The sequence below is a fragment of the Carcharhinus amblyrhynchos genome, chromosome 4, assembly GCF_965287045.1.
Source record: "Carcharhinus amblyrhynchos chromosome 4, sCarAmb.v2.hapA, whole genome shotgun sequence".
In the NCBI taxonomy this organism is placed as follows: domain Eukaryota; kingdom Metazoa; phylum Chordata; class Chondrichthyes; order Carcharhiniformes; family Carcharhinidae; genus Carcharhinus; species Carcharhinus amblyrhynchos.
Window position 1 is genome coordinate 126,843,532 of NC_137327.1, and position 288,358 is coordinate 127,131,889.

At 44.1% G+C, this 288,358-nt stretch overlaps 2 protein-coding genes across 2 annotated transcripts; both read right to left on the reverse strand.

The window, feature by feature from the left end:
* Positions 1 to 8,378: 8,378 nt before the first annotated feature.
* On the reverse strand, positions 8,379 to 222,922 carry LOC145342700 (neuronal PAS domain-containing protein 2-like). The gene is made up of 21 exons (XM_080188262.1): positions 222,305 to 222,922; positions 90,044 to 90,100; positions 87,501 to 87,649; positions 85,176 to 85,267; positions 82,036 to 82,125; positions 65,745 to 65,865; positions 59,294 to 59,407; positions 57,898 to 58,016; positions 56,366 to 56,448; positions 45,556 to 45,662; positions 42,352 to 42,499; positions 33,886 to 33,970; positions 31,861 to 31,990; positions 27,413 to 27,519; positions 25,728 to 25,811; positions 23,682 to 23,840; positions 21,824 to 22,048; positions 19,088 to 19,287; positions 14,068 to 14,160; positions 11,339 to 11,528; positions 8,379 to 8,941 (listed from the first exon to the last, which is right to left on the reverse strand). The coding sequence occupies exons 1-21, from the start codon at positions 222,379 to 222,381 to the stop codon at positions 8,777 to 8,779; spliced, it is 2,595 nt and encodes an 864-aa protein (XP_080044388.1). The 5' UTR covers positions 222,382 to 222,922; the 3' UTR covers positions 8,379 to 8,776.
* Positions 222,923 to 257,222: 34,300 nt separating this feature from the next.
* vma21 (vacuolar ATPase assembly factor VMA21) lies at positions 257,223 to 276,707 on the reverse strand. Its single transcript, XM_080187830.1, has 3 exons — positions 276,555 to 276,707; positions 263,474 to 263,583; positions 257,223 to 259,125 (listed from the first exon to the last, which is right to left on the reverse strand). Exons 1-3 carry the CDS (start codon positions 276,680 to 276,682, stop codon positions 258,983 to 258,985), a joined length of 381 nt encoding a protein of 126 aa, XP_080043956.1. The 5' UTR covers positions 276,683 to 276,707; the 3' UTR covers positions 257,223 to 258,982.
* Positions 276,708 to 288,358: the final 11,651 nt, after the last annotated feature.

The window sequence follows — 288,358 nt, forward strand, 5'->3', positions numbered from 1 at the left end:
AACGGTCGACCCTATATCCTCAGACTGTGACCCCACTATCGGGACCATCCTACTTGCATCTACCCTGTCTAGTCCTGTTAGAATTTTATAGGTTTCTGAGATTCCTCTCTTCTTTCTTCTGGACTCCAGTGAATACCATCCTAACCAACTCAATCTCTCCTCATAAGTCAGCCCTGCCACCCTGAGAATCAATCTAGTAAGCTTTCTCTGCACTCCTAGAGCAGGAACATCCTTCTTCAGATCAGGAGACCAAAATTGCACACAATATTCCAGGTGTGGCCTCACCAAGACCCTGCATAATTGCAGCAAGACATCCTTGCTCTTGTACTTGAATCCTCTCACTATGAAGGCCAACATACTATTTGTGTTCTTCACTTCCTGCTGCGCCTCCATGCTTTAGTGGCTGGTGTACAAGGATACCAAGTCTCATTGCACATTCCCCTCTCCTAATTTATGGCCATTCATATGCCTTTCCATTTTTGCCATCAAAATGGATGACCTCACATTTGTCTAAATTATACTGCCTCTGCCAATCATTTGCACACACAGTTTGTCTAAATCTCATTGAAGGATCTCTGCACCCTCTTCATGGCTCACCTTCCCACCCAGCTTTGTCTCATCTAAAAATTTGGAGATAGTACATTTGGTTCCCTCATCTAAAGCATTAATATATAAATAGTGGGGTCCAGACACTGTTCCCTATGGTACCCCACTATATTCATCAATGATGAATTCATAGCTATTGATTCAATGTGATGAAGGAGGTTAAATAGCTGGAGTGAAGAAAATATAACTTTCAGTGCATCCAGTAGCAGCTAGAAGATGAATCATAGAATCTCTACAGTGCAGAAAGAGGTCACTTGGCCCATTTGAATCTGCACTGATCACAATGCCACCCATTTACACTATTAACCACCGCCCACTAAGGGACAATTTAACATAGCCAGTCAGCCTAACCTGCACATCTCTGGACTGTTTGTGGAGGGGGGGGAACCGGAGCACCCAGAGGAAATCCATGCTGACATGGAGAATGTGCAAACTCCACAGAGTCAATCACCGAAGCTGGGAATTGAACATGGGCCCCTGGTGTTGTGAGGCAGCAGTGCTCACAACTGTGTCAGAACAAAGAACAGTACAGCACAGGAAACAGGCCCTTCGGCCCTTCAAGCCCGTGCTGCGCATTGGTCCAACTAGAGCATTCGTTTGTATTCTTCCATTCCCAGGCTGCTCATGTGTCTATCCAGTAATTTGTCTTCAGGTACCAAGCTCAGTAGGTGAGTTAAATGTGTGTACTCTGTGTATATCCATCTATTGCTCAGATTAATGTGTGCATCTAGAAAAATTATAATGAAGAGAAATAAGCCTTCAGGAGCAAAAAAGTGCAACTTGAGTAAAAGAAGAAAGCGGACAGGAACGCTTGAAACAACAGGAGGATGTACTCAGCCAGAAGAAAGCTATGTTTCAGGTTTGAAAAGATGAAATCTGGAAGTAAGGCAGAAAGTGACTGCAGTTGAACAATTTCAGAAGTAAAAAGAGCAAAAGTTTCTGGCAATGGCAATGCTTGTCTCAATAACATGCTATTTGCAATGCTACTTTGGTCTTAGATTTTGTAATAGCTGGAGGATATCAAAATTGGCAATAAATCCATTGCTATGATCAACTAGTTACTTACAAAGGTCAGGCAGAATTAACTATGCGACTGTACAACACTCCTGGCTGTCAATGTGTCCTTGCACCCAATTGACTTGGCTTCCTGCCTTGACATTCCACGAGGCTTTGGCCTGATCATATGGCCTTCAGGTTTTGCCCCCTTAAAGGGGGCCATACTACCACACTCTTCCCTCACTAACTCCTGAATTCACCGAATGATTCAATAAAAAAATGAATACAGGTAGGGAAATGACAAAAACCAGGAAAACTCAAAAGTTAAGTCCGTCCAGGGCCTTCTGGACTCTGGTAGAAGGACTCAACTTTGTGCTAGGCTCTTTTGGAAGTGAACCATAGAACCCTACTGTGCAGAAAGAGGCCCATCGAGTCTACACCGAACACAATCCCACCCAGACCCTACCCCCCCATATCCCTACGTATTATACCCACAAATCCCTCTAACCTATGCATCCCTGGAGACGAAGGGGCAATTTCTTAGCATAGCCAATGAACCTAATCTGCACATCTTTGGACTGTGGGAGGAAACCCACACAGACACGGGGAAAATGTGTAAACTTCATACAGTCACCCAAGGCAGGAGTTGAACCTGGATACCTAGTGCTGTGAGGCAGCTTCAGATGTTTAGGGCTGAGGTGGGACCTTGTCCTCAGATGAGTGTGGATGTCCCATTTCTGGCCACTTGCTGCTGATCATAATATTAAGTCGTTGGAGGATAGCCAGAGAGTGGGGTCTTTTAGAATCATCGAGTCTCTACAGTGCTAAATCTGCACTGACTCTTCGACAGAGCATCTTATTCAGGCCCACCCCATCCCTGGACATTCACCCACAAATTGACCTACTGACGCACCCTGTGACACTAAGGGGCAAGTGAGTATGGCCAATGAACATAATCAGCACATCTTTGGACTGTGGGAAGAAACTGGAGCACTCAGAGGAAAACCCACACAGACACAGGGGAGAAGATGCAAGCTCCACACGACAGCACTCCAGGCCAGAATTGAACCTGGGTCCTGGCACTGGTTGGCAGCAGTGCTAACCACCAAACTGCCCACTTGCTTTATTTGGATTCAAGTTCCACAACTAATCATGGTGAGATTTGAACCTAGGTCTCTACTTGTTCAGTAACAATACCACTAGACCATCATCTCACCCACCAGACTCCCCAACCACCCCCCACCCCCCCAGCACATCTACAAATTTCAATGAGTCGGGTCCACAGCTCAACCTGTGAGGTATTGCAACTTAAGGGGTTAACTTGTCCATGCTTGGCATCCTTAAGGTGCATTCAATTTTTAGTGGGGTAATGATGCAAATGCTAACAATTTGCAGTCACACTAGCACCCACCCCCTGCGCCCCCCCCGCGAGAATATATTTCAAAACAATCCAACATTCCGTGTTACATAGTGTTTACCTGACAGACCATTGCAGCAAGAAATAGAAAATAAATATTTTCATGGCTAACTTTGGCTTCTCACAATACTATTTTATTTGTGCCACTGGTAAGAATGTCCCAAAAATGCAAAAAAAACTTTTCTTCATGTAGCTTTTACATTTCTATTTCTTGTTAACTCCATTAACATAATTCAATTAAAGTTTATTTATTAGTGTCACAAGTTGACTTACATTAACACTGCAATGAATTAACTGTGAGAATCCCTAGTTGCCATACTCCGCTGCCTGTTCGGGTACACAGAGAGTTTAGCATGGCCAATGCGCCTAACCAGTGTTTTCTTTTAGACTGTGGGAGAAAATGGAGCACCCAGAGGAAACCCATGCAAGACGCTAGGAGAATGTGCAGATTCCGCATGGACAGTTATTCAAGCCGAGAATTTAACTCAGGCCCCTGGCGCTTTGAGGCAGTAGTGTTAACCACTGTAGCACCATGCTGGCCCACTGTCTCGGACTTGCATTTATATTTGAGGTTAACTTAATTCAGTGCAGAAAATATCAAAATCCAGAGAGAAAGTTCAGTGGAGTTGTGCAAAGATCATTTATTCACGGAAAGACATAAATTGCTCACCTTTTCTCTGTAAGACACTTTTTTGTGTAACAAATTTTCATTGAATAAGAACATTCATAAATTCAAAACGACCTGTCACATCATATAAAATAAAACTAATTTGCTATTATAAGGATAATTTTGTACAGAAGTTGATATAATACAATATCTACATCGATTAGCACACCCCACTGTTTGTCCATTGTGTGACCAGACAAACACTGACTTCAAAGTGCATATTCTCATCTTCGCCTACAGGTAAACACAACATCTGATTGGCCATCACAATATCTGATCGTTCAAAGGGATACAAGCCCAAAATGCATCTCAGAAAAATAAACCAGACACAAGATCATGTAATTGCGGCAGGCAGGCTGATAATGAGATTTAAGAGAATGATTGTCAGAACATAAGGACATCCATCACATTGACCATGGCAAGTCACTTGTTCCTATCTGTGCATTTTCCACTCTTCAATTCTTTACTCTTCTCGAAGCCAAGTTTTAAAAATAAAAACCTGCTGTATCTGTTAATATCGATTTGTTCACCACTTACAAGGAATGATTGAATTGTCGATTCCTTAAAAATCTCATTTATCTGTCTTTGTTTATACAATAACACAATGTCGAACAAGTTACATGAACTAGTTTGTACTACCAAGGAAGAGGTAACAGATTGACAGGACAAGGGGATGTTTAATCGGTGCCTAATTGATAGAAAATTTGGAAAGTCCTAATCATACTTCTACAGGAGTGGAATCCTCACCTATTGGCTTGTGAACACAATCAGGGAAAAGTTCAAGATCATTGGCAGTACAACACAGGAAAGTCTGGATGCGCAAGAAAGCTATTGGAGCTGATTTTAGTGCAGTAGCAAAAGAGTTAGACAGTCTGAACTGGGCAGAAAAGAGGAATTACTCGCAGTGCGATTACTCCCCTGAAGAAAATGATCAGACAATCTTCCCCACTTGGAACATTATAAATGAAGGGAACATGACCCATACTCCAGCAACTCTAAATAATGATTTACTGGATGGATGAAGAAAATATGGAAATACATTCACATGTGCATTTGGACTCATCCTTACAGTGCAGAATCTCGTTCACAGACTTAAACTTCAATTTCCCTGTTTAGTTGTGAATTTACGAAATAAAACTTATATATAATTAGTTGCATGTTTGAAAAGCAGTAGAGGCATTTTTAGATATTTATTTGGATTTTGAATTCCTGAGAATGTATTAACTGTAGCAAGAATCAGGGAGCATTTGATTCCAGGTCAATTGTCATTAGACCTGGATTTTATACAATAATGCACTAACTAGTGTTACGGTTTACACACAGTGTACAGTACATCGGCAGAGTGTTTTAATGGCCCAGATTTTGTTGTGGCTACAATGGTGAAACTAATACTATTCACCGTCATTACGCCACCAAAACTAGCAGCAACCTTTGGAATTAAAACATAAAATGTTGGGGATACTCAGCAGGTCAAGCAGCACCCCTGCAGAGAAGCTTAGAGCAGAATTTTATAGCCCCATTGTGGTGGGGGGCAAGGCTGGAAAATGCAGCGAGCCATTGAAAACTTCATTGACGCTGTTGGGACCAAAAGATGGTGGAAGAGGCTGAAAAATTGCACCCAACACAAATTAGACTTAATGAGGCTTGGCTGAGAGTCCAGACTTCCATTACTTTGCCAAAACAGTGCACACAAGGGAAAACATTGCTCGTTTCACCACTCTCTGGTTTGATGTGTATTTACACAAGATAAAGAGCTGTCAAGTGCTTATAGTTTCTGCTATTGATACTTTCGAGGCCTTGTTGTATAGGGTTGCGTGTACAACAGTGTTTATAAAGCAGTTTGGAATTTTTAAAAAATCTTTTCCACATGTCACTGAACCGTAGAATAGTAACATTGGTTCTGACAGTAAGAAATCTGACAACACCAGGTTTAAGTTCAACCGATTTATTTGATAGTAAACTCACAAGCTTTCGGGGTTTCTCCCTTTGTCAGGGAGACCTGACAATCACCTGATGAAGGGGCAAACCCCGAAAGCGTGAGTTTACTATCAAATAGATCGGTTGGACTTAACCTGGTGTTGTCAGATCTCTTACCGTGTTTACCCCAGTCCAATGCCGGCATCTCCACATCATTGGTTCTGTACAGAGTGTATACGAAGTGAATGGGCAAGGAAGTGCTATGCGTTGGCATGAAGGGCATTAGGGGCCATTGGGGGCAAAGAATGCCATAAGTTGGCGTGGGGAATGGGTCAACAGGCTGGGATGTGGGATACAGGGCCATATATTTACCAAAACAACAGGATCAAGTTCCGAGGAACATAGGCAGGCCTTTCAACTAGCCCACCTTGGCACTTGGCAACCCCTGTGGCCACTCCTAATCTGCATCCAGGGATGGCAGGTCTGACTCGATCCCACCCAGAAATTGCACTATTTGGGGCAAGGTTCCAAGCTCGGAAACTTCACAACTCTGGCTACCTGCCTCCAAGACAAAAATCCGGCCCAAATTTTCAGGTTGACGAGGACCCTTCATTGGATATCGGGGGGGGGCGGGATTTTCCAGATACTCTCACTCCAAATCCTGAACATCCTACCTGAGGACAATAGACCTTTGAATGGTATGCCAACCCCACCCCGTCCCGCGGCAGGCAGGACAGGAAAACTCCCCCCTCCCACAACACCACCTCCCCCCGCCACCCCCCCCCACCCCCCCCCAGAGGTTTATCATCCTGAAAAACTGGGCAGGGCTTAATCCAGGTGGTCACTGTCGGAATCATAATGGCCATCCCACCAAAATCACATGGGAGGCTGTTAGTCAGTCAGTGGCAGGAAAACTTTCAGTGATTAAGTCTGAGGCAGGAGGGGGTGCCAATGCAAGCAACTCGCCTGCTCCCAGCGAGATGTTAGTTCGGCTCGTTAATCAGCCACTCAACACAAATTACCCCTGAGCCCACTACTCCTGCTTCTAGTTTCTGCGTCCTATGTTTCTACGAATTTAGAGGTTGCTCAGGGATTTAACGGGAGCTCTCACTGTGACCACCCTTCCATATCCTGGTCCATTCATCTGTGTCCAGGGATCCAGCGATGATCACAGCTGAAGTCCTTTGAGTATTACCTCTGATTGGCTGGCAGCTCTAAAGGGGCAGGACTTCTACCTCATGGGTTGTCACTCATGGGGAAAGCCCTCACACTCAGTGCCTGGTGGGTACTGCATTGTCTTTGAGGCCTCCTCCCACAGTGAGGTGTCGGCTGGTTCTCCAAACAATAAGCGAGATCCCTGTTGCTTGCCATAAAATCCCAACCATTCATTCTGTCTCCCTTCTCAGATGCTGTGTGACATGTTGAGCATTTCCAATAATTTTTTCTAAAACAGCTCAGTTTCCCGGCTTTCGCAGTATTTTGCTTTTACATAAGAACATAAGAAATAGGAGCAGGAGTAGGCCTCTAGCCCTTCAAGCCTGCCCCGCCATTCAATAAGATCATGGCTGATCTGAAGTGGATCAGTTCCACTTTCCCGCTCTCTCCCCATAACCCTTAATTCCCCTGTCTGTCAAAAACCTATCTACCCGTGACTTAAAAATATTTAGCGAGGCAGCCTCCACCACTTCAACGGGCAGAGAATTCCAGAGATTCACCACCCTTTGAGTGAAGAAGTTCCTCCTCAACTCTGATCTAAACTGCACTCCCCGCCACCCCCCCCCACCCCCCACCCCCCACCCCCCACCCCAATCTTGAGGCTGTGCCCTCTAGTTCTGCTATCCTTTCTAAGTGGGAAGAATCTCTCTACCTCTACCCTATCCATCCCCTTCATTATCTTATACGTCTCTATAAGATCTCCCCTCATCGAGTCTCAACTCCTGGAGTCTGTCCATGTGCAGAGTAATGCAGAAATCCAAAAGTTGTTTGTGATCCTACACTCCTCCCAAGCTGTACTTTTGAGGCACCCTAGGCTAAAATCAACAGAAAATCCCCTGGATAATGAGTATTTCCTCCCTTAATGCTGTTACTCTCAATGTAAAAACCCTTGCACCTTTTCAAATGTGGTGAAACTGAGTTTTAAGGGAACAGTACATTTATAATTACTGCTAAACCACTGGAAAACTGCAAAATCTGGACCATTGTGTTAAGTTTTCAGTGGGTTCCACAGTGAAGCCTTTGGTTCTGAACCAAGAGGAGATTAAAATATTCACTTAGTGGCGGTCAGATTTGAATAATTGTCTTTTATAAAATATAGAGTGAAGCTATTTTGAAAATAAATGTCCTGTTTAAGGAAAGGATATAGACAGAGTAACTTTTACAGTGTGTTTGACTCCCAACTTTAGCTACCTGTAAATGACCCAAGCACAATCTGAAACAATCTCACAGCGTCACACCTGACTTCCTGTCAGTGGCGACCATTAGCGTAGGGATGGGCAGTAAATGCCAGCCTAGCTAGCGATGCCCATGTCCCGTGAATGAATAAACAGAAAGACAAAAAGCGCAGGCTATGTAATGCAACACCTGACAGAACTGACTGCACAGTTAACACCGTTTTTAACAAGGTCACTTTGCCGTCATTTTTACCAGTAATGCCGTCTCTGTGATTGCTTTATGTTGTGACAGTTTAGTCACCATTATGCTTTCATGTGAGTTTTTTTTAAAGAAGCATCTCCCCCACCCACCACCTCCCCGTTGACTAATGAATGATACCAAATACTGCATTTATAAATTGTGACCAGCGAGGTGATTGTAACACAGAACACACTGTGTTTGCAAAACAATTACTTTGCTTGGCAAGAAGACAATTCCTCAAGAGGTCCGTCTGTCAGGAGAAAAGTTATTGTAAAACTAATCCAGTGGTACAGTTGACGCTCTGCTATCAGTGAAGGCAGAAGCTTCCTTCATGAAAGGTGTGGCCACCTCTGTCTGTCTTTGCTGGCTTCCAGCCTTTCTTCATGCCATGCGTGCTTCCACAGAAGGGGCGTAGTCCCCTACCCATCCCCTCCTGGGTATGGCTGAGCCGCCGGTCGAATGTTCGCCCTCCACCCACAAATTTACCATTCAGGTATGTCCAATTTGTGGCTGTGCGTTTCCTGCTTCTGGCAGGTCCTTGGTTACCGCGGCAGCTGAATGTTGGACAAGTCCGAGAGACCGCTGGCACCACTTTGTGTCCCACGGGATTGACGTTGAGAGAGGTACCCCATGTTAACATGTGGAGGTGATGCCAGGAACAGAGGCTGCGACTGGTCATGTTGCATCATCCCGCTTGGTGGCACTTGCTAAACAAATAGAAGCATTTTGTTACCAACTGATTCATTTCAGTTCTACACAAGAAGTGTCCATTTGTAAGAGGAATTCTTTCAGCTCACTCTCCTTTAGGGTTTCCACCTCTTTTGTTACTTCTCCCATCTTCCTCCAAGAGATCTGCAAACTGGCATCTGGATATTAGCATGTCCCACATTGGCTTGTTTCCCCTAAACCCCTTTTCCCCACCCAACTCTCCCACTCTGGCATGGTGGCACAATGGTTAGCACTGCTGCCTCAAAACACCAGGGACCCGGGTTCGATTCTGGCCTTGGGTGACTGTGTGGAGTTTGTACTTTCTCCCCCATATCTGCATGGGTTTCCTCCCACAGTCCAAAGATGTGCAAGTTAGGTGATTGGCCATGCTAAATTGCCCCTTAGTGTCCCAAGATGTGTAGGTTCGGTGGATACGTAGGGTTTCAGGGATAGGGCCTGGGTAAGATTAAAAAAAAGTGGGTCAGACAAGATAGAGAGGTGGCCAAATGGCCTCCTTCCACTCTGGAGGGATTCTATGATACTTGAGGAAAAGTTTTGTCTAAACATTTAAGGAGGAAAGCAAAGTAGAGAGGCAGAGTGGTGTGGAGAGGGAATTCAAGAGCTTGGGGCCTCACCAACTGAAAGCATGGTCACTAATAGAGGCCCAATTAAAACTGCGGATGTTCAAGGGATCAGAATTAGAAGAGTGTAGATTCCTCGCGGGGGTGTAGGGGCTGGAAGAGGTAGGGAGGGAAAAAGGGACAAGATAGTTCGGAACATTCTAATTTCTGGATGCCAATTGCAGAGCCTGTGAGCAGATCTCTTGAAGAGAGATGGGAGTAATAGCGAAAGGGGTGGAAACCCTAAAGGAGAGTGAGGTGTGGTTAGCACTGATGCCTCACAGCGCCAGGGACCCAGGTTTGATTCCCGGCTTGAGTCACTGTCTGTGCGGAGTCTGCACATTCTCCCCATGTCTGCATGGGTTTCCTCCAGGTGCTCTGGTTTCCTCCCACAGTCTGAAAGACCTGCTGGTTAGATGCATTGGCCGTGCTAAATTCTTGTTCTATGTACCCGAGCAGGTGTCGGAATATGACAATTCGGGGATTTTCACAGTAAATTAATTGCACTGTTAATCTAAGCCTACTTGTGATAATAATAAACTTCAAACTTTCAAACCAAAGCCAAGGATGAACATTTTAAAACCAAGATGTTCTTTGACTGCAGATCGGTGTGAGCTGGTGGCCACCGGGGTGACGTTGGAATGGGATTGTGTACGAACTAAGACACAAAGAGCAGTGGTTTGGATGATCTTGAGTTTACAATGTGTGAGACTAGCCAGGAGAGCAATGGAATTGTCACATCGAGAGGTAACAAAGCCACGAATGAGGGTTGAGACAATGTTACGGAGTTGGAAATAGCCTTTGTGATGGTTCCAAATGAGGTTGGAAGCTCAGCTCAGGATCAAATATGTCACAAGGGCTGTGAACAGTTTGGCTTAGTCTCAGGTTGCTGTCAGGGAGAGGGGTTGAGTTGGTAGACAGGGAACAGAGTTTGGAGGAGGGACTGAAAACAATGGCTTAGGTCTTCCCAATATCCAATTGAAGAAAGTAAATAGAAGGGGACAATGGTAGATCCATTAGAGGTAATGGCGCAAGAGTGAGGAGGACAGGGAGGGGAGGGGGAATATGATCATCACGGGTGATTCTCAGGCTGTGGCTGGAGTGACGAGAAAGGAAGCAGTTGAGTTCAGCGGCGCGATGGGGAGAGACATTGAAGCAAAATTTCACAGTCAAACATGTCACAGGCTGCAGACAGGTCAGGAAGGACAGAGAGGGACCGTTTACCTTTGTCATAGTCACATGTAGGCCGGAATTCTCTGGTCTCGCGCACCCCACTCCCGCTACCAGCGAGAACGGAGAATTTGGCGCCGGTTTGAAGGCCAAGCATTTCTCATGTAATGATACTTCTTGGGACATCGAGAACGAAAATAAATCTTCCAATGTTAATAAGATCAGAGGTTGTTGCCTGTATCTTTGAGGTACAATTTGTGATCCAGAAACTCAGGTAATATTCTGGGGGCCCGGGTTCGAATCCCGCCACAGCAGATGGTGAAATTTGAATTCAATAAAACCAAATGTGGAATTAAGAATCTTCTGATGACCATGAAACTATTGTCGATTGTCAGAAAAACCCATCTGGTTCACTAATGCCCTTTAAGGAAGAAGATTTACCTTCCTCACCTGGTCTGGCCTACATGTGACTCCAGGGCCACAACAATGTGGTTGACTCTCAACTATCCTCAGGCAACTCGGGGTGGGCAATAAATGCTGGCCCAGCCAGCGATGCCCATGTGCCACGAATGAATAGAAAAAAAGTACACTCTTGGAAGTTTGTACCTGAAGATACTGATGTTGTTGCTGGAGCTGCATGGACTGATGGGTGTGTTGTTGTTGAATCGAGGCCTGCTGGTGTGAGGAGAAACCTTGATGTTGGATGGTCACGGAACTTGGAGAAGGGACAATGACCGCACTACAGCTGATTGGTTGCATCGCTAGTGCTGTCAGCATCTGCTGATCTTGGATATATCTGAAAACACAAGACCACAAAACGCACAATATCAGATTCACTGAAAACTTTGATGCATGGGGAATTAGTGAAACACATGAGGTGATATTTACCTAACACAATCTGGCGCTTGATGGTCAGTGATAACCGGTAGCAAGCCGATGGCTCACAGACTGATGTGTTAACAACTAAAACTCTGAATGCGGTGTTGTCATAAGATTCAAGGTTGTATGATTATCTGGCCATGAAGGATAGCTAGTACACAGATTGCGCAGTAGCTGTCTATAAGCAGAGCTAACAGGGACATTTGTCTTTTCTGCAATATCTGTCACCATTCCCATGTTGGAGCTTTCTCCTTTAAGACAGGTCAGACCTTATATTTATTTTTCCTTTGTTCTTGAGCTGAGCCTCACAGGTAAGGCCCAGCATTTAGTGCCCACCCCCAATTGCTCTCGAGCAGGTAGCAGTGGTGAATAATCTTCTTTAACTGCAGCAGACTGTGCGGTGTAGGTACACTGACAGTGCCTGCAGTAGCAGCTTGATGCATCTGAGCTAACTCGGTCATTACGGGGGGTCAGCCATATTGCTGTGAATAGGCCTGATCAGATAAGGATGGCAGATTTCCTCTCCTGAAGCGCACCAGCCAGATTTCTATGCCATTTTATGATCATTGTTAATAACGATTGAATTTTATTCCTGCTTTATTAATCAAAGAACAAAAAAAATTACAGTGCAGGAACAGGGCCTTTAGCCCTCCAAGCCTGCACCGACCATGCTGCCCATCCGAACTAAAACACCCTACCCTTCCAGGGACCATATCCCTCAATCTCCATCCTATTCATGTATTTAGAACATAGAACATAGAACACTACAGCACAAACAGGCCCTTCGGCCCACAAGTTGCGCTGATCACATCTATACCTACCAAGCCATAGAACTATCTGTAACTCCCAATGCCATTAGATCCCATATACTCATCCAGAAGTCTTTTAAAAGACCCCAGCGAGTTCACCTCTACCACCACCGATGGCAGCCGATTCCACTCACTCACCACCCTCTGAGTGAAAAACTTACCCCTAACATCTCCTCTGTACTTGCTTCCCAGCACCTTAAACCTGTGTCCTCTCGTAGCGACCATTTCAGCCCTGGGAAATAGCCTCCGAGAATCCACCCTATCTATTCCTCTCAACATTTTATAAACCTCTATCAGGTCGCCTCTCAACCTTCGTCTCTCCAGAGAGAAGAGCCCTAGCTCCCTCAACCTATCTTCATAAGGCATGCCTCCCAATCCAGGCAACATCCTTGTAAATCTCCTCTGCACTCTCTCAGTAGCTTCCTCAACCTTCCTGTAGTGAGGTGACCAGAACTGCGCACAGTACTCCAAGTGGGGTCTGACAAGGGTCTTATAAAGTTGCAGCATTACCTCCCAACTCCTAAACTCAATCCCTTGATTAATGAAGGCCAGTACACCATACACGTTCTTGACCACATCCTCCATCTGCAAGGCCGATTTAAGAGTCCAGTGGACCCAGACCCCAAGATCCTTCTGCTCTTCAACACAGCTAAGAGTCCTACCCTTGATATTGTACTCCTTCATCCTGTTGGTCCTGCCAAAATGGATCACTACACATTTATCCGCATTGAAGTTCATCTGCCACTTCTCCGCCCAGTCTTGCATCCTATCTATGTCATGCTGCAACTTCTGACATCCCTCCAGACTATCCACAACACCACCAATCTTCGTATTGTCGGCGAACTTACTAACCCATCCCTCCACTTCCTCATCCAGGTCATTTATGAAAATGATAAACAGCAAGGGTCCTAGAACAGATCCCTGGGGCACTCCACTGGTGACCAACCTCCATGCAGAAAAAGACCCATCCACGACCACTCTCTGCCTTCTGCAGGCAAGCCAGTTCTGGATCCACAAGGCCAAAGCCCCTTGGATACCATGCCCTCTCACCTTCTCAAGAAGTCTTGCATGGGGGACCTTATCAAACGCCTTGCGTCCCCACCCATGGAGGAAACTCAAACAGACATGGGGAGAATGTGTAAACTCCACACAGACTGTCATCCAAATTCGGAATTGACCCCAGGTTGCTGGTGCTGTGAGGCAGCAATGCCAACAACCGTGCACTGTGCCAATGCCTTGCCAATCTCAGATTGGATCAACACCTCCTGTAAGATTTTGTTTAGGTAATCGAGTCCTGGTGACAAAAGCTTTGACAAAGGATCATTTGGACTCAAAACATCAGCTCTTTTCTCTCCTTACGGATGCTGCCAGACCTGCTGAGATTTTCCAGCATTTTCTCTTTTGGTTTCAGATTCCAGCATCCACAGTAATTTGCTTTAATCCAATGAGATTTGAATGCTGACCTCACGGTTGCAATGCCAACATTTACCGGCATATCATAAATGGGCAAATAACTGCTAAAATGCTCGAGGTGCCTGAAGCGTTTGTACAATAATATCATTCACAGTGATTTCCAGGCTACTATATCTGTTGCGTTAACAACAAACTATTGTGACAATCTATCTGGGACAAACTTGAAATTCATACTTTGCCTGTTGTCTGGTTGTGTTATTCTGGGATGGCTGCTCATCTCCACTGCTGTTTGGCAAATTGGAATGAATGGGTTGGTTCAAAAATAACCTGAAAAAGAGGCACATCAAAAATGAGGGTAAGCCTTCTCTTCCCAGTGTGTTCGAGAGATGAGTGAGGGCATCCTTTACTCAGTTCATTCATACTCATAGCTGGACATAGACCAAAAATTCATATGAGCAGTTCAGGTTAGGTTAGAAACATTGACTAGATTGTTAATGTGCATGAACAAAACTGAAATATTCAGTTACTGTCATGGTGATAGTTGATTGAGTGTATAGAACTGAACACTAGAAACTACAATAGAGTCAGTGTCATAGAGGTTTGCAGCATGGAAACAGGCCCTTCATCCCAACTTGCTCAGACTGCCCAGTTTTTTAAGCTAGTCCCAATTACCCATGTTTGGTCCATATCCCTCTATACACATCTTAATGCATATAATTGTCTAAATGCTTTTTAAAAGATAACATTGTACCCACCTCTACTACTGCCTCTGGCAGCACATTCCAGACACTCACCACCCTCTGAGTGAAAAAAATTGCCCCTCTGGACCCTTTCGTATCTCTCCCCTCTCACCTTAAACCTATGCCCTCTAGTTTTAGACTCCCCTACCTTTGGAAAAAGGTCAGTGAGGTTTACAACAGATTCACATGGATGTGAACGCATTGGGGGGTCCCTTTGGGGAGGGGTGGGGGCGTAAGGTGGCGGCGCAGGCTCGTTGGGCCGAAGGGCCTGTTTCCCGTGCTGTGTTGTTCTTTGTAAAGTCAGCGTAGCCCCCGGAGTAGAGGGACATGGCCAGACAGTGCCGTGGCCATGCCCCCTGGCATTGCGCCTTGACACTGCTCCTGGCAGTGCCAACCTGTGCCACGGAGTAGTGCCAGTGGTGGACCCTAGGGGAGCCTCACACGTGGGGACTCATTTATTTGTGGTGGTGGTGGGGGGGAACGAGGGCATGCAAGCGATGGGGGTACCGGTGGTGAAGGGGAGGAAGGGGGCCAATGCCAGGATGTTCGGGGGGGGGGAAGTGGAGGAGTTGGGGGGGATACGGCTGATGATCGGAGCGGGGAGGTGGTGGGAAGGGACCAATGCTGGGGTAATTGGTGAGGGTGGGGAATGGAGGGGGGGTGGGCATGCTGGCGATGTTTGAGGGGAAGGGAGCCAATGATCGAGGAAGGGAAAGGGGATGGAGGTGGCCACAGATATGTCTGTGGTGAGGGAGTGAGGGGAGATTTTTTTCCAGTGATTGGGGTATCCTTTTAGGAGCCATTTCCCAACTGTAAGAGGCCCCACCTCATCAGAATATCAGTGTAAACCACACCCATTCTTTTTCAGGTAAAGGGACAAGATCCAGATAGAAAACTGGCCATTGGAACTACAGAATTCCACACCAAAACTGACACTCTGCCAAATCCTTACAAAATTCCACCCTGTGTACAGTCGTAAGACCTGGACAAGGAGGGTGGGTGGTACAGTTGTACTGCTGCCTCACAGCGACAGGAGCCCAGGTTCGATTCTGGCTTTGGGTGACTGACTGTATGTTCTCCCTGTGTCTGCGTGGGTTTCATCCAGGTACTCCGGTTTTTCTCCCACAGTCCAAAGATGTGCAGGTTAGTTGGATTAGCCATGCTAAAGTGCCCCTTAGGATCCCAAGGTGTGTAGGTTAGGTGGGATTAGCCACAGTAAATATGAGGGGCTACAGAGATACGGCGAGGGAGAGAGTAAACTATTCTGTCAGAGACTTGGCGCAGACTCGATGGGTTGAATGGTCTTTTTGCACTGCAGGGATTCTATGATTTAGTCTACGACTCAAAAGACATGCCTGGGACTTATCCAGAATGGCAGATTAAATAGTGTTGTCCTTGTAGTTCCATTGAAGGTTGTTCTTTTAGCTTGAGAATGTGACATTGACAATGAGGATGAATACGGAGACATTTAAACTTGTGTCATGGCATTTTCTAGAGCTAATGGACGGGATCTCGGACGAGATCGTACAATCCTTCCTGAGGCAAACGGAGTTCTGGGTTTTGGCCATTGTGTCTGCAGTCAGGAGAATTGAACCATTTGATCTGCCGCTGATGCCAGTACAGTTGGTGTGAAGTGGGATGTGGAGCTGGACGCGGTGAAGTGTATGCTGATAGTCGGAGCCTGTTTTTTAGACAAAGCGACAATGCCTCAGAGTGCGCAGCAACAGCCTTATTACTGCTCAGCGTGGGATCTTCAGTGAGGAAGACTTTCAAACCACTGGCTCTCCCTAGAGGAAGGGTGGATTCTGACTGTGCAGTGTAAACTCTGAAGGAGCATCGTGTGGTGATGCCAAATATTCCATTCCAAAGGCATGTTTTCTGTTAAATGAGCCAGAAAGAGGAGAACCAGTTGCCCAATGCCTAACCCGTTCCAGGTAGGTGTCACACAGATATAATTACATTGTGATGGATCTGAATAAAGAGATAAGGGGTCAGGTGCTCCGACATTGCAAAGTGGATAAGTTGAGGTGTGTGCTGCTGGAAAGGGGAGGTGACTGAACCTCGGACAACACTTCGCAAATGGCAGATAGATCGGAATTGGAGGGTGGACAACTTCTCAGCATAAACCTCAATCCCACCTCTGCCACTGGCACAACAAAAACTGAGGACAACTGAGTGGCACAACAGAACCCAGGTCGGAAATGTAAACGGCGCGGATTTGAGAGAGAATATGGGATTTTCCAGCCTCGCTCACCCCAAAACCGGAAAATCCCACCCGATAGCAATGGACCTCTGCATGGTCCAACACTCCCCCTCCCCCGCTGCTCGCTGCAATTTCCATGGTGAGCGGGACAGGAAAATTTCCCCAAGTGTGTTTCAGATGTTATAATTTGGGCCACGGTGGAAAAGACACCCACTGTGTTTATTTCATCACTGGGATGTGGGCATCGCTGGCTGGGCATTTATTGCCCATCCTTATTTGTCCTTTGGCTTACTTAGACTATTTCACAGGGCATTTTAAGAGTCAGCCACTTTAAGAACGTAAGAACATAAGAAATAGGAGCAGGAGTAGGCCATCTAGCCCTTCGAGCCTGCCCCGCCATTCAATAAGATCATGGCTGATCTGTCGTGGCTCAGTTCCACTTTCCCGCCCTCTCCCCATAACCCTTAATCCCCTCGCTTATCAAAAACCCATCAACCCGCGTCTTAAAAATATTTAGCGAGGCAGCCTCCACCACCTCAATGGGCAGAGAATTCCAGAGATTCACCACCCTTTGAGTGAAGAAGTTCCTCCTCAACTCCGTTCTAAACCGCCCCCCCTTTATCTTGAGGCTGTGCCCCCTAGTCCTACTGTCCTTTCTGAGCAGGAAGAGTCTCTCCACCTCTATCCTATCCATCCCATTCATCATCTTATACGTCTCAATGAGATCTCCCCTCATTCTTCTAAACTCTAACGAGTACAAGCCTAGTTTATTCAGCCTCTCCTCATAGCTCAACCCCCTCAACTCCGGTATCAGCCTAGTAAACCTTCTCTGCACTCCCTCCAAGGCCAAAAGGCCAAAACTGTGCATCTGTGGGCCAGATCAGGTAAGACGGCAAATTTCCTTCCCAAAAGGACATTAGTGATTTTGTTTATTCATTCATGGGACACGGGCGTCGCTGGTTGGCCAGCATTTAAATGGCAATTGAGAGTCGACCACATTGCTGTGGTTCTGGAGTCATGTGTAGGCCAGACCCACGTAAAGACAACAAATTTCCTTCCTCAAAGGACATTAGTCCTCGGGTTTTTCCGACAATTGACAATGGTTTCATGGACATCAGTAGATCCTTAATTCCAATTTTTTTTTTAATGAATTCAAATTCCACCATCTGCGGGATTTGAACCCAGAACATTAGCTGAGTTTCTGGAATAACGGTCTAGCAATAACAGCACTAGACTATCCTTTCCCAACTGCATACTGCTGAGGAAGTGGCAAACAGGATGATGCCAGTTAGCAGTTGCAATTACAGATGAAAGTCTTGATTAAAGTATCCCAGTGATGAAGGCCGCATCAGAGGTGATTTATAATGGGATGCAGACCATCTGTCATTCGAGACACATTCATGGTGATATAACAACTCTCAGGTTGTGTCAGCTATTTCAAAGCGGATCTGGTTTGAGACACCAGGGCTTGTTCTTTGAAACAGTACAGAATGCCAATAAATGAATTTTAAGCACTTGAGAGGAACAAAGCCCTACCCAAAACTTTAAGGTCTTATTAACATATTGAATAGCTGAAATAACCTAAACCACCAACAGAGATAATTTCCATGTCGACAAAGAATGGGCCTCATTCTCAGCCAAGGAAAACAGGGACTTGTGAGGTGAAGCAGCCCCGCCTGATTGGCACCACATCTACAAACATCCACTCCCTCCACCACCAACACTCAGTAGCAGCCGTGTGTACTACCTACAAGATGCACTGCAGCAATTCACCAAAGATCCTTAGGCAGTACCTTCCAAACACACAGCCACTTCCATCTAGAAGGACTAAGACAGCAGATACATTGGAATACCACCACTTGCAAGTTCCCCTCAAAGCCACTCACCATCCTGACTTGGAAATACGTCACCGTTCCTTCACAGTCGCTGGTTCAAAATCCTGGAATTCCCTCCCTAACGGCATTGCTGGTCAAACCACAGCACGTGGACTGCAGCATTTCATGAAGGCAGCCCACCACCCCCTTCCCAAGGTTAAAATAGGGTTGGGCAATTAATGCTGGGCAGCCAGCGACACCATGTCCCATGAATGAATAAAAGAAGTGATCAATTTTTTATTTGCTGAAGGTGATTAGATGCCAAGTTTGTACTTCTGACAAGATTGCAGCGGCCATTCATAGTCTGAAATTGGACTATTGTTGCCCCTACCCGCCCTCCACTGATTGACTGTGCTGCATTTCATAGCGGTGCCACCTCATGTGACTTAAAATAACTGCTCCTTCCTTGGTTCTCAGAATTGCAGCAATAATTGTACCTTAACTGTCGCTCGTGGCCGTATTCTGTAGTTGAGTGGCTCCGACTGACCTCGGAGGGCAGTTGAATAGGGAAGGGCACTGTGGAAGTCTGAGAAAACATCATGGGGTTACTGAAGAGCGGGGTGACCAGGCTGTTACATGACTGGATTTGCAAGTTGGCTTGTTGCAAGTGACCTCCTTTCATGAACTGCTGCTGAACCTGCAGAAAGTGAACAATCAGTTAATTGTGACAATTTTGTGCCTTTCAGAAATATATTTGTCATGTTTTTTGGTGCAGGATCTGCTTTACCAGTCCAGTGCTGTTTTGTCTATACCCAGCAGCCCTGTACTGTTACTGCAGCAGCATAATTGCTCTCAATTGCTGGAATGTTTGTTTTAATCTGGACTATGGCTGTTCTGTTTTCTTTTAGTGATTTTCCCCAGGGATTTTGCAGAGAAGGTCTTGCTTAGGTTAATTGATTGGTAAGCTCATATGACTGAGTGGAGCTAGGCTTACACAGAGGGCGGAACTTCCCCGCCCCACCCGGCGTGGCAACCATAAGGGGTGGAACTGGATCATGGAAAGGTCCATTGACCTCGGGTAGGATTTTCCAGTCTTGGGTCGAGCGCAGCTGGAAAATCTTGCTCAGAAAATTCAAGTTTAGTTGCTGTTTGAAAACTGCAGAGGTAGCTCTTATTCAATCTGATGTCTGGAGACTGAGAGCTGCCAGAGATAAGTTTCATTCTCTAAAGTTCTACTGTTTGAGGATATATCCTTCTGTGGAAACTATTGGCTGGATCTCGTCCAGACATGTTAAAAGGCTGGAAATCTAACATCCATATTAGCATATCTACTTTTGTGCTAACTGGTTCTAAAGAAGGGATTTATGTCTATGGGGGATTCTACTAAATTGGAAGAATGGAGATAGCTAGCTATTAAGAATTATACTTTGTCATGTTTAAATATTTTAATTTTTTTTATTGGTAAAAGTTATGCTAATTCTTTTTGTTATATTCTCACTATGTTCTTAAATAATTCACCCCCGTGGGTGAATTGGGTCATAAACACCTTATGTTCAGCCCAATGCCAAAATCAAATGTCAAATTTGGGGTCTCTGCTAACTCCATAATGTTCCTTGGGGTTTTTAATCTAGTCCCTAACATAACCCTGATACAATAAGTTTCTAATTATTATGGCTGAATCTCAACAGGTTCTACAGTGCAATGTGTATGTCACGTGTGTGAAATAGGAACAAAAGGAGCCCATTAACCTCGTTTAGCCCCTCAAACCTATTCCACCATTCAATTTGATCATGGCTGATCTCTGACCTAACTTCACATATCCAAATCTCCTTGGATGACAAAAATCCTGTCAATCTCAGGTTTAAAATGAATAATTAATCCAGCTTCAATTATCTTATACAGAAAGATCCAAACTTCTACCGCCCTTTGTGTATAGAAGCTTTACTCCGAACATCTGGCACTATTTTTTAGACTATGTCATCTAGTCCCAGACTCCCAACCAACAGAAATACAAAGCTTTGACAAAGGGTCATCTGGACTCATGGGGTGGACAGGACAATGGGGTTGAGACCACAAGTCACCCACGATCGAACTGAGTGGTGGAGCAGGTTAGAAGGGCTGAATGGCAAACTTTTGCTCCTCAATCGCATGTTCCTATGTAGATAAAGCCAAGTGGTACGGTAGCACAGTGGTTAGCACTGCTGCCTCACAGCTCCAGGGACCTGAGTTCGATTCCAGCCTCAGTGACTGTCTGTGTCGAGTTTGCACATTCTCTCTGTGTCTGCTTGGGTTTCCTCCGGGTGCTCTGGTTTCCTCCCAGACTCCAAAGATGTGTGGGTTAGGTGGATTGGCCATGCTAAATTGCCCCTTAGCGTCAGGGGGATTAGCAGGATAAATAGGTGGGATTACGGGAATAGGGCCTGAGGGAATTGTGGTCAGTGCAGGCTTGATGGGCCGAATGACCTCCTTCTGCACTGTAAGGGTTCTGTGATAAATAACATTACTTTGCTTTAGTTTGTGTAGCTTCTGCTGTTCTCAAGATCTTGGAGGGCAAACTTCACAACTGGAGCGAGGTGAAGATAATTGATCTTTACTGTGTCAATCTGAATCAGACTGTGAGCTGTGACAAATGACGAACTGGCCCATCTATTTCCAATGCAGAGCTTCACTTAAATCTGTGTCAGTTAGTTTTGTTTCCAGACACAACAATAGATATGGCCCATTTCCAAACTCAAAATCCTTTCCTTCAAAGAAATAATGATAATCAAAGAAATAAGTATCATGGTCAATGAACTCGATGGGCCAAATGGCCTCCTTCTGCGTGTAGGGATCCTATAATTATCACATCTGAGCAGTCATGATCTCATTGAATGGTGGAGCAGACTTGGTGGGCTGCATGGTCTATTCTGCTCCTGTGTCTTACTGTCTTATGGTTTTACGCATTGTGGGGTTCCATAATAAACGAGGAGCCCATTATAGCAGAATGAACAAACGTGAAAAAAAAAAGCCCAATGAATTCTGCCCACAAACCCTGGACCAATTAATCCTGCCCCTCAACCTTGCTTCAGCGGAAGGCTGCATCTGGTCTTTAATCCATGTGCAAATGCGACAGGAGACCAACTCATCAATGTCCCGTTCAAATATCTATTGCTCAGAAGAATAGTCACACGCTAAGGACCCCTCAGAAGTTGCACCCAATATTCGACCATTGTAAGTTGTAGGGAAAGTGCTACCTGCATTGATTTCAAACTTGGTTCCCTGAGGAGTTGTTGAGATGAAGACAATTGTTGACCACATAGTTCAGAGCCGACAAGAGCTTGCATTCGTTTGCTGGACTGGCAGGGGTTTTGCATGATAATTCCTGGCTGCTGCTGTTGCTGCTCTTGTTGCTGTTGCTGCCCTTGATCTTGATGTTCCATTGCATTAAATCCAAGTGAACTGGGTTGTTGAAGCAACATCTATGATCACATCAACAGAACGTATTAAAATTTATCTAGCAATTTTCTCTGGAGCTCGCGGTGATTTGCACACAATGATGGCAAATTCTCACATCAAGCCAGGCTGTGAAGTTACCGAAATTGCTCTCTTCATCGCTCTGGGCAGGTCTGAATGAACTGAGGCATTTTATTCAACAGATTAATTTCTCTGTCACAACTGTGAGAATTTCCGACAAATAATTATACGCTAACACCCACAAAGTCATCTTACAGACAAGGTGTTAACCCTGGGCCTAGGGGGAATTAAGCCCAAAGAGTGTGACTCTGATTTCATGGTGTCAATGACGGCTAACCTGTGAAACCGACAGCAACTTCTGGAGGACGCACATGTGCCAAGTAATATGGAAATCCAGAGGCTGTTGTCAGTGACTCTGCTGTCTGATGAAATCCACACAATGTCAATTCTTATCATAGAATCCCTACGGTGCAGAAAGAGGCTATCCGGCCATCAAGTCTGCACCAAATACAATTCCACCCAGGCCCTATTCCTGCAACCCCTCATATTTACCCTGCTAACCCCCCTTGGATTGAACCTGGGCCCCTGGCTCTGCGAGGCAGCAGTGTGAATCACTGTGCCAGTGTGCTACCCCATTTATATTTATGTTACTAGTCTTATTATTACACCATGTTGAATGAGGTGAATTGGGTTCCTAACAATTTACTAACTTCATAATTGCTGCTAAACACTGTAACTGACCTTTGGAGGCTTGTGAAATGTAATATTTTTCCATTGTATTAAAAAAAACTTCCCCATTTGAAAATACATAATTTTTTTCATGTATTTTAATTTCTATCTTGATCCAATCATTTTATATTTTGCTATCTGAAAATTTAAATTAAAAGTGAAGGATAACTTCCTGGATTGCTCTTTTTGTTTTGAGTTCCTTACCTGAGGAAGGATGTTTTTGCTATAGATGCAGTGCAGAGAAGGTTTACCTGACTGATTCCTGGGATGGTGGGATTGAAGTACAAAAGAACAAAGAACAACACAGCACAGGAAACAGGCCCTTCGGCCCAACGAGCCCGCGCCGCCGTCCCATTGTCTCAGTGACCTATTCATGATTTTAGTCTACGCCTAATGTGCGAGGATCAGGGAGGTCCAATATAGGGACAATTTGTTACCCAATCAATGAGGAGAGTATGAGGAGAGATTGAGTTGGTTAGGATTATATAGGGCGCCAAGGTGGCACAGTGGTTAGACTACTGCCTCACAGCACCAGAGACCTGGGTTCAATTCCCGGCATTGTCTGTTTGAAGTTTGCACATTCTCCTCATGTCTGCGTGGGTTTCCTCCAGGTTCTCCTGTTTCCTCCCACTCTCCAAAAGACATGCTGGTTAGGTGCATTGTCCATGCTAAATTCTCCCTCAGTGTAGCCAAACAGGTGCTGGAGTGTGGCAACTAGGGGGTTTTCACAGTAACTTGATTGCAGTGTTAATGTAAGCCAACTTCTGGCACTAATAAATAAACATAAAACTTAACAGCCCTGAAACATTGATAGTTAGCGACCGATTGGAAGCTCCAAATAATCTCCATGGAGACAGAAGAGGGATTTGGTAAGTAAACAATCCACATGAATATCCAACAGACTCATACCTGGAGATTCGAATCATGCACAAGCTGTAACTGCTCCTTTATGTGATGGAGCTCCTCCTGTTGTGTCTTTATGTTTGCCTGTAGGATTCTTGTCCTCTCCTCCAGCTGTTCCTTGAGCTGGTGCATCACTCCCAGCTGTGCCGGGCACCGGTACATGGGCTGCAGGAGAAACACAAGCATCACCAAAACAGGCATCCAACAGAAACCATCTGTTATCAATCACAAGCCAACTAACAATCTTCCTCCCTTCCTGCCTTACTGTGCTACCTAGAGCGCTTTCCTTCAAGTACAGATTTTAGCCAAGTGATAGAACTGGCCAATAGCAACCAGTTAGACTGAGAACATGGAGAGGCAGATACAACCTATTATCAAACACTGGCAGCATCAATTGGGCAGGCTGCATAGATTAGTGCCAAGAGAGGCATTGGCTTAGTGGTATTATTAATGCAGAAACTCAGTTAATGTTCTGGGGACCCAGGTTCGAATCTGGAACTTAATGCAATTGAAAAAAAATCTGCAATTAAGAATATACGAATGACCATGAAACCATTATCGATTGTCAGAAAATAACCCATCACTAACGCCCTTGATGGTCAGGCCTACATGTGACACGATGTGGCAATGCCAGCATTGGACTGGGGTAAAAACAGTAAGAAGTCTCACAACACCAGGTTAAAGTCCAACAGGTTTATTTGGTACTAAACGCCACTAGCTTTCGGGGTTTGCCCCTTCGTTAGGTGAGTCAACCTGTTGGACTTTAACCTGGTGTTGTGAGACTTCTTAATACATGTGACACAGCAATGTGGTTGACTTTTAATTGCCCTCTGCAATGGCCTAGCAAATCACTCAGTTGCAAGGGAAATTAGGGATGGGCAATAAATGCTGGCCAGCCAACGATGCTCATGTCCCACGAATGAATTTTAAAAAATGCAAGACACTACTGATGTCGGAGATCTGAGATAGTAGTAAAAAGTGCTGGAAAAATTCAGCAAGTCCGGTCATAATGTAAGAGTCAAATTGGACCTGAGATATGGGATGAAATTTTCTGTCCCGTCAGCCATGGGAATCGTAGTGGGAGGGTAATGATTCCTGTGGCGGGTGGGACACAGGGACCATGACCGCAGGTGGGATTTTCCAGTGTTGGAGTGAACGTGGCCAGAACATCTCATCCAATAATTGTCCCTCTTTCTCTCCACAGATGCTGCCACAGACCAGCTGGGTTTCTCCAGCATTGTTTGATGGGGGCAGTAGATGCAAGGGGGCACCCACATCTGGGCCACACACATCTCCATTCCTTCACCAACACTGGTGAGGGACTCACCTGACGAAGGAGCAGCACGAGTGGCGTTTGCTACCAAATAAACCTGTTGGACTTTAACCTGGTGTTGTGAGACTTCTTACTGTGTTTACTCCAGTCCAATACCGGCATCTCCCCATCTTCACTAATTTGCATACAGCAAGCTCCCACAAACTGAAATGTGATAAATGACCAGACATCTATTTTAAGTGATGTCAATGGAGGGATAAATATTGGGCACTGAAGATAACTCCCCCTGCTCTTTGTCAAAACAGTGCTAGGGAAAGTGGATAAGGCTTTGGCTTAACAAATCTCTCACAGTGCAGCACTCCCTCTGTACTGCCCCCTAACCACCAGCCCCGACTTTGCACTCAAGTTTCTGGGGTGGGACTTGAAGCCGTGGGTTGGATTCTCCAGCCATTCACACCCTACCACTGCTGCCAGCGAGGACGGAGAATCTGGTGTGCAGCCAAATCTCCGCTCACTGCAGTGGGATTGTAGAATCCCACTGCCGGGAATGGCCAGGGAATTCCGGCCATCATCTCTGGAGTCGATCCTGCCAACTCAGAAACAGCTGGAACTAGGAATGAGAGATGGTGAGGGGCAGTGTAAGAGGCTGATGTAATACAGACAGAGTTTATTGAGTGCAGGAGTAAATCTGTTTCTTGCATTGTGAGGTTAAATCGAGTTAATAACTCAGAGATTTTGAATTGTGAATCACAGCAAATCAAAAGGCAGCCGATGAGTACCAAGGGAGCTTGTTGAGTGGAGATTGCAGCTGGAGGCACTGGCTGTTGTTCTGCATCAGAGGATGGTGGTACTGTCATTGAGACCTGTGAAAGAAAACAAGAGTCCATCAGCAAAATATACTTTTAATTAAAAATAGCCTGAATACAGAAAAGCGTTAGTTTACATGACTGTGCTTCAGTTGGTAAATGAACCATTTAATCCATTTTAATTATAGTAATTGCAAAGATTGGTGGCCACCAGTTAGGAATAATGAGTTATAATGGTTTACTTATGAGCAATAAATATCATAGAATCCCTATAGTACGGAACGAGGCCATTTGGCCCAACCCGTCTGTACTGACTCTTCAAAACAGCATCTGATCTAGGCCCTTTCTCCATAACCGCACAAATTCACCTCATTAATCCCCCTAATCTACACATCTTAAGACACTAAGGGACAATTTAGCATGGCCAATCCAGCCAACTTGAGCATCTTTGGACAGTGTGCCTTCAGGATGCTAACACTTCCAGCCCTGGGATCTACTTTGGCTGCAAATGCTCGCACTTTGTCCCGAAATCCCCCTGCCTGCTCCCCATTGGGTAATCGAGTCACATGACCATCATCCTGTACACCCCTTAAAGGGGCCAGCTACGACACTAATAAAGATGTGAAATTTACAGCACAGAAATATTTACCCAGCTTGTCTTAGCTGATGTTGCTGCTGTACACAGCAGCCTTCTCCCCCTCATCAGCATTGCTTTCTATTCCTTTCTCCATCCTGCTCTTATCGAACTTCTTCTTAACTAAATCTACGCCATTCACCTCAACTATTCCTTGTGGCAGCGAGTAACTAATCATGGAATCATAGAATCCCTACAGTGCTGAAGGAGACCATTCGGCCCATCAAGCCTGTACCGATAGCAATCCCACCTTTCTCCATAACCCTACATATTTACCCTGCTATCCCCCCTGACACTAAGGGGCAATTTTGCACAGCCAATCAACTTAACCCGCCATTCTTTGGAGTGAAAATCTTTGGGTGTGAAAATTCAGACGTATTTAGAATAATAAAATCCAGCTGTTCCAGTATTAACACCACCCTTTGGGTAAAGTTGCAACAGCTACTACGCTTCAAACACACTCCATGGGCAACAAATTACATTGGAGCGTTCTGAGGTCGTGAATGATGCTCTGTAAATCCCAACTCTCCTTTTGTTTTTGTCTTGAGTACATTTCTCTTGAACTTCCAGAGAGGAGGAAGAAATATCTTGGAGGAAGGTGCTAACAACTGGTCTGATCGGGAGTCATTTTGTTTTGTTGGTTTAAATGATCGTAACTGTCACAGCTATTCTGTTTGTTCTGCAACCTCTGCACTGTTGAGACTCAGTCAAGCTTTCAAAGAACAAATGAAGGACAAAGAAAAGATGACCCTTTGTCAAAGCTTTGCCAAAGAGTCATCTGGACTCGAAACGTCAGCACTCTTCTCTCCTCACAGATGCTGCCAGACCTGCTGAGATTTTCCAGCGTTTTCCCCTTTGGTTTCGGATTCCAGCATCCGCAGTAATTTGCTTTTGTTTCTTCGCCTTTCCCACTCTCACCTTGAACCCGTGCCCGCTTGTAATTGGCACTTCCACCCTGGGGAAAAGCCTCTGACTATCCACCCTGTCAACTCTTGCTGACCGTGGTGGAGATGCAAAAACCCACCTGAGCGTTAACTTGCTGCGGTCTCTGTATCGACTTGTCCTGCAAGCTGGTGCTCACTGATTGTCGAGAAGGAGTGCTGGCCTCTGTGTATACTTTGGATTGCGTTGCTGGAAGAATCAAGCAGTCATTGAATCAAATCAACTCTCGGGCTTAACTTAATCACTGGCATATGAAAACGAAAATTCAGGTGCAGTGAGAATAACGAATTTTATATATCACTCTTCTCAACCTCTACCTCTGCTCCCCTCAGAATAAAAATACACACAACTTCAGCAAGTGACTAACTGAACAGTTAAAAGTTAACACCTTAACATTTGCTAAACTCTAGTCAATTATGGCTTAAAAAATAGTCCATTTAGGAGCAAGGTATTTTGATGGAATTTAAACTGAGTGCACACACTCCTTGTCTCCTGGATTATATTGGAGAGGGTGGGATTTTCCAGCCATTCCCACCAGTGGCATCTTGTAGTCTCAAGGAAGGAGAACTCACCCCCACCGGCACTTAGAGGCAGGTTTTTTGGTAGCGGGATGGGGGTTTTGCTCAAAACACTGTAGGCTTCAATGGGATCGGGAGATCCCGCTGGCGTCCAAAGATAATCTGCCTCCACCACCAGAAAACAGGCAGTGGTTGGGGTGTAAACTCGCACTGAATATCTTCCATACTTACTGAAGATTGAGATAATTACAAAGCCTTACCATGGAATCACAGAATGGTTGAGTTGGATGGATTGCAGACCTGCAGCACAGTGTAACCATCGTTAGGTTTTGTTTACAGATGAAGAAACAGACAAACAGTCCAAAGATCATAGAATCCCTGCAGCGCAGAGGGAGGCCATTTGGCCCATTGAGTCTGCACCGAACCTCCAATAGAGTATCCTATCCAGGCACTATACCCGTAATGCCATGTATTTACCCACTAATCCCCTTAACCCACATATCCTGGGACACTAAGGGGCAATTTAGCATAGCCAATCCACCTAGCTGGCACAGTAAAGTGGTATGGTGACACAGAGGAGGGCGACATTTTGGCAGAGTGGTTAACACTGCCGCTTCACCTGGCCTTGGGTGACTGTCTGTATGGAGTTTGCACATTCTCCCCGTGTCTGCGTGGGTTTCCTCCAGGTGCTCCGATTTCCTCCTGCAGTCCAAAGATGTGCGGGTTAGGTTGATTGGCCATGCTAAATTGCCCCTTAGTGTCGGGAGGTGGCTAGCAGGGTAAATACGTGGGGTTACTGGGATAGGGCCTTGTTGTTGGTGCCTCCTTCTGCACTGTAGGGATTCTATGATCTTTGCACTGTGGGAGAAATCAGAGCACCTGGAGGAAACCCACCCAGGCACGGGGAGAATGTGCAAACTCCACACAGCCAAGGCCAGAATTGAACCTGGCTCTCTGGGGCCGTGAGGCAGCAATGCTAACCACTGTGCCACTCTACTGCCCTCATCGTCCATTATGACATAATTTCTTTCCAGAACAGAGTGCACAATTCTGATTACTTATTGTACATGTCTTATCATTCATTACATAATGGTGGAATCAGGGTCAGTGAATATTTTTAAGGTTGGATAAATTTTTGACGAACAGGGGAATGAAAGGCTTTTGGAGACAGGATGGATGGTGCAGTTGAGGCCACAGACAGATCAGCCTCGACCTCATTGAATGGCGGAGCAGGCTCAAGGAGCTGAATAGTAGAGCCACAGAATACTATTCTTAATTCTTAATGTTTGTCTGTTTCTTCATTAGTAACCAAAACCCAAACATGTTTACACTGTGCTGCAGGTCTCCAACACATTCCAACCCAACCATTACTACACCTATTTTGTTATAAATCCTTAATTGAACGTGCAGCAATGCATTGCGCAATGTTTTCGTTTCCCAAGGATTTGAATTCTAAAGAAAATTATTAACTGATTATTTGTTTTAGAATGGGTGGAGAACTGGCTTGGGAGGAGGAGACAGCGAGTAGTAGTGGAAGGCTCCTTTTCCAATTGGAGGCCTGTCACCAGTGGTGTGCCGCAGGGCTCGGTACTTGGACCTCTTCTATTTGTGGTATATATTAATGACTTGGAAGAGGGGGTAGGTGGTGTGATCAGCAAATTTGCTGATGACACTAAGATGGTTGGATTGGCGGGTACTGAGGAGCAGTGCCTGGCAATGCAACAGGACATAGACAGGCTGGTAGATTGGGCAGATAGATGGCAAATGGAATTTAATCCGGAGAAATGCGAGGTGATGCACTTTGGCCGGAATAATGTGGAGGGGAGTTATACGATAAAAGGTAGAACTATCCGGAGTATAGATACGCAGAGAGACCTGGGGGTGCAAGTGCACAAGTCCCTGAAGGTGTCGGTGCAGGTGCAGAATGTGATGAGGAAAGCGTATGGTATGTTAGCCTTCATAGGAAGAGGTATAGAATATAAGAGTAGGAGTCTGATGTTGCAGTTGTATAGAACGTTGGTTAGGCCTCACTTGGAGTACTGCGTCCAGTTCTGGTCGCCGTACTACCGAAAGGATGTAGAGATCCTGGAGAGAGTGCAGAGGAGATTTACCAGGATGTTGCCTGGTATGGAAGGGCTGTCTTACGAGGAAAGATTGAATGAACTTGGGCTGTTTTCCCTTGAGAGACGTCAGCTGAGGGGGGATCTAATAGAGGTTTATAAGATTATGAAGGGGATAGATAGAGTAAATGGTGGTAAGCTTTTTCCGCTATTAGAAATGGATAGAACGAGGGGTCACGGGCTTAGGGTGAGGGGGGCTAGGTATAAGACAAATGTTAGAGGGCAGTTTTTCACACAAAGGGTAGTGGGGGTGTGGAATGCACTGCCGAGTAAGGTGGTGGAAGCAGGCACGCTAGGGTTGTTTAAGAGTCACTTAGACAGCCATATGAGCGGGCTACATATAGGGGGATATAGTAGGCCTTACTTAACATTGTAGGCCTGGGAATACGTTTTGCCTCAGGGATGTTAGTCTTTGCCTGTTTAATAATGAATTTTTTTGTCTCCACAGGCATTTAAGTCCAGCAAGGGGCATGCATGCGGCAGGTTGTAGTGGGCTGCTCTTGGACGTTGCTTCGGGAGTTGCCTATTGCTTCATGTTGTTAGTGTGCTTAAACTGGACCATCTCGAGGGCAACATGACAGCTCAGAGACTATCTCTGTTGCTGTGCGGACACATGGATTTGGGCCTGTGTCTGTGGGAGTTTGCACGTTCTCCCCGTGGTTGCGTGGGTTTCCTCCGGGTGCTCCGGCTTCCTCCCACATCCCCCAAAGATGTGCTTTTAGGCTGATTGATTGGGTACTAAATTGTCCCTAAATTGGACCTCCCTGATCCTCGCACGTTAGGTGTAGACTAAAATCATGAATAGGTCACTGAGACAGGGGGACGGCGGCGCGGGCTCGTTGGGCCGAAGGGCCTGTTTCCCGTGCTGTGTTGTTCTTTGTTCTTTGTTCTTTGTTCTTAATACACCATGTGAGTATGTGAAGTCATGGGGGTGGATTTTGCCATCCCGCCTGCCACAGGAATCGTAGCGGGCGGAAGGTGGGGGAGTGGACCATACAAAGAACCTTTGACATCGGGCAGGATTTTCCGGTTTTGGGGTGAGCCAAAAAATCCCACCCGTGGTGTGTAGTGAGATAAGATAATCAGCTACGATTTACTGAATGGTGGAGCAGGATGGAAGGGCTGAATGGCCAACTCCTGCTCCTAAGAGCCATGTTCCCATAGTGAGTGCAGCATGCTTGGAAGGGACAGATGACTTTGGCCAATTGTTCCCCAAGCTCTTCACCGCTGGTGCTTTTCTCATGTCATGTCTGGAGTACACGAATTGATAGAGATTGGTTGCCATGGTTAGTCAACAATGCCATTATCATTGTTTCAGGATGGTAAAAGGTCAACTTAATGGTCCTTGAGGTTGCTTCATCTCATGATTCCTAAATATCTGAGGTGAGATTTTCCAGCCACATGCGCCCCAAGTCCAGGAAATCCCACCTGAGGTCAACAGGGCAGCACGGTGGCACAGTGATTAGCACTGCTGCCTCATTGCACCAGGGACCTTGGTTCAGTTCTGGCCTTGGGTAATTGTCTGTGTGGAGTTTGTATGTTCTCCCCATGTCTACGTGGGTCTCCTCCGATTTCCTCCCACACTCCCAAAGATGTGTCGGTGAGGTGGATTAGCCATGCTAAATTGACACTTAGGTGTCAGGAGGATTAATAGGGTAAATATGTGGAGTTATGGAAATAGTGGGATTGTAGTCGGTGCAGACTCGATGGGCCAAATGGCCTGATTCTGCACTATAGGGATTCTATGACTTTTGCATGGTCCGTGTCCCGCCTGCTACAATTCTCATGGGGGTGGTTCAGGAAAATTCCAACCCCCTTCTCTATATCGCACCCCATCTTCATATTATTATGGGAACAAAAAGCGCGAAAAGGATATAGAAGGCTCCACTTACATGGAGTGTCTGACAGTGCGGTGTGAGAGGATTTGTGTGAGCTTGGAGATGACACTGAGCATGGCCGGCTGCTGCCAAGCCTCTCGATGGTGATGTCCTGGGCACTTTCACATTGCCTGCAGTTTTGAGCCTATAACGTGGGAAGAAAAAGAACATCTAAGGAAGAAAAAGTGACAAAGTCCTCATCACAGAGAAGCTTACAACAAGATCTTGTATTTATGAAGCAAGAACAATGCAAGGTGGCTCCGAGATATAATTAGACAAAAATACAATACTCAGCCACATGAGGAAATGCTGCCGAGGCAAAGTAGCTCAAGGCTTGGTGGGTTTTAATGAGGATCTTAAGACCATAAGACATTGGAGCAGAATTAGGCCATTCGGCCCATTGAGTCTGCTCCGCCATTCAATCATGGCTGATATTTTTCTCATCCCCATTCTCCTGCCTTTTCCCCATAACCCTTGATCCCATTATTAATCAAAAATCTATCTATCTCTGTCTTAAAGACACTCAGTGACCTGGCCTCCACAATCTTTTGCAGCAAAGAATTCCACAGATTCACTCCTCTTCATCTCTGTTTTAAATGATCGCCCCTTTAGCCTGAGGTTGTGCAGGATGAAAGGGAGGCACAGAGGTACAGGGAAGGGATTCCACACTGGATGCATTGCTGAAGCCACGGCAAAGGCTTGACACGTACAAAATCGGGGCTGAAGGAACTGAGAGTCCGGAGAAGGTTACAGAGATAGGAAGAGGTAGCGCCATGAAGAGGGAACAAAACAAGAAGAACAATGAACAGTAGGGCACAGGAACAGACCCTTCGGCCCTCCAAGCCCGTGCCAATCATGATGCCTGCCTCAACTAAAACCGTTCCCACTTACGGAGTCTGTATCCTTCCATTCCCATCCTATTCATGCATTTGTTTAGATGCCCCTTAAGTGCCACTATCGTACCTGCTCCCAACACCTCCCCGGGCAGACATTCACCGCCCTCTGTGTAAAAAATTTGCTACGCGTATCAGGGTTAAACATGAAGCTCAGAAGATTGAATTAGAGGTCCTGGAGGAGATAACCTACGTCAATGTTGTCAGGAATAATAGAAATATGGAAAATAGAAGGAGGAGGAGGCCATTTGGCCCTTCGAGTCTGCTTCACTGTTCATTTGCTGCAGCAGTGCCGGGGAATCCCAGAAATTTCAGCAAGTGTCTGGCCCAGAGACAGTATCAAAAAAACCCCTACTTGTTATCAGGTAGACTCATACAAGCATACAGGGGAGGGCTGGTGATGGCCTTGTAATATTATCGCTGGATTATTAATCCTGAAACTCAGCTAATTTTCTGGAGACCCGGGTTCGAATCCCACCATAGCAGATGGTGGAATTTGAATTCAACAAAAAAAATCTGGAATTAAGAATCTACTGGGCACCATGAAACCATTGCCGATTATCGGAAAAACCCATCTGGTTCACTAATGTCCTTTAGGGAAGGAAATCCGCTGTCCTTACCTGATCTGGTCTACATGTGGTTCCACAGCCACAGCAATGTGGTTGACTCTCAACTGTCCTCTGAACAAGGGCAACTAGGGGTGGGCAATAAATGTTGGCCAACCAACGATGCCCATGTTCCATAAATGAATAAAAACAAACAACGGGAGGAGATTCTGTCTATCACTCCTGCGCCGCGTTCTGCCTCGACTGGTTTTTCCATGTTGTCTTACATTTTTACATCTTTGAAGCAAACATCCACTTACACTTTGAAAACTTTTATTGAATCTGCTTCCACAACCCACAAGCAGTGCAATACAAACCATAACAATGAAAAAAAGTCCAGCTGATTTTGTGGTGATTAGAATAAGTCTTTGTCCCCTGGTGACTGATCATTCTGCCAGTCTCCACCCACTCTATTTATTTATTTTCAACCGTGTATCTCTTTCGTTCATGTTGCCAGCTTACTATGGCGTTTAAAGAAACATGAACTTTGAGCATGAAGGTGACTTGATCAAAAAACAACAACCACACATTGTTAGCTTTACTTTCAGGGTTGCTGGAGGCAGGATTTCAGGAGAAGATTCCTCGAGGCCTTGTTCCCGTCGCCTTTCGGATCTGACTTCCACATAACTGCAAATCAGGGGAAACAAACACAAAAAAATCACGCCGTTTACTTATTTAGAAAATGCTAATTATTTGTACCATCCAGAAATTCTGAGAGGCTGTGATACCAGCAACATGACAGACATCAGCTTACCTCATAGGTCAAAACTCCACATCAAGTGAAAAGTTACAACTGCCCATGCTAATGAATAAATGTATTTAACTTTGAAGTTTGCAAAGCATCAAGAAACTGCTGTTGTCGGCAAATCAAAATAACGTGAGTCACATTTAAACTATTCAAACAGTCAGAATTATTACCCCAGGCATGAGCCTGGTATCATTCTAGGGATTATATATTATGTGCGTTGAGATATTCAACTCTTTACAATTCCATCTTATTCTTCACACACCTTTTGGCACACCACAGACTCTCATGAACGGTTTGGGATCTGATCTTGGATCTTTTCGCATGATAGATCTCATCATTTGACTTCAGACATTAAGACAAATGAAGCATTGCTGACTTCCAACTCTAAGTCATCTTGTGTCAACACCTGCTTAGTGGGCCAAAGAGCTTTTCCTGTGCTGTACTATTCTTTGATCTTTATTGGCCAACAAACAATGCAAGGTGAATCTGGAACTGTTTAATTTCTTGTCCTCTCCTTGTCTTGCTCTTCAATTTGCAAAATACAAAATTCCAAATGAAGTGACCTCAGGTAGTTTTACTATGTGAAAGGACAGATGCAAGAGTAAATAGTTTTAAAGATTGCAATGCATCCCATCCACTGGGCTGTATGTGCTGTGGCATGATGGTACATACTTTGAAGGCAGCTACTCTCAATCATTTCATATCTCGACACAATGTGGTGTATTAGTTTTGTGATTTGTAGGCAGTCTGTAATCAGCAGAGGTCGAGGTCAGACATTGTGTCACGGTCTCCTAGTATATCTGTATATTGCCTTATTTTCAAATAAAGAATCTATACTATTGTTTCACCAATCTTGTGTGTGATTGGTATGTTTATGTCAAATAAAGAAGAATGCATGTACTTGCCTGGTGTGTCTTATAAAAATCCCCACAGTGCAGAAGGAGGCCATTTGGTCCATCGACTCTGCACCCTCAACAATCCCACCCAGGCCCTATCTCTGTTATCCCCATATTTACCCTGCTAATCCCTCTGACACTAAGGGTCAATTTAGCATGTCCAATCAACCTAACTCACACACCTCTGGACTGTGGGAGGAAACTGAAGCACACGGAAGGAAACCCACACAGACACAGCGAGAACATGCAAACTCCACACAGACAGTGGCCGGAATTGAGACCTGCTGAGATTTTCCAGCATTTTCTGTTTTTGTCTACGAAGTATAATATTTGCATTAGGAATTCACTTCAATTTTGCACTTCAGAAATGCATGTTTTTGCTCACCTTATAAGTCAGCACATGGGGTTTAGCAGTCCATATAGTCAAGTAGCCAAGAAAATGCACATGAGTTTAAGACATTCCACATAGACTAAACCACGTGGGGCAAACGATGACTAGAGGTGGGTCTTCCAGCGAAAAGAATGAAGAGTGAAACTGCATTCAAGCTAAATGTTCTAACATTTGCCAATGCATCAAATAACCATGCGTCAGTGAGGGAATACAGCGTCAGCGAGAAAAGGAGCCAGCCTGATCTCGAGAAGGATGCATGGCAATGTGTCCTCAAAAATCATCAGAATGGTTACACTGTCCCCAGAAATTCAACATGCGCATATCAGTGGGCAAAAGCAAATCTGGAGCCCAACAAGAATTTCAGCACAACCTCCAGTTGGTGTAGCCACGTTATGGAACAAAAACCTCTTATGTTGCGGCAAAAGATCAAGATCGCTCGGAGATATCGAAAGACACCAGCTTTCTAATGATTCTGAAACCGAAAGCGCCAAAGTTGATCCAGGGTGAGACCCTTACAATGAAGTCAGAGCCAAAGTAGCTCAGAATGATTTCAACAAACTCTGCATCAGATACTGAAGATAGAATCTGATGTTTTTAGGATATTTTAGTTGTGGTTAAAGATATCCTGATAGAGTTTATTCATTCGTGAAATATGTCCTTCTTATGTTCTTACATCACATTGTCAATTGCCGGTGTTTTGCTTGCTTGTCACATTTCAAAATGATAACCAGTGACACAAACATCAGCAGTTCACTGACACTTGGCACACAAGTCAATTCCCATTTTTGAAAACACGTTTTGTGGTTTCAAGGATTGACCTATGCATCATAATATATGGTAAGTGGCCGCTTCTGGGAGTGCCCACCAATTAGCAGCTACACCTCCTGGTCCCCCGGGGCAGTGGGGTTTGGGGGGGGGTGGTGTGGTGTTGGTGAGGCTTTCCAGCACTGGCTTCAGTCTGTGTCCCGTGATCCCCTTATCATCAGCTAATGGGAAGGGCAGCTGAAATTTTTGTCCATTCTCACTGGCGGTTCCTTCTGGTCCTGCTGGCAGCAAACTCTTGCCTTAGATTCCCCGGCATGGAGTGGATTCAATGGGAAATCCCATCGACAGCGGCAGGACCAGAAGATCTTGCCGTCAGCCAATGGCATTATTTGTCATTTATATGAATGATTTGGATGAGAATGTAGGAGGCATGGTTAGTAAGTTAAGATAATACCAAGTAAGTAAGATAATACCAAGATTTGTGGCATAATAGACAGTGAGGAATTATTTTATAGACCTCTATAACATCGCTGCTCACCCTCCCTTGCTCCAGAGAAAAAAGTCTCAGTCTAGCCAGTCTCTCTTTACAACTCAAACCATCAAGTCCCGGTAGCATCCTAGTAAATCTTTTCTGCACTCTTTCTAGTTTTATTATATTCTTTCTATAATAGAGTGACCAGAACTGTACACAGTATTCCAGGTGTGGCCTTACCGATGTCTTGTACAACTTCAACAAGTCGTACCAACTCCTGTATTCAATGTTCTGACCAAGCATGCTGAATGCCTTCCTCACCACTTGGTGCACCTGTGACCCCACTTTCAAGAAGCTATGAACCTGTCCCCCTAGATCTCTTTCTTCTGTTATTATTTTGTAGACCTCTATAAGATTGCCCCTTTGTTCTGTCATACGAGGAGAGACTAAGTGGGTTAGGATTATATTCACTGGAGTTTAGAAGAATGAAAGGGGATCTCATAGAAGTTTATAAAATTCTAACAGGGTAAATTTAGAAGGAATGTTCCCAATGGTGGGGCTGTCCAGAACTATGGGGCCATAGTTTGAGAATAAGGAGTAAACCTTTTAGAACAGAGGTGATGAGGAATTTCTTCACCCAGAGGATGGTGAATTGTGGAATTCACAAACACAGAAAGTACTTGAGGCAAAGCGTGGTGTGATTTTGAGAAGAAATTAGATATAGTTCTTGGGGCTAAAAGGATCAAGGGAGGGCGGGGTGTGGAGATGGGATCAGGATATTGAATTTGATGATCAGCCATGATTATAATGAACGGCAGAGCAGGCTCGAAGGGCCAAGTGGCCTACTTTCCTGCTTCTATATTCTATGTTTCTATGATTGATTCTAAATTCCAGTTGGTGAGAGTGGCAGCGTGTGTGGTCTTCTTTTCTTATTCTTTTGGGCAACCTCTTTTAACTTCAGTACGTGGGAATGGACTCATTAAAAGCAAGTACCTTGAAGACATCAACTACTTGCCTATGAATGAGACTGTTGAAGGGTGTAAGAATGCAGTGAGTTAGTCTGCCATCAAGAGGGCACTATAAGCACTTTGTTTCATACACAGCTGCCTGTTTGATCTTTCCTGCTCAGAGAAAGGTTACCTGCTCTTTCTACTGTATTTCTTGTAAATGAAAAGAACAGCAGTTATTGATTCTGAATCACGGACTATTGATCTGTAATTTTATCTTGGGTCACCATTTCAGTTGGCAGTACACTGACGTTTGAGTCAAGGCACGTGGGTGCAGGTACCCCACGGTTCACCCAACCCACTCTGTGACTTGTGCTAATACCTTCTATTCAAATGCGAATGGTGCCATTTTTTCAAGGATGCATTAAACTGGCACACAAGATTAGTGTCACAAGTAGGCTTACGTTAACTCTGCAATGGAGTTGCTATGAAAATCCCCCAGTTGCCACAGTCCGGCACCCGTTCGGCTACACTGAGGGACAATTTAGAACGGCCAAACCACCTAACCAGAGCGTCTTTCGGACTGTGGGAGGAAACCGGAACACCCGGAGGAAACCCACACAGACACAGGGAAAACGTGAAAACTTCACACAGACAGTGACCCAAGCTGGGAATCAAACTCGGATCCCTGGCACTGTGAGGTTGCAGGGCTAACTACTGTGACACCGTGCTGCCCATGCCATCATGCCTACGAAGCGGTCTGCTGAGGCTAAAAGATTCTATGCCACCACTGGAAGAAAAGCATGAAATCATCTGGATCACGGCCAACATTTATACAGATGGACATACAACTAGAAGAACGAATAGGCCATTTGGCCCTGCGATCTTGCTGCACTACTCAATAAGGTAAAAAGTCTGACAACACCAGGTTTTAGTCCAACCGATTTATCCATAAATCGGTTGGACTAAAACCTGGTGTTGTCAGACTTTTTACTGTGTTTACCCCAGTCCAACGCTGGCACATCCACGTCATGACTACTCAATAAGATCAGTGCTGACCTAACTGTGGGCTCAGTATCACTTTAGTGCCTATCTCCGATGACCTTTGAATTCCTTGTTAGTCAAGAACTATCTAACTCTGCCTTGAAGATATTTAATGACCCTGCCTCCATCACTCTCTGAGAAGAGAACTCCACAGACTCACGCTCTTCAGAGAAATGTTTCTCCTCATCTCCATCTTAAAGGGGCAGCTCTTACATTTAAACTGTGTCCCCTCGTTCTTGTCTCTTCCATAAGGGGAAACATCCTATCAGAATCAATCCTGTCAAGTCCCCTCAGGATCTTACATGTTTCAATAAGATCATCTCTCATACTTCTAAACTCCAATGGGTACAGGCCCAACCTGCCCAAACTTTCCTCTTAGGGTAACCCTCTCATCCCAGGGATTGGTCCATGTGATCTTTCTCTGCTTCTAATTTATCTCTCAACCAAGTGAAGCAGTTTAATTGGTATCTGTTTGTGGGATCTTCCTGTGTGTAATCTGGCTGCCGTGGTTGCTTCTATGGCCACAGCACTTCAGTTCTAATTCGTTTGGATATAGGAATTTGCAAAGGTTTTAAGCAGTATAGGCCGATTCTCGCTGGAGTTTAAGAGATTGAAATGAGATGACAATGGGGATGTAAGTAGATGTTTTCCCTTGGTCGACATTCTAGCATGAAAGGACATAGTTTTAGGCTAAAGTGGGGAGGGGACAGATTTAAAACAGAAGTGAGAAGGAATTACTTCTCATAAATGATTGTGAATCTGTGCAATTCACTAGCCCAAAGTGCAGTGGACGCTGGAACACTAAATACATTTAAGTTTAAAGTTTATTTATTAGTATCGCAAGTAGGCTTACATTAAAGAAGTTACTGTGAAAATCCCCTAGTCGCCACACTCCGGTGCCTGCTTGGGTACAGTGAGGGAGAATTTAGCATGGCCAATGCACCTAACCAACATGTTTTTCAAACTGTGGAAGGAAACTGGAGCACCCGGAGGAAACCCACGCAGACACAGGGAGGATGTGCAAACTCCGCACGGACAATGACCCTAGCCGAGAATTGAACCCAGGTCCTTAGCACCATGAGGCAGCAGAGCTAACCCCTGTGCCACTGTGCCGCCCTATATAATCCTCAATCTCTCCTCATACTTCAATCCCGCCATCCCAGGAATCAGTCAGGCAAATCTTTGCTGAACTCCCTCCGTAGCAAGATCATCCTTCCTCAGGTAAGGAACTCACAGCAAAAAGAACAAACCGGGGAGTTAAAAATACTTATTTTATCCTTCACTTTTAATTGAAATTTTCAGATAGCAAAATAAATTGTGATTGGATCGAGGTAGCAGTTAAAATATATGAAAAAATTCAAACGGGGATGTTTTTTTTAACAACAGAAAAATGTTATATTCCACAGGCCTCCAAAGGTCAGGTGGAGTGTTTGGCAACAAATATAAGAACATAAGAACATAAGAAATAGGAGCAGGAGTAGGCCATCTAGCCCTTCGAGCCTGCCCCGCCATTCAATAAGATCATGGCTGATCTGTCGTGGCTCAGTTCCACATTCCCGCCCTCTCCCCATAACCCTTAATCCCCTCTCTTATCAAAAACCCATCAATCCGCATCTTAAAAATATTTAGCGAGGCAGCCTCCACCACTTCAACGGGCAGAGAATTCCAGAGATTCACCACCCTTTGAGTGAAGAAGTTCCTCTTCAACTCCGTTCTAAACCACCCCCCCCGCCTTTATCTTGAGGCTGTGCCCCCTAGTCCTACTGTCTTTTTTGAGCGGGAAGAGTCTCTCCACCTCTATCCTATCCATCCCATGCATCATCTTATACGTCTCAATGAGATCTCCCCTCATTCTTCTAAACTCTAACGAGTACAAGCCTAGTTTATTCAGCCTCTCCTCATAGCTCAACCCCCTCAACTCCGGTATCAGCCTAGTAAACCTCCTCTGCACTCCCTCCAAGGCCAAAATATCTTTGCGCAGGTGCGGCGCCCAGTTTGAAGTTTGTGAATCTGGATCCGTGGCACTTTGAGGCAGCAAAGAGGAGACAGACAGGATGTTAGTGAGCAGAGGGGTGAAGGATCATGGGGAATGGGCAGGAAGATGGAGATGAGGCCATGATGGGATCAACCATGATGGTTTTCAATGATGGAGCAGGCATGAGGAGCTGAATTGTCTACTCCTGCTCTTAGTTCTTATGTTTCTTATGAGACATACTGAGCTTGTGATGAGTTCTCTCAATTTACCAGCAAGTTTTTATGTGAAGACTTCACTTTGACATCAAAGCCACAACATCTTGTATTTTTATGGCATTGTCAACATCATAGAATCTCCTCAAGGCTTTCATAGTAGTTTGAAATTTGACACTGACCCACAAGGCAGATTACCTAAAACTAGGTCAAAGACAGAGGTTTTAGAGAATGTCTTAAAGGAGGAGAGGATTAAGGAGGGAATGCCAGTGTTCAGAGCTGAGACGGCTGAAAGCAAAGTGTTATGGAGACAAAAGAACCTAATTTACTGAAAAATCCCAACAGGAAACCAGTGGGTTTTAATAAATTTTACATTAACAATCAAGACCCGATCAACATAAATTAAATATGGATTCACAGGCAAATCGTGGTCAATTTAAACTATAAATTGTACATTAAATAACTGATAAAGACAAAGATAGATCACAAAGATAGATTTACTGTCCACCCACTTTATATTGTCACTAATTTCAGTCACAATGTCCTTCAAAATTTAAACAATCTCAGGTACAATTCTAGCTCCTTTTTGTCAAGGATTTAACCAACATTTTTATCCGACGGCAGCTCCCAGCCAGTTCCCATGGGAACGGCCTTCACTAAAATGGTGCACTTCTGCAGAACATCCTCAGTTTTGCCCCTGACAGTCTTCATTGTACGAATTCACCAGCGTTACCCTTTTCCAAATGCTCAGTGGTAACCCTGTGCATTGTACGGGCCAGTGCTGGTTCATTGGCTCCTTTAAGATAATTGAAGCAATGGCAGTAATCCTATTTTCCTTTTTCCAGTTCCTTCAGCCTGCCTGCACTTCACCACTGGGCCAAGCTGAGCTCTTGGCACTTTCTTCCCTCACAATTTTCATGGGAAAACAATCATTCTACAAGTGTGCAAACTGATGATTTCAAAATAACAGTGGGCGGCACGGTGGCATGGTGGTTAGCACTGCTGCCTCACAGCGCCAGGGACTTTGATTCAATTCCCGGCTTAGGTCACTGACTGTGTGAAGTTGGCATGTTCTCCCCGTGTCTGCGTGGGTTTCCTCTGGGCACTCCGGTTTCCTCCCAGTCTGAAAGACATGATGGTTAGGTGCATTGACCCGAACAGGCGCTGGAGTGTGGTAACTAGGAGAATTTCACAGCAACTTCATTGCAGCGTTAATGTAAGCCTTACGTGTGACCTAATGAATAAACTTAACAGCACGTTGATATTTTGTTAAACAAAATTCACTTCAAGATGTGGACTGTTTGACAGATTTTAAGCGCAGCTTAGACAGGGAAGCAGCTTTTGCCCACATTGCAATGTTTTGCTGAAGATAAAAAGTGTGAAATTCTGTGCAGGGAAGGTATTGCAGATTGCATATCAGCTAATTATGTCCTCAAGCATGTTTTTCTTCTTAATCTTAATCAGGGACATTGAAAAGGGGGAAAAAAGAACATATAAATAGTGTGAATTGCAGCCACAGTTTCCCTCTGCAGCATCACGAAAACCATTGCAAACTTACCTCACTACGGTGTGCGTGCAGACAATAAACTCAGGCTTAGAATTCCACTGGTGATAGGTGATGTAGTAATGAGTCTGAAGCCAAATCCATCGCTGTCCTTTGGTCAGGAAACGATAGTAACAAGATTTGCCCTTCCCAAACTGCATCACTAAACATAATGAGCAAGATTGTAAGTGGCAAACCATTATATATATATATAACTGTTAAAATACTTTAAAGTTCAGAAAACATACATTTCTTTCCATTTTGCGGACAGTGATATCCTCGTTTTAAGTTATTCCTGCTTCTATGTTTACACTGAGCAGAGTAACAGGCCATTTGGCCCAACTGGTCTCTGCTGGTGTTTACACTCCACCCAAGCCTCTTCATCTAACTCAATCCTTCTATTGTCTTCTCCCTCACATATCTATTTAGTTTCCCTGTGAATAAACCTGCTATTCATCTCAACCATTGCATGTGGTAGTGAGTTTCATATTCAAACCATTCTCTGGACCTGGACAGCTCCCCATCTGAATCCATGATAAGGGTGGCTTGGGATTTGATTGTCAGTTGATCTCCCCACCCCCCTCTCCCTTCTCTCTCTTTCTAGGGAAGGGGCGTAGCCCAGACCCAGCACTATACTTGTGAAAACATTGCAAGCCTGAGTATCCTCCTACCTGCCCATGTCATCACCTGGACATGAGCTTTCCTCTGAGACTAAGACTACCATTAAATCACATAAACCATAGAATCCCTACAGTGCAGAAGGAGGCCATTCAGCCCATCAATATTGCACCGACAACAATCCCACCCAAACCCCATCCCCATAAATCCACACATACTTACTCTGCTACTCCCTCTAACCTATGCATCCCGGGACACAAAGGGGCAATTGAGCATGGACAATGCACCTAACCCACACATCTTTGGAATGTGGGAGGAAATGTGGGGGTTGAGCTATGAGGAGAGGCTGAATAAACTAGGCTTGTACTCGTTAGAGTTTAGAAGAACGAGGGGAGATCTCATTGAGACGTATAAGATGATGAATGGGATGGATAGGATAGAGGTGGAGAGACTCTTCCGGCTCAAAAAAGACAGTAGGACTAGGGGGCACAGCCTCAAGATAAAGGGGGGGGCGGTTTAGAACGGAGTTGAGGAGGAACTTCTTCACTCAAAGGGTGGTGAATCTCTGGAATTCTCTGCCCGTTGAAGTGGTGGAGGCTGCCTCGCTAAATATTTTTAAGACGCGGGTTGATGGGTTTTTGATAAGAGAGGGGATTAAGGGTTATGGGGAGAGGGCGGGAAAGTGGAACTGAGCCACGACAGATCAGCCATGATCTTATTGAATGGCGGGGCAGGCTCGAAGGGCTAGATGGCCTACTCCTGCTCCTATTTCTTATGTAAACCGGAGCACCTGCAGGAAACCTTCGCAGACACGGGGAGAATGTGCAGACTCTGCACAGACAGTTGCCCAAGCCGGGAATCGAACCCAGATTCCTGGAGGTGTGAGGCAGCCGTACCAACCATCGTGCCACCGTGCCGCCCATAATGTGGAATTAGAGTCAATGGGTGTTTTCCCATTAGAAACCAAATTGAGAGATAGGACATTAATTTTACAAAATGCTTTGTACAATGTACGGGTGGGATAATATTTCATCAATTTGAGCTGGATTTGAAATAAAATGTTCAATATTCATGGAATGCTAAGGGCTGCAGATAAGAGCATTTCTTTGTGGTAAATCCTTCAGTGGCGCGGTAAGCTAGGAATTGTATTGTGTCTTATGTAGTTGAAAAGCATGGAGCTTCAGGAGTGTGGGAATGAGGAGTAGATGGCCGGTGACTCTCAGAAAACTAGGTGGGTCAGAGAGATGGCCTGTAAATGAGCCTACCCAACTCCCTTCCATTCATTTAGCAACTGGCTACAGACCTGCCAAAATCTCCCCTCTGAAGCTCCAATCCGTGTTCTCATTATTTAGTGTCTGTGGGGTAGATCTTGACTTATTTTGCCACAACACAAAGCAAAGACAGTATGCTGCTTCTTAAAAAAAATTCAGTGCCTTTAAATCAGGAGACATGTAAAACAAGCTGTCGACTTGTTACTTGAGTAAGTCCAGATCTATTCTGACATCTCAAAGCTTGATGTGCGGAGTTGAAGTTTGTCCAACGTTGAAGCATAAAATCCCTACAGTGGCCTTTCGGCTCATCCAGCCTGCACTGACAACAATCCAACCCAGGCCTTACCCCTGTAACTGCATGTATTTACCCTGCTAATCCCCCTGAAACTAAGGAGCAATTTAGCATGGCTAATCTACCTAATCCGTACATCTTTGTGGAGTGTGGGTGGAAACTGGAGCATCTGGAGGAAACCCACGCAGACACAGGGAGAACGTGCAAACTCCACACAGACGGTGGCCCAAGCTGGGAATCGAACCCAGATCACCCAGTACTGTGAGGCAGCAGTGCTAACCAGTCTGCCACCGTGCTGCACCAAAACCAAGCAAGTTAGAATAAGCCCTTCCCCAAACTGCTAGGCTCGTAACAATTTAAACAGGGCCATACTGGAAAGAGAAATGGAAAGTAAGCTGAGATAGAACTGAGGGGCTTGGTTTCTAAGCATGGGATTTGTATGATTTGATTTCCAACAGGACTCCTGCGAAACATCTCTTACAGAATCCAAAAGAATCAAACCATATTAAAAAAAAAGTAACATCGCCATAGTTCCAGATAGCCATAGGCTGCGATAGGTGGTGGTTTAACCTCAGCACACCTCAGGAGAGGGGCAAGGCTGAGAAGGTAGGCCTTCATGAATAACCTCAGTTGGTACAAGAAGTGAATCCGCCCTGTTGGCATGGCTAAGCAGCTGTGCAGCCAACTGAGCTAAACCAACACATACATATGAATACAATAAAATATCAACTGTATTCAAACTACATCAATACAATCACAAATTACAGCGTCATTATGACTTCCCACATCTTTCAACCCACTAATTAAACAAGTAGATAAACCAGACAGCCCAAAACATGGCTTTCAGGGAATGCTGTGCAGAGTGCAATTTGTTCATACATATTTTAGTCCCAATGTGGGGTGGGGGGGGGGTTAAATGTCAGTAGGGTTTGATTTCCCTAACCTATAATGCGTTTACCAATGCACCTATCTCATTACTGACGCTATCCCTGATCTCAGTCCCTTAGCCATCACTAGCGTATATATCCAGTCACCTACAGTGTTCATGGCATCTTGCTAGAAGTTCCAGGTCATCAACGTGGTAGTAATCGTAGCCAGATGTTCCTAGCACTTCGAATGGTAAGTAACCTATAATAGGAGGGGCCCTGATAAAGAGGAACAAGGCACATGAAGAACATTAGTTTTGGAGAGGCTGGAAACTATTGACATTCACAGTACATGGAACAAAAATAAGTAGACCAGAAATTATGATCCAGTTCATTTGGCTGATCATAAAAATAAGTACCCCCTGATTGCCTACTCATTCAAATATCTGTGCAGTTAGTTAAATATTTCCACACATCTGCCTCATCTTCCTCTCTGGTCAGTTCATTTGTTCGCTACCTGTTGGATAAAGTAATTCAGTTTAACATGCCCCTATCCTTTCCCAAACCTAACCTTCAACCATGAGCCTAGCTCTGGAACTTGCAATATATCAACAAAGCTTCAATTTAACTTTTCCCTCAGCCACCTTGAATATAGTAAGAAGTTTCACAACACCAGGTGAAAGTCTAACAGGTTTATTTGGAATCACCAGCTTTCGGAGTGCTGCTCCTTCATCAGATGAGTGCAGTGGCAGATTCACAAACATGGCATGTATAGACAGAGGTTCAATTGCGAGATAATGGTTGGAATGCGAGTCTTTACAGGTAATCAGTCGCTACAAGTGCTGGCAATACGAGTGGAGAGAGGGATAATCACAGGTTAAAGAGGTGTGAATTGTCTCAAACCAGGACAGTTAGTATGATTTTCCTATCTTGAATATAATGTTGAATTAATTATTTTTCAGCAACTCTCTTTAAATAATTAACCTGACTAAACCAAGACCATTTACAAACATTGTATATGCACTATAATAATTTTACAGAATTAACTCTGCCTCTCAACCTTGCTTCCGCCCTGCTTTGTGACTCCAGGATAATTCCTTCTCTTGGTTTACACTGGCTGACAGAGGAACATGTTTCCGCATTGATGTTCATTACAACTGCATTTCAAATGTACTTTATTGACTCAAAAACATTTTGGGATGCCTGAGGTTGTGATAGATATTGTCGAGGTGCAAATAGATCATAGAAACCCTACAGTGCAGAAGGAGGCCATCCAGCCCATACAGTCTGCACCAACAACAATCCCACCTAAGGTTCCACAACCCCACACATTTACCCCACTAATCTTTCCAACCTACACATCCTGTGAGTCTAAGGGGCAATTTAGCATGGCCAACCAACCAAAGCACATCTTTGGACTGTGGGAGAAAATTGGAGCATCCGGAGGAAACCCACGCAGAGAACATGCAAATTCCACACAGGCAGTGGCCCAAGCTGGGAATCAAACCCAGGTCCCTAGCCCTGTGAGGCAGCAGTGCTAACCACTGTGCCACCATGCTTGATTACGTCCTTACTGATCCAGTTACAGCCAGACAATCATTCACAATTCTGTCCCCCAGGGATCTATCCTTGGACTCCTCCTATTTCCCATCCACATTCTGCCCCCTCAGTGACATCATCCGAAAACATGGCATTCATTTCCACATGAACCCTTGTCTGAGTCCAGAGAAATCTCTAACAAATACCAAATTAAATACTATGACTGACTGTGCACTTTTATTGTTAAACTGAATATTATATTGAACTTTTTAAAAAATTCCCCCTGGTAATGTGTTTAGTCCAAAAACAGTTTGATGAGAAATTGTGATTTAATTCGCTGACCAAATTGTTAAAAGGAAACATTCAGCAGAAATTTGGTGGTTGTGTGAAAAGTAAAAGGTAAACACATAAGCAGAATCCAAGAGGCTCAGATATGGATGAACACAAGACAAAATAGTCACATATCAAGGACATGGGGTAGCACGGTAGCACAGTGGTTAGCACTGCTGCATCACAGCGCCAGGGACCTGGGTTCGATTCCTGGCTTGCGTCATTGTTTGTGCGAAGTCTGCACATTCTCCCCGTGTCTGCGTGGGTTTCCTTTGTGCTCTGGTTTCCTGCCATGGTCCAAAGATGTGCAGGTTAGGTTGACTGGCCATGCTAAATTGTCCCTTAGTGTCAGGGGAGTCAACAGGGTAAATACATGTGATTACAGGGATAGGATCTGGTGGGAATTGTGATCAGTGCAGCCGAATAATGATCTGGAGGTGGGGTGGGCTGTTAACGCGCAAATAAGTGCGGCGTGCAGGAATGGAACGGCCGTAATTATGGGAGATTTCAATCTGCATATTGATTGGTCGACCCATGTTGGACGCGGTGGGCTTGAGGAGTTCTTGGAATGCTGCCGGGATAATTTCCTTGAACAGTGTGTGTTGGAGCCAACGAGGGAGCGAGCTATCTTGGATCTGGTGTTATGTAATGAGGCGGGTAGAATTGGGACCTTGCGGTGAAGGATCCTCTTGGGGAGAGTGATCATTGTATGGTGGAGTTTCTGGTGCAGATGGAGGAGGAGAAAGTGGGTTCCCGGACACGCGTCCTTTGTTTGAACAGAGGGGAGTACGGTAGGATGAGAGAAGAATTGGCGAATGTTGACTGGGGGAGCGCGTTGGAAGGTAGATCTGCTGAGGAGCAGTGGAGGATCTTTAAGGAGATCTTTCTTGGTGCTCAGCAGAAATTTATTCCGATGGTTAAAAAGGACCATAGGAGGAGAGGTAATAAGCCGTGGATAACGAAGGAGGTGAAGGAAAGTGTTAAATTAAAAGCGGAGGCGTTTAGAGTAGCTAACAGTAGTGGGCGAGAAGAGGATTGGGAGAGGTTTAAATGTCAACAAGGATTGACAAAGAAGTTGATAAAGAAGGGTAGGAGAAACTATGAAGCTGGGCTAGCGCTTAATATAAAAAAGGATAGCAAGAGTTTTTATAAATATATAAAAAGGAAGAGGCTGGCTAGGGAGAACGTTGGACCCTTAGAGGATGAGAGGGGGGAATTAGTGGTAGGGGATGGGGAAATGGCTGAGGTCTTGAATAACTTTTTTGTTTTGGTCTTCACAGAGGAAGACGTGAATAATTTGCCGGGTGTTAGCGATGGAGAGGTGGTAGGACTGGAGGGTCAATGACATTATTGTTACTAGACAGGCGGTGCTTGACAGACTGGAGAGACTGATTGTTGGCAAGTCCCCAGGACCGGATGGAATGCATCCGAGGGTTCTGAAAGAAATGGCGGAGGTGATAGTGGATGCCTTGGTGGTTATTTTCCAAACGTCGCTGGATTCCGGGGAAGTGCCGGAAGATTGGAAAGTGGCTAATGTTACGCCGTTGTTTAAGAAGGGTGCCAGGCAAAAGGCAGGGAATTATAGGCCGGTTAGTTTAACGTCTGTTGTAGGTAAAATGTTAGAATCCGTCATCAAGGAGGAAATAGCGAGGCATCTTGAGGGGAATTGCTTGATAGAGCAGACGCAGCACGGTTTCGTTAAAGGGAAGTCGTGTCTGACAAATTTACTGGAGTTCTATGAGGATGTGTCTAGGGCGGTGGATAGAGGAGAGCCGGTGGATGTGGTCTTTCTGGATTTTCAGAAGGCGTTTGACAAAGTACCTCACAAGAGGTTATTGCAGAAGGTCGGGGGACATGGAGTTGGGGGTAGGGTGTTAGCGTGGATAGAGGATTGGTTGTCAAATAGGAGGCAGAGAGTGGGGGTCAACGGGTGCTATTCAGATTGGCGGATGGTGACTAGTGGAGTGCCCCAGGGGTCGGTGCTGGGGCCTCAGCTTTTTACCATTTATATAGATGATCTGGAGGAGGGAACCGAGTGTAGGGTGTCAAAATTTGCTGATGACACCAAGATTGGGGGAAAGGCAAATTGTGCGGAGGGTGTGGAGAGTCTGCAGAAGGATCTAGATAGGCTGGGCGAATGGGCCAGGAGATGGCAAATGGAATTTAATGTTGGCAAGTGTGAGGTGGTCCACTTTGGTAGGAATAATGGTAGGAAGGACTATTACTTACGTGGCGAAAAACTGCAGCAGGCGACGGTGCAGAGGGACCTCGGGGTCCTTGTGCATGAGTCGCAAAAACCCAGCTTGCAGGTGCAGCAGGTGGTCAGGAAGGCAAATGGGATGCTGGCCTTCATAGCGAGGGGGATTGAATATAAAAGTAGGGAGGTCTTGCTGCAGCTGTATAGGGCATTGGTGAGGCCGCAGCTGGAGTACTGTGTGCAGAATTGGGCGCCGCACCTGCGCAAAGATATTTTGGCCTTGGAGGGAGTGCAGAGGAGGTTTACTAGGCTGATACCGGAGTTGAGGGGGTTGAGCTATGAGGAGAGGCTGAATAAACTGGGCTTGTACTCGTTAGAGTTTAGAAGAATGAGGGGAGATCTCATTGAGACATATAAGATGATGAATGGGATGGATAGGATAGAGGTGGAGAGACTCTTCCCGCTCAAAAAAGACAGTAGGACTAGGGGGCACAGCCTCAAGATAAAGGGGGGGTGGTTTAGAACAGAGTTGAGGAGGAGCTTCTTCACTCAAAGGGTGGTGAATCTCTGGAATTCTCTGTCCGTTGAGGTGGCGGAGGCTGCCTCGCTAAATATTTTTAAGACGCGGGTTGATGGGTTTTTGGTAAGAGAGGGGATTAAGGGTTATGGGGAGAGGGCGGGAATGTGGAACTGAGACACGACAGATCAGCCATGATCTTATTGAATGGCGGGGCAGGCTCGAAGGGCTAGTTGGCCTACTCCTGCTCCTATTTCTTATGTTCTTATGTTCTTATGTTCTTAACGGGCCGAATGGCCTCCTTCTGCACTGTAGGAATTCTATGATTCTTCTTGATTTTGTCAAGCTGGTTTGGGCAGGGTACATGCTGATATGGGCCTGACAGAGGCAATCCCGGAGTTGTGAAACTCTGACCTGATTTGGACAAGTAGATAGAAACATGATAGCCAGAATTCTCCGATGCTGTCTGCTCTGCCACCACTGCCTGTGGGAATGGAGAGTTTGGCACTCAGCCAAATCTCAATTAACTGCAGTAGGATTGGAGAATTCTGATCAACAGCTTTTGCAATTGGGCTGTACAAATAACAGCAAGATAAGGATTAGGTGGGATCTGCATGGACATGGTGAGCAAGAGCTTGAATGGGTCTTGACCCAAGGGCTCTCTGGCCTAGAAACATGAGCACTATTGCCTGAGACCCTCGGGTTTGGATTGTGGGTCCAGCAGATCAATGTGATCTGTCAAACCTGTTTCACACTTCTGTGTGCTAGTTTGCTTCTCATTTTCAGCCTACATTGCTGGTTAACTGAAACATCCAACAGAGTGACAAAAGTGTAAGTCTCTCCTTGTCAGAGTTAGAGGACTGGATCAGAAGCTCCAAGGTAAATTATGAATCTGGACTGGATTCCAACAATTTACTATTTTGACATAAATGTGAGGATAGGATGTTTCACTCCAAATGCGATTCCACTGACAAACTAGGAATCTTTATTTAACAGCACAGGTTAAGTATAACAAGTGAATTAGCTTATTTTTAACAGTTGAACAACATTTAAACATGGCAAGATACAAGTCTAACCTATCATGATTAGCTCCAATCAAGCAATACTTTCCTAACAGACTTAAACCAGTCTTTAAAATTAGTTAGCTAAACACAGGCATACTTTGTTTTGACTTAGGTTAACAATCTTGGAGCTTTCAGGGGAGAGAGGGAGAGAGAGAGAGAGAGAGACTTCCTTCTTCCTACCAGCTCCAGGCAGCAACTACTCTTTATTTTAAATTGAAAATGAAACTTTTTTTTCCCTGCAAGCGTAACTTCTCCCATTAACCACATGACTCTGTCCTTGTCAATCAACCTAACCAAAACTCACATGACTCTGCATACCTAGTCTAAAAATCCCAGGAGAACATAAGTAAACAAAATTTCATTAAGGCCACAAAGTAACACATTCCTGGCTAGAAACAGTTATTATGCTGCGTTCTCAGCATTTAAGCTGCAGGCAGATAAAAAGAAAAAGAAAATGAATGAAAGAAGGAAGATGTCAACTCTTCGATTGGCAAGCTGAAGTGTCAGGATCACAGGATAGGATTGAGAGAAAACACGATGAATTCCAACACAGCCATAATTCCTGACTCTACTTCATGACCATCTCCTGCAATCTTTTCACTATTTCCGCACTATCAGACTGCTTGTCGACTGTATGAACAGAAATTTCATCCAACTAAACACTGAATTTACTAAGCCATTGGCTGGAATTTTACTGCCCCACCTGCCACGGGAATTGGAGCAGGCAAGGGGCAAACAATGGGAAGGTCCATTGGCCTAAGGCATTTTCAGGTCTTGGGATGAGTGAGGCCGTAATCCCAGTCATTGTCTTTGGCACCTGATATAAATTACAGTTCTCAAGTCAGTGACTGACTCCACTCGTCTCCCTCACAAAAGTCTGAGGGTAAACCAACTGAAATGACCATACATATATCCATCATAATAAAGGTTACTTACTTCTATCTCCTTAAAATCATCCATCTGTGTGTGTGTGTTATGTGTGTGTGTGTGTGTGTGTGTGTGTGTGTGTGTGTGTGTGTGTGTGTGTGTGTGGGTGTGTGGGTGTGCAAGATTGAGTGTGTAGGACTGAAAGAGTGAGCGTGCAGGGTGGGGCTGGGGGGGAGAATGAGAGAGCGAGAGAGACTGAGTGTGTGTGGGAGTGAGAGAGTATGTGTGTGTACACGTGTGTGACTGTCAGGGCAGATGAGAGAGGGTATGTGTGTGTGAGAGACTGTATGTGTGTGCACATGCGTGTGTGGGAGTGAGAGACTGTGTGTTTGTGTAAGAGTTTTTCCCAATCTCAGGGTGCTCACTCTCATTCTTGCACTCACACTCACACTCACAGTGGCTGAGGGAGAATGAGCGAGACCCTGAAACTGGGTGTGAGCGTGGCACACACACTCCGACCCTCTCACATTCAGGTCACTTTTATGAATGGCTTTTTAAAAGTTAGCAGTTTATTGATAATACATTGCTTTATCTTTTTTTTGCTCAGCAATTGTCTCTTTTCTTAACACTGAGAGTTATTTGGAAATTCAGTTTAACGTTGTGGCAAATGTGTCTTTCTGAAATTTCCACATCGGCCCCTTGAATGACAAAAATATGCAAATATGCTCTCAAGTGAAATGGCTGGACAGGTCTGCTCTAGACGGACTGTTCCAGTGTCCTCCCTGCCAGCCTCCTCACTGGATTCTCTATAAACCTGAGGTCATTTAAAACTCTACTGCCCATGTCCTTATGAACATCAAGGCCATTATCCCATCAACTCGATCATTTGCATTGCTTCCCAACTAAAATAATGCCTGACTGTAACATCTCACCCTTAATTTCCAGGCAGAACCCTATCACCCCACCCTCACATACACACCTTCTGCCATCTCTGTTGTCTCCTCTAACTTTACAACTATATCGGTGCACATCCAATTCAGGCATCTTGACCAGCACAATTTTAATCATTCTACCAATGGCAAACCTGTCTTCAGTTGTTGAGGTCCTACAATCTGGAATTCTACCCCCTCCTCTTTTAAACCCATGAAACCTACCTCTCACTTGCCCTAAAGGCTCAGTGTCAAATTTTGTTGGATAATGTTCTTCTAAAGTATCTTTAGTTTGTTAAAGGTGCAATATAAATGCATGTTGATGCTGTCTTTGTTGTCCAGTGATGACTTGCTACCCGTCCCCCTAGTCCTGGTGAAAGGTAATCGACCAGAAACGCTGTGTCTGTTTTCATCTCCACAGCTATTGCCCGACTTGAGAAACGTTTCCAGCAGGATAGGCCGGGAACTTCCGGGGAGCGGCAACCATCATCAGATTGCCACAGCATCCGGAAATTCTCCTGGCCTGAGGCTGCATTTTTACCGGGGTCTTCCGAACCCAGCCATCCCAGAAATAAAGGAACCGGGAGTCTGTCGGGGAAATCCAATGGATCGCAGTTTTATTAGGGAAGATAATAGGCTCTTTGGACAAGACGAGTTGCTGTACATACGATAAGTTTAAACTGACTGTCAGTGAATGGGTAGGTGAATTTTTTAAAAATTCATTTATGGGATGTGGGCATTACAGATTAGGCCAGCATTTATTGCCCACGCGTCGTTGCTCTTGAGAATGGTGAGTGAATGAATGAGATGAATTGTTAGGGGGCAGTTGGCTGAGATGGGTATGTGGGTAAGTTGGTAATAGAGTCATAGAGGTTTACAGCATGGAAACAGGCCCTTCGGCCCAACTTGTCCATGCCACCCTTTTTATTAACCACTACTGCTAGTCATCCCAGTTGCTCTCGTTTGGCCCACATCTCTCTATGCCCAGCTTTTCCATGTAACTGTCTAAAAGAGTCATAGAGTCATAGAGGTTTACAGCATGGAAACAGGCCCTTTGGCCTAACTTGTCCATGCAACCCTTTTTTTTTAAAACCCCTAAGCTAATCCCAATTGCCCACATTTGGCCCCCATCCCTCTGTTCCCATCGTACCCATGTAACTATCAAAATGCTTTTTAAAAGGCAAAATTGTACCCGCCTCTACTACTACCTCTGGCAGCTTGTTCCACACACTCACCACCCTCTGTGTGAAAAAAATGCCCCTCTGGACACTTCTGCATCTCTCCCCTCTCACCTTAAATCTATGCCCTCTAGTTTTAGACTCCCCTATCTTTGGGAAAAGATATTGACTATGTAGCTGATCTGTGCCCCTCATTATTCTATAAGCCTCTATAAACCTCATCCCTCAGCCTCCTATGCTCCACAGAAAAAAAGTCCCAGTCTATCCAGTCTCTCCTTAAAACTCAATCCATCAAGTCCCAGTAACATCCTAGTCAATCTTTTCTGCACTCTTTCTAGTTCAATAGTATCCTTTCTATAATAGGTTGACCAGAATTGCACACAGTATCCCAAGTGTGGCCTTACCAATGTCTTGTACAACTTCAAGAAGATGTTCCAACTCCTACATTCAATGTTCTGACCGATGAAACCAAGCATGCCGAATGCCTTCTTCATCACTCTGTCCACTTCTGACTCCACTTTTAAGGAGCTATGAACATGTACCCCTAGATCTCTTTGTTCTGTAACTCTCCCCAACGCCCTATCATTTACTGAGTAAGTCCTACCCTGGTTCAATCTACCAAAATGCATCACCTCGCATTTGTCTAAATTAAACTCCATCTGCCTTTTGCCAGCCCGCTGGCCCAATTGATCAAGATTCTGTTGCAATTGGAGATAACTTTCTTTACTCTCCACTATGCCACCAATCTTGGTGTCATCTGCAAACTTACTAACCATGCCTCCTACATTCTCATCCAAATCATTAACACAAACAACAAGTAACAGCGGACCCAGCACTTATCCCTGAGGCACACTGCTGGTCACAGGCCTCCAGTTTGAAAAACAACTCTCTACAACCACCCTCTGGTTTCTGTCAAGAAGCCAATTTTGTATCCATTTAGACACCACACCCTGAATCCCGTGAGATTTAACCTTATGCAACAACCTACCATGTGGTACCTCATCAAAGGCCTTGCTAAAATCCATGTAGACTACATGGACTTTAAAAGACAAAATTTTACTCGCCTGCACTACTACCTCTGGCAGCTTGTTCCAGAGGTGGGTGAGTAGGTAGCCAGGTGGGCATGTGGTTGGGTCAGGAAAGCTGGGGGTAATCTGTGGCTTGTTGGGGTGGGGGGTTTGTTTTGGATCTGTGGGGTTAAAGTGTATTTATTAGTCACAAGTAAGGCTTACATTAACACTGCAATAAAGTTACTGTGAGATTCTCCTAGTCGCCACATTCCAGCGCCTGTTTGAGTCAATGTGCCTAACCAGCATGTCTTTCAGACTGTGGGAGGAAACCTGAGCACCCAGAGGAAACCACTCAGACACGGGGAGAACGTAGAAATTTCTCATGGGCAGTGACCCAAGCCGGAAATCGAACCCGGGTCCCTGGTACTGCAAGGCAGCAGTGTTAACCACTGTGCCACTGTGCCACTCCAGGTGTATAGACTGGGGTGGTGGGAGTGGGAATAGTTAAGAGTGATAGTGTAAGCGATTGGGGAATCAGTTCCAGAGTAACCCAGGAGTTAGAGTAGGTTTTAACCTGTTGAACATTTCCTAACTGGCTATTTTGGGAAGTATATTGGAACTGTCCGAAGTCTCCGGCTCGAATTCAATGGGGGTGATTTTCAGCTCATGTTAGCCTCCATCAAGGACAGCAATGTGGGCAAAAAATACGGCGAAAATCAGGGAACGTAATTCTCACCAGCAAGATGGGGGGGGGAGTTTTCCCATCGTGCTGCCCTAATCTTTTTAGTGCAGCGGGCCGGGAGAACCACGCGTTGGCCGATTTGCAGGATTCCCGTAGGTGTTTGTGCCGTGCGTGCATCTCCCAGGCCCAGATTTCCAATGGTGTCTGCACAGCGCTGGAAATCAGCTGGGAGGCAGGGCTAGCATTTAAAGAGCATTTAAATACTATTAGCAGGCCCAGGATTGAATTCTCCAGAGGGGCAGCGCTGCAGGGGTCCCAGGCTGCCCAGTGATCAGGCTGATCAGTGATTGAGAGGCTGACAGTTCAGGGTCACTGTGCACGCATTTTGATTCCAGCATCTCTGACCCATTTATTATTTCCAAATCTCTGTTGCCCATATCTTATTCTCAAAACTCTTCTGCCCAGTTCCAACCCCAGTATTAATACTTACTGTGCAGGTTAAATGTTTAAAACAGAGAGCAATAAAAGTCTGACTATGAACAGGTTGGAAGATGCAGGTGTATTGCGATACCAAACACAACAAAGAATATTAAGTTTCCTTTAGTAAGGGAGAAGTGGGAAAGGAGGAATAATCCACAGGATACAAGCAATAAGGCTTTGCAGGATTACCTGTGATCCAGAAATAGGAATTTCCACTCTAAACTATGCCGTGATGTAAATTCTTCGTAGGATTCTTCCACATTGCACAGTTCCTGCATTAAAAACAGACAGAAGTGATCAAACTTACTGGATCATTATGATTGTGAACATTTGCCGAGAGAAAACTACAATTATCAACAACTACTCCAGTAAAGTACTAAAATCGTAGAATCTCTACAGTGTGAAGGAGGCCATTTGGCCCATCGAGTCTGCACCGAAAACAATCCCATCTACTATCCCTGTACCCCATTCCTTCACCCTACTAATCCCCTTGACTAATTTAGCATGGCCAATCAACCTAACCTGCACATCTTTGGAATGTGGGAGGAAACCAGAGCACCTGGAGGAAACCCCCGCAGACATGGGGAGAACATACAACCTCCACACTGACAGTGGCCCAAGCTGGGAATCCAACCTGGGTCTTTGGCGCTGTGAGGCAGCAATGCTAACCACTGTGCCACCCTCCAGCCTCCTAAGGCACTTCGCGAGGGTGTTATAAAAATATGACACTGTGCCATGTAAAGAGATATTGGCTGCCGGGAGGATCCTCCAGTCCCGTTGGCAGCCAAATTTTTAAACACTCTGAAAGAAAGTCCTGGAGGCGGATCCCACAACCTCATGCTGAAGGGGCAGGTTCTGAATGCATCTCTACACCCACTGCCAGCAAACCCAGCTCCTGACAGATCAAGATCACCCCCGATGTAAAAAAACAAAATAAATTAAACCCCCCTCCCCTTCCACAGATACAGGATCTCACTCCCCACCCCCTTCCTCTCCTCCTCCCAGGACATGTGGGGCAGTGCCAGGGGACACTGCCAAGGACAGCGCCAGGGTAATACCCAGGCATGACCCGCTTCCCCACAGGGGGCTGTATTTAAACTATGTGTCCTGGAGGGATTTGTTTGCTAATTCCCCGTTTGTTGGGAATGCCGGTGATGTGAATCCACGCAGCTGGCAGAGTTGTCCCTATATGGTGACGGGGGGAAGAAGGGGGGTATTCCAGTGGGGAGGCCCATTCTTAATGACTTCAGTCATGAAAATAATAAATAGTAAGATTAGAGGGATTATCGGGGGTAAATATGTGAATTTGGGGGCCTAGGTGGGATTGTTGCCAGTGCAGACTCAGTGGGCTGAATGGCCTCTTTCTGCACTGTAAGGTTTCTATGGCATTTCTATTCTAACCAACTCCTGGGTTTATAAACAGCATACATGGGGGGAACTTGTAGCACCAATAAGGAAACAAAATCCCTGGGAAAAAGCATTCCACAATAGAAAAGACATCACAATAAGACAATAAGGGTTTATAGAATTAAGTTAGCCACTCGTGTCTGCAGTTTTATTTATATTTTACATTGGAGGGTCTAAAATAACATGGCCACTTTCATTAAAGTGAAGTTAATGCAGGAGGGCAACATTAAGAAATCAGGTGTTTCTACTTTTATTCACATTTTAATCGGGGGATTTGAGGAATGTCTAAAAATGAATATGTTCATTGTATTTACCTTTAAAAACTGTGGGATGACAAGGCGGACTGTAGCCACAAGGCAGACTTGTTCCTTTGCTGTAGATCTAAGTGACCTTGAGATGGCTGATTCAAAGCCATTGCAAGAAGACATAGGCACTGGAATGACAATAATGCCTTTTCAGAACATGACAAACAGTTTCGCTTCAACTTGTAAGGCTGTCATCACGAAACATTGTGCAAGTACGATAAAATCTGAACTGATGCATCCTTCTAATAAAATGGGCTGAAATTGCCCCAGTATTATGATAGTTGGCATGGAGATAGGGAAGGGGGGGATAGCAGGGCGTCATGGAATCACTACAGTGCAGAAGGAGGCCATTCAGCCCATTGAGTCTACACTGACCACAATCCCACCCATGCCCAATTGCCGTAGCCCCTCATATTTACCCTGCTAATCCCCCAGCACTAGGGTTAATCTAGCATGGCCAATCCACCTAACCCACACATCTTTGGTCTGTGGGAGAAAACAGAGCACCCAGTGGAAATCCACACACACACGGGGAGAACACGCAGACTCCACACCTGAGACTGGAATTGAACTGGATCCCTGACGCTATGAGGCAGCAGTGCTAACCACTGTGTCACTGTATTGGGGGTGGCCCTCTCAAGCATTCCCACTGCCAGGGCCCCCTTCCAGAGGCAGGCTAGGAAGTGGGTTGGCTGCCGACATCATGGAGGATGGCGACCAACATGAATTGTTGAGGTTAGGGGCAATGCTGTGGCCTTTTCTCCATTTTGTCACCAGCAGAATGTCATCCATCTTTCCCCATGCTGTGTACAGAAGTCACCAGCTCTATGGAGGCTGGAGATCAAGGGCTATGGGAGCCCTAGGTTGCTATGAGAGGGATATGATTGTAAAAGACCACAGTCACGATCGAGAGCAAACCATTGGAATAGTTTCCCATCCACCTCATTTAACATTCCGGCCTGGAGCTCGAAGTCCATGATGGATAGCCCAGGAAGAATCCCTTCATGTTAAAGTTCCCTCAGAGTCCAGCCTCAGTCCAGACGGGGATACCAAGGTCTCAGAGCTGCCAGCCCAATGACTAGACCCTGAGAGCATTGGGAGGCTGACCACCATCCTTAACTAAATGGCCAGCTCGGAGACATCCTTTGGGAAGACTGCCCCCATAATGTGTGGCTTCAGGAGCCTCATTTTGTCCTGACACTGCAGCCCTGGAACCTGTGGCAACATTCAGCCTAATGATTTACAAAATCTGAATTGCCTGTGGCAAAAGGCATTTTATTTCAATAATTTATGGGGTTTCAGTAAAGAGCCTCAAGGGGACTGTTAAATTTGTTTTTGATCCCTTGCTGGCCTTGAAATTATTAATAAGCGGTGGGACATGTAAAAAATGGTAATTTGAACTCACCAATGTTGTGAAATCTAAAGCTTCCTAAAAACTTTACATATTCATATGTAGGCGGTTCTTTGGGATCTAGTGATCCTCTTGACAAATGACAACAAAACTCAACGTGATTTTGATCTGGAGAAAAGGAGAGGAAACGTGTGTTATTACTGAAGTGATCTTATCATCTTACTCTGGGTCATAATGACAAAGTAAAGGGTAAATCTCCCCATCTTATTTTCAATCGCTTTTTAAAGAAACTAAATCATAATGAATAATTCTAACTTTAATTCAAGGAATGGACATTTTGCCATAGATACATTCAATTCTCAGAGAGTAATGACTTAATGTCAATAACGTACTCACAGATGTAATGAAAACAGGAAATGCTGGGAAATCACAGCAGGTCTGGCAGCATCGGTGGAGAGAGAATAGAGCCAACGTTTCGAGTCTGGATGAATCTTCGTCAGAGTGAAGGGTCTGATGAAGGGCTATCCAGATTTTACCAGAAATTAGGGGGGGCGAGACTTGCAGAACGGCATTCTCTCTTGGCCTCGGACAGGATCTTACGAGCCTCGGGAGGGCGAGCCGGTAAAATTCTGCACATTGGCTCTGTTCTTTCTGTAACGAGTCTCATAACACCAGGTTAAAGTCCAACAGGTAGCACAAATTTGTGGTTTGCGATACCAAATAAACCTGTTGGATTTTAACCTGATGCTGTGAGACATCTTACTGCACTTACCCCAGTCCAACGCCGGCACCGCCACATCATCTGTTCTCTCTCCACAGATGCTGTCAGACCTGCTGAGATTTTCCAGCATTTTTTGTTTATGTTTCAGATTCCAGCATACGCATTATTTTGCTTTCATCTCAGTACAATACCTGGCCTAAACCTGCAAACACCATTTAGATCAGTAGATTAGGATTCTTCTCGACAGCACTGTAACTTGCCCCCGACTGACTTTCCACAGAATTTCTGCTTCAATGTAACTGGTTACTGTATTCATGGCAACATTCCGTGTGGTTTTAAGTTTAAGCGGGTGGAAATTTCTTTGTCTTCTGTTCCTGAGACTTCCTGAGACAAAAAAGTTTTCAGAAGGCTCATCAAGCTCATTTTTCAATGCTCTCACAAGAATGACACCTGGGCTTCAGGGATTAAGTTACAAGGAGAGATTAGACAAAATAAGCCCTTATTCTCTTGAATTCGGAAAGTTGAGGGGGGAATCTGATAGAGGTCTACACAATATTTACAGAGAAGGACAGGGTGGATAAGGATAAACTCTTTCCACGAGTTGAAGTCTCGAGCATCAGGGGCCACAATCTAAAAATTTGTGCCAAGCCATTCAGGAGAGATGTTAGAAAACACTTCTATCCGCAGAGAAGGGTGGAGGTTTGGAACTCTCTTCCTCAAACGACAGTGGATGCTGGTTCAATTGTTGGGTTGAAGTCTGAGATAGACAAATTTTTATTGAGCAGAGGTATAGAGGGATATGGGCCTAGGGCAGGTACATGGATCAACAATGATTTTACTGAATGGCAGAGCAGACTTGAGGGACTGAATGGCCTCCTACTGTTTCTATGTTCCTCTGTTCCCTTGCCTGGCATTGCAGTATGTGGTGCAGGGATAACAGCCTCAAAGTGGGGCTGGGAACCTCAATGTTCATTTCACCAGCTTGGCAACTTACAACTCACCTGAAACATTTAAATGGGATGGAAGCCTAATGTAAGAAGCTCCTTTGCCACTGTAAGGGGCAACCAAGCTTCAAAGTACTGGACCTGGTTAACTAATGCCCTTTCAGGAAGGAAGGCTGCCATGCTTACCCAGTCTGGTCTACGTGCTGGTTAGGTGCTCTAGCCATGCTAAATTCACCCTCAGTGACGGTGACAACGAGGGGATTTCCACAGTAACTTCATTGTAGTGTTAATGTAAGCCTACTTGTGACTCTACTAAATGAACTTCAAAGATTGTTGGTCACAGATAATGAGCACATAAAAGAAATGTCAATGGTTTAGCCATCTTGTGTATTGAAAAGAGGCCAGCCTTCCGAATTGAGTGCTGATCAAGATGTGTTAATTGGGGATTTGTGCAGGATGTCCTTTAATTTCTTTATCCCCAGAGTCAGGGTATTGGTAAACTTAAAGGCTATCAACCCATCTGAAGAGATGCCTGGCCTCATTCTGCTGTTTAAGAAATTTGCCACTGTAAATGTAACTGGCTGATGAGCAGGATGCTATTGATGTATTCCGTGTTCAGCTCACTGGTTTAACTGATACTATCATTACCGTGCTGGGAACATGTTAACAATCTCAGGTCTACCACAGAGGTGCAATTGGGACAAATGCTTTAAGCACCACTGATTTCTCCAATAAACCATGCATCAATTCACGTGACATTGGCGTGTTTATTCACTTGTGGAAGGAATCGATGGGGTAAAAGGGCAGACTGAACCTTACATGGCTCAACATGTGTGCCGTCTACATGGAAATACAGAGTTAAGTTTCACTGCATGCTCTTCAGGCACAGAATTAAATCATAGGTTCAATTTTCTCCACGGGAACAACTTTACTTTTGGCAGAATGTGCGTACATGCTAATGTGCATATCAAGAAATTGTAAAAGAAAGACCTTTCACGAAGTTAGGATATTCCAAAGGGGCGGTGATAACCTAGTGGTATTATCACTAGCTTTATTAATCCAGAAGCTCAGCTAATATTCTTGGGACCTGGGTTCAAATCCCACCATGGGATCTACTGGTGACCATGAAGAGTGGTTGAATAAATTAGGATTGTTTTCACTGGAATACGGAGGCTGAGGGGAGACCTGATAAAGATTGATAAAATTATGAGAGGGATAGACAGGGTGGATAGACGCTTTATACCAGGGTGAAAGTGTCAATTACAAGGGGGCAACAGGTTCTAGGTGAGAGGGGAAAAATTTAAGGGAGATGTGTGGGGGAAGTTTTTCACACAGAGTGGTGGATGCCTGAATGCACTGCCGGATGATGAGGTGGAAGCAAACACATTTGCAACATTTAAGAGGCATCTGGATGGGTACGTGGATAGGGAGGGAATAGAGGGATACGGACCCAGTAAGGGCAGGAGATTTTATTTTTAGTTAGGACATCATGATCAGAACAGGCTTGGAGGGCCGAAGGGCCTGTCCCTGTGCTGTACCTTTTCTATGTTCTTTGTTCCTTGTTTTTTGATTGTAGCTAGGAGCACAATCGTGATGCTGCTGAAATCAGAATTTCTCAATCCTTTGTGTATATAACCATGTAATTATTCTGGGTAGGTAAGTCCATAGTCCAAAAGGGACTGTGCGCATCTCTCTCCATTAGCTCACACAGCTTAAGGGGCGCCACTCTGCATCAAGAATGGGGCACAGGCCCAAGTAAACCATAGCAAGAATCACCATCATCTTCTCAAGGGCAATTGGCGATGGGCAATAAAAGAAATCACTGGCCTAGCCAAAGATGCCCATGTCCCTTGAGAAAAAGAGTTGAACCCAACTTGTTGGTGTTATTCCAAACCACACGTTAGCCATCTAGCCAGCTAGCAGTCAGTACAGACTCAGTGGACCGAATGGCCTCTTTCTGCACTGTGGGGGTTCAATTCAATGTCCTCTTTTATTCCCTCCTGTTCTCTGATAGTTAAGCGCAGTGCTGCAATCTGAAACCTTGTTGTGGTTTAATGTTAATTATCGTCTCTCATGTTTCAGCCTCTGCTTCTTGCACTTTTTCCTTATTTTCATTTGCATCTGAAACATTGGTCGTGGATCCCTGGCTGAAACTTCCAACTGTTAAATGTATGAAAATAGGCCACCAAGAGGCATGACTCATCTATCAAAACATGACCAGATTCTCACAAAACAACATGCACAAGGCACCTTGAACTTTAGTGCCTGCGCTGGCTGATTCAGGCCCTGCACAAACATTTTCAAAGAGTTTGATGCAAATAGAAGTTAGTCACAACTCTGTTTTGTTGGATAAAGAAAATGACTGCAAGCGGGAAGCTGTAATGTTGTAGATTCACTCAGTTAACGGTCGGGTGTGGGGGGAGAGTTATAGAACAAAGAGATCTAGGGTTACGGGTTCATAGCTCTTTGGAAGTGGAGTCACAGGTGGACAGGGTGGTGAAGAAGGCATTTGGCATGCTTGGTTTCTTTGATCAGAACATTGAATACAGGAGTTAGGATGTCTTGTTGAAATTGTACAAGATGGCACAGTGGTTAGCACTGCTGCCTCCCAGCTCCAGAGATCTGGGTTTGATTCCTGGCTTGGGTCACTGTCTTGTGGAGTTTGCATGTTCTCCTTGTGTCTGCGTGGGTTTCCTCCAGGTGCTCCGGTTTCCTCCCACAGTCCAAAGATATGCGGGTTAGGTGCATTGGCCATGCTAAACTGCCCCTTAGTGTCCCGGGATGCGTAGGTCGGGGGGATTAGTGGGATAAATATGTGGGGTTAGAGGGATAGGGCCTGGGTGGGATTGTTGTTGGTGCAGACTTAAAGGGCTGAATGGTCTCCTTCTGCCCTGTAGTCGTTCTATGGTTTCTATACCAGTAAGGCCACACTTGGAATGCTGTGTGCAATTCTGGTCACCCTATTATAGAAAGGATATTGTTAAACTAGAAAGAGTGCTGAAAAGATTTACCAGGATGTTACTGGGACTTGATGGATTGAGTTATAAAGTGAGGTTGGATAGGTTGAGATTTTTTTTCCCCTGGAGCAGAGGAAGCTTAGGAATGGTCTTAGAAAGATCTGTAAAATAATGAAGGGCATAGATAAGGTAGATAGTTAACACCATTTCCCAAAGGTAGGGAAATCTAAAACTCAAAGGCATAGGTTTAAGGTGAGAGGGGAGAAATACGAAAGGGTCCAGAGAGGCAATTTTTTTCACTCAGAGGGTGGTGAGTGTCTGGAACAAGCTGCCAGAGGTAGTAGCAGAGGCAGGTACAATTTTGTCTTTTAAAAAGGATTTAGACAGTTACATGAGTAAGATTGGTATAGAGGGATAGGGGCCAAACGCGAGCAACTGAGACTAACTTAATGGTAAAAACCGGGCAACATGGACAGGCGACAGGACCTGTTTTCATGCTACAAACCTCTATGACTCTATTTCATGTTCTATGTCCTGATGAGTGGAGTTTGAAGCCACAACTTCAGGGTTTAAAAGCAAGTGTGCTACACATTGAATCACTGAATCAAGGCTGGCACCCACAGCATACATCTCCTCCACAACCCAGCCAACTGGAATATTAGACAACCAGCGTCATTGCTCAGACTGACATGGGCTATCTCACCAACTTCTGACAGTTAACAGTTATCGTGTTAGATGATAGCGAGCACACACTCACTAAACCAGATGAATTGTAGCCTTAGCCTTGTAATGCAGCCGGAACTGAATCTCGAGTTACGGTGAAGAGAGCTAAAAGGACATGGCATGGTGGCATAGCGGTTGGCACAGCACCAGAGAACCGGGTTCAATTCCGGTCTTGGGTGACTGTCAGTACGGAGTTTACACGTTCTCCACTGAGAGCTCTGGTTTCCTCCCACACTCCAAAGATGCATAGGTTAGGTGGATTGGCCTTGTTAAATTGCCCCTCAGTATCCCAAGATTTCTTAGTTCATTTATCACTGTCACAAGTAGTCTTACATTAGCACTGCAATGAAGTTACTGTGAAAGTTCCCTAGTTGCCCCAGTCCAGTGCCTGTTCGGGTACACTGAGGGAGAATTTAGCATGGCCAATGATGGCCTACTCCTGCTCCTATTTCTTATGTTCTTATGTTCTTATGTTCTAACTAGCAAGCCTTTTGAACTGTGGGAGGAAACCGGATCACCAAGAGGAAACCCACGCAGACGCATAGAATCCCTACAATACGGAAGAGGCATGCCAGCCCATCAAGTCTACACCTAGATCCTACTCCTGTAACCCCGCATATTTACCCTGCTAATCGCCTCACACTAGGGTCAATTTATCATGGCCAATCAATCCAACCTGCACATATTTGGACTGTGGAAGAAACTAGAGCACTCGGAGGAAACCCACGCAGACACAGGGAGAACATGCAAACTCCACACAGACAGTGACCCAAGTGAGGAATCAAACCCGGGTCCCTCACATTGTGAAGCACCAGTGCTAACCACTATGCCATTGTGCTGTGAAGCTTCTAATCTTGTTTCCCCTGCGAAAGGGAACATTTTTACTATCCTTAGTACATTGCTTCTCAGGGCTGACAAATCTCAGTGACTTTGGTTCAGACTCAAAACAGGCTCCCAAACACTCGCACCCCAACTCTCATTCACCAAACTGGGTGGACTGTCTCATTTTCCTTCAGCCCTGAGAAACATCTTTCCAAACAACAGCTCAGGACTGGGGTGGTAATTAAAATCCACCTTCTGGCATGTTGAGAGAAACTCGCACTTAGTATTAGCAATGTAACACGTCTTTGTGACAAATCAGATGGAAGCAGGATACATACTGTTCAAATAATCACGTGCAACTGGGTCTGTCATTAGCATCTGGTTTGATAGCAGCTTGTATACTTCTGCATGTTCCTGTTCCGGGAGGAAATTCAATATATTTTGGTCCACTAGATCTGACTGATACAAAAGAAGAAGATGTTAACTTTTTAATGAAACCTGTTGTCACCTTTTCTTGTTAATGTAGCTATTTGCTTCCTTGTCCTTGTCTAACAAGACAAAAATATCACGGCATTTTCCAATCCACATAGCTGAATAAATCCCTCCGTTCTAGACAATTCCTCTTAACAGTTCAGCTGATTATGCACAAGTCATTAATTGGATCCAAAACTAGCTTGGTTGTGGGACACAGTAAGATGTCTCACAACAGGTTAAAGTCCAACAGGTTTATTTGGAATCGTGAGTTTTCAGAGCACTGCTTCTTTATCAGGTGACTCACCTGATGAAGGGGCAGTGCTCCGAAAGCTCATGATTCCAAATAAACCTGTTGGACTTTAACCTGGTGTTGTGAGACTTCATACTGTGGCCACTCCAGTCCAACGCCGGTATCTCCAGATTTTGGTTGTACAAGACAAAAGGTGGTGGCTGAAGGCTGTTTGAGTGACTGGAGGCCGGTGTCTCGTGGTATACTACAGGGATCAATGCTAGGTCCCTTATTATTCATGATATATATAAATAATATAGATGAGAATGCCGGGGGATTCTAAGTAAGTTTGTGGATGAGACGAAGATTGGTAGGGTGGTTAATAGTGAGGAAGAAGGTCTTAGGATGCACAAAGATATCGAAGGTTGGGCAGATGAGTGGCAGATGGAATTTAACCTTGAAAAGTGTGAGGTGATCCACTTTGGAAGGAATAACAAGACTAAGAGACTATTTAATGAATGACAGAACACTAAGAGCAACAGATGGATCTGGGAATGCTTGTTCATAGATCCCTGAAGTGGCAGGATGGGTTAATAAGGTAATTAAGATATAAGGGCACTTGCCTTCCTCAGTCGTGGCATAGATTGCAAGAGCAGGGAGGTTATGTTGGACTGGCCTCCTTCTGCACTGTAGGTTTCTATGATTTAGTTCGGAAGTTTACAGCCTTCTGAACTCAACATCGAGTTTAACAACTTCAGATTACGGGTGGGATTTCCTGGCCGCACTCACCCTGAAACCAGAAAATCCTGCCTGAGGTCACTGGAACTTTCTATGGTCCTCCCCTTGCCTGCTATGATTCCTGACCCCCTTTTATGCACAAAAAAAATTTTATTCTACTGCACTTCCCACCCTTTGACCCACAGGGCGATCTGTCACTCGTTCTTAGGTTTTGCTTTCACAGAACACTGACCTTTGTTCTGCTTTGTAGAAACATAGAATCTAAAAGCAGGAGGGGGCCATTTGACCCTTTGAGCTTGCTCTGCCATTCATTATAATCATGGCTGATCATCAAATTCAATATCCTGATGCCACTATTTGTACCTTCTTTGGTCTTTAAAACTTCCATTAACAGTCCCTTTGCCTTGTGCCCTAGACATCTTTGTCCAATCTCTCCTCCCACCATCTATCCCTGACCTTCTACTTTGTGCCAATTACTCTACACCCTCTTGAACATTATAAAATCCATCAACTTCTCCCCCACTAAAGCTGAGTCATATGAACTCGAAACTTTATCTCTCTTTCTCTCTCTGCAAATGGTATCACACCTATTGAGTTTTTTCAGCCTTTTCTGCTTTCATTACTAATGTCAAGATGATAGTTCCTCCCTGTGGATTCTCTCACTTGGAGAAATAGTTTCTCTGTGGTTACCCTTCGAAACCTTTAATGAATTTAAGCATTTCATTTCGATTTTCCTTCAGTCTTCTAAGGTCAAGGGAATCAATGCAAATCTTCTGAGCCTCATATCCTTAAGGTCCTCATATCATTTTGGTGAATCTATACTGCCCTCCCTCCTAGGCTGATCATCTGTCTGGAGATATAGTGTTTAACACTGATGGAGTCTGTCCAAGATTAACCCTGAGCACTGCAATGATCATAAACTGCTGGGGGTAAGGTGTTAGCGTGGATAGAGGATTGGTTGTCTAATAGGAGGCAGAGAGTTGGTATCAATGGGTGCTATTCTGATTGGCGGTTGGTGATTACTGGAGTGCGGCAGGGATCGGTGCTGGGGCCTCAGCTATTTACCATTTATATAGATGATCTGGAGGAGGGGGCTGAGTGTAGGGTGATGAAATTTGCTGATGACACGAAGATGAGTGGAAAAGCAAATTGTGCGGAGGGTGTGGAAAGTCTGCAGAGGGATCTGGATAGGCTGAGCGAGTGGGCAAGGACATGGCAGATGGAGTACAATGTTAGCAAGTGTGAGGTTATCCATTTTGGCAGGAATAATAGTAGGAGGGATTACTATTTAAAGGGCAAAAAGCTGCAGCATGCTACGGTGCAGAGGGACCTGGGGGTCCTTGTGCATGAGTCGCAAAAACCCAGTCTGCAGGTGCAGCAGGTGATCAAGAAGGCGAATGGGATGCTGGCCTTTATAGCGAAGGGGATAGAATATAAAAGCAGAGAGGTCTTGCTGCAACTGTACAGGGTACTGGTGAGGCGGCAGCTGGAGTACTGTGTACAGTTTTGGTCGCCGCACTTGCGTAAGGATATTTTGGCCTTGGAGGGAGTGCAGAGGAGGTTCACTAGGCTGATACCGGAGATGAGGGGGTTAGACTATGAAGAGAGACTAAATAGACTGGGTCTGTACTCGTTGGAGTTTAGAAGGCTGAGGGGGGATCTTATAGAGACGTATAAGATAATGAAGGGGATGGATAGGGTAGACGTAGAGAGATTCTTCCTGCTCAGAAAGGACAGCAGGACTAGAGGGCACAGCCTCAAGATAAGGGGGGGGCAGTTTAGAACAAAGTTGAGGAGGAACTTCTTCACTCAAAGGGTGGTGAATCTCTAGAATTCTCTGCCCGTTGAAGTGGTGGAGGCTACCTTGCTAAATATATTTAAGACATGGGTAGATAGGTTTTTGACAGACAAGGGAATTAAGGGTTATGGGAAAAAAGCGGGAAAGTGGAACTGAGCCACTTCAGATCAGCCATGATCTTATTGAATGGCGGGGCAGGCTCAAAGGGCTAGATGGCCTACTCCTACTCCTATTTCTTATGTAGGTGATGGTCCCATGATATTGTTGCTAGACTATTAGTTCAGAAACTCAGCTAACGTTCTAAGGACCCGGGTTCGAATCCTCCCATGGCAGATTGTGGAATTTGAATTCAATAAAGAATATCTGGAATTAAGAATCTACTGATGGCCATGGAACCATTGTCGATTGTCGGAAAACCCCATCTGGCTCACTAACATCCTTTATGGAAGGAAATCTGCCGTCCTTACCCGGTCTGGTCTACATGTGACTCCAGAACCACAGCAATGTGGTTGTCTCTCAATTGCCATCTAAATGCTGGCCAGCCAGTGGCGCCCATGTCCCAGGAATGAATAAAAACAAGATGCAGCTTGTGCACTGATCCCAATGTGGATCTGTAATGTGATGACATTTATTTCTTGAAGTCCCTGGAAATAACCTAAATTGATTTAATTGGCTTCAGTATCATGTTCCCAAATTAAATGATCATATGACTAAATTTGGAGAAACTTGAATTTTTCAAGAGGTCATTGGATGTTGTGAAGGGGAAAAGGGGTAGTATTGGTTTCTACAAAAGTTGAACTAGATGGGCTGAATAGTCTCCTTCTTCTGCACTTAATGGGGTTCTTGTGCAAACTGAGGGAGAAACTGGGTCTCTTATCATGAAGCATCAACATTTTATTGTTGTTTATTGAGTGAAAAAGGTAACATGCGTGTGACTATATATGCACACGTACAAACACACGCACATGGAGACACACGCAGACACATGACACACACGTATGTAAACACATACATGGAAACATGCAGAAAAACATACACACATGCACATAAATAGTTTAAGTTTTTTTTATTAAGTTTCGGTTTATTTAGGTTCACAGCTAGGCTTACATTAACACTGCAATGAAGTTACTGTGAAAATCCCCCAAACTGTCTTTGGTACCTGTTCTGGTACACTGAGGGAGAATTTAGTATGGCCAACACACCTAACCAACATGCCTTTTGGACTGTAGAAGGAAACTGGAGCACCCAGAGGAAACCCACGCAGACATGGGTAGAATGTGCAAACTCCACACAGACAGTGACCCAAGCCAGACATCGAACCTGGGTCCCTGGCGCTGTGAGGCAGCGGTGCTAACCACTGTGCCACCATGCCACCCAAGTAGGCACATACATGGAAATATGAAGGTACACAACACACACACACACACACACACACACACACACAGTTAGGCACACACATGGAAACATGTAGATTCACAACACATATACACAGATAGGCACACACATGGAAACATGCAGGTACACAACAAATATACACAAATAGACACACACATGGAAACATGTAGATACACAACACACACACACACACACACACACACACACACACACACACACACACACACACAGATAAGCACACAGGTGGAAACATGCAGATACACAACACACATACACAAAAAGGCACACACATACACAACACTGAATTTCTAAGACGTCATCTGCTGTCACTAGGCATAATTCCAGGCTCATACTCTGCTGCTAAAAGAGGAAAAAACTGTTCTTAAATCTAATAAACCACGAATTTGACTCATTTGCAATTTACTGTGAAAGTCTGAATAAAACTTTACTTGGCAAGATAACTGGCACCTAACGAGATGACTGAAGACACTTATTATTGCTCCCATCCCTGTTACATTGATTGGATTTTCAAAAGGAAGCAAAATCGTCACCTCCTAACACGCAGCTGGAAAACTGAAACCGCACATTACTGCATGCTGGGTCTTCAGGGAATTATTTTAGCTGATGCAAGGCCGAGCGATTATTATTATAAATGTAGGTTTAACAACCAGCAGGTTAGGACACAAGAATCGTTTCAGAGAGTTTCCTAGGCAGCAGCATCGTGTCGGAGCTTACACGATTAACATTGTCATTTTATTCCTGACTTTCCTCCTCTTCACTTTGGGCCATGTTGGTAAACGGCAATTCTACATGGCTAAGTTTAAAGGCTGAGTCCCTGGAGTATTTTACTGTGCTAAAAACTTCAGACATTGGAAAGGTCACATTTGGAGTACTGCATACTATCCTGGTCACCCAGGATGTTATTAAACAGGAAAGGGTGCAAAAACAAATGTACAAGGAAGTTACTGGGACTGCAAAGTTTGAATTATAAGGAGGAACTGGAAAGGCCAGGACTTTTCTCCCTGGAGTGTCGGAAGGTGAGGGTTGACCCGATAGAGGTTTAGAAAATAATGGGGGGCATAGATAAGTCAGACAGTTAACACCTTTTCCCAAAGATAGGGGAGTCTAAAACCAGAGGGCGTAGATTTAAGGGACCTGAGGGGCAATTTTTTCACACAGAGTATATTAAATGAGCTGCCAGAGGAGGTGGTAAGGCAGGTACATTTGCAACATTTAGAGGACATAGATGCTACGTAAGTATGCGTTGGCAGGCTATTTAAACTTAGAAACATAGAAAATAGCAGCACAAGGTGGTCTTCCGGCCCTTCGAGACTGCTCTGCTATTCAATGTGATCACGGCTTATCCTCTATCTCAACGCCACACTCTCATGCTCTCTCCATACCCCTTGATGCCTTTAGAGTCTAGAAATCTATCCATTTTCTCCTTACTTATATTCAGTAACTCGACCTCCACAGCCAAGAGAATTCCATAGCTTTACCATCCTCTAAGTGTAGAGGTTGCTCCTCATCTCACTCCTCAATTGCAAGCCCTGTATACAGTCTGTCCGACCCTGTCAGAATTTATAATTTCAAACTTGGAATTTTCACAGCCATGCTATTTGCGATTTCACGTAATATTCACTTTCAAACAGAAGGTTTACAAGATGATGAGGGGCACGAGGAAATGGATAGTCAGAAGCTTTTTCCTCGGGTGGAAGAGTCAATTACTAGGGGGCACAGGGTTAAGGTGCGAGGGGCGAGGTTTACAGGAGATGCACGAGGCAACTTTTTTTACACAGAGGGTGATGGATACTTGGAAATCACTGCTGGGGGAGGTAGTGCAAGAGATACGATAGTGACTTTTAAGGATCGTCTTGACAAATACATGAATAGAATGGGAATTTTTTTTCCAGCGATTTTGTCCCTGGAAGGGTAGGTGGTTTTAGTTCACACAGGCAGCACGTTTGGTGTAGGCTGGAGGGCCAAAGGGCCTGTTCCTGTGCTGTAATTTTCTTTGTTCTACGTGGCAAGGAGGGAGATTTTTCAGCCCACCTTCCCTCTGTTGGCTTTTTGAAGAAGCTGTCCAATTAGTCCACTCCCCCCAATCTTTCCCAAATATTTCCTTCCCAAATATAGATCCCATTCCCTTTTGAAAGTTATGATTGAATCTGCTTCCTTCAGACAGTGCATTCCAGATCATGCCAGCATTGTTTTTTCCCCTTGCTGGTTTCGAGATGTAGCGCTCCTGCCAATGCCCCATCAGTGATCAGTTAACTCAAGAACATACATAAGAACATAAGTAGGAGCAGGAGTAGGCCATCTAGCCCTTCGAGCCTGCCCCGCAATTCAGTAAGATCATGGCTGATCTGAAGTGCATCAGTTCCACTTTCCTGCTTTCTCCCCATAACCCTTAATCCCCTTGCCTACCAAAAACCTATCTACCCGTGACTGAAATATATTTAGCGAGGTAGCCTCCACCACTTCAACGGGCAGAGAATTCCAGAGATTCACCACCCTTTGAGTGAAGAAGTTCCTCCTCACTCAGATAGACAAAGTCAAAATCCAAAGGGTAGGAATCCTGCGATGAGTAGCTCACCTCCTGACCTCCCCACTCCTCCCAAAGCCTATTCACCCCACTCCAAGGCACAAGTCAGGAGTGTAGTTGAATGCTCCCTGTTTGCCTGGATGAGTGCAGCTCCAACAACACTCAAGAGACTCGACAATCAGGACAAAGCAGCCCGCCTGATTGGTGCCGTATCCACAAACATCCATTCCTTCCACCACTGACAAACAGTGGCAGCAGTGTGTAACATTTCCAAGACACACTGCAGGAACTCACCAGAGTCTCTTAGAGAGCACCTTCCAATGCCACAACCATTACCATCTAGAAGGACAAGAGAAGCAGATACATTGGGACACCACCACCTGCAAGTCCCCCTCCAAATTACTCACTACCCTGACTTACAAAGAACAAAGAACAACACAGCACGGGAAACAGGCCCTTCGGCCCAACGAGCCCACGCCGCCGTCCTACTATCTCAGTGACCTATTCATGATTTTAGTCTACGTCTAACGTGCGAGGATCAGGGAGGTCCAATTTAGGGACAATTTTAGTACCCAATCAATCAGCCTAAAAGCACATCTTTGGGGGATGTGGGAGGAAACCGGAGCACCCGGAGGAAACCCACGCAACCACGGGGAGAACGTGCAAACTCCCACAGACACAGGCCCAAATCCATGTGTCCGCACAGCAACAGAGATAGTCTCTGAGCTGTCATGTTGCCCTCGAGATGGTCCAGTTTAAGCACACTAACGACATGAAGCAATAGGCAACTCCCGAAGCAACATCCAAGAGCAGCCCACTACAACCTGCCGCCTGCATGCCCCTTGCTGGACTTAAATGCCTGTGGAGACAAAAAAATTCATTATTAAACAGGCAAAGACTAACATTCCTGAGGCAAAATGTATTCCCAAGCCTACAATGTTCAGTAAGGCCTACTATATCCCCCTATATGTAGCCCGCTCATATGGCTGTCTAAGTGACTCTTAAACAACCCTAGCGTGCCTGCTTCCACCACCTTACTCGGCAGTGCATTCCACACCCCCACTACCCTTTGCGTGAAAAACTGCCCTCTAATATTTGTCTTATACCTAGCCCCCCTCACCCTAAGCCCGTGACCCCTCGTTCTATCCATTTCTAGTAGCGGAAAAAGCTTACCACCATTTACTCTATCTATCCCCTTCATAATCTTATAAACCTCTATTAGATCCCCCCTCAGCCGACGTCTCTCAAGGGAAAACAGCCCAAGTTCATCCAATCTTTCCTCGTAAGACAGCCCTTCCATACCAGGCAACATCCTGGTAAATCTCCTCTGCACTCTCTCCAGGATCTCTACATCCTTCCGGTAGTACGGCGACCAGAACTGGACACAGTACTCCAAGTGAGGCCTAACCAACGTTCTATACAACTGCAACATCAAACTCCTACTCTTATATTCTATACCTCTTCCTATGAAGGCTAACATACCATACGCTTTCCTCATCACATTCTGCACCTGTACCGACACCTTCAGGGACTTATGCACTTGCACCCCCAGGTCTCTCTGCGTATCTATACTCCGGATAGTTCTACCTTTTATCGTATAACTCCCCTCCACATTATTCCGGCCAAAGTGCATCACCTCGCATTTCTCCGGATTAAATTCCATTTGCCATCTATCTGCCCAATCTACCAGCCTGTCTATGTCCTGTTGCATTGCCAGGCACTGCTCCTCAGTACCCGCCAATCCAACCATCTTGGTGTCATCAGCAAATTTGCTGATCACACCACCTACCCCCTCTTCCAAGTCATTAATATATACCACAAATAGAAGAGGTCCAAGTACCGAGCCCTGCGGCACACCACTGGTGACAGGCCTCCAATTGGAAAAGGAGCCTTCCACTACTACTCGCTGTCTCCTCCTCCCAAGCCAGTTCTCCACCCATCTACATACCTGGCCTTGTATCCCATGAGCCTTCACCTTTTCTATCAGCCTACCATGAGGGACCTTGTCAAACGCCTTACTGAAATCCATATAGACAACATCAACGGCTTGTCCTTCGTCAACCGTTTTTGTCACCTCTTCAAAAAATTCCACTAGATTCGTAAGGCACGACCTCCCTGTAACGAAGCCATGCTGCGTATCCCTGATCAGATTGCAGCGCTCCAGATGTTCATACATCCTATCCTTGAGGATCCTCTCCATTAGCTTGCCTATAACTGAAGTCAAGCTCACCGGCCTATAATTCCCTGGGTTATCCCGCTGACCCTTCTTAAACAACGGTACTACATTTGCAATGCGCCAATCCTCTGGGACCTCACCTGTGTCCAAAGAAGAGACAAAGATTTGCGTCAGAGGCCCAGCAATTTCATCCCTCACCTCCCTTAACAGCCTGGGATAGATGCCATCAGGCCCTGGAGATTTATCCGTCTTTATACTATCTAAGAGTCCCAACACTTCTTCCCTCGTGATGACTATATCCCTCAACGGATCCTCAAACTCCTCAAGCACAGCACCAGACATCAGGCCCCTCTCCTGCGTGAATACCGACGCAAAGTATTCATTCAGGATCTCCCCCATTCCCCCAGGCTCCAAGCATAGTTCCCCTCCTCTGTCCCTGAGAGGGCCAATCTTCCCTCTAACCATCCTTTTATTTCTAACATAGGAGTAAAATGCCTTAGGATTTTCTTTAATCCTACCCGCCAAAGCCATTTCATGGCCCCTTTTTGCCTTTCTGATGCCCCTTTTAAGTTCTCTCCTACATTCTCTGTATTCCTCTAACGCTATCTCTGTCCTCAAATGCCTAGATCTAATGTACGCCTCCCTCTTCCTCCTGACCAGGTCCTCAATATCCCTAGTTACCCACGGCTCTCTAATCCTACCCTTCCCATCCTTCCTCTTGACCGGCACGTGCCTTTCCTGCAAAGATTTTAGTTTTCCCTTGAGAGACTCCCACATACCCAGCGTCGACCTGCCATCAAGCAGCTTACCCCAGTCCGTATCTTTAAGATCCTGCCTAATCCGGTTGTATCTAGCCCTCCCCCAGTTTAACACCCTCCCCTTAGGACAGGCTTCATCTTTATCCATTAATATCTTAAACCAGACAGAGTTGTGGTCACTGTTAGCCACCTGCTCTCCTACTTCAACGTCAACCACCTGCCCAGGCTCATTCCCCAGAACCAAGTCCAGTATAGCCCCCTCCCTGGTCGGGCTATCCACATACTGCTCCAGGGATCCTTCCATTACACACTGTACAAATTCCTCCCCGTCAGCACCCTCTGATCTCGGCACCTTCCAGTCTACCCCGGGGAGATTAAAATCTCCCACTACCACCACCCTATTCTTCCTGCACTTATCTAGAATGTCCCTACTTATCCCTTCTTCCACAGCCCTCAGGCTGTTGGGCGGTCTGTAGTACACACCCAACATAGTAACATCTCCCTTCCTATTCCTCAACTCCACCCATAGCGACTCAATTCCTATATCCTCTATTCCTCCCTCCCTCTGCACTGCTATGATGCAATCCTTAACTAACAACGCCACTCCCCCACCTCTCTTGGAATATATATTATCATTCCTTCATTGTCGCTGGGTCAAACTCCTGGAACTCTCTCCCTAACAGACTGTGGGTGTAGTTACACCTCAGACAGCGTTTTAAGAAGGCAGCTCACCACCACCTTCTCAAGGGCAACTAGAGATGGGCAATAAATCCCTGTAAATGAATTGAAAAAAGGACTCAGGAGTAAGCATGAAAATTATTCAAGGTTCAATAGTCAATTCTTCACCAAGCCATGTATCAAAACATGGAGCAATGATTTCATGAAAGTTTTAATAAGCAAATGAGTTAATTGCTAAACTGACATAGTTAATGATTAATTTCTTTGATGAGGAGTGGGTTTTGTTCGTGCTTAAGAATGGAACTGAAGATTAGGAAAAAAAGAATGTAGATGATCTACTCAGATTTACGGCAGCCACTTCTGCCCTCAGAACTGAATAATGTAAACTCTCTAGACTTTACACCTGGCTACCTATGGAGATTAGAGGGAACTTTTCGGGGATCCATGATGACAGAGTTGGGCAAATCCCTTGGGAAGATACAGGCTACAAGAGGTAAATTATTTTATCCGAGCTCCACATTTCCTTATTTAAACTTAGAACAAAGAAAAGAACACAGAGCAAAGAGAAGTACATCACAGGAACAAGCCCTTTGGCCCTCCAAGCCCCTGCTGATCATGATACCCTACCTAAACAAAACCTTCTGCCCTTACTCAGTCCATATCTCTCTATTCATGTACCCATCCAGATGTCTTTTAAATATTAAAGAACAAAGGTTCTAAGTTATGAGAAATGCAGATGAATGTGGCCAAGTTTCATTGGAAATACAGTACAGAAACAGGCCAAGTGGAGCTTGGCCTAACGAGTAGATCAGCTATTTATGCTCTACAAGAGCCTCTTCCCACCTTATTTCATCTACATTCTAACTTCTTAACCTAGATGCTTCGAATTGTTTCATTTAATGAATGGAATTGAACACAGGGGAATGAACATATTGATTCCCTGGTTTTCACTATTTTTACAAACCTTTTTTTAGCTCAGTTTTGGTCAGGAGTGTGATGGAATACTCCCCCCATTTGCCTGGACAGGACAACTCCAACAACACCCAAGAAGCTTGACACCATCCAGGACAAAGAAGCCCACTTGATTGGCATCACATCTACAAACATCCATTCCTTCCACCACTGATGCTCAGTAGCAACAGTGTGTAACATCTACAAGATATACTGCAGCAATTCACCAAATTCACCAGATCCTGAGGCAGCACCTTCTAAACCCACGACCACTTCCATCTAGAAGGACAAGGGTGGTAGATACCTGGGAACACTACCAAGTGCAAGTTTCCCTCCAAGCCATTCACCGTCTTAATTTGAAATATGTCTCCGTTCCTTCACAGTCGCTGGGTCAAAATTCTGGAATTCTCTCCTTAACGGTATTGTGGGTCAACCCTCAGCATGTGGACTATGGCATTTCAAGAAGGCAGCTCACCGCCACCTTCTCAAGGGCAACTAGGAATGGATAATAAATGCTGGCCAGGCAGCGATACCCATATCCCACGAATGTATAAAAATAAATAAATGAATGTCCTGTGTTTTCAGGGCACGTTTATTTTGCTGCGAAATTTAACAATCCAAGCTTTAACAAATGCATTAAACTTTTTGGTTGTTCAGGTTATCTTTTATTGGGTTCTCTTGAGTGGACCATAGTCTGAGGAGCAGTGAATTTGACAAAGTCCACTATCTGTCTCATTATTCTTTTACTGAATTGTAAATGAATACATTTGCTGGCCAGCCTTCAGGCTCATTTCCACAGAGCAGCCTCCTTCTTCAGAGTTCATGGACTTCCACCTCATCAACCGTCACTCTGCGTTACTGATGAGCTGTGCACTTTCTGTTAATAATCTGACTGGCACCTTATGTCGGCTCTCTGTTTTCTTGAAGATAGGCTGTATGCGAGGATGCTATTTGACAAGTGGCAGGAACCCTTGGAGTCTAACTTGAGCATCTGCTCCCTATCTGGCAGTCTGCACAGTCAGGACACATGACAATGCAGAATCGCCGAGCAGACACTGATAGCCAAGTTTCCCATGCATGAGGATGGCTTCTTGGGTTCATGTCACATTACATGTAACCCCCACCATTTGGCCTGGGCTTGCAAAATCCTACCAATTGTCCTGGCTTGAGACAATTCACACCTCTTTAACCTGTGATTATCCCTCTCTCCGCTTGCACTATCTGTACCTGTAAAAACTTGATTATCTGTAAAGACTCGCATTCCAACCATTATCTTGCGATTGTGTCTGTAATGTCATGTTTGTGAACCCACCTCTCCACTCACCTGAGGAAGGAGCAGCACTCCTAAAGCTCGTTATACTAAATATATCTGTTGGGCTTTAACCTGGTGTTGTGAGACTTCTTACTGCGTGCAGTCAGTGGCTGTGATCTAAGGGCCTCTTTGACCCTAGGGCACAAACACCGTACAAGTCGCTAAATCTCGCAGGATGCCAAAAATGGGATTTGTGTCAACGAGATTTCAGAATGTGATCTTCACCGTCCCACCCGTCCCCTCCCGCTGGTCAGGTAATCAGGTTCATACCCAGGAAGGGCATGCTCCTAGCTTATAAGAATGAGGAAGGGTTGCACACACAGTTATAGCCCCCCTGCGTGGTGAGGGAGTCTTATGCCTGGACATAACCAATGGTACTCTGACAGTGCCCCTGCCAGGGGTACCACCTGGGGGCCCTCTGGGGAGCTCCACCGTTCGGTTTTACTTTATCCATGGCAGTGGGAATGCCTTTCAGTGTGTGGGGTCTCAATGTCCGTGGGGGGGAGCAAAAGTGACAGGGTGGGGAGGGTTACTGTGTCAGTGGGGGCTTTTGATGTCTGTTAGAAGAGGTTTTCCCATGCCTGTGGGGGAGGTCTTGTGTCCAGTGGGGGTGGCGAGGCAGGAGGTGTCAAAGAATCCTATCATGCAGAAGGAGGCCATTTGGCTCATCAAGCCTGCATCAACCACAATTCCACCCAGGTCCTATCCCCGTAACACCATCTATTTACCCTAGCTAGTCCCCCTGACACTAAGGGGCAATTCAGCATGGCCAATCCACCTAACCCCCACATCTCTGGACCTTTATTTAAATCAGTAATCGATGCGCTGGTCCAAATGGCTGTGTGAATCTCACTTCCTCTTTGCAGTTTCTCATGGCACTGTTCAACATGATGAGAAAAGCTGACTGTGCTGCCTGCAAGTTTCTCATGGGTTTTCTCACCTGAGCAACTGCTTTGTGTGCTTTTGGGGAGATTCCAGCCAGTGTCTGAGCTTAGTCGAGTGTGCTCATCCATGTCTTCAGCAAGAGACTGGGAAGTTTTTATCACCTATCTCCTTCCTTCCCTGCACAAGTGGAGGGCATGCCCCTGTCTACATCAATGGGATAAAGCAGAAATAGTCGAAAGCTTCAAGTTTTTAGGCGTCCAGATCAATAACAACCTGTCCCAGCACCCCCACGTTGATACAAAAGTTAAGAAAGCCCACCAATGCCTCTATTTTTTCAGAAGACTAAGGAAATTTGGTATGTCTGGTGCAACTCTCACCAACTTTTACAGATGCACCATAGAAAGCATTCTTTCTGGTTGTATCACAGCTTGGTATGGCTCCTGCTCTGCCCAAGACAACAAGGAACTACAAAAGATCATGAATGTAGCCCAGTCCATCACGCAAAGCAGCCTCCCATCCATTGACTCTGTCTACACTTCCTGCTGCCTCGGCAAAGCAACCTGCATAATTAAGGACCCTACACACTGTGGACTTTCTCTCTTCCACCTTCTTCTGCCAGGAAAAAGATACAAAATTCTGAGGACACGTACCAACCAACTCAAGAGCAGTTTCTTTCCTGCTGCTGTCAGACTTATGAATGGGCCCACCTTGCGTTAAGTTATATGTTAATATATATTAATACATGTGACAATAATAAATCAAATCAAAATCAAACTAAACCTCCACCCACATGGGATACATTAGGTGAGACCAATGTCAATTTGAACTCTTTGCTGCTACCTCATTCCCCATTGACAATTTTGATTCTCTATCTCCTTGTCCAGCCATGATCTATACAGCTGAATAATAGGCAAGCAATATTACTGACTCCCTCCTAATCGGTCAGGATTGAAGGTGCTTTAGTTAATTGGCCATTTCTCATCAATGTATAGTGAAAGGTTGTTTCATTGACATTTTTTAATTTGTTTATTCACCCCATGTGGGTGTCGCTGGCTAGGACAGCACTTGTTGCCGATCCCTAATTGCCCTTGAAGAGATTGTGATGAGCTTTCTTGAATGATTACAGTCTTGTCAGAATTTAAGAAGTTATAGAGGCTAACAGTTGAACATGAGATGAAGACAAAATAATAAACAAGTAACAAGATTAGCAGGTGTCTGGAGAAATTGAGGTTGCAAATTGTCACCTCAGAAAAAGTGTTTACCCGAGATCAGTGGAGTTATGCAAATGGTAATTTCTAAAGGCAAAGAATTTGAGACATGCAGACAGCCCAATCCACAGGGGGGAACATTAAATAAATTGAACAGTAAAACTGTTCTATAATCACTATAATCACCCTCCCTGGGGAAGAAGACTAGATTTCCATCCAACAGTCAAACAGAGTCCTGTTCCATCTGACATTTAGAGCAATGGCAGGTTGCAGATATTCTCCACTGAAAGATTCAGTCTCCTGCCTTCATGGAACCAGGAAAAGACGCTTTCCCAGATTGGGTCACCTATGTTTTATTGTGTGGTAATTATTAGCTGGATTTTACTTAGAGTTACTAAATTGAATGCTGTTTGAGAAAGGGAATGTCTCAGTGGGTTTTGAGTACATTTTGGGAATAAGCTGTAATTTGAGATCAAACGGTGTTTAGTTATTCATATACTTAAGTGTCATAGCGGAGATTAGCCTTTGTCATGTGTTTTTTCTTTTGCGTTAAGAAATACCCTTTAATAATTGTTTACACAATGACTTGGCTGGTTCCTCACTGTTCTTTTACTTTAATAAATACTCTTTCTTAATTGTTCACACAATGACTAGACTGGTTCCTCACTGGGTTGCACATTTTTCCACACATTATTCCAAACAAATATGCACCACTTAGACCCAATGTTTCAAGATACCCTTTGGGGTTTTGAGACACTCTTGCAGCTAACATCAGTAAAATTCTTAACAATTAGGTGCACCCATTGGAAAGGGTGTTCCAGGGCTGAATCCAGCAAGGGTGGAGAATAATGATATATTTCCAAGCCAGGGTGGTTTGTGGCTCGGAGGAGGAATTTGAAGCGGTTGTTTTCTGCTGCCTGTGTCATTAGAAGCCATGGGTTTGCAAGGTGCCATCGACAATAATAAATCAAGTAAAATCAAACCCAATCAAATAATGACACACCATATTAAATTAGTGATTGATAAAGTTAATGATATTCTGTGAGCAGAATTTCAGCGTTTCTTTATGGTCTTTGCTCAGGTTGGAAGTTGTTCAGTGTATCAGCAAGTGTAGAGAGATTCAAAAATACACTTTTCAAAGCTGAGAAGAATAGTGAGGGAGAAGTCAATGTAGAAATGTCTGATGGAACAATCAAGAGGCTACGGGTCAGAATTACAAAACCTGGGAGTGAATTCTTTTGCTTAGACTTTCAATCTGAGCTGTACAAAAGCTATGGGAATAATCTTTGCCTCGCCTTCCCTATTGACCTCTCCAGAATAAAACAATGTAACACCAGTTTTACAGCAGAATTCAGCAGATCAAAATCAATCTGCTTTCTCATTTCTCTCAGGCAACCCTGTAGGTTCTCACTTGTCCAAACCATGCAAAATTAGAAGTGCAGAAGGAAAAAGTACCATCAAACAATTCTGCTACACACTTACCGGTAAATGCCCAAGCAATGAAGAAACACTGTCGGAGATATAAATAATGTTTCCGTCGGCACTAAGTGCTATGAGAAACCCATCTAAAGCCTAAAAGGAAATTAAAAAAAAACACACACACATGCATCAATACTCCACTTAAACGAAATAAATATTCCTGTCTGCTTTTGAACAAGGAACCCTCAATAAGTGAAGTAACAACACTGAGCTACAAGAGACCAAAGTTTGGATGGGTGAACATTACAGCAAAGAGAAATAATTTTCTGTGCTAATGTTCTAACTTACAGTCACCAAAGTCCCAGGAAAACGTAAGCCATGGCTAGTGGTGGATTAACCTGAGAATCAGGTCGGGAAGGCGGGGCCTTCATGAATGACAAACACGGAGACTGCGTCACTCTTCAAAAATGGCAGCCCGGTCTCGGAACAGCAGGGTTGGCCATTGGTTTGCCCACTTTGCATAAATTAGCATCTATCAGGTGGGAGAATCCCAGGCAATAGATGTTGCTGTTAATGCCTGCAGGAAATTCTCCGGGTTTCCCACTGATGTGGGCACTTAGTCTCAATTCCAGAGGCAGCACTACTGCCCCACGGTGCCAGGGACCTGGGGTTGATTCCTGTCTGTGTGGAGTTTGCACATTCTCCCCATGTTTGCATGGGTTTCCTCCAGGTGCTCCACTTTCCTCCTACAGTCCAAAGATGTGTGGGGTTAGGTACAGTGGCCGTGCTAAATTGCCCCTATTGTCAGGGGGATTAGCAGGTAAATAAATGGGGTCATGAGGATATGGCCTGAGATTGTGGTGCAGACTCAATGGGCCAAATGGCCTCTTTCTGCACTGTAGGGATTCTATGGATAGTAAACTTCTGTAACCAGGACAGCAGTTCCCTTAATAGGAGAGATGATGGCCTAGTGGTATTATTGCTAGACAACTAATTCAGAAACTCAAACAATGTTCTGGGGACCTGGGTTCAAATCCTGCTATGGCAGATGGTGGAATTTGAATTCAACAAAAAAAAAATTCTGCAGTTTCAGAGTCTACGAATGACCATGAAACCATTGTCGATTGTCAGAAAAACCCATCTGGTTCACTAATGCCCTTTAGGGAAGGGAACCTGCTGTCCTGTCTGGCTTACATGTGACTCCAGAGTCACAGCAGGTTGACTCTCAACTGCCCTTGGGCAACTACGGATGGACAATAAATGCTGGCCAGCCAGCGGCACCCTTGTCCTATGAAACAAATAGTCATTTTTTTGGGAAAATTCCGCCCATGGATTCTGGAATCTGCAGTAATTTGCTTTTATCAAATTTATTAATCTAATTAAAATTGCTGAGGCGATTCTATTTATTTTGCATATGGCACTGGTGGAATTCTGGAGATAGAAAGGTATAGCAGTAATTGTCTTAGACTAATGGTTGAAAGGAAAACTATGTCATATTCCACTCAGCACTCTGAAAGCCAGTGGCTTGTGCTACCAAATAAACCTGTTGGACTTTAACCTGGTGTTGTGAGACTTCTTATTGTGTTTACCCCTGTCCAACACCGGCATCTCTACATCATATTCTACTCATTCCAGAGTCATTCCTATGTTATGCTTCCAACCTTAATTGTGTGAAGAATTTTACAACTGATATTTTATACACCCTGAACTGTTTTAGGTCAGAGCACAGGGGAAAATGTCTAACCTTCTGGCACTGATGCTCAACATTTAACAAATCTATATCTCACTGGACTGGACTGATTTCTCCATGCTTAACTTGCAGAGCCTAAGCCTGAACATGTTTCCCAACTTCAATGAGTGTGACTGCATTTAAAAAGCAATTCACTGATGGAGAGGTATTTTAGAACATGGTGAGAACACAATGTTATAAAATCTACTGAAACATTCAACAATGGGTAGGATTTTCCAGCTCTAACATTGTTGCAAGCTGGACTGGAAAATTTGACTTTGAACCTCAATGCCTCTCCAAGATTTGCCGTCCTACCCAGGCAGATGCTCACACCTGCCCATTAAGTTACAGTACAGCAGTCTGGTGGTACAGTGGGTTAGCATTACTGCATTATAATGCCAGGGACTTGGGTTCAGTTCCGACCTCGGGTCACCATCTGTTCAGTCTGCACTTTCTCCCCATGGCCTACGTGGGTTTCCTCCAAGTACTCCGGCTTCCTCCTACACCGGTTAGTTAGATTGGCCATGCTAAAATTGCCCCTTAGTGTCAGGAGGACTTTCAGGAAAAATATGCGGGGTTACAGGGAAAGGGGCTGGGTTGGATTGTTGTTGGTGCAGGGTCTTTGGGCTGAAAGGCCTCCCTTTACACAGTAGGGATTCTATGGTTCTATGAGTCAGTAACTTACTGCATAGTGATGAATGCTGTATCATCTGAGAAAACAAAGGAAGATATAATTCTTTGATGTGTACTCTCCTGCAAACAGTTTAATTTATAACAAACCATTCTCAGGATGTGTGCATAGTTGCCAAGGCTAGCCTTGATTGTTCATCCCTGTTTGCCCTTGTGATTCCTGGCCTTCTTGTTGAACCTCTGCAGTCCATGTGACGAAGGCATTCTCACACTGCTGCGGCTGACTGCTTCATTAAGGAGGATTCATTCAAGTAAGCAGGGAACCTGCTGGCGAACCATAAATTCTGCCACTTCACTCCCTGCTCTGAGACAGGCCTCAGGTTAAAGTTATGTTCCACTTGTCATCCGCATAGTGGTTACATTAGAAGACTAGTAATCCAGAGTCTCTGAGCTAATAATCCAGCAATGTGAGTTCAAGTCCCAATGCAGCAATGTTGAATTCAATTATGATCTCCGATTATAAGTTAAGGTGACCATGAGTCTACTGAATCATTGTTAAGAGCCCATCTCTTGAGGGACGACATTTGCTGCCCTTACCCAGTGGTTTGGTTACTTCTTAACTGCTCTCTGAAATAGCCTCAGGAAGGCAACTCACCACCGCCTTCTCCAGGGTAATTAAGGATGGATAATAAATGCTGATCTTGTCAGCGATGCCCACATCCTATGAATGAATAAAAAACTTTCTCGATTGGAAAGCACTGCTTTCCAATCTCCATCTCTGTAATGTATCTGACCTCTACCGTGGAAGCTGTTTTATGGTATGCACTGACAGGTTTGTACTTACCTCCAACATCAACTGTGTGAACTCTTCATTACTAAGAAAAGAAGGCTTCCAATCCTGCCTGATTTCACAAGCTTCTGTCTGCGCTGAGAGTTCTGGAAAGGAAAATACGTTTGAAATCTATTGAAGAAAACAGATCTGAGAGCTGGTTTCAATGATGATTTGTAAAGTTAATAGTATAACCAGCACAATTATAAACTAGGCTAACCCTGAGTTTACCAGCCCGCTGTGAAGGAGCCTAGTTAGAGGATCTGGCTGATAACCAATGCCACTAAATAGGATAAACTCAATGTTTAAGAATAAATCATATAGGTGGCACGGTGGTTAGCACTGCTGCCTCATGGCACCAGGGACCTGGTTTCGATTCCAGCCTTGGTTGACTTTGTGTGGAGTTTGCATGTTCTCCCCATGGGTGAGTTTCCTCTGTGTGCTCTGGTTTCTCGCACAGTCCAAAGATGTGTAGTTCAGTTGGATTTGCTGTGCTAAATTGTCCAAAGTGAAATTTGGCATGTCCGCTACAACTTTCACCCATTTTTACAGCTGCACCATAGAAAGCATCCTTTCCAGATGTATCACAGCTTGGTATGACTGTTGTCACCAAGAAATGACAAAGGGTTATGAATGTAGCCCAGTCCATCACACAAACCAACCTCCCATCCATTAATTCCGTCTACACTTCCCGCCGTCTGGGAAAAGCAGCCAACATAACCAAGGACCCCACGGAAACTGGGGTATCTCTTCCACTTTCTTCCATCGGGAAAAAGATACAAAAGTCTGAGGTCACGTACCAACCGACTCAGGAACAGCTTCTTCCCTGCTGCCACCAGACTTTTGAATGGTCCTATCATATTAAGCTGATCTTCCTCTACACCCTATCTGCAGCTGTGACACTATATTCTGCACCCTCCCCTTTCCTCCTCCCCCATGTACTCTATGAACGGTATGCTTTGTTTGTACAGCGCACAAGAAACAATACTTTTCACTGCATCCAACACACGTGACAGCAATAAATCAAACCAAATCAAAGATGTGTAGATTAGGGGATTAGTTGGGTTACGGGAATGGGCTTGGGTAAGATGCTCTGTCAGTGAGACGGTGCAGACTTGATGGGCTGAATGGCCTCCTTCTGCTCTGTAAGGATTCTATGATTCTAGGATTTGAATAATAATGAAAATAAGGAGATATGGAGAGTGGGACAGACACATGGGATAAGGAATACTACTTGTGCTGGGGATAAATATGAACACAGAAGAGTTGGGTGGAACAACCTGATTCAGAATTGCCACTGTTTTTGGTGAAAATTTACTAAATTTGAATTGGAATAGAATACAGTTCCTCGAGCTTGTTCTGCCATTCAGTGAGATCTTTTCCCTGAGCTTCTCTTTTCTCTGCCGATCAGTCTCCCAGTCAATGCCCCAAAATTCAGTCTGGGATATATTTATCAATTTGGTTTGTGGATGGCAAGATTTATTTCCTGAGTTATATGATGGAGTAAAGCAGGTGCCCTGTTGGTGCAAGACAGGGCTCAGAAGATGCTGCCAATCATGTGAAAGGGGAAAGCTTTATTGAGGTTTATTATTGCATGTGTTGAATTTATCACAATTTCAAATAACTGGTTTACAGTAAGGTGATAGAATCTTGACCCCATAAATCTAAGCTACCAAAACACCTTTTGTGTTCATGGGTCTATTGTGAAATCACTGAAGAATTCAATAAACATGGAACCAAGCAAACTCACAAAGAGTCTGCAGAGATGTCCTTGGAGTCTGGCCAGTGGCTTTAAATGGCTGAAAATCTAGTCACTAGAACCATAGAATTGATAGAGCCCCTACAGTGCAGAAGGAGGCCACTCAGCCCATCGAGCCTGCACTCACCCTCTGTAAGAGGATCCCACCCAGGCCCCTGGCATTGTGAGGCAGCAGTGCCATTCACTATTGCCGCCATGCCACTAATGTCACCAAGAATCAAGGGCTGTTTTAAGTTTTAAAATTTATTTATTGGTGTCAAAAGTAGGCTTACGTTAACACTGCAATGAAGTGACTGTGAAAATTCTCTAGCTGCCACACTCTGGCGCCTGTTCGGGTACACTGAGGGAGAATTTAGCATGGTCAATGCATCTAACCAGCACGTCTTTTGGACTGTGGGAGGAAACCAGAGCATTTGGCCCATCAAGCCATGCAGACGTGGGGGGGAAGGTGCAGATTCCACACAGACAATGGCCCAAGCCGGGAATCGAACCTGGGTTCTTGGTGCTGTGAGGCAGTGATGCCACCTTGCCACTAATGTCAAACAGGACCAAGGATGGTTTTGGCTCATCTATGTTCTCACCTTTTTGTTTTTGTAAAAAATCAATCGTCCTCTGCAGCACAGTAGACTTGTCCATCTTGTGTGTGGAGCCCTGCAGCATGGTACTAAGCTCTTTGATGAGTACATTGAACTGGTCCCTTCGCTTCTTCTCAGATTTGTTACGTGATGCCCTTCAATGAGAAGGAAATATTTCAGGCTACTAAGTTAAATGTATAAATTCCGATTCATACACAAGCAAACACGATGGGTGGAATTTTCCAGCCAATCACGCTGGTGGGATTTTCTGGTCCCGCTGCAGTGAGCGAACACTTGGCTGAGCTCCAAATTCCCCCACCCTCGCTTGCAGTGGGGCAGGAATGACTAGAAAATTCTGGCCGATATGTGCTAGATATGTGGAAAAATCACTCATTATAATGCATCAAAGTTTTGATTGAAGAAAATCTGGCAAAGAGGAAAAGGATTGCACCAAGACTGGGTATTAATAATAAAATCATGATAGAGAATGCTGGAAAATACTCAGGCAGCATAGGTGTGAGGTAGGGGTGTGAGGGGGTGAAATAGGCCAATGATCTTTCACCGATGAAGAAAGGAGACATGTAATAGGATTTGAGCTGTTAGAAGGAGGGAGAGGTCAGAAAGGCCAAAAGGCAAGGCTCCTGGTCTCCTCCCTGCACACCACCTTGCCATCACTCCTTGGAAAATAAATCCAACCCCATATGCTGCCACCTAACTTGGCCCAGTGCCCGACCCCCCCCATGAGTTTCCTCACACACCCCTGGGACTCCTCTCTTCACAACCTCCTTCTAGGTCACATGCCATACCCACACATAGAATCCCTACAATGCAGGAGGAGGCCATTTGGCCCATCAAGCCTGCACTGGCCACAATCTCACTCAGGCCCTATTGACGTAACCCCACATATTTACCCTACTAATCCCCCTGACACTAATGGGCAATTTTAGCATAGCCAATCAACCTACCCCACACATCTTTGGACTGTGGGAGGAAACTGGAGCACCTGGAAGAAACCCATGCAGACACATGACGAATGTGCAAGCTCCCCACAGACAGTGACCCAAGCTGGGAATCGAACCTGGGTCCCTGGCCCTATGAGGCAGCAGTGCTAACCACTCTGTCACCGAAATACCAGATTTCATCGACAGCAACTGCCAGGTAAGGAAGTGGAAGCAGATACGATAATGACTTTTAAGGGGCATCTTGACAAAGACATGAATAGGATGGGAATAGGGAGATATGGTCCCCAGAAGGGAAGAGTTTTAGTTCAGACAGGCAGCATAGTCGGTGCAGGCTTGGAGGGCCGAAGGGCCTGTTCCTGTGCTGTAATTTTCTTTGTTCTTATCTGATCCACCAGGTAGCTAGCTAGCATCATTCTCATTGACGTTCCTGCAACTTGCCCACAACAGCTGTGAGCGAGTGAAGATGCGCAGTGGGGTGCCTGAGCTGAAGATCCTAATTCCGTTTGAGGAGAGGGCCCTGGGGCATGCAGGGAAGGAACAAGAGGGGCCTGTGCTGACAGCAAGGTGGGCCTGACAGAGAAAAGTGAGGAACCGCTTCCCATTCATCCAGATGGCCAAGCTCAAGTTTATCTGTTTATCTCAAACTTCTCCGATCAGTTCGAAAATGCACCTGAGGCTTCTGTCAAACTAGGGATTTAAGGCCGATTGATGTAATTGGGGCTTGATTGAAATTTTGTGATGCTCGATTAGAGTGCCATTGTGGCTTGCCTGCTTGGTTTATATTGGCCAGTGGACATTCGACATACGAAGAGACCCTGAGAGGTCAAGGTTTCATCATCACTTTTCGTTGCCAATGGAGCAGGCCTCACGAGAAAGATTTCGGCCAAGTCTTTGAAATGTGGTGTAACCTCTCTGGACTGCCAGCTGTCACATCAAGCCATAATGAGACACAATCCCTACACTAAGCTGGATTTAGTTCAAGTATTGTTCCCCATTAAAACAACTGTCTCTTTGTCAAAAACAGTTTACGCCTCAGAAGCCATCAAAGCAGCATAATGGCCAGCACTGCTGTCTCACAGTACCAAGGACCCAGGCTCAATTCTAGCGTCGGGTCACTGTGTGTGTGGGGATTGCACATTCTCCTCATGTCTGCATGGGTTTCCTCTAGGTGTTCCGGTTTCCTCCCACAGTCCAAAAATGTGCAAGTTAGTTTGATTGGCCATGCTAAGTTTACCTTAGTATCAGGAGATTAACAGGGTAAATACATGGGGTTACAGGACAGGAATTGATGCAGGTTCAACGGGCTGAATGGCCTCCTTGTAGGGATACTATGAAGATCTGAATGTTTGCTGATCTGATAGATTTTTGGCACCTTGGAAATTTCTTCTCCAAAACAAAAATGAACAAACTCAGCGCAGCAAGATTGAACCTGTGACCTCATGCCTCAGTTGCACATCTCCTTTGACCCATTCAGATCACAACTTAAATACCTCAGGTGATGCTTAATGGTCTATGCCAATGCTGCAGCTTCTACAAAATTAGCCAAGTGGGCATTGGCTGGTTGAGGGACGTTCTCAAGCCTCTCACCTCTTTGCCCTGTCCTTCTCATTGTCGTCCATCAGCTCACCTCCACAGCCGTTGTCCCTGTAATATATAAACAGAGACAAAACTAAATCACAATAAAATCTGACAGACAACACTGGGCATAGCAGTGAGTGCCTAGTTGAGTTATTCATCGATCGTGACATTCATAGCATGTTGACATTCCTGGTAAAGACAGCATTATTGCCCATCCCAAATTGCCCTTTGAGGGATTTAAGAGTCAACCACATTGCTATCGACCTAGAGTCACATGTAGGCCAGACCTAATAAGGATTTTTATTCATTTGTGGGACATGGATGTTTATTGCCCATCCTCAGTTGCCCCTTGAACTGAATAGGCCATTTCAGAGGGCAGTTGAGAGTCAACCACATTGCTGTGGCTCTGGAGTCACATGTGGGCAAGACCGGGTAAGGTTGGCAGATTTCCTCCCCTCAAGGACATTACTGAACCCGATGGGTTTTTCTGACAATCACAGAATCACAGGTTCACAGAATACTACGGTGCAGAAGAGGCCCTTTGGCCCATCGAGTCTGCATGAAACGCCCTGACCTGCCCATCTAATCCCACTTGCCAGCACTTGGCCCATAGCCTTGAATGTTCTGGCATGCCAAGTACTCATCCAGGTATTTTTTAAAAGGATGTGAGGCATGCTGCCTCCATCACCCTCCCAGGCAGTGCATTCCAGACCATCACCACCCTTTGGGTAGAAAGGTTTTTCCTCAAATCTCCCCTAAACCTCCCGCCCTTCACTTTTAACTTGTGACCCCTTGTAACTGACCCTTCAACTAAGGGGAAACAGCTGTTCCCTATCCATCCTGTCCGCGCCCGTCATTATCTTGGACATCTCCATCAAGTCACCTCTCAGTAAATCAACAATGGTTTCACGGTCATCAGTAGATTCTTAATTCCAGGTACTTTTTTTTCATTGAATTCAAATTCCACCATCTGTCATGGCAGGATTTGAACCTAGGTCCCCTGAACATTAGTTGAGAATCTGGGTTAATGGTCTAGAGATAATACCACTAGCTCATTGCTTCCCCAGGATTGCACATTTCCTTCCATCAAAGGACATTAGTGAACCAGATAGATCCTATGATGAACTGTGGGTGGTATGGAGGCACAGTGGTTGGCACTGCTGCCTCACAGTTCCAGTGTCCTCCAGCCTTGAGTAACTGCCTGTGTGGAGTTTGTACATTCTCCCCATGTCTGCCTGGGTTTCCCCCGGGTGCTCCGGTTTCCTTCCACAGTCCGAAGATGTGCGGGTTAGGTAGATTGGCCATACTCACCTGCCTCTTAGTGTTGGGGGATTAGTAAGGTAAATATGTGGGGCTATGGGGATAAGACCTGGGTGGGATTGTTGTTAGTGCAGGCTCAATGGGCCAAATGGCTTCCTTTCGCACTGTGGGGATTCTTATGATAATTTTATGGTTACCGTTACTGAAACATCCTTGCATTTGTAAATTTTTCTTTAATTAATTGAACCTATTAATTGAATTTAAAACCCTTGGTGGGATTTAAAACTCAAATCTCCAGACCATTAGCCCAGGCCTCTGAGTTAGCGATCAAGTGGTGTTACCACTGCACCACGACACTTCATCAGTGATGACCTACAACAGGTATTATTTTGGTAGAGGATTTGTATTGGAACTGTCAATGAAAGGAAGAGGGATGTGGTGACCGTAAATACAGTGTTGTTAAACTGAAAAAATTACTTGCTATCGACTAACGATTGTTTATTTTTGATTAGCAATGCACCAGAAATGGAAAAAAAGAAAAATGGATGCTTGTGATGATGAAATGTTTATGAGTTTTTAACAATACACAACACACAACGGAGAAATTAATAATTATTTTGCTCATTCTTTTTAAAAATCTGTTTGTAGTATCAAAAAGCGATCAAGCAGGCTTCAGATAGATTGAAGAAGAAAGTCAAGGATGCAGAGCAAAATAGCAATCTGAATGAAATTAAGCAGAATGTATCAGGAAGAGACAGGAGAGTTTAATATTGGCAACAGGGCATTAGCAACAAGGGCTGCAGCAGGTGAAAACAGGAGACATATAAAATTAAGGGCATCGTATCTCAATGCATAAAACCTTCGTAACGGTATAGATAAATTAATGGCACAAATAGAGATGAATGTGTTTTATTTATTGCCATTATTGAGGTATAGTTGCACTTTGGCACAGTGGTTAGCACTCTGCCTCACAGTTCCAGGGACCTGGGTTTGATCCCCAGCTTGGGGTCACTGTCTGGGCAGGGTCTGCATGTTTGCCCTGTGTCTATGTGGATCTCCTCCCGCAGTCCGAAAGATGTGTGGGCTAGGTGCTAACTTCTCCTTCAGTGTACCAGAACAGCTAGTGGAGTGTGGCAACTAAGGGATTTTCACAGTAACTTCATTGCAGTGTTATATGTAAGCCTACTTGCGAAGCTAATAAATAGTGACAAAAGTTGGGAATTGAATCTTCCAGCATACTTGACTTTTAGAATCACAGAATCCCTACAATTCCGTAAAGGCCATTTGGCCCATTGAGTTTGCACCGACATCCTGACAGAATATCTTACTCAGGCCCTCTCCCCCACCTTATCCCCATATCTGCACATATTTACCACATTAATCCCCCTCACCAATACATCTTGGGACAATAAGGAGCAATTTAGCATTGCCAATCCACCTAACCTTCACATCAGGCTGGTTGGTGTCCGCTATAAATAAATTACCATCCATCGTGTGGGAGTGTCTGCATGTTAACTCTGTGTCTGTGTGGATTTCCTCCCACAGTCCGAAAGATCTGCAGGTTAGGTGCATTGGCCATACTAACTTCTCCCTCAGTATACCAGCACAGTTGGTGGAGTGTGGCAACTAAGGGATTTTCACAGTAACTTCATTGCAGTAGGCACTGCTAATGCTAACGGGAAAGGCATGGAAAATTGGTCCCAATTTGGAGAATCACAGTCCACGTGTTTAAACATGCCACATTAGCTATACATTAGCTCATTGAAAGGAGAGACCCTCAGTTATGGATGGCTGACTTGATAAAATTTTGCACAAGAATAGGAAAAACAGTTTTTATTCACATTGGGTATGTTATCTATCTCAGTGAATTGCAGAGATAACACCAGTTCTTTGTGAGCAATAGTTTTTTTTTCACAATGCTTTAAAAATGTTTGCTCCATAATTCAGCTCTAGCTTGTAATTCTTTCTAAATTTTTCTGGTTACTTTTCTCTGAGTCCACACCCAATCAAGCATCAATGGTAAACAGACTCACATGATCAAACACAGAACAATCAGGCAGTTGAACACCACAACTCACAGACAGATCACAATGGTCATGTGTCCAACCCTCCTCTCTATTCCAAACAATGCCTCCTTCTACCTCCATAATATTAGCCACCTATAAAACTGTCTTACCGTCATAGACATGACATGGAGTTGCTGGCATTGGGCTAGGGTAGGCACAGTACACCTGAAGAGAGGTTGATTTTGGTGAGGGGTTGGAGGCGCACCTGTGGTCAGTATGGGGGTCACCATTTGTAGAGGGGCTGCGCTCCAAAAGCTTGTGCTACCAAATAAACCTGTTGGACTTTAGCCTGGTGTTGTGAGACTTAGATTCACAGTTTCAGAGAATCATAGAAGTTTACAGCATGGAAACAGGCCCTTAAGCCCAACTTGTCCCTAAGCTAGTCCAAGTTGCCTGTGTTTAGCCATATCCCTCAATAGGCATCTTACCCATGTAACTTGTAGACACTTTTTAAATGACAAAATTGTACCCACCTCTACTACTGCCTCTGGCAGCTTGTTCCAGACATTCATCACTCTCTGTGTGAAAGGATCCCTCTGGATCCTTTTGTATCCCTCCCCTCTCACCTTAAACTTGTGCTGTCTAGTTTCAGACTCCTCTACCTTTGGGAAAAGATATTGACTATCCAGCTGATCTGTGCCCATCATTATTTTATGGACCTCTATAAGGTCACCCCTCAGCCTTCCACACTCCAGTGTAAAAAGTCTCAGTCTACTCAGCCTCTCCTTATAACTCAAATCATCAAGACCCGGTAGCATCCTAGTAAATCTTTTCTGCACTATTTCTAGTTTAATAATATCCTTTCTATAATAGGGTGACCAGAGCTATACAAAGTATTCCAAGTGTGATTTCCAAAAGGTGTTTGAAAAGGTGCCTCACAAAAGGTTGCTGCAGAAGGTTAGGGTGCACGGAGTTGGGGGTAAGGTGTTAGCGTGGATAGAGGATTGGTTGTCTAATAGGAAGCAGAGAGTTGGAATCAATGGGTGCTATTCTGGTTGGCAGTTGATGACTAGTGGAGTGCTGCAGGGATCGGTGCTGTGGCCTCAACTGTTTACCATTTATATAGATGATCTGGAGGAGGGGGCTGAGTGTAGGGTGATGAAATTTGCTGATGACATGAAGATGAGAGGAAAAGCAAATTGCGTGGAGGGTGTGGAAAGTCTGCAGAGAGATCTGGATAGGCTGAGCGAGTGGGCGAGGACTTGGCAGATGGAGTATAATGTTAGCAAGTGTGAGGTTATCCACTTTGGCAGAAATAATAGTAGGAGGGATTATTATTTAAAAGGCGAAAAGCTGCAGCATGCTACGGTGCAGAGGGACCTGGGGGTCCTTGTGCATGAGTCACAAAAACCCAGTCTGCAGGTGCAGCAGGTAATCAAGAAGGCGAATGGAATGTTGGCCTTTATAGCGAGGGGGATAGAATATAAAAGCAGGGAGGTCTTGCTGCAACTGTGCAGGGTACTGGTGAGACCACAGCTGGAGTACTGTGTGCAGTTTTGGTCACCGCACTTGCGGAAGGATATATTGGCCTTGGAGGGAGTGCAGAGGAGGTTCACTCGGCTGATACTAAGCTGATAGGTTGGACTATGAAGAGAGACTACATAGACTGGGTCTGTACTCGTTAGAGGTTAGAAGGCTGAGGGGGGATCTTATAGGGACGTATAAGATAATGAAGGGGATGGATAGGGTAGAGGTATTCTTCCCGCTTAGAAAAGATAGCAGGACTAGAGGGCACAGCCTCAAGATAAGGAGGGGGGGGGGGTACAGTTTAGATCGGAGTTGAGGAGGAACTTCTTCACTCAGAGGGTGGTGAATCTCTGGAATTCTCTGCCCATTGAAGTGGTGGAGGCTATCTCGCTGAATGTATTTAAGTCACGGGTAGATAGGTTTCTGATAGACAGGGGAATTAAGGGTTATGGGGAGAAAGCGGGAAAGTGGAGCTGATCCACTTCAGATCAGCCATGATCTTATTGAATGGCGGGGCAGGCTCGAAGGGCTAGATGGCCTACTCCTGCTCCTATTTCTTATGTTCTTATGTATGGCCTTACCAATGTCTTGTGCAACTTTAACAAGACGTCCCAACTCCTTAGTCCAAACTAAAACTCTCATCCACACCTTGGTGACTATCAGACCTGTGTTCACAAATGCGTTCCTGGCTAACCTCCCCTTCTCTATCCTCCGTATGTTTATTTTTAAAATTGCTTCCTTATTATGCATCCCCTGAATATTTTGTAGATTTGTACACACCTGAATTTTCCACTAACTCATGGCCGCTGGTCTTCTGTACAAGTTGAAAATGCACAGAAAACAATCACAGAATCATGCTCCAATGACTGAATGCTAACGGTTGTATTCACAAATTATGATGACTTGGGTCTGCATTTCCTGATTTTGTTACAGCTGATACATGGATTGATGCAGAAATTAGTTGCAATGCTCAGTGTCACGAATGACCCCCCTAGGGAAATAATAGAGATGGGCACCACCTGTTTTATGTTTTATGGATGCAGTATAATCTTATCTGACCAGAACATTTCGGTAGACATTGACAAATTAGTTACGGAAAAGCAGATTTGCAAAAAAAGAGCTGAGAATTCACTCAGGTTAGTCCTTCGCAATGACCAAACTAATAACTAACATTTTAAAAATGTTCAAAGAGGCGCAGTTAGCTGTAAAGGCAGAATGAATATAGAATCATAGAATCTCTACAGTGCAGGGGAAGGCCATTTGGGACATCGAGCCTGCACCGACAACAATTCTTTCCAGGTCCTATCCCCGTAACCCCACATACTTACCCTCCTAATCCACCTGACACTAAGGGCAGCTTATCATGGCCAATCAACCTAACCCGCACATCTTTGGAGTGTGGGAGGAAACCGGAGCACCCGGAGGAAAACTATGCAGACACAGGGATAACGTGCAAACTCCAATGACCCAAGGCCGAAACTGAATCCAGGTCCTTGGCGCTGTGAGACAGCGGTGCTAACTACTGTGCCACCACACCGCCCTTAGTCATATCACTATTTAATATGCTGATACTACTATTCTTGCAGAGAACGTGTGCACAGTGGTAGAGATCTGGACCATGTTTGACTACCTCAGGCAGGTGACAGAAAGTCGACAATCCATTTTACCTTGGTCCCCATTTACATTGACTCCTAATCGGGAGAACCACAGCAAGGATTGCTGACTGACTCACTCTTATTTCCACACAAGGTCAAACTTCACCTTCAGATTCCTTTGGCCCTACATGTCAATCTGCAGCAGTGGATTGGTACAAATAATTTGGTTTTGCCATTATTTTAATGCTTTGAAAACAGGAAAGAAAGAGGCTATAGCTAAATGTTTCGAATGAAGAGAATGGTGAAAGTTTCTTTGCCTTGACTGTTCTGGCAGTGACATTCTTAGTTCTGGCTGACAGTGTCTGGCTGACACTGTGTAGAAGTTAATTCAGGATAACTGCTTTATTGCTCCTAATTGATTTTCAACTCAAAATTTCAAGTGATTTTCTTCTCTTTGTTGACTTGGAGACCCACATTGCTTTTCTACGCTAAAAGGGTAGGCGCATGTTTTGTGTCTGAGCTGCTGATTCACTGGGGCTCAGATTACTGTTGAGTTTCTGAATCTCTCTTGTTCATGCGTTAATCCCTTAGTTTAAAATTTATTTACTAGTGTCACAAATAGGCTTACATTAACACTGCAATGAGGTTACTGTGAAAATCCCCTGCTTGCCACACTCCAGCACCCGTTTGGGTATACTGAGAGAGATTTTAATACAACCAAAGCATCTAACCAGCATGTCTTTCAAACTGTAGTAGAAATCAGAGCACCCGGAGGAAACCCATGCAGACATGGGAAGAATGTGCACCCACAGTCGGTGATGCAAGCCACAGGCGCTGGTGCTGTGAGATCACTGAACCACTGTGCCATCCATGATAGGGCCACTGCACAAACAAAACATATTGTTCATAGAGTATGTAGGGGAGAAGGAAAGGAGAGGATGCAGAATATAATTGTTACAATCATAGCTAGGGTGTAGAGAAAGATCAACTTAATATAAGGTAGGTCCATTCAAAAGTCTAATGGCAACAGGGAAGAAGCTATTCTTGAGTCGTTTGATACATGATCTCAGACTTTTAGATCTTTTTCCTGATGGAAGAAGGTGGAAGAAAGAATGTCCAGAGTGTGTGGGATCCTTAATTATGCTGACTGTTTTTCTGAGGCAGCAGGAGGTGTAGACAGAGTCAACGGATGGGAGATTGGTTTGTGAGATGGATTGGGCTTCATTCATGACCCTTTGTAGTTCCTTGTGATGCCTTGTTCTTTTTTGTTTAAAATTCATGAATCTGAGTTATTGAATTATTCTTTTTTATTAATGCAAGCACCAAGTTTGAACTCTCAGGAGCAGAATGCTGTCTCTGCCCACATTAAGCTAGGTGCTATCTTGGAGATGGGGGAACACGGCTTTTGAAAGATTAACCTTGTGGTTTTATCTTGCATCCATGAGCAGTGATATCTGAGTTCACCTCTGCCCCCTGTGGGAAATCAGTAACTCAGGGATCCAAGTAAATATTCCCCAGGGTACCACCACACATATTGGCATAACCTAGTGCTGTATAGTGACCCAATCTGAATTGCCCAGTGACTGATTATCACTGTTCCAAAAGGAGGTGGCTGAAAATGTCCAGATTGATGGGACAATCTTTGATGCACATTCTCTGGCACCAAAGTGTAAAGTTAAGTAGGCATAGTCCCTGATAGATATAGGCTGCTCTCCCCTTTGATGGGGGAGAGCTGACAGGTGGTGATTTGAGATCTCCACACCCCAGGTGAGGGGCACAGTTAAGAAGGTGGGGGCTTCATGAATAATCTTGACCAATACGCAAATTGAACCCATGCTGTTGGCATCAGCTCTGCGTCACTAACCAGCCGTCCAGCCAACTGAGCTAAACCTACCAAAGTGACTCCCACCTGCAATGATTGGAATTAGCCAGCATCTTAAATTTGAAGTTTATTTATTAGTTCAGTTACAAGTAGGCTTATATCAACACTGCAATAAACTTACTGGGAAAATCCTCTAGTCGCCGCACTCTGGCGCCTGTTCAGGTACACTGAGGGGGAATTTAGCATGGCCAATGCACCCAATCAGCACATCTTTCAGACTGTGGGAAGAAACTGGAGCCCCCAGATGAAACCCATGCAGACTTGGGGAGAACATGCAGACACCGCACAGACAGTGATTCGAACCCTTGTCCTTGGTGCTGTGAGGCGGCACTGCTACCCCATAACACACTACAGGTGGGTTTAACAAAAGCCAGGTGGGACTTCCACCCCTCATGAAGGAGGCAGTTCTGCCCTCTGGAACAGTGGGCCAATCTGACTAGTGAACAGCTCGAACAGTGTTCCTATGGCAAAAGTGTGTTAGTAGCCGCTGCTGGGACCGCAAGAAGAGGAGGAAGAACATAAGAATAGGAGCAGGAGTAGGCCATCTAGCCCCTCGAGCCTGCCCTGCCATTCAATAAGATCATGGCTGAACTGATAGTGGTTCAGTTCCACTTACCCGCCTGCTCCCATAATCCTTAATTCCCTTATTGATCAGAAATCTATCCACTTGTGACTCAAACACATTTAACGAGGTAGTGTCCACTGCTTCAATGGGCAGAGAATTCCAAAGATTCACCACCCTCTGAGAGAAGAAGTTCCTCCTCAACTCTGTCCAAAGATGGTCCAATGCATCTTCAGGGCCAGGTAAATCTGTGGGCTTGGGCAGAGAAGGTTTCCGCAGGTCAGGTGGGGGACGGATGGGTGGAGTTTGGGTGTTGGATTTAAAGCTACAGGCAGGTAGAAAGAAATGGAGTGTGTCATCTTCCTAGGGCTGCCCCCAAATCAACAAAGGGCAGCCCATCCTGCAGATAGAATCGTCACTTCCTTCCCACTCTCTGTCAAAATTATTCTAAAAATCAGCCTGCCTACTCCAGTCCAACTGCCCACGTTGAACAATTCGTGGCATGGGCAGCATATTGTCAAGGTTGGTTGGCTTGATAACGAACCTAATTGACCCACTGATTACCTGTTTAAATATGGCACGTGGGTTGACAATTTCAACAAGCACCAACCCTCTCCTGTAAAATGTGGGTGATCTTGGGGGTGGGTAGGAAGGTGGTGGGCACCCATCCAAAAACATGCCCAGCTGGGGCACGTAAAATGCAGCCCACAGTTACCTTGGACAGATGAAGTTAATTTTTTATTACATTCATTTGTGGACATGGGCATCACTGGCTGGCCAGCATTTGTTGCTCATTCTTAGTTGCCTTTGCTGAGCATTTGACAGTCAACCACATTGCTGTGGCTCTGGAGTCATATGTAGGCCAGACCAGGTAAGGACGGCAGATTTCCTTTTGTAAAGGACATTCGTTAACCAGATGGATTTTTCCAACAAACAACAATGGTTCCATGGTCTTCAGTAGATTCTTAATTCCAGATTTTTTTTTATTGAATTCAAATACCACTGTCTGCCGTGGCTGGATTTGAACCCAGGTTCCCAGAAAATCAGCTGAGATTTTGGATTAATAGTTTTAGCAATAATACCACTGCACTATCGCCTCCCATATTGGTATGTTCCAAGCAGAAGTTTGAGGAATATTTAGCTGTTCATTCTTACTGTATTTTCCACTGCAGTGCACCTCCCAATTTTTCTGTATAACAGGATTCTTGCCCCTCTCTGACAGCATGGCAGATTGACTTTGGAATTTAATGGTTGAATCATGTCACCCATGGCCAAATCCATCAACTCACAGGTCAAAAGCCCATTGCAAATGGGTTCATTATATTCTCAACGTCAATGTGCACACTTTCTGCATGATACGAGGACTCAAGGCGGAAGTACGCTGCAGAGTTGTTTGTAAGCCGATACCAACTTTAACAGGATAGAAAGAGACAGTCAAGATTGAATGAGGTGGAAGGAACTTTGGACTTTACAGCTGGAAGTGGATAAGATGGTAATAGTCACTGCCACTGCTGAAACTAATGATCATCTACTGACTCTGGCTCCCCTGTGCCTGACATGAGACTCTTGGATCATATTGTGTCAGAAATGGCAGTGACTAGTTAAACAGAAAAGCATTAACATTAACTAAACATAAATGTTATATTAAACATAATGTTGGCGTCATTAAGCCAAAATATCATTTGTAAATGATTATAACAATATGTATAAACATATTAATATATTTATAATGTGCTAAAACATGTGCAAGACTGCTATGAATCCCAGCTGACTTTCATTATAGTTGACTCACCCGGTCTTATGTAGCAAGTCTATCATACATAATATATTTCTTTGATTTTTCAGATGGCAAGCCACATGAGGGCAGAGGAAGACAAATTGTTTGTCCACTTTATCACACAGCAAGGTAAGCACACAGGGCAACAGGTGTCCAAACTGCTGAGCACCAAGAAGCCTATGAGCAGAGACATTCATGCTGGTAGTTCCCTGGTTCCAGTTAGATGGCTAATGTAAACAAGTGGACCCTGCCTGGTAACAACATTGTGGAACATTTGGAACAGTGGATCTATACGCAACAACGACCCAAAATAAAAGCACAATACTGCAGCTGTTGGAAATCTGATAATCAAACCAGAAAATGCTGGTTAAACTCAGCAGGACCTGCAGTAGCTATGGAGGAAGAATTAACACTTTGAGTCCCTACAAGTCTTCTACTGAACTAAAGACATGTAGATGGAGTATCTGGTTGGAGAGGGGGTGGAAGAGGTGAGGCAGAAGAGATGGGTCAGAGCTAAGGAGAGATTGACAAAGATGTCATGGACACAAAGCAAAGGGGTGTCACGGTGGCACAGTGGTTAGCACTGCTGCCTCACAGTGCCAGGGACACAGATTTGATTCCCAGCTTGGGTCACTATTGGTGTGGAGTCTGCATGTTCTCCCCGTGTCTGCGTGGGTTTCCTCCGGGTGTCCCGGTTTCCTCCCACAGTCTGAAAGACGTGCTGGTTAGGTGCATTGACCATGCTAAATTCTCCCTCAGGGTACCCGAACAGGCATTGGAATGTGGCAACGAGGAGATTTTCACAGTAACTTCACTGCAGTGTTAATGTAAGCCTACTTGTGACACTAATAAATAAACTTTAACTTTAAAGAAGGTCTTATAGCAGCATTAAGGTAAGTTAGCAGAATGTGTTAACAGGAGAACAAAGCTCAGGTGTTCAGTGCAAGCAAAACTAAAAAAAATGACACTGTCTGCAATGCTGATGAGATTAAATCTGGAATGCACAAGTGGCACAAATATCTCAATGAATCATCGGTTTGGGGGAGGTTACATCGATGGAGATGCACTGCGGCACAGTGGTTAGCACTGCTGCCTCACAGGGTCAGTGACCCGGGTTCGATTCCCAGCTTGGGTCACTGCCTGTGTAGAGTTTGCACATTCTTCCCATGCCTGCATGGGTTTTCTCCAGGTGCTCTGGTTTCTTCCCACAGTCCAAAGATGTGCAGGTTAGATGGACTGAGCATGGTAAGTTGCCTCTTAGAATCAGAGGGACAAGCTAGGGCAAATGCATCGGGTTATGGGGATAGGGCCTGCGTGAGATTGTGGTTGGTACAGACTTGATGGGCCGAATGTAGGATTCTGTGAAGGGGTGAGGCCATGGAAGGATTTGAAAACAAAGATAATAATTTTAAATCAAGACATTGCTGAACCAAGAGAGAACACAAGAGAGCTGGATATAAAACATGGTGCATGATAGCAAGCAGACAGCAGAGTTTTAGATAAGCTCAAGTTATTAGTTTAGGGAGACTTGTCTTCATAAGAATACACTTCTGCTTAAAAGGCACATTGAATATTCACGATTCAGGAGACTTTTAAAAGAAGCTGATGTAAAAGATTAAATGAGGTTAGGAACATGCAATAGGAAGCAGTCTGATATGGTGATACTATTGTTGAGAATCAATATCAAATTCATAATTCACAAATGTGCCTTTCTTGTATCCTTGACAACTGGTGGCAATGGAATGAGATCAATGCTGGAATCAGCCACAGTTTCAGAATCTTTCAGATGTCATCATTCAATTAGTTATGTGAAACAGCTACCGAAATGTCATAGTGCAGATTTAGTCAACAGACTGAAGAAAAGCTTCTTTCCTGCTGCCATCAGACTTTTGAATAAACCTGCCATATATTAAGCTTATGTTTGTCTACACCATAGCTATAACTGTAACACTCCATTCTCCTTTCCTTCCCTATGAATGGTACATTTTGTACAGTGCGCAAGAAGCAATGTTTTTCACTGTATACTAATACATGTGACAATAATAAATCAAGTCAAATCAAAGACTATTCTTTGCTCCCTTCTTACCAGCTGAATGACTTAAAATAGAAACTGTTTACATTAATACACATTTTCAAAATCTGTGGATGTCCTGTAGCATTTTGCAGCCAATGAAGTACTTTTGAAGTTTAAGAATGTGACTCATTCATTGTGTCAGTGAGAGGAGGCACTGTCGTCCCTCTGGCCTGCCCCAGTCAGAGTGCCTCCACGTTGCTGCTGACCTCTGGGCGCAGCTGTCCTCCTTGATCTCCTGGTTAGCATTTCCTCTTCAACCAGCCGATCCAAAGGAGACTATCTGGGTATTAAGGCATTACTATTTGTGGGATCTTGCTGTGCAGGATTACCTACATTACAACAGTGACTAAACTTCAAAAGTACTTCATTGGCTGCAAAATGCTACAGGACATCCACAGTTCCTGAAGGTGCTACGTAAACGTAAGCAGCTTTTATTGTAAGTCATTCAGTTGGTAACAGGGGAGCAAAGTACATCCTTTGACTTGATTTGATTTATTATTGTCACATGTATTAGTATAAGTGACCTAATAGCTGAATGGCAATAATGACACCATTGTTCTAAATATGAAAATGCCACAGCTCCCGCCAAAACCAATCCAGCAGTTGGGCTGCCAGCACGCCTGTGCTCCTCATTGGGTCTTCTGCTTCGGGAACCGGCCCGCCATCTTTAAACTGACGGTGAAACCCGAGGCAGGAAATTAGAGTCAGCCTCGCATAACGTTAATCAGGCGGGTGCCTTGATGACAAGACTGGGACTGGGATCTGCATATGGTCCCAATACTGAGGACCAGGTTTAACAAAACATTGTGATGCCTGACACCCCATCCTTTGCCAAATAACCAGTTGTGGAGGAGAGTCCAGACGGGTGGCATTGTGGTTAGCACTGCTGCCTCACGGCACCAGGGATCTGGGTTCAATTCCGGCCTTGGGTGGCTGGTTGTGTAGAGTTTGCACATCCCCCCCGTGTCTGCGTGGGTTTCCTCTGGGTCCTCATGTTACCTCCCACACTCCAAAGATTGGCCATGTTAAATTGCTGCTTAGTGTCCCAGACATGTTGGTTAGGGGGATACGCGGGTTGAATGCGCAGGGTTACGGGGATAGGGTAAGGGTGTGGGCCTGAGTAAGATGCTCTGTTGAACAGTCAATGCAGACTTGATGGGCCGAACCGGCTCCTGCTATACTGTAGGGAGTCTATGATTTTAAAAGACCCACTCTCTGGCTGTCCTCCAGTTACTTATCAGTATGAACGTGACCCAGTGGCACAGTGGTTAGCAGTGCTGCCTTACAGCACCAGGGACCTGGGTTCGATTCCTGGCTTGGATCACTGTTTGTGTGGAGTCTGCATGTGCCCCCCATGTCTGTGTGGATTTCCTCCGGGCGCTCCGGTTTCCTCCCACAGTCCGAAACACGTGCTGGTTTGATGAATTGGCCATGCTAAATTCTCCCTCATTGTACCCGGAGAGGTGCCGGAGTGTGTGGCAACTAAGGGATTTTCACAGTAACTTCATTGCAGTATTAACGTAAGCCTACTCGTGACACTAATGAATAAAATAACTTTAAAGAATGAATAGCAGTAGGTGGCTGGTGGTGGGACATCTGTCCCCATCCGAGGAGGACATTCCAGCTCAGTTGTAGATGTCTGAAGCCCTTTGGAAAGTCAGTTACATGTTTTGCCCTCCACTGCTGCTCCTTGAACTACGGACACTTCCCAGCATTTTCCATTTTCATTTCCGATGTTCCAACAGCTGTAGCGTTTGGCTTAATTGAGCTGCTGTTTACAGTGTGATCATTTGATCCGACCTCAATAGCAGAGCGCAGATAGAAGTGTTTATAAGTAATTCTGCTGAGTTGCATTCTCACTATAGTGGAAGTATTGACCCAAATTAAACAGTCATGTGAAGTCTCCTCAGTTTCTTCTGTACTGTATCATTTTCTCACTAATCTCAATATTCTAATTAATCAGATGCTTTGAATGATAGTGAACTGAGCTATTCACTGTTATTAACTAAATCGTACGCAAGCACCTTTGGCAACCGTTTTTAAAATTAACAATAAAGATGATTTAAAATACTTTGGAATTTTTAATTCATAAAATTATTGCCAACAGGAACTTGCATATTCAAACCTTCCAAAGTTTTTTCACATGAATATAAGTAAACAAAATTTAACTCTAGTGCAATTAGGGCAGATGAACGAAGCTTGGGAGAACAGGTCAGTCTTGAGGAAGGTGTTAAAGGGTGAAAAAGAGGGAGAGAGGTGGGAAAGCTTTGGAGGGAATTCCAGACTTCAGCATCTACCTGAACCAAACTAGTGTTTTAAAAAGGTCCATCATAAGCGCTTAACTTTTTTACTCTATGCACTTATTTACAAAGCCCAGGATCCTGTGTGCCTTACTGTCCACTTTCTCAATCTGCTGTGTCATTTTTAATGATTTGTACAGTTACCCCAGCTCTTGCTGCTTCTGCACTCTTGTCGAATTGTACCCTTTACTATGTCTCATTCTTTCCAACAAAATGCATCACCTCACACCTCTCTGCATGGGCAGCTTGGTGGCACAGTGGTTAGCTCTGCTGCCTCACAGTGCCGGGGACCTGGGTTCGATTCGCAGCTTGGGTGACTTTCTGTGTGGAGACTGCACATTCTCCTCATGTCTGCATGGGTTTCTTCCCACAGTCCAAAAGACATGCTAGTTGGGGGCATTGGCTAAGTTAAATTCTCCCTCAGTGTACACGAACAGGTACTGGAATGTGGAGACTAGGGAATTTTCACAATAACTTCATTGCAGTGTTAATGTAAGCCAACTTGTGGCACTAATACATAAACATCTTATCTTGATTTGATTTATTATTGTCACATGTATTAACATACAGTGAAAAATATCATTTCTTGCACGCTATACAGACAAATCATACCGTTCATAGAGAAGGAAATGAGAGAGTGCAGAATGTAGTGTTACAGTCATTGCTAGGTGCAGAGAAAGATCTTAATGCAAGGTAAGTCCATTCAAAAGTCTGACAGCAGCACGGAAGAAACTATTCTTGAGTTGATTGGTATGCGCCCTCAGACCTTTTCCCGAAGGCAGAAGGTGGAAGAGGGAATGTCCAGGGTGCCACATGTCTGTCCATTCAATCAGCCTGTCTATCTCTTCTTGTAGTCTATCAATTCAAGGCCATTAATATAGATCAAGTAAAGTAGTGGTACTAATACGGACCCCAGGAAACTCCACAGTAAACCTTCCTCCAGTTCGAAAAACTCTTCACCACAGCTCTCTGTTGTCTATCACTCAGCCTCATATTATGTGGCATTTCACCAAATGCCTCTTGAAAGTCCATATACACCACCTCAATCCAATTACCTTCATCAATGCTTACATCATCCAATGTACAAATGTTCAAAATAATTGGAAGCGAAAATATAAGCATAAATAACCCAAATCCGCAAGATTAATTAGAATTATATCAATAAAATGCCTGACTTTGACTGCTGTCGTCCAAAGGATGCGTGTTCTGTTAAAACATCAGATAAGGCAGATCTCAGAGGGGTGTACTTTGACTGCACTACACTGTGACAGTTGACAAAACAAATTGGAACGAGAATCATAGATTTACAAATTGCAATAATATTCACAGAGAGAAAATCATAGAATCATAGAATGCTTACAGTGCAGAAGGAAGCCCTTTCAGCCCATTGAGCCTGCACCAACCACAATCCCACCCAGGCACTATCCCCATAGCCTCATGTATTTACCCTGCTCATCCCCTGACACGAGAGTCAATTTAGCATGGCCAGTCAACCTAACCCACACTTCCTGGTCCATAATATTGAGGTTATAGCACCTCGATTGCATATCCAAGTAGTTCTGCCTCTACCATCCTTTCAGATAGTGAGCTCCTGCTCCCACCAAATTTCTCATCAACTCCTCTGTAAACCTTCCAGTTGTTTTAAATGCTTGGCAAAAAGCAAAATGCTGTACCTGCTGGATATAAAAGCAAGATATTACTGCAAATACTCAGCAGGTCAGGCATCATCCGTGTACAGAAACAGACTTACCATATCAAATTAATGAGCCTGCATCAGAATTATTACTTTAAATATTTGGTTGCGATGTGTCTGGTTTAACAGCAGTCGTGGCAGAAGAGTGGAGGTGATGGCCTAGTGGTATTACCACTGGGCTATTAATCTAGAAACTCAACTCATGTTCTAGCAGCCCACGTTCGAATCCCACCATGGCAAATGGTGAGATTTGAATTCAATTTAAAAAAATCTGGAATTAAGAATCTACTGATGACCATGAAACCATTGTCCATTGTCCGAAAAACCCACCGTGTTCACTAGTGACCTTTAGGGAAGGAATTCTGTTGTCATTACTGGTCTGGCCTACATGTGACTTCACTGTGGTTAACTCTCAACTGCCTTCCAAGGACAACTAGGGATGGGCAATAAATGCCTGCCTAGCCAGCCATGCCCGTCCCCTGAAAAAATTTTTAAAAATGGAGGAATTGTGAGTGACATTCTTAAATGCAATATTTCATATTTTCCACTGCTTTGATAAAGCAGTGATTGAAGCAGTCAAAATACAAAATTCTGGACATACAATGGAGGGAATTGCATGGGTGAGTTATTCTGTAAACTTTGAATCACTTTCACGAGAGAACAACAAATGTTGGCATAAAATTGATGTACGTACTTATATGTTAAACGTTCAGAAGAAAGAAGTAGTGATGAATGCTTTGAAAAGATCAATTTTTTTGCAGAACTACAAGTCTTTCTTTCAACCATTACAAGTGATTGATGGCTCTCAGAGATAGAGTCATCGAAAAGAATCATAGAATTCCTACAGTGCAGAAGGTGGCCATTTGGCCCATCAAGTTGCACTGACCACAATCCTACCCCCAGGCCCTCTTCCTGTAATCCCACATATTTACCCTGCTAATCCCCCTGATACTAGGGTCAATTTAGCATGGCCAATCAACCTAATCTGCATATCTTTAGTTCCTCATAGTTCAGTGAATCACAGCAAAGTTCAACTGGAGACAAGAACATATGCTTTATGAATTTCACCCCTGTGCTGGGAGCACAGAAATACTTGCAGAAATTCCACTTAGACACCAAGGAGCAAACCAGACGACTTTTATAAACTAGTGAAGATGCCAAAAAGGAAAATCTGAAGATGGTTCCACAGGGAGGTGTAGCTATAAAATGAAATGATTTGGACTACTAAAGTTTACAATTTATTTTCTTTATTAGTGTCATATATAGGCTTACATTAACACTGCAATGAAGCTACTGTGAAAATCCCCTTGTCACTACACTCTGGCCCCTGTTCAGGTATATTAAGGGCAAATTTAGTACGGCCAATGCACCTAACCAGCACGTGTTTCGGACTGTGGGAGGAAACTCAAGCAGACATGGGGAGGACACATAGGCTCCACGTAGACAGCGACCCGGCCAGGAATTGAACCTGGGTCCCTGCTGCTGTGAAACAGCTGTGCTAACCACTGTGCCACCATGCCTCCCCTTTGGTGCAACTATATACTGACTAGTATATATAGTTACATAGTATATGTACTATACTGGTACAACTCCTAAAGTAGACATAAACTTTAAGCAGCATTAATTCTTTCGGTGTTGCTGTTATCGGACAACAAATTTTATGAAATTGGGCACACAAAATGTAAGCAAACTAAAGCTATCCTCAGAGCCTTCCACTAAAATCACAAAGTAACAGACACCAATCAGTAGGCAAGAGCATGCTTTTAGAATGCAAATAAGGGCTAACACATAAGGGAAATTGGACAGGATGGCACCTACAGGAACTAAATTAAAGAACACATCCCCACCCCACCAAAATCAGCACTTCTAAACCAGTCAAACAACCCATGGAGACACCTAAAATTAACATAGTTAAGAAAACGTCCCTGGCCCCTCAAACCTCTTTGAGATCAATAACACACCTATGGTTCAAACCCCAGAGATTCCAGACCATTGATAACCAACCGGACAAAAACGATTAACACACACTTAAAACAATTGCTCCAACACTCGAAAACATCGAAACAGGATGGCTGAAGTCAAATACTGTAAATAAAGGATTAGCATTTGAAACGTGAAGTTCAGGTATAACTATAGCCCGTTGTGGGGGAGTCTTTAGAGCACTTTCGGGACAGTCCGATTGCATGTCCTGACTGTGCTTCTCCGTCAACGTAAAAAGAAAATAAAGCTGTGCCGTTATTGAACTTCACCCTGAGTCCGTAGTGGTCATTTCGCCCACTCGCGCTAACATTGCCATCATGGGCGGATCTGCTTTCTTGCTGACAATTTTCTATGTTGTAAAACAGCACAATTTGGGACTAAGTCATTAGTCAGGCATAGTTTTGGGCTACATGAGGCTCTGCAGCACTTGATGAAGATATCACTTCAGTCAGCCGAACACTAATACAGTGAGTAAGAAGCGAATCTACAACTCGCTTCACATTGCATAAGATTTTCATTTTGCATTGCACTCAATAGGAAAAAAAGGTGGGCAGCGTGTAAAATGAGCCAATGATTTGGTTCAGCATGACCATCTAGGAGAAATTTAAAATCCAATATTTCTTTAGCGAGGGATGCAGGTTTGATGGTACAATAAAGTTGCCTGTCATGACTACCTCACCCAGGCTTTCTTGAGGATTTCAATTTCCTCATCCGTAATGCTTGAAACTAGTTTGTTGTTAAATTTTGGTTAGGAAATGTACTAAATACAAACTATGAAGGCCTGGGTGGGACATTTAACACAACAAATTTAACCCCTTTAATTGTTGTAAACTACAATGTCACATTATATCTATTCATCCTCTTTTTCTTTAGATAGAAACATAGAAGATTGGAGCAGGAGGAGGCCATTTGACCCTTCCAGCTTGCTCTGCCAGTCATCACAATCATGGCTGATCATCCAATTCAATGGCCGAATCTACTTTCTCCTTATAACCTTTGATCCCATTCACTCCAAGTGATATATCTAGTCATCTCGTGAATACATTCAATGTTTTGGCATCAGCTACTTCCTGTGGTAATAAATTCCACAAGCTCACCACTTTTTGGGTGAACAAATGTCTCTTCAGTTCCATCTTAAATGGTCCTGAATGCTCAGATTGTGATGCTTGGTTCTGTATACCCCACCATCAGGAACATCTTCCCTGCATCTACCCTGTCTATTTCTGTTGGAATTTTATAAGTATCTGAACTCCAGCAAAAACAATCTTAACTTAGTCAATCTTTCCTCATACATCAGTCCCACCATCCCTGGAATCAGCCTGGTAAACCTTCGCTGCACTTCCCTGACAGCAAGAACATCCTTCCTCAGAAAAGGAAACCAAAACTGCACACAATTTTCTAGGTGTAGCCTCATCAAGGCCCTGTATAATTGCAACAACATATCCCTGCTCCTGTACTGGAAACCTCTTGCAATAAAGGTCAACATACCATTTGCTTCTTTACCGCCTGCTGCACCTACATTCTTATCTTCGATTAGATATTTATCTAATTGTCAGTGGAATCCATATTTGCTATATTGGTCATTAATGGTGACTTATTATAAGGTTGGATTTTCAATCCTGCATCTGCGTCAGAACGGGAGCAAGCAGTTTTAGAACTGATATGCCAAAATCTGATTTCAGGATTCCTGCCCCTGAACCATGATTGGCTATTTTAATTGGTGTGAGATAAGGATGCGGATAGCAAGCCCACACACATAACTCCCAACCTTGCTGGCTCCATTGCAGGGGTGGGAATTTCAAGCCCACACAATTTAGATGGAGTTAGGATGGGTTCTGAATGCAAAGTGGTTCACCACATCTTAGAGAAGTCATAAGCCGTGGGGGAACCCTAGTCTAAAATTTGGAATCTTTTGCCAGCTAAGATTAAAAGGTGTTTCCATTTCACACATCATAATGTAATAAGAACATAAGAACATAAGAAATAGGAGCAGGAGTAGGCCATCTAGCCCTTCGAGCCTGCCCCGCCATTCAATAAGATCATGGCTGATCTGTCGTGGCTCAGTTCCACATTCCTGCCCTCTCCCCATAACCCTTAATCCCCTCTCTTGTTATGAGGTAAGTTAAATGTGTTTTAATTGCAGTGATTGTTGATATTTTTTTAAGAGGTAAGTGACCATTAAACTGTCCAGCACTGTTAATGTAGGAAAGTATTCAGATACATTAAAGTTCATTACCCAATGGATAAAGTGTTCTTCTGCATTGAACAATTGTGACATTTAGAGTTCATTATCCATTAGATAAAGTATTCTTCTACATTGAGCAATGGTGATATTTAATCTGGTTGTGTCAATGATTATTGACAAGATAATCTTGTTGAATGACAGCTCATATCACCTTCCCTGTTTTTAAGCTTGAAGAGGTGAATGAAGTGTTGTAGTGACTTTGAAGGTTTTAAGATCTTGTTTATACAATTGTACATTATGAACAGTTGGCTGAATCATAGACCCTACTAATGAATTAAACTCAGCACTAGTGACACAGTCATTCAATAGAATCTCATTCTGCATGCTTGGCTAAACTCTGTATACCATTCCACTCACCAGGGTTTTTGACATAACTATTAGTTTGTTCAATTGACACTTTTATGCCCACTTAATACCAGTATATGTTTTGAGTGCTTTATGAATTATTTTACTTAGCTTGACACTTTCACGACCGCTTCATAGGATAATAGATTTTTTGAAGTGCTTGCAAATGATTGGTCCTTTACTTTGACAGTTTCATGAGCATTCAAAAATTCCCAATGTTATTATAAGGCTCAAGATTTCTGTACGTCTATGTGGGAGTGGTGGTGGTAAGGAGTATAGGGAGTGGTGAGTGAGCATGGGAGGATAAGGAAACCACAGAGAATGGAGAAGTTGTGGGTATTAAGGGGGAATGGAAGTTTAGAGGAGGCGTGAGGGCACTTGGGATGCAGGGCTATGGAGCGGACATGGGGATGTGATGAAGGCACGGAAGAGAGAGTATGGAGGGAGCAGTGGGTTGTGGGGGTTGTGGAGGAGGCAAGAGAGGATAAAGGAGAGGGTGAATGGGCATGGGCATGGGTGGTATGGAGATGTTTAGTGTCAGAATGTAACTGGTGACAATTTAGTATTGGAGGTAATGTGACCAAAGTCAACAAGCTGTAAGGGTCAGCTGACCCAGTAAACCATGGAACCAACTACAGAATGATATGATGGTCAGCTGACTCACTATAAATAAGAACCTGTTGGAAATTGTGGGGAACTTGGATTGACCCAGGGCGAGGCCCCAAGTTTGGAGTAATAATTTTCTTTGTTCTCTTAAGTTGGAGTAAGTTTTTATATATTTTTACTGTCTGCGTTTGAAGAGTTCATTCCGAAGAAACATTTTGGGGGAATGAATGTGCAGGGGTTAGGGCAATGAAGGGTAAGATGCCTCACAATATCCCACCAAACTGAGCCAATGTGCCACAGAACTAAGATGGGTCTTTTAACATGCCCACGTTCCCACTTCTGTTCACAGATGGGGCGAGCTTCTGGAGGTGCTGGGCAGATCTCCGCACATCCCTGCCACTCCATGATGAAAATACTGTGGGTGGTCACAGCTGGGCAGGAGGAGGGAATACAACGTGGAGAAGCAGTGTAACTCAAGTCTTGAAGGTGAAAATCTTGGCCTACAGGTCTAGTTTCAGTAATATCTAGTCTGAAGTTCCTATTTAATGAGATTCTCTTTCCTGTTAGGTTTAGCTGGTTCCTCTTTCTATTTTTGATTATGCCCCAGTGCACTAAATTAGACCAGTCAGTAACTGCCACGGGTAAGTGTTGTGGTGGGATACCACATTCTTCAGCATTAAATATATGTTCATTCTGAATCCTTTGGCTGATAACCAATGCATCAAGTCAAGCCATCAGGCTATTCCAGTTAACTCAAACACTTTGTAATTGGTATTTCTTTCAAAGCCACTTGGAATCAGGTAAAGTGACGGCCAGATGTTCTGCCTGATTTTCATTTAATGATTGAGCTTGATCTTGTATGTCCTGTAAAACAGAGGCAGGTGGTATGATCTCTGAGGGGAGAGAAACGATGCAAGTGCTGCCTCTAACTATGCCCATTGGCTCCTCTGCTGCAGCTAAGAGGCGGGGGGGTGGGGGGGGGGGAGGGTCTGTCAAGGAATCTGGGGTTGAGGTGGTCTCAGGCTTGGGGTAGAGGTTGACCTTGGGGCTCTTCCCCAGGATGGGGGTCTCATGGCTGGACTTCTCCTTCCTGCCTGGGAAATGTAGATATCACTCTCCGGAAGGTGGTTTCAGGCAAAGTTATCCTAAAGATCTTTATTATTGTCTATGTTCTGTAAAACCTTTGAAGTGGCCTGGTCACTTTAAAATCCATGCCCCCTAACATATAGAATCCCTCAAATTGACAGCAGCACTCCATTCTACAGTGGGATTGCCCTTGGTTGATTTCAGAAGCCCCAGGTGTTACCAGGTCTCTTTGAAGTATTTTTATTGACACAGGATGTCAATTTCACATTGCTTTCTCTCATAAGCCCCAAGTGCTCTGATAGCATTTTGAAGCACTTTGATTGACAGGAGCTTCAAATTGCTCGAATGGAAATCCTCTTTTCTGGCTTGAATGAGCCCCAGCTGTTCTGAAAGCTCTTAGAACTGCTCCGATTGACAGATCCAGAGCAGATCAAAGGGGGATTTGCTGAAGTTTATTTACATAAGGAACTGCTGTTCCGTTTGCTGCTAAAAGCTTTTCTGACTCACAGCTCCAGGGGAGATCAAACAGTTCATTTTTAATGCAATCAGTTCACATTCCATTAAGCCTGAAGTGCTTCCTCTTTTGAGTTGCTGCTGTTTCTAATCACAGTTTTTTCAACAGGCTTTCTCTTTGATCTGAAGTGTTTACCCGTGTGAGCTGCTGTTGGTTCTAACTGCAGTTTTTTTTAAAAAACAGCTTTCTCTTTGATCTGAGGACCTTCCTAGAAAGACCAGGTGCTCACTCTGACTGCCTTTTTCTCATAGTGGATCTTTTTCAACCTCTTATGCCAGAACACCATGGAAGTTCTTGTCACCCATGGAAGAAGCTGGCACAACTCAGAGATTACCCTCCAAGGGGTTCTCAATGAGGACCTTCTGGCAGCCACATGAGATTTCTCTGTATAGGCATCATGAATGTACTGGGGGGCTCAGAGCCCTCCAGAGTCCCTGAGTGGTCAAGTACATGCCCTGGCTCTACCCGCTATTACCCTGAAAATATCACCCTGGCAGTGACAGGGTGTTCCTGCCAGGCTGTCAGGTAGCAGCTTGACATTGCCAAGACAGGGCTTGAAGGGGTGGGGGCTGAAGGAAGGGCTTGAAAGGGGTGTGGCCTCCATAATATAGTGTCTCTTTTGTGCGGGAGTTAGGCCTCTGACTGAGGAGTCGGAGGGGGGGGGGCGGCGGGGGGAGGTGATGGTGTTTGGGACACCTTCATTCCTGTATGATGAGGGGTGGTGGGTGTCTGGCCCAGACATTTAGTGATGGAGGAAAATTGCCACACTGTGGTGAAACATTTGTCAGCAGAGGGTTGCAATGACTATGGCAGGAGGGTGGGGGGAAATGGGGTCTGGTGTTGTACTCTGAGGTTGGGGCACCCTTTAAACCTCTGTGAAGTCAGGCTTGCCTGCTTGTTTCTCTTTGGGGATTTTTTTGAAACCAAAGAGTGGTTGAATCCCACCTGGTTAGCACAGCCAGTGCCAGCAGGAAACACTCCAGTTTTTTCATTGTTTTTCAGGGAGTCATGGCTTAAATAACTCCTGAGCAGCAAAGTGCAATGATTGACCAACATACATCTTCACTGTCAGTGAGAAGTGTTGGAGCCCTCAGGTGTCCCTAACCAGAAGACAGGGACTGAATCATTCAAAATCGTACCTGTTTGTTCTCGATTAGCACATTTGAAGACATTGCTGATTTCTGCTTCTTATTATGACACATTTTTGATATTTGCAATGCAATATATATCATGTTTTTTTCAACATCTCAAACTCATACAAGGACCAAGATGGAATTGAATAGTCGGTATGGAGACAAAATGGCAAGATTGGAGTGAATGGAAATGATTCTTAAGAACCACAAGCAGTGTAAATCTGGTTACTGATTCACTATGAGCCCATTACATGCCCACCTTGTAACAACCCCACAAAGCCGACTCACAGTAAAATTCAATTGGCAAAAAAAAACAGAACTTCAGCAACGATTCCGCCCTCTGTTTGTGAGATAGTTGCTCAAACCATCATTCAATCCAGCCTCCCCATCATTCAATCCAGCCTTCCCATCATTCAAACCAGCCTCCCATCCATTGACTCTATCTACACTTCCTGCTGCCTCGGAAAAGCAGCCAGCATAATTAAGGACCCCACGCACCCCAGCATTCTCTCTTCCACCTTCTTCCATTGAGAAAAAGATGCAAAAGTCTGAGGTCACGTACCATCCAACTCAAGAACACCTTCTTCCATGCACAGCTTGTTCCCTGCTGCCATCAGACTTTTGAATGAACCTATCTCACGTTAAGTTGATCTTTCTCAACACTCTAGCTATGATTAGAACACTACTTTCTGCATTCTCTTCTTTCTTTCTCTATGCATGGTATGCTTTGTCTGTATAATGCGCAAGAAACAATCCATTTCACTGTATACTGATGAATGTGACAATAATAAAGCAAATCAAATCAAATTATGAATGAGAAAGGCCATCGAGCCAAGCTCATCTCATCTTTTCAGAACAACATACAAACATGCTCATTTGGAGCAGGAATAAGCCATTTCACCCCTCGAGAGTGCTCCATCATTTAAAAACATTGCTTGTGCCATAACAGTGACTACAACTCAGGAGTACTGAATTGGCTGTAAAGTGATTTGGAACATTGTTGAAAGGTGCTATATAAATGTAGCTCTTATCTTTCCTTCATTACACGTGCACATATTAGTTAAAGTGAATGTTGCAATGGTGAAATTGGAGGCTCAATGTTGATTCTCAAAAGATAATCAATCACAGAGCAATCAACTAATGTTAAGAAAGTGGCTACAAAGAAATTACACATTTATGCAATTCAACTCTGTAGCTAATACAACCTTACCATTCTGAAGTCTCTGGCACCAACTCACAATGTACTATAAATGACAACTGTCCCTTTAATGCTAATGACACTATTCCCAAAATTTATCAATCAGATGTGTACCAACAGCTCAGGGAAAACAAAGTACATTGAATTGTTGATCTGAATTTTTCCTGGTACAGAAATTTACCAGTTTAACTGAATAATTGGATTCTTTCTCCTTTCTCCAGAAGCTGTCAGACAAATTGTTTTGTACCCTATGAATTTACAGCCTATCTGAAGTGAACTGAGAAGTAAAGATTTGCAAAATCTTTCTTTAAGCAATCTTCTAGTGACAAATAAGAATTTTATTCCCAAACTCTGCAAGAATGATGAAATGGATGACAATGAGTAATGAATCTTTTTTTTAATTCATCAATTACTTTGGTGAGGCTGACGATCCTCAAGCCTCTGGTACATCAATACAGTACGCCATTAGAATTGTGCCTACATACTTAAGGGTGTAATGAAAATTTAGAATGATATTTAGATGCTAGTTTAAATACAGAAGAGTATTTTTGAGAGAGTGTATTATTTAATTTCACAGAATCACAGAATTGTTATGATGCAAAAGGAGGCCATTTGACCCACTGTGTCTGTGCTGGCTCTCCAAATGTACATCATGGCTTAGTGCCATTCTTCTGCCTTTTTCACGTGCCCCTGCACATTGTTTCTATTCAACTAATCATCTAATGTCCTCTTGAATGCTTCAATTCTGTTTATCTCCACCGCACTTGCAGGGGCAGCAGGATGGTACGGTGGTTAGCACTGCTGCCTCAAGGTTTAATTCTGGCTTTGGGTCACTGTCTGTGTGGAGACTGCACATTCTTCCCATGCCTGCGTGGGTTTCCTCCGGGTGCTCTGGTTTCCTCCCACAGTCTGAAAGACATCCTGGTTAAGTGCATTGGCCATACTAAATTCCTCCTTAGTGTATCTGAACAGGCGCTGGAGTGTGGCGATTAGGGGATTTTCACAGTACCTTTATTGCATTGTCAACATAAACCTACTTGTGACACTAATAAATAAACTTTAACTTTAAACTCCAGACCTGAACTAGTCGCTGTGTGAAAATGATTTTTTCCACTTCACATTTGTTTCTTTTGCAAATCATTTTAAATCTGTGCCCTTTTGTTCTTGATCCGTGTTGCTGGACTTTTCAGCATTAGATACATTTTTGTGTTGTAAAGACATTGCTCATTAACATCATTTTTATTTTTGCAACAATAAGTTATTACCTGGCACTGTCTATGAAATATAAGATTATACATTGTGTATTCGAAGATTGAATTCTTACCATAAATCGCAAAAACTACAATTTGCTCAAGAGCATAGGGACCATGGATGTGTAAATATTTAGCAACACTCAACTGATTACTCTTGTGTCATTTACATTGAAGAAGGAAACCTCAGGTGTGTCTTACTGATGTGTTCAAATATGAATTCTTTGATATTTGATTATTAAATATTAAAGCATAGCAAAAAGTTAAATGTCAAGGTACCTAAAGTAAGCATTTTATGTCTTAAACAGTGAAACATGATTTCAAAGTTAGAAAGAGATGTGTCATAAGACAGATTAATTTAAATTACTTTCCATAGACAGATAGATGGGATGGGGTAGCAACAAAGATAGCAAATTGAAGAATGAGCTGTATGAACACCTGGTAAAAACATTTGACAGAGGGACATGAGCGATACTGTGAGATCTGATACTTCCGACATCCCAACCTGACCAGCTAAGGGTGAAGATCAAATTTAATGATGATGGTTTGCGGGCTTCACTGATCAAATTGCATGGATCTTTTTCTTTTTAGAAAAAAGGAACATACAAAAGGAGGATACTGGGAAATTTCCAGAAAAGGAAGTGGCCATTCAGCCCAACGAGGCTTGCCCCTTCCCTCATCTGCTTTCCTCTTTCTATGGAAACGCAATCGACCATTTCTTCCAGCGCTCACACCATCTGCTTTTGAAGTTCCTAAGTTTTGATGTTTAGTTTCATAGCACGCAATAACAGGACAGCGCACCTTACATTCTGATTACAGTCACGGATGCAGAATGAACAGATTTATCCAATGGCAGTGACATCTTGAGTGCTTGCGAGAGTGATAACTAGCTGTGGTGACATTTGACTGCAGTTACTTATCACTTACTGCCAAGCATTGCATGACAAATACACCAGGCCGATATAATAATAGAATCCTGCACCATTTACAGTGCAGTAGTGACATTTCAGTTGCACACAACCTGCCTGCAGTCACTCGTACCTTACGCTTGTTAACTCCCATCATGCTCTTCACTGGTGGAACATTCTACATATTTCCATATTGGCTGCACAGCAACTTCCAGCACTTGCATTACCCAACAATTATACTTCAAACCACAGTACATTCGATCAATCCCTCCGTAACTAGATTGCTAAATCCACATCGCTCTCGAAAAACCATGCAGATTAAAAAGACAGACCCCCATTTTCGTTTCACTTTCCTGGTGATAAAATCTGAATATTGATCTACCTTTGAGACCGTTTAATTACCCACCTGAACAGAAAAGCAAAACATGTATTAAAACATTGACACGGCTTGTATGCCTACACAACTAAAACAAAAAGCCGCAGGCAGCTTCATACAGTAGTATGTAATACAGTAGGAGTTAATTTATATTTGTGCACAGAATGTAATAGTTTGTGGTAATTATTATTAGCCAATGCAGAGAAGGTAAACTAAAAGGTCTTACTATTTCACAACACTCAAAGACATCTACTCAGAAGCATGGATAAAATGAATCCACTGAGATGTCTTTCCCTTGATGCGATATTTAAGAAGATAGATGGTATTGGCATGCAAGCAGTCACCATACATACCTTTTTTTGTTAACTTAATCTCTTTTATTGAAGTTCAGTGCCTGGCGTGGCTGTATACCATTCTTAAAGATGCACAGCTCTAAGCCACATAATCCACCTCAGCATCACAGTAAAAAAACATTAGACATGTCTGAGGTTCAGAGTGAATACCAACAAGCCATGCACAGTTAACCTCCCTTCGCCAGCAAGGATTTGGAGAGATGACGCCGTACAGGCTGGATATCAAGGTTGGTCATTTGTGCAACTAATTCCCCCTGTAAGGATTCTGTCTCAGTCCATCCTCCTCCAGCCACACATAAAATAGGGTTGATTGTCTGCTTGCAAAGCTACGACGAAAGTAGGTCAATTCAACAGCTCAGCTGCCTAACAACATGATCATTAACAACTCGCTTCACAGTTCAGACATCAGATTGGAAAACATTGCAAAATATTCATTCTGAAATTAGCATTCATCCCTGTGTTTCACTCTTTTTTTTAAAAAAAATAAAGTCATATGACAACGTGCGCATTCATGAAATAGGGCTTCAATTCCCATCATGAGAACCTAAAAAAAAAATTCCTGTTTAACAAAGCAAGGTATTAACTGACAATTATGTAAGGCTCCTTATTTAAAACATAATCCTGCGATATGAATATTATTTCCATTGCTTCAAAGGGCTTGCTTCCCCCAGTCTTTTATAGCCGTCTTCAAGAATCAGTATTGCTGACTTTGTTCTTAATTCAGCTGTGCTATTCACAATGTACCAGCATCAATATTAATATTGCTGACAATGTACAGTGTACTTTTATACGAAACAAAGATGGAGATTTCGCCCCTTGCAAACCGCAGCCTTGCAAATCCTGTTGAATTGAAATGTTTGTCTGCGAGCACATGCATTACCTTTCCCGAGACTGGGTGCTCAAATTATATTATATTTAATGGCTTGACAATATTCCTGCAATTATCTACAAATGACTTTTCTCCCCTTAAATTATATTTAATAACTTAATGTGTTCACTGCACCACACTGAGCTTAGCTTTCCATTTAGCATTGCAATCTGCTAAACAATCAAAATAGATTTTACTGCAAAACCTCTCTCTCCATATATAAATAACATAACTGAACACCCAGTCCTGTCAGTCCAGCTGTGCACTGCCGTATACTGCTGAGGACAGCTGTAGTCCTAGTCAGGTTCCTAACCCTCCAGGATTGGCCTGGACTCTCCATGAATTGAAGACCAAATCCTGGAGAAAAATAATCCGGACATTAAGATCAAATTTTGTTGTCATTTTCTTTGAATATTTCTCTTCACCAGATGTAAAAATATCAAAAAGGGAGTGGAAAAGAAAGGCTTTAGTCATATTATCGCTAGACTATTAATCCAGAAACTCAGCTAAAGTTCTGGGGACCTGGGTTTGAATCCTACTACAGCAGATGGTGGAATTTGAATTCCATAAAAAATATCTGGAATTAAGAATTGACTGATAACTATAAAATATAGAAATATAGAAGCAGGAGTGGGCCTTTCGAGCCTGCTCTGCTATTTATTCTGATCATCAAATTCAATATCCTGATCCCCCTTTCCCCCATATCCCTTAATCCCAAACAGCTATATTTAATTTCTTCTTGAAATCAGACAATGTCTTGGACTCAACTACTTTCTGTGGCAAATGAATTCCACACATTCACCACTCTCTGGGTGAAGGTGTTTCCCCTCACCTCAGTTCTAAAAGGGTTATCTCTTATCTTTAAACTATGACCCCTAGTTCTGGACTCCCCCACCATTGTCGATTGTCAGTAAAACCCATCTTGTTCACTAATGACCTTTAAGGGAAGGAAATCTGCCATCCTTACCTGGTCTGGCCTACATGTGACTCTAGAGCCACAGCAGGCCTCAGGTAACTAGAGATGGGCAATAAATGCTGGCCAGCCAGTGATGTCTATGAATAAAAAACATCTAATTGGGTAATGAATTATTTTGCTTTCCAGTTGGTGTAGGAAGGCAATACAACACAATGTGTTGGCCAATGAATGGCTGGAGTGTGGGGGAAATTCATGTGGTGAAACCTCCAGGAATATAGTTAATCTCGGTTGGCAACACTAATTTTTAGCCACTAACACAAACTACATTACACTGACAAAAGGGCTTTCAACAACCGCTGTGATAGTAGGTCACAAGTTGCTTATGGTCAGTAGGGGTAAGATTCAAAACTGCAGTCGCTTAAAAATGGACAAAAAGAATGAGGGAGGTGACAACTTTAGATTTATAGTAAACGGTGAGTACAATGGGAAGCTAAGGCCATAATACTAACCTCCAAATTTCCAAACCACCCCACCCCCTCCACTCCTTCATCACTAAACCTTCTCTCCACACAATTACCCCACAGAGATGACAACTAGAAAGTGTGCATTAAGCACGTGGTTCAGCTGATGAATACATCTCTGCCACTGCATTTTCGCCTTGCAATGCTGTTTGAACGCATCAATTAAAATACAACTTGTAATCAATCATCGCTATTTTTAATACATGAATGATTGCACTTTTATGGTTCTCATTACTCACAAAGTGAGGTCTTGGCTTTCTTAACAGCGCGGTGGATAGTATGGGGAGACAGTGACGCAGGAGGTGCAAAGTTAAAGTTTAAAGTTTAGATATATTTAAAGTTTATTTATTAGTCACAAGTAAGGCTTACATTAATGCTGCAATGAAATTACTGCGAAATTCCCCTAGTCACCACAGTCTGGGGTCTGTTCGGGTCAATGCACCCTAACCAACACGTCTTTCGGACTGTGGGACAAAACCAGAGCACCCAGAGGAAGCCCACGCAGACACGGAGAGAATGCACAAATTCCACACAGACAGTGACCCAAGCATCGAATCCGGGTCCCTGGCACTGTGAAGCAGCAGTGCTAACCATTGTGCTACTGTGCCGTCCCAAGCCAAAACAGGATTACAGAATGATAAGGAGTGTTTTGGACGCAGAAATTGAGGTGTCACTCTGCAGATTGTGAGTGGGTGAGGTCACCAGGGCAGTAACATGATTGAAATAGAGGCCAGTTTTGGTCCCTTTATCTAAAGGAAGATATATTGACATTGGAGACAAACTTGAGAAGGTTCACTAGGTTGATCCCAGGTATGGAGGGATTTTCTTTTGATGAGAGGTTGAATAGATTGGGTCCGTACTCATTGGAATTTGGAAGAGCGAGAGGCAACATATCAGACATATTGAGATATATTGATTCTCAGGGGGCTTGACAGGCTAGAGAGGTTGTTTCCCCTTGTGGGAGAGTTTAGGACCAGAGGGCATCATCTCAGAGTAAGGGGTCACCCACTTAAGACAGAGATGAGAAGGAATTTCTACTCTCAGAGGGTGGAGAATCTGTGGATTGTTTTGTCACACAGGACTGTAGCGACTGAGTCATTTAATTATGTTCAAGGCTGAGATAGACATGGGTGGCACGGTGACACAGTGGTTAGCTCTGCTGTCTCACAGCGCCAGGGACCCGGGTTCAATTCCAGCCTTGGGTCACTGTCTGTGTGGAACTTGCAGGTTCTCCCTGTGTTTGCGTGGGTTTTCTCCTGGCATTCTGGTTTCCTCCCACACACTAAAGATTAGGTTGATTGGTGACACAGAATTGCCCCTTAGTGTAAGGGCAATGAGTAAATATGTAGGGTTACAAGGACAGGGGATGGATGGGATTGTTGTCAGTGCAGGCTCAATGGGTTGAATGGCCTGTTCCTGCACTGTAGAGATTCTATGATACCCTATCCCAAACGAACCAATATTTAATCCGTTAGGGAATTAAGGGTTAATGGGGATAAGGCAGGAAAGCAGAGATGGGGCTGATCATATCAGATAGATCTCATTGAATGGCAAACAGACTACATGGGCCAAATGGTCTACTTCTGCTCCTACATCTTATGGTCTAAGATTGCACGGAGGGAGCAGAGACTGAACAGTAAGCTAGTGTTTGAGGGTCACAGAGCCAGCACAGCAATGCAGGGCTGTTAGTGATCAGTGAGACAGGGCGTGTTGTGATTATGGGGCTATTTAGAGACAAGAACAAGATCTTTCAAGGCACTCGTCTAAAGTTTTAAAGTTTATTTATTAGTGACACAAATCGGCTTACATTAATTCTGCAATGAAGTTATTGTGAAAATACCCTGGTTGTCACACTCTGGCACCTGTTTGGGTACACTGAGGGAGAATTTAGCGCAGCCAATACACCTAACCGGCACATTTTTCGCACTGAGAGAGGAAACCAAAGCACCTGGAGGAAACCCGCGCAGATACGGGGAGAACATGCAAACTCCACAGTGACCCAAGCTGGGAATCAAACCCAGGCCCCTGGCGCTGTGAGGCAGCTGTGCCAACAACTGTCGCCATACCACCTAAGGCAAGTAAATGTGGAAAAAAGAACAGGGTTGATGGGGATGTAGGCCTCAGTGCAGGTGAGGACAAAGTTTGTGGGATTGGAGATGACTGCTCATCCTGTCAAACTTTATGTTGTCCACTTTTGTGCCCTTTACAGAAATGACAATAGTAATAGCTGCTCTCCTTTTAATAGAAATGGACTCAGACCCGGCCCCGGTATAACAACACAAGTCCGGTTGTTAAACTGAGTAGTGATGGGCCATTTTGTTCAATATCAATATTGCTCACCTGCTCGTGAACCTCAATCAAGAAAAAACCATTGAGAGAAACTGAAGTGTAACCTCCTGACAGGGACATTAGTGTTCAGTCAGAACACATCCGCTCAGCTAAACCTAAAGAGTCCTTGGATCATTCGGCCAGTTTCCATAAGACCATAATACATAGGAGTAGAATTAGGCCAGTCAACCCACTGAATCTGCTCCACCATTCAATCATGGCTGATAAAAGCATTAGATTTCTGGGTTACAAAAAGTCACATCCATCTAGGTCTGATCTATGAGTCAGCCAGGCTGGTAAATTATTAACAATGCCTGAAGAACCATGAACTGATATAGCTCAGTTATCAGATTAATAGTCTAACACACGTCTCCCATTGCCATCCCAAGTCAATCTGCCATCAGTAAGAGATTACTTCTGTATTGTATTGACACAGTGCCCTAAGATTGTAAGCTCTATTTACTTGCAAGGTTTTCTCTGACATGGGTGAAAAATGATTGAAGCTCAAGTCCAAATATCCAATATCAATGTAATTTAATAAATCGTGACACAAAATTGCTTTAACAGAAGTGACTCAGGCCATCAAAATTATTATTTTCTCAGACAGACCCAGTTACGTCAGGGAATCAAAATTGAAGTTATACTATGAACTTGGGTGATTGCAACAGGAATATACAATTGGATAAGGGCCGAATGACCTCTCTCTTATGGTTCTGCTGGTGGTCTTTAATCAAGGTGCCAGGCACCTTGTCTGCTGGTTGGAGATCCGGCAAGACCTCCACCTTACCTCCTGTGGGGAAGATCTGCCCTATTAGGTGCCAATCATGGATTTAAATGGGCAGCAGCAGATCCCAGGTTAGAATTCCTGCCCCCTCCACCAGAGCTATCAGCCAAACACAGGCAGTGCCAATAGGAGCAGTGGCAGCTGTTGGCTGTGAAGGCGATAGTGTATTGGTAATGTCTTTGGACTAATAATTCCAAAGCTGCAGGGACACTGATTCAAATCCCACCAGGGCAGCTGGTGGCACTCAATTCATAAAATCCAAAGCTAGTCTCAGTACTGGTGATCATGACAACCAACATCGACTGTTTCAAAAACCCAGCAGGTTCACTAATGCCAAAAGAGAAAACGCTGGAAAATCTCAGGAGGTCTGGCAGTATCATTAAGGAGAGATAAAAAGCTGACGTTTTGAGTCCAATTGACTCTTTGTCAAAGGTTCACTAATGTTCCTTTAAGGAAGAAAATCCCTCATTCTTACCTGGTTTGACCGACATGTGACTCCAGACTCACAGCAATGTGGTTGCTCTTAATTGCCCCCCTGAAATGGCCAAGCAAGGGCAACTAGGGACGAGAAGCAAATACTGGCCTTGCCAGCAACATCCACCTCCCATGAAAGAATAAAGAAAAAATGCGCACTCACCAAAGGATCAGTGAGAGATCCGGGCTACAAGTGAGTGAGGGCAGGATAAATGGGGAGGGTTAAAGGTGAAGGATAGCGAGAGGGGTCAGGACGGTCCAAACTTGCTTTGGGGGAGGGTATTAAAAACATCCAATGACTCTGTGACTATTGTTGCCCATTTGACTGGTTCAAAGAAACACTTTTTTTCACAACATTATCAATTAAACCCCTCAGCAAATTTATTCATCAGCTATTTTCCACGTGTTAAATTAACTTCAGAGCACAGCAGAAAATCAAAAAGTTTATTGATACCTATTAGTCCATATTAAAAAGAAAGAACTTACATTTATATAGCATCTTTTTCTACCTCAGCACGTTCAAAAGCACTTTACAGCCAGTGATGTACATTTGAAATCGACTTCAGGAAGCATAGTGGAGAACATGCCCCTGTCTACATTAATGGGGTGAAGTAGAAATGGTCAAGAGCTTCAAGTTTTTAGTTGTCCAGATCACCAGCAATATGTCATGGTCCCTCCCATACTGACACTATAGTTAAGAAAGCCCACAAATGCCGCTACTTTCTCAGAAGACTAAGGAAAATTGGTATGTCCACTACGACTCTCACCAACTTTACACCATAGAAAGCATTCTTTTTGGTTGTATTTCTGGGAGAGAAAGATACAAAAGTCTGAGGACACTTACCAACCGACTCAAGGATAGCTTTGTCCCTGCTGCTGTCAGATTTTTGAATGGACCTACCATGCATTAAATTGATCTTTCTCTCCATCCTCGCTATGACTGTAACACCACATTCTGCATTCTCTCCTTTCCTTCTCTGGTATGCTCTGTCCGTGCGCAACAAACAATACATTTCATTGTATACTAATACATGCGACAATAATAAATCAAATCAAATTAAATCAAAGTCAAAATGTAGTCACTGTTACATGGTAGCAAAACACAGCACCTAATTTCCACACAGCAAGCTCTGCCTAAATGCAACCAGATAATGACTTGCTAATCTTATTTTGTGGTGTTGGCCAGGACTTCATGAATGTCTATTCAAACCATTCTTCGAATAGTACTACGGGGGATCTTTGACATCTATTTGGAAGGGCAGATGGAACCTTTTGTTTTAACACATCACTCCAAATGGTAGCACCGTTAACAGTGCCAAGCTGTAGACTGGCATCTGCAACACTGGCATCCACCCAGCAATGTGAAAATTTGCCCAGGTATGTACTATCCATAAAAGGCAGGACAAATCCAACCCAGTCAATTACTACCCCATCAGTTGACTCTCAATCATCAGCAAAGTGATGGAGAGGGTTGTTAACAGTGCTGTCAAGCGGCACTTACTCTGCAATAACATGCTCCTTAACACAGTTTGGATTGTGCCTGGGCTAATCAGCTCCTGACCTCATTACAGCCTTGGCTCAAACATGGGCAAAAGAGGTGGGGTGAGAGAGGCTGCACTTGACAGCATGGCAGCATTTGACCAAGTGTGGCATCAAGGAGCTCTAGCAAAACCGGAGTCAATGAGAATCAGGGAGAACTCTGCACTGGTAGGAATCATATCTAACACAAAGTAAGATGGTTGTAATTGAGGGGGAGTCAATCGTCTCAGTCACAGGTTACCACTGCAGAACTTCCTCAGGGGATTGTCCTGAGCTCAACAATCTTCAGCTGCTTCATCAATGACCTTCCCTCCATCATAAGGTTGGAACTGGGGATGTTCACTGATGATGGCACAATGCCCAACACTATACTTATCTCCTCAGATAGTGAAGAAATCCATGTCAAGGGAAACCTGGACATCATTCATGGCGCGGTACGGTAACACAGTGGTTAGCACTGTGCTTCACAGCTCCAAGGACCTAAGTTCAATTCCCGGCTTAGGTCACTGTCTGTGGAGTTTGCACGTTCTCCTCACATCTGCATGGGTTTCCTCTGGGTGCTCCAGTTTCCCCCCACAGTCCAAAGATGTGTGGGTTAGGTTGATTGGCCATGCCAAAAATTGTCCCTTAGTGTCCTGAGATGTGTAGGTTAGAGGGATTAGCGGGTAAAATATGTAGGGGTATGGGGGTAGGGCCTGCGTGGGATTGTGATCGGTGCAGACTCGATAGGCCAAATGGCCTCTTTCTGCACTATAGGATTTCTTTCTATGATCATTCAGGATTGGGCTGATAACTCACCAGTAATATTCAAGCCACACAAATGTCGGGCAATGGCCAACAGAGAGAATCCTTCATTCATCCTGTGACGTTCAATGGCATTACCATCTCTGAAACATCCAACATCAATGTCCTGGGAATTACCATTGACCAGAAACTAACTAAATCATCCATCTATTAACTGTGGCTACAAGAGCAGGTCAGAGGCTGGGAATTTAGTCAAGAGTAATCCATCACCTGACTCCCCAAAGCTTGCCCACTATCTAACAGGAACAAATCAGAAGTGTGATAGAATAATCTCCACTTGCCTGGATGAATGCAGCTCCAACAACACACGAGAAAATCAACACTACCCAGGACAAAGCAGCTCACTTGAGTGGCACCTCATTCACCACCTTAAATATTCGTTATCTCCACCAACATTATACATTTGTTCCATCTATAAGATGTACCACAGCAATTCACCAAGGCTCCTTCAACAACACCTTCCAAACTCACGACCCCAACCACCTAGAAAGCCAGCAGATGCATGTGAACACCACCACCTGCAAATTTCCTTCAAGCCAGCCACCATCCTGACTTGGGAATATATCACCGTTCCTTCACTGCTGTGGGTCAAAGCCCTGGAAATCACTTTATAACAGCACAGTGTTGTATTTAGACCATTTGTACTGCAGTGCTTCAACAAGACCACCACCTTCTCAAGGACAATTGGAGATGGCCTGGACAATGACAACACCATTCTGTGAAAGAAAATAAAACTCCTTTAGTCATGCACTTACTCCCAAGTCTCTGGAGTTGGGGCTTTAACTCACTTTAAGCACATTCACTGCTATCATTTGATGATTTTGAAAATTAGCTGCCTCAATGTGCAAATGTCCTTTCTTGCATTGTTTTTTTACTATTGTCCCATTTTATTGGATCAAGTTATTTTAGTGAATTATTCATTTAGGGAGCTGATGCAACTATTAGTATTTAATAGACTCGAGCAGATCAGTGAGCTGGGAGAATCTCGGCTATGTTTCTGGACCAGACTAAGTGCAACATTGTGTTGGGGATCAGCATGAGAAAGAAAGCGTTAAAATATGGTGAGAATAGTAGAAGAATTGCAGCCTACATTTCATTCTAGTCTGCCAAAGGAATGAAAATTGATAATCCCCAAACAGCTTCCAGCAATATTCATTTTATGATGCTTGAGAACCAACCCATTCATGCCAACAGAATGAAGTTCATTCCAAATCCTTCCTAATTTAGCATTCTTTTGGCCATATTGCACATCTTAATCATCCCTTAGGGCACGTTACATTCAACCAGCTTTTGTACAACACATTGTATTAATCACTGACCCAACTTCAAGTAATTGCATTGTGGTATATTTATATCTCTCACAGAGGCTAACAACATAAGTAATAGACGCATGAGTTAGACCATATGGCCCCTGCGGCCTGCCTAGCCATTCAATACAAACATACAAAATTAGGAGCACGAGTAGGCCACTCAGCCCCTCGAGTCTGTTCCACCGCTCAATACAATCATGGCTGATTTGATTGTAACCGCAACCCCACATTCCTGACAACCCCTAATAATCTTTCACCCCCTTGTTAATCAAGAATTGATTAATCAAGCTCTGCCTCAAAAATATTCAGTTTAAGTTTATTTATTTGTCACAAGTAGGCTTACATTAACAGTGCAATGATGTTACTGTGATCCCCTAGTCACCACACTCCAGCACCTGTTTGGGTACACCGAAGGAGAATTTAGCATGGCCAACATACCCAACTAGCAGGTCTTTCAGATTGTGGGAGACAACCGGAGCACCTGGAGTAACACACACAGACATGAGGAGAATAGGCAAACTCCACAAAGACAGTGACCCAAGCCAGGAACTGAACCCAGGCAGCAGTGCTAACCACCATGCCACCATTCCACAGTGGAAGATTCTGCTTCCACTGCCTTTTGAGGAAGGGATGATGTGGAGATGCTGGCGTTAGACTGGGGTAAAATAGAAAGAAATCCCACAACACCAGCTTAAAGTCCAACAAGTTTATTTTGTAGCAAGCGCCCCAAACTTTTGGAACGCGTTGTTCCTTCCTCAGGTGGTGACGAAGAAACAACGTATTCCAAAAGTTTGGGATGTTTGCTACAAATAAACTTGTTGGACTTTAAGCTGGTGTTGTGAGAATTCTTTCTGTTTTGAGGAAGAGATCCAGAGACTCACATCCAAAGTGAGAAAAGATTTCTCCTAATCTTCGTCTTAAATGAGAGACCCCTTATTTTTAAACAGTTTAAATAAGCCACTGGTTCAAGCATCCTGTTTACATCCACTCTGCCAATATCCCTCAGGATCTTAAACGTTTTGATCAAGTCATGTCTCAATTTTCTGAACTCTGTAGATACAAACCTAACCTCTCATGAGACAACCTACTCAATTATGGTATCAGTCTAGTAAACCTTCTCTGAACTGCTTCTTTTTTCATTTACATCTTTTCTTAAATAAGGAAACCAGTATTGGACACAATGGTCCAGATGTGCTCTCACCAATGTGGTATACAACTGAAGCATAACCTCCCTCCTTTTGTAATCAGTTCCCATCACAATAAACAATAACATTCTATTAGCTTCCACAATGACTTGCTGTACCCGTTTACTGGCCTTCTATGATTCATGCACTGGGATACCCAGATCCCGCTGCATCTCAGAGCTCTGCAGTCTCTCACCATTAAGATAATAAGCTTCTTATTCATTCTTCCAGGTAAAATGGACAATTTCACCCATATTATACACTCCATTGGTCAGATTTTTGTCCACTCACTTAACCTACCTATGTACTTTCAAAGCCTCCTTACATCCTCTTCATAATTAACTTTTCTCCCCATCTGTGCATCATCAGCAAATTTAGCAACTGTACCTTTTCTTCTGGAAGCAGGGCTGTTTCCTTCCATCCTGTACCTTCAAGCATTTTTACTACGTGGCTGGATAATCAATATTTTGCAATGGAACAAGCCCAATTTTTCAAGTCTTTCTTTATATTTCCACTTCCTGGAAATGTATCTTGTGGTGTAGAGTCAATATTGTGCTCAGTATCCGCACTCAGGTCTTACTAAGAATTTGTGTAGGCTCATCTTACTTCTTGTTCCTTATATTTTGCAGCTCTGTGATGAAGCCTAGAATTTTATTCACTTTTATAAACCTTTATCATCCTCTATTTGAGGCCTTTAATGTTCTGTAAATGTGCATCTACAAATTCCTCTGCTTTTAACAGCATAGAGCCCACTTCCATTTGGAATATAATTACTGTTGTTGCTTTTTTTTCCACTAAAGTGCATCAATTTACACTTAGTGGCACTGAATTCCATCTCCTGCTTTTAGTTCGTCTCCCCATTTTATCAATATCCCTTTGCAGCTTTTATTTAAATTATCTAAAGAATTGACTGTATTTCCCATTTGGCATTGTCCAAAAATGACTATACCTTGTCTTGAGCTGTGGGCAATTCTGATGGAGTGATATATCCATATCTAAAACTTTACACCTGCATGCACATCCTGTCAAATGTTTCCTTTTAAAATTCCAATGATCACATTGGGAATTTACTCCACGAACGTGTCATTGGCAGCTTGTGCAATTACAATTAAATTCCCCGTTGGTGCCTCCAACATGCTCTCCTAAGAAACTCTGCTTCCCAAATTGTCGTATAGATTATAATGATAAATTCAGGCATTAATTAAAGTAACAGTAAATTGGCACTGAGTTACGTCCACCTTCCCTGGTCCAATTCTCCCCACCCCTCGAATGCTGCTTCATCCGAAAGTTGCGTTGAATGGTTTTATCTCTGTGGCTCAAAGTTGTGGTACAAAGAACAATACAGCACAGGAAACAGGCCCTTTGGCCCTCCAAGCCTGCACCGCTCATTGGTCCAACTAGACCATTCTTCTGTGTCTCTCCTTTCCCAGTCTGCTCATGTAACTATCCAGATAAGTCTTAAAAGATCCCAACGTGTCTGCCTCCACCACCCTGCTTGGCAGTGCACTCTAACCCCACCACCCTCTGTGTAAAATACGTCTCTCTGAAATCTGAGTTAAACCTCGCCCCCCTCACCTTGAACCTGTGACCCCTCATGTTTGTCACCTCCGACCTGGGAAAAATTTTCCCACTGTTCATCCTATCCATACCCCTCATAATGTTATACACCTCTATTAGGTCTCCCCTCATTCTCCATCTTTCCAGGGAGAACAACCCCAGTTTACCCAATCTCTCCTCATAGCTAAGACCCACCATACCAGGCAACATCGCGGTAAACCTTCTCTGCACTCTCTCCAAAGCCTCCATGTCCTTCTGGTAGTGTGGCGACCACTAGTAGTTTGATGGTGGTGGGTTGATCGGAGGTGCTGCTGAACTGGTCACCTATTCTACATTCCACCTGATTTATCTTCTATTGACTGTTGCTGAAGATTCCCTCTGTGCGCGTGCAACAACACAAGAGCTCCTGCGTTGAGGGGCAGTAGATTTAAAACTGAGATGAGGAGGAACTACTTCTCGCAGGAGGTGGTGGATTTGTGGAACTCGCTGCTCCATAACATGGTGGAATCTGAATCATTGAATGGTTTCAAGAAGGGGATAGATATATTTCTGATAAAGAAATGGGGGTTAAATGCTTACGAGGAACAGGTGGGGCAGTGGATTTGAGACCAGGGGGAGGTCAGCCATGATTTGATTGAATGGCGGAGCAGGTTCAAAGGGCTGTAATTACCTACTTCAGCCCCTAATAAGCTCCTATGTTACTTATTCATTCACAAGTTGTGGGCATAGCTGCCAAGGCCAGCATTTATTGCCCATCCCTAATTGAGAAGGTAATCATGAGCCATCTTCCTCAATAAAGGTAAGGTTGGGTGGCACAGTGGCATAGTGGTTAGCACTGCTGCCTCACAGTGCCAGGGACTTGGGTTCGATTCCCGGCTTGGGTCACTGTCTGTGTGGAGTTTGCCCATTCTCCTCGTGTCTGCGTGGGTTTCCTCCCACAGTCCAAAGATGTACAGGTTAGGTGCATTGGCCATGCTAAATTCTCCCTCAGCGTACCCAAACAGGCGCCAGAGTGTTACAACTAGGGGATTTTCACAGTAACTTTATTATAGTATGAATGTAAGCCTACTTGTGACTAATAAATGAACTTTAAAAAAATGTTTCCATAGCCTTAGGTGACCACAGGCTGCTCTCCCTTTTGAGGGGGTGAGCTGACTGATAGTGATTTAACCTAAGGATCACCACACCTCAGGCCAGGGGCAAGAAAGCAAGACCTTTCTGAATAATTTCAGCAGATACAGGAATCAAACCCACACTATTGGCCTCACTCTGCATCAGGAGAGTAGCCATCCAGCCAACTGAACTAACCAGCTCCTGAATGTACTGAGTGGATTGCTAAGCAGATAAGGGTCAACAACATACCTGTGGGATGTGGAGAATACATTAGGCAGGCCAAGTAAAGCAGGCAGATCTTCTTTCTTAGGGTACATTGGTGTGCTGAATTTTACAGGGACACCACTTTTAGAAAAGGCTATCCGGCAGTAACAATAACACACTGCCTCAATAAGCAGAGAACTCATTCCTGTCCTACTACCCACACCATATTGCTGAGATCAATTAGCTTATTAACAAGATCAATTGACTTCTCATTCAATATAGCAGATGGGTTGCCATTATGGGAGTGAGATTGGGTGTGAGCAGGAAGGTGGTGGGGTGGGGACCCATCATATTTTACCTGCCCCACCTCCCCCACCACGCTGAAAACTCACCCAGCGGGAGTGCATAAAATGCAGCCCATGGTCATCATTTCTTATTGCAGCTTTTTAATTCCACATTTATTGAATTAATTGATTCTAACTCCCCATCAGTGTGCTAGGATTTGAATCAATTTCTCTGGATTACTAGTCCAGTAACAGCCAATATCCTACGATCGCCCAAAATTAACAGCTGAGACACAGATTGACAGATACATGGATAGATGGACAGGTGGATAGGTGAATAGATGGATAGGTGGACAGATAGATAGATAGATGGATAGTTTGAGAGTTGGATAGGTGGATGGATGGATAGGTGGATAGATGGGTAGATGGACAGATGGATAGGTAGGTAGGTAGGTCGGTGGGTAGGTAGGTAGATAGACAGATAGACAGATGGGTAGATGGTTATATGGATAGACAAACAGATAGGCAGATAGATGGACATCGAGATAGATGGATGGATACATGGTAGACAGACAGACAGACTGGCAGACAGATGGATGGACAGACAGACAGACAGATGGATGGATGGATAGATAGATGGACAAAACAGACAGAAGAAAAAATGAGCACCTAGGCTTTTCATTCGATGTGAATCTACTTTATTTGCAGAAGGAATATATTTAATCTGTGCATTAATTTGCATGTGATTTTTTGCAGAGTTGTTGATGTAAGTTGACATTATTACAACTGTTGATGTTTTAGAGACCTGTACATCCTGATTACTGGATTGTGAGAGTTGGTTTGATCTGTAAGTTGACTCGTGAATTGCTTATTTCTGACTGACAGGCTCCTCAGAATCTCACGTGCAATGCTCAGCATTTATTTTTGTCTGGTTTGGCACTTAATCCCATGGGGCAAGCATTATAGCACACTTGGGACTGTTTGCAATATTTAGCATTTGTGTGTGCAGTGAGGCAGAGGCTGTGTTATAAGTATGGCACTGTGTGTGTGTGTGTGTGTGTGTGTGTGTATCTCTTCCATTATCACACAAGGGGGTGATAGCCCCTTGTGTGATAATGGAAGAGGTACACACAACAGATTAAACATGGGAACAATATCTATTCTGTTAGCTGTGTTTAGTTTTGATACATTTCTGTTTTCTTCTGTTCTGTTTTGTCTGTCTCCTGTTGCGTGGAAAATTGTGATCTCCGCAGCATTTGATTTGAAAGTGTTTTTGATTGGATGTTGCTATGGCGCTTGTGAGTGTTACAGTGCATTGTCAGGAGAAAGGAGAATTTCAATGGTTAACTTGAATGATACACGCAATGATTATTTTATATTGGACTGGTTGATTGAAAGTGTGTAAAAATGTTAGATTTCAGACACAGGCCCTATAAGCAGCAACACCTTTTGCTACATTCCTCCAGCCAACCTTCATGGCCAAGGAACATATGTCTGTCCTAATCTCAGAAACCCCTTCCTGAGATTAGTGGACCTTTAACTGGTCCATCAAAATTTCCATCCAGCCCGCGGCTATTCCCGCTACAGGCAGGATTGGAAAATTTATCCCGGCTTTTGCCTTAAGAAACATGAATTGGTTAAAGGTGAACAAACGTTACTCGCCTTTGAAGCCACTCCAAACTCACAGTCTGTGGTTAGCACTGTTGCCTCACAGCACCCCGAACCCGCTTCAATTCCCGGCTTGGGTCACTATCTGTGTGCAGTCTGCACGCTCGCCCCGTGTCTGCCTGGGTTTCCTTTGGATGCTTTGGTTTCCTCCCACAGTCCGAAAGAGTTAAAGTTTATTTTGTTAGTCACAAGTAAGGCTTACATTAAAGCTGCAATGAAGTTACTGTGAAGTTCCTCTCATCGTCACACTCCGGCACCTGTTCGGGTCAATGCACCTAACCAACATGTCTTTCAGACTGTGGGAGGAAACACATGCAGACACAGGGAGAACGTGTAAACTCCACACAGACAGTTACCCAAGCCAGGAATCGAACCCAGGTGTTGTGAGGCAGCAGTGTTAAACACTGTGCTACCGTGCTACCCACATGCTGGTTAGGTGCATTGACCATGCTAAATTTTCCCCCAGTGTACCGGGATAGGCATCGGAGTGTGGTAACTGTGGGTTTTCACAAAACCTCATTGCAGTGTTAATGTCAGCCTACTTGTGACACTGATAAATAAACTCGAACTCATCTGAAAATCTGCTGTCTCCCCTGTATCCCAACTCACACCGAGTTCCTCTCATCCACAACATGCTTTCAGTACACACTTTAATCATTTGTGATGTGACCTTTCGAAACAGCGTTCACACCAGACAGTGACATCTTTCAGCAGCTGAAGACTTACTGCTCGCATTCGGAGCTGAACAGCTTGTTGGAACCTTGAGCAGTGAAACTTTGCAAGCAAAATGAATTTGAATTTGTCAAATCATTTTTTAAAATTGATGTGGCATTTCATATCTGACGAGTGGTGCCTTCTAATCCGGTCTCTGATGTGACTGATAGTGGAGGTGTGAAAGAAAACACTGATTTTTTGAAAGAAAAAATTCTGCTGAACTTGCGCAGAGCTGCTGACTGACTGCACCGGGCTATATCTAGGTCACAAATCTCCAAACATCCTCATGCAATTTTCTCTCTTTGTACAGCAACTTGTGATGACTCTGCTTTGTCCAAATGTCAGAACTTATCTCCTCCTCTTTTGTACTTTGATTTCAATCACATCATACTGAAGTGGAACACTGTGTCCTGTACCAACGCATTGGCTATAGGTAGCTTCAGCTGTGCCAATTACAGGGTAAGTCAGACGTAGCAAAGTGCGATTGTGTAAGTCTGGTGAAAGCTTTTTCTGCGTAACGTATATCTGGGCAATGCCTTGGCCTCGTTTTTCCACATTAAAAAACTGAAACAGACAATGCTGAAGATCACAATATTCTGAACCTAACAAGAAGCTACCCTAACCCATCTATCAGAGGACCAGATTTTACTTCTAAATGTCTCCATTACATTTTTACATGTCTAATGCTAGATTAAACATTAATGATTTGACTATTTGTACGTATCAGTTTGCACCCTTCAATTAGCTTTTGCGAAACACTGATCCTATGCATCAGATCAAACAGTCAATCGTTTTGCGTCATGCGTAACCTTTTCGGAAATGAACTAATGATTGGCTCTAAACATTTCGGGTATATATTTTTCCAATCGATGCTGTAAAATATTGGATATTGTAAAGCATTCTGATGGCAAGCCAAATAATTATAAAGCCGTTTGTGGATAGCATATACTGACAAGTCAACACAAAATTATAGAGATCTTGCATCAAGAGATGTTTTAATTCCTGATTCACTTCAGCTTCTGTGTCTCAGTTTTCACCCTGCACTGAGTTAATATGCTCAATCTCTGAGCTGAACCACAGATCCTGATTTAACACTGTCAGGTTTTGGGGGTGATGGGTGGGCAAGATTTCTTTTATTTGTTTCGTGGCACGTGGGCATTGCTGGTTAAGCCAGTATTTGTTGCCCATCCGTAACTTCCCTGGGGTAGCTGGTGGTGAGCTGCCTACTTGAACCGCTGCAGTCCATGTAGTGTAGGGTACATGCTGATAGGGAAAGAGTTCCAGGATTTTGACCCAGCGACAATGAAGGAATGCCAATATGTTTCCAAGTCAGGATGATGAGTGGTTTGGAGGGGAACCTCCAGGTGGTGGTGTTCCCACATATCCGCTGCCTTTATCTTTCTTGAATGATAGTAGTCATGGGTTTGGAAGGTGCCGTCTCAGGAGTCTTGGCAAGTTTCTGTAGGGCACCTTGTCGATGGTGCACTCTTCTGTCAATGTTCACTGATGGTGGAGGGAGTGAATGTTTGTACATAGGGTGCCATCCACATTGGGAGCTGGTTCATCCTGGATAGTGCCAAATTTATTGAGTGCTGTTGGAGTTGTGCACATCCAGAGAAGTGGAGAGTATTCCATCACACTCACGGGCTTTGGGGAGTCAGGGAGTGAGTTACTCACTGTAGGATTCCTAGTCTCTGACCTGCTGTTGTAGCCTTGGTATTTATGTGGCTGGGGTGAGTTGGAAACACATACACTATTACAAAAAAAATGGCAATTTTAAGCTCTGGGAACTGTAGAAAGCCAAGACTCTCCTCCACTAAGGGATTTCCTCGTCTTCTATCTAGATTTGCTGTAGGTTGATCGAGATTGATTACTGTGATTATGCAATCCATGATGCAAACCAGCCTCCCATCCATTGATTCTGTCTACATTTCCCGCTGTTTTGGAAAAGCAGCCAGCATAATCAAGGACGCACACACCCTGGACATTCTCTCTTCCACCTTCTTCCATCAGGAAAAAGATACACAAGTCTGAGTTCACGTATCATCCGACTCAACAACAGCTTCTTCCCTGCTGCCGTCAGACTTTTGAATGGACTTACCTTGCATTAAGTTGATCTTTCTTTACACCCTAGCTATGACTGCAACACTACATTCTGCACTCTCCTTTCCTTCTCTATGAACGGTATAGTTTGTCTGCATAGTGTGCAAGAAAGAATGCTTTTCACTGTGTGTTAATACATGTGACAATAATAAATCAAATCAATAACCAACAATTTTATTATTGATGTGATTAGCAAAATGGACAATTAATGTTGTTGAAAAGAGGGATGTGTTGACAATGCTTTTTGCCCTGTATTCATCAGGGCAAATACAAGAATGCCAAATTTCAAACCAACAGCAAGTCAATTCTGTGTGGCTGAAATGTAAAAAGTCTCACAACACCAGTTTAAATTTCAACAGGTTTACTTGGTAGCAAAAGCCATTAGCTTTCGGAGTACTGGCTGCCCCTTTGTCAGGTGAATCAGCCAGCCAGGGGCAGCCAGCACTCCGAAAGCTAATGGCTTTTGCTACCAAATAAAGCTGTTGGACTTTAACCTGGTGTTGTGACACTTTTTACTGTGTTTACCCCAGTCCAATGCCGGCATCTCCACATCATGGCTGAAATGTTGCCATGGGGAAAACAGCAGCGAACCATTGCCAATGGCAATAAACAGTGGCAGCAGTGTGCACCATCTATAAAATGCACTGCAGAAACCTGCCAAGATTCCTTCGGCAGCACCTTCCAAACCCACAACCACAACCATCTAGAAGGACCAGGGGCAGCAGATGCATGGGAACACTACCACCTGCATATTCCCCTCCAAACCATTCACCATCCTGTCTTGAAAAATATCACCGTTCTTTCATCGTCACTGGGTCAAAAAAAGCACACATATTCCTTTAATTTCCCAAGAACAGATCACTAGTTATGAAGATGTGTCACTTCGAGCAAGCATAAGTGAGCCACATTACAAACTCTACTGATCATTGTAAATTGGCTGTTACTGTAACGATTATCCCATTCAGGATTGTTCGGGAAGTGCTGCCCAATTGCAGGGTCTAACAGTAGACCCTACACTTTCAGCCAGAGCCATAGCAGCACCATGTATAAGGCATGTCAGTCTGTACCCACCATTCAGTGTGGCTATGGCATTGAGAAGGGGATTTGAAAATTGGGTTTTGTAAATCCGAGCTGGTTGAGAGCGATCTGTTCTCTGCCTATTCCAGACATCTGAAGGAACTTTCTCTTCGATTTGATCAGCCAATCATTGTGGTGTAGGGCCTATACACCTGGTATCACACTGGCATTGAAATTCACACATGACGTTACCCAATTGTGTAGTGACCGGAATGTCTTTTTGGATTGACGGCAACGTTCATAAAGAGACGTTGGTTTTATTTCATCTGGGAATTCCTATTTTATTCACACTGAGCGCGTCTAAGGTGAGTAAGTAATCATAGAATCCCTACAGTACAGAAGGTGGTCATTCAGCCCATTCAGCTTGCACTGACAACAATCTCACTCTATCCCGGTAACCCCACATATTTACCCTGCTAATACCCCAAAACTAGGGTCAATTCAGCATGGCCAATCTACCTAACACTCACATCTGTGAGACTGTGGGAGGAAACCAGAGCACCCAGAGGAAACCCATGCAGACACAGGGAGAATGTGCAAACTCCACACAGACAGTCACCCAAGGCCAGAATCAAACCGGGGTCCCTGGAGCTGTGAGGCAGCAGTGCTAACCACCATGCCACTATGGCATGTGGCAACTAGGGTACAATGAAATAGGTGGAAAGCTTGGAAAAGCTGATTGTGTAGCCTGTCCACAACAGATAAACATCAGCTGCTAAGGAAAAGCTTAAAAACTATGAAACTCTATGAAATCTGATTTCCTGCTTTGCCAGTATGCTGCCTTACCTACATCAGGGACTGGCAGCATGCCAACCTATCTGACCATGAGCCGATTCTCATAGATATTCCCTGATCAGCCTCATTTAAATAATTTTGGCCTCCATGAGGGAGCTTCCCCCGACATCAGATCACTTTTCCAGGCACGCACCCCGGACATTCTCCCTTCCACCTTCTTCGATCGGAAAAAAATATACAAAAGTCTGAGGTTGTGTACCAACCGACTCAAGAACAGTTTCTTCCCTGATGCCGTCACACTTTTGAATGGGCCCACCTTACAGGTGACACAGTGGCACAGTGGTTAGCACTGCTGCCTCGCAGTGTCAGGGACCCGCGTTCAATTCCAGCCTTGGGTCGCTGTCTGCGTGGAGTTTATACTTGCTCCTCGTTCCTGTGTTTGTTTCCTCTGGGTGCTCTGGTTTTCTCCCACAGTCTAAAGATGTGTGAGTCAGGTGGATTTGCCATGCTGAACTGTCCATTAGTATCAGGGGGATTAGCAGAGTAAATATATGGGGTTACAGGAATAGGGCCCGTATGGCATCATTGTCGGTGCAGGCTCGATAGGCCGAATGACTTTCTTCTGCACTGTCAAGATTCTATGGTTAAGTTGATCTTTCTCTGGCTATGACTGTAACACTATATACTGCACCACCTCATTTCCTTCTCCTCTTTTGTACTCTATGAACAGTATGTTTTGGTTGTACAGCATGCAAGAAATAATACTTTATCCCAATACATATGACAATAATAAATCAAATCAAATCAAAAGTGAGTGGACTATTGAAGAGATGAAGTGTCTTTCTTTTTAAATGTTAAATCTGTGCCTCACTTGGGAAGAAATTACACTTCAAATCCAGCTCTCCAAGCCATGGCAACAGTGAATGCCAGGCACCTACTGACACGTCTTGTGCACTACATTACTGTGGTGATAATGGCAGAAAATATATGGTCTAATATTTGCCTGTCTATTGTATTGTTATAAAACTCTCCCTCACAGGTAGGCGGGTGTATTCTACTTTACCTCTATCATTTTCTATGGAAAGTGCCAGGGATGTCACTGAATGGCACAACATGGTGCAATAACGCCCATCGACTAGATCTGTTCAAAATGGGTATCTGGAGGAGAGACAACTGTTGTGACATATTAAGATGGGGGAATCACTATGCTTCATGTAAACCCCTTTAAGGTTTCAGCTATCTGTTTCATTTGACCAGGCCACTCTTTGAATCATCAACCAGTACGTCCAGGGGAAGGGGATTTTGCGTCTGGTTTTACTCCTTTTTTCTCTGTTTTGTCAATGAAGGGTAGGGTGTTATGATGGGTATGCTGCTGATAATAACAATGGGAAGGCCTGGAGAAAACCATTCAGAGGTGTGTTCAAATCCCACCACTGCTTTGGCAAACCTAGGTAAGTGATTAGCCGTAATCCATGAGGGATCATCATGTGTCTGCCCCTATTAGTGAGAGAGAGAGAATCAATTGATTACATCGTTTGAGGCGTATGAGTCCACATCAAGCACAAGGTAGGTAATCAATCCTCCATTAACTACCATATATATAGAGGAATTGAACCCGTACTGTTGGTATTCTTTTATTTACTTATTTGATGCCTTCATGCACGTGGGCATCACTGGCTGAGGCAGCATTTATTGCCCTTTAGAAAGTGGAGCAGAGGTGTCTTCTTGAACCGCTGCAGTCCCTGTGGCGTATATACACCTGAAGTGCTGTTGGGAGGGAGTTTCAGGATTTTGACCCAGCAACAGTAAAGAAACAGTGATAAATCTCACTAGCCACTGGTTAGTGGCTTCGAAAGGAACCACGTGTCTGCTGTCCTTGTACTCCTAGATGGTAACGGCCACCAAGACTTGTCTAAGAAGTCTTGGTGAATTCCTGCAGTGTATCTTGTAGATACTGCTGCTACTGAGTGTCGGTGGTGGAGGGGGTGAATGTTTGTGGGTGTGGTGCCAATCAAGAGGGCTATTGATGACTATTGATGTGAGGTAATTCATTTCGGTAGGAATAACAGATGTGTTGAGTATAGGGCTAACGGGAGGACTTTGAATAGTGTGGAGGAGCAGAGGGATCTAGGTGTATGTGTACATAGATCCCTGAAAGTTGGGAATCAAGTAGATAAGGTTGTTAAGAAGGCATACGGTGTCTTGGCGTTTATTGGTAGGGGGATTGAATTTAGGAGTCGCAGCGTCATGATGCAACTGTACACAACTCTGGTGCGGCCGCACTTGGAGTATTGTGTGCAGTTCTGGTCCCCACATTACAGGAAGGATGTAGAGGCTTTGGAGAGGGTGCAGAGGAGGTTTACCAGGATGTTGCCTGGTATGGAGGGGAGGTCCTATGAGGAGAGACTGAGAGATTTGGGGTTGTTTTCGCTGGAAAGAAGGCGGCTAAGAGGGGACCTTATTGAAACATATAAGATGATTAGAGGTTTAGACAGGATGGATAGTGATAGCCTTTTTCCTAGGATGGAGAAAGCTAGCACGAGGGGGCACGGCTTTAAATTAAGGGGGGGTAGTTATAGGACTGATGTCAGGGGTAGGTTCTTTACCCAGAGGGTGGTGAGGGACTGGAATGCCCTGCCAGCTGCAGTTGTAAATGCGCCTAGTTTGGGGGTGTTTAAGAGATCTGTGGGTAGGTTTATGGACGAAATGGGATTGGTTTAGATTAGTGGGTTAGTGTTTTTTTTTAAAAGCTGGTCGGCGCAACATCGTGGGCCGAAGGGCCTGTTCTGCACTGTAATGTTCTATGTTCTATGTTCTATGTTCTATTAATCCAGAAACTCAGCTAACATCCTGAGGACCCAGGTCAAAGTCCTGCCCTGGCAGTTGGTGGAACTTGAATTCAGCAAAAAATGCTACGGATGACCATGAAACCATTATCGATTGTCAGAAAAACCCATCTGGTTCACTACTGTCCTTTAGGGATGGAAATCTGCTGTCCTTACCTGGTCTGGCCTACATGTGACTCCAGGGACGCAGCAATGTGGTTGACTCTCAACTGCCTTCAGCCAACTATGCATGCCCATGTCCCATGAATAAATTTTTAAAAATGTCTGTCTTGTCCCTGGAAATTTTTGGACATCCAAAGTTGTTCAATTGGTTTAAAGTGGCAGGTTACCTGATGGAATGATTTTGGCCCTACTTGAGTCTTCTGTACACTTAGGTTATGCTGTTTTTCTCAGTTTTCTACAGTGTAAAAGCTGCTAAATCTTTGTGTGCATTGGCAGAGTTTTGCCACAGTACCAGCCATCTTTGGTGGAATTCACCAAAAAACAGCAGGAATCTGGTTAGGCAAGGTCAGCAATGATCCCAAGATTTCCTGGCACATCTTGTAAGGATTGGAATCTTAGCTGCCTCGGACCAAATTTACAAAAACTATAAAAGAGTCGTGAACAAAGCCCAGTCCGTGTCTCAAACCAGCCTCCATCCATTGACACTTTCTACACATCTCGCTGCCCTGGCAAAGCAGCCAGCATAATCAGGGATCCCAAGTACCCTGGACATTCTCTCTTCCACCTTCTTCCGTCGGGAAAAAGATACAAAAGTCTGAGGACACATGCCAACTGACTCAAGAACAGCTTCTTACTTGCCGCCATCAGACTTTTGAATGGACCTCCCCGCATTAAATTGATCTTTCTCTGCACCCTAGCACTACATTCTGCACTCTCTCGTTTCCTTCTCTATGAACGGTATGTTTTGTCTGTATAGTCACACTACCAGAAAGATGTGGTGGCTTTGGAGGGAGTATGGAAAAAGTTTACCAGGACAGTATTAGCTATGAGGAGAGATTGAACAAACTGGGATTGTTCTCCCTGGGAAGAGGGAGGCTGAGGGGCGACCCGATAGAGTTTTATAAGATTATGAGGGGCATAGACAAGGTGAACAGTTGGAAGCTTTTCCCTAGGGCAGAAATGACAATTATAAGGGGGTACAAGTTCAAGATAAGGTGGGGAAATAGAGATGTGCAGGGGAAATTTTTTACACAGAGTGGTGGGGGCCTAGAATGCACTGTCAAGTGAGGTGGTTGATGCAGATACATTAGTGACATTTAAGACTTATCTGGATAGGCACATGACAAGCAGGGAATATAGAGGGATACAGGCACTTGGTCTAAATAGGATAATATGATCAGTGGAGGCTTGGTGGCTGAAGAGCCTGTTTCTACGCTGCACTGTTCTTTGTTCTAATGCGCACAAAACAATACATTTCACTGTATACCAATACATGTGACAATAATAAATCAGATCACATGTAAGAAGACAGAGGGTGGTGGTTGATGGGAAATGTTCATCCTGGAGTTCAGTTACTAGTGGTGTACCACAAGGATCTGTTTTGGGGCCACTGCTGTTTGTCATTTTATAAATGGATGAGGGATAGTAAAGAAGGATAGGCTAGTAAATTTGGAAATGACACTAAAGTCGGTGGAGTTGTGGACAGTGCGGAAGGATGTTGCAGGTTACAGAGGTACATAGATAAGCTGCAGAGCTGGGCTGAGAGGTGGCAAATGGAGTTTAATGCGGAAAAGTGTGAGGTGATTCACTTTGGAAGGAATAACAGGAATACAGAGTACTGGGATAATGGTAAGATACCTGGTAGTGTGGATGAGCAGAGTGATCTCGGTGTCCATGTGCATAGACCCCTAAAAGATGGCATCCAGGTTGATAGGGTTGTTAAGAAGGCATACAGTGTATTAGCTTTTATTGATAGAGGGATTGAGTTTCGGAGCCATGAGGTCATGTTGCAGCTGTACAGAACTCTGGTGCGGCCGCGCTTGGAGTACTGCGTACCGTTCTGGTCGCCGCATTATAGGAAGGATGTGGAAGCATTGGAAAGGGTGCAGAGAAGGTTTACCAGAATGTTGCCTGGTATGGTGGGAAGGTCTTATGAGGAAAGGCTGAGGGACTTGAGGCTGTTTTCATTAGAGAGAAGAAGGGTAAGAGGTGGCTTAATTGAGGCATATAAGATGATCAGAGGATTAGACAGGGTGGACATGGGAGCCTTTTTCCTCGGATGGAGATGGCTGGCATGAGGGGACATAGCTTTAAATTGAGGGGCGATAGATATAGGACAGGTGTCAGAGGTAGGTTCTTTATTCAGAGAGAAGTAAGGGCATGGAATGCCCTGCCTGCAGCAGTAGTGGACACACCAACATTAAGGCAATTAAACGGTCATTGGATAAACATATGGATGATATTGGAATACTGCTCAGGAATGAACTGCTCCCACACCCTCTCTGAGGGTTCCTGAGAAATGGATGGCCCATATTGCAAAGTCGCAGGGTGGGGAATCTCTTCTGCCTCTTGGGTACTCAAGCCCTGCCTGACACAATCAGGGTGCACAGCTCTCGTGCGCAGAATAGGCAGGCGGCTATTGAAAAATGGGCAAATGGTGGTCATCCAGCATTTTAAAAGCTCATTTATTAGTCACAAGTTAGATGGGCTTTAGATTGGTTTCACAGGTAGGCGCAACATCGAGGGCATGTACTGCGCTGTAATCTACTATGTTTTATGTTCGCTGTTTTAAATCATAGCCAGCCTAACACAAGGATATCCCTGGAGGAGCTGAGGCCTAGCATAGAGTAAACGGCACAATCTTACAGTGGAACGAGTGGCGAGAGAACATTTTAAGAAAAATGAAGAGCAAGCAGAAAGATGGATTTGTCTTTAATATTAAGAAGGCTCACAGAGGGAATGAAGGCACTTAATCTGTGGGTTGCTCTGTGAACTGCTTGGAGCAATGGTGACCTCCATTAATCAGTCGGAGTGCTGTACCATGACTCATGCTGACCCAGTAAAGCAAATCAAGTTCTCTACATTTATCTGCTCCAGACCGTGGATCAAAGGCCAAAGCTTGGCTTGGCATTCAGCTTTTTTTTTTCAACTGCCAATTATATATTTACAAAGAGCATGACGTGAACACCACAAAGCAAGTTATTTTTTTGTTTCCTTCCTTGATTTGAATGCACAGTGCATCAACTAATAAGATCCATCAATAGATGGAGAAGGGCAGGCCAGATCTACAATTAGCTTCAGCATCTCTCGGCTGGAAAGGCAAATTCTGGTTATTATATTTATGGTGGATGTTGGCACAAGTGAAGTACAGATTTGGAGGTCAGATTTGTGAGGAACACCAGAACTAGGGGTCATAGTCTAAGGGGTAAACCTTTTAGAACCTAAGGGGAGAAATTTCTTCACCCAGAGGGTAGTGAACGTCTGGAATTCACTGCCACAGAAAGTAGTTGAGCCCAAAATATTGTCTGTTTTCAAGAAGAAATTAGATATAGCTTCTGGGCCTAAAGGGATCAAGGAATATGGGGGAACGCAGTATCAGGATACTGAATTCGATGATCAGCCATGATCATTATGAATGGCGTAGCAGGCTCGAAGGGCCAAATGGCTTACTCCTGCTCCTGTTTCTATGCCCTTATGTTATTTTTATTGGCCCTTCAAAGTATTTCCAAGTATACTTTCAAGTAAACATTCAGAGAGAACATGCTCCACTTTGGCTAATAAACCTGCCAATGCTCAGGAATGAACTGCTCCCACATCCTCTCTGAGGGTTCCTGAGAAATGGACGGTCCATATTGCAAAGTCGCAGGGCGGGGAATCTCTTCTGCCTCTTGGGTACTCAAGCCCTGCCTGACACAATCAGGGTGCACAGTTCTCGCACGCAGAATAGGCAGGAGGCTATTGAAAAATGGGCAAATGGTGGTCATCCAGCATTTTAAAAGCTTACTTATTAGTCACAAGTAATGTTTACATTAACACTGCCATGAAGTTACTGTGAAATTCCCCTAGGTGCCACACTCCGGCGCCTGTTCAGGTCAATGCACCTAACCAACACATCTTTCAGACTGTGGGAGGAAACCAGAGCACCCGGAGGAAACCCACACAGACATGGGGAGAACATACAAATTCCACACAAGCAGTGACCCAAGCTGGGAATTGAACCGAGGCCCCTGGCACTATGAGACAGCAGTGCTAACCAGTGTACCAAAATGCTGCCCTTTTACTGTTGGGAAGGAGATATGAGTGGAGTGCTGGGGATTGCTCATGGGGTAGCACTTCCTGGGAGTTGAAGGAGGGGGGGCATTGTGAGGCTGGGAGAAGAAGTGCCTCTATCTGAGAACTTACCTTCAAGCTTGGCATAGCTCTGCTCTAATCTTTAGTGTGGTGAGCTGCCCACTAACGTTCATTGGGCACTTGAATAATGCTGTTCAGGCCTGAGTATAAAAATATTTCTGGCGCTCCTGGTGCTGGCTTCAGGTGGGCATGTATACTCACTATACCAACTTCATGTTTGGAATAAATATGTTGAATGCTGAGCATGCTTCACATTATATTTTATTTGTTTCTAGGCTTGTACTCGTTAGAGTTTAGAAGAATGAGGGGAGATCTCATTGAGACATATAAGATGATGAATGGGATGGATAGGATAGAGGTGGAGAGACTCTTCCCGCTCAGAAAGGACAGTTGGATTAGGGGGCACAGCCTCAAGATAAAGGGGTGGCGGTTTAGAACGGAGTTGAGGAGGAACTTCTTCACTCAAAGGGTGGTGAATCTCTGGAATTCTCTGCCCGTTGAAGTGGTGGAGGCTGCCTCGCTAAATATTTTTAAGACGTGGGTTAATGGGTTTTTGATAAGCGAGGGGATTAAGGGTTATGGGGAGAGGGCGGGAATGTGGAACTGAGCCACGACAGATCAGCCATGATCTTATTGAATGGCGGGGCAGGCTCGAAGGGCTAGATGGCCTACCCTTGCTCCTATTTCTTATGTTCTTATGTTCATTTTGGATGGATTAACAATTTCCCCCATTATCTTCAGGAGTGAAGAGTAAATGAAGGTTAAAGAGACTTTTTGACTGTTTTCACCAGTAAGCTAAACAACCATGTTGGATTTACACTTATGAAGCAGAGTAAATGTCTATAGAATCACTAAGCTCAAGCAATGATGATTTAGGTTGGCCATGGAAATGGTATGAGTCCCCAGTTGATTCAATGCCTGTCCAATAATGCAATGCAAAAATGCTAGCATGAAATGTCTGAAATCATTTGATTTCAAACAAATTAAGAAGGTTCATTTGGTAAATATTGGAGTCACAGAATTCCTACAGTGCAGAAAGGGGCCATTTGGCCCATCGAGCCTTCACCAACAACAATCCCACCCAGGTCCTTTTCCTGTAACCCCACGCATTTACCCTGCTAGTCCCCCTGACACTAAGGTACAATTTAGCCTGGCCAATCAACCTAACCCTCGTATCTTTGGACTGTGGGAGAATCTAAAGCACCTGGAGGAAACCCACACAGACACGGAGAGAATGTGACAGTGACCCAAGGCTGGAATTCAACCAGGGTCCCTAGTGCTCTGAGGCAGCAGTGTTAACCACTGTGCACCGTGCTGCCCTGTGTTAGGAAAACCTGTTAACACGTTCTGTTTTTGGAATTTTCAAATGAAGATCAGATCACAACAGCTGTTTGAATATAAAAAGTCTGCAATGAAATAATTCTACTCTATCTATCTATCAAACTGGGGCAGCACGGTAGCACAGTGGTTAGCATCGCTGCCTCACAGCACCAAGGACCCAGGTTCAGTTCCCTGCTCAGATCACTGTCTGTGTGGAGTCTGTATGTTCTCCCCATAACTGCGTGTGTTTCCTCTGGTTACTCTGGTTTCCTCTCACAGTCCAAAAATTTTGGTTGATTGGCCGTGCTAAATTGACCCTAGCATCAGAGGGATTAGCAGGGTAAATGTGTGGAGTTATGGGAATAGGGCCTGGGTGGGACTGTGGTTGGTGCAGGCTCAATGGGCTGAATGGCCTCCTTCTGCACTGTTGGGATTCTATGATCTCTGTGAATAAAAAAAACTAGCAAAATTTGAACATAGAATTAAGTGTTTGGATGAATGGTCATTCACCTGAAATGTTAACTTTACCTTTCTCTCTGTAGATGCTTCCTGTCCTACGAATACTTCCAGCAGTATCTGTTTATATCTTTGGTTTTCTTCAGTACTTTCCATTTTGCTCCCCAATTATCTTGGTGCATGAAGTTCGCTTCTATCCAGAACCAGCCAACATTTTGAATGATTTCCCTGCATTTTTGTTGTGGCAAACATTCATCATTAAGTCTACATCAATATGGTTACTGGCTTAAATCCTCTTAGTGTTTCAGTGGAGCTGGGAGGTTGATTAATGACCTGAGCAGCCAAGAACATGGACTTTAAAGAGTGGTGCAATCTTTTATCCCTGAAACAAGTAATACATCAAAAGCAGAAATGGGTATTTAACAAGGTTGAGCATTTATCATGCTGAATGGATTTGAACACGTTTCTACCAGAAGGCATGATGAATGTTCAAGGGTGTCTTACGGAGAGTTAAGAAAGATCTTGAACTGAAGAAGGCACTCTACTATGTCTTTAATGGCTCCCTATTGCATTACAAGTGTGTTCTCGTATTCTTATATTAACCTCTCCGATGATTTGGCATTCAGAACAAGGGAATATAAATAAGCCACAAAATCTTCCTATTTTCAAAGATGCAAGTACCAATAATAAATCATCATCTCTAATTCCAAGCTTGGCTCTTTAATTTTGGCTCCTTAGTTTCTCATACCCTGTTTTAATACAGAAATTAATAATTTTGTCGGTGGAGTTTTCACTTGAATTGTTTCACAGTGGCCCTCCTCTAGCAAAGGCCAATTCTTCAAGAATTGGAAGGCATTTTCCGAGAGGTTTTATTTTTTTGGAAAGTCAGGATTCCATGGAAGTGGCTCACCATTGGTCGCCAGTTGGATTTACTGATCCTACCAATATCTAGTGCATTTTTGCATAGCTTGCCTCTCCTGCTGCCATGAAAACTATTGCAGGAGGGCTGCCTTCAGCGGAATTGGAAGATCTCACTGGTGGATAGGGCTCACTTTTCAGGGAGATCTCCCTCTGTTCTTTGTCCTTCCTCAGCTATGGAGATGGAAAGACAAATTCCCAAAAGGGCGATACTACCTGCATAATGGGCACTGGAAATTGTGTCACGTTGACCTGGAGTGATTGCTCTTCAGCTTGTTCTGTCCTGGTGGGGAAGTCCTTGGGACCACTTGGTACTTACTCACAAGGGCGGGGTTGAGATTGAGATTACCCCCTGTTTTGACTTCTGAGTCGCCTTTGGGATTCCCCCTATCCCACCATCCATTTAAATATGCTTTTTCAATTTTGAGCTGGATTCTCCCTGCTCCCATTTCATCTTCTTCTGAGACTGCTGCCCCATCTTCTTATGGAACATGCTTGAACTGACCAGGGCTGCCACTGCATTTCAGGTGCTGGAAGGTTGTCTCCTTGACTGGGGTAGGGTATGTTCCGCCTCTGCTCCACTCCATCCATTGACACTGTCTGCACTTTCTGGTTATATCACAGCTTGGTATAGCTCCTGCTCTGCCCAAGACCGCAAGAAACTATAAAAGGTCGTGAATGTAGCCCAATCCATCACGCAAACCAGCCTCCCATCCATTGACTCTGTCTACATTTCCCACTGGCTCGGCAAAGCAGCCAGCATAATTAAGGACACCACGTACCCGAACTCTTCTATTCCTCCGTTGGGAAAAAGATACAAGGGTCTGAGGTCTTGTACTAACCGACTCAAGAACAGCTTTTTCCCGGCTGCCATCGGACTTTTGAATGGGCGTACCTCACATTAAGTTGATCTTTCTCAACACCCTAGTTATGACTGTAAAACCCTCTCCGTTCCTTCTCTACGAACGGTACGCTTTGTCTGTTTAGCGTGCAAGGAACAATACCTTTCACTGCGTACTAATACATGTGACAATAATAAATCAAATCAAATCAAATCAAATTTTAAAAAAGTCAAAATTCCAGCTCCCTCTGAAAAGCAGGGTGTGGGCTTCTTGCCCGTCAACCCCTGCAGTCATCGTGGAACAAGTGCTGAGGAGCCGCTTATATGGAGCTCCCCAGTGCTTGCAGTAGTTAAGTCGGTGCTGGCTGGGCGATTCAGGTGGAACATGCCGCAAATGCTGTGTGATACTTGTGAGCACAAAAATGAGGCATAAGATTCGGTCTGAAAACACACTGGTGGTATCGACGGGAAACACTCCATCTCTCACACTGGAACCAACACTCTGTCATTTTTTGCTAAGATTTCGCCCATAGACTCTGTCAACCCCCAGGTATTTCAAAGAAAGGCAGAAGGTTGAACATATTCCTTCTGTTTGCCAATAAATGTTTGTCGCTTCTACCAAGCCCCCATCTCAGCTGACACATGGAGCGGAATTTTGCCATCCTGCCCACCGTGGGAATCGTAATGGACGGGACAGGAAATGTGGCCGACTATTTAAAGGTCTGTTGACCTCAGGCGGAAATTTCCGGTCTTGGGCCACGCAAGGCCGGAAAATCCCGTCCAGGATTTAACGCTGGCTGACCGGAGTGAAATGTGTGCGGATACAGTTGGGGTGGAGGGGATGGGCGGGAGACAGGGGCAGGGTGGGGGGAAATGGTTAACAAGAACAGGGCAGGCACTGAGACATGCGAGCGGGCGGTTTACAATGATCCCCCTGTAGACTGACAACTGCTGTGAAGCTGCCTCAGGGCATTGCAGTGCTGTTCAAAAAATGTTACAAACTCTCCCTAATGTAACTACAGAGAAGTGGCTGCAATAATCGGAACTCCTCACCCTTCGAACGTCATCTGGGCGTTTTATCCCGCTCTTGATCCAGAGTGATGCAAAAAACTTGAAGGCTGAATGGTTGATTGGGCCCAGCGCCAAGCATAAAGGTGCACGAGCCACGTAAAACCCTGGTTGATTGGGGCTTTTGTTGGCTCAGTTGGAATTTTTTTTGATTTCAGCTGGTGCACGTGGGAGATTGAATTATCCCCTGCTGACTGTGATATGGTGAGATATCGCTATGATATTGGGATGCCCACCTGATTTTTTACCGAGTGATTTTGCACTAGGTGGGGTTGACTGCGGCCGTATTTTACCGGTACGCCTGCCATCAGCCCGAATCAGCTTCAGCGAGGCTCGCAGAACAGAGTTCTCTGTTGGGGTAAGGCGGGAAACCTCAGCCTGCGTGTCCAATCACAGCATGTAAAATTCTGGCCTTGGGTACAAATTATACTCTTAGACAAGCTAACAAGACTATTAGCTTAGGGCCTTGGATTAAGGAGATCTCATTGAGACGTATAAGATGATGAATGGGATGGATAGGATAGAGGTGGAGAGACTCTTCCCGCTCAAAAAAAACAGTAGGACTAGGGGGCACAGCCTCAAGATAAAGGGGGGGCGTTTTAGAACGGAGTTGAGGAGGAACTTCTTCACTCAAAGGGTGGTGAATCTCTGGAATTCTCTACCCGTTGAAGTGGTGGAGGCTGCCTCGCTAAATATTTTCAAGAAGCGGGTTGATGGGTTTTTGATAAGAGAGGGGATTAAGGGTTATGGGGAGAGGGCCGGAAAGTGGAACTGAGCCACGACAGATCAGCCATGATCTTATTGAATGGTGGGGCAGGCTCGAAGGGCCAGATGGCCTACTCCTGCTCCTATTTCTTATGTTCTTATGTTCTTATTAACCACTTCACCACTGTGACGCTGAAATTCAACTGAATATCTTTTGCAGTGCAGTTAAATTGATCTGTGTTTCCTCTGTTAAAGGCTGATGACTGACATTTGGCCTTTACTGAATACAAACTGCGTCAAGGCCTGGATTAAATGGATGTCATTTGAACTGCCCACACAGTGAGGTGTCAAGCACAAGGGAAGCAGCAACTGATAAATCCACGGCTATCAGGAGAAAGACTGATGTAGGTCATGGTCCTTTACCAAATGCAATTGAAGCCTTGACCTAGATTCAGCCCTCAGAACAATCAGTTACTTCAGTCATACTGCCTTCGCCCAGCGCCCACGGTAAATGTACTGACTTTAGATTGATTTATTAAGGATCAGCAAAACGTCATTTGTTTTCCTGTTGGTGCTTGGCTATCTTGTACGCTTTTATCAAGATGTACAATTTACACAGGAAACAACAAGCTGCAGAATTTAGTTGTTTTGGTGAATTACACCTCATATTTTAAGGGAAGCGACAGAATATTATGGATGATAAATCCTTCCAGTTTTATTGATAAGGTCTGGTTTAAATACCAATTCTTAGATAGTTCGTAACCGTAGTAATTCTTGCTGGATGATAATCTGGATGCAATTCATTTCACAAGTAAATCACTTTCATTATTGCCTATAATAGATTAAAGCTTTCGAGTTAAATTTATGCAGAAGTGCATGGAATTACATTTATACAGTGCTTCATAAACTCCAGTATTAACAAATTGCCATTTAGAGAGTCCGTTTAACCCTCTGCTGGACAACACCAGGGGCGGCACAGTAGTGCAATGGTTAGCACTGCTGACTCATAGCGCCAGGGACCCGGATTCAATTCCGGCCTCAGATCACTGTCTGTGTGGGGTCTGCACGTTCTCCCTGTGTCTGCATGGGTTTCCTTTGGATGCTCCAGTTTCTTCTCACATGTAGCCAAGGTGGATTAGCCATGGTAAATGCATGGGGTTACGGGGATAAAGCAGAGGGGAGGGCATGAATAGGATACCCTTTTGGAGAATTGGTGCAGACTCGATGAGCCAGATGGACTCTTTTTGCATTGTAAGGATTGTAGAGTTCTATGGTACATGTCTTTCAATGCTAAATCAATCCACTTGTCACTTATTCAATATATCTGATGAATATCTATTATATTCAATAACTGGGGTGATTTTTCCAACCCCATACCCCAGGCGCAAATCACATTATGGCTGGAGAATATCACGAGAGAGGCCAAATGCAATTTGCACCGGGGTGAACCGAGGTGTGAATCACTTACCACTGGAGGTCACAAATGGAGACCAGGCATGATTGTCATGCCGGTGGAGGGAGGGGGGAGGGGTTGCTCGGAAGCCATTGAAGCTCCCATGCGGTCAGGAAATGCCTGGGCAATGCCCTGATTACTATTCCATGACACACTGCGATGGTAGGATGGCACTGCCAGGGTGCCGGGGGGCACTGGTAAGGCAAGGCCTGAAGGAAGTGCCTGTAGAGGACAGGACATGAAGGGAGAGAGGGTGGCTTCAGCGCACCTTTATCAGAGATGCTAAAGGCCGAATTCTCCAACCATGCCCGTGGCTGGGGCACTCTCGATCTGCTGCAGTTAAAGGGGACTTAGCTGAGCTCCACATTCTCCGTTCTTGCCAGTAGAGCGTGAACAGCTGGCAAATTCCAGTCTTAGTCATTTTTTGGGTGAATTCAGCCCCAACGTTGTTTAACAATCGCTCCTGTAAAGCAGCATGTCTCATTTCACGATGATAGATTGCAAGTTAGTTGTTATCATTGTACAATATATTGTGCCTGCACATATACTATTTCAGATTCAATCGAACCTCACTCAGCGCATGGTGTTATCAGTTTACCAAGGATTGTTAATCGTGGCTCAGCTGCGAGAATATCACAATAGTTACCTTGGGCGCTATAGGGACTGAACCCATGCCATCAGCTTCACTAAGTACCAACTGAGCTGAACTGAATGATCCATTCTCAACTAGCAACTCCAGGAGTAAAAGTCACTGTCACAATTGGGTTTTGCAATGTTAATGATTTCCAGTAAGTCAACGTATTGTCACGGACACTTGTGTCTTCTTATTGTCCATGATCAAAGTATCTTCATGTGTGAAGTCAGAATGTTTGCTTAAACTTCGAGTGGTTTGTCCCAGTTTGAATAATTTCCAGCAGCAAGTTTTTGCAAATCAGAGAAAACGTAACATTATTTCTTATCACGCACTTGCCCCAGAAACTTAATCATGATCTTTCACACATTTCCTATGGTTTAGTCTTTCACACTTCGAGAGTTTTGAGAAAAAAAGTTGGGATGTGGTGCCATCATAATGCAATGAAAGGTTGATGGAATCCATTGCACTTTCATCAATCCCCCATAAAGGTTTCATGTTGCTGAAGCTTCTGGATTAGTGAGGAACCCAGGGATTTCAGCTGCCAACAGATTGTTTGATTGTCCATGTATTAACCAGGTAATTGCTCAAGTCTCAGGTTTGCCTGGAGCTGACATTGCCGAAGTTATATGATGTTCTGCCAGCCATCTTAAAAACAGCTGGGCAAGATTTTCCCCTGTTAATGTGTCAGGTTCTGATTGGTAACAGACGTGTGCTCTCCTGGAGCACAGCTGAGTTTTTAACTCCAGATTTTGAGCCTCTTTGAAGAAACAGAACAACAAAGAACAAAGAACAGTACAGCACAGGAAACAGGCCCTTCGGCCCTCCAAGCCTGTGCCGCTCATTGGTCCAACTCGACCATTTGTTTGTATCCCTCCATTCCCAGTTTGCTCATGTGACTATCCAGGTAAGTCTTAAACGATCCCAGCGTGTCCGCCTCCCAAGCATGCCATATGCCTTCTTCACCACCTTCTCCACCTGTGCTGCCATCTTCAAGGATTTGTGGACTTGCACACCTGGGTCCCTCTGTGTTTCTATACTCTTGATGGTTCTGCCATTTATTGTATAACTCCCCCCTACATTAGTTCTACCAAAATGCATCACTTCGCATTTATCTGGATTAAATTCCATCTGCCATTTCTCTGCCCAATTTTCCAGCTATCTACATCCTGCTGTATTGTCTGACAATGTTCATCGCTATCAGCAAGTCCAGCCATCTTCACAGACAGAGTCAGTAGAAGGGGTTTTCACATCACTCTTGCACGGTGGGGCTTGATGGAGCTGCAAGATTCCCTCCGCAGAGATTGGGATGCCATCTTTAAAGGGCACCCCAACCAATGCCCCCCCTTCCACCATGGGGGTCTCATCAACTCTCCCACCCACCCCTCAACAATCATCTGGGGCCGGGGCTCACTCCTCCACAGCCAAATTGTTGGGGATTGTTCTCCCCTTGCACTAAAATTGGAAGCTCTCCTGCCCCCCTACCCTTGCACAACCTCTGGAGGTTCTCTCTCCTCCCATGGCCAAAATCAATAGCAGCTCTCCCTTCCCCCATCACCGCAGTGGCAGCATTCCCCCACCATTACTGCCCACCCTGCACCTCATATCTGCACATTCGTCCCTCAATGCCCTTAGCACACTCCATACCCTTCCTACCACAAATAATGTGAACACCACATCCCACCCCACCCAGTGTGGCTCCCTGCCTCTGGCACTGCCCCTAGGCACAGATTGGCATTGTGTCAATCTGTGCCAAGGTGCAGTGCCAGGGGGCAGTGCCTAGGCTTGGCCCTCTCACCCCAGGCGCTTTACATATCTCTGTATCCTCAGGGAGATCCCCTTCACTGACTCATGTTTTTAAGGGTGGCACAGTGGCACAGTGGTTAGCACCGATGCCTCACAGAGCCAAGGACCTGGATTCAATTCCCAGTCTTACGTCACCCCAGCTATGAGTGCAACCAGAGAGTCCCAACCGTGAGTGGCCGGAGAATCCCAGCCACGAGCGTGGTCCAGGAATCGCAGCTGTGAGCGGGGGAATCTGAGCCGCAAGCAGGGTTGGAGAATCCAAGCCGCAGGTGGGGTCAGAGAATCCCACCCACGAGCGGGGTTGGACAATCCCAGCTGTGAGGGGGGGAGGTCAGGGGATTCCAGCCATGAGCAGGGTCAGGTATCCAACCACGAGCGGGGTCGGAGAATCCCAGTCGCGAGCGGGATCGGAGAATCCAGCCCAGGATCTCCCGTTACATGTTCCCGACCACCTCCTGGAAATGCAAAGTGGAAGTTTGCTGTCAGCTGGGCTGGAAGATCTCACCGGCAGGAACGAACGGAAAATTCTGGCCCACATTCCCTGATTCTCGCCACGTTTTTCACGTGCGTCGCTGTTCTCTCTGACGTCTGATTGAAAACCAGTTGAAGTGGCACGGTGGCACAGTGGTTAGCACTGCTGCCTCACAGCTCCAGGGACCCTGGTTCGATTCCCAGCGTGGATCGCTGTATGGAGTTTGTACATTCTCCCTGTCACTGTGTGGGTTTGCTCCAGTTTCCTCCCACACTCCAAAGATGTGCGGGTTAGGTGGATTGACCATGATAAATTGCTCCTTAGTGTCAGGGGCACTAGCTAAGGTAAATGCATGAGATTATGGGGATGCGACCTGGGTGGGATTGTGGTCGGTGCAGACCCGATGGACCAAATCTCCTTCTGCATTGTAGGATTCTATTGTGCCCATTTTAAAATGCAGCTTTAAGGATTGCAATAACCTCATGGCCATGTTGGGTATGACAAAATGGAAGAGGTAATCTCTGCGAGCAAGAACATTGCCCTGCTTTGTGCTTCGCTACTTTAAAAGATGGTATTTTAAAAATAGCTTTAAGGTTTAGCATAGGTTGTAAGCTCTTACATGAATTAGATTAGCCCTGGTACTCAGAACAATGGAAACAACATCCACAGCTTTAATTCTCAGAAGTTTTATGGTAGCTGCCTCAAGCCGAGAAGTGAATCATTTATTGTGTTGCTGTTTAATTAGGAGATTGGGTGAAATTATCACGTTCGGCACTCTTTTCCCTGCCTGCAAAAACACAGAGCACAGGATTTTGAGTGGTTGCTTTCCTCATATAGCATGGAGTCATCAGTTTGTCAAAGGCTTCAAGGACTTGATGTATAATTTCTTTGAAGAATCTTGCCTCCCGTAGCTAAATATAACAAAGGTGCCGGGTTCAAAGCCAGGTAAATGTCAAGCTTGTAAGAATCAAGTCAGATTTAGTTCTTAATATAGACATGAAGAAGACCTAATTCATTCTGTGGGTAATTAATATTAGCCTCTTATTAATAACAATGCTATTAAGTAAGTCTGCGACTGGATTAAAGATTCTGTTTTTAGACATCTAAGGGCCTTAACGTGTCTATATGCAGGGTGCTGGTAAGCACATTAATTGATGGTGTTAGTCTGGGCCCCAGCAACAGCACATCGTGTCCATATGAAAAGTGCAGCATAATGTCCAATGGAAGCTATTGCATAAAGGTCTTCCAAGTGCTCAGCTATTGCACTGGAATAGAAATACTGACATTGTGCGCTGGGGACAATCAATCTGAAATGAAGAGTGAAATTTACTAGAACTCATCACTGGAAGGATGGATAATGAGTGGAGCAGGCTGAAGAATGACCAATGAATCATCAAAATGTATAATCTCGACACTGTTAGTCTCCCAGTGACTGGAGGTTGGGAGTAGACCCTTCAATTAACTGGATGATTTGTGAGTTGACAGTAACTACAATAACTTAGGAACATAAGGTTAACTTAAGGTTTATGTGCAGGTTCATTTGGCAGTTAGGGAGGCAAATGCAATGTTAGCATTCATGTCGAGATGGCAAGAATACAAAGCAAGGATGTACTTCTGAGGCTGCTTAAGGCTCTGGTCAGACCTCATCTGGAGTACTGTGAGCAGTTTTGGGTCTCGTATCTAAGGAAGGATATGCTGTCCTTAGAAAGGGTCCAGAGGATATTCACAAAAAGTGGAACTTCCCTTAGATACAGGGCGGGGTATTATTGCCTTGATCTTCCCGAAACTGGAAAATCCCGCCTGAGGTCAGTGGATCTTCCCACTGTCCACCCCTTGCCAGCTCCGATTTCGTGACAAGCGGGGTGGTAAAATTCCAGCCATGGAGACTGCAACTGTGTGTCTCGCCAAAGCTCTCACAATTTTAACAAAAATCTCTTCTTCTTGTGTTCCAATCGCCTTCCAACATCATTTGTCTTCCTAATGAGGGGAGGTGGTGGCCTACTGGTATTGTCCCCAGATCTGTAATCCAGAGTCTGAGGGTAATGTTCTGGAGACCTGGGTTCAAATCTCACCAGGGCAGATAGTGAAATTTGAATAAAATATAAATCTGGAATGAAAGGTCCAATGATAACCATGAAACAGTAGCAAACATTCACTAACTATCCTTTAGGGAAGGAAATGTGGCATCCTTACCAGGTCTGGACTACATGCGTTTGGTTCTTATAAATGGCCTAGCACGCCACTCAGTTCAAGGGCAAATAGGGATGGGCAGCAAATGCTGGCCAGCCGGTGATGCCCACCTCCCATATATGACAGCAATCTTGAAGGCCGGACATTCTCCCCTGTGCGTTGGGAGTCACACTGACTGCTTACTTAAGCCACCTGCAGCACTGTGGGGTGGGCTGGTGTCACTTTGATTCCCCTGTTACTTATAAATATTCAGTGACCCTGCCTCTACCACTCTCTGGAGAAGAGAATTTCACAGACACATGACCCACTGTGAGAAAAAAAATTTCAGGTGGAATTTTATGACCTTCCTCCGGCGAGAAGAGTTCCGTTCTGCAAGCCTCACCTGCCCTGGTAAAATCCCATGGTAAGTGAAACATCTCTTTTTTATTCATTTGTGGGGCATGGGCATCACTGGCTGGCCAGCATTTATTGCCTATCCCCAGTTGCCCTTTTTCAGAGGGCAGTTGAGTCAACCACATTGCTGTGGCTCTAGAGTCACATGTAGGCCAGATCAGGTAAGGGTGGCAGATTTCCTTTCCTAAAATGAACCAGGTGGGTTTTTCTGACAATTGACAATGGTTTCATGGTCATCAGTAGATTCTTAACTCCAGATATTTTTTCTTGAATTCCAATTCCACCATCTGCAGTGGCCTGATTAGAATCTGGGTCCCCAGAACTTTAGCTGATTTTCTGGATCAATAGTCTGGCGATAATTACACTCGGTCAACGCCTGGCAATAATATTTGTAAATCAAATTCATATAATATGCATATAGGGCCCTCTCAATACTGCGCTGAGTAGCAATTCTGTGCCTATTATGACTCTCCTCTCATCAGCATCACCATTTAATAAGAACTCTCTCACAATGGAAATCTATGAAAGAATTAAAAAAGAAAAGCTCATTCATAACCATTATGAAATATAGCAAGCCCCTATTAATGCACTTCAGCAAACCTATACATATGTTATGTACAGAAAAAGGATTAACTCATGACTAGCCTCGATTCCATCAAACAAGATGTTTGTAGGTAATTATAGAATCACAGACTGGTGCAACGCAGAAAGAGGCCATCCGCTCCATTGGATCAGCACTGTTTCTTTCACTCAAAATCCCAGCAATTGTTTCTTCTCTAAGTATTTATCAGTTTTCCTTTGAAGGCACCTACTGAGTCTACAACCATTATCCTATTCAGCAGTACGTTCAAGTCTAGAGTCGGACATTCGTGAACCAGGCGGGTTTTATACCACAATCAACAACCGTTACTGTGATTAGCTTCCTATTCCAGATTTATTGATTGAATTTAAATTCCACCAATTGCCATGGTTTGATTTGAACCCATGTTCCCAGAGGATTTAGGCTAGGTCTCTGGACCGCCATGCTACCATCTCCCACTAAGATATAGAGAGTTAATGAATTTGCATGCGAATGAGATGGATTACATTCTTTCTTGTTTTAATATTGGGTTGCATTTTTATAAGACATCAACTTCTTGCTTGTTGCTGGACAAGTTCAGGGTCTATAGTTTTCTTCACATTTAGGACACTTCTAATATTTAGATTGAATATTTTACTTTACTTATTCATGGCTTGGTTATAAACAGTTCCTCATGGTGTTGTTGACATCGCAAGGAGCATCAAGAACTTTGATCCAACAATGCATGAATGTGTCCGCAGTGTGGTAGAGTGAATCAATGGACTATCAATCCTCAGGGAAGGAGTGTAACAGATCAAAAAGCAACGAGTCCTTCAGAACTCAGAGTCTTAGAATATCAGGTAATTCTCAAAGATATGATGTTGGATTCTTTTCCAAAGGGGCTGGGCAGATTGTCAGAGCAATTCAGCAGTCACGGACATTCAGCCTCTGATCTTCGGGTAAGCGTTCTCCAAGGCGGCTTTCACAACACACAATAGAGAACGCCAAACAGAAACTGATAGACAAGTTCCACACACATGAGGATGGCCTCAACTGGGAACTTGGGTTCATGTCACACTATCTGTAACCCCCCTCATGACTGTTCTGGCTGGAGACAATACACACCGCTTTAACCTGTGCTTAACCCTCTCTCCACTCACACAGTCTGTATCTTTAAGGCTTGATTACCTGTAAAGACTTGCAATCCACCCTTTATCTTATAAATTGAGTTTGTGTCTATATACGCCCTGTTTGTGAAATACAATTCCTCATTCACCTGAAGAAGGAGTGACACTCTGAAAGCTTGTGCTACCAAATAAACCTGTTGGACTTTAACCTGGTATTGTGAGACTTCTTACTGTGCTCACCCCAGTCCAATGCCGGCATCTCCACATCAGATGTTTAAATGTCAGCATTTGTTCTTACATTGAAAGCATGTTCTGTTTTATCCAGAGATGCCCTAAGCAACTGGGCATTAAATCTGAATTGCATTCTATAAAACTGAATTTAAATTGATTTCCTTATGTTTTGTTCTCACTGTCTGCAATAGAAACCAAGAGTTCAAGAACAGCTTCTTCCCTGCTGCCATCAGACTTTTTACTGGACCTACCCTATATTAAGTTGACCTTTCTCTACATCCTATCTGTAACTGTAGAATTATATTCTGCACCCTCTCCTTTCTTTCTCCACTATGTACTCTATGTACAGTATGCTTTGACTGTGTAGCATACAAGAAACAATACTTTTCATTGTATCACAATACACGTGACAATAATAAATCAAATCAAAATAAGAGTCAATTGCGTAGCAGTCAAAAGTCAGGCTGCCAGAGGCTGCTGACCCCATTATTGAGGAAAACAACTGTGGTGACAATTCCGCCCACGCAGAACTGATGTGAGTGAAGAGAGCCCTGGAGAATGCAGATACAATGGAGCACATGTCCTCCAGCTATCTCAATTCTCTTTTGCAAGTTGTCTTAGAGATAAAATGAAAGCAATGGCTTCATATCCTCTGAATGGCTCTTCCTTTTTCTCCATTTGATAAAGGCATCAGATGGCAAGACAAAGTACCAGACACTGAAGTTCTCTCTAGAGCAAGTCTACCATCAGTCCACACACGGCTGGTGAGAGCGCAGACCCGGTGGGCAGGTCATGTATCTGTATGTCAGACGAGTGCATACCCAAACAGCTCCTTTTTGGGGAACTCTCTGCTAGAAGACACTCACATGGAGGGCAGAAGAAACGTTTCAAAGACACACTCAAGGCCTCCCTGAAGTCGTTTGACATAGACACGACCACCTGGGAAATGTTGGCACAAAACCGCCCTACCTGGCACTACCTCATCCAAAAAAGGTGTCAAGCTTACGAAGCAAGGTGTATTGTTGAAGCACAACTTAAGCATGAGCTGCACAATTCCAGAGCCACCAGCGCAACAACTACAATGTCGACACAAGTCTGTCCAATATGTGCCAGGACATTCCGTGCCCGAATTGGCCTGATCAGTCATCTTCGGACACACCGCAACCAGCCTCAAAATGACTAATGGTGTTGAGGTCCTCATCGATGATGATGGACAAACAACAACAACATAAATGATAAAGGATTGCTCGAATAAAGGAGGCCTAAAACCATCAGCTGGAGGAGAGGATGGCAAAAAGTGATGATGTGGACTGTACAAGTTGGAAGCTAACTCCAGCTTTTTGGCTCCAGAAGCAGGGGATGCCTGAGTCATCTCACACAGATTAACCAATCCAAAAGAGAGATAAGAAGACTGCAAACGTTCAACAGGAAGTTAAGAGCCTGATGCTTGATGATCATCTTATGGCTAATGGATGCTTCTGATCGCTGATGATGGCTTCCACAAATTTATTAAACCTGTGATGGTTTTTATACGCTTTTGAGTGCTTGGATGACTCCTGAAGTGATCAGAAACAATCAAAAAGAACTCTACGGTCAAAGGATGGCAATTTAGCGCTTTTGATGGTAAATGTTTCCGCCATTAAAAGCTCATTCCCTTTGATGTCAATTGATGTCAATGACTGTTCTGAATGCATTCGAATGCAAAGTGATATCATCACTTTCTGGGGGGAAGCTTTCTGTGACCAACTGAATGAGATGCAAAAAATCTCATCCAGTTGGTACAGCAAGAACATGAGAACATTGATCGTATCAGACAATGTCCCCATCGCTTGCTGTGTTTGGCCTTTGAAGCTAAGGTTCTGCTGTCGGCTGCACTGCTGGATTTTTACAGATTCTGTCACATTATGCAGGAAAATGGAAGGATCAAATGTTGACCAACAATAAAATCTCAGATTTTTTAAAAACATTCTGAAACATAGTCAATACAGGCAAATTGATTTCTTAATCATAACTTATTCTACTGCACGATTTAGAGAACAAAATGAAAATGACATTATCATACTTTGTGGTAGCAATGAATAAAGATCTGTTTTGCTGTGCTGAGGAGAATGAGACGCCTTTCCCAGCTGAAGGCTGCAGCCTACTTTTCCCTTTTTAAATTTGGATTTGGTTTGATTTGACTTATTATTGTCGCACGTATTAGTATACAATGAAAAGTATTGTTTCTTGCGTGCTATACAGACACGCATGCCGTTCATAGAGAAGGAAAGGAGACAGTGCAAAATGTAGTGTTACAGTCACAGCTGGGGTGTAGGGAAAGGTCAACTTAGTGCGAGATAGGTCCATTCAAAAGTCTGACAGCAGCAGGGAAGAAACTGCTCTTGAGTTGGTTGGTACGTGACCTCAGAATTTTGTATCTTTTTCCCAACGGAAGAAGGTGGAAGGGAGTTTGTCCAGGGTGCGTGGGGTCCTTGATTATGCTGGCTGCTTTTCTGAGGCAGCGGGAATGGATGAGAGGCTGGTTTGTGTAATGGACTGTGCTTTATTCATGACCCTTTTTAGTTTCTTGTAGTCTTGGACAAAGCAGGAAAGAAATGGGTATTTTAATCATTTCAGATCATGACATTTAAACAAATCTTATCATAGAGAATCATAGAATTCCTACAATGCAGAAGGAGGCCATTTGGCTAATCGAGTCTACACCGACAACAATACCAGCCCGGCCATATCCTCATAACCCCATGTATTTACCTGCCAGTTCCCCTGACAGTAATGGACTATTTAGCATGGTCAATGCATGTAATCAGCACACCTTTTGACTGTGGGAGGAATTGGTGTACCCGGAGGAAACCCACACAGATACAGGGAGAATGTGCAAACTCCAAACAGACAGTGACCTGAGGCTGGAATTAAACCCAAGTCCCTGGCGCTGTGAGGCAGCACTGTGAACCACTGTGCCACTGTGCTCTTCAAGAGCATGGATGCCTCCTCCTGACTCCCACACTGAAGGTTAAGCTTGAAACAGCAATAATGGAGGCTCTTTGAACTTATCCCTGTCTAATGCCTAGTTCAGGATTCCCACATTTGTGATTCACGCTCCATGGCCCTGCTGGCAAAAATGCTATCAGCCAGAAATGGGGATGGGCCCCCTGCTTCCAGGCCTTCCACTCCCCTACCCCAACCCTTGCTAAAGGACTGCAGAGTAGGCCCAACTCTGAGAAAATCCAGCCCAATGTATCTGCAAAGGGATATTGATAGGTTAAATGAGTGGACCAAAAATTGGCAGATGGAATACGATGTGGAAAGATATGAAGTTATGCACTTTGCAGGAAGAACAAAAAGACAAAATATTATTGCAGAGTGATGGTCACATGATCTAGGGAGCCAATCAGAGAGAAGGGTGGGAGATTACCCCAGTGAACCTGGTGAGGAGCTGGTTGCAGCCATGAGGCTGCAAGTCTTTGTATAGATTTTATCTGTCGATAAATGTGTTGTTGTTTTTTCCCTCAACTGGTGAATAAGAATCATTACGGGGGCACGGTTTAAAAATGAGCGATTAAAACAGATACAAGGAGATATTTCTTCTCTTGGGGAATTGCTAATCTTTAGAATTCTCTTCCTGATGCAGTCATGAAGGTTGGGACACCAAATATCTCTAGGGCTGAGTGAGCAGGGGGGGGGGAGATCTGGGCTGGCTGCTGGTGGTGGGGAGATCAGGGTAGCTGTGGGGGGTCCGGTATGCCAGTGATCGAGGGATGGGGGGTTTGGTAGGCCAGTGGTCAGCAAGATTGCGGGGCTGGCCAGGAGTCGGAGGCCAGTGATTGGGAGGCTGGCAATGGGGCCAGTGTGCATGCGCTGATCTCTGTGTTGACAGGTCAGCACATGTGCAGTGACCTGCTCGGTGCTATGCTGCCAGAACCTCAGGCAAGAATAGGCTCTGACCCTACTTATCAGAGTGAATCACACCGAGGCATTCTGCATTGCTCATAGTGTCAGAGATTCGATCTGGTAAGTATGCCCAAAAAATGGATGAGAAGTAGTCCAATTTCCCTCCAGTTGGGCACTTTGTTTTGGGAGAATCATGGAAAACTCTTCAAATAATTATGCACCTTGTGGACAATCATGGAGAAAGGTTGTTATGGGCCTATCTCCTTAACATTGCGATGAGTGAGGCCACACTCCACAGCAGAGACTGACACTCTACAATTACTCACTATTACTCTGATGTTAATACTTCAGTTTGTTAGACAGTCTAGGAGCTATTAACCTTCACATCTGAATGAGAATTATTCAAAACATATTTGAAATTAAAAAAAGCTACTGAAAGCATAGTAAAGCCCTGAATCCAACGCAATGATCCATCAACTGAACTGTTATTACAAGTGGCAGTTGAATTCTATTTTCCAGTTTAATGTGTGTTAAGATTAGGCAAATAAATTGGAGCCAGTAATGTTTAGGGTCGCCTGATGATTCTTTCCTCATTGTTAGCAGGGCTTTTGGTCAGATTTGTCCCATTTCCCATTTTTCTTTTTTCACCCATTACCCACCCCCCATTCCTCCCAGAACTATGATAGGGTTCCCTTTGTCATCATCTTAACCCCACCAGAATTTACATTAAACAGGTTATCATTTGAACTGCTGAAAAAAGAAACAGTTTTTTGTCTTGCAGTCATCAGAACACTTCGCAAGAACACCAAATAAGGGGAAAACAGCGACTTAAATTGAATGAGAAAAGAATGCTGATTGGTTGGCAAGTGGAGTCTGACTGGTAGACGCATTGCCATGGAGAATACACTAGTTGATGGAGACTGACAATTAATTGCTAAACAGTGTTTGAAATTTGAACCAGGCAGCGTGACTCTGATTGGTCAAGGCACTGTCCTGGGGAATGAGACAGCAAATGAGTTAGCTGTCGCATATTTTATTTAGCTGAAACAGGCGCACTATGTGTGCTTGTTCTTTCTGTCTGCAAAGAACAGGGTCCTGTGTATTAACATATATAGCTTCCAGTACATGCAAATATGCCATTATGAGCCCCCCGACAACCTTTAATTGGTTGTCAGCATAGTTCTTAGCACACTGAAGATTATTTAGCAAATGTTGTCAAATGGAATCACATCTATTGTTACAAGTGTGTTTTGTGTTTTGCACGCACAGGCTGATTGGGTACAGTCTTTACATTACCTGCTGCAAACAGTAGCTGGGACATGCTGTTTGATGTGATCCCCCGGTCTTTGGGATGGATAATCCGCAAAACTAACATCATATTGGCACTGAAATTCCCTCTGCCCTCAAAGGGTGAATATTTCTCTTGTTTTAACCATTTGAAGTTAATACTTCCATTCATATATAAATGATTAAGCATTTTCTGTTGCTCATTATGAAATATTTAGTATGAGTTACCTGTATTTGATCTTATTCACGGGGTCATGGTTAGTCAACAAGCTCGATTTCACTGAGATGAAGGGGGGGGCACTCATGTAGCCCCTCACTAGCCTAGGTTGCCCATGACTGTTCTAGGTGGATGAGGTTGTGAGTTTGGAACATGATGTCGTCGGAGTCTTCATGAGCTGTTGCAGTGCATCTTGTACCTAACACATTACAATCCCCATTGCCTAACACCGTCATCCTTTTTGCCATTTAGGGTGATATTTAACCCAGGCAATGGGGGTCTAGCCCAACAGCCAGAGAGCCAGGAGAGCTTGGGGTTGCCTCCCTTTGGGAAGACCTGATGGAATTAGACGCCAGTCAGCCACTTCATTGGCCAGTGGTGGGCATCCCCAGAAACAGGTGAGTGAGGATGGAATGTGACGATATTGAACTTTCAAAATGTGTATTTGGGACATGTTTCTTGTGCAGGATTTATTTTTAGCAGTTTATTATCGGTGCCTTTTAAATCCGGCAGCCCTGTTGCTACTGCAGAAACGTAATTGATGTTAATTGCTGGAATATTTATTTTCAATCTCGACTAATGGATGGAATTTTCCTCTCCTACATACTACGGAATCACAGCGGGGGCAGACCATGCATAGGTCTACTGACCTCAGGCGGGAATTGAGCGAGTGCAGCTAGAATCCGGCCTTGGGGTGAGTGCAGCTGGAAAATCCTACCCAATGTCTGTATTTCTCTAAAGTTTCACACAGCAGTGTCCTGGAGGGTGGCACGGTGGTTTGCACTGCTGCCTCACAGCACCAGGGACCTGGGTTCAACTCCCAGCTTGCACTTTTTCCCCTGTGTGGGTTTCCTCTGGGTGCTCCGGTTTCCTCTCACAGTCCAAAAGACGTGCTAGTTAGGTACACTGGCCATGCTAAATTCTCTCTCAGTGTACTCGAATAGGTGCCGGAATGTGGCAACTCAGGGATTGTCACAGTAACTTCATTGCAGTGTTAATGTAAGCCTATTTATGACACTAATAAATAAACATTTTTTTGGAGATTGATATGTAATTCCTGGAGACCAATTCTAGTAGCAACCCTTCTCTAAACATCTTAGGGGTATTCAACTCTGCTCTCAATCTTTTCTGCCTTCCACTCTGCCACCTTTCAGTCTTTCCTTGTGTTCTTCCCTCCGTCCCCCTTGTTTACCCCATGGAGAATATTCCATGATACGCGGTGTGCAATGACAAGGATGAACCCCACTTCAAAGCTCCAGTGCTATTGGAAGGTGAACCATTTTTGTCAGATAACTTAATCTCACTAGTACAATTGTGCCCAATTGAATCTACACTTTGCGTTTCCTTTTAAAACTGAGACTCTGTTGTGAAGACTGGTGCACGCAGAGGTTGGATGGATCTAATGCGTTCTGGCCATGTAACCTGATGCACATTGTTGTCAGAAATATGTTGCCAGGAGCTAGGATTGTGACCGCAGGAGGAGTGATATCACATCAAGGATTTCCTCTCTTATTTCTGCTTCTTTCATTTCAAACCAAGAGCACAATTAAAGGCAGGGGCAAACTACCCACCCACAGCATGACATGGATTAGTGCAGCTAAAAAGGTAACAACAATACCAAAAGCACAAGCTTAATCTTTCTAAATCAACAACAATATGCCTCCCAATTCATCTTCCTTTTCCTTTGTAACATTTTAGTAAAAGCAGCCTTGAAAAGAGACGTTGGGCCTCTGCAGGGATACGCCAACCCTTTCAGCGATCATACAGTTTGATCTGGCTTTCAAATCTTCCCATTGTTTGCTGCTCCCCATTCTGCCTCCCGTACAACTCCAGTATCTAATGTGGTCCAATGTCAGACAATCACAAAGGCAGTAGTTAAAGAAAATAGCATGGAGTTTAGAATAATCCTGACTGGAGAGGAGGGTGGCACAATGGCACAGTGGTTAGCATTGCTGCCTCACAGCGCCAGGGACCTGTGTTCAATTCCGTCCTCTATAACTGTCTGCGTGAGTTTCCTCTGGGTGCTTCCTCCCACACTTCAAAGGTGTGCAGGTTAGTTGGATTGGCCATGCTCAATTGCCCCTTAGTGTTGGCGGATTAGCAGGGTAAATATGTGAGTATACAGGGACAGTGGCACAGTGGTTAGTACTGCTGCCTCACAGTGCTCAAGGAGTTTCAATTCCTGGCTTGGGTCACTACCTGTGCATACTCTGCATGTTCTCCCCGTGTCTGTGTGGGTTTCCTCCGGACACTCCAGTTTCCTCTCTCAGTCTGAAAGACATGTTGGTTAGGTGCATTGGCCATGCTAAATTCTTTTTCAGTGTACCCAAACAGGTGCCGGAGTGTGGTGACTCAGGGATTTTCACAGTAACTTCATTGCAGTGGTAATGGAAGTCTACTTGAGGCACTGATAAATAAAAAAAAAGGTCCTGGGTGGAATTACTGTCAGTGCAGACTCAATGGGCTGAATGGCCTCCTTCTGCACTGTAGGGATTCTATGTTTCTTCTATGAGATGTGCAAGGCTGTGCAGCACCAATTGCAAAACGCATTGTGTGAGCTCCTCCTTTCGTGTGATGATATCAACTATTCATTTTTACAGCCGTAAAATTGTTTTTTCAAACTACAAAGACTTTAAGGTAAATAGCTGTCGCTCATATCCATTGGCTAACTGTTTGTTTACAAGATCCTCTCTCATTTTGCAGTGGGTCTCTTCAAGGTTCCCTGAACATCAACAGCTCATCTGTCTAATTTAGGAGCTTAACACTGTCAACGGACTTTATTGTGATGTCAGCTAGCAAGACCTTGTTAGTTTCGACATTTGGAGGGAACAAAACTAAATTAATATTGGAAAAGATTTATTGTGCTGCACATATGTTTGTACAGGATTCTTCAAACCAAGGCCTCAACCCACCTCCCACATGAGAGAAATTCTGATATCGGCACCAAAGACTCTACCCCCTTCAGGCCCTCCTCTCAGGCCCCAGCTCTTGGCAATGCCACACTTGCACTGCTCCATGCCACCACTGCAGTGACACACTGACCCCACAGGAGTCAGAACTGGTGCCACAACTTTTCAGTATATACACTCACAATATGAAAGATGGAACTCAGGGCATGGTTGCTAAATTTGCAGATGATACAGAGGGACAGGTAGCGTTGAGGAAGTGGGGAGGCTGCAGAAGGACTTGGACAGGCTAGGAGAGTGGTTTAAGAGGTGGCAGATGGAATATAATGTGGGAAGGTGTGAGGTTTTGCACTATGGTAGGAAGAATAGAGGCGTCGACTATTTTCTAAATGGGAAAAGGCTTCAAAAATCTGAAGCACAAAAGGACTTGGGAATCCTGGTTCAGGGCTCTCTTAAGGTTAACTTGCAGGTTGGCAGTTAGGAAGGCAAGTGCACTGTCAGCATTCATTTCTAGAGGATTAGAATACAAAAGTAGGGATGTACTGCTGAGGCTGTATAAGGCTCTGGTCAGACCCCTTTGAAATACTATGAGCAGTTTTGGGACCCATGCCTAAGGATGGATGTGCTGGTCTTGGAGGGGCTCAAGAAGAGGTTCACAAGAATGATCCCAAGAATGAAGGGTTTCTCATATGAGGAGAAGTTGGGGAGTGCGGATGGAGTTTAGAAGGTTAAGTTGGGATCTAATTGAAACTTATATACTAAGAGGCCTAGAAAGAATAGACATGCAGAGGATATTCCCACTATTGGGGGAGACTAGAACTCTATGGTTAAATCTCAAAGTGAAAGGATGTTCCTTTAAAACTGAGATGAGGAAAAATTTCTTCAGCTAGAGGCTGGTGAATCTGTGGAACTCATTGCTGCAGAGAGGTATAGTGGCCAGGTCATTGAGTGTCTTTAAGACAGAGAGAGATAGGTTCTTGATCAATAAGGGGATCAAGGGTTGTGGGGAGAAAGAAGGAGAATGGGAATGAGAATCATATCAGCCATGATTGAATGGCAGAGCAGACTTGATGGGCTAAGTGGCCTAATTCTGTTCCTATATCTTATGGTCTTATGGTCTATTGCCAGGGTGGCATGAGTAGAGCCAGGGCACTATCCAGCTATTTACCTGAGCACCGGTGCATTTCAAATGCCTCACTTCCCCCAACCTTGTCATAACAACAATCCAAAGAAATAAACAGCTAGACGGTCCTCACTGAGATTTGCTTGGAGGATAATCCCTGAGTTGTGCCAGCTTCTTCTATGCTGAAAACCATCTCTAGTACAGGCATGCTGTTCTGGTTTACAAGATTTAAAAAGACACACTATGAGATAAAGGCAATCAGGCAGTTCACCTGTTCTTTCAAGGAAGGCCTTCAGAATAAAGAAAAAGCCTGTTTAAAAAAGTTGTGGTTAGAACCAGCAGTCGCTCACACGAGTAGGCACTTCAGATCAAAGAAAAAGCCTGTTTAAAAAATCTGCAACTAGGAATTGCAAAAGCTCAAAAGGGGAAGCACTTCAGATTTAATCTGTTGTGAAGAGCAATAAAAACAAACGAGGCTACTGTCTCCTGTGAAATAGCCTGGACCTGTCAATCAAGAGACTTGGAAAGGGTGCTGGGGGGTGAAATCAAATGTAAACAATCCAGTTCAAGGCTTTTAGGCTTCTTAGTATGGGTAGAGGCTTGAAGAAGTTAATAGAGAATGAAATTGAATGTGAAATAAGCACTTCAAAGATTTCCACTGCATCAGAAGTATGTGACCTCAGAATTTTATATCATTTTCCTGATGGAAGAAGGTGGAAGAGAGAACGTTTGGGGTCCTTGGTTATGCTGCCTGCTTTTCAAAGGTAGCGGGAAGTGCAAAAATGTCAACGGATGGGAGGTCAGTTTGAGTGATGGACTGGGCTACGTTCACGACTTTTTGTAGTTTCTTGTGGTCTTGGACAGAGCAGGAGCCATACCAAGCTGTTATACAATGGGAAGAGTGCTTTCTATAGTGCATCTGTTGATGAGAGTTATAGCGGACATGCCAAATTTCCTCAGTCTCCTGAGAAAGTATCTGACTGAACAGGAAAGTATTGTGCCAAGGAGCTGTCACTGCCACTGCAACCATAGTTCAGGTTCATTACAGGAGAAGGTTGTGCCTCAGCCATCGACCAACTGTTACTGAATACTGCTGGCTCACGGCTATAGGTGAGGCAATGACAAGCAAAGACTCAGTCTGATCGATAACTATTACTTGAAAAAGGCACCAAACAGACAATAGTGAATTTAAGGGTGAGGTGCAGAGTGTTGACACAGTAATGGGCAAGTTCAGTGGCTCGAGATGTCTGTTTGTATCACCTCAAGGTCTGCTGGATTTCTTCTTCAGACGGACCATATGAGGAATACTGTGTGATGACAGAGGTGCGCTGGAGTCACTGAAATTTGTATAAGACGGGTGAGTCACTTCAGCCTGTGCTAATGCTGATCAATGGCTTGTGTGAGGAATATAAGACTATATATGAATATTACAAAAACAGGCACCTTGGTTTCAAAATGAAGCAGGTGCTAAGCCACATGTGCTTCCAAGTGTGATGACTTTAGCCAGGCTGATGAAGTTGGCTTGCGAGAATATGAATTGCCTAATGAGTCCAAACTGGTGGTTAAATCAGAGAACCTCATGCTCCATATTTAAAGCAGGTGTGTCAGCCTTCCAGCCTGAGCTGCCTGTGTACAGATGTATGGTATAAATAAAGTAACTTGGTGATGGACTTTTGCCTCCATGGGGTTATTACAAGAAGGTACCCTCCCATTTGTTTCTACTTCTGCAGCATTGTCAACTTTCTTCCTTCATGTACTCACGGACACCAAAGCTCTGAGTGGCACGGTGGCTAGCACTGCTGCCTCACAGCACCAGGGGTCCGGGTTCAATTTCTATCTTGGGCAGATATCCTGTGTGGAGTTTGCACGTTCTCCCTGTGTCTGCATGGGGTTTCCTCCAGGTGCTGCAGTTTCCTCCCACAGTCCAAAGATGTATACATTAGGTTCATTGACCATGTTAAATTGCCTCTTAGGGTCCTGGGAGAGGTATGATAGAGCGATTAGCAGGCTAAATATGTGGATTTTCAAGGATAGGGCCTGGGTGGGATTATTGTTGGTGCAGACTCAATGGACTGAATGGCCTCCTTCTGCACTGAAGAGTTTGTATGATTCTTTTGACAGCCTTCAGTTCTAAATCTGACTTTTCCAACTCCCTTCTTTGTAGAGATAGTAGGTTTAAAGGCTTTGAGTGCTGTCCTCTGTCCCTTGAACTTTCTTGAAGCGTTATGACTGCTTTTGACCTTGGCAGTCCCATAAAGCGTGTATCATTACCACCCTCCTCAAATGTGTAAAATCCCAATGAAATGCCCAGTGTGGACCAATATTTTTCACAAGTGCTGATCAGGCTAAATTTCAGCAATTTTCAGGATGTGTTTGATTATCAGCATTTGCAGCTTAATGCGAGAGAGGAACTGCTTCATCTCAAATCAATTCAGCTTCCAATTTAAAACATCATTCCGAGTTCGAACATTGCAAAAGTATTTCAATATTGAGAGTCAAGCTTCACGTAGTTGGGTACAGAAAACCATTAAGGAATCAAATCTATTAGGATTTTTGAAATTATTTGGGAATATGCGTAAAGGAATTTTACGATGCAGGAAATTACATTATTTGGCAATATCTGCACACAATTTCTCATTTGCCTTCAGGTTGAAGGAAAATGCAAAACATTTTGCCAAGCAATATTACACAGCATTTTACTCTAATAAATTGTAAATAACCAACTATCCTGTGATCTGTTCGCTTTGCAGAGAATGGTCACTTGAACGAAGGGGATGAAGTAGAAATAGTCGAGCGATTCAAGTTTCTAGGTGTCCAAATCACCAACAACCTGGTCCCTCTGCGCCAACACTATAGGTAACAAAGCCTATCAACGTCTCTACTTTCTCAGGTGGCTAAGAAAATTTGGCATGCCCACTACAACTCTCACCAACTTTTACAGATGCACTATAGAAAGCATCCTTTCTGGTTGATACAGCTTGATAAGGCCATGGCACCTGATGAAGGAGCAGCACTCCGAAAGCTAGTGGCTTTTGCTACCAAATAAACCTGTTGGACTTTAATCTGGTGTTGTGAGACTTCTTACTGTGTTCCAAAGCCTACAGGAAAAATCCTACCTGATACATTTAAGCCCCGTCATTCAATGACAAAGTCTGAAATAAAAATCCCTCTCTCCCCCACAGAAACCCTCCACACCAACCACTCCCTCTCCCCAACTAATGGATAAGTTTTGTCTTTGTTTTTTAAAGTTTATTTATCAGTGTCACAAGTAGGCTTACATGAACACTGCAATGAAGTTACTGTGAAAATCCACCACACTCTGGCACCTGTTCAGGTACACTAAGATTTAGCACAGCCAACTCACCCAACCTGCACATCTTTGGAGAATGGGAGGAAACCGGAGCACCCAGAGAAAACCCATGCAGGAGAATGTGCAGACTCTGCACAGAAAGTGACCCAAGCCAGGAATCAAACCCAAGTCCTTGGCGCCGTGAGGCAGCAATGCTAACCACTGTGCCACCGTACCACCCGGCTCCCTATAAATTACAATTAAATCTTTGGATGTCGGATGGAGAAGTGTGTGGGGCACGTCTTTACCTGATTTTTCTGATCTCAGGGCAGTTGCAAGAACTTACACAAATGTACACAACTCGGGGCAGGCCTAACATAGAGTCAGCCAGCAGTCAGCAGATGTAATTATGTTGTTCAAGCTCAGAGAAATCTTTTTCAGGGTTCAACCTTCAAAAGTTGGAGAAATATTAGAACAGAAGTTGAATATTTGCATTCTTCCTGCCCCAGGCAGATGCTGAAGGCTTGTTCTGCACCTGTGACCATAAGTAAATATCAGCATTTGTTTAATATTGGAAGGAGAGGGGTGGGAGTAGGGGGGAGAAACTGGGCCTGCCTTTGTTAGAATTTATAGTTGCCGAGGAAATCAAACACTTGAGATTCTGGGATTCCCAGCGTTTAAGGGCATTGTGTCCCACCACTTGTCTTTTTGAATTAAGGGGTTATAGTAACTGCAGAGCTAAGTGATAATTTTATATGGAGGCATTTTCCTCCCAGAGTCTTTTGTTTCTGGAAGTCACGAATAATGAGCCTGATGATTTTGCACACTTTGCTACTCCCGTAGATGAGATAATCCTATAATCCTGCACAAAACATTATTAACTTCATCCAGCAACACATGAGAAGCCCAATGATTACTTTGTGAAGGCAGCCCGTCGGGAAATGGTTTGCCATTCTTCCAGTGTGTTATGCATTGTAAATCAACTTTTATCATTTTTATTATCTATGCATGTGTCTCTGCAAGATTGCTCGGTACAATCACTCACTACATCACCAACTTTTACAAATAGATAGAAAGCATTCTTTCTGGTTGTATCACAGCTTGGTATGGCTCCTGCTCTAACCAAGAAGGCAATGAACTATAGGGCGTTATGAACGAAGCCCAGTCCATCACGCAAACCAACCTCCCATGCATTGACTCTGTCTACACTTCCCACTGCCTTGGAAAAACCGGCCAGCATAATTAAGGACCCCACGCACCCCAGATATTTTCATTTCTACCTTCTTCTGTCTGGAAAGTGATACAGAAGTCTGAGATCACATATCAACTGACTCAAAAACAGCTTCTTCCTTGCTGCTATCAGACTTCTGAATGGACCAACCTTATATTAAGTTGATCTTTGTCTACACCCTAGCGATGACTGTAACATTACATTCTGTAACCTCTCCTTTCCTATTCTATGAATGGTATGCTTTGTCTGTATACCACACAAGAAACAATACTTTTCACAGTATACTAATACATGTTACAATAATAAATCAAATCAAAAATGCCATATGAAATCAAGCATTCCTTGTGCCATAAAAATAATTGATGTATAATCAATGCAAAAAGGCCAGATCGTAAATTGCAAAATTCATTCTACGATAAGATCCAGAATGATTCACCGTAAGTTGTTAATTAATTGGAAATATTGTTTACTTTTACAAACCTGTCACAACCCTTTAATTTACAATGTTTAATAATTGTTAATGAGACGTTTAGTTATGTAAAGGAGGACAGTGGCACCATATTGGACCAAATTATAGGGAGCAGAAAAGTTTATCAAACCGATCAGAAGGGTAAGTTCTCTCACGTTTATTTTACAGGCTTACATAGCTGATAAATGTCAGGGAAATCACAGACACTTGCAACATAGAAGGAAGCCATTTGACCCATCTTGTCTTTGCTGGGCCCCATTGGGAGAAAAGAGGAGCAGACATGAAACTAACATGTTCAATCCACAAACAGAAAACGCTGGAAGAACACCTCAGCAAGTCTGGAAACACCTGTGGAGACAGAATAGAGCCAACATTTCAAATCTGGATGACCCTTTGGAAGGTCAACCTGGCTCGAAATGTTGGCTGTCTCTCCACAGGTGCCGTCAGACCTGATGAGATTGTCCAGCATTTTTCTGTTTTTATTTCAGATTCCAACATCCGCTGTATTTTGCTCTTATCTTAATGCTCAATCCACAAACTCATAAAGAGTTAAAAATACCAGTATGAACTCATCAGGCTGAATGTTTGATGTCTGTGGTTCTGCCCCGTATCCTACGTAATGCTTAGGGGATAGACTTTTTTAAAAAATGAATGAAGGCTTTTTAAAAGTTGAGGGAACAGCTGTTTCTCTGGCTCTGAATTTGGATTCAGACTCTGCACTTTGCACCCAAACAGAGAGACCCTGACGAGGCAAGATTGGGTCTCAGGCTTTATCAAAGAATGTGCTGACCTCAGTGCTGACCTTTCCTCCAAATACACCTTAGCCTGGCTAGCAGCCATCCTCAGCTGAGATCTGAAATGAGGAAAGGCATTAGGCCCCAACTTTACATATTCAATTCACATATTTTCACCTATTTTCAACATTACGGCTAAAACATGGGCCCCAGAATTTGGCTGTAAGATTGACAGTGGCACAGACTGGATGCAAGATGTTCCTCTGCTAAATTGGGATGTTTTGTGCCCATTGTACGTGCAAGAAATGGGTGCAGCTCACACCAATTTCTACACTGAAGAATTGCAGCATGGACAAGTTGAGCCGAAGAGCCTGTTTCCGTGCTGTAAACCTCTGACTCCATGCTTTAGTACAGTCAGATTTAATTCCTGACTTCAATTACCTGCACAGGTGGAAACAGTGAAGGAACCATTTCCATAGCGTCGAGCTGAAAGTGCCAATCACACGATAAAGTGATTTCATGAACAACAAATTTTATGCAAATTGAATGTCTCCTCACCACACTACTCTTGCAGAACTATCCTACTAATGGTCAGCATGACCCAAGTTGTCAGGTCTATTTGCACAAAGAACCTGCACCAACAGAGTCATGGTGATTCAGAGTCAAATCCCTCCTCAAGTTCAACAGCAAGTTGAACAAAGCTACATTCCCAAGTTTCCATTTTGTCATCCCCACTCACTTCGAACGTAAGTAGTTCTATTTCTCTAATCTATTTACTTCTTAAGTAGCTTAAGTTCACAGCCTCTGGAATTAAGGATCTACTGATGACCATGAAATCCTTGTCAAAAAAACCCATCTGGTTCACTAATGTCCTTTAGGGAAGGCAATCTGCCGTCCTTACCTGGTCTGGCCTACATGTGACTCCAGAGCCACAGCAACGTGGTTGACTCTCAACTGCCAAATGAAATGGCCCACTCAGTCCAAGAGCAATAAATGTTGGCACAACCAGTGACCTCAAGATCGCATGAACGAATAAAAAGAAACTCAGTGCCCAATCTTGTTAGCATCTCACACCACTGCAGGATATATTGTGTTTATATAGGTTTCTAAAAACAAATTTTATACAACCTAGCAAATCAAATTTTAAACACTGTTAGAATTTTGTTGCATCCTGTTTTGTGAGAAAGAGGATCCACCTTTTCTGTAATCTTTGCCTAACAACAGGGTATTTTTACAATTGCACTTTTAACCAAACTTTGCTGCATATGACGTGCCCTGAAGTGCTAATGTGCAGTAAAGAGAGCTTTAGCCCTCAAATAATATAACATTGAAAGGCAACTGCATACCTTCAACTTGCTTCGGTCTTTGGTACAGTGTTGTTCTTTCGATGAGCCTTTGAATTTATTTCTCTCTCACTGTCTCTGCCCTACGTAGACAGAGAGAAAAAAAATCTGACAGGTGATATGTAAATTCTGACATCCTACTGCTCAGTGCTGCAGACCTCTGACAGGAGAGGTTTTAAATTTTTTTTTCTGCTGTATGCAGACAAACTGATCATTGAGCTGTTAAGGGGGGTTGGGAGAGAGAGCGGGAATATAGTGTTTAGGCAGAGGATCATAGACTCCCAAAAGTGCAGGAGGAGGCCATTGGGCCCATCGGACCTGCAACCATCCCACCCAGGCCCTATCCCTGTAACTCCAGTGGTGAGATTTGCTGGACTCCTGGCTGCTGTTTCCTGCCAGTTTGCTAGCGGTGGAATTCTCTGGTCCCGTCGTTGTCAATGAGAATTTCCGCTGATGTCACCCCAAACTGATGGGAAGGGGTGCGCTGGCAGCGGGACCGGAGAATCCCCCCTGTGTGAACGACTGGAGAATTTCAGCCCACATATTTACCCTGCTAATCCGCCTGACACCAAGGAGCAATTTAGCATGGCCAATCCACCTAACCCACACATCTTTGGACTGTGGGAGGAAACCCATGCAGACACGGGGAGAATGTGTCGACGCTGCTCAGACAGTGACGCAAGGCTGGAATTGAACCCGGGTCCCTGGCACTGCGAGGCAGCAGTGCTAATCACCATGCTGCCCCATCAGCCATGGTCATATTGAATGGCAGAGCAGGCTTGGAGGGCCAAATGGCGTTTTTATGGATGAAATCTTCCCTTCTCGTTTGTGGCTGGGATTTTCTGGTGCCGCTGACCGACAACAGGCTTTAGGCTGAAATGTCAAATTTTCTGTTGACTCTCCCAACAGGCCCCGTCAGGGATGAGGCCAGAGAATCCTACTCTCTGTATATATGTTTCTAAAGTGCCAACATTGCTACTATCTTTGCTGCAAGTGAAGAAGAACTCAGGATTTTAGAAACTTGCTCTCCTCACAGCAGTGAAGGTTAAGAGGGGATTTAATGGAGGCCTTTAAAATGATCAAGTGTTTAGATAGAGTAAATAAAAAGAAACTGTTTCCAGGAACTGAAGGGGCAATATTCAGAAGGCACAGATTCAAGATGATTAGCTGAGGAATGGAAGGAGACATGACGAAATACATTGTTACAAAATCAGTGGTTAGGATTCACAATACACTGCCTGAGAGGATGATCCAATTGTAGTTCTCAAAATTGACTGGGTAAATAATTGAAGGAGCATGAAGATGGAGAGAAAGCAGGGAAATGGTCCATAAAACAGCTAGCAAGGTCTGATAGGCTTTTTTATTTGTGGGACCTGGGTGTCGCTGGCTGGCCAGCATTTATTGCCCATCCCTAGTTGTTCTTGGAGGGCAGTTGAGAGTTAACCTCATTGCTGTGGCTCTGGAGTCACATGTAGTAGGTCAGGATTGGTAGATTTCCTTCCCTAAAGAACATTAGTAAACCGGATGGATTTTTCTGACAATCATTTCACGGTCATCAGTAGATTCTTAATTTTTTTTATTGAACTCAAATTCCACCATCTGCTGTGGCAGGATTCGAACCCAGGTCCCCAAAACATTATTGAGTTGCTGGGTTAATAGTATGGTGATAATACCACTAGGTCATTACCTCCCCTGGACTGATTGTGCTCCTCCAGTGCTATAACATACAACGATATTGCAAACAAAACCAAGCCAAAATTGGTGTCCAATTTACAATCAATAAAAGCTTGTATGTGTAAAGCATATTTAACAAGGTAAGCCATCCCAAGGTGCTTCATAGCAACCATGTGGGTGGAATTTTCCCATTTTAGCACCAACAGCTGGCTGGAGCAAGAAAAACAAGTAGCTTGCCAACCTCGTGGCCGGCTTAAATTGCCAGGGAATTCAGCACTTGGTGCAAAAAAAACTGCATGTGCCGTGCATGGCATCACACTGGTGGGCTGGGCCAGAAAAATGAGGCAACACTGGAATCCTGAGTTTGAGAAACCATAACCTCTGTCCCCTGGCCCCCTTCTTCATCCCCCTTCCCCATTCCCTTGTCCCCTGCATGGGCATGGGAAACCTCCTCCCATGGTTAAGGGGAAACCCTCCTGTGATGGATTAGTGGAACCCCCATGTGTAAGGGGAACCTGCCACCCTCAGGAACTTCCAAGAGGATCCCCTCTTGGGGAGCAATATTGCTCCCCAGCACAGACAAACTTTATTTAAGAACACAGTTAGATTATAACAAAAATAATTAGCATAACTTTTACCAATTTAGATATTTAAATATGACACAGTATAAGTTTTCACAGCTAGCTATCTATAATCCCAATGAAAGCAATATCCCCATAGACATAAAGCCCTTTTTCAAATTAGCACAAAAACAGATATGCTCACGTGAATGCTAGGTTTCCAGCCTTTTAGCACCTCTGGGCAGAGATCCAGACAGACACCAGAGAAAGATCCACCCCCAAATAGCAGAATCTCAGAGAAAAAGACTCTTTTTAAACAGAACCCAATCTCCAAATGCAGAGAAAGAGCGACATTGCTCTGACAATTTCAAGAAGCATCTGATTTTGATTTCTCTGTGTAAGCATAATCCCATGCAGTCACCTGATTTTCCTGTCAATCAATCCAATCAATTCCTACCCAGGAGAAAACATTAAAATAACAGAACAGCATTAGTCCAGGATAAAATAAACATTCTAGCAACTAGGACCAATTTTGCTGCTGCAGTAACAGCAGTGGCCGCCTGTTATAGACCAAGTGGCAACGGTGTCAGAACACATTGTTTAAAAAAATCCTGCACAAAAATACATTTTTTTAAAAGCACAGTATCATCATAATACTGCCATTTAAATAACATACTGGAACATGAACCCCACAGCCTTTTGATCTGGGATTAAGAATGCTAATCACATAGCCAAGTTAATACTGAAACTGTAAGCTTAGGCATACTATATCCTTTAGTCTTCCAGAAGAGGTTCTTGTGGATTTTGAAAAATCCACAAGAAAAAACAAAATCCACAAGTTTGAAAAAACTGCAGTTGTTGGTTTAAGTGGCTGGTTATGCTTTCCCCCACTTCTGGTCAGCATATACCACTTGCTGTCATTTATTGAACTAATAATTCTTACACTGGGGCCTGGAGCAATTCAATAGTAATGCGTGGTAGCGTAGTGGTTAGTTTCTGAGCTCACAAGTGAGAGATTTTGATTAACAAATCCAGCAAAGGTGAGTGCAAATTCCACCATGACAGTTTGAGAATTTGAATTTTGTTTTTCATTGGAATTTTAAAAATGGCATCGATTACAAGCAACAATGATGCTGTCAGATTAGTGTAAGATCACAACCAGTTCTATTATGGTCCTGGATGCAAAGGAAATGGTTTGTGACTTCACTTCCCCACCAGATATGGTTGACTCTAAAATTCCCTCTAAAATGGTTGAGTGGGTGAGGCAACTGCTGAATGGCAACTTCTCTGACATAGATTCCCTACAGTGCAGAAGGAGGCCATTTGGTCCATTGAGTCTGCACCAATCATAATCCCACCCAAGCCCTATTCCTGTCACCCCACATATTTACCCTGTAAATCCCCCTGACATTAGGATCGATTTAGCATGGCCAATCAACCTAACCCGCACATCTTTGGACGTTGGAGGGCTGTCCTCCAACAGTCTTGGGAAATTTATCAACTGAAGCTTGGCATCATCTGATCACTGTTATTTTTGTAAAATCTCTACTGTTGTACTTGACAATTCTCAAGGCAATTGGAAATGGGAAATAAATACCACCCTTGCCACCCATCCTCATGTCCCAAGAACAGATTTCTTTTGAAACTCCCATACGTTTTGTTTTCCTTAGCCAGTGACTAAAAAGACAGACAGATGTAATGCTCTCTCTTGCAATGCATTTTTAAATTTGAAATCCTACCTCTTCCTTAAGTTCAATTCATAAGTCTAAGCATTGGAGCAGAAATGCCATTTCTAGCAATATCTTAAGTGGTCAGTTATCAGTTCACTCACCAAGGTGGTGAGTGTCTGGAACGAGCTGCCAGGGGTAGTAGTAGAGGCTGGTACAATTTTATCTTTTGAAAAACATTTAGGCAGTTACATAAGGAAGATGGGTATAGAGGGATGTGGGCCAAACGCCGGCAATTGGCATCAGCGTTGTGGTAAAAACCGGGTGGCACGGACAAGTTGGGCTGAAGGGTCTGTTTCCATGCTGTAAAGCTCTATGACACTCTGACAATCATCACTTCAACTGAGCTGGGAAGAGTTGGAACTGGCTGGGTTTGAGGGTGGCTGATTAAAAATTTGAAGAAGAAAATAAGCAAAGAGTGATTGTTGCACACTATGCCAGATCCTAGGAGACCTTGTGGCACAGTGGTGAGCACCCCCTACTTCTGGACCAAAAGCTCTGGGTTCAAGTCCAACATCAGGACTTGTTGGCTATGGAAGGAGTGTTGATAATGTGGGTTAATGAGTTGATAATCAGCTGTGGCACCATGCCACTAATCCCTAAAGGGAAATAAATATGCAAAGATATGCTTAAAAAATACCATGACATGTCAAGGAAAGAGGATTTTAAAGGTGCTACTTATTTATCACTGGGAGAAAGGAGCACACTGCACCTTTAAGATGGGCAGATGTCAAAATTAATGGTGCCTCAAAAAGGAAAAAGAATTATTCAGAGAATTTATTGAAGGCAACACAGGTTATATATATCATCGTGATTTTTGAATTTGATTTATTATTGTCACATGTATACAATGAAAAGTATTGTTTCTTGCACCCTATACAAACAAAGCAAACAAAAGATAGAAACGGAAATGAGAGAGTGCAGAATATTGTGTTACAGTCATAGCTAGGGTGTAGAGAAAGATCAACTTAATGCAAGATAGGTCCATTCAAAAGTCTGATGACAGCTGGGAAGGAGCTTTTCTTTAATCAGTTGGTATGTGACCTCAGACTTTTGTATCTTTTTCCCTACAGAGAAGGTGGAGGAGAGAATGTCTCGGATGTGTGGGGTCCTTAATTACGCTGGCTGCTTTGCTGAAGCAGCGGGAAGTGTAGACAGAGTCAATGGGTGGGAGGCTGGTTTGTGTGATGGATTGGGCTACATTCACGATCTTTTGTAGCTCCTTGCGGTTGTGAACAAAGCAGGAGACATACACGCTGTGATACAACCAGAAAGAATACTGTGCATCTGTAAAAATTGATGAAAGTTCACTGCAAATACACTGCAGGAGATTCCACTGATGAACCACAGCCATGGCCAGGTGACAGGTTCCTGTCCAAAGCACTCCTTCTATTCAGTGAGTGCCACCATTGTTTGACGGGTAATTACCAACTTGTTAGGGAAGGCACTTCACCTGTCCAGCATTTCCCTCACTTCCTGCTGCACTTCTCTGCAGCCAGCCCACGGTACAATATGGAAGCAGTTCCACTTTCCCATGAGTCACATCACTGTCAATAGCATCAGGGTTGGGAGCTCAGAGGTGCGATGCTAATGCCTTTGCTCTGGGAACGAGCCTCGGCAAAGGGCACCCATGAGGGAGGCAGATTCAGAAGCATCTGCCAATCTATAGAAAGTACCCTCGCCACTGACCTCAGGATTTACCTATTTAAAATTATTAGAGCTTCTGTCTCAGGGCACATGTTGACACTCTTTCTCAGCCAAAGTATAACATTGCATTATGTAATTCTCCCATCCTAATAAACCAGAGGGTCTTGTAAGTCACCATCAGCATCAGAAAAGGAACTTATTGTCTGTTTTATCAAGAATTAATTATTATTTGTTCGTTCATGGGATGTAGGTGTCGCTGGCTGGGCCAGCATTTATTGCCCATCCCTGAGGGCAGTTGAGAGTCAACCACATTGCTGTGGATTGCGAGTCACATGTAGGCCAGACTAGGTAAGGATGATAGGTTTCCTTCCCTAAAGGACATAAGTGAACAAGATGTGATTTTACACAATGGGTTCATGGTAATCATTAGACTTTAATTCCAGGTTTTTATTGAATTCAAATTTCACCATCTGCCATGGTGGGATTTGAACCCCGGTCCCAGAACAGTACCGTGGGCTTCTGGATTATTTGTCCAGCGGCAATACCACTATGTCATTGCCTCCCCTAAAAAATGTAAACTTGTGCATATTTGGCTCCCTTTTTAAGCCATCAAAGTTATATCCTGAGGGTGGAATTTTCCCTTCCCGCTCGCCACGGGAATAGTAGCGGGCATGACACGGGCTACGCCAAGGTCTGTTGGCGTCAGGTGGGATCTTCAGGTTTCGGAGTGAGTGCAGCAAGAAAATCCCACCCTAAATGTACTTATCTATCTTAAACATTGGTGGAACACAAAAGCCACCTTATGGCATAACATTCAGAAACCTCGTTTGCAATGTGTTGCCTGGCACACAACATGCACGCAGATGAAATTGGCAAATGAGAAACATAGATTACGCTAGAGCAATTCTTCACTGAGAGAGAGACAAGGATTGCCAACATTGACAGCCTGTATTTTTGGCCTGGCAGGTCACAGCAAGCAGACTTAGAAAAGGAATACTCTGGCTGGCAGTCAGAGCCTGATGCACATGACCCAGTAACCTACTTTCAGATGTCACGGGCTAAGGTACAAGAACATTTGTTTCTAACTGATATTAAATTGCTGCGTCATCTTTTATTCACTTTTTGGCCAGAAACCTAATATCAGGTGAAATGTCAGTGAGATTTCACTGGCGGCGACCCATATGTAACTGAGCACTGAACATGTTGGGAAGTAACTGGGAGATCAGAGGCAGCCTCAAGTTAGCAAGGTCACTGTATTAACTTGTCAAACTTAATCAGTATCTGACAGCGGAGGTCAATTATTTTAAAGGAATGCGCATTTGGCAGGAAAATTTACACGTGATAAGTCTTTTAGAAAAAACTCATACTTAGTTCTCAAGCAACGTCTATTCTTGTTTAAGGGGGTTTTCATTTTTAATTATTATTAACAACTTCTACTTATTTTCGAAGTGTTTTCAAACCCGACAGTTTAATAAGTAACCTCCTGTTCTGACCATCGGCTGTGTCGGAGCTTGGAAAGTGTATGCGTCATTAAAGGGATTGCTAATTTAATGTGGGTGACACAGTGGTTAGCACTGCTACCTCACAGCGCTGGAGACCCTGGTTCGATTCCTAGCTTGGGTCGCTGTCTGTGTGGAGTCTGCTGGTTCTCCCTGTGCCTTTGTGGGTTCTCTCCTGGTGCTCCAGTTCCTCTCTCAGTCTGAAAGACATGCTACTTAGGTGCATTGCCAATGCTTAAATTTTCCTTCTGTATACCCAAACATGCGCTTTGGGGACTTTCACAGTAATTTCATTGCAGTATTAATGTAAACTGCTTGTGACACTAATGAATAAGCTTTTAAAAACTTTTTCAACTAAACTGGTAAGTTGCGTCAAAATGTCAAATTCACTTAGCAAAAGTAAGGGGATAAACGCAAACAGCATGGGAACGGGTGGAGACTGTTCAGCTCCTCGCTCCTGCTCAGTTGGATCATTGCTGATCTGCACTTTCACTCCATATAACTGCCTTTGCTCCGCATCTCTTGATACCCTGACTGAATAAAAATCCATCAGTTGCAGTCTGGAAGGGCAGCAGTTTCCAATCCTTCCCACGTTCCGCCAAAGGCGAACTCCTGCGGCAGCCGTGCCGTACAAAATGTCATAGACCTCAGCGGGACTGAAAGATCTTGCCAACAGTCAATGGTGAACCGCCTCTGTCAATGGAAAACATGCTTGGTGGTGGGGGGGGTGAGGGGTAGTGCGGGGGATTGGGATTGGGAGAATGGAAAATCCCAGCCCAGTGGCATGGTTTCCTGTTTCCCTCCCCCAACAGCAGAATCTGTGGTGGGTGTTCACCATTGGTCGGACTGGAAGATCCCGCCGGCAGGAATGGCTGGAAGATTCCAGGCTAAATGTTCCCAGCATCCAGAAGGAGCTGTGGAGGGGACAGAGACCTCCAGGTTTTGGTTTTGTATGAAAAGCCTTTTCCTCATCTCTGTATATTACATCAAGTACTTACTTGAACTGTACTGCACACAGGGGTATTTTCTGATTATGTTGCCTATTTAAAATAGTGTCTTGTATAGATTTATTGGTTTATAGATCTCTCGAAAAAAGTAATGGCACCTCAGGTGCAGCAACTTTCAACATGTCGCTCCTAAGAAAAATCTGTCTTTATCATTTCTCAGGCTCCAGCTTCTCCCGTGTTTCAGTGGTTTGCAAGTTGACAACCCATCTTTAACCTATGATCTCGCCTTCATTTCATGGTGTTCAGTGGTTCAAGAAACAAGCTTAACGCCCCCTTTCTAAAGGAATTAGGGATGCCCACTGAACGGCTCATTGGTGACATCCATGTCCCGAGAAATCTGTCACTGCTGCCTCATAGCACCAGGGACCGGGGTTCGATTCCTGCCTTGGGTCACTGTCCCTGTGGTGTTTGCACATTCTCCCCATGTCTTCATGGGTTCCGTCCGGGTGCTCAGGTTTCCTCCCACACTCCAAAGATGTGTGATGATTGGCCATGCTAAATTATCCCTTGGTGTCAGAGGAATTTACAAGGTAAATACATGGAGCTTCTGGGAGCAGGGTCTGGGTGGGATTGTGGTTGGTGCTGGCTCTATGGGCCTCCTTCTGCACGGTAGACATTCTATGATTCTATGAATGAATAAAAACTGATATAATTTCTCAACCAAGATCAATATTAATTATTTTCTTGTAGCTATTTGCATCTCCTCCAGACCCAACCTCTGCTTCTATATATTAGCAGAGCCTTTTGCCATTATTACACCACTCCTACCTTCCACTTTATCCCTTTCCTGTCCAGTTCCCCACCACACCCTTCTTCATGACCTCGGGGTCCTTGTGCATGAGTCGCAAAAACCCAGCTTGCAGGTGCAGCAGGTGGTCAGGAAGGCGAATGGGATGCTGGCCTTCATAGCGAGGGGGATTGAATATAAAAGTAGGGAGGTCTTGCTGCAGCTGTATAGGGCATTGGTGAGGCTGCAGCTGGAGTACTGTGTGCAGTTTTGGGCGCCGCACCTGCGCAAGGATATTTTGGCCCTGGAGGGAGTGCAGAGGAGGTTTACTAGGCTGATACCGGAGTTGAGGGGGTTGAGCTATGAGGAGAGGCTGAATAAACTAGGCTTGTACTCGTTAGAGTTTAGAAGAATGAGGGGAGATCTCATTGAGACGTATAAGATGATGAATGGGATGGATAGGATAGAGGTGGAGAGACTCTTCCTGCTCAAAAAAGACAGTAGGACTAGGGGGCACAGCCTCAAGATAAAGGGGAGGCAGTTTAGAACGGAGTTGAGGAGGAACTTCTTCACTCAAAGGGTGGTGAATCTCTGGAATTCTCTGCCCGTTGAAGTGGTGGAGGCTGCCTCGCTAAATATTTTTAAGAAGCGGGTTGATGGGTTCTTGATAAGAGAGGGGATTAAGGGTTATGGGGAGAGGGCGGGAAAGTGGAACTGAGCCACAACAGATCAGCCATGATCTTATTGAATGGCGGGGCAGGCTCGAAGGGCTAGATGGCCTACTCCTGCTCCTATTTCTTATGTTCTTATAATCCTTCATTTAATCCCTACAGTGCAGGAGGCGGCCATTCAGCCCATCGCGTCTGCACTGACCACAATCCCACCCAGTCTTTATTCCTGTAACCTCACGTATTTACCTGGCTAACCCCCTTGATACTAGAGTCAATTTAGCTTGGCCAATCAACGTAACCCGCACATCTTTGGACTGCGGGAGGAAACCGGAGCACCCGGAAGGAACCTGCACGGACATGGGGAGAATGTGCAAATTTCACACAGACAGAGACCCGAGGCCAGAATTGAACCTGGGGCCCTGGCGTTGTGAGGCAGCAGTGCTAACCACTGTGCTACCATGCTGCCAAAGAAGAGGCAGAGAATACAGAAAGAAAGGACAGAGCTGCCATGACTCAGAAAGTGGTGGAGCTGCTTCCTGAGTTACACTGCACTGGTTCAAACACTGATCTGTACAAAAACGCAAAACTATCTGGACATGGTTGGATTCAGAGTCGACCTGATGGTTTGAAATGCACAAATTATCCCTGCACACTATGGCTTTGTCATCTAATTTTCCGCTCATATTTGTTTCCTCAAGGCCCACTCTTATGGCCATTCATGTTATGTTCCCGCTACAGCGAGGTCAGAGAATTTGGCGCCCAGCCGAATCTCCATTCACCACAGCAGGATGGGAAAATCTTGCCGGTGTGAATCTTGGTAACATTTCCGGCCTCTATTTTTCTTTTGGTTCCGTCCCCCAGTTCTCATTTTATCCCCATGTCTGGGCGGGATTTTAGGGCCCCTCCTGCCGATGCCATTTTCCGGTCTTGCTGAAGTCAATGGACTTTCGAATGACTCGCCTCACTTTATAGCCTCGCCCCTGACACGACAGAGCTGTAAAATTCCACCCTGTGTCTGCTGCTCGGGCATGGGCTCGACACAGAAGTGTGTGAAATCGTGCGAGCAGACATCAGGCACGCATCCCAATGTCATCACGCACTTCCGGTCTGTGCGCAGATGAGAGTCAGAAGTGCGCCCACCGATAATCAAACAGGCAATGTAGCCTGCAAGGCGCCAATTGAGAATCACACTTAGTTCATCTGCTTTCACAGTCGACAATGGGCCGATTGGCCAGGTGGTCTTTACATGTTCGCTGAGACTCATTTCTAGGGTGGGATGAAATGTCTGGGTTGAAATAAAACAAGGAAAGGTGTCTGGTGACTGGGGTTTGTGTCTGGAATTGCTGCCTAGGATATTGCGTTTCCTCAATATAATTGATTTGCTACCCGTCTGCAGCTCCCTGAGACAGCTCAGTGTCAGCTCAGATTTTGTAGAAACACATAAGATTATGAAGGGAATGGATAAGATAGAAGCAAAGAGGTTGTTTCCACTGGCAAGTGAAAGTAAAACTAGAGGGTTGGTCTCAAAATAAGGGGAAGCAGATTTAGGACTGACTCGAGGAGGAACTTCTTTGCCCAAAGGGCTGTGGAAATCTCTGCCCAGTGAAGCTGTTGAGGCTACCTCGTTAAATGCCTTTAAGGCAAAGGTAGATAAATTTTTGAACAGTAAGGGAATTAAGACTTATCGTGGTTGGGTGGGTAAGTGAGGCTAGTCCACGAAAAGATCAGCCTTGGTCTCCTTGAATGGCAGAGTAGGCTCCAAGGGCCAATTGGCCGACGACTCCTGCCCTCAGTTCTTATGTTCTTATGAGAGAGGACATTAAAAGCACCGGTCCATGTCCTCTCCTTTCTCGGAGCCCAGCCTCTAAGTCTTTACCAACATACATTTCAGGGTGACTGTGCGGCAATTGCCCAGCCGGCGTTAAATCTCCTTCCAGGGCCGATTGCGACCGCACGCCTGCATTTCACGCCCTCTTTCAGACCTGCAAAGTGCACACACCCGAAGGATGAAAAGTTCAGATCCTCTTCATATCCCTGATGCCAACAGCCTTGGATTGCTGTAATAAGACCAAGCCCTGTGAACGTTCAGACCCAATAGGAATCAAATAAGAACATAAGAACATAAGAAATAGGAGCAGGAGTAGGCCAACTAGCCCTTCGAGTCTGCCCCGCCATTCAATAAGATCATGGCTGATCTGTCGTGGCTCAGTTCCACTTTCCCGCCCTCTCCCCATAACCCTTAATCCCCTCTCTTAACAAAAACTCATCAACCCGCGTCTTAAAAATATTTAGCGAGGCAGCCTCCACCACTTCAATGGACAGAGAATTCCAGAGATTCACCACCCTTTGAGTGAAGAAATTCTTCCTCAACTCCGTTCTAAACTGCCCCCCCTTTATCTTGAGGCTGTGCCCCCTAGTCCTACTGTCCTTTCTGAGCGGGAAGAGTCTCTCCACCTCTATCCTATCCAACCCATTCATCATCTTATACGTCTCAATGAGATCTCCCCTCATTCTTCTAAATTCTAACGAGTACAAGCCTAGTTTATTCAGCCTCTCCTCATAGCTCAACCCCCTCAACTCCGGCATCAACCTAGTAAACCTCCTCTGCACTCCCTCCAAGGCCAAAATATCCTTGCGTAAGTACGGCGCCCAAAACTGCACACAGTACTCCAGCTGCGGCCTCACCAATGCCCTATACAGCCGCAGCAAGACCTCCCTACTTTTATATTCAATCCCCCTCGCAATGAAGGCCAGCATCCCATTCGCCTTCCTGACCACCTGCTGCACCTGCAAGCTGGGTTTTTGCGACTCATGCACAAGGACCCCGAGGTCCCTCTGCACCGACGCCTGCTGCAGTTTTTCGCCACGTAAGTAATAATCCTTCCTACCATTATTCCTACCAAAGTGGACCACCTCGCACTTGCATTTAGATACATTTAGATAACATTTAGATACATGAATAGTGTAGAGGGGTGCAGACTACACACAGACATGAGGTTTTTAGTGTGGAAAGGCGTCATGCGTTGGTGCAGGATTAGTGGGCCAAAGGGCCTGTTCCTATGCTGTGCTGTTCTTTGTTCAAACACCATTGATAAGACACTTTCTAAGTTGATGTGTATCCTTGTGTTCACCCTGTTGGATGAGTTTTACTCACTGCAGATTTGGAGGTCTCAAACACAGGCAACACACTGAAGCAATCTCATTTACTCTCAAAAAGAGGCGTAAAATTTTCATTCAGGAATTTTGAACAGCAGGGAGCGGAAATTAAAATCAAAATGTGAGTTCAAATTTCCTGCAATTTTACCTACAAACCAGACAAATGGGCTGCACGCAGTGAGCTCCCTCTGATCGAGAGAGGGCAACGAGCTCATCAAAGAGCTAGCCTTATATGGGTGTAAGACTAGAGGCAGTCTTGGTCTCTGTGCTCTCCCTAACTTGGTGCTAATCTTCACACAAGTTGTCTAATTACGGACAGCATGGTGGCACAGTGGTTAGCACTGCTGCCTCCCAGTGCCAGGGACCTGGGTTCAATTCTGGCCTTGGGTCACTGTGTGGAGTCTGCACGCTTTCCCTGTGCCTGCACAGGTTTCCTTCGTGCCCTCCAGTTTCCTCCCACAGACCAAAGATGTGAAGGTTAGTTGGATTGACAGTGCTAAATTGGTCTTTCGTGTCCCAAGATGGGTAGGTTAGGGGGATTAGACGTAGTAAACATACGGGTTTACGAGGAGAGGGTGGGGGGGTGGGTAAGATGCTCTGTTGGAGAGTTGGTGCAGATTCGATGGGCCAAATGGCCTCCTTCTAGGCAAAAAAAAAGCAAATTGAAAGCTTTTGCACTTGCCAGTGGCAAAATAGGTGGTCAAAATCAGTAGGATAAAATTGTGATCAAGTGTAAGAGCTAACTGTGTTGAAAAGGTGTCTTGACAGTGGAGTAAGCACTCCAGTCTTGGAGATGTTGTGTTTCAGATCAGACATTAAGCTGAGGACATGCCTGCCCTCACAGGTGGAGGTATTCTTTCAGGGAATTGTAAAGGCTTCTCTCTGGTGCCCTGGCCAATATTTATCCATGATGTGGAGATGCTGGGATTGGACTGGGGTAAGCACAGTAAGAAGTCTCACAACACCAGGATAAAGTCCAACAGGTTTATTTGGCAGCAAAGCCACAAGCTTTTGGAGCACTGCCCCTTCATCAGGTGAGTGGGAGTTGTGTTCACAAACAGGGCAAAGATCGCCACAAACTCCATTTACAAGATAATGATTAGAATGCAAGTCTTTACAGGTAATCAAGTCTTAAAGATACAGACAATGTGAGTGGAGAAGGGTTAAGCACATGTTAAAGAGATGTGTATTGTCTCCAGCCAGGACAGTTAGTGAGATTTTGCAAGCCCAGGCAAGTCGTGGAGGTTACAGACAGTGTGTCATGAATCCAAGATCCCGGGTGAGGCCGTCCTCCTGTTTGCAGAACTTGGTTATCAGTTTCTGCTCAGCGATTCTGTGTTGTTGTGTGTCGTGAAGGCCACCTTGGAGAACGCTTACCGAAGATCAGAGGCTGAATGCCCATCAACAGGAAGAGAACACGCCTGCCTGGTGATTGTCGAGCAGTGTTCATTCATCATTTTCGTAGTGTCTGCATGGTCTCCCCAATGTACCACGCCTCGGGACATCCTTTCCTGCATTGTATCAGGTAGACAATGTTGGCTGAGTTGCAAGAGTATGTGCTGTGTACCTGGTGGACGGTGTTCTCACGTGAAATGATGGCATCTATGTCGATGAGTTTGCTGTGGCAGGGTTGTATGATGTCGTGGTCACAGTTCTCCTAAAGGCTGGGTAGTTTGCTACAGACAATGGTCTGTTTGAGATTGTGTGGCTGTTTGAAGGCAAGAAGTGGGGGTGTGGGGATGGCCTTGGCAAGAGGTTCGTTTTCATCAATGACATGTTGAAGGCTCTGGAAAAGATGTCATAGCTTCTCCGCTCTGGGAAAGTACTGGACGATGAAGGGTATTCTGCCTGCTGTGTCCCATGTTTGTCTTCTGAGGAGATCGGTGCGGTTTTTCGCTGTGGCGCATTGGAACTGTTGATCAATGAGTCGAAAGCGATATCCGGTTCTTATGAGGGTGTGTTTCAATGTCTGGAGGTGTCTGTCGCGATCCTCCCCATCTGAGCAGATCCTGTGTACGGAGGGCTACTCCGTAGGGGATGGCTTCTTTAACGTGTTTTGGGTGGAAGCTGGAGAAGTGGAGCATCATGAGGTTATCCGTGGGCTTGTAATACAGTGAAGTGCTGAGGTGACCATCCTTGATGGAGGTGCGCGTGTCCAAGAATGCAACCGAAAGTTTGTGGCTTTGCTACTAAATAAACCTGGTGGACTTTGGCTTGGAATTGTGAGACTTCTTATAATATTTATCCCTCAGCCAATACCAAAAACAAATTAAGAAGTCTCACAGCATCAGGTTAAAGGTTTATTTGGTGTCAAGAGCATGCAGAGAGCTGCTCCTTTATCAGGTGAGTGGAGAGGTGGGTTCACAAACACATATATAGACAAAGGCACAATTGCAAGATTGGAATGTGAGTCTTTACAGGTTACCAAGCCTTTACAGGTACAGACAATGCGAGTGGAGAGAGGGATAATCACAGGTTAAAGAGGTGTGAATTGTCTCAAGCCAGGACAGCTAGTGGGATTTTGTAAACCCAAGCCAAATGATGGAGGTTACATGTAGTGTGACATGAACCCGAAGTCCTGGTTGAGGCTGTCCTTATGTGGGCAGAACTTGGCTATCATGTCCAGATCAAAAACAAATTATCCAGTTATAACCTGCATTGCGGTTTGTGAGATTTGCTGTATGCAAATTGATCTTTCCATCATTATAACAGTCTGTGCGCTGTGGGGGGAGTAAGGAGCTTTTGGTGAGATGCATCAGGCATCAGAGCCATATGTGACAGGCTAGACAGACCAGCTAGTCTCTCCTGTCCAATATTTCTCAGATGTTGATATTCTTTTGAATGTCTGCAGCCTGGCTGCTTCATTTAGCAACAGCCAAGCCACGGGCAGGATGAACTGGAATATATTCCTGCAGCACTCTGCAATTTTGACCATCAATGTTGAGTGCACAGAGAAAGAGCAGGAGACAGTGTGACAGATACAGTGAAACATTCAAGTACATTCACGCAGCCAAAGGCAAATACATGAAATGGGCACCTGTCAACTAGAAACCAGTTTTGCTGATTTAAAAAAAAGACATTTTTGCTGCAAAGTAGGAAAGGTATCTGATGTGATGACCACCAAAGCCACAGAGAATCATCAATATTCTATACTCCTTATATGCCTACAACTGTGTGGCCAAGCTCCCCTCCCACTCCATTTTTGCTTTGCTGATGACACCACCATAGTGAATCAGATCTCAAACAATGACGAGACAGGGTAAGGAACGAGATAGAGAATCTGGTGAATTGGTGAGGCAACAATAATTTCTCCCTCAACGTCAACAAAATGAAGGAGATTGTCATTGACTTCAGGAAGTGCAGTGGAGAACATGCCCCTGTCTACATCAACGGGGATGATGTGGAAATGGTCGAGAGCGTCAGGTTTTTAGGTGCCCAGATCACCAACAACCTGTTCTGATGCCCCATGCTGACATTATCGTTAAGGAAGCCCACCAATGCCTCTACTTTCTCAGAAGACTAAGGAAATTTGGCACATCAGCTACAATTCTCACCAACCTTTACAGATGCACCACAGAAAGCATTCTTTCTGGTTGTATCACAGCTTGGTATGGCTCCTCCTCTGCCCATGACCATAACAAACTACAAAAGGTCATGAACGAACCCCAATCCATCACTCAAAACAGTCTTCCATCCATTGACTCTGTCTACACTTCCCGCTGCCTCAGCAAAGCAACCAGCATAATTAAGAACCCCAGCACTCCCGGACATTCTCTCTTCCATCTTTTTCCTTCGTGAAAAAGATACAAAAGTCTAAGGTCATGTACCAACCAACTCAAGAACCACTTCTTCCCTGATGCTATCAGTCTTTTAATGGACCAACCTAACATTAACCTGAAAAACAAACCATCTGGTCCTTATCAGATTGCTGTTTGTGGGACCTTGCTAAGCATAGATTGGTTGCTATGTAGCCTACATTATAACAGTGTCTCTCTTTTAAATGTACTTCACTGGCTATAAAGCACTTTGGGATGTACTGAGGTTGTGACGGGTAATCTATAAATGCAGGACAGCATGGTGTCACAGTGGTTAGCACTGCAGCCTCACAGTGCCCTGGACCCAGGTTTGATTCCCAGCTTGGGTCACTGTCTGTGTGGAGTTTGTACATTCTCCCTGTGCTTGCGCAGGTTTCCTCCGAACGCTCCGGTTTCCTCCCACAATCCAAAGAGATGCAAGTAAGGTTGATTGGCCATACGACATTGCCCCCTTAGTGTCCAAAGATGTATGGGTTAGAGGGATTAGTGGGGTAAATACATCGGGTTACAGGGGTAGGACCTGGGTGGGATGCTGTGCCAGAGTCAGTGCAGATTCAATGGGCCGAATGGCCTCCTTCTGCACTGTAAGGATTCTATGATTCTATAAAGTCAATGAGGAGTGCTAGATAGCACTGAGGCCAGCTCAAAGGAGCACAGCTTTAATAGAGTAGTTAACTAGGGAATATGGAGAGCAAGAAGAGTAAGTGCGGTGCTGCTGTTCAAAATAAAAGTTTACTTATTAGTCACAAGGCTGACACTAGCACTGCAATGAAATTACTGTGAAATTCGCCTTGTCGCCACACTTTCACGTCTGTTCGGGTCAGTGCATCTAACCAGCACATCTTTCAGACTGTGGGAGGAAAAAGAGCACCCAGAAGAAACCCACGCAGACATGGGGAGAACGTGCAAAGTCTGCGCAGACGGTGACCCAAGTCGGGAATTGAACCAGGGTCCCTGGTGCTGTGAGACTCTGGTCCTTTACAGAACTATAAATGGTGTCAGAGATGGAGTGGGACCCAACAAGGCCACGGAACTGAAGTCCAGAGGCATCAATTCGGTCAGCAGATTGGTTGGTGAGTTTTATGGTTTCGTATTTTGCTCTAAACTGCAGCAATAGTTCAGATTCATACCGGGGAGTTTAGCTCTTGATTAAAGATATTGCTCAACTAGTTAAACTACCTAATATTGCTCCAAACTCAGGCCGAGTGATTGTTTTAAACTCAAAAATCAAATCAGTTAAACAAAATACAATAAAGGTGGCAAAGCATCAGCACTTCTATCAAAACATTTACACTTTCAGCGTGGATTAGATGAATCTGTTAAGAGACAGTGACACTGAGGGAATTGAATGCTGACTCAAATGTACACTCTTCACTGTTTATTGCTCCAACATTTGTTTTCTGAATGTTTAATTGTAATTCTTGTTTAGATACAAATTAAATATAATTACCAACACTTGAGGCACATGGGTTGAATGAAAGATTCATTTTCCACGCAGAGACTTTGCTTCTCTGCAGTAACTTTCCTCGGGTTAACAAGTTCTGTCACAGTCAGTACACTGATTTCCAAAGGCTGCCACAGGATGAACTGTGGCTCAGAACTCTGTCATGAAATAAATCACAATGGTTATGATTCTGTCTGATCTAGGTCAGTGATAAGCCCACGAGGGCAAACCTCAGTGACTCAGCGATGCAACTCCTTCACCCGCTGTGGTTTGCAGAGGGCTCGCTTTTTGCACCCATTAATTGCTGGCGGAAGGCAAATTGCAACATAGAGATCTTCCGCCAGCATCAACCTTGGCAGTTCAGCTGATGTTTGTTCAGATGTCCCACAGCTTGGGCTGCAATTTTACCATGGAGGGGGCAGCGAGACTTGGGGTCCACTGGGAAACTGCTGATTTTCACAGAAATCATAGAATCCCTACAGTGCAGAGGAGGTCATTCAGCCCATCGAGTCTGCACTGACAACAATCCTCCCTAGGCTCTCTCCTGCAACCCCACATATTTACCCTGCTAATCCCTCTAACCTACACATCCCGGGACACTAAGGGGCAATTTAGCATGGCCAAAACACCTAACCTGCACACCTTTTGGATTGTGGGAGGAAACTGGAGCATCCGGAGGAAACCCATGCAGACATGGGGGAACGTGCAAACTCCACACAACAATTCAAGCCAGGAATCGAATCCAGATCCCTGGAGCTGTGGGGCAGCAGTGCTAACCACTGTGCCACCGTGCCGCCCCTGTGGGTCAACCATTTTCCTGTGGGCTAACCTTTTGTTGGCATGGAGACGGGCTCCATGTCCAATTGGGATGGCGGACCGACCCTCAAAGCTGGTGGGTCAATCAAGGGCCTCATTTTCAGATTCAGTACAAGGTTCTCCATGGTAGGCTACTGCAGAAAATGCAGATGAGGGTGATTTAGCAGTTTGGATCAGGAATTGGCTAGCTGATAGAGGACAGAGGGTGGTGGTTGATGGGAAATATTCAACCTGGAGCTCAGTTACAAGTGGTGTACCTCAGGGATCTGTTTTGGGGCTACTGCTGTTTGTCATTTTTATAAATGACCTAGATGACTCTTCCCGCTCAAAAAAGACAGTAGGACTAGGGGGCACAGCCTCAAGATAAAAGGGGGGCGGTTTAGAACGGAGTTGAGGAGGAACTTCTTCACTCAAAGGGTGGTGAATCTCTGGAATTCTCTGCCCGTTGAAGTGGTGGAGGCTGCCTCGCTAAATATTTTTAAGACGCGGGTTGATGGGTTTTTGATAAGAGAGGGGATTAAGGGTTATGGGGAGAGGGCGGGAAAGTGGAACTGAGCAGCGACAGATCAGCCATGATCTTATTGAATGGCGGGGCAAGCTCGAGGGGCTAGATGGCCTACTCCTGCTCCTATTTCTTATGTTCTTATGTTCTTATGTTCTTAAGGATGGGTTAGTAAATTTGCTGACGACACCAAAGTCGGAGGAGTTGTAGACAGTGAGGATGGATGTTACAGTTTGCAGAGGGACATAGGTAAGCTACAGAGCTGGGCTGAGAGATGGCAAATGGAGTTTAATGCAGAAAAGTGTGAGGTGATTCACTCTAGTAAGAGTAACAGGAGTACAGAATATAGGGCTAATGGAAGGGCTCTTTGTACTGTCGACGAGCAGAGAGATCATGGTGTACATGTGCATAGCTCCCTGAGAGTTGGCACCCAGGTTGATAAGGTTGTTAAGAAGGTGTACGGTGTGTTAACTTTTACTGGTAGAGGGATTGAATTTCGGAGCCGTGAGGTCATGTTGCAACTGTACAAAACTCTGGTGCGGCTGCACTTGGAGTATTGTGTACAGTTCTGGTCGCTGCATTATAAGAAGGATGTGGAGGCATTGGAAAGGGTGCAGAGGAGGTTTACCAGGATGTTGCCTGGTATGGTGGGAAGGTCTTACGAAGAAAGGCTGAGGGACTTGAGGTTGTTTTCGTTTGAAAGAAGAAGATTGAGAGGTGACCTAATTGAGGCATACAAGATGATCAGAGGGTTAGATAGGGTGGATAGTGAGAGGTTTTTTTCCTCGGATGGTGATGGCTAACACGAGGCGACATAGCTTTAAATTGAGGGGTGGTAATTATAGGACAGAGGTAGGTTCTTTACTCAGAGGGTAGTAAGGGCGTGGAATGCCCTGCCTGCAGCAATTGTGGACTCGCCAACTTTAAGGGCGTTCAAATGGTTAGTGGAAAGGCATATGGATAATATTGGAATAGTTTAGGTTAGAGGGTCATGAGATTGGTTCCACTGGTCGGCGCAACATGGAGGGCCGAAGGGCCTGTACTGCGCTGTAATGTTCTATGTTCTATGTAAATAACTAAGGGGGGGGGGGGGGCGGTTGCCTTGATTAAAAGGTGCCCCTCAACCACTTTTTTAAAAATTAATTAAATAAGCTGAAAATGCAGCCAGGCTATCAATGTGGGATGAAGAAGGGTTGAAGAGTTAACGCCTCTCTGGGACAGACTTTGGTTCGACCAACAGCCATTCTGGCAAGAAGGACTCATCCCTTCTTTCCTGCCCCTTAAACATTTCGGGTTAAACACTGGGTTCACGACTACTGCCCAGCTGCTCATGCCAAATGCATTACAACATGGGCAGCATGTTCTCAGGATTAGTAGGCTTGATAATAAGCTGGATGACCCTAGAATCATGTAATCCCTACATTCGGCCGATCGTATTTGCACTGACTCTCTGTCAGAACATCTAATCCAGGCACACCCCTGCCCTATCTCTGTAACGATGCACAGAGGTCGGCGTTGGACTGGGGTAAACACAGTACAAAGTCTCACAACACCAGGTTAAAGTCCAGCAGGTTTATTTGTAGCAAACACCGCTAGCTTTCGGAACTGGCTGTTCCTTCGTCAGGTGGGTGGGAGTTCTGATCACAACAGGGTGTATAAAGGCACAAACTCAATTTACATGCATAATGATTGGATTTGTGAGTCTTTACAGCTAATCAAGTCTTAAAGGTATAGACAATGTGAGTGAAGAGAGCATTAAGCACAGGTTAAAAAGATGTGTATTGTTTCCAGACAAGAAGGTTAATGAGATTTTGCAAGTCCAGGCAAGTTGTGGAGGTTACAGATAGTGTGACATGAACACAATATCCCAGTTGAGGCCGTCTTCATCTGTGCGGAACTTGACTATCAGTCTCTGCTCAGCGACCCTGCGCTTTCGTGTGTCGTGTGTCGTGAAGGCCACCTTGGAGAACGCTTACCCAAAGATCAGAGGCTGAATGCCGTGACCACTGAAGTGTTCCCCAAGAGGAAGAGAACAGTCTTGCCTGGTGATTGTCGAGCGGTGTTCATTCATCCATTGTCGTAGCGTCTGCATGATCTCCCCAGTGTACCATGCCTCAGGACATCCTTTCCTGCAGCGTATCAGGTAAACAATGTTGGCCGAGTTGCAAGAGTATGTACCGTGTACCTGATGGATGGTGTTCTCATGTGAGATGATGGCATCCGTGCCGATGATCCAGCACGTCTTGCAGAGATTACTGTGGCACTGTTGTGTGGTGCCGTGGTCACTGTTCTCCTGAAGGCTGGATAGCTTGCTGCAGACAATAGCGGTTTTTGGCTGTGGCGTGTTAGAACTGTCAATCGATGAGTTGAGCGTCATATCCTATTCTTATAAGGGCAACTTCCAGCGTCTGGAGGTGTCTGTTGCGATCCTCCTCATCCGACCTCCTCAGAAGACAAACACAGTACAGGGTGGACAGAGTACTCTTCGTCGTCCAGTACTTCCCTGAAGCAGACAGGCTACGACATCTTCTCCGGAACCTTCAACATGTCATTGATGAAGACAAACATGTCGCCAAGGCCATCTCTACACCCTAACTTCTTGCCTTCAAACAACCGCACAACCTCAAACAGGCCATTGTCCACAGCAAACTACCCAGCCTTCAGGAGAATAGTGACCACGACACCACACAACCCTGCCACAGCAACCTCTGCAAGATGTGCCGGATCATTGACACTGATGCCATCATCTCACGTGAGAACACCATCCATCAGGTACACGGTACATACTCTTGCAACTCAGCCAACATTGTCTACCTGATACGCTGCAGGAAAGAATGTCGTGAGGCATGATACATTGGGGAGACCATGCAGACGCTATGAGAACGGATGAATGAACACCGCTTGACAGTTACCAGGCAAGACTATTCTCTTCCTATTGGGAAACACTTCAGCGGTCACGGGCATTCGGCCTCTGACCTTCAGGTAAGCGTTCTCCAAGGAGGCCTTCACGGCACACGACAGTGCAGAGTCGCTGAGCAGAGACTGATAGCCAAGTTCCGCACACATGAGGACGGCCTCAACCGGGATCTTGGGTTCATGTCACACTATCTGTAACCCCCATGACTTGCCTGGACTTGCAAAATCTCACTAACCTTCCTGTCTGGAAACAATACACATCTTTTTAACCTGTGCTTAATGCTCTCTCCACTCACATTGTCTGTACCTTTAAGACTTGATTAGCTGTAAAGACTCACATTTCAATCATTATTCATGTAAATTGAGTTTGTGTCTTTATACGCCCTGTTTGTGATCAGAACTCCCACCCGCCTGACGAAGAAACAGCCAGTTCCGAAAGCTAGTGGTGTTTGCTGCGAATAAACCTGTTGGACTTTAACCTGGTGTTGTGAGACTTCTAACTGTGTCTATCTATGTAACCCCATGCACTTACCCTGCTTATCCCCCCAACCTACACATCTTTGGACATTCAGGGGCAATTTTTCATGAACAATCCACCTGACCTGCATATCTTTGGACTGTGGGAGGAGACCAGAGCACCCAGAGGAAACCCACATAGACACGGGGAGAAGGTACAAATTCCATACAATCACAAAGGCCCGAATCGAACCTGCGTCCCTGGTGCTGTGAGGCAGCAGTGCTAATAATTGACCCTTAAATGCTCATGACAGGTGGCTGCTGAATTGGCAGCCCCCCACCCCGTCCCCCACTATATTATGCTGGTGAATTTGGGGTGGGTGGGAAGGTAGTGGGACGGGCTGCCTTCCCATTTTACATATGTCCAAAAGCTTAAACAACAAGTTTGGTTTTAAAGAGCATCTCGAAGGAGGAAAGAGGTTTAACGAGAGAATTTCAGAACTTAGGCAGCTCTGAAAGCACAACTACAAATCATAGAGTGATTAAAATTGAGAATGCTAATTATAGGTCAGAAACCACTTGACTTCCTCAGTACAGCTAGAATCTGTTCACAGCCTTGTTTCTGACCACACTTTATTTTATCTTGGTGAACTGCAATGCTGCTGAAAGTTTCATCATATTCGAATTATTAGATCCCTATAGTCTCTATGAGGCTCATCTCCAAACTTCTTGGCCTGGGGCTCGACTTCTCCCTCTGCAGCTGGATCCTAGACTTCCTAGACCACTCTCTCTGGGTAAACCATTCTCTTTTCCGCCTTCTTCCATCGGGAAAAAGAAACAAAAGTCAGACGTCGTGTACCAGCCAACTCAAGAATAGCTTCTTCTCTGCTGCCATCAGGCTTTTGAATGGATCTACCTCACATTAAGTTGACCTTTCTCTGCACCCAAGCTATGACTTTAACATTACATTCTGCACTCTCTTGTTTCCTTCTCTATGAATGGTATGCTTTGTCTGCATAGCAAGAGACAATACTTTACACTGTATGCTAATACATGTGACAATAATAAATCAAATCAAATCAAATCAAAGGTCTGAGATCACGTACCAATCGACTCAAAAACAGTTTCTTCCTGGCTGCCATCAGGCTTTTGAATGGATGAACCTCGCATTAAGTTGATCTTTCTCTACACCCTAGCTATGACTGTAACACTACATTCTGCATGCTGCCCTTTCCTTCCCTATGAACAGAATGTTTTGTCTATATAGCGTGCAAGAAACAATACTTTTCACTTTATCCCAATACATGTGACAATAATAAATCAAACCAATTCAAAAGCTAAGGTAGCATTTCTTTCCCTCATGCAGTTAAAATCAATGTTCATTCATCTGCGCGAGACACCTCAGCAATTTGCCGAACAAACTACTGGAATGGTTCACTGTGCATTATATTATTATAGTCATGATTGACTGATGTACAGTGTCAATCAGGAGAAATGTCGCAATCTGTTCATTTTTTATCAACCGACATTGAAAATTCTCAAATCAGTGGAAACAAACTCAGGAGGTAGTGGATACTGGATAGCAGCTTAATCCTCAGACTGATTGCTGTTTACCAGTGTTATGCTATATACGCTCTCATGATAAACACGAACTCTTCCAGAATTTAGAACAAATCTTATGGGATTTTACGTGGCTATCTATGAGGAATACACCTGCAGCTTCTGACAGAGAGAAAGGGAAATCTCTGCTGCACAATTGAATGATATTAGAATGATATTAAAGGCTGCCAGTGGCACAGTAGTTAGCACTGCTACCTCACGGAGCCAGGGACACAGGTTCGATTCCAGCCTTCGGTCACTGACTGTGTGGTGTTTCAGCGTGGGTTTCCTCCGGGTGTTCCGATTTCTTCCCACAGCCTGAAGATGTGCAGGTCAGGTGGATTGGCTGTGCCAAGTTGCCCCTTAGCATCCCAAGATGTGCAGGTTAGGTGGATTAACAATGGTGAACAGCTGGGTTACAGGGATAGGTCGGGAGAGAGGGCTTGGGTAAGAAACTCTGTCATGTGCCTTGAGGGCCGAATGACCTCCTTCTGCCCTACAGGACTTCTGCCTGAAATCACCATGCCAGTGGTGACCGTCACATCCGACAGAGCTCGAAGGATAGGCCAACCACGAGAGCCCCCATCCCTGTGGAGAGTAGTGAGTTCAACCCCTTGCCCCCATCCCAAGCCCACCTAACCCCCAGAATACTTGAGGGACACCTCGCCTGCAGCCTAACAGAGGGGCTATAGTCACTGGACCTACCTCCTTGAACCCATCTCAAGCCCAAGGCAGGCACCAAACCAAGGTGTCAGTGCTGGGGCAATGCACCATTGGCACTGCCTGAAGAGTTAGCACCTGAAGGCAAAAGGTAGCTGAAGGGGGGTCTTGTTGAATCACCCTGATGCCTGTGTGGTATGTCGGGTGGCCCCTGAATTGAATGATGTGGATTGGCAGGGATGGCGGTGGGGGTGGGGGTGGGGGTGGGGGGGGGCGGGTTGGGGGGGAGCGGTATGTGGGTGGAGGATGCCCCCTTTTTCTGAGGGTTTGGTTGTGCACCCCTGAACCTTTGGAGTCCAGCACGCCTGGTCCACTTTGGGTGATTACCATCACCAAAATCTGCCATTTCCCGCTGGGGAGAGGGGAGAGAGGGGTTGGGGGTGTATGTTGGGGGGCTGGCGAATGGGCTGTCAAGCCCGCTAATTATATTATACTTCATGGCTTTGCATAACTATTGGGTGGCTGCACGCTGTGGGGTGGGGACCCAATCGGGACTGACAGGGTGAATCGGGTGAATCTCGGCAGCCATCACGCCCATCGGGAATCCTGATCTTTGGCCAACATCCCATTGTGTGGGGCATGGGGATTCCCACTGGGCACGTAATGAGGTTGCTTAATTCTCCACACACTCTACCACTCGCAACCACCCACCATCCCCCCTACCCCTCACCACGTCTTCATTAGCGTGATTTTTTTTAAAAGGTCTCTCGGTATTGTCTTGTCACTGGAATGCTCAGCAATTCTTCCTGTTTCAAAGCACACAGTTCCAATGAAGCAGCAAAAATACAGCAGCACAGTAAGGGAGGGTAATGTGAATTCAGTTTTGGAAATCATTTAACATGAAGCAGGCACAACGTTACAATGTGCAATGCGCCCTTGGGCAGGGAGAATCCTGTACATCATTAGAAAGTCCAGCCCTTCCAGTAAGGAGAGGTGGTGGCGCAGTGGCATTGTCACTGGATTTAGTAATCCAAAGCCATGCCCTGGGGACCTGGGTTCGAATCCCATGGGGGCATATTGTGAAATTTGAATTCAATTTTAAGGATCTAAAATTATAAGTCCACTTGTCGTTAGAATCCATCTGGTTCACAAACATCCGTTTAGGGAAGGAAATTTGCCGTCTTTATCTGATCTGGCCTATAAGTGACTCCAGAGCCACAGCAATGTGGTTGACTCTGAGAAGCCCACTGAAATGGCCCAGCAAGCCACTCAGTTCAAGTGGCCAAGGATAATTAGGGATGGACAGGCAGTGATGCTCACATCCCATGTAAGAGTGAAAAAAAACAACTTATTGTGGCATGTAATTCACACCTGTACCTCTCATTTCATTCCCAGATTGAGTTCTTCATTCCTCATTGCCCAGAGAAAGTTGAATATCACTTGATGGCTTGCTAGGTCATCTTACAGGCCAGTTAAGAGTTGACCATGTCAGTATGAAAATAGAGTTATACTCTCACTTGCTCAAGTCAGGATAGCTGGTTCTCTTCTCTCAGGGATATTCATGAACAAATCAGATTTTGACAGTTCAACAGCTGCCTAACCAATTTTTACTGTTTATTATCTCAGATTGTCAAATTACCATTTAGACTCTGAACTGAGTTCTTAGTCCCAGCCAATGGAATGCTACTCCAGGAACACAGTCACTACACTACCATATTGTTTAACTCCAGTTACATGATGTTATAAGAAGCAGAAAGCCATACATAGGGGAAAGAACAAAGAAGAGTACAAACACAGGAACAGGACCTTTAGCCCTCAAGTCCGTGCTGATCATGATGTCCTATCCAAACTAAAAGATTAGTTTTAATCTAACTAAAGATTAATTTAATTAGCTTCTGCCCTTACCCAGTCCATATCCCTCTATTCATGTACCCATCCAGATGCCTCTTAAATATTTCTCATGTGCTTGCTTCCACCACCTTCTCTGGAAGTATGCTCCAGGCTTCCACCACTCTCTATGTGAGAAACTTCCCCCGCACATCTCCCTTAAACATTCCCCCTCTCATCTTGAACCTGAGCCCCCTTGTAATTGAAACATCCACCTAGGGAAAAAGCCTCTGACTGTCTCTGCCTCTCATCATTTTTTAGACCTCCATCAGACCTCTCTTTACCCAATTTCCAGTTCTGAGGAAGTACCTCCTGTATAGATGCGAACCCACCAATCATCCTTCATGTTCTCCCCTACTTTGACTGCTTAACAAAGATGGGCACGGGCAGAAATCCGTGTGGTGGTCTCTGAGGTTACGGGCCATTTTCCACGTTTAACACAGGAATTGATTCATTTTAAGTCAAAGCGTTAATGCACCTTACAAAAATGGGCTGGAGATAATGAGAAAGTTGCACTGTCAGGTAGCTGATGATCCCTTCTCCCTGTCAGTGGGGCAGGAGTATCTGCTACATGCCACTGTGGGGGTTGTCCCTCATTATGAATCTAAATATATGCGCACAATAATGTAGGCACATTACTCACCTGATTTCAGATATTTAATGAATTAACGCTGAATACATTTGTGATATTTTTGACACTAGGCGTTCTCAAACAATGAGTGTTTTTCTCCTTTTGCTTTATGTTACTGACAGGAGCTAATCACAAAGCCTTTTTTGATGTTTCTTGTTCCGTATCTAAATTTAGCAACGCGAACAGGGTGTTTTCATCTGTTCTGCTCATTTGCTTTGTAAATTAACACATTTTTTTTGAAAGCTAGCTGCAGGCATGTCTGACTTTTAGAGAAAAAGAAACATTGTCAATTAAAAATTGCATCATGCCAATATCCAGTTTAAAACGAAAAGACACAACTTTAGATTAAATTAACCGCAAGAATCATTGAAGTCAATGGAAATGAAAATGCAGGGAGATGTAAAACAGCCCATCCGCTCGCCATTTTACACTATTGCACCGAGTCAAGATCTATCCAGTGAATCTTTAAAGTCAGTGACCAACAAAGTATCGCAAAACACACCAGAAATAAAGGGGAAAATTTTATTCTCCCTCGCTGGCAAGCTTCAAGGTGGGATGCTTGTAAAGTGCAACACATAACCCACCCACTGCCTACCCACCTGTCCCAGTCTGTCTCCCATTTTATGGGGGGGCCATGAGGTATAGAGCAGCCCACCAACCCATGGTGTTTAAAGGGCCAATTAAGTTCTAATTAAGTACCTCATCAGGCATCTGCCGTTATTGTACCCTCGGTATGGGTTGGTCCAAGGCAAGCAGGTGGTCTGGCAGCTTTTACTGGGCGGACGGGGGTGCTGGGCAAGAGAGTGGGGACCTCTTTTGAGGACCTCCTACATCCATCAGAGGTGCCTGTCTCTCCCCACAAGATGTGGAGATGCCGGCGTTGGACTGGGGTAAACACAGTAAGAAGTCTCACAACACCAGGTTAAAGTCCAACAAGGTCATATCTTCCTCCTTTAACCCTCTCCCTCTAACCTCTCAAACCTGGCGACCCACCCCATCATCCCCTTCACCTCTTTTGCTCAGGCGTGCCGACCAGGCCCTGCCGATATTCTGGACTTACCTTCTATCCAGCATCCATTGGCTTCTCCCTTCTGGGGACTGCCTGTTGTTCCCTGCAGTGGTCACTGCTCGCACCTGACACCGCTGGGACGACAGAGGTGCCAGAAAACCAGGTTGGCTGGCATTTCACTAAGGTGGGGCTTCACCCCCAGATGAGGGTGGAGGTTTAGCCCATGGGGTTTAGAGCGTTAAGTGGCTGGGCGACAAGTTGGGAACATCAGCGATCCATTCCGCTTCAATTCCTCAAATGACAAGGCGGGAAAAACCCTGCCATTAGAAAGATCTTTCCCATTGGAGCAGCTAAGAGGGGAATCCATTTGATTCATTCTAAGCCTGGCTCTTTACAGCATCTAACTCCCTCTTAAATACTTGCTGAGGTTTAGTCTAAGCTTCCCTCCCCATATTAAGATAATTTAATATAATTATATATAATTATATGATGTAGTTGAATGGCAGAACAAGTTTGAGCAGCTGAATTGCATGTTCCTACCCCAACTATATCTGTTCTGAACTTGCTTTTTACCAATTTGAACACATGTGCCCTTGCTTAGCAATCATTCCTTAATTTGAAATAATATTCTGAATTATTGGTCAAATATTTTGACTGGATCGAATTTATGAATACACGATATAATATCTACGTGTAAGTAGAGGTATTTCTCGTGAAATTGATCCTCAAAATTAATTATAGAATCATAGGATCCCTACAGTACAGAAGGAGGCCATTCGGTCCATCAAGCCTGCACCGATAACAGTCCCACCCAGGCACTATCCCCGCAACACCACACATCTTATCCTGCTAGTCCTTCTGAGACTAAGGGGTAATTCAGCACGGTCAATCAACCTAACCCGCACATCTTTGGAACATAGGAGGAAACCGGAGCACCCGGAGGAAACCCACATAGACACAGGGAAGATGTACAAACTCCACATAGACAGTAACTCAAAGGGTAATTCAGCATGGCCAATCAATCCAACCCACACATCTTTGGAATGTGGAAGGAAACCAGAGCACCCAGAGGAAACCTACGCAGACACAGGGAGACAGGGAGAACATGCAAATTCGATACAGACAACAACCCAAGGCCGGAATTGAATCTGGGTCTTTGGTGCTATGAGTAAGCAGTGCTAACCACTGTGTCACTGTGCTAACATCTGAGTTGATAAAAGTATCACAGGCAGCCTTAATGTATAATGTACTGCTATTATAAAGCAGGTTGACCACAGCCTTCACAGTGGTTACGTGCTTCCTAAAACTTCTCATAGTGTGTGGTTCCCACTTGTGTGGTGGGACAGCAGGGGTGGGTCCATCTTCTGATTGCTATTTCTGGTATGTTGCCTCTGTCACTCCAGATCACTGAGCTCATACGCAGTCACTCAGCACAGCTGAGTCTGTGAGGATTCTCTTTGAAAGTATCAACTAACCCACCTGTCTGTTGGTTGCAGGAGGGATATTGGGTTAGGTGAATGTTTGGTCTTTTCCCCTTGTTCAGATAGCAGATTCTCTTCCTGACGACCCTCTCCTTTCCCACAAATAGTTAGCAGCATCTTGCAATTGGGAATAAATAATCTCAATAAATGTGGATATTGGAATAATGATTTATTATCATGCTAAGTCCAGCATCTGTCTTAATACACTTCTTTAAAATTTGATTTGACCTGATTTGATTTATTATTGTCACATGTATTAGTACGCAGTGAATTGTATTGTTTCCTGTGTGCTATACAAACAAAGCATACTGTTCATAGAGAAGGAAAGGAGAGGGTGCAGAATGTAGCGTTACAGTCACAGCTAGAGTGTAGAGAAAGTTCAGCTTAATATAAGGTAGGTCCATTAAAAAGTCTGACGGCAGCAGAGAAGAAGCTATTCTTGAGTCGGTTGTTATGTGACCTCAGACTTTAAAGCGTTCTGTGTTGTGAAATGAATTGTACAATGCATTCAAATTTAAGACAATGAATTTTTTAGATAATGAATAATACAAATGGATTATAAAGTGATACCATTATCGATATCAAGTTGAGAGATAGATATTACATACGGGTATAGACTGAATGACATACAATACTCGGATATATATTAACCTACCAGAAACTGAAGAACTGTTTCTTTGAGTTTCCTATCAGCTAAATCTATAAAAGGCCCCTGTTTGCAGTTTTACAAGTTGGTTTCAGAGTACACAGCTTGACTATACCAAATATTTTCCACTTTTATTATTCTGTGCATGGCTTAATTCAGTGGCTTTCCTTTTTAAGGCCATCATTTGTTTTTAATCTCTGTCTGTGGTGTAGTCATAATGTCACTGGGCTAATAATGGTGTCTACATGGGAAAAGGCAGGACTTACTCAATTAATGGTATGGTGTTGGGAGGAGTTATAAAACAAAGAGACCTAGGGGTACAGGTTCATAGCTCCTTGAAAGCAGAATCACAGATGGACAGAATGGTGAAGAAGGCATCTGGCATGCTTGGTTACTTTGGTCAGAACATTGAATACAGGAGTTGGGATATCTTGTTGAAGTTGTACAAGACATTGGTAAGGCCACACTTGGAATGCATGCTGTGTACAGTTCTGGTCACCCTATTATAGAGAGGATATTATTAAACTAGAAAGAGTGAAGAAAAGATTTACTAGGATGCTACTGGGACTTGATGGTTTGAGTTATAAGGAGAGGTTGGATAGACAGGGACTTTTTTCTCTGGAGCGTAGGAGACTTAGGGTGATCTTATAGAGGTCTATAAAATAATGAGATCAGCTAGATAGTCAATATCTTTTCCAAAGAGGGAGTCTAAAATGAGAGGGTATGAGTGAAAGGGGAGAGAAACAAAAGTGTCCAGAGGGGCAATTTCTTCACACAGAGGGTGGGAGTGTCTGGCACAATCTGCCAGAGGTAGTACTAGAGGCCGGTTCAATTTTGTCTTTTAAAAAGGATTTAGACAGTTACATGGGTAAGATGGGTATCGAGAGACAAAGGCCAAACATAGAAACATAGGAGATAGGAGCAGGAGTAGGCTATTCAGCCCTTGGAGCCTACTCTGCCATTCAGTAAGGTCATGGCGGATCATCCAATTCAATAGCCTAATCATGCTTTTTTCCCATAAAATCCCATTTGCCCTAAATGCTATATCCAGTCACCTTTTGAATGCATTTAATGTTTTGGCATCAACTAATTTCTATGGTAATGAATTCCACAGGCTCACCACTCCTCACCTCCATCCTAAATGGTCTACCCTGAATCCTCAGACTGTGACCCCTGGTTCTGGACTCCTCCACCATTGGGAATATCCTCCCCTGCATCTATCCTGTCTACACCTGTTAGAATTTTATAAGTTTCTATGAGATCACCCCTTATTCATCTGAACTCCAGTGAAAATAATCCTAACCTAGTCAATTTCTCCTCATCTATCAGTCCTGTCATCCCTGGAATCAGCCTGGTAAACCTTCACAGAAGTCCCTTGAGAGCAAGAACATCCTTCCTCAGAAAAGGAGACCAAACTAGAAACAAAAATAATTGGGGCAGCATGGTGGCACAGAGGTTAGCACTGCTGCCTCACAGCTCCAGGGACCTAGGTTCAATTCCTGCTTGGGTCACTGTCTGTGCGGAGTTTGCATATTTTCCCTGTGTCTGTGTGGGTTTCCTCCAGATACCCTGGTTTTCTCCCACAGTCCAAAGGTGTGTAGGTTAGGTTGATTGGCCATGCTGATTTGCCCCTTCATGTCTGGGATATGTAGGTTAGAAGGACCAGCGGGGTAAATGTGTGTGGCTGTAGGGATAGGGCCTGGGGTGGGATTATGGTCGGTGCAGACTTCTTCTGCACTGTAGGGTTTCTATGGTTTTAAACTGCACACAATACTCTAGGTGTGGCCTCGGCAAGGCCCTGTATAGTTGCAACAACACATCCCTGCTTTGAAACCTCTCACAATGAAGGCCAACATGCCATGCCAAACATGAGCAATTGGAGGAGCTTCGTGGTTAAAAAAAGGGCGACGTGGACAAGTTAGGCAAAGGGGCTTTTTCCATGCTGTAAACCTCTCTGACTCTAATCCAACAGGCCCCGACTAAGGACATGGGTTCAAATCCCAAAATGGCAGCTGGTTGAATTTACAAAACTGGAATGCCAAGCTAGCCTCAATATTTGTGCCCATGGCAACTATCAACAACCTGTCTGATTCACTAATGACCTTTAAAGAAGGAAATATGCTACCCTGACCCAATCTGGCCCACATGGACTCCAGAGCCATGGCCAAGGGGCAGACCCCAATGGGAGCCTCATTGGGGTGCGAGGGGCGGTTTAGTGTTGCTGTGCTTGTGGGCTGGGAGCAGTCCAGCGAACAGTGAATGGTGAATGCTAGCAATGACTGTTAGATAAGGTTGACAGACAGAATCGTTTTCCCCAGTGTCTAATTTAATGGAGCATTGCCTTAAGGTGAGAGGGGGAAAATTCAAAGGAGGTGTGAGGGGCAAATTTTTTTACACACAGAGTGGTAGGTGTCTGGAACATGCTACTAGGGGTGGTGAAGCAGGCAGATAAAATAGATATGTGTTTAAGGGGCTTTTAAATAAGCACATGAATACGCAAGGAATAGAGGGATACGGACCAAGGGCAGAGGCATTAGTTTTGTTTGGTGTCATGTTCGGCGCAACATCGTGGACCGAAGGGCCTGTTCCTGTGCTGTATTGTTCTATATTCTAAAAACCATCTTAAAACATGTGTGCGAAACAAGAGCAGTTAATGCCATGAAAATTCCAGGGTTAGGTTACAGGCTGCACTCGCAGTGTAGAGTTTATTAATTCATCAGCGTGTGGGATTTTAGTATTCAATTCTTTGCTATTCTTGTGGCTTGTTTTGATCTCTCGTAACAGGTGTCAAATGATATTCATGGAATCTTCCTATGCAGCTGTGATATTCTAATGTGCAGAAGCATAATGTTCATTTTGTTCCAGAAAAATCCTCTAGGAGCTCATATATAAAAAAACTATTTTGTAGTCATGAAGAAAAATATGTATGAAATACAATAACATATAAACTAAAGTGAAAGGTAATGTAATCTTGTTACTTATAAACCTTCATCGAATCATAGAATCACTACAGTGCAGAAGGCCATTCGACCCATCAAGAGCACAATTGTGCACCGGATGTGCAACTGTTTCTGTTAACATTTTGTCCTTAGATTGAAGAGTTTGTTTGAGGGGAAGTGGTGATGTAGTGATATTGTCACTGGACGAGTAATCCAGAAACATAGGGTAATGCTTTGGAAACTCAGACTTGAATCCCACTGTGGCAGATGGTGAAATTTGGAATCAATAAAAAAATGATCTGGACCATTGTAAAATCCCACCTGGTTCACTTGTGCCCATTAGGGAAGGAAATCTGCTGTCCTTACCTGGCCTGGCCTATATGTGACTCCAGTGCCACAGCAATGTGGTTGACTTTTAAATGTCCTTCAGGGATGGGCAATAAATGTTGGCCTGGCCAACAACACCCACATGCCATGAGTGAATAGCAAACAAAAATAATGTAATTTAATGGAATGTGGCAACATTTTCCAAGTCTATTAAATGAATGACATTTTCTTAAATTGTGGAGCATCAGATTCTGCCGTTTATTCCCACTAATACTCTTCCTGCAACTAGTGGTGCACTAACGCATACTTTCATCTGTTTGCGTAGCTCGTCATTCCCAGAACAGGTCACTAGAGACAGACCAGGGTCTTGTAGCTTGAGGGGTGCCTGTCCACATCAAGTGTGACTGACCAGGAATCTCTCCCACTCCTACTGTCAGCTATTTGCATGTTTGGAAGGATTTTGTAAGTTTGACATTTAACCAGTCTGACCCCATTACGAACACACTTTCCTTGGCCATCGGGTCTTGGGCTGGGAGGCGATGGCCTAGTGGTATTATCACTGGAATATTAATCCAGAAAATCAGTGAATGTTCTGGGGACCCAGGTTTGAATCCCACTACGGTAGCTGGTGGAATTTGAGTTCAATAAAAAATATCTGGAATTAATAATCTTATGACCACCATGAAACAATTGTCGATGGTCGGAAACACCCATCTGGTTCACTTTGGGGAAGGAAATCTTCTATCCTTACCTGGTCTGGCCCACATATGACTCCAGAGCCACAGCAATGTGATTGGCTCTCAACTGCCCTCTGAAATGGCCTGACAAACCGCTCAGTTCAAGGGTTGGGCAATAAATGCTGGCCAGCCAGTGACACTGATGTTCCATGAATGAATGAAAAAAAATTTGAACCCAGAGCTTCTGGCTCAGAGGCAGGCTTGCTATCCACTGCATCCCATTAATAAGTGAAGTAAAAATGTTCAGTTAGCGGGGAAGTCTATTACACCGAAAGTGCATTTAGGAAAATGGGACTGAGAATTAAGATTACATTCTCAGCACAGTACTGTCCCTACCCAATGTTACTGGTTACCATAGGCTTCTACATTTGTACACCAATGCTATGACAGGTCGCTCTTTATGCCAGGCAACTAACATTTTCTATCACCGTCAAAATTAATCACAACCACAATATTAATCACTGACAACTAATTAAGAATTTGGACTAAGTTGAATGCTCTCATCGGTGTTTTGTGCCTTATTAAAGTAAGATGACTTCAGTAACTTGAAGCTTTCTATTAAGTGCGTTAACAGCTCATGCAGATTTCAAGCAAATTTTCACCTTTGACTTCCAGTGATTCACCCTGTACTTTGAAACTAAGTCCCTGATTGTAATCAGATACTGACACTACATTGATAGTAGAGTGACAGAATTACAAGCATTTACTGGCCGGGGTCTGAGTTTCCTTGGCCTGATTCACTTGCGGAGGAGGTGCTTGACTTCTACACAGAGCTGCTGGAGCTGGAAAATCAGGAACACCAGGAACCGGAGTGTGACTGGCATATCAGAGCTTTTCAGTTTTACCATCCATCATTTCATATGGCACAGAAGATGTCCATTCATTCATTCCATGGTGCCTCTGCTAGTTTTTAGCTAGAGCTATGAAATTGGCCCCACTGTCCCTTTCTGTACCCATAGCCTCACGAGATTATATTTTCCAAGTAAGTAACCAATTCCTTTTTGAAAGTGATTATTGAATCACTTTCCATGCACACTCTGGCTCATGTGTTCCAGATCAGAACACCGCGCTATGTAAAGAAAACTTATTAGCTCCTCTTTGATTCTTTTGCCAATCTTCTTAACTCTTTACCAACTGGTTACTGACTCTGCCACCAATGCAAAAACCTTCTTGCTACCAATTCCATCAAAGTTCTTTGTAACTTCTGACAACTCATTTAAATCTCCCCTTAAACTTCCTTTCTCTATGAACAAACCCAGCTTCTCCACATTATTGCAATCTCTTCTGCATCCTTTCTAAAGGAATAGCTTCATTTAGCAGTATGTTCCATAATCTCAGAATGCATCGTTAGTGGGATTTGATCTTGATCTTCGAAACCCCTCGGGGGTCTTTCAGCAGGCAGGATGAATGCTCGCCACATGACCCCAACCCCTGCTGGTTTGGGGAGCCTGGGGACCCCTGGCACAGCCTGAGCACCCCCACCCCCAAGTCCCTGTGCCCATGGGTGAAATAAAGTTTACTTATTAGTCACAAGTAAGGCTTACATTGACACTGGAAATGAAGTTACTGTGAAATTGTCCCCTTCACCATGGCAGCAGACAACCCACCCTCTTGCACCGTGGAAGAGAGTTATGTAACTATTTTAGAACTACTTTTTGAGGTCCAGTCACAGTTCTACAAGGTCTAATCACATCAGCACCAATATGCCTGTTACTATGTACCATGGGGACTTAGAGTACAGTAAGAAGTCTCACAACACCAGGTTAAAGTCCAACAGGTTTATTTGGTAGTAAATGCCACAAGGTTTTGGAACGCTGTTCCTTCGTCAGGTGAGTGGAGAGTTCTGATCACAAACAGGGCATATAAAGGCACACACAGTTTACAGAATAATGATTAGAATTGAGTCTTTACAGCTAATTTGCTATTCAGATTACAGATTACAGCAGATTAACTGTAAAGACTCACATTCTAATCAGTATTCTGTAAACTGTGTGTGCCTTTATATGCCCTTCTCTGATCAGAACCTTCCACACACCTGATAAAGGAACAGCATTCCGAAAGCTAATGGTGTTTACTACCAAATAAACCTGTTGGACTTTAACTTAGTGTTGTGAGACTTCTTACTGTGTTTATCCCAGTCCAATGTCGGCATCTCCACATCATGACTTAGAGTACAACCAGGCAGCGACAATGGTCTCGTCATGTGTTCACCAGTGCGTTGACAATAAATTCTTTAGAAATCGACAGGGCTCAGGTTGATCTGTGCAATAACTAGAAGATTAATTTATACTGAATTTTACATGACTGTTAAGGGCACTACCTGCCTGTGTTTAATTGGCACAGGAATGAAATCTCATTGCAGTAAATCTGTACTGGCCAAGAGTAAATTCTACACCACAGTAACTGATTTCACAAAATAGATTCATTTTGGCCTCTGAAATTCTCAGTAAGTGGCATGATGGCACAGTGGTTAGTACTGCTGCCTCACAACATCAGGAACCCGAGTTCGATTCCAGCCTCAGGTCACAGTCAGTGTGGAGTCTCTGCATGAGGTTCCTCTAGGAGCTCCAGTTTCCTCCCATAATCCAAAAGATGTGCATTGGCCATGCTAAATTCTCCCCCAGTGGACTTGAAGGGGTGCCAGAGTGTGGTGACTGGAGGATTTTCACAGTAACTTCATTGAAGTCCAACAAGGGGCAGACACGCGGTGGGTCGTGCGAGGGCTGCTCTTGGATGTTTCGAGAGAAGCCTAGTGCTTCACGTTGTTAGTGTACACTTAAAGTGGACCAGCTGATGAGCAACACGACAGCTCAGTGACTATCACTCTTTGCTGTGCAGATACATGGATTTGGGCCAGTGTCTGTGGGAGTTTGCGCAATCTCCCCGTGCTTGCGTGGGTTTTCTCCAGGTGCTCCGGTTTCCTCCCACACCCCAAAGATGTGCTGTTGGGCAGGTTGGTGCACAAATTGTCCCTAAATTAGTCTCCCCTCAATCTGGTTTCCGATGTGGAGTGCCATAAGCATAGACAAGAGTCATGGGTGGATGAGGGGACTCACAATGTTGAAATGGCGGCGCGGGCTCGTTGGGTGGGGGGGGCCTGTTTCCCGTGCTGTGTTGTTCTTTGTTCTTTGAAGTGTTAATGTAAGCCTACTTGTGACTAATAAATAAACTTTTAAAAAGCTCTTATTTTAGGGTTTACACAAAGGGTCATCTGGACTCGAAACATCAGCTCTTTTCTCTCCTTACAGATGCTGCCAAATCTGCTGAGATTTTCCAGCATTTTCTCTTTGGGTTTCAGATTCCAGCATCCTCAATAATTTGCTTTTACTAATTGCTATTAGTTTTGACACTGGAAGTTAGCTCTGGTGTGGCTGGGAGGAGTAATTGCCAGAGGAGGTTCTGCTGCTGGAAATCAGCTCAGAGATTCTCACAAGAATGAGAGAAAGAACTTTCGATGGATGCCATCATTTCAGGACTAGAGGGCACAGCCTCAAGATAAGGGGGGGTGCAGTTTAGAATGGAGTTCAGGAGGAACTTCTTCACTCAAAGGGTGGTGAATCTCTGGAATTGTCTGCCCGTTGAAGTGGTGGAGGCCACCTCGCTAAATATATTTAAGACACGGGTAGATGGGTTTTTGGTGGGCAAGGGAATTAAGGGTTATGAGGAGAAAACGGGAAAGTGGAACTGAGCCACTTCAGATCAGCCATGATCTTATTGAATGGCGGGGCAGGCTCAAAGGGCTAGATGGCCTACTCCTGCTCCTATTTCTTACGTTCTTATGGATGCCAGATGTTATAGCTCAGCAAAATGAGGGGAAGTGAACCTGTTGACAGCTGCGAATAACCTTGGACTGGAAAGGCTACAATTCTGCATAGAGCTAAGTGTAACTTATGTGGAATTTTGATAATGTTGGGGAATTAAGGAGGGGTATTTTTCTGTACTTTAGAGTATCAGTTGGCTAGTATTATGACCGCAGCAGAGGTAAATTGCTAAACAAATCAAATCCAAGAGGGAAAGTTGGCTTATGAATCATACTTTTTCCATGTTGAAAACAAGAAGGAAACTGATCTCAGCAGCAAGCAGGCCAATAATACTTCTTGATTTTAAAATTACAAGTAAAAAGTTATTAACAGGAATAAAAGAAAACTTAAGCGCACAAGATTCCAGTAACACAGTCAAAATTAGAATTAGAAAACATTCTCCCAAAAGCAATCCCAAAAGGTAAATTGTTGGAAGGTATCTTGAGAGACAGGTTCTACAGGCACTTAGAGATGCAAGGACCGATTAGCGACAGCCAGCATGGCTTTGTGAATGGAAAATCATATTTCATAAACTTGATTGAGTTTCTTGAAGGGGTAACCAAGAAGGTATGAGGGCAGTGCAGTTGATGTTGTCTACGTGGACTTTAGCAAGGCCTTTGACAAGGTACCGCATGTTACGTTTTTGCATAAGGTTAAATCTCACAGGATCCAGGGTGAGGTATCTAAATGGATACAAAATTGGCTTCTTGACAGAAGCCAGAGGGTGGTTGTAGAGAGTTGTTTTTCAAACTGGAGGCCTGGGACCAGCAGTGTGCCTCAGGGATCGGTGCTGGGTTCACTGTTATTTGTCATTTATATTAATGATTTGGATGTGAATATAAGAGGCATGGTTAGTAAGTTTGCAGATGACACTAAGATTGATGGCATAGTGGACAGTGAAGAAAGTTATCTCTGATTTTAACGGGATCTTAATCAATTGGGACAATGGGCTGACAAAGAGCACATGGAGTTTAATTTAACCAAATGTGAAATGATGCATTTTGGTAGATTGAACCAGGGCAGGACTTATTCAGTTAATGGTAGGGCATTGGGGAAAGTTACAGAACAAAGAGATCTAGGGGTACATGTTCATAGCTCCTTGAAAGTGGAGTCACAGGTGGACAGAGGGTGAAGAAGGCATTCGGCATGCTTGGTTTCATCGGTCAGAATACAGGAGTTGGAATGTCTTATTGAAGTTGTACAAGACATTGGTAAGGCCACACTTGGAATACTGTGTGCAATTCTGGTCACCTTATTATGGAAAGGATATTATTAAACTAGAAAGAGCTCAGAAAAGATTTATTAAGATGCTACCGGGACTTGATGGATTGAGTGTTATAAGGAGAGGTTGGATAGACTGGGACTTTTATCTCTGGAGCATAGGAGGCTGAGGGGTGACCTTATAGAAGTCTATAAAATAATGGGGGGCATAGACAAGGTAGATAATAAATATCATTTCCCAAAGGTAGGGGAGTCTAAAACTAGAGGGCATAAGTTTAAGGTGAGAGGGGAGAGATACAAAAGTGCCCAAAGGGGTAATTTTTTCACACAGAGAGTGGTGAGTGTCTGGAACAAGCTGCCAGAGGTAGTAGTAGAGGTGGGTACAATTTTGTCTTTTAAAAAGCATTTAGTTACATGGGTATGATAGGTATAGAGGGATATGGGCCAAATGCAGGCAATTGGGGTTAGCTTAGGGGTTTTAAAAAAAAGGGCAGCATGGACAAGTAGGGCCGAAGGGCCTGTTTCCATGCTGTAAACCTCTATGACTCTATTACTCTGTGACTCCATACCTGGTCAGATCCATAAGTAAACTCTTCTCAGGCAACATTCCTTTATCGATGTTGAACTATAAACTCCACTTGCCTGGATGGGTGCAGCTCCAGCAACACTTAAGAAGCTTGATGCCATCCAGGAAAAAGCAGCCTGTTTGATTAATAGAGTCATAGGGATTTACAGCATGGAAACAGGCCCTTCGGCCCAACTCGTCCATGCCGCCTTTTTTTTTAAATCCCTAAGCTAATCCCATTGCTTACATTTGGCTAATATTCCTTGAAGCCCATCTTACCCATGTAACCGTCTAAATGCTTTTTAAAAGACAAAATTGTAACCGCCTCTATTACCACCTCTGGCAGCTTGTTCCAGACACTCACCACTCAAATCCAAATGGATTTTGTATCTATTGAGATACCTCACCCTGGATCCTGTGAGATTTAACCTTACGTAACAACTTACCATGCGGTATCTTGCTACTCCCTCCTCAACCATTTGATCCCTCCCTACTGATGAACAGTGGCAGCCATCTGTGCTATCTACAAGATGCACTGCAGAAACTTGCCAAGACTCCTTAGACAGCACCTGCCAAAAGCACTACCACTTCCATCAAGAAGGACAAGGGCAGCAGATACATGGGGACATCACCACCTGCAAGTTCCCCTCCAAGTCATTCACCATTCTGATCTGGAAATATATTGCTGTTCATTGTTGCTGGGTCAAAATCCTGGAATTCCTTCTGTAGTAGCACCGTGGGTATACCTACATGCCAGACACTGCAGTGATCCAAGAAGGCAGCTCTAAAAAACAATTAGGAATGGATAATAAATGCTGGCCTAGCCAGCAACACCTACATCCTGTAAAGAAAAATCCAATAATATTACCCATGGCAAAACTGCTGTTGCTTTAATACAGTCATACCACAGATCTCTCAAACCAATTTCCACTCTGCTGTGGGAATCCAGGAAATCTTCAGACACAAGACTAGTTTTTGCAGCCACGACCACTGACAAGAGGAGCAGATAACTTGCCTAACTCATTGCTGATTCAAACGGCCTACTGCCAGGCTGGAGCCATTTCCCTCAGGAGGTTTTCCCCACGCAGCCAACCCAAAATCCTCCTAACATATCTCCTTAAATATCCATTTTCCCTTTCGCCTATGATTCCACTCAGCACTTCTTTGAACTCTTCCAGAATATGAAAATATTACATGTTTTCTTATTTTGGGTCGAATACATTAAATAATCTCCCCTAGTTTACTTTTGAAACTTTCACAAGTTGTAAAATTCCTTGTTCCCCTTTGAAATCCAACAGCTGGAAGAAAATCACATATCTAATGCAAATACCTAAGCTTTAACAAATTTACTAGTAAAAACACTTGAACGAAGCTTCATTACAAAAGCATCCATCTAGTACCTTTACTCCTTTTTCCTCAATTCTTCCAGGTAAATGGCTTCCATTAACCTTTTCCAAGCTTAGTTAAATAATTCACACACACACACACACACACACACACACACAGTATAACGGAATAACACAATATTCCCCCAAAAGTACACAAAATAATATACATTCTCACACATACAATGTAATGTTTCGTCAATATTGGTTTTAGTTCATTTGTTACAGTAAAAGTCTTAAAACATTAAATCTTGACATATGATCCTTTGAGTCGGTCACTGGGAATTCAAATCTCTGGGAAATCTTCCCACCCTTCCCACTGGTCCCACCGATGTGCACCTCTGCTGTGGGGTTTCCTGGTGGCATGTGGTGGATTCAATGGAAAAACCAACTGAGAGCAGCGGGACCAGAAGACGATCCCGCCACCAGCCAATGGCCTCCCATCACTGAAATAAACGCCACAGAAGGGCCAGAGGATCCCACCCTCTTTTTAAAAGTTATCAGTCTGTGAGAGGAACACAACAATCCAATATAGGCATGTCAGCGCAGTCCAGTGTTCTCTTGCTGATAACAAAACGTTTATAAGAATTAAGAACATAATAAGAACATAAGAAGTAGGAGCAGGAGTAGGCCATCTAGCCCTTCGAGCCTGCCCCGCCATTCAATAAGATCATGGCTGATCTGTCGTGTCTCAGTTCCACATTCCCGCCCTCTCCCCACAACCCTTAATCCCCTCTCTTATCAAAAACCCATCAACCCGCGTCTTAATAATATTTAGCGAGACAGCCTCCACCACCTCAACGGGCAGAGAATTCCAGAGATTCACCACCCTTTGAGTGAAGAAGTTCCTCCTCAACTCCGTTCTAAACCGCCCCCCCTTTATCTTGAGGCTGTGCCCCCTAGTCCTACTGTCCTTTCTGAGCGGGAAGAGCCTCTCCACCTCTATCCTATCCATCCCATTCATCATTTTATACGTCTCAATGAGATCTCCCCTCATTCTTCTAAACTCTAACGAGTACAAGCCTAGTTTATTCAGCCTCTCCTCATAGCTCAACCCCCTCAACTCCGGTATCAGCCTAGTAAACCTCCTCTGCACTCCCTCCAAGGCCAAAATATCCTTGCGTAAGTACAGCGACCAAAACTGCACACAGTACTCCAGCTGTGGCCTCACCAATGCCCTGTACAGCCGCAGCAAGACCTCCCTACTTTTATATTCAATCCCCCTCGCTATGAAGGCCAGCATCCCATTAGCCTTCCTGACCACCTGCTGCACCTGCAAGCTGGGTTTTTGCGACTCATGCACAAGGACCCCGAGGTCCCTCTGCACCGTCGCCTGCTGCAGTTTTTCACCCCGTAAGTAATAATCCTTCCTACCATTATTCCTACCAAAGTGGACCACCTCGCACTTGCCAACATTAAATTCCATTTGCCATTTCCTGGCCCATTCGCCCAGCCTATCTAGATCCTTCTGCAGACTCTCCATACCCTCCGCGCAATTTGCCGTTCCACCAATCTTGGTATCATCAGCAAATTTCGACACCATACACTTGGTTCCCTCCTCCAGGTCATCTATATAAATGTTAAATAGCTGAGGCCCCAGCACCGACCCCTGGGGCACTCCAATCGTCACCAACCGCCAATCCGAATAGCACCCATTAACCCCCACTCTCTGCCTCCTATTTGACAACCAATCCTCTATCCACGCTAACACCCTACCCCCAACTCCATGCCCCCTTACCTTCTGCAATAACCTCTTGTGAGGTACCTTGTCAAACGCCTTCTGAAAATCAAGAAAGACCACATCCACCGGCTCTCCTCTATCCACCGCCCTAGACACATCCTCATAGAACTCCAATAAATTTGTCAGACATGACTTCCCCTTAACGAAACTGTGCTGCGTCTGCTCTATCAAGCAATTCCCCTCAAGATGCCTCGCTATTTCCTCCTTGATGACGGATTCTAACATTTTACCTACTACAGACGTTAAACTAACTGGCCTATAATTCCCCCCGCTTTTGCCTGGCACCCTTCTTAAACAATGGCGTAACATTAGCCGTTTTCCAATCTTCCGGCACTTCCCCGGAATCCAGCGACGTCTGGAAAATAACCACCAAGGCATCCACTATCACCTCCGCCATTTCTTTCAGAACCCTCGGATGCATTCCATCCGGTCCTGGGGACTTGTCCACAATCAGCCCCTCCAGTCTGTCAAGCACCGCCTCTCTAGTAACAATAATGTCATTGAGACCCTCCAGTCCTACCACCTTTCCATCGCTAACACCCAGCAAATTATTCATGTCTTCCTCCGTGAAGACCGAAACAAAAAAGTTATTCAAGTCCTCAGCCATTTCCCCATCCCCTACCACTGAGTCCCCCCTCTCATCCTCTAAGGGTCCAATGTTCACCCTAGCCAGCCTCTTCCTCTTTATATATTTATGAAAACTCTTGCTATCCTTTTTTATATTAAGCGCTAGCCCAGCTTCATAGTTTCTCCTACCCTTCTTTATCAACTTCTTTGTCAATCTTTGTTGACATTTAAACCTCTCCCAATCCTCTTCTCCCAATCCTCTTCTCGCCCACTACTCTTAGCTACTCTAAACGCCTCCGCTTTTAATTTAACCCTTTCCTTCACCTCCTTCGTTATCCACAGCTTATTACCTCTCCTCCTACGGTCCTTTTTAACCATTGGAACAAATTTCTGCTGAGCACCAAGAAAGATCTCCTTAAAGATCCTCCACTGCTCCTCAGCAGACCTACCTTCCAACGCGCTGCCCCATTTACAGACTAGAGTTGTCAATCCTGATTGATTGTACTCCTGAAAGTTTCATCACTTGAACCAATCCAATGGTCCAACCATTGATCATCCAACATGCTTATACCTGTAGAGCACATTTAACCATGACCTGTTGAAAGTGGAAAACTTCCTTAGCCAATTGGACAGTCAAACAACCTGTCCCTCTGCTCCAATATTTTGACAACTAACAGACAGAAATGTTTGAAGAGCATGATAAAAACGACACCTTCATGCCCCTTCAGTGTTCCTCTCCATAGGTTTGTCACAGCAGTGTCCTAGAGATCAGTCCATAATTTCCAGAGATGCAGGACAAACCTGGAGAGCTGACAACCCTGGGACTAATGAGTGCTTTCCAATCTGTTGATTTCTTTCATAAAAATAGTATTCTTCCAGGGGAATACATTCTATGTGTTCAATCACAGTTATCTGAGCTTACAAGAACGTGACGTGTGGTACCTTAGCCAAGCTAAACATCTCAATGAAAGTAATCTTGTATTTGAACCACAAATAGCACGCTGTGTTTTTTTTTAAACATAGTTTTTCCGACACAGTTTCAGGAAGTGCAGAGTCAATTGACGCGCTGATACTTGGCAGAATTATTTTGTGACAAATGTCTATCAAAACCCGGTTAGGTTTATGCATTGAGAAAACATTGTAAACCTGAAGAAGAATGGAGCTGCTGCAATGCACTGTAACACAAGGGAAAACAATCCTTTGTTTTGTCATAATAGCTGTCCACTTCCAGCTTTAATCGCTCAATAAACAGTGGCCAGCTACTACATTCACCATTCTAAAGAGTGTTGCATTTCAGAGCACAGATTTAATGTAATAATTCGATGATAAAATGAAGAATCGTGTTGTATTTTTGACACACACAAACATACAGACATATAAAGCACAGATTTAATGGAATAACTCAATGATCAAATAAAGAATAATTTTGTATCATAGACACACACACACATAAAGCACAGATTTAATGGAATAATTCAGTGATTAATTGGAGAACTAATTTTGTATCATAGACACACACACACACACACATAAAGCAAGATTTAATGGAATAATTCAATGATCAAATAAAGAATAATTTTGTATCATAGACACACACACACATAAAGCACAGATTTAATGGAATAATTCAATGATTAATTGGAGAACTAATTTTGTACCATAGACACACACACACACACACACACACACATAAAGCAGATTTCATGGTATAATTCATAATCAATTAAAGAAGTAATTATATATTAATTTATATCCAGACATACACACACATGTAGACAGAACGAGTGTTAGATTACAGAAGTCACTCACCCAGGTAGCTGTGAGGAGTTGTTTATGTTCGGGAGTTTCACACACAGGCGCTCAGAGTAAGTTTGCCGATTACTCATGAAGGTGGTTATATAACTGACACCATTTCAGTATTAGCGTGGGCAACGAACATGCCAAGTGATTCCCACTTTGGATAATTTCATTTCCCATCTCACGGAGAATTACACCGCACCTGCAGTGACACTGTCGACCAGAGAAGCCTCTCTCTCTCTCTCACATTGAAAAAGAAAACATTAATGAGGCTCAAGACAAAAAAAAACTACTTTTCAGGGAGCGAGAGAGAGAGAGAAAGGAAGAGTTCAAAGGTCCCAGAGAGCTGAAGGAAGATAATGCCACTGTGAGTAAGTGGTGTGCGCTTGATTGAGGTGGCATATCTATTCTGCTGAGACTAGCTTGGCCTAGATAATACTCCACTACACGGTGAGTAAGTGACCACTCAAGCAAACAAGAGATTTTACATACTCTGTGCTGCTGTCTTGACTGGCAATGTGCTCGTGCTGCCGACAAGTGCAAAGGATTCCTGGATAAAATGCTCCCTGGATGCAATAAGCTGCTGGAGGATGACCTAACTTCTGGAAGGAAGTTTGACAGCCATCTCTGCTCGGCTCCAAGATAGCTCTTCTCACCAGTACGGACTTGCTATGAATTTGTGAATAAGTAATACTATTTCTTTGAGAAGTCTGGCAACCTGTCACTGCTTTGAAACTGTAAATTAATTCCAGCCGGCTGCTAGTGTCAGGGGCTGATGTATTCACAGTGCTTCGCAGTGTAGCTGCCCTGTGTGCATTTGCTTATCCTCAAGAGCAAAAGTTTCTTAAGAGGAGTCATACCGGACCCGGAGACGTTTACACTGACTCTGTCTGCACAGACGCTGCCCACACCGGCGGCGTTTTCCCAGCATTTTCTATCCCAAGTCTGGCCTACCGGTGACCCCCTAAAACAAAAAACAAAGAACAGTGCGGCACAGCAACAGGCCCTTCGACCCTCCAAGCCTGCGCCGATCACGTCTTATCTAGACCATCAGCTTATATCCCTCTATTCCCCACTTGTTGGTATACCTATACAGATAAATCTTAAATGTCCTTAAATGCTGACTTGCCGATGAAGCCAACATCCCACGGAAGTATAAAAGCCAGAATTTTCAGGTCTCATAATACCTCAACCACCTCATTTGGCAGTGCGTTCCAGACCCCCACCACCCTCTGTGTAAAAAATTTCCCTGACATCTCCACTAAATCTGTCCCCCCTCACCTTGAACTTCTGCCTCCTTGTGATTGTCATTTTTTGCCCTGGGAAAAACTTTCCAACTGTTCACCTTATCCATACCCCTCGTAATTTTATAAACTTCTATCAGGTCACCCCTCAGCCTCTGTATTTCCAGGGAGAACAATCCCAGTTTATTCAATCTCTCCTCCATACCAGGCAACATCCTGGTAAACCTCTTCTGTACCCTCTCCATAGCTTCCACATCCTTCTGGTAATGTAGCGACCAGAATCGCCCCCAGTATTTCAAATGTGGCCTAACCAACATTTTATACAATTGTGACACAATGCAGAGGTTTACAGCATGGAAACAGGCCCTTCAGCCCAACTTGTCCATGCAGCCCTTTTTTTGAAACCCCTAAACTAATCCTAATTGCCCACATTTGGCCCATATCCCTCTATACCCATCGTACCCATGTAACTGTCTAAATGCTTTCTAAAAGATAAAATTCTACCTGCCTCTACTACTACCTCTGGCAGCTTGTTCCAGACACTCACCACCCTCTGTGTGAAAAAAATTGCCCCTCTGGACACTTTCGTATCTCTCCCCTCTCACCTTAAACCTATGCCCTCTAGTTTTAGACTTCCCTATCTTTGGGAAAAGATATTGACCAAATACCTTGTCTATGCCCCTCATTATTTTATAGACCCCTATAAGATCACCTCCTCAGCCTCCTACGCTCCAGAGAAAAAAAATCCCAGTCTATTCAGCCTCTCCTTATAACTCATTCCATCAAGTCCCTGTAGCATCCTAGTAAATCTTTCATAATTTGCTAACTTTTATACTCGATGCCCCAGCTGATGAAGGCAAGCATGCCATATGCTGTTTTCACCACCTTTTCCACCTGTGCTGCCACTTTTAAGGATCTGTGGACCTTTACTCCCAGATCTGTGTGTGCGTCTATGCTCCTGATGGTTCTGCAATTTAGTTCATAGCTCTTACCAGAATTGGAACAACCAAAATGCATCACCTTGCATTTGTCCGGATTAAATTCCATCTGCCATTTCTCCGCCCAATTTTCCAACCCATCTATATTCTGCTGTATTCTCTGACAATCTTCTTCACTATCCACAACTCCAGAAATCTAAGTATTGTCCGCAACCTTGCTAATCAGACCTGTTACATTTTCTTCCAAGACATATTACAAACAACAGATCCCCCAGCACTGATCATAGCAGCGTGGTTGACTCTGAAATGGCATCACTGTTCGGTGGCAATTGGGGATGGCAACAAATGCTGACTTGCCAATGAAGCCAACATCCCATGGAAGAATAAAGGCTGGAATTTTCAGGTCTCATAACGTCCAGCTACTGCTGCTAGCACGATCGGAGAGTTTGGCACTCAGCCAAATCTAAATTCACCGCAGCGAGACTGGAGAATCCCAGCAGCGAGCGAGGTCGGAGAATTCCAGCTAGAACAGGCCAAACTTTCCCAGCACTTCCTGTCAGAATGGTCTTTTGGTCCTGCCGAAAGTAACCTCCCCGCTCCCCCCCCCACCTGCCCCTCCCCCTATCCTTCCCTCCTACTCACAGTGCGGCGCTCAGCAGTGGAGGGTGTGGGCGTCCAAAACCCTGTAGACGTCGGCAGGACTGGAAGATCTCGGCGCTGGCCAGTGGTGGGCTGGCTCCACCTCTAGGAAGCATGTCACAAGGAGGCCACAAAATCCTGCCCATAGTCTTTATTTATAGATCGAGACCAAAAGTGTTGATATGAGTCTGTTTTTAAAAGGCTATTCATTCTCTGGGTGTGCTAAGGCTAGCATTACTGTCAATTGAAAGACAGAAGTGGCTTTTGCTACAATTCCAGCAGATGTTCCTGCAGATTGCAGAGTGGAACCCAGCTTGGTAGAATCAGAATCCATGCAGTACAGAAGGAGGCATTCGGCCCATTAAGTCTGCACAGACTCTCCTCGGAAACAGCAGCTTACCCAGGCCCACCCCCATCTTCAGAAGCTCACGCACTTACTCTGCGAATCCCCCTCACCTACACATCTCTTTCTTCACTAAGGGGCAATTTAGCACGGCCAATCCAACTAACCCGCACACCTTTGGACTGTGGAAGGTTAATGGGTGGCATGGTGGCACAAATGGTTAGCACTGCGGTCTCACAGCTCCAGGGACCCGGGTTCCTCCCCTGGGTGACTGTCTGTGTGGAGTTTGCACATTCTCCCTTTGTCTGTGTGGGTTTCCTCCGGGTGCTCCGGTTACCTCCCACAGTCCAAAGATGTGCGGGTTAGTTGGATTGGCCATGCTAAATCGCCCCTTAGTATCAGGGGGATTAGAAAGGTAAATATAAGGGGTTATGGGGATAAAATCTAGGAGGACTGTCATCAATGCAGGCTTGATGAACCGAATAGCGTCCTCCTGCACTGTAGGGAATCTATGAAACTGAAGCACCTGGAGGAAACCCAAGCACACACGGGGAGAATGTGCAAACTCCACATAGATTCCAAAGCTGGAATTGAACCTTGGTCCCTGACACTGTGAGGCAGTATGCTAGCCATGGTGCCACTGAGCCGCGCAAGTATCAATTATTTAAAACAACTTCTACTTTCTGACACTTTACTATGAATTAAACTCAAGGTGAAAATTAACGAAACACCATTCCTGTTGAACAATTGTATTTCCTGCAGTGAAGGTAACTCACAATGGTTGCTACGCAAAGTCAAGGCTCTGACCCAGCGATGATGATGAAAGAAAGATTAATTAGGGACAGGATTCTCTGATCTCCTTGGCCCCGCCCCTGCTGCCAGCGAGAATGGAGAATTTGGCGCTCAACCAAAAAACTCAATTCACTGCAGCGGGACTGGAGAATCGCAGCCGTGTCGAGGTCGGAGAATCACAGCCGTGGGCAAGGTTGGAGAATTCTGGCCCAAATATCCAAGTTGAGGTAGCGTCTGAATTAAGTCATGAAAGCTAAAAAAAAACTTTTAGTGCATGACCTCAGGAAGTAATCATTCCAAGCCAGTTAAGCACCTTGGAGGTATGGTCGCTGTCATCGTGAGAGGAACCTATCAGCGGGAGGTTTCATGCACCTGTGAAGGTCGCTAGCTTTGGGGGTGTTGCTGAGGAAGACGTGGCTGGTCATTGCAGTGCAATTTGTAGATGGTTTGCCAAGCCGACACACGGTAGCTACTTATTTTGTTTTAGTAATGTCACAAGTAGGCTAACATTAACACTGCAATGAAGTTACTGTGACAATCCTCTAGTCGCTACACTCCGGCACCTGCTCGGTTGCATTGAGGGAGATTTCTAACATGGCCAATGCACCTAACCAGCATGCCTTTTGGACTGTGGGAGGAAACCGGAGCACCCAGAGGAACCATACGCAGACGCGGGGAGAATATACAAATTCAACATACAGACTGTGACCCAAGCCAGGAATCGAACCCGGGTCCCTGTCGCTGTGAGGCAGCAGTGCTAACCACCTCTGCCATTGTTGCTCTAGATGCCATCCAGTTGTTGCAGATCTACACAACCAGAGGAGAGAAGAACTTCCCATTACACTCCTGATAGGACTCAGACGTAAACCAGACCAGGTGAGGATAGAAGGTTTGGTTTTCTAAAGGACATTAATTAATCAGGTGGGTTTTTTTTCCCCTTTTGTCAGTTTTTGCTGAAAACATTGGCCAAATGGCCATTTTACACCTCATGAAAGCTGTGTTGTGTTCCATCTGGTGGCCAAATTGTGAAATTGCAGAGCAGTCTCACTGAAATAAACATGTTTAAATGTCCTTCTTATTAAGGCAAAGATCTACCAATTTTAAACCTCGAATATTTGGAAGTAAAATGAGAGAAATATAAACCAGAAAGAAAATATAAATACCATGCAGTTTATTTTGGGGATATTGTATAATGTTACACTCACCTCAATTTCAGAGAAGCCCTCTCTCTCTCTCACAAACTCTGGTGTTCAAAATGACCAAAACATCAACTTGATTGTTTTTTTGTAACATTTTAAAATCATTAAAACCTGATAATTCAATGACCCTCAGAAGTAACAAAATCCTCGAAAAGGTTCAATTTAATAAATATGTGATAGCCAGGACAACCTGTTGATTCCTTCATGAATGAGCTGTGCAGAATGGCTGAGGTCTGTGGTAACAGTGACCTAAAGCCTTAGCTTATCAGGGATAGGATAGTTGCAGGAGTGGTGGATAACACAATCTCAGATATGCTTCAAGCAATGGAAAATCACACCCTTGAGAAGGTCATCCAGATTGTCAGGAAATCCGGCACCCATTTGTAGTACAGATCCATGTTAACAGGAAGAAGCAAACTGTGATACAAAGTAACCCCATCGTCCAGTTAGTGAAACAGTAAGAAATTTCACAACACCAGGTTAAAGTCCCAATTTGGTATCATGAACTTTTAGAGCGCTGCTCCTTCACCAGGTGAGTAGAGAGGTAGGTTCACAAACACAGCATATATAAACAGAGACACAACAGCAAAATAATGACTAGAATACGAGTCTTTGCAGGTAATTAAGTCACCGACAATGCGAGTGGAGAGGGGGGTAATTACAGGTTAAAAAGATGTGAATTGTCTCAAGCCAGGACAGTTAATAGGATTTCGCAAACCCAGGCAAGAATGGTGGAGGTTACAGATAGTGTGACATGAAGGTCAAAAAGGACCGTAGGAGGAGAGGTAATAAGCCGTGGATAACGAAGGAGGTGAAGGAAAGTGTTAAATTAAAAGCGGAGGAATTTAGAGTAGCTAAGAGTAGTGGGCGAGAAGAGGATTGGGAGAGGTTTAAATGTCAACAAAGATTGACAAAGAAATTGATAAAGAAGGGTAGGAGAAACTAATAAGCTGGGCTAGCGCTTAATATAAAAAAGGATAGCAAGAGTTTTTATAAATATATAAAAAGGAAGAGGCTGGCTAGGGTGAACGTTGGACCCTTAGAGGATGAGAGGGGGGACTTAGTGGTAGGGGATGGGGAAATGGCTGAGGTCTTGAATAACTTTTTTGTTTCGGTCTTCACGGAGGAGGACGTGAATAGTTTGCCGGGCGTTAGCGATGGAAAGGTGGTAGGACTGGAGGGTCTCAATGACATTATTGTTACTAGAGAGGCGGTGCTCGACAGACTGGAGGGGCTGATTGTGGACAAGTCCCCAGGACCGGATGGAATGCATCCGAGGGTTCTGAAAGAAATGGCGGAGGTGATAGTGGATGCCTTGGTGGTTATTTTCCAGACGTCGCTGGATTCCGGAGAAGTGCCGGAAGATTGGAAAATGGCTAATGTTACGCCGTTGTTTAAGAAGGGTGCCAGGCAAAAGGCGGGGAATTATAGGCCGGTTAATTTAACGTCTGTTGTAGGTAAAATGTTAGAATCTGTCAGCAAGGAGGAAATAGCGAGGCATCTTGAGGGGAACTGCTTGATAGAGCAGACGCAGCACGGTTTCGTTAAGGGGAAGTCGTGTCTGACAAATTTACTGGAGTTCTGTGAGGATGTGTCTACGGCGGTGGATAGAGGAGAGCCGGTGGATGTGGTCTTTCTTGATTTTCAGAAGGCGTTTGACAAGGTACCGAGGTTATTGCAGAAGGTCAGGGGACATGGAGTTGGGGGTAGGGTGTTAGCGTGGATAGAGGACTGGTTGTCAAATAGGAGGCAGAGAGTGGGGGTCAATGGGTGCTATTCGGATTGGCGGTTGGTGACTAGTGGAGTGCCTCAGGGGTCGGTGCTGGGACCTCAGCTATTTACCATTTATATAGATGATCTGGAGGAGGGAACCGAGTGTGTGGTGTCGAAATTTGCTGATGACACCAAGATTGGTGGAACGGCAAATTGCGCGGAGGGTGTGGAGAGTCTGCAGAAGGATCTAGATAGGCTGGGCGAATGGGCCAGGAACTGGCAAATGGAATTTAATGTTGGCAAGTGTGAGGTGGTCCACTTTGGTAGGAATAATGGTAGGAAGGATTATTACTTACGTGGAGAAAAGCTGCAGCAGGCGACGGTGCAGAGGGACCTTGGGGTCCTTGTGCATGAGTCGCAAAAACCCAGCTTGCAGGTACAGCAGGTGGTCAGGAAGGCAAATGGGATGCTGGCCTTCATAGCGAGGGGGATTGAATATAAAAGTAGGGAGGTCTTGCTGCGGCTGTATAGGGCATTGGTGAGACTGCAGCTGGAGTACTGTGTGCAGTTTTGGGCGCCGTACTTACGCAAGGATATTTTGGCCTTGGAGGGAGTGCAGAGGAGGTTTACTAGGCTGATGCCGGAGTTGAGGGGGTTGAGCTATGAGGAGAGGCTGGATAGACTAGGCTTGTACTCGTTAGAGTTTAGAAGAATGAGGGGAGATCTCATTGAGACGTATAAGATGATGAATGGGATGGATAGGATAGAGGTGGAGAGGCTCTTCCCGCTCAGAAAGGACAGTAGGACTAGGGGGCACAGCCTCAAGATAAAGGGGGGGCAGTTTAGAACGGAGTTGAGGAGGAACTTCTTCACTCAAAGGGTGGTGAATCTCTGGAATTCTCTGCCCGTTGAAGTGGTGGAGGCTGCCTCGCTAAGTATTTTTAAGACGCAGGTTGATGGGTTTTTGATAAGAGAGGGGATTAAGGGTTATGGGGAGAGGGCGGGAATGTGGAACTGAGACACGACAGATCAGCCATGATCTTATTGAATGGTGGGGCAGGCTCGAAGGGCCAGATGGCCTACTCCTGCTCCTATTTCTTATGTTCTTATGAACCCAAGATCCCAGTTGAGGCCGCCCTCATGCGTGCAGAATTTGGTTTGTGCTCAGCGATCCTGCGTTGTTGTAGTCTTGAATGTTTACCCAAAGATCGGAGTTTGAAAGCCTTTGACTGCTCAAGTGTTCCCTGATTGGAAGGGAACACTCCTGCCTGGTGATAGTCGTGCGGTGTCCGTTCATCTATTATTGTAGTGCCAACATGGTCTTGCTGATGTACCAAGCCCGGGGACATCCTTTCCTGCAGCGTATCAGGTAGACAATGTGGGCCAAGTCACATGAGTATATACCGTGTACCTGGTGGGTGGTGTTCTCACGTGTGATGGTGGTGTCCATGTCAATGATCCAACATATTTTGCAGAGATATCCTTGACAGGGTTGTGTGGTGTCATGGTCACTGTTCTCCTGAAGGCTGGGTAGTTTGATGCACAGACACTGATACACTCGAAGCCAAAGAAAATAATAGCCCAACCAACCAGCAAAGTGACCATGTCAGTGCTATAGAGCAAAGTGCACCCATAGTGGGATCAATGTCTGGCAATTTCAGCCCAATGCTTTCAATGTAACTGAACAGGAAGTTATGAAAGCCAGACATCAAAACTCAGAGAAAACCCCAGGAGGATTCACGAGGTCAAGACAACACACCAAGAGTACACACAACCACGCTTATTTGGTGAGGTCGTCCTAGAATGCGGACATTTTGGTTAATGATCATCTCATAAGCTTTCAGTTGGACATGGGACCCAGTGTTACAGTCTAGTCAGACAAGAACCATGAGTGAGAGATCCCTGGTTATGAACAATACAGTAAGAAGTCTCATAACACCAGGTTAAAGTCCAACAGGTTTATTTTAATCTGGTGTTGTGAGACTTCTTATTGTGTTTACCCCAGTCCAACGCCAGCATCTCCACATTACGAACAATAGGCACATCACTTCACTGGCCTGGAGTAATCTAACTTTTGGTTATAGGCATGACTCTGGAACCAGAAAGGTATGGTGACAAACAAAACTTCAAACTGAAATATGTCACCCGTAATCAGTCTTTTCCTGTCTCAAGTCTGTGTAGCCCAGAATTTTGAAGTGCAGAGAGAGCTAGGTTTTGTAGGGCATGAGTCATAAAAGTATGCAGGTACAGCAAGTAATCAGGGTGGCTAATGAACACAGCAGCACAGTGGCACAGTGGTTAGCACTGCTGCCTCACAGCTCCAGGGACCCCGGGTTCCAGTTCAGCCAGGGGTGACTGTCTGTGTAAAGTTTGCAAATTCTCCCCATGGCAGTGTGAGTTTCCTCCAGGTGCTCCGGTTTCCTCCCACACTCTAAAGATGTGCAGGTTAGGTGAATTGGCCGTGCTAAAGTTGCCCCTTAGTGATGAAGATGTGTAGGTTAGATGCATTATTGGGGTTAATGTGTGGAATTATGGGGATAGGGCGAAAGTTGAGTCCTAAATAAGATGTTCTGTTGGAGAGTCGGTCCAGACGCAATGGGCCGAATGACCTCTTCTGCACTGTAGAGATTCTATGAAATGCCATCATTTATTATGAAAGGAATTGAATAAAAAAAAATTATGTTATGCTTCAATTATACATAGCATTGGTGAGACCACCTCAAAGACTGTGCACAATTTTGGTCTCCTCATTTAAGGAAGGATGTAAACGTGTTGGAGGCTGTTCACAGGAGGTTTATTAGATTGATACCTGGAATGAGCAGGTTGTCTCGTAAGGATAGGTTAGAGAGGTTGGGCTTGTTTCCACTGGAGTTTAGAAGAGTGAGGGGTGACTCGATTGAAGTCTATAACACCCTGAATGGTATTGACAAGGAGCATGTGGAATGGATGTTTCCTCTTGTGGGTGGGTCCAGAACTAAGGGGCTCTGTTGCTCTTATAGGACAGAGGTGAGGAGATTATTCTTCCGTGGGACCAGAAGATCCTGTTGGTGGGAAGGGCTGTAAAATCCTACCCTCCCTTTCACTCTCCACGGATGCTGCCTGAGCTGCTGAGTTTTTCCAGGATTATCCCTTTTTGTTTCTTAATGCATGATTGGCAAAGCTTAGCTAAATCTGATTGTCCAGTTTTGAATGTATAGATCAGGCCTCTATAGTAAACTCTTTATAATCCTTTATTTTCCTTTTAACTTGAAAGCTTTTTAAGAAGTGGGTCACTGTTTCCTATCGCAGTAAAATTTTTATTAGCGTAATAAACATTTTTATGTTGTCTTTACAACATTATTTTGTTATGACCACTTCGAGTTGTTCTACCGCTTTAACTTGCTCTCTCAGCACACTATATGGAATTCACTGGGCAAAAAGCAGTTGTACGTTTTATTCAGCTATACAATTTTCTATTCATAATTCGTTCAGAAAGCTAGTGAACCTGATTGTTAAGAGTTTATGAATACAAAAATCAAAATAAATACAAAAATCAGCAGCATTAAAGATTTAAGAGTGTAAAACAGCACTCGCCCTGAAACCAGAGGTCAACAGTCCTTTCCATGGTCCACCCCCTCACCCACTATGATTCCCGTGGTGGGCGGAACGAGAAAATTTGCCCCAAAATATCAGAAAACTGGTCTATACCAATACTAAGTTACAACTGAAGTCTTTTAGTTCTGAAAGCTGGATGGAAACTTCTCAAACACACACAATGCTACTTACATTATGGAATCTCTTGCAAGAGAAATAACCTTCAATTAAGTTAAATGTTCGTGGATTTCCCCCGAAGTGGGATCTCTCCCGTGCTGGTCTCTATGTGCTAAACATCACGTTAAACATTTCATGCTCCTTTGGCTTCAATGGGATGCATTGGAATGTGAATTAACCTGACATTTTGCGACCCATACCCTACCTCGCACCAAGTCTCATTTACTCATCACCCTGTGTTCATTGACATACAGTGGTTCCCAGTCTCAATTTTAAAAAAATTCTGTTCCTCGTTGTCAAACCCATTCGACATCTCACTGCCCCTCACGTCTAAACTCCAGCCCAGTACCCTTTGAAGCCTGCCCTGCTTCAATGCTCTGGCTTCTTGCATATCTCCCATGCGCCCACGCCACCCCCAACCCCACTTTCCCCAGCCCCCTCCCCCCCGATTGTAATCGGTTACTGGGCCTTCAGCTGCCAAGATCTCAAGCTCTGGAACTCCTTCCCTCAACTTCTCTACCTCCCTGTCCTCATTTTGAGGGTAGGACAGTTGAGAAACAAAGGCGGATATTCAGGGAGATATTAAATATCTCTCGTGGAAGATGGTGGAATTTGAATTGAATATAGATCTGGAATTAAAGGGTGACAATTGTAAAAATCCATCTGGTGTATTGATTTCCTTTAGGGAAAGAAATCTGCCATCCTGGTCTGGCCTACATGTGACTCCAGATCCATCACAATGTGATTGACTCTTAAATAGCCTAGCAAGCCACTCAGTTAAAGGGCAATTAAGGACAGACACTAAAAACTGGTCCAGCTAGTGATGCCCAAATCCCATGAAAGAAGACCTTCCCATATGAAAGAAAGTGCATGAGTTCCAGTCAGAATTAATGAATTTAAGCTGTTTATACAGTTCATATTGACTTTACTGACAGGAGGAAAATGCATTTAACCCTGGGTCCCCCTTACACTAATTAAACTATAGTACCTCTTGGTTAAACATTAGGGAATTTGGCACACTGAAGTATTAGCACTTTTCTGAATGAAGCCAATCACATTGAGAGGCTTCAGTTTATATAAATTGCTCCTCAGTTTAAATGCACAGTTCCATGATGTCCCAAACAAAGCAAAGGTTACTATCTACATTCACATCAGTCTGTATAATACATGTATCAATGTTACACTCACAAGTAGCTTCAGACCTGCCCGTGACGGCCATCCAAAGAATCATTTTGGCTGATGTGAAGAAATAGAAATTCAACTCCAAATCATTGATTCTTGGGATTGTACCATAATGCTCGTTATGGAGGTGGATCCAACCCATTTTAGTCCTGTTTACTGCGTCTTTCTAAGATCACATCACAGGGTGGCAGGGTGACACAGTGGTTAGCACTGCTGCCTCACAGCGCCAGAGACCGAGTTCGATTCCCAGCTTGGGTCACTGTCTGTGTGACTGCACATTCTCTCTGTGTCTGCGTGGGTTTCCTCCGGGCACTCCAGTTTCCTCCCACAGTCCAAAGATGTGTGGGTTAGGTTGACTGGCTATGCTAAATTGACCCTAGTTTCAGGTGGTTAATAAACAAGTATGGTTATGGTGATTGTGGTCAGTGCAAACTCAATGGGCCAAATAGCCTCCTTCTGCAGTGTAGGAATTCGATGATTCTATGATAAGTTAAGTGCAGTCAAATATCACTATAGCCAATCTTGTGACCAGCAAAAGATTGATCTGTCAGGATATTCACTATGGTTGGAACACATTAATCTTTTGAATAGATTCATGTCAATTTGATTCTGTCAGTTACAAATTACCAATATAGTTTGCTTCATTTTATTTGTTCTTTTTTCTCAATGCCCACTTTATGTAACTCATGAATGAGTTAAAAACATTCTCCGTCATGGGGCGTGTGAAGTTTTGCAGTTATGATTGCCTTTCTGAAGCCACGCAATGAAGAGACACCTCATTCTGTCTCTTCCACATCCTCATCACTAGAAGTTTCCTCATCCTTCCCAAGACTTCAGTAATATCTTTATGTACAGAGTTGCTCATCTAAATTTCCTTCACCCGCAATTCCTTGCTGCTTTCTTTCTGAAATTCCCAGTGTACTGCATTCCTGCCTGACGGATAACATCTACTTCTTCAGACCACCATTTTCTGTCATTGATCCAGCATGGTCACAGCAATTCACAAAGGTTTCTGACGGAGTTCCATTACAAAACATCCAGCTGGTTTATCTTTGATCAGTTTCCGTGCACTCACTCTGTCACCTGTTACTTGGACTTTAAACTTGCTGAAAAGAGAGACATTTTGATGAAGCTTTCAGCACTCATCAGGACAAACACAAGAATTCCAAATTTAAAGAATCACAATAATTTATACTTCAGGAGAAAAGGGTGCTGGTTGGTTAAGCATTACCATGGAGACAGGAATGGGGACCTATAGGCTCCCCACAAAGCCTGAACTCAAACCAACGTCCAATCTGTTGACTCTGTCTACATTTCCCGTTGCCTTGGAAAAGCAGTCAGCATAATTAAGGACCCCACGTATCCCACGTATATCCTCTTGCACCTTCTTCCACCAGGTAAATGATACAAAAGGCTGAGGTCATGCACCAACCGACTCAAAAACAGCTTCTTCCCTGCAGCCATCAGACTTGTGAATGACCAACTTTGCACAGTTGATCTTTCTCTGCACCCTACCTATGACTGTAACATGACATTCTGCACCATCTCCTTTTTATTCCTCTGTGTACTCTATGAATGGTATGCTTTGTCTCCATGGTGTGCAAGAAACAATAATTTCCACTGTACTACTACATATGGCAATAATAAATCAAATCAAATCAAATTATATTCTTTATTTACAGAGAGTATGAATATATTGCTTTTAGCTAGTCATCTCTGATCAGGAACATTTATACCTTGCTTTTCTCCTACGGTCCAGATTATCAATGATTAGAATTTTGATTCTCTGAAACAAAGGTCATAGCTTGAATCTTCCAGCCATTTATATCTGTGGGATTTTCCGGTCCTGCTAATGGTGCACCCAAATGGGCCGCATTCAGTGGGAAAGCCTCTTGACAATGCAACCAGAAGATCCCGCCACTGGCCAATGGCGGGTCACCTCTATGAACATGAAACATGTAGTGGGCTAGCAGAAAATACCACCCAAAGTATCAGTTGCAATCTCCATGCTTGTTGTCTGGTTACATCTCGTATTTGGCTGTAGTTTGAAGACCCTATTTGGAGTATTAAGAGCAGCTTTGGGTCCCATATCTAAGGAAGCATGTGCTGACCTTGGAAAGGGTCCAGAGGAGATTCACAAGAATGATCCCTGGAATAAAGAGCTTGTTGTATGAGGAACAGTTGAGGACTCTAGGTCTGTACTCGTTGAAGTTTAGAAGGATGGGGGGGCGGATCTTATTGAAACTTACAGGATACTGCGAAGCCTGATAGAGTGGATGTGGAGAGGATGTTTCCACTAGTAGGAAAAACTAGAACCAGAGGGCACAACCTCAGGCTAAAGGGACGATTCTTTCGATCAGAGATGAGGAGGAATTTCTTCAACCAGAGAGTGGTGAATCTGTGGAACTCTTTGCCGCAGGAGGCTGTGGAGGCCAGGTCATTGAGTGTCTTTAAGACAGAGATAGATAGGTTCTTGATTAATAAGGGGATCAGGGGTTATGGGGAAAAGGCAGGAGAATGGGGATGAGAAAAATATTAGCCATGATTGAATGGTGGAGCAGACCTAATGGGCCGAGTGGCCTAATTCTGCTCCCAGGTCTTATGGTCTTCTGGTTTGAGTGCAACACTTATAAGGCATGAAAATGAATATGGGTTGGCTATGAATGCTTCACTCACCTCAAAGCTGCAAGCGAACTGAGGTCCACCCTGTGCACACCACTCATTTTCAAACGGGTTTGAGGCCAATGTCATTTTCCGCTGGTGTGATGTAGGACCGGAAGGCATGGGGAGATTCCAGCAAGCAGCAGTTCTAATGAGCATTCATGAGATGCAAATAATGTTCACAACATCGGGCAGGGGGACAACCAACCTCCAACCTGCCATTAACCTGCCATTTGGGGAAATGCAAATTGCTTTCACACCGCAGGTTGCAACCCACCACAATATAGTGCTTGAGGCAAAGTGGATCAAAGGATATGGAGGCAGGGGAAGGTGGGAACAGGCTATTAAGTTGGATGATCAGCCATGATCATAATGAATGGCAAAGCAGGCCTGAAATGCTGAATAAGAACATAAGAACATAAGAAATAGGAGCAGGAGTAGGCCATCTAGCCCCTCGAGCCTGCCCCGCCATTCAATAAGATCATGGCTGATCTGAAGTGGCTCAGTTCCACTTTCCCGCTTTCTCGCCATAATCCTTGGTTATGGCCTCCTCCTGTTCCTATTAAACCTGATGTGGATGTGCCGGCGTTGGACTGGGGTAAACACAGTAAAAAGTCTGACAACACCAGGTTTTAGTCCAACCAATTTATTTGATAGTAAACGCACAAGCTTTCGGGTTAGTCCCTTCGTCAGGTGAATGGAGAGTTCTGGCCTCAGGCAGAGCATATAAAGCACAGACAGTTTACAGATTACTGATTAGAATGTGAATCTTTACACCTAACCTGCTGTTCAAGTCTTGAAGTGGCCAACAATGTGAGTGGAAGGAGCACTGATCACAGTTTAAAGAGTATTGTCTCCAGACGGTACAGTGAGTGAGGTTTTGCAAACCCAGGCAAGTGTTGGGGGTTACAGATAGTGTGACATGAACCCAAGATCCCTGTTGAGACCGTCCTCATCTGTGCGGAACTTGGCTATCAGTCTCTGCTCAGCGACTCTGCGCTGTCGTGTGTCGTGAAGGCCGCCTTGGAGAATGCTTACCCGAAGGTCAGAGGCTGAATGCCTGTGACCACTGAAGTGTTCGCGAACAGGAAGGGAACAGTCTTGCCTGGTGATTGTCGAGCAATGTTCATTCATCTGTTGTCGTAGCGTCTGCATGGTCTCCCCAATGTACCATGCTTCGGGACATCCTTTCTTGCAACGTATCAGGTAGACAATGTTGGCCGAGTTGCAAGAGTATTTACCGTGTAGCTGGTGGATGGTATTCTCACGTGTGATGATGGTATCCGTGTCGATGATCCGGCATGTCTTACACTTGCCTGGGTTTGCAAAACCTCACTCACTGTACTGTCTGGAGACAATACACATCTCTTTAATCTGTGATCAGTGCTCCTTCCACTCACATTGTCGGCCACTTCAAGACTTGAACAGCAGGTTAGGTGTAAGGATTCTCATTCTAATCAGTAATCTGTAAACTGTCTGTGCTTTATATGCTCTGTCTGAGGCCAGAACTCTCCATTCACCTGACGAAGGGACTAACCCGAAAACTTATGCGTTTACTATCAAATAAATCGGTTGGACTAAAACCTATTAAACCTATCAGGGCAGGATGGGAAAATTCCACTCAATGTTTCTTAAGTGTCACTTGCAAGTCTGGAAGATCTCTGTTACATTCATTATAAAGATAATACAGACCTTGATTACTGTACTGACCAGTTTGACATGTATGTCTGTGATTTTGTTTTACTTATTATTGTCAGATGTATTAATGTACGTGTGAAAAGTATTGCTTCTTGTGCACTATACAGACCAAGTATATTGTTCATATAAAAAGAAAAGAGTGCAGAATGTAGTGCTACAGTCATAGCTAGGGTGTAGAGAAAGATCAACTTAATGTAAGATAATCCATTCAAAAGTCTGAAGGCAGCAGGAAAGAAGCTGTTCTTGGTCGGTTGGTACATGACTTAGACTTTTGTATCTTTTTCCCTTTGGAAGAAGGTGGATGAGAATGTCCAGTCTGCATGGGGTACTTAATTATGCTGGCTGCTTTTCCAAGGCAGCAGGAAGTGTAGACAGGGTCAATGGTTGGGAGGCTGGTTTGCGTGATGGATTGGGCTACGTTCACAACTTTTTGTAGTTTCTTGCAGAGTTGGACAGAGCAGGAGCCATACCAAGCTGTGATACGATCAGAAAGAATGATTTCTATGGTGCATCTGTAAAGGTTGGTGAGAGTCGTAGCTGACATGCCAAATTGCCTTAGTCTTCTGAGAAACTGGAGGCATTGGTGGGCTTTCTTAACTATAATGTCGGCATAGGAGGGACCAGGACACATTGTTGGTGATCTGACACCTAAAAAGTTGAAGCTCTCAACCATTCCAACTGTGTGAGTTTATGGGTGCAAAAAAAAGAGTTATATTCACTGCTCATGCTTCTATGTTGCAGAAAAGATAATAGAGAAAGATTTCCATCACTTTCTGTTTTAATTTACTATTTATGATGCACAGAATGAAGTAATGCTCATTCCAGATAAGTTAACTTGCCCTAAGGCTTCAATAAATCAAGGTATTTGATATTCCAGTCTAGTAGACACAAACAGAACTGCATTAGCACAATTACTCAATATTAGGTTATATTCCAGTGACCACAGATTGAAAGCAAACTGTGCCCAGGAATATTAGCCTATTACTTCTGTTAGAGCAAAACACAACAGATGCTGGAAATCCGAAATAAAAACTTTCCCAGTGAAGAAGAGTCACACGGACTGGAAACTCTGTTTCTTTCTCCACGAATGCTGCCAGACCTGCTGAGCTTTACCAGCATTATCTGTTTTTAATTGTTCTATTTGCTCAACATATTGCATAACTGCTGCCTCGTTATTTATCATAGGACTTGTTAACAAAGTGGGACACCATACTTCCACTAATCAATGGATTCGAGGAAAGTCTCTCCCCGTAACATTAAGGAAACAAGTGCAAAATCAACAGTCTTCCCCTCAAAATGAAGGTCAAAATTTGTCAGTCATGACTAATTCATTTCTGTACACTTGTGAGATGAATAGGTTAGTACTGAGATATCCATGTGATCTATGAATGCTTCAGCAGAGCAGTTATGTCTCACCAAAAGGCAACATTGAAGTATTGGATTCTAATAGCTGGAGACCAGGGATTAACAATAGTAGACATTTATTAACTGTAACTGAGCAGCGCTTGCATGCTATGTCTTTTTTAATTCATTCATGGGACATGGGCATCTCTGGTTGTCCAGCATTTATTGCCCATCCCTAGTTGCCCTTGGAAGTCAGTTGAAAGTCAACCATATTGCTGTGGCTCTGGAGTCACATGTAAGCAAGACCAGGTAAGGGTGGAAGATTTCCTTGCCTAAAAGACATTAGTGAACCAGATGGGTGTTTCCAACAGTCGACAATGGTTTCATGGTCATCAGTAGATCTTTATTTCCATGGATATTTTTTATTGAATTCAGATTTCACTATCTGCCATGGTTGCGATTTGAACCCGGGTCCACAGAACATTAGCTGAGTTTCTGGATTAATAGTCCAGCGATAATACTACCAGGCCATCGCCTCCTCTGATGATCATTGGGAGGTGGTGGAGTAGTGGTATTGTCACAAGACTGGTAATCCATAGACCCAAGTAGTGGCTGGGGACCCGGGTTTGAATCCCACCAAAGCAGATGGTGGAATGTGAATTCAATAAGAAACTCTAGTGATGACCATGAAACCATTGTCGGTAGTTGTGAAGGGAAAAATCCCATTGCTTTAGGAAAGGAAATCTGCCACTCTTACCCGGTCTTATCCACGTGTGATTCCAGACCCACAGCAATGTTGTTCACTTTCAACTGCCCCTTCAAAATGCCCTAGCAAGCCACTCAGTTCAAGGGCAATTGTGGATGGCAACAAAAGTAGAAGTTTTTTTTTAAAGTTTATTTATTAGTCACAAGTAAGGCTTACATTAACGCTGCAATGAAGTTAATGAAATTCCCCGAGTCGCCACACTCCGGCACCTGTTCAGGTCAATGCACCTAACCAGCACGTCTTTCAGAATGTGGGAGGAAATTGAAGCACTTGGAGGAAACCCATGCTGACACAGAGAGCACGTGCTAAATCTACACAGACAGGAGTCGAGCCCGGGACCCTAATGCTGTGAGACAGCAGTGCTTAACCATTCTGCCACTGTGCTGCACAGAATTGCTAGCCCAACCAGCAAAGCCCACATCTTACTAATAAATTTTTACAATCTTACATATAATTTGAACAGTGAGTCCGTGGGATACAAAGGCTTTGGTGTTGGGTAGTAGTCCACAGGCCAGATATTGTATAAGGTTGATCTAATAGAAAGATGGGCCAAAAGGAACACACAAGTCCATTGACAAGCCAAGCAAAGAGTGCATAGACTAAGGCTCTGTATGAACATCACCTATCAAACTCATCACGGGGCCCATAAGCACTGCCTGCATCCTGACATTTCCAAAAGTCGTGACTGTACATCCGACTACTATTCAACTAATAACAATATTTTGTTGCTGTAAACAAATACTCACCTCCAAATGGAAATCTTTGTGTTGAGACCTTCTGCCATTCTCTACAATGGCACAATGATGGATGACCGCTATAACCCCATTAATTGCCATTGGACAATATTTTACAGAGCATCAGTAATATCCAAAGAGATCACCAATGGGGAAAAAGGACAATTCTGTAAAAAAGGATATTTTTTCCCCTACTCTATCTGATTCTAATGGTGAACGCTGGCAAAGGAGTGTTGTCATGGAAACAGAATGCTCTTTAGTTCGGAGTGAATGTTTCAACCATCCCTCTATCCACTGAGCGCGTCTACTGAAACTGCAAATTTCATCAGGAATGCTGTAAGTTCTAATATCATATATTGTAATTTAACTCCTTTATAGGCCGAAAACAAAGCTTCAGCACTTAAAGTGAATTTGGTATACTTTTTAGAAACGTTAACTTTAAGAGAGTTACAGATTTTGCACAGTGGCACAATGATTAGCACTGCTGCCTCACAGCGCCAGGGATCTGGGCTCCATTCCTGGCTTGGGTCGCTGTCTGTGTGGAGTTTGCACATTCTCCCCCGTGGGTTTCCTCCGGGTGCTCTGGTTTCCTCCCACAGTCTTAAAGACGTGCTGGTTCAGTGCATGGTTCAGCCATGCTAAATTCTCCCTCGGTGTACCCGAACAGGAGTGTGGCAACTAGGGGATTCTCACAGTAACTTTATTGCGGTATTAACATAAGCCTACTTGTGACACTAATAAACAAACTTTAGATTTTACTCTCCAAAGTTCATAAGATATGCGGGTTAGGTTGATTGGTCATGGTAAATTGACAGGGGATTAGCAGGGTAAATATGTGGGGTTACAGGAATAGGGCCTGAGTGGGATTGTGATCTGTGCAGAGTCAATGGGCTCCTTTATCATTGTAGGATTTCTTTGGTTCTATGATTTTACCAGTTGGAATCATATAGCTTTATACAAAGACTTGGTTTTCTAATATACAGCATTAAATTCCTCTGGGTAAGCGTTCTGAAAGAGCACACCTTGCTCAAATAGGAGGACATACAAGACCATCAGGAGTGAGTAAATGAAGTCAGAAAATATAAAGGGTCACACTGCTCTCCTGGCAATTCTGCTTGCCAGTCAAATTAGACATCATACCCAGAGAGGTAACTCATAAAATTGATTACTTCCATAAGTATTTTCACTTTTGTTCAATGGTCAACTGGATTTTAACAAGATTGTCATATTATGAATCTTCAGAATTTCTAAGTTTGCCTCCAAGCTGTTTGATTCGATCCCCATTCATCTCATTAAAAATTCTCTCCCTCCACCAGTGGTGCACAGCGGCAGCAATATGCACCATTTACAAGATGCACTCCTACAGCTCACCAAGTCTCCTTCAAGAAAACCTTCCAAACCCTTGACTTCTACCAGCTAGAACATAGAACATAGAACATAGAACATTACAGCGCAGAACAGGCCCTTCGGCCCACGATGTTGCGCCGACCAGTTACAAAAACAATGACCCACTAGCCTATACCAATCCCTTTTCGTCCATAAACCTATCCAGAGATCTCTTAAACGCCCCCAAACTAGACGCATTTACAACTGCAGCAGGCAGGGCATTCCAATCCCTCACCACCCGCTGGGTAAAGAACCTACCCCTGACATCCGTCCTGTAGCTACCCCCCCTTAATTTAAAGCCATGCCCCCTCGTGCTAGCTTTCTCCATCCGAGGAAAAAGGCTATCACTATCCACCCTATCTAAACCTCTAATCATCTTATATGTTTCAATAAGATCCCCTCTTAGCCGCCTTCTTTCCAACGAAAACAACCCTAAATCCCTCAGTCTCTCCTCATAGGACCTCCCCACCATACCAGGCAACATCCTAGTAAACCTCCTCTGCACCCTCTCCAACGCCTCCACATCCTTCTTGTAATGCGGGGACCAGAACTGCACACAGTACTCCAAGTGCGGCCGCACTAGAGTAGTGTACAGTTGCAACATGACAAGAGCAGCAACAGAAGGACAAGAGCAGCAGCTGCATGGGAACATCACCCATCGACAAGTTTTTTTTACTATCCATTCACTCAGGTGATCCCTGTTGTGGACGGATTATCTGATGAGGAAAGGTTCAATAGGTTGGGACTCTACACATTGGAATTTAGAAGAATGAGAGGTCATCTCATTGAAACATTCATTAGGGGCTTGACAGGGTGAGCGATGAGAGGATGTTACCCCTCATGGGAGAGTCTCAGACCAGTGGGCATAGTCTCAGGATAAATAGGCCAATTTAAGACAAATGAAGAGGAATTTCTTCCCTCAGAGACTAGTTAGTCTTTGGACGTCCTTGCCATGCAGAGCTATGTTGGCAGTCTCAAAGGGCCACATGGTCTACTCTTGCTCCTGTATTTCCATGTTTTCATTGAATCCCTACAGTACGGAAGGAAGCCATACAGCCCATTGAGTCTGCACCAATAACAATCCCACCCAGGCCCTATCCCCTCTCATCCCACATATTTACCCCCTAATCCCTCTAACCTACACACCGTGGGACACTAAGAGGCAATTTGACATGACCAATGCACCTAACCCACATTGTGGGAGGCAACTAGAGCACCTGGAGGAAACCCATGCAGACACAGGGAGAATGTGCAAACTCCACCCAGACAGTGACCCAAGCCAGAAATCAAACCCAAGTGCCTGGAGCTGTGAGGCAACACTGCTAACCACTGAGCCTCTGTGCCATTCCTGTTTAGTGGGCATTCACTTGAACCCTACAAATAGTCAGAGTAAAAGCGTGGTTGTTGTATTAGGAGGCTTATGCTTGTAATGTGTAAATATAGGAGTGTGCAATACTGGCTCCAGTTCAATTCTTCACCAAGGATTGGCTCTCAGGAATAGAACAGCAACTGAAAACAGGCAATAAAATACTGGCTTTTCCAGCAACACCAAAGCTCAAGAGTGAGTATTTTTTTTAAAAAAGTTTCTCACTTCACTGCAGACACCAGGCTGCTTAACCTAAACCCACATTTCACTTGAATCAGGACTGGAGCCAAGTGCTGGCATGAAATAAAACTAATCAATGCCAATATACTGCACATGTAAAAGCACAATGACAATTCTAAAATACCTATACAGGTTGAACATAAGAAATATAGAAAATATTAACAATATGGTGTCTGTGCACAGTAAGTAGTCTCACAACACCAGATTAAAGTCCAGTAGGTTTACTTGGTATCACGAGCTTTTGAAGTGCTGCTCCCTCATCAGAACTTACCTGAGGAAGGGGCAATGTTCCGAAAGCTCATGATTCCAAATAAACCTGTTGGACTTTAACCTGGCATTGTGAGACTTCTTACTGCGCTCACCCAAGTTGAATGCTGACATCTCCACATCATGGTGTCTGTGTGTCAGCCATCATGCCACTGTCACCTTTGATTCAAAAGGCTGTGGGTATAGTCTCCAGAGACTATAAGGGCTGATAATCTAATAAAAAATAAAGAGTTATATTCATGTAATCTAGGCCGATATTCCAGGGCAGTGATGGGGAGTGTAGCATGACAGGAAAGCAACATCCTCAGCGTGGCTTATCACACCAAGATCCTCAGTCTGTCCTCTCAAGTCGATGTAAAAGATTTCACAACACTACTTGAAGAACAAGGGAGTTCTCCCAGTGTCCTGGCCAGCATTCACCCTCAACCTAAACAGAGGGCCTGGTTATTCCTGGCAGCTTGCTGTGTGCAGCTTGGCTGCTGTTTGCCTGCATTGTGGCATTACTAGTACATTAACTTAAGGAGCAATTCCACTGGATAATAAAAGCCCACATCTTATAAATATTAAGGATACTTCCAGAGTTTTATGCTAGAATTGGGAAAAGAATATTAAAGCCTTTTAATAAACTTTCAAACATTTCAGCATAAAATAGTTTGGGCCACTTGTGTTCAGAAACCAAATCTGAGTAAACAAGGTTATTTAACCTGAGAATCTTCCAGTCTTTCTTTGAAAATGAAATAATTCATTTTCATGGGGGCTTTAATATAGAACAGTGTTCTAAATCTAATTTAATCACATTCTTGTACATGAAAAAATGACATTCTTTGTTTTGTATTGAATAGTTCTGTCAACATAATCTAATTACTCATTTGTCTTGGGAATGGCTTCTCAGTATTGGCTAGGAATCTTTAGAGACTGATTAGCAACATAAAGATCCTTTGTCAGGCAAAATTTATTTCAGAGTGAACTTAAGAAAAAAAATTCACAGGATCAGAATGCTGCTGGGAAGGCCAGCATTTATTGCTCACTTCAAATTACATAGGATCATAGAATCATCATCATAGAATCCCTACAGTGCAAAAGGAGGCCATTCAGCCCATCGAGTCTGCACTGACTCTCCAGTAGAGCATCTCACCTGCCACTCCTGTCCCCATAACCTCACATAATTACTCCGCTAATCCCTCTAACCTACACATCTTGGGACACTAAGGGGCAATTTAGCATGACCAATCCACCCAAGCTGCACATCTTTGGATTACCCTCACGAAGATGGTGACGATCCAACTCGGAGAAGTTTTCAATGTTTATTTATTAGTGTCACAAGTAGGCTTACATTAACACTGCAATGAAGTTACTGAAAAAATCCCCTCGTTGCCACACTCAGGCGTCTGTTCGCGTACACTGAGGGAGAATTTAACATGGCCAACGCACCTAACCAATATGTCTTTTGGACTGAGAGAGGAACCGGAGCACCAGGAGGAAACCTGCGCAGACAGGGGGAGAACATGCAGACTCACACAGACAGTGATCCGAGCTGCAAATTGAACACCAGTTCCTGGTGCTGTGAGGCAGCAGTGCTAACCACTGCGCCATGGCTTATGTTGTATAGGTACAACCACAGTGCTATTAGGATATGAATTCCAAGGGTCCAATCAGCGACAATTGAACGACGGCAATATAATTCCAAATCAAGATGGTGAGTGGTTTTGAGGTGAACTCAATGCAAATGGTGTTGTTCCCATGCGTCTGCTGCTTTTGTGCTTTTATGATGTGGAGATGCCATCATTGGATTTTGGCGTGGGCACAGTAAGAAGTCTCACAACATCAGGTTAAAGTCCAACAGATTTATTTAGAATCACAGAGCACTGCTCCTTCATCAGGTAAATGTAGGTAGGTACATATAAATATATATATATATATATATGTATGTGTGTATGATGAAGGAGCAGCACTCCAAAAGCTCGTGATTCCAAACAAACCTGTTGGACTTTAACCTGATGGTGTGTGCTGTCTTATCCTTCCAAGTAGAATTGCAAATTTGGAGGGGGATGTTGAAGAAAGTTTAATGAATTGCTGTATTGCATCACACTGCATATGATACATGCAGGGTAGAATAGGTGTAGGGTGATGCGGCGGCGCGGGCTCGTTGGGCCGAAGGGCCTGTTTCCCGTGCTGGGTTGTTCTTTGTATACACACTGCTGGCATTGTACATTGATCATGGAGCCAGTAAATATTCATGGTGGTGCTGATCAAGCAGCCTGCTTTGTCCTTAATGGTGTCAAACATCCTGAGCACTGTTGAAGATGTACTCATTCACCATGAAAGTGGTGTATTCCACTGACTTGTGCCTTGCAGATAGTGGACAGGCTTTGAAAAGTCTGGAGGTGAGTCCTTGCTGCAGAATACCGAGCTTCCAACTTGATCTTGAGGCCACAATATTTATATGGCTGTTGCAATTAAGTTTCTTGCAATTAATAACTTCTGGAGGTTTATGGTGGGGCATTCAGCAATTGCAATGGCATTGAATGTCAAGGGCTGATAGTCACTATCTAACATCGTGACATGAACTCCTGCCACTTATCAGCCCAGCTTGAATGTTGTCCAGATCTTGGTGCGTGGCCACTGACTACATGAGTATGAGGAGTTACAAATGGTAACATTTCACAATTATCCATAGACATCCCCACTTCCAACTTATGCTGGATGGAAAGTCATTGATGAAGCAACTGAAAATGATGGGTCTAGAATCATAGAATCCTACAGTGCAGAGGGAGGCCATTCAGCCCATAGAGATTGCACCGACCATAATGGCACCCAGGCCCTATCTCTATAACTCCCTGCATTTACCCTAGATTTAGACCGATCAATCCACATTACCCCACATCTCTGAGTTGTGGGAGGAAATCGGATCACCTAGAGAAAACCCACACAGACACAGGGAGAACATGGAAACTCTAGTGACCCAAACTGGGAATCGAATGCAGATCCCTGGTGCTGTGATACAGCAGTGTTAACCACTGTGCTATCCTTCAGCGTAGTGTCTAGGACACTATCCTGAAGACCTCCTGCAGCAATGTCCCGGGACTGAGTTGATTAACCTCCAAAAAAAACCAAAACAGTTGCATTGCAGCTCAATACATATTAGGTCTGATCCACATACACAGTAGTGCACCATTGTACATTAAATATGATTTGCCAGAAATTACCCCATTCTCTCAGTGGTAGTAAATTTGATTGCAGAAATGTGCAGGTTTTTTTTGAGCTGTAAACAATGCTTCTGATCCATTTTATGTTTTCATTTGAAGCTTTCGCAACATGTTTCTAAAAATGTGCTTTAATATATTCATAATTTTTAGTCAATTAACAAATATATGATTAAGAAAATCAATGCAGTATGTGAACTCCCTCTGTGCAATCCTGATTAAACTCAATTTAATGTAAGCTACATCATTACCTGCAATTCTTCCTGTAAAGAGATAAGAAATGATTGCTGACATGAACAAATAAGGCATTTAATAAGGTTTTGATCAGTAATTAAAGCAGCTTCAAACCAGACAGAAAATCTCCTAAATTACAATGGTAAACATTTTTTGAATTTTAAATATATTCTGCAACTTCCTGTGATAATACTACAGCTCATTTTGTAGCATTCTCACATCTAACGCAGAAGCTAATAAGTTCAAGTGGCACTGTAGAAATTTGAGTGCATAATTTATATTTACACTCCAATACAGCACTGAAGCACACTCCTTGTGCCTTGCAGATGGTGGCAGGCTTTGGGGACTCAGGAGACAAACTACTTGCCACAGGATTCCTAGCCTTTGATCTGCTCTGGTAGCCAAAATATTTATGTAGAATCATATAATAATGTAGGAGGCCATTCCACCCATCCAAACTGCACCAACAATCCAACCCAGGGGCTAACCCATAACCCCATGTATTTGCCCTTCTACTCCCTTGACACTAAGGGGCAATTCAGCATGGTCAATCAACTTAATCTGCACATTGTTGGTGGGTCTAGTTCAGTTTCTGGTCAATGGTACCACCCCCCCCCCCCCCCCATCCAGGATTTTGATAGTGGGGGATTCAGCAATAGTAATGACACTAAATGTCAAGGGGCATTGGCTAGATCCTTTGTTGGAGATGATTATTTCCTAGAAATGTTGGAACAGCACTGTGGGTGTACCTACACCACATGAACTGCAGAGCTTCAAGGAGGCAGCTTACCACCACCTTTTCAATAGCAATTAGGGACAGGCAATAAATGCTTGCCTAGCCAGCAATATACACATCCCATGAATGAATAAAGCAAGATAGCATAAAATGGTTTGGTTAGTGGCAGCTTAGTTTGGGAGATTTCACATTTAAAAAGCCACATCGACCAATTCTTCAGATAACTATTAAGTAGAAACTTACTTAATTTGGATTTTCTATGAATAATTCAAATCAATGTATATAACATATAGGGGAGGAGATAGCACAGTGATTTTTTACTTGAGTAGTAATCTTGAGATTCAGGGTAATGGTCTGGGGATTTGGGTTCATATGATGACATTAAATATTAAAGAAAAATCTGGAATTAAAAGTTTAATATCGATCATGAAATAATTGTTAAAAAAACCCACCTTGTCCTTTAAGGAAGGAAATCATCCTCATCTTGTCTGGCTTACGTGCAACTTCAGATCCACAGCAATATGGTTGACTAAACAGAGATGAGGGGGTTGGACTATGAAGAGAGACTAAATATACTGGGTCTGTACTCGTTGGAGTTCAGAAGGATGAGAAGGATCTTATAGAGACGTATAAGATAATGAAAGGGATGGATAGGGTAGGAGGGAGAGAGATTCTTCCCGCTTAGAAAGGAGAGCAGGACCAGTGGGTACAGCCTCAAGATAAGGTGGGGGGGGGGGGCGCAGTTTAGATCGGAGTTGAGGAGGAATTTCTTCACTCAAAGGGTGGTGAATCTCTGGAATTCTCTGCCCTTTGAAGTGGTGGAGGCTACCTCGCTAAATATACTTAAGTCATGGGTAGATAGGTTTTTGATAGACAAGGGAATTAAGGGTTATGGGGAGAAAGCGGGAAAGTGGAATTGATCCACTTCAGATCAGCCATAATCTTATTGAATGGCAGAGCAGGCTCAAACAGCTAGATGGCCTACTCCTGCTCCTATTTCTTATGTTAATGTTCTTACTCTACTGCTTTCTGAAATGGCCTAGCAAGCCACTCAGTTCAAGGGCACTAAATGCTAGCCCAGCTAGCGACACCCACATTCCATGAATAAAAAAATAGATCCTCAAACCAGTTGTCAATAAAGTGGCTTTGCCAAAGCAACATTAACTGTATATCAGAACATCATGCACATCTTTTAACTGTCTGGTGCTCCATCTAGTGGCACTGAAGACTTATGAAGCTCACCCAACATAGACCAAAACACTTAATATGACAGGAAGACTTCTTCTTGGGATACTGTTTGAACCACTGATCTAGCTGCCCAAATGCAGCTGCTTAATTTCCCTGTACAACAACTGATCTTGCTGCAGTTGTGTCACTACTGTTTCTTCAGTTTTCAGAAACACACTAATACAATCGGACAGCATGGTGGCACAGCAGTTAGCACTGCTGCACACAGAGCCGAGCACTGCTGCCTCACAGTGACAGGGACCCGAGTTTGATTCCCAGCTTGGGTTACTGTCTGTACGGAGTCTGCACGTTCTCCTGTGTCTGCATGGATTTTCTCCAAGTGCTCCAGTTTCCTCCCACGGTCCAAAAGACGAGCTGGTTAGGGTGCATTGGCCAAGCTAAATTCTCCCTCAGTGTACCCGAACAAACATCAGGGTGTGATGGCTACGACTAGGTGATTTTCACAGTAACTTCACTGCAGTGTTAATGTAAGCCTACTAGTGACATTAATAAATAAACTCAAATTCATACTCAGATGGAGACTTCTCATTTCTACAATCTTTTATTGGAAGATTTGAACTCAATAAACTCTACAGCATCTTAACTAGATCATTGACATCTGCCAAGCAAAACATTTCGTGAATTTTAATGGCACTACTGAAGAGGGTATTCAATTGATGTTCAACACTTTTCTCAACCATGAAAACTAATAACAATTCAGCTACTCATTCATCTCAATCAGTGAAATCTCACTGTGTTTAACATGTTCATCCATATCACAGTAGCATACTGCACTTTAATTATTAATCAATTGTGCGTTACCTTCCTGGGCCAGATTCCCAAGTTCTCAGAAGCCCTGCCGTGCAGAAGGAGGCCACTTGACCCATCAAGTCTGCACCAACCCTCCAAAAGTACTTTTTACCCACCTGCACACTGTAATCCCCCTAATCTACACATTTTAAGATACTGAGGGGTAATTTAGCATGGCCAATCCATCTAACCTGCATATCTTTGGACTGTGGCAGGAAACTGGCGCACCCAGAGGAAACCCACGCAGACATGGGGAGAACCTGCAAACTCCATACAATCAGCCAAGGCTGGAATCGAATGAGGGTCCATGACACAGAGGCAGCAATGCTAACCATTATGCCCCCCTGAACATTAGTTAAATTAGGAAGCCAACATTTTTTCCATTTTGCTATAAAAGTGAGGATGAGGTAGTTTTATTTCTGTTGTTGTAGTATATATAAATGATCTGGAGGAAAATGTAGGGAATCTGATTGGTAATTTTGCAGATGACATGAAGGTTGGCAGAGTTGCTGATAGTACCGAGGATTGTCAGAGGATACAAGGTATAGGTAGGTTAGAGACTTGGGCACAGAAATGGCAGAAGGAATTTTGGAGGATCAAATTTTGGTATGAATTATACTGTAAATGGCAGAACCCTTAGGAACATTAACATAGAGCGGGTTGTGCAGGTCCACAGTTCCCTAAAAAAGTGGCAACACAGTGGCCTAGGTGATTAAGGTGGCATATAAATATATAAAAAGGAAGAGGCTGGCTAGGGTGAACGTTGGTCCCTTAGAGGATGACAAAGGGGACCTAGTGGTAGGGGATGGGGATATGGCTAAGGTCTTGAATAACTTTTTTGTTTCTGTCTTCACGGAGGAGGACGTGAATAATTTGCCGGGTGTTAGCAATGGAAAGGTGGTAGGACTGGAGGGTCTTAATGACATTACTGTTACTAGAGAGGTGGTGCGCGACAGACTGGAGGGGCTGATTGTGGACAAGTCCCCAGGACTGGATGGAATGCATCCGAGGGTTCTGAAAGAAATGGCGGAGGTGATAGTGGATGCCTTGGTGGTTATTTTCCAGACGTCGCTGGATTCCGGGGAAGTGCCGGAAGATTGGAAAACGGCTAATGTTACGCCGTTGTTTAAGAAGGGTGCCAGGCAAAAGGCGGGGAATTATAGGCCGGTTAGTTTAACATCTGTGGTAGGTAAAATGTTAGAATCCGTCATTAAGGAGGAAATTGCGAGGCATCTTGAAGGGAATTGCTTGATAGGGCAGACGCAACACGGTTTCATTAAAGGGAAGTCGTGTCTGACAAATTTACTGGAGTTCTATGAGGATGTGTCTAGGGCGGTGGATAGAGGAGAGCCGGTGGATGTGGTCTTTCTGGATTTTCAGAAGGCATTTGATAAGGTACCTCACAAGAGGTTACTGCAGAAGGTCAGAGGACATGGAGTTGGGGGTAGGGTGTTAGCGTGGATAGAGGATTGGTTGTCAAATAGGAGGCAGAGAGTGGGGGTCAATGGGTGCTATTCGGATTGGCGGTTGGTGACTAGTGGGGTGCCCCAGGGGTCGGTGCTGGGGCCTCAGCTATTTACCATTTATATAGATGATCTGGAGGAGGGAACCAAGTGTAGGGTGTCGAAATTTGCTGATGACACCAAGATTGGGGGAAAGGCAAATTGTGCGGAGGGTGTGGAGAGTCTGCAGAAGGATCTGGATAGGCTGGGTGAATGGGCCAGGAAATGGCAAATGGAATTTAATGTTGGCAAGTGTGAGGTGGTCCACTTTGGTAGGAAGAATGGTAGGAAGGACTATTACTTACGTGGCGAAAAACTGCAGCAGGCGACGGTGCAGAGGGACCTCGGGGTCCTTGTGCATGAGTCGCAAAAACCCAGCCTGCAGGTGCAGCAGGTGGTCAGGAAGGCGAATGGGATGCTGGCCTTCATAACGAGGGGGATTGAATATAAAAGTAGGGAGGTCTTGCTGCAGCTGTATAGGGCATTGGTGAGGCCGCAGCTGGAGTACTGTGTGCAGTTTTGGGCGCCGCACCTGCGCAAGGATATTTTGGCCTTGGAGGGAGTGCAGAGGAGGTTTACTAGGCTGATACTGGAGTTGAGGGGGTTGAGCTATGAGGAGAGGCTGAATAAACTAGGCTTGTACTCGTTAGAGTTTAGAAGAATGAGGGGAGATCTCATTGAGACGTATAAGATGATGAATGGGATGGATAGGATAGAGGTGGAGAGACTCTTCCTGCTCAAAAAAGACAGTAGGACTAGGGGGCACAGCCTCAAGATAAAGGGGGGGCGGTTTAGAACGGAGTTGAGGAGGAACTTCTTCACTCAAAGGGTGGTGAATCTCTGGAATTCTCTGCCCGTTGAAGTGGTGGAGGCTGCCTCGCTAAATATTTTTAAGAAGCGGGTTGATGGGTTTTTGATAAGAGAGGGGATTAAGGGTTATGGGGAGAGGGCGGGAAAGTGGAACTGAGCCACGACAGATCAGCCATGATCTTATTGAATGGTGGGGCAGGCTCGAAGGGCCAGATGGCCTACTCCTGCTCCTATTTCTTATGTTCATATGGTATGCTTGGCTTCATCAGCCAGGACACCGAGTACAAGAGTTGGGAAGTAATATTACAACTATATAAAACATTGATTAGGCTGCTTTTGGAGTATTGTGTGCAGTTCTGATCACCACGCTACCAGAAGGACATGGAAGCTTTGGAGAGAATGCAAAGGTTCACCAGGATGTTGTCTGGTCTCGAGAGTGTTGACTACAAGGGGAAGTTGAATAAACTCGGATTGTTTTCACTGGAAATACGAAGGCTGAGGGGAGACCTGATCGAGGTCTACAAAATTATGACAAGCATAGACAGGCTGAATAGTCAAAGACTTTTTCCCAAGGGTGGAAGCGTCAATTATAAGGGTGCTTAGATTCAAGGTACAAGGGGAAAAGTTTAAGGGAGATGTGTGGTGGAAGTTTTTCCATGCAGAGAGTGGTAGGTGCCTGGAATGTGCTGCCAAAGGAAGTGATGGAAGCAGGCACATTAGCAACATTTAAGCAGCATCTGGGTAGGTACATGAATAGAGAGTAAATAGAGGGATATAGCCCAATAAGGACAGAAGGTTTTTTTATATTAGTTTGGGCATCATGATTGATACACGTTTGGAGGGCCTCTCCCCCTGCTGTACTACTTTGTTCTTGCTGCTTCCAGAAATGGTTCCACCGACAAAGTAGGAATCTTTTACAACAAAAAAAATTATTTAATGACAGTTTAAATATAATTCTAACAAATGAATCAGCTTAACCATTAACAGTTGAATATTCAAAATGAAAAGAATAAACTTTGCTTTCTAGCTTATGACTGTTTCCATTCCAAATAAGCCACATTTATGTATAGATCAACCCCATTTTAAAATAATTAATTAACATATCCAGGCATACTTGCTTCAACATCTGAAGAGATAGAAGGGTTTTACAGGCTTCTGGAATCTAACTTCAAACAGGCTTCAACTGCAGCTACTTTCTGCAAAAGCTTTTTTCTCTCTGCTCAAGATCCAGCTCTATATATTAACTGCATCATCACATGATCCTCTCAATCACTAATCAGACATTCCTTAAGTAAACAAAATCCATTAGTTCTACACTTGCAAGGTTGGAATGAATAATTATCCTGCTCTCCCAAAATCTGAGTTGCATTCCCACCAGGCCTACCGACTCCCTGTAGCATAAAGCTGAATTTTTAATATTCCCCATGGACATTAAAAAATACAACTGCACTATCATCATGTTTTTCCAGATGTAACAAACAATATGACGGCCTGCATTTTGAGATATAAATAAGCTTGGCTATCAGTGTTCATTATTAAGTTAAAAATCAGACAGCAACTCCTGACTTATGCACATACTGTTAGCAAGTTGCGATTTGTGATCCCCTTATCTTCTTGAAGCTTCACTACATTAGCACCTTATCAAGACTTGGGCTGGAAACACATGGAAGTGACAAATACTTGGTATTCACTAAAATCCTCAGAAATGTTAGTACTTGTCCATTCCACCCATCTCAATTTACAATAATATTTTACCTCACTGGCACTTGCAAGTGTGGAGTCTCATTCCTTCACATTTTGATTGTTGATAAAATATTAAGCAGCCTTGTGACAATCAACCTGAAACACTGACTGTCTATTTCTCCTCCATTACTGCGCAGAGTACTTCATTATAATTTCCTTCTGCACTTTAGGGTCTCTTTACATTCTGCTTTAAAAGATTTGCATTTCATCACCTTCCACCTACCCAAACTAATTGCTCATTAAAAAAAAATTAAAAGTTAATTCTCCATAGAAAAGCTGTAAGATTAGATTCAATCATACTTCCAATTAAAAGCTTCATTCATCTATTCTATTGAATTCCTTGTTATTTATTAAAAACAGCACAAGGATGATGTAGTCATTATCCTAAAAGGCCATGATATTAGTGAATGTTTAAGACATTCAAAAAGCATTCTGCTTAAAAATTTAAAACACTTAATTGTTAAGGCAGTCTCTGTTAGGCAGTCCCTCAGGTTCCATTTTGACAGCACGGAGAAGGAGAGGTGCTGGCACAATGGTATTATTGCTAGATTATTAATCCAGAAACTCAGCTAATGTTCCAGGGATCTGGGTTCAAATCCTGCCATGACAGATGATGCAATTTGAATTCAATAAAAAAAAAATCTGGAATTAAGAATCTAATGATGACCAGGAAACCGTTGTTGATTGTTGGAAAACCCATGTGATTCACTAATTCCTTCAGGGAAGGAAATTTGTCATCCATACCTGGTCTGGCCCACGTGACTAGAGCCACAGCAACATGGTTGACACTCAACTGGCCTCCAAGGGAAACTTGGGATGGGCAATAAATAAATCAGCTAGTGATATCCAGGCCCCATGAATTAATATAAAAAGATGGCTGATAAATCCAGTGTAATCTTAGACACTGCCACATATGTGAAAGATGGTGCTTAGGAGGAGTGGATAGGCAGGGATGGGATTGTTTGGAGGTTTGTCCTTTCTCTTTGATACCTCAACTTTGCTTCTGTATGTTTCCAAGGTGCCTTGTTATTTTCCATGCCTCTCTGAATGAGTCCCCTTATCCACTTTGGTCAGTCATGAGCAAGGGTTTCCCATGAGCCAGCAGATACGTTTAAACTCTTCAAAAGATGCCTCAAGGACATTTCCACTGTCCCACTGGACATCTCTGGACTTCAAAATACAACAGTTCTTTCAGAAGTTCATCTTATTTGTACAGACATCCCGCCCAGCAGAGTCAGTTTTGAATGCTAGGTGTCTTAACGTTGATGTATGTTGGGTTGGCAGATGACACTGCAGTTGAACTGCCATTTTTGGCACCAGATTTGGATATGGTACTTCTTAAGATTTTGCCTGAGGTAGGTCATCCAAGTCTTGGAAGTACAGAGGTGCACAGAAGTCACTACTGCTTGGTGCGTCGTGATCTCAGTCTCCGGTTTGAGATCCAATCCTCGAATACACTTACCCTCGGCTGGTACATTGGAGAGGATGAAGAATTATCTATGTCTGCCTTTGTCAGGAAGAGGCTCCCAAGATATGGAAAATGATCCACATTTTCTTACATCACAGTTGATCTGAATCAACTGGGGGTGGGGCAAGATTTAAAGGTTTGTCCTCCAGCCATCTTGAGATTAACATTTCCTGTCATTGAAAAATTGGTTTAATGATTTGGTTTCTAAATTTTAACAGAAAATGTAATTCATAGAAACATAAAAAATAGGAGCAGCAAGAGGCCATTTGGCCCTTTGAATGGTGTTGCAGATTCATTGTTATAGCTGTTCATCCAACTCAATAGTCTGACCCCGCCCGTGCTTCCATAACATCCTTTGATCTCCTTCGCCCCAGTACGCAGACTGGAAATTTTACCAATTATCACCTTTGCACAACAAACCAGAATTGTGTGTATCTTGGTGACATGCAAGATCCCATGGAAGCAAGCAACAAGCAAAATTCTCCAAGGTGTCCTGCCCAACATTCTTTTCTCAAAGCAATCATCGAAAAGCATTCAACAGGCTGTTTATAGAATTCCTACAGTGCAGAAGGAAGCCATTCAGCCCATCAAGACCTCACCGACAACAATTCCACCCAGGACTATCTCCATAACCCTGCTAATCCCTCTAACCTATACACCCTGGGACACTAAGAGGCATTTTAGCATGGCCAATCAACTTAACCCGCACATCTTTGGACTGTGGGAGAAAACTGGAGACCTGGAGGAAACCCACGCAGACACAAGCCAGGAATCAAACCCAGGCCCCAGAGCTGGTTGAGACAACAGTGCTAACCATTGTGCCGCCATACTGCCCCTTCCCTAATTGGCTATGGAAGTTTGTGCATAAAGATTGTTACACTTGCTTACCAAACAGAAATTACAATCCAGAAAAGTCTGTTGTTTGTGATAAAGTATTAAGTGAGTAAGTTTTTCCTTTATAGCTTATAAACTGCAGTAAGCCAACAACCTGAAATCATATTGAAATAAACCAGAGTCTCGATCCAATTCTACAATAACAAAGTATACTCTAGAATTTCCAAAGGACAGTACAAATTCCAAATAATTTCATTACATTACAAGCAGATTATTTGTAACATTACTTACACTGAACAAAAGACCACTTACAATGCATTTTTCAACTTGACTGTAAACAAGTTGAATCTTAAGGATATTACATAATTATCAGTTTGTACAGTCATTTTGTTGCCGACATCCTCTGATCAGTATTTCCCAAATTACAATAAAGCTCCAATTACATTGTTTAATCATTATGTAACTAATCTACCTCTATTGGGGGTGGGAAATTCAGCAAGTGTTTGCAAAAAAGCATACGATGGGCTACCTCTTACTATATCAGCTCAGAATTTCTCTGATACGCTCTTATTCAAAAAGGACAATTTTTAATTGGCAGTACGGGTCAATCCATACAGAAGTCGGTTTCAAAGCATTGCCCATTTTAACTTTACAACTTCAGTGCTATACTGAAATATGTACTTCAATGTTTCAGGTTTTGCTCATTTCGACTGAAAGTTTCACATCATTAAGAATGGTCAACATGAATTCAATTCATCCATGTTAAAGCAAACACAATCTTTTAAAGGGGAAAATGTCTGGATGATTGCATTCGGTGAATCTGAAGAAAAATATTATTGGACCTATAGTCCTAGCAATATTTTAGTTTCTGACTTTAAGAAGTTTCAAAGGTGCAATATAGGTTTTTGGCTGGTAATATTGGTGCTCACATTTAACCAATAGCAATTTCTTGTCTTTGAATAGAGACATGACCAAATGATGGATTTTCAACGCAATATTGCATATCTTTAACTTTCCTTACACAATGTAGTCTTGGTTGAACTATTCTGAGAGACCATACAGTCTAGAGGAGCCGGAAAAACAAACATGATACATTACATTCCACAGGGGAGGGGCTCATTCCAAAATGCTGATTCTTCTAAAAGCGTTTAACATTGTACCAAACACCTGAGATTAGAATAAAGACAGAAATGTTGGGAGGAGGAATCTTACAATTCCAAAACAATTTCAGATGCAAATAAGATGACTAAACATTAAGCAGTTTCTCACAGCAACCTTTACACATACAATCCTCATTAAAAATATGCAAAAAAAGGGTGATCTGCAGAATTTCAGGTAACAATATTCCTCACTTCACCAGAATCCATAGTTAAGAACATAACTTACACTGCAATGATAGACCCAGACATAAGACACCTGCACAGAATATTATAATACAAATTAACACTTTCATATTGCTGCAAGGTGATCAATTTTCTGAATCCAGGCTCTTCATAAACTAGAATTCCTGATTGCTACTTTAAACAGGTTTGTTTACAGCAGCATGTAAATGTGTACAAATATACACATTTATATTCTAAAGTTTGACGAGCCATATTTCAAGCAAGTGTTATATTGTTAATAAGTGTGAAGTGTACGTATAAAGTGCATGTGTACAGTCTTTCATTTGCAGGTGGTTTCGACCATACTGCAGCTTCCATTTTTCTTCACTTTGCACCAACGTTTCCGATCCAAAAAAATCTCTTATGGGTTTCATGATCTGCCTTTCAACCAACCTTCTGTCTCCTCATTCCAGCTCCAACCTCCCCATAGGATTGGGTTTGAATGGCAGCAGCTCAATCCCACTTGAGCAAAGCTGCATTTAATCCTGCTTGCCATCGCGCCACTGCCTTGAACCTTCATTCCATGCCACATACACAAACAAGGCCAGCACAATATGAACAGCCACCACAGCCACAATGGCAGCGTAGAAGTAGCTGTCTTTGTTTGACATCCCAAGAGTACCTGAGAAAGAAAAAAAGACAGGTAAAATTAAAGGACTTGCACAGAAATATTACAGCAAGAGTGCTATGTTTTAACCTAGACATTGCTTTCTTTTAGAGTGGGGACAGTGAAGCGAAAGCTTACAAGAAAATAATGAGCCCATATCAGAAAGCAGGGGAAAGGGGTTAAGAAATAATTCTGGCCTGATTATTTAATTATTATTTGAGAAAATCCAGACAGACACATGATGTGGTAAACAGCAGTAGCCTCAGTGAATAGTTTATTTATTTTTAAACTGTAGACTCTGCCAACCTGGGAACATTTCCCAACATTTCTATAAGATTGTCTTGCAAGGGAGTGCATTCTGTGAATCATTCAAAACATTTTTCCTAATATTATCAAGTTAGCCATAGCTCAATAGGTAAATCTCTTACGCAAGTCAAAGTCATAGGTTCAAGGCTCACTCCAGACACCTGAATATAATTCAGGTGGACACTGCAATGCAACACTGAGGAAATGGTGGCACAGTGGTTAGCACTGCTGCCTCATAGCACCAAAAACCAGGGTTCAATTCCTGGCTTCAGTCACTGTCTGAGTGGAGTCTGCACATTCTCGCTGTGTCTGCATGAGTTTCCTCTGGGCGCTCCACAGTTCCTCCCACAGTCTGAAGACATGCTGATTAGGTGCACTGGTCATACTAAATTCTCCCTCAGCGTACGCAAACAGGTGCCAGAGTGTGGCGACTAGGGAATTTTCACAGCTACTTCATTTGCAGTGTTAATGTAAGCTTACTTGTGACACTAATAAATAAACTTTACAGCTTAAAAAAAAACTTTAAACATTGCACTATAAATACTATCTTTCAGATCAGAAAGTTAAGCAGAAGCCATGTCTGTCTTCTCACATGGATGCAAAAATTGCCAGGGCATCACTGAGAAAAAGAATCTTCATAGTGTCATGGTCGAGTTTAATCATCACCTAACATCACTAAAATAGACAAGCTGGTCATCTATCACGTACAAACAAGCTTCTGTGTTCGCCAACAAGTGACTACACACCCAAAAGTACTGCTTTGGTTATTTATCACCTTTCATCCCAGTGTGCTGTATAAATGACTATCTTTACTGTTCATTAATCTCACAGGAATCTGTTACTGGTGCAGGAGGCCATTTGACCCATTGAGCTGGCACCGACAACAATCCCACCCATAACCCCACGTATTTACCCTGCTAACGCCCTGACACCAAAGGCCAATTTAGCATGGCCAATCAACCTAACCTGAACACCTCTGGAATGGGGGAGGAAACAGAAACACCAGTTGACACAGGGAGAACGTGCAAACTCAACACAAAAAAAGTGATCCATGGTCTGAATTGAACCCGGGTCCCTGACGCTGTGAGGTAGCAGTGCTAACCGCTGTGCCACTATGCTGCCTTAATCATGTAGTTTTACACGAGAGCCTACAGTCCAAAATGTTTGGAGTCACCAAGTACAAAGCACTTATGCATACATTTAAAAAATCTAGGGTACATGTTTAAACGGTAAACAAATCGTAGGATTTCAAATGATGAAACGTTACAAGTTTCTGGGTCGCAGTTTCAGTCCCCTGAAACATGCTTCAGAATGAGAATTAGTACAAAAAGCAAGATCTAAGTTTTTGTGTCTTAGTTGCAAAGCACAGATGGGTTGTTTCATCTGTTTGCACTGAACTAATGAAAGTGGTGTAGAAAAAGCAGGGAATGCTATAAACCGGAACTATTTAAGCAATGTAAGTGATAGTTAATTCTGGATTTAAATTTCCATTTAGGAAGTATAGAACCGCAGGTCCCTGCAAAATAGTCCAAAAACACAAACAGATTATACCTAAAGCTTTGTTATTATTCAAGCCCTTTGTAATGGTGCTGGATAATTGGGGGTGTGGATGCAGAAACAGCAGCTTTACAATAACACAGGAGATCAGGTCTGAGTGCTGCACCCCAGCTAATTCTTCTCCGGTCGCCCCTCTGAGACACGGTCGCGTAGATTAACAAGTTTACCAAGTATGAAAAAATAACCACTTTGTTGCAATCTCAATTCATTAGCAGCCCTTTACTGCATTCAGAAAATATCTGCAAATTGTACCATCTGTAATTGTATTAAATAAGCAGTTTCCTGCTTGTTGGGCAAATTAATTGTAATAATTAAACTTTGTCTGTTGTGAGCATTGCTCCAGATTCCCACGTATATTAAGCCAAATGGGTGGTAAATCACTGGCCGCTATCCAGTTACTCCATTTGACTTACCGAGTGGCTATAACCAGAATGATAGGTGAGCCATCTTTGCTTCTCCCATCGATGTAAAAGTACAAAGAAAATGACAGCTGGTAAAGATTCTTTGTACATTTTCTTCCTTCCTCTTCCCACCTCAAAAGGCATTGATTTTTCATCAAACAGTTCCTTTACTGCATTAGGCAGATTGCAGAATGACAAACGGTTTAATCACTGACAGCTAGTCTGCAGGCTATTTGACCTCATTATCCAAGACAGACACAGCAACGGAGGAGGATTTTACCCTTCTTCACCCAGTGAAAGGTGAATTTAAACTCAAAAATAGCAAATTTAATCTAAACACAGTAGAGTAAACTGCAGTTTCTTTTACTCATTTGTGGGACATGGGCGTCTCTGGCTGGCCAGCACTTATGGCCCATCCCTAGTTGTCCTTGAGAAGGTGGCGGTGAGCTGCCTTCTTGAATCGCTGCAGTCCACGTGCTGTGGGTTGACCCACAATGCCATTATTCCAGGATTCTGGCCCAGTGACTGTGAAGGAAAGGCAATATGTTTCCAAGTCAGGATGGTGAGTGACTTGGAGGGAAACTTGCAGGTGGTGGTGTTTCCATGTATCTGCTGCCCTTGTCCTTCTAGGTGGAAGTTGTCACGTATTTGGAAGGTGCTGTCTAAGGATCTGTGGTGAATTGCTACAGTGCATCTTGTAGATAGTACACACTGCTGATACTGAGCATTGGTGGTGGAGAGAGTGGATGTTTGTAGATATGGTGCCATTTGTCCTGGATGGTGTCAAGCACCTTGAGTGTTGTTGGAGCTGCACCTATCCAGGCAAGTGGGGTGTATTCCATCACACTCCTGACTTATGCCTTGCAGATGGTGAATAGACTTTGGGGCGATAGGAGGTAAGTCACTTGCCTCTAAGTCTTCCTAGCCTCTGGCCTGTTCTTGCAGCCACCATGTTTATGCAGTGAGTTCAGTCGAGCTTCTGATCAATGGAGCCCAAGGATGTTGACAGTGGGGGATTTAGTGATGGTAAAAGAAAAAGGGACCAATAAATGGCAACATGGCAGGAACAGGTTTTTATATTTAAAGCTTATTCATGTATTTGGATACCTAAAAATCATTGCAGTAAAGCTACCATTTGTGTAGTATTAGATTCTCCCTATATATAGAAAATCAGCCAAAAATCTACAAAACCAACCAGATCAGGGACCTGCAAGCAGTATAAAGGGACTTTTACAGATACATTCAAATTGATTTAATCTCAATTATTCATACGGTCGAAATAGATTAAGCTCTAGATCCAAGAATGGCTGTAATTTAGCAGACTAGAATGGCTTAAGAATTAAATAGAATAAAAATGGCCTTTAGACAAATGGAAAGCTTGAATCTATTACAACAATTTCTGTTTGTAGTGTCTTTAACATAACCCCGTGAAGTGCCTTGAAATGTTTTGTTTTCAGCAAACCAAAAGGTGATTAATAACATTATTTATTTATTAATTCATGCAATAGGGCAGCAATTATTGCCCATCCCTATGGCTCAAGGTGTTGGTGAGCCACCACTTTGAACCGCTGCAGTCCACGTAGTGATATCATAAACAAACTGGTTTTAACAGCTTGCATTTATATAGTACCATCAATAAAGCAAAACATCCCAAGACTTCCCCAAATGTATTTCATGGTGCTGACATGAATCAGGTAAAAAGATCTGTTACATAAATGCATCTCTACCCAACATCTCCTCAAATTTCAAATTCCATTCATAAACTCTTTTAGGCAAATTTATAACCAATCACCCACAATTTGCATGTTACTCTTGTACATGCAAATTCACAGCAACACAGAAAAACGTACTGCACCCTGACTCCTGCTTATAGAATCTCTTCAGTGATAGCCTGGCAGCATTCCTTTGCTTTGACAGCAATAGGTAAAAGCAGCACAATCTTCCTGGTACCATTAACCATTGCTTACAACCAACAGTTCAGGGACAGAGACTGGGGTGCAGTCTCCAGCTTTTGTTTCACGAGCCAATCACCTCTGAATCAACTGAAAGGAACAAATCTTTTACAGCAAAAATAAAGCATTATATTGAGATGGAATTACCTTCAAATACATACGACTTTGTCCCAAAATACAACCCAATTGGTAAAGTGATCATTAGGAATGTGAAAAACAGAAGCGTCTTCAGCACGGCTAACAACGATCCATCATTTCTGAAAATGATCAAAAACAACGTTAACAGAGCCTCAGAGTGATGAATGTAAACAAGTCTATTTAAAATAAGCCACACTTCAGCAACATTTCAACTAGCTATATCCAGACATGGCCAGAAAGGCCCGGGACTTGACTGAATAGACAACAAGTGCCAATGCAAGCAAAAACAGTTTTTCACCTTCATATTCTGAAAAAGACCACATTCCTCATTGTTATGAGCAGTACAACTTCTCATACATTAAAGCAGTGACTAAACTTTAAAATGTACTTCAGATGTTCATGCTTGTGAAAAAGCATGACATAAACGTAAGACTTTCTTTTTGTGAAATGGAGGGACAAATTAACTTACGGAGGAGAGATGTAATAGGGAATTAAAATATTGTTTACCGGATCAGTGAGAAGCCAGGAGGTTTTTTTTTTCCCCCATTTACACAATGTGGGCGTTGCTGGCCAGACTGATATTTGTTGCTCAGTTCTAACTGCCCTTGTGTACACAGAACATAACAGCGCAGAACAGGCCCTTCGGCCCACGATGTTGCGCCGACCAGTTAAAAAACAATGACCCTCTAACCTAAACCAATCCCTTTCCATCCATAAACCTATCCACGGATCTCTTAAACGCCCCCAAACTAGGCGCATTTACAACTGCAGCAGGCAGGGCATTCCAATCCCTCACCACCCTCTGGGTAAAGAACCTACCCCTGACATCCGTCCTATAACTACCCCCCCCTTAATTTAAAGCCATGCCCCCTCATGCTAGCTTTCTCCATCTGAGGAAAAAGGCTATCACTGTCCACCCTATCTAAACCTCTAATCATCTTATATGTTTCAATAAGATCCCCTCTTAGCCGCCTTCTTTCTAACGAAAACATGTAGATAGGCCAACTAGAGGTGAGGCTATATTGGATTTGGTGCTGGGAAATGAGCCAGATCAGGTGTTGGATTTGGAAGTTGGTGTGCATTTTGGTGATAGTGACCACAATTCAGTTACGTTCACCTTAGTGATGGAAAGGGATAGGCATGAACCTCGGGCCAGTGGTTTTAGCTGGGGGAAGGGTAGTTATGAGGCTATTAGGAGAGAATTAGGAAACATAGGGTGGACTAGGAGATTACAGGGATTGGGAACATCCGAAATGTGGAGTTTTTTCAAGGAGCAGCTACTGCGAGTCTGTGATAGGTATGTCCCTGTCAGGCAAGGTGGAATTGGTAAGGCTAGGGAACCGTGGTGCACCAAAAAAGTTGATTCGTTGGTTAAAAAGAAAAAGGAGGCTTATGTTCGGATGAGACGTGAGCACTCGGATAGTGCACTAGAGAGCTTTAGATTGGCTAGGAGGGAGTTGAAGAGCGAGCTAAGAAGGGCTAAAAGAGGACATGAGAAGACTTTGGCTGATAGGGTTAAGGAGAATCCTAAGGCGTTCTATAGGTATGTCAAGAACAGAAGGTTGGTTAGGGCAAGGTTAGGGCCAGTTATAGACGGCAGAAGGAAGTTATGTGTGGAACCGGAGGAGATTGGTGAAGCATTGAACCAATATTTCTCTTCGGTGTTCACGCAGGGGGACATGGATATAGCTGAGGAGGACACTGGGTTGCAGGGGAGTAGAATTGACAGTGTTACAGTTGATAAGGAGGATGTGCTGGATATTCTGGAGGGTCTGAAAATAGATAAGTCCCCTGGTCCGGATGGGATTTACCCCAGGATTCTCTGGGAGGCAAGAGAAGTGATTGCAGAGCCTCTGGCTCTGATCTTCAGGTCGTCGTTGGCCTCTGGTATAGTACCAGATGATTGGAGGTTAGCGAATGTTGTCCCATTGTTTAAGAAGGGGAACAGAGACTTCCCCGGGAATTATAGACCGGTGAGTCTCACTTCTGTTGTGGGCAAGGTTTTGGAAAAAATTATTAGGGATAGGATTTATAGTTATTTGGAGAGTAATGAGTTGATTGGAGATAGTCAGCATGGTTTTGTGGCGGGTAGGTCGTGCCTTACTAACCTTATTGAGTTTTTTGAGAAAGTGACCAAAGAGGTGGATGGGGGTAAGGCAGTGGATGTGGTGTATATGGATTTTAGTAAGGCGTTTGATAAGGTTCACCATGGTAGGCTTCTGCACAAAATGCAGATGTATGGGATTGGGGGTGATCTAGGGAACTGGATTAGGAATTGGCTAGCGGATAGGAGACAGAGGGTAGTGGTTGACGGTAAATATTCATCATGGAGTTCGGTTACAAGTGGTGTGCCTCAGGGATCTGTGTTGGGGCCACTGCCGTTTGTGATTTTTATTAATGATCTGGATGAGGGTATAGTTGGGTGGATCAGTAAATTTGCTGATGACACCAAAGTCGGAGGTGTGGTAGATAGTGAGGAAGGGTGTCATAGTTTGCAGGAAGACTTAGACAGGTTGCAGAGCTGGGCCGAGAGGTGGCGGATGGAGTTTAATGCAGAGAAATGTGAGGTAATTCACTTTGGTAGGAATAACAGATGTGTTGAGTATAGGGCTAACGGGAAGACTTTGAATAGTGTGGAGGAGCAGAGGGATCTAGGTGTATGTGTACATAGATCCCTGAAAGTTGGGAATCAAGTAGATAAGGTTGTTAAGAAGGCATACAGTGTCTTGGCGTTTATTGGTAGGGGGATTGAATTTAGGAGTCGTAGCGTTATGTTGCAACTGTACACAACTCTGGTGCGGCCGCACTTGGAGTATTGTGTGCAGTTCTGGTTCCCACATTACAGGAAGGATGTGGAGGCTTTGGAGAGGGTGCAGAGGAGGTTTACCAGGATGTTGCCTGGTATGGAGGGGAGATCCTATGAGGAGAGGCTGAGGGATTTGGGGTTGTTTTCGCTGGAAAGGCGGCAGCTAAGAGGGGATCTTATTGAAACATATAAGATGATTAGAGGTTTAGATAGGGTGGATAGTGATAGCCTTTTTCCTCGGATGGAAAAATCTAGCACGAGGGGGCATGGCTTTAAACTAAGGGGGGGTAGTTATAGGACAGATGTCAGGGGTAGGTTCTTTACCCAGAGGGTGGTGAGGGATTGGAATGCCCTGCCTGCTGCAGTTGTAAATGCGCCTAGTTTGGGGGCGTTTAAGAGGTCTGTGGACAGGTTTATGGACGAAAAGGGATTGGTTTAGGTTAGTGGGTCATTGTTGTTGTTGTATTTTTTTAACTGGTCGGCGCAACATCGTGGGCCGAAGGGCCTGTTCTGTGCTGTAATGTTCTATGTTCTATGTTTTTTAACAACCCCAAATCCCTCAGTCTCTCCTCATAGGACCTCCCCTCCATACCAGGCAACATCCTGGTAAACCTCCTCTGCACCCTCTCCAAAGCCTCCACATCCTTCCTATAATGTGGGGACCAGAACTGCACACAATACTCCAAGTGCGGCCGCACCAGAGTTGTGTACAGTTGCAACATGACGCTGCGACTCCTAAATTCAATCCCCCTACCAATAAACGCCAAGACACCGTACGTCTTCTTAACAACCTTATCTACTTGATTTCCAACTTCCAGGGATCTATGTACACATACACCTAGATCCCTCCGTTCATCCACACTATTCAGAGTCCTCCCATTAGCCCTATACTCGACACATCTGTTATTCCTGCCAAAGTGAATTACCTCATACTTCTCCGTATTAAACTCCATCCGCCACCTCTCGGCCCAGCTCTGCAACCTGTCCAAGTCTCCCTGCAAACTATGACACCCTTCCTCACTATCTACCACACCTCCGACTTTGGTGTCATCAGCAAACTTACTAATCCACCCAACTATACCCTCATCCAGATCATTAATAAAAATTACAAACAGCAGTGGCCCCAAAACAGATCCCTGAGGCACACCACTCGTAACTGAACTCCATGACGAATACTTACCATCAACCACCACCCTCTGTCTCCTATCTGCTAGCCAATTCCTGATCCAATTACCTAGATTACCCCCAATCCCATACATCTGCATTTTCTGCAGCAGCCTTCCATGGTGAACCTTATCAAACGCCTTACTAAAATCCATATATACCACGTCAATTGCCTTACCCCCATCCACCTCTTTGGTCACTTTCTCAAAAAACTCAATAAGGTTAGTAAGGCACGACCTACCTGCTACAAAACCATGCTGACTATCTCCAATCAATTCATTACTCTCCAAATAACTATAAATCCTATCCCTAATAATTTTTTCCAAAACCTTGCCCACAACAGAAGTAAGACTCACCGGTCTATAATTCCCGGGGAAGTCTCTGTTCCCCTTCTTAAACAATGGGACAACATTCGCTATCCTCCAATCTTCCGGCACTATACCTGAGACCAACGACAACCTGAAGATCAGAGCCAGAGGCTCTGCAATCGCCTCTCTTGCCTCCCAGAGAATCCTAGGATAAATCCCGTCCGGCCCAGGGGACTTATCTATTTTCAAACCCTCAAGAATATCCAGCACATCCCCCCCATCAACTGCAATACTGTCTAGTTTACACCCCTGTAACCCAGTGTTCTCCTCAGCTACATTTATGTCCCCCTGCGTGAACACTGAGGAGAAATATTGGTTCAATGCCTCTCCAATCTCTTCCAGTTCCACACACAACTTCCCTCTGTTGTCTGTAACTGGCCCTAATCTTGCCCTAACCAACCTTTTGTTCTTAACATATCTATAGAACGCCTTAGGATTCTCCTTAATCCTATCAGCCAAAGTCTTCTCAGGTCCTCTTTTAGCCCTTCTTAACTCACTCTTCAACTGCCTCCTAGCCAATCTAAAGCTTTCTAGTGCACTACCTGAGCCCTCAAGTCTCATCCGAACATAAGCCTCCTTTTTCTTTTTAACCAGCGAATCAACTTTTTTAGTGCACCACGGTTCCCTAGCTCGACCAATTCCTCCTTGCCTGACAGGGACATACCTATCAAGGACTCGCAGTAGCTGCTCCTTGAAAAAACTCCACATTTCAGACGTTCCCAGTCCCTGTAGTCTCCTAGTCCAACCTATGCTTCCTAATTCTCTCCTAATAGCCTCATAATTACCCTTCCCCCAGCTAAAACTACTGACCCAAAGTTCATGCCTATCCCTTTCCATCACTAAGGTGAACGTAACCGAATTGTGGTCACTATCACCAAAATGCACACCAACTTCCAAGTCTAGCACCTGGTCTGGCTCATTTCCCAGCACCAAATCCAATATAGCCTCACCTCGAGTTGGCCTATCTACATACTGAGTCAAAAAACCTTCCTGCACGCTTTGTACAAAAACTGACCCCTCTAACGAGCTAGAGCTATAGCAATTCCAATCAATATTAGTAAGTGTAGGTGGAGGCGAGCTGCTGTTTTGAACTTCTTCAGCGGCAGTGGTTAGCACTGCTGCCTCACAGCGCCAGGGTCCCATGTTCAATTCTGGCCCCAGGTCACTGTCTGTGTGGCATTTACACTTTCTCCCAATGTCTGTGTGGGCTTCCTCCAGGTGCTCCGTTTCCTCCCATAGTCCAAAGATGTGTGGGTTAGGTTGATTGGCCATGTTAAATTGATCATAGCGTCAGGGAGATTAGCAGGGTAAATGTGTGGGGTTTCAGGAATAAGTGGGATTGTAGTTGGTATGGACCTGATGGGCCGAATGGCCTCCTTCTTTACTTTAGAGATTCGATTCTACGTGGCGCAAATACACCCACAGTGCTGTAAGGAAGGCACAATACAGTTCCAGGTGTACTAGATGAAGGTGTGGAATAGTGCTGGTTAGAGATAAATGTGCACAAATTGGCTTTTAACAAGAGTTAGAATTCAACCTGGATAAGTCACCTGGTCATGATGGCATACATCCGAGACAAAGAAAGTCTCTGAGCACAATCATTTAATTATCTTCAATTAAAAATTGTGCTGGAGGGGTTGGTGGGGGGGGGGGTCACTGCAGGGTCCCACCATACAATTCCATAAGTTATAGATCATAGAACCCTACAGTGCAGAAATAGGCCCTTCAGCCCATCAAGTCTGCATCGAACACAATCCCACCCAGGCCCTACCCCCATATCCTGACATATTATACCCACTAATCCCCTCTAATCTACATATCCCTGGACAGATAATTGCTGCCCAATTAGGAAATGAAAAGCCAGTAACCAAAGTGCAGTTTGTCCAATATCAGTAATCTTCTCTACACATTCAGACAGTGAATTCCAGATCCCCGCAACCCTCTAGCTGATCAGGCCTTTCTTCATCTTCCCTGTAATCTTCCTACCAATCACTTTAATATATGCCGGCTAATCACTGACTCCACTGCTCAGAAGTTCTTCCCATCCAGCATATCCAGGCACCTCAAACGTCAATCACATTCTCCATCAGTCTCCTCTGGAGAAAACTCCAGCCTATCGAATCTTCCCTCCTAGCTACAATTTTCCAGTCCTGACGACATCCTCATAAATTTGCTTTGTACCCCATCTCATACAATAGTCCCTGAATCATAGAATCTTAATTTGCAGAAGGAGGCCATTTGGCCCATTGAGTCTGCACTGACCACAATCCCACCCAGGCCCTATCCCCATTACCCCATGCATTTACCTTATCTAGTCGCCCTGACACTAAGGGGTAATTTAGCATGGCCAATCCACCTAACCTGCATGTCTTTGGACTACAGGAGGAAACAGAACACCTGGAGGAAACCCACACTGACACAGGGAGAATGTGCAAACTCCACACAAACAGTGGCCTGAGGCTGAAATTGAACCTGGTTCCCTGGCTCTATGAGGCAGCAGTGCTAAACACCGTGCCACCCTGCCATCTCGCAACTATCTCAAGTCTAAACTTATAACTTTGCTTCTCTCTCATTATACTTTCAGTTTGTATTGTGTGGCCTTAATTGTTTCTACTGGCTCTATGGTAACTCTCACTTTTAAGGACATTTCTGTTCCTATATAAACCCTTCAGCCTCTTTCTCCTCAAACCACATTGCTTCATAACTTTGTTAGCTATCTTGCTAACCTGCCTGTAATCCTGAGCTCTCACTAATTTGATCCTGAATTATAAATTCCTCCCACAGTCCAAATACATGCAGGTTAGGTGGATTGGCCATACTAAATTACCCCTTAGTGTCAGGTCGACTAGATAGAGTAAATGCATGGGGTAATGGGGATAGGGCCTGGGTGGGATTGTGGTCGGTGCAGACTCAATGGGCCAAATGGCCTCCTTCTGCAAATTAAGATTCTATGATTCAGGGACTATTGTATGAGATAGGGTACAAAGGAAATTTATGAGGATGTCGTCAGGACTGGAAAATTGTAGCTTTGGGGGATGATTCGATTGGCTGGAGTTTTCTCCAGAGGAGACTGATGGAGAATGTGATTGACATTCGAGGTGCCTGAATATGCTGGATGGGAAGAACTCCTGAGCAGTGGAGTCAGTGATTAGCCGGCATATATTAAAGTGATTGGTAGGAAGATTACAGGGAAGATGAAGAAAAGCCTGATCAGCTAGAGGGTTGCGGGGATCTGGAATTCACTGTCTGAAAGTGTAGAGGAGACAGAAACCCTCAACATATTTAAAAGGTGGGTGGACATACACCTCAAGTGCCATAACCTGCAGGGCTAAATGTTGGAAGTGGGATTAGGCTGGTAGCTTGTTTTTCAGATGGCACAGATACGACAGGCCAAATGGCCTTCTTCGGCGCAATAAAGTTTCTCCCACTAAACAGATATCCAATTTAAAATGTAACAAGTTTTCAAAATAAAATTAATACATTTAAAATTTTGATAGTGAATGGGGACAATTCTCATTGGGTAGAGTGTGATGAAGGGCCAGTTTAAAATCACCACAATGAATGATAAGAAGAATTTGAAGTTTCTTAAGTGTTGTTAGGGCAGTAGGTGCTTTGCCACATTGAACTCTGCAATACTTGAGTAGATTATTTTTTAAATCAGAGACTATTTCATATGACATAAACTTCCGTGCTACATAATACTCTGCTTAAATGAACAAATCTAATGTTACACTTCACTGAAAAACTACATTTGTCAGTTAAAGCAGTGGCCTTTCTTTACCTAGCATTTCACATTAACAGATTAGAAATGAAATGAAGTTTTTTGGCTGAATTTCATAGTGGTTTACTCCATTTAAAGTTTTGCCACTGAAGGTGAACTTACTTTATTATTTCTTACCTACTTCACAACTTTTATAACTGAATGGCTTATTATCAGATAGCAATGATGTGGAGATGCCGGCGTTGTCTGGTGCGGGCACAGTAAGAAGTCTCACAACACCAGGTTAAAGTCCAACAGGTTTATTTGGAATCACGAGTTTTCGGAGCATCACTCCTTCATCAGGTAAATGCATGTAGATATATACATGATGAAGGAGCAGCACTCAAAGCTGAAAGTTTATTCCAAATAAACCTGTTGGACTTTAACCAGATGTTGTGAGACTTCTCATTGTACCAGATAGCATCAAGAGGTATGTTGGTAATGTCGTAGCAACAATTAACTATCTTCCCTTTCAGGTCACACACTTGGACATATATGCTGATTCCATAGCCACCGGATCAAATGTGGAATTTTGGCACATCACTTCCTACAGTGGTCCAAGGGGAAGATTAACTAACCACCACTTTGTCAGGGCAACAAATATTACCCGGCTGGCATTTCTCAAAAATAAATTTATAAATAGGGCAGCATAAATAGATCACATTTATCAGAAATCATGCCTCATTGTACTGCACAATTTTTACAATTTATGTAGACGAGGAGAGTGAAGGCACGGTAGCTAAATTTGCAGATGATACAAAGATAGGTAGGAAAGTATCTTGTGAACACATAAGGAGTTTGCAGATGGATTTTTATAGATTCACTGAGGGGCCAAAAATCTGACAAATGTGAAATTGTTCATTTTGGCGAGATAAAAAAGCCGAGTATTACTTAAATGGAGAATGACTGCAGAATTCTGAGGCACAGAGGGATCTAGGTGCTCTTGTGCAGGAGTCAAAAAAAAGCTAGTATGAAGTTACAGCATGTAATCAAGAAGGTTATTGGAATGCTATCCTTTGTTGCATGAGGATTTGACCATAAAAGTAATGCCATTATGTTTCAGTTTTGGAAAGAGTTGGGTGAAACCACAAATACTGTGTGTAGGTTTGGTCTCCTTACTTAAGGGAGGTTGTAAATATGCTGCAGACAGTTCAGAAATTTACTAGATTGAAATCTGGAATGAGGAGACTATCTTAAGAGATTCTCCATTGGAATTCAGAAGAGTGAGGGGTGGCTTGACTGAAGTATATAAGATTGTGAATGGTCTTCACAAGATGGATGTGAAAAGTATGTTTTCTCGTGGGTGAGTCCAGGACTCGGGGGCACAGTTTTAAAGTTAGGGGTTGCCCTTTTAGGATAGGTGAGAAGATTTATTTTTCCCCCCTCGGAGGATTATGTGCCTTTAGAATTCTGCCTCAGAAGGCTGTGGAGGCAGGATCACTGAACATCTTTAATGTAGAAGTGGATAGATTTGTGTTAGCAAGGGAATCAAAGGTTATCAGGGTAGATGGAAATGTGTAACTTGAAACACAAACAGATCAGCTGGATCTTATCAAATGGTGCAGCAGGCTCAAGGGATCGAATGGCCTACTTCTGTTTTGATATGTAATGTTCATATGCACAGCTATTTCAAACAATAGCCACAAAAAAAAAACCATTGTTTAAAAAGCTAAATGATTAATTAGTTTGATGTTTGCAGTATGTTATTCAGTTCATAAGAAGTATTCTGTGTCACACAAAGACAGTTTTCTGGGTTGGAACAGTTTTAGGTGGCTGAACTCACCTCAAAGAACAAAGAAAATTACAGCACAGGAATCGGCCCTTTGGCCCTCCAAGGCTGCACCAACCATGCTGCCCGACTTGACTAAAACCCCCTACACTTCGGGGAACCATATCCCTCTATTCCCATCTCATTCATGTACTTGTCAAGACGCTCCCTAAAAGTCAATGCCGTTTCCGTTTCCATTACCTCCCCTGGCAATGAGTTCCAGGCACCCACTACTGTGTGTAAAAAAATCTGCCTCGTACATCTCTTAAACCTTGCCCCTTGCACCTTAAACCTACGCCCCCTAGTAATTGACTGTTCCATCCTGGGAAAAAGCTTCTGACTATCCACTCTGTCCATGCCTCTCAATCTTGTAGATTTCTATCAGGTCACTCCTCAATCTCCATCGCTCCAGTGGGAACAAAGATTTTTTTAACTTATTCTGTTCAGGAGATTTGGCCTTGTTACTGTTGCAATAACACAGCATGTTCATGAGACCACATCTGGAGTAGTGTGTCCAGTTTTGGTCTCCTTACGTGGTGATTCAGAGGCCGTTCAGAAGCATTTCACCAGCTTGATTCCTGGGACAAGAGGGTTGATGCACGAGGAGAGACTAAACAGCCTTAAACTCACGGGAGTTTAGAAGGAAGAGAGGGATCTGATCGTGGTATATAAAATTGTAAAAGGGACTGATAAGAGGAAACATTTGGTCTATATTTACCTTATGGGGCAATCTTGAACGAGAAGTCACAGGTATAAGTTGAGGCGCGACAAATTTAAAAATGAGATGAGGAGAAACTACTTCTCACAGGTCCTCTTTTAAGGTCAAACCAAATAAACTCAAATTAAATTAGGATAAAGTAAAAGAGGCAGCTCCCCAAAAGGAAGGAGAACAGCCCGAATTTGTGGAACTCGCTGCTTCATAGAGCAGCGAATCTGAATCACTGAATGGCTCCAAGAAGGAGATAAATATGTTTCTAATTAAAAAGGGGACAAAAGAATAAGGGGAACAGGTGGAGAGGTGGGTTTGAGACCAGGGAGAGATCAGCCGTGATCTGATTGAATGACAGAGTAGGCTGAACTTGCCGACTTCTGCTTCTAATTCCTGGGCCAGCATTGATTGCCCATGCCCAACTGCTCTCGAACTGCATGGCTTACTCAGTTGTTTCAGAGGATATTTACGAGTCAACCACACTGATTAAACCTTTGTACATGGGAGATGTTAGGGGTGGCTCATTCCCAACTTATCAGCATAGAGCACTTCCCCATTAAAAATTTACTTATTAGTGTCACAAGTAGGCTTACATTAACACCACAATGAAGTTACTGTGAAAATCCCCTAGTTGCCAAACTCCAGCGCCTGTTCGGGTACACTAAGGGAGAATTTAGCACGGCCAGTGCACCTCACCAGCGTCTCTTTCGGACTGTGGCAGGAAACTGGAGACACAGGGAGAACATGCAAACTCTACACAGACAGTGACCCAAGTCGGGAATCCAACCTGGGTCCTTGGCGCTGAGTCAGCAGTGCTTACCACTGAGCTGTGCTGCCCAGCAGTAAGTAAATAATAACATATTTTCATCTTTAGTATAATTTTACACGGAGTAACCAAAGGGTCCTGATATCAGTAAAAGGTGACAACGCAAATTGGTTTCACATCACAAAAGCAGACAAAACAAACCCTTGGTTTTGTACATCAGCATATTGTGGGATAGTGGAGAAGTAACTGAAGTTGTGCAGCACACATTTACTAGAACGTTTGAAGAGGTTATGAGGAGCAACTTCAATGAAATTTTCTTTCCCAGATAACAGAATTTTAAACAGTGACTAGAAAGTTTCAGGATTGAAATGGATGATAACTGACAGTGCAAACAGTCACCAAACAGAAAAAAATTAAACAGAGTATTGAAAAAACTAAAAGACTATTAGAAACAAGGAGTGGGATCAGACTGAACAACAGAGAAACTTGGGTGTAGGATTAACAGTATGAATGGGTTGTTTCTGCAATAAAACATTCATACAACATTATTTTTGCAATTTAAGTTTGTTCAAGAAGATTCCCAGAATTTGAAAGCCCACCACTTAATATTCACTTTTGTTTGCATAATGATCTACTTCAGGACATGGTGGTACAATGGTGCCTCTCAACACCAGGGATCCAGGTTCAATTCCAGCCACGGGTGGCTGTCAGTGTGGAGTTTGCACGTTCTTCCTATGTCAGCATGGATTTCCTCCAGGTGTTCCTGTTTCCTCCAACATTCCAAAGAAGTGCAGGGTAGGTTGACTGGCTATGATAAATTGCTTCTTGGCGGCAGGTGGATTAGTAGGGTAAATACGTGGAGTTACAGAGATAGGGCATGGGTGGAATTGTTGTCAATGCAGGCCCAATGCATTGTAGAGATTCTATGGTAAAAAAAGAGCTGTTCGTTTTGGCCAGGATTTGTTACTCAGAACTCCTGCAAATTACTGTGACAATTGAAGGTGAAAAAAAGAGGAACAATTTGGTCCAGTCACACGTTAAAAAAACAAACCAGGGCCTGCCACACTTCCTCTTAAAGTTTCACTTCCACTCACTATAAGGCTTCAACTGAGACACATTCACTTGATTTAAAATAAACCTTTTCCACCAACAATTCAATCTACAATCAACCAACATCCATCCTCTCCATATGATCCCATTGCAATTTATGCAATCTTGTTAGTGCCACAAGTAATTACACTTAATTTTTTAAAGTTTATTTATTAGTGTCACAATTAGGTTCTCATTAACGCCGCAATGAAGCTACTGTGAAAATTCCCCCAGCCGCCACACCCCAGCACCTGTTTAGGTGCACTGAAGGAGAATTGAGTATGGTCAATGCACCTAACCAGCACATCTTTCAAATCGTGGGAGGAAACCCATACAGGCACAGGGAGAACTGTGCCTCACAAGGTTGCGTGGCAGAAACTGCAAGTGGAATGAAAAGGGAGAGAGCAAGAGAGAGAACCCAGTCAGAGGGAATTGCACAAGGTGATGCGGACTGAGCCGGAACTTGTGTGCGGGGCCCTGGAGGCAGCCCGGACCCACTGGACGGAAACCCAGCGGTCACGGAGCCGCTAACACCGACGCACCCGCACCTTTTAAAGGGTTTAAAGTCGGAACTGTTTTCTTTTTATTGCCTCTCCAGCTAGAGGCGGCTCCAGGCGGAAGGCCCCGGGAGCCCCGCGCTCACGCTACCGCCACACTCACCCCCTAAAGTCGGCGACCGGAGCCGCGTTTAACACTGCCTTGTCCAAGCTTGTGGCTTTTGTTAGCAAGAAACCTGGTTGGACTTTCAATTGCTGATGTGGGATTTCTTTCTTGTCCAAGCGCTCCATTCTCCTTCTGACGCACTTCCGCCCCCTCCGGGAGTCAGCTGACTCGACCATGTGATGTCACTTCCGATCACGAGGCTCCGCCCACCGTCACTTCCTTCAGTGTGGTAGGTTCGATCCCCGGCTCAGATCCTGGACAATATCTACTCAACAAGTCATATTAACTTCATTGCAGTGTTAATATAAGCATACTTTGACAGTAATGAAAACAACTTTATAAAGAATATAAATCTTACTATCACCATAAAACCATTAAACACCCACACCTGACATGTCCATTACAACTCTGTCCAATTTTTACAGATACACTATAGAAAACAATCTTCCATGATGTATCACAGCTTGGTATGGCTCCTGCTCTGGAATGCAGCCAATCAATCTAACCTGCATATCTTTGGGGCCCTATGGAGGTAGAAGATCAACTCTCGAATGGTGGAGCAGGAGCAAGAAGCTAAATGGTCTCCACCTGCTCCTGGTTCCTCTGAGTTTTGGTGCACAGAAAGAAACCCTTCAGCCCATTGTGTCTGTACCATCATCAAGCACCTATCCATTCTTATTTCATTTTCCATCACAGGGTCCATAGCTGTTTCAAGTGCTCATCTAAATACTTCTTAAATGTTATAAGAATTCCTGCTTCTACTACCCTTTCAGGCAGAGTTCCAGGTTCCCAACACCCTCTGGGTGAAAATGTTTTTTTTCTCAAAGTTTCTTTAAATTTCCTGCCCCCTATCTTAAAACAATGCTCCCTGGTTATTGACCCCTCTACTAAGGAGAATGTTTCTTCCTAACTAACCTATCCAAGTCCCTCACAGGCTTGCGTGTTTTGAAAGATCCTCCCTCAGCCTTCACTGTTCAAAGGAAGACTTCAGCCTAAACACCCTTTTGTCATAGCTGAAATGCTCCAGCCCAGACAACATCCTGGTGAATCTACCCTATACCCTTTCTAGTGCGTAGGATGGTGACCGGACCTGCACATAGTATTTCTCTAGCTGTGGCCTAACAAGCATTCTGTACAGCTCAATCATAACCTCCTTGCTTTATGCCCTATGCCTTGGCCAGTATGGGCAAGTATCCAACGTGCCTTCTTAGCCACCTTATCTACTTGTCCTGCTGCTTTCGGGGATCTTTGGACATGTTCCCTAAGGACCCTCTGGTCCTCTAGCAGCCTTTCCTCGTCTTGTTAGTCTACCCAAAATGTATCACTTTTCAGGGTTAAGTTCCATTTGCCTCTATTTTGCCCATCTGAGCAGCTCATCTCTAATGTCCTCTAAGGCTTTCCTCGTTATTTTCTCCACGAAATACAATCAGATCAAGGATCAAATTTTGCATCAAAGTTATTCAAGGAAGTTATGGATAATTTAGGAGTAAAACAATTTAAATCAACTACAAACCATCCAGAATTGCAGGGAACTTTAAAGACGATATTGAGGGGCCTATAATCAAGATTATCTGGAGAATTGGGATAAAGGAATTCCAGTTGAACTATTTTTCAATTAGGGATGTACTTAATGAATTGACTAAATTCAGCCCATCCAAATTGATTTCTGGTCATGAGGTAAAAGGACCACTTAAATTAATCAAAGTGAAATTGGCAAGTCAACGTTCTGAGATTATGTTATTAGACTATGTGTCAAATTTTAGGGAGAGATGAAATAGAGTTGGATGAGTTAGCAGGACAGCATTTAAAGGGGCATAGCATGTGATGAAACAGGAAACGGATAGCAAATTAGAAATTGGTAGTTTTGCTCATGGAGGTACATTCTCAGTATTATAAGTAGTGGCACCATTGGTGAACCTTTAAAAGCAACGTTTTGAAAGGAAATTAATTGCAGTAAATTATTTAATAAGAACATCAGATAAAAGAAAAATTCATAGAGTGTCATTGAATATGCTCAAACGGTATTTTGATAGGGAAGGAAAGCAGAAGGAGGATGTGTTAGTTGTTACAACTTAGAATGAAGAACCAAATCCAGATTATTCTGAATTTGACATTCCTCTAATTAAATTGGATGATGAGGAATTTATCAGAAGTTGGACTGAATCATTAAGTTACCTTCTGGAGGAAAATCAAAATGACCTGAAAGAGTTATTAAAATCACATGTTATTACAAGCACATGTTGTTACAATCACAGTTATTACAAACATATCAAATTTCAGTGGATGGCAGAGCAGTCATTTGACAGCCTGAAAGCTGTGTCAACCACCACCGCTGTGTTGGCCACACCAAATTACAGAAGACATTCAAGGTGGCCATTGATGTGAGTGGGTGTCGATGCTGTACTTTTACAAGAAAACAATGAGAGGGTAGACAGGCCTATTGAGTATTTTTCCAGGAAGCTAAATGGGCATCAGAAAAAATATTCAATCAGTGAGAAAGAGACCTTGAGTTTGGTGCTGCTGTTGTAGTTCTTTGACGTTTATATTGCCAGTAATTCATTGAATCATAGAATCCTACAGTACAGAAGGAGGTCATTTGGCCCATCAAGTCTGTACCGACCACAATCCCACCCAGCCCCTATCCTCATGACTCTATGTATTTACCCTATCTGGTCCCCCTCACATTAAGGGGCATTTTACTATGGCCAATCCACCTAATCCGCACACCTTTGGACAGTGGGAAGAATCTGAGATGTTTGTGTACACTGATCACAATCCATTGATGTTTCTGGAGGAATTTAAGGATAAAAATGCAAGGCTATTGAGATGGAGTTTATTATTGCAGCCATTTAATTTGGAAATTATACATGTAGCAGAAAGAGAGAATGTAATTGTCAATGCTTTGTCAAGATTTTGGTGAAGGAAGAAGGAAAGTTTCATAGTGGAAGAAAATAACTGAAATAGATTTTATTTATTCATTAGTCATAGGTAAGGCTTATATTAACACTGCAACAAAGTTTCTGTGAAATTTCCCTAGTTGCCACAGTCAAGCGCCTGTTTGGGTCGATGTATTACTTATTACATTTGCATGCTTAGATTTAATAAAATGTGTATCTAGTGTAGAATATTACTATTGTGAAACTAGAGCTTTTGAAACATGAAGCCATCTTTGGGTGTTGATGATTCATTTTTTTAAGAGGGGGAAGTGTGATGATATTGTGCATTTAAAACTGTATTTGTGTCATGTTCCTGGTACAGGATTTGTTTTAGTAGTTTGTTTTATTATCAGTGTTGCTTTGTTTCTATCTCACAGCCCATGCTGTTACTGCAACAACATAATTGACCTTAATTGCAAAAATTATTTGTTTTGATCTGAGCTAATGCAGGGTGATCTTTCAGGTCAAACCAAGTAAACAAACTTAAATTACGTTCGGACAAAGAAAAAGGGGGCAGCTCCCCAAAAGGAGGGGGAGCGGCCCGAACAGAAACAAAAGGTACAAAGGAAACTTAAGACACGTCAAATCAAAATGTGATTATCGGGGTCTATAAGGCACCTCAGCCCCTGCGGTGCCCAACGGGCACGGAAGGCCTCAACAGTGCCCGCGGACACCGCGTGCTCCCTCTCCAGGGAATGCAGGGTTGTTTTAGTGTTTTCCCCTGGGATTTTTCAGGGTGGGGCTTAATTCGGGTTTTGGCAAGAAAAGTCAGGTGACTGGGTGGGGCTAGGCTCACAGAGAGAAATTGTGACCAGATGCTTTTTGGAACTGTGGAGTGAAGAAATCATTCTCTGTCTATTTCTTTCTCCCTTTTGAAATTGGAATCTGCCAGAAAATTGATCTCTTTGTCTGAAGTTCTGCTGCTTGAAGGTAGATCTTTCTCTGAATACTGCTATATGGGAGTCAGAAGGCAAGTGTTTCTCTGCTTCTGCCTGGAGTGGTTAAAAGGCTGGAAATCTAGTATCCACATGAGCATATCTGATTTTGGTGCTAATTGGTTCTGAAGAAGGCTATATGCCTATGCGGATATTGCTTAAATTGGAACTATAGAGATAGCTGTTAAGAACTATAGTTTGAAGAAAGCCCAACAATGCCTGTACTTTCTCAGAAGACTAAGGAAATTTGCATGTCAGATACAACTCTCAACCAATCCATCTCGCAAACTGGCCTCCCAAACATTGACTCTGTCTACATTTCTCATTGCCTCTGCAAAGCAGCCAGCATAATTAAGCACCTGGACATTCCCTCTTTCATCTTCTTCCTTTGGGAAAAAGATACAAAAGTCTGAGGTCATGTACCAAACAACTCAAGAACAGCTTCTTCCCTGCGGCTGTCAGACTTTTGAATAGACTTACTTTGCATTAAGTTGATCTTTCTCTACACCCTAGCTATGACTGTAACATACATTCTGCACTCTCTCGTTTCCTTCTCTATGAACGGTATTTTCCACCTATATAGCGCACAATAAACTATACTTTTCCCTGTATGTTAATACATGTGACCATAATAAATCAAATAAATCAAAGTTATGCTAATTCATTTTGTTATATTCTCACTATATTCTTAAATAAAGTTTGTTTTAATAAAAAAACTACCTAGTGGTTCAATAGAATCACACCTGAAGTTAAACACCTTATGTTTGCACTAATGCCAGAATCAATTAAAGTCGGGGACTAAGCTAACTTCATAATATACCTCGGGGCTTCTGATTTGGCCCCTAACAGTATTCAGCATTGAGTTCAACAACATCAGACTATGAAGACTTTTCTCCATCTTGACTCCCTTTTTTTAATGCAATTTCTATGTCCCAACACACTCCCTTCCCCAAACACTACCTGTCACTTGCTCTTAAGTTTTACTTTCACGAAACGTTGACCTTTGTTCTGTTATTAACGCAACCTGTCATCTTATCTTTATGCGACTATCAGCCCCTTCTTTAGTCCTTAACATTACCATTAACACTTCTTTAGTCTTCTGCTCTGAACATATTTGTCCAGTCTCTCCAAGCTGACACCTATCATTGACATTCTATTTTGCATTACCAGCTGCTGCCCCTCTTCAACACCATAAAACCCATTACGTTTCGCTCTCACTTTAACTCTGAAGAAGAGTCTTATGGACTTGAAATGTTAACTCTGTTTCTCTATCCACAGATGCTGTCACATTTTATTCCAGCATTTTCTGTTTTATTATTATCAAAGGAACGTGCTGTTCAGTTTGATCAGCCACTCAATGGGACACGGGGCCTACACACCTGACATGGCAATGACATGGAAATTCATACATGTCATCGCTTGACGTGTATTTCAGTACTGAATGTCAGTGCCTCATATTTTATTACCAATATCGTGCCAGTGTTTAGTTATCAGGACTGAAGTGGGAAGTTAAAAACTGCCCGAGGCCAAAATCTGATCTCAATTTTACTTATAAATGCATTCCAGTGTATCCAGTGTAAGAAAAATGAATTATGCAATGGGTTAAGGAGCTAAAATTAGTTGAGTTGGATGGCAGTGGAGTTGTGTGGCTTTACATGATAAAGAGGCTATAAATTATTGGACTTTCTATAGTAAATAAGGTCAAAAAAGCCATAACATTTCCACCTCTAATAAATGCTGGCCTTGTCAGCGATGCCCATGAAGGAAAAAATAAACAGACCTTTTTTCTCTCCTTTAAGATGTTCCTTATAACTATTCTCTTTGATCAAGCTTTTCTTTACCTTTCCTGATATCTCCTGTGACTCAGTGTCAAAAGCTTTATTCATAACAGTTTTGCTAAGTGGCCTGCTTCTGCTGGGGTCACCAGCAAGTTTGAACAGTTGGTGCCCATCTATTTAGACATAGGATCCATTAAAACTAAGCACTACTCTGTCCTCTGTTGATATCCAGACTATACTTTCCAACAGAGTTAACTGGATATTGATCATGAGAACGAACCCTAAGTTACCTTTCCTTATTCAGAGGCCTAGATATAGAATCCCTATAGTGCAGAAAGAGGCCATTCAGCCCATTGATTTTGTATTGATTCTCTAACAGAGTATCTTACCCAGGCCCAACCTCCCGCTCCCCCTAACCACTGCCCTAGTGGTCACTTCAGGTACTACAGGTAGAGCCAAGGACCTATATGCAGACATATGAATTAAGTGCAGGAGTAGACTACATGGCCCCTTGAACCTGCTCCACCACTCAATAGGATCATGGCAAAAGGAAGATGGCATTGAGCGATGGATCTTGGCATTCAGGTATATCCTGAATCTCACTGGGACCAGGCTGCCAGGTCCCTGCAGTGGGGGTGCAGGCATTGGGGTACTGGACAGGCTGGGAGTGGGAGGTAGGGGTGGGGCAGGGCGGGGCCAGGGGGAGCGTAGACTGGGGTAGACAAAACTGTTAGGAGGGGCCCTCAATTGGTTCTGGGAGCCAGGGAAAGAGGCATCTCTGTCCCCTCCCCCCTCGCCTCCCCACCCTTACTAGGCCAGCATAAGGGCAGGGTTAAACCTGCCAGTTAAATCAGAGTGGCAGCAGGATGAGACTTTTAGTTACGCATTCACTGCCCCCTCAAGAGATTCAACTGGATCATGGGCAGGTGACCCACGCGATGCCACTTTGGCACTTGTAAAATCACAGTGGGATAAGGTGGTTAGGCCTGGCACAGTTCTCTAATTTACAGGTTCACCTGCTTGTTTTACCATCCGTGAATGGCTAGTGAAATTCAACCAACTGTCACATCTTTTCCGAATATACTTTTGTCAACATTTGTAAGCATATCCAGTTAAAACCTTTCTGAAGGTAAACATCTCTCTGTCATGGTGTATTTGCAGGGGGCACCCATCACTGGTGTTGATTCAGGTCCTTCCTATGGCTTTCTCTCAGTTGACCCTTAGCTTGTCTTGTCGCCTACTCTCTGTCCCTCCTAGCCCTGGATTTGATTTGATTTATAATTGTCACGTGTATTGGGGTACAGCGAAAAGTATTGTTTCTTGTGCACCATACAGACAAAACTTACTGTTCATAAAGTACCATGGGGGGAAGAAAAGGAGAGAGTGCAGAATATAATGTTACTGTTACAGTTACAGTTAGGGGGCAGAGAAGATGGCAGCAGGGAAGAAACAGTTCTTGAGTTGGTTGGTACGTGATCTCAGATGTTTGTATCCTTTCATCCTCCCCTTGCTAACCTACCCTGCCTCTGCACTAGACTTTTACAAATTACACCATTGCCAGTCCAGTATAAGAATGCAAGGACGGACCCACACTGTCAAAGTTATAAGGGCCTTCTCCTTTACCTACATCCATCTTCCTCTTACCACCCTGAATCTTACCACCCAACACAACTCTACCCCCCACCCCTGTAGCTCCCTGGAGTATCACTACACCAGGCTGATCAAGGTCTGCATAAGTCAAAACATGGAAACTCAGTGCTCTCTCCAGACTTTGCCTTTCAGGTTTGAGATTTCCTCTTCAGTATTCTATTCACAAAGCATTATCACAACAAACCACTCAGTAATTTATCAATAAGTGAGTTCATTGCCCTTGAATCATATTTCATTTCTAAATTCATCCCCCTTCATTTCTCACTCCATTTTCTTCAGAATATTCATTTTCTTTGTATTTTCTCAAAAAATTGGTTTCATCATTAATAGTCAGCATTATTCATTTTATCATTGTCTTTGATCATTTATTTTCATATTTGTTGGTTGGTAGGTCATCTGTTGATTAATTTATTCTGATATAAACCATTCCTTTATCACTTTGAATTGCTTTCACTCAGTTCAGTTTGTCCTGTGCTGTTGCAGGAACATTCAGATACCAAAAGACCATTTAGTCGATACCAGTTTTTATTTGGAAAGTGGAATTCAATATCATGACTATTGTTATTGTTATCAATAATGTTCACACTTGGCCCTTAGCTGAATGTGCCACGTAACTGCCCGGAATCTGCACATTCTCCTCTTGTCTGCGTGGGTTTCCTCTGAGTGCTCTGGTTTCCTCCTGCAGTCTGAAAGGTGGTTAGGTACATTGGCCATGGCAAATTCTCCCTCAGTGTACCCAAACAGGTGCCGGAGTGTGGCAACCAGGGGATTTTCACAGTGACTTCATTGCAGTGTTAATGTCAGCCTACTTGTGACACTAATAAACTTTAAACTTTTTTGCATCAATTCAATGTTTTACTTTTAACAAAATACCAATGAACATACGGCTTTTTAATAAAAATTTTCCAGAAACCAGTGAACGCAATGTAAAGATATTCCAGCTATTTCTAATTGACTTCCAAGCTTCGACTTCTAAATTCGCTTCTCATAAGAACATAAGAACATAAGAAATAGGAGCAGGAGTAGGCCATCCGGCCCCTCGAGCCTGCCCCGCCATTCAATAAGATCATGGCTGATCTGTCGTGGCTCAGTTCCACTTTCCCGCCCTCTCCCCATAACCCTTAATCCCCTCTCTTATCAAAAACCCATCAACCCGCTTCTTAAAAATATTTAGCGAGGTAGCCTCCACCACTTCAACGGGCAGAGAATTCCAGAGATTCACCACCCTTTGAGTGAAGAAGTTCCTCCTCAACTCCGTTCTGAACCGCCCCCCCTTTATCTTGAGGCTGTGCCCCCTAGTCCTACTGTCTTTTTTGAGCGGGAAGAGTCTTTCCACCTCTATCCTATCCATCCCATTCATCATCTTATACGTCTCAATGAGATCTCCCCTCATTCTTCTAAACTCTAACGAGTACAAGCCTAGTTTATTCAGCCTCTCCTCATAGCTCAACCCCCTCAACTCCGGTATCAGCCTAGTAAACCTCCTCTGCACTCCCTCCAAGGCCAAAATATCCTTGCGCAGGTGCGGCGCCCAAAACTGCACACAGTACTCCAGCTGCGGCCTCACCAATGCCCTATACAGCTGCAGCAAGACCTCCCTACTTTTATATTCAATCCCCCTCGCTATGAAGGCCAGCATCCCATTCGCCTTCCTGACCACCTGCTGCACCTGCAGGCTGGGTTTTTGCGACTCATGCACAAGGACCCCGAGGTCCCTCTGCACCGTCGCCTGCTGCAGTTTTTCGCCACATAAGTAATAGTCCTTCCTACCATTCTTCCTACCAAAGTGGACCACCTCACACTTGCCAACATTAAATTCCATTTGCCATTTCCTGGCCCATTCGCCCAGCCTATCTAGATCCTTCTGCAGACTCTCCACACCCTCCGCACAATTTGCCTTTCCCCCAATCTTGGTGTCATCAGCAAATTTCGACACCCTACACTCGGTTCCCTCCTCCAGATCATCTATATAAATGGTAAATAGCTGAGGCCCCAGCACCGACCCCTGGGGCACCCCACTAGTCACCAACCGCCAATCCGAATAGCACCCATTAACCCCCACTCTCTGCCTCCTATTTGACAACCAATCCTCTATCCACGCTAACACCCTACCCCCAACTCCATGTCCTCTGACCTTCTGCAGTAACCTTATCTCTCCCTTTCTCATTTCGTCTTGTGAAACTTGTAACTTCTGCTCAATACAGTTCCATGGGAAGTGCCTACAGTGCCTTGCTTAGCAGCTTGAAGCTTCATGTTGGGGTGAGAATGCCGACTCTGTTTTCCTGGGATTTTCACAACTCTTATCTCCTACTGCACTGCACAATCATACAGCCTTTCTCCCTATCTAAAATAATTCAATAACAAACAAATGTGTTCAAGAAAATTGTCACACAACAAACCTGATTTTCATTTCCAGCTGGTCCAATCTGTTACTGTGTTATGGTTCAGGTTAGAAACTCCAAAGTGTTCTATGAAGCCTGCCTGAGTCATTTTGAACTATCCAGGACAAGCATGAGATGTTTCACTTCAGGTCTGATTCAAGTGACCCACTAAAGCTAAAGCTTATTTATTAGTCACAAGTCAGCTCACATCAACACTGCAATGAAGTTACTGTGAAAATCTCCTAGTCACCACACTCCAGCGCCTGTTTGTGTACACTGAGGCAGAATTTAGCATGGCCAATGCATCTAATCAGCACATCTTTCGGACTGTGGGAGGAAACCGGAGCGCCCGGAGGAAACCCATGTCGACATGTGAAGAATGTGCAGACTTCACACAGACAGTGACCCAAGCTGGGGAATTGAACCCGGGTCCCTGGCACTGTGAGGCAACAGTGCTAACCACTGTGCCACCATGCCACCCAAAGAGCTGGGGAACTTTTATCAAACAAAGTTTACTTAAGAATATAGTTAACGTGTATAGTAAAAAAATTAGCAAGAACTTCCATCAATTACAAACAAGAAACAAACAATCATGAAAATGTATAACCTTTAAAAAAGATCTCTACAATGTTCCAATAAAAAAAAGACATATTACTCTTTTTACAGGTTTAACACAGCAGAGACTAAAGCTTATGTGATACTAGGGTTGAGGCCATTAGTTGAATTTTGCAGTCAAATACTCTTGAGACATAGGTCAGTTTGAAGATAAGACAACTTCCCAAAACACCATGAGAGACTCTGGTCCAGCTCCCAACAATAGCAGATTTTCACTCTTCAGGTAAACAAGATCTTGTTTTCAGCTAACCAACAGAATTTTCAAAACAACAGAGAGAGAGGGAAAACACTTTTTAGCTAGCTGACCCTTCTAAAACTAAAAACTCAAACCTGCAGCTCCAAACTGAAACTGAAAATGAACCAGTATCTCCTGAACTACCCACAGTTCTTTTTTCTCCCCAACACTGACATCACCTAAAGCCGTGAGCATGAATTTAAAAAAAACCTCTTTAAGGTACACTAACATCAGAATTGTCCGTTCAGCATTCTCACTGAAGTTACATTTCACTCAGTGATTAAACCTGGATAGCCCCTGGGTTGAAATTGCTGAGACAATGAAATATTAACCAATCAGAACAAGAATTTACTCAATTGTGGTGGGGAGATGAGGGTAGTGGCGAGAGGGGGGGTGGTGGACAGGTAGCACCGCACAAGCCACGCAAGTGGTGATGGCCACGCTGCCCCCTGGGAAATGGACACAGCCGACATAACTACATAACTCAGCCAGATGGGGCTCCAGATGAATGATTTTCCCCCTCAGCATCTTGTTGATTATCATTAAGCTGAGGGGTGGTCTAATATAAATCCTTAAAATGATGAAGAGGTTTGATAGGGTTGATGTGGCGAAGATGTTTCCACTTGAGTTGTGCTCAAAACTAGTTTATGCCATTAATATAACCACAAATAAATCGTAACTCCTGTGAGGAACTGTTGAGGTGAAACGGTTAGCTAATGGGTGGCACGGTGGCACAGTGGTGAGCACTGCTGCCTCACAGTGCCAGGGTCCTGGGTTCAATTCCAGCATCAGGTCATTGCCTGTGTGGAGTTTGCACATTCTCCCCGTGGCTGCGTGGGTTTCCTCCAGGTGCTTCAGCTTCTTCCCACACTCCAAAGATGTGCGGGTTAAATTCAATGGTCATGCTAAATTGCCCTTTAATGTCAGGGGTTTAGCAGGGTAAGTATTCTGGGGATAGAGCCTGGGTAAGACTGTGTTTGGTGCAGATGCAATGGGCCAAATGGTGTCCTGCTGCACTGTAGGGATTCGATAATATAAGAGGAAGCTGGATTTGTGTGTGCGGGAGACAGATAATGCTGATAGTGTTTGCTGAAATAGGGTGGGAGGAAGCTTGTGTGGCACACGAACGCCACTAATTGGGTTGAATGGCCTGTTTCTGAAACTCTACACAACTCGTAATCAGCTGGTGACATAATTTAAATTCAATGAATGGATCTAAAATTGAAAGCTAGTCTCAATAATGGTGACCGTGAAATCATCATCTTAGTTGT

Coding starts and splice junctions, on each gene's coding strand:
- LOC145342700 (XM_080188262.1), bottom strand. CDS start 222,381: ATGAGTAATCGGCAAACTTACTCTGAGCGCCTGTGTGTGAAACTCCCG. Junction 82,126..85,175: donor TCACACAGTTGATGTTGGAG/GTAAGTACAAAC, acceptor ATTTCCTTTTAG/GCTTTAGATGGGTTTCTCAT. Junction 22,049..23,681: donor TGCATGATTCGAATCTCCAG/GTATGAGTCTGT, acceptor ATGTGATCATAG/ATGTTGCTTCAACAACCCAG.
- vma21 (XM_080187830.1), bottom strand. CDS start 276,682: ATGGAGCGCTTGGACAAGAAAGAAATCCCACATCAGCAATTGAAAGTC. Junction 263,584..276,554: donor CCGGTCGCCGACTTTAGGGG/GTGAGTGTGGCG, acceptor GATCATTTTCAG/AAATGATGGATCGTTGTTAG. Junction 259,126..263,473: donor AAAGTCGTATGTATTTGAAG/GTAATTCCATCT, acceptor TTTCTTTCTCAG/GTACTCTTGGGATGTCAAAC.